At 46.5% G+C, this 215,885-nt stretch overlaps 7 protein-coding genes and 1 non-coding gene across 12 annotated transcripts; 2 read left to right on the forward strand and 6 right to left on the reverse strand.

The window, feature by feature from the left end:
* Positions 1-58,419: 58,419 nt before the first annotated feature.
* On the forward strand, positions 58,420-63,957 carry paqr3a (progestin and adipoQ receptor family member IIIa). The gene is made up of 7 exons (XM_003974660.3): positions 58,420-58,581; positions 59,231-59,444; positions 59,601-59,763; positions 60,120-60,275; positions 62,126-62,323; positions 62,409-62,499; positions 62,607-63,957. The coding sequence occupies exons 1-7, from the start codon at positions 58,521-58,523 to the stop codon at positions 62,747-62,749; spliced, it is 1,026 nt and encodes a 341-aa protein (XP_003974709.2). The 5' UTR covers positions 58,420-58,520; the 3' UTR covers positions 62,750-63,957.
* Positions 63,958-64,270: 313 nt separating this feature from the next.
* Positions 64,271-85,935, reverse strand: bmp2k (BMP2 inducible kinase). Of its 2 annotated transcripts, XM_029829112.1 has the most exons (17): positions 84,960-85,935; positions 77,285-77,403; positions 76,780-76,885; positions 76,429-76,571; positions 75,471-75,592; positions 74,923-75,004; positions 73,225-73,357; positions 72,561-72,664; positions 72,404-72,483; positions 72,118-72,263; positions 71,838-72,025; positions 71,572-71,748; positions 71,518-71,535; positions 70,394-70,572; positions 70,173-70,315; positions 69,972-70,085; positions 64,271-66,189 (listed from the first exon to the last, which is right to left on the reverse strand). In XM_029829112.1, the coding sequence occupies exons 1-17, from the start codon at positions 85,108-85,110 to the stop codon at positions 64,796-64,798; spliced, it is 3,399 nt and encodes a 1,132-aa protein (XP_029684972.1). In that variant the 5' UTR covers positions 85,111-85,935; the 3' UTR covers positions 64,271-64,795. The 2 variants fall into 2 exon arrangements, with proteins under 2 accessions (XP_029684972.1, XP_011613649.2); XM_011615347.2 differs by having other exon boundaries at positions 71,518-71,748.
* Positions 85,936-87,408: 1,473 nt separating this feature from the next.
* Positions 87,409-91,124, reverse strand: anxa3a (annexin A3a). Of its 4 annotated transcripts, none has more exons than XM_011615349.2 (13): positions 91,082-91,124; positions 90,309-90,406; positions 90,138-90,225; positions 89,760-89,854; positions 89,529-89,642; positions 89,349-89,439; positions 89,193-89,272; positions 89,009-89,065; positions 88,844-88,937; positions 88,679-88,774; positions 88,524-88,582; positions 88,333-88,455; positions 87,409-87,589 (listed from the first exon to the last, which is right to left on the reverse strand). In XM_011615349.2, exons 2-13 carry the CDS (start codon positions 90,321-90,323, stop codon positions 87,530-87,532), a joined length of 972 nt encoding a protein of 323 aa, XP_011613651.2. In that variant the 5' UTR covers positions 90,324-90,406; positions 91,082-91,124; the 3' UTR covers positions 87,409-87,529. The 4 variants fall into 4 exon arrangements, with proteins under 4 accessions (XP_011613651.2, XP_029685226.1, XP_029685225.1 ...); XM_029829366.1 differs by lacking the exon at positions 91,082-91,124 and adding an exon at positions 90,802-90,872; XM_029829365.1 differs by lacking the exon at positions 91,082-91,124 and having other exon boundaries at positions 90,309-90,424.
* A 249-nt stretch (positions 91,125-91,373) lies between these two features.
* On the reverse strand, positions 91,374-199,191 carry fras1 (Fraser extracellular matrix complex subunit 1). The gene is given in 74 exon segments (XM_011615350.2): positions 91,374-93,019; positions 93,021-93,287; positions 93,407-93,553; positions 93,813-94,018; positions 94,615-94,781; positions 94,870-94,986; positions 95,220-95,379; positions 95,477-95,584; positions 95,896-96,046; positions 96,175-96,389; positions 96,467-96,627; positions 96,699-96,931; positions 96,991-97,266; positions 97,717-97,904; positions 98,062-98,262; positions 98,387-98,543; positions 98,626-98,831; positions 98,912-99,059; positions 99,134-99,294; positions 99,888-100,232; positions 100,324-100,570; positions 100,815-100,983; positions 101,061-101,220; positions 101,770-101,920; positions 102,506-102,619; positions 104,259-104,486; positions 104,573-104,713; positions 105,553-105,677; positions 107,539-107,718; positions 108,583-108,702; positions 109,067-109,255; positions 109,333-109,596; positions 110,640-110,793; positions 110,907-111,097; positions 113,425-113,557; positions 114,592-114,754; positions 116,053-116,204; positions 116,321-116,568; positions 116,829-116,957; positions 117,083-117,214; positions 117,799-117,831; positions 118,197-118,334; positions 119,240-119,354; positions 120,078-120,203; positions 121,130-121,308; positions 121,381-121,540; positions 124,896-125,219; positions 127,170-127,254; positions 128,767-129,055; positions 130,788-130,928; positions 131,395-131,535; positions 132,295-132,435; positions 133,076-133,222; positions 133,397-133,543; positions 134,338-134,493; positions 137,944-138,090; positions 139,529-139,669; positions 143,363-143,530; positions 143,620-143,760; positions 143,840-143,980; positions 144,953-145,096; positions 149,946-150,092; positions 151,284-151,427; positions 154,362-154,509; positions 155,191-155,280; positions 156,265-156,456; positions 156,838-156,939; positions 157,921-158,004; positions 158,472-158,605; positions 159,108-159,267; positions 159,977-160,069; positions 162,542-162,649; positions 194,191-194,222; positions 197,679-199,191. Coding segments are annotated over 74 exon segments (12,045 nt in total). The 5' UTR covers positions 197,767-199,191; the 3' UTR covers positions 91,374-92,704.
* Positions 199,192-200,099: 908 nt separating this feature from the next.
* On the reverse strand, positions 200,100-204,780 carry mrpl1 (mitochondrial ribosomal protein L1). Its single transcript, XM_003974664.3, has 9 exons — positions 204,640-204,780; positions 203,845-203,941; positions 203,417-203,681; positions 203,088-203,171; positions 202,919-202,990; positions 202,652-202,763; positions 202,484-202,584; positions 202,311-202,392; positions 200,100-200,355 (listed from the first exon to the last, which is right to left on the reverse strand). Exons 1-9 carry the CDS (start codon positions 204,668-204,670, stop codon positions 200,252-200,254), a joined length of 948 nt encoding a protein of 315 aa, XP_003974713.2. The 5' UTR covers positions 204,671-204,780; the 3' UTR covers positions 200,100-200,251.
* trnas-gcu (transfer RNA serine (anticodon GCU)) lies at positions 204,183-204,264 on the reverse strand. Its single transcript has one exon. It is a non-coding gene; the product is annotated as a tRNA-Ser (tRNA).
* Positions 204,781-205,002: 222 nt separating the features above from the next.
* On the forward strand, positions 205,003-213,092 carry cnot6l (CCR4-NOT transcription complex, subunit 6-like). The gene is made up of 12 exons (XM_011615351.2): positions 205,003-205,235; positions 206,323-206,444; positions 206,671-206,857; positions 207,064-207,149; positions 207,259-207,348; positions 207,471-207,539; positions 207,942-208,099; positions 209,032-209,186; positions 209,257-209,408; positions 209,590-209,817; positions 209,937-210,139; positions 210,678-213,092. The coding sequence occupies exons 2-12, from the start codon at positions 206,333-206,335 to the stop codon at positions 210,897-210,899; spliced, it is 1,662 nt and encodes a 553-aa protein (XP_011613653.1). The 5' UTR covers positions 205,003-205,235; positions 206,323-206,332; the 3' UTR covers positions 210,900-213,092.
* Positions 213,093-213,676: 584 nt separating this feature from the next.
* On the reverse strand, positions 213,677-214,704 carry cxcl13 (C-X-C motif chemokine ligand 13). Its single transcript, NM_001246294.1, has 4 exons — positions 214,609-214,704; positions 214,235-214,346; positions 214,066-214,146; positions 213,677-213,980 (listed from the first exon to the last, which is right to left on the reverse strand). The coding sequence occupies exons 1-4, from the start codon at positions 214,673-214,675 to the stop codon at positions 213,935-213,937; spliced, it is 306 nt and encodes a 101-aa protein (NP_001233223.1). The 5' UTR covers positions 214,676-214,704; the 3' UTR covers positions 213,677-213,934.
* Between the last annotated feature and the right edge of the window lie 1,181 nt (positions 214,705-215,885).

The raw sequence follows: 215,885 nt of genomic DNA on the forward strand, positions 1-215,885 counted from the left end.
CTTCAGTGGCTACTGAGGGACAAGGAAGCTTCAGGTAGCTAGCAAAGGGCGGCACGAAGGTCGTGTGTTCAAGAGGTCGTTGACTCAACCGTTCTGAGTCTGGTTCCCGTCCTGCCAGAGCCGTTCAAATATGATCCCCGTGTCGCCGAATTATCACAAAATATCACGAAGGATCCTTTTACATCCCCGGGGGAGCTCTAACGTGACAGGTGTGGGTGTGCAGGACCGCTAGCAGGAACGAGCCGTCGGTCTGAGCTCTGTCCAGGAGAACCCGAAACTCCCACAGAAATCTGCTCGTTTCCAAATATTCGTTACCAAATATTTGGTGATATAACGTCTCCTTTGGGATCCCGGTGAAGCAACCAAACCAGCGGGGGGGATTATTAAAGACGCCCAGAGGAGATTTTACTTTAATTAAATGCAGATGGTCAAGATTAGCCATCATTCTAGCTAGGTTAGAAAGATGGAAGCGGAAACGTAGTTTCATCTCGACAACATCCAACTGCACAAACTGAGAGGAAGACAAGAAGCAGAGCGCGTGTGTGTGTGTGTGTGTGTGTGTGTGTGTGTGTGTGTGTGTGTGTGAGAGAGATGGATCCTCGGAGACACGGGAGGCCGCCTGTGATATTTCAGCAGCTGTTTCCTTTATGCAGCTGCACCGCCGCAGACAGGACACTTCAGATCACGCTCATCGTTCCCACCGCTGTGTGTGACAGTCCGGAGGGATCTGGTGCCCGTTGCCGCGGCAGAACGCAAACACCATGAGGAGGAGCACCCTACATCTATCACTATGGATACCGTCAGCGCAGCGGCGGCACAGATCCGCAGAGCAGGAGGTGCGTGGTGGCTGCATCAACGCCTTGTTTTGTTGCCAGACCTGTGCGGTTCGTAGGGCGGCGTGGGGGGTTTGGCGACACCCACTGGCGAGAACAGGCATTACAACTGTTGCTAGGGTATCCCGATCAGATCTGCAGGCTGCGAGCGAGCGCTCGTCTTTTATTTTCCCATTTATTTTCCATTAAAAGCTGAAATCGCAGCGAAGCGGCCATGAAAAGACAGATTTCACCCTCGTCCAGTTGTTGGGGGGGAAGGGGAAGTGGGGGGGGGGGGGGCAATGAGGCAGAAAGACACATCAACAGGAAGGAGAGGGCAAAAGAGAAGGGGGGGGGGGATCACACAGTGTGTCCTTTGAGCTGATGTCACCCTGCTGGGCGGGGTTTGACACTCAGACCATGCGACAAGGCTCGACCCAGGGTGGACGGCTCCCCTGCAATATTAACTCTCATTTGGAGAGCAGCTGTGGCTGTGGGCATGAAACATTGAAGGGAACAGCTGCCATGGATCCAGTGCCATCGCACCACCGCTCGCACGGCCTGCTCCAGCTCCCTCCCCACTGTTCCCCAAAGCCTGCATAGAGACGGCACAAACGGGCTCTTCTCCCTCGTCTGAGACGTCGCCAACATCTGGCGGAGGGAGAGTCGTTACAGGGCCTTCCTGCGCCGCCGTTTAGTCGCTCCATGTGGCGACGGCAGCAGACGTTAAGAGATGGTCTACGTGCTGAAAGGGGTCTGCCAGCAGCCCTGCAAGGAGTTTTCTGTCCTACTCAGCTTTGAGAGAGGAACCTGGGATCCCACCTGGCAGGACAGAAACCCTGCTTGGAGGATGGGTTGAAGACCACTTCGCTAAACCCCGACAGAGTCACACTTTTGCTAATGCTAACGTTCCACCACCATTTTACTCTGTAATAAGTGCAGAGGAAGGTGGCCACCATCGGCCCTGGTGGTATAACATCAGGACCCCCCTTCCACTGTTGCTAACCTTAGCCCCCCCCATTCTTCCTGAGTGGCTTTGAATGCTACGATGCTTCCATCTTACTATCATGTGTTTATACGCACCGTATCTAAAAGAACGTGGAAAGGAGCTCCTTTGAGAGGCATGCTAATTTGCTTTAGCCCCAGGAAGGGGTGTGTGGGTGGTGGTGGTGGTTTTTGGGGGGGTGGTGACAGCATTAAAGGTCGCGGTGACAGGCTGAAAGTAAATGTGGAGGCGTCTGTACCTGACGCTCCACCGGGGCCCGGACCCCCTGGTGCTGTCCCAGTGGCTGTGCGGGCTCCTGCCGTCAGTTCGCCGCATCAAAAGCAAAAAGCCTTTTGAGTAGTTTATCAGTCAGGTCACAGCGGCGGTGGATTATAACCATGCGAGCGCGCTCTGATTTCCATCTGTGTGCTTAGCTGTGACAAAGGGCGACGGCGCACTAGTGAAAACAACGCGCACAACAAGGGTGTGAATAAAGATCCTCCCGCTGAGCGCACGCTGCCGGCGCCGACTTCCAGACCCTGTTGACTGGCAACATAGATAATTAAACCGTTATTAACTATTGAAAAGTGGAAGTAATTGATCATCTGGGTTTGGAACATCTGTATACTGAACAGGATATGAAATTAGCACTGCACACGAGACAATTAGCAACAAAGCTAATTGGCCTTTAGCACATTTAGAACATCAGTTAACTTAATGCTTCCTAATGTGACTCCAAACACCATTTTAATACGTTGAGGAGGAGGCGAACGGAAAAGCGTCGTCTGCAAAAAGGAGCTACAGATGTTAGCATTAGCAAATATTGAGATAGAAGAAGAATATTTATGGGTTCTAAGATGGACAAGACATCGACAGATCCAACAAGTGCATTCCTGGCGCATTTAATGTTAGCAATTTTTGATTAACCTGAAGTGAAATCAGCTTTCCAACTCTCAGCATCTCTCTCTGTCTCTCTGTCACTCACACACACACACACAGACACACACACTCTTTAATTTCTCTCATGATTCATTTCCAATGTGCCCTTTGCAATTAAACCCAGGGGTCCCTCACTTGAGACAGACAGGCCGGAGAAGGCGGCTGTCAGACGAGACCATCCGTCACGCGTGGACGCTGCGCTACGATTCCCAGAATGCGATTTAGGAAAATAAAAATCAGCGAGAGGCACAAATATCTGATTAATAACGACGTCCTCGTCGCTCCGTGTGCTCTTTTCCTTTTCGGATGCTCCCTTTTCATGCAGCGTTCTTGTCTCCGTTACCCAGAATCCCTCCCTCTCCCTCGCGCTGCTATCTCTCGTTGACGTTTTAGCACATTAATTGACTCATTATTCCGATTCGCACCCGGGGAGGGGGAAGGGGCTGTTGATTAACGAAGGCAGATGCCCGTTCTCTGCAGAGGAGCTCTGTTGTTTGTGCCACACGATTCGGCCGATTGAGGTTGAACAAAAACTGCCATCACGGCCAGACGACTGGAACAAAAATGAGAGTGCTAGATTAGCAGCAGGTGCTATATCAGCTAATGCTAAAATGAAGGTGCATAATTTGTAGTTATGACAACGGCGTTCCCCAAATGAATTTATCTATTCTAATGGAATGAGTGCTCGCTGTTAGCACGTGCATGGTTGGAGGTTTATGGATGTGGCGCTAAATTAGCACGGCGGCTTGTTACGGAGCTAACAAAGCCGCAAGGAAAACAGCTGTTTGCCAGCTGTTAGCAGAGTAATTGTTTTTAACGTACGCAGCGAACACCCATCCTGTCATTTAGCCGTCCGCTTTTCTTGACGTTTGGAAAAAATGAATTGCCTCCATAAATGGCGGCTAATTGTTGAGCACAAAATGCTAATTCCTGCACGAGGCGGGAATAAAGCGTTTCATTGTGGATCTTGAAGCTGACGCGGGGTCGCCATTCCCACCGCCCCGCCCTCCGCCCCACCTAGCGTGATGCTAGCGTAGCATTTGTAGGCCACATCTTTAACCCCATTGTTCCGACACTTCAACATCTACCCTTCCTGACATGCTACAAGCCCAAAGTTTACCTGACACAGGGTGGCCTACTTATTGTCTTCCACGACCCCACCCATCAAGTCCAGCTCCATCAGCACCGCTCAGACTCCGGAGCCCCCCCCCACCCCGACGTTCCTGCTCCTCGTCCTATTTGAGAGAATTAGGAGGGGATCAATCATTTGTCGGGCTCTACATGTTGTTCCAGGCGTTCTCGCTCTGGCGGCTCAGGCCTCTGTCTTCTGTTTACAGTGGACGGGGTTTTGGGTGGGGGCGGGTGGGGGTGGCTTTCACGTGGCGAGACAGACAATTGGAAGTGACGCAGGTTGGAGCTGCGGTGGTCGCTGAGTTTATCTGACAAACTGACTGAAACACCCCCGGGCCCTTTCCCCCGCTCCCGTCCTCCGTGTCTCATCTTTTACATCCACCACCACCACAACCACCTCGCCATTCTGTCCAACGGGAGTCATGTGACTGCTGTAGCTCAAATGAAATATAAAAAAAACCCATTAAAACAGAAAAACGTGCACTCCTGGGATTCAAACCTGCAACCTTCTGGTCTTAGGGGCAAAAAAATGATGGCTGTAAATCGGCGCGTAATTGCGTCACCGAGCCATGGGCCATTTTAATCGTTGATTCAGGCCCGAGCAGCTTGCTCGCCGACCCCGACGCCAGAACATCTGTTTGTTTGTGTGGTCGCTCTCACGCCGCACAATATGCGCCTCCATAGCAAGGTGACATTAGCTCCCACAGCCAGGCAATGCTAACGTGACGTTCCTCCACAGCCACAGATCCTCGGAGGTGCGGGCAGAACGTTGACGTTCTCCACCCGACGTTCTCCACCTGTGTTGAGCCACCGAGTTGTGGAAGGTTACGTTCTATAACCATTGAATAAATGCTAAATACAGCAGCGAGGAAATCTCAGCCTGCCTGCTGTAAAGCTAACATTAGCATGTGCTAATATGTTTTTTTCTGAGCATTATCCTCCACAGCACACCCCCCCTTACACACACACACAAGCACACAAGCCAACACACACACACACACACACACAAGCAAACACACACTTGCAAACATTTGCTTTATCTGGAGTTGCAGATGGTGACCTGCTAATAATAGTCACTTAAATAGGACATGACTTTCAACACACGCATATGTTTGGTTGTCCCTCTCTCTCCCTCCCCCCCCACTACCACCACTCCCCCCCATCCATGTGCAGATTAGAAACATTTTTGATGCTGATCATTAGTGTCGTATTTGTTCGATTTAGAGAAGGGTGACAGTGCAGATATCTGTCTTTTGTACACCACCCATTAATCTGGGGGGAGGGGGGGGGGGGCAACGTGCTGGAATATCTCTCTGAAGCTGTTCTGAACATTATGATGTGTCCAAAAGAGCAGCAGGACTGTGCAGCAGGATCCCTGCTGGGGCATTTAAACTGATGCTGCAGCGACGGTGTAATGCCCACTCCCACCAAAAGAGGGCTCCACAGGCCTTTAGGGAGGAGGGGGTCAAAAATGCCCTCAGAGGGTCCTGCAAGGGAGTCAGAGAGGCATTATTAGGTTGGTGAAATGACCAGAGCTCAACAGTTGCTGAGTGGAGCTGGAGAGGCAGAAGGTGTGTGTTTAAAGGTTATGGGTCATGTGACCACAACAGCAGCTCCAATAGTAAAGTCCACTGATTCTTGATTTGGCTCTTCATCCTCTTCTTTTGGACTGATCTTTTCTCTGACCTTTTGACCTTAGGACCCATTAACCCAAGCGGTTCATATTATTCCGATGACCGGGTCCAAACGGTGCAGAAATGCTGAGCGTCTCCTCGGTATTGTACCTGAGTACGCCGCTAACAGTTCTCAGATACAGTTTGTTGACCGTAAAAACCTGTTTAATTGCTGGAAAAGGAGCGTTTACGTCGGAAAAGTTGCCTCGTCGGGAGAATTTCCTCCTCAACAGGCACAGACACCAGCTAAGAACCCGTAAGGACCCATAAGAACCCGTCCCACCTGTGTGAAAGTGGACCAACGCACGTCGTTTGTGACAAATCGACCATTCCCCAGCTCCTGTGTGTGTGTGTGTGTGTGTGTGTGTGTGATACCCATCTGACACACCTCACCTCCCTCTCTATGGGACTAACCCGGGGGTGGGTGTGACAGAACATGCCCCCCCCCACCCCACCCCCGCTTGTATCGTGTCCCCCCCGTCGGCGCCACGTTCCAAAGTAATGGCGGCGGCTCCGGGGAGAGCGCAGCTTTATAATTGTAACCACATCCAATTAAATTTCCAATTCAGCTGCCTATTAATCAGGCCAGTGATCAGGGGGGCAGACGCCGAGCTTTTCCTGGGGGGGGGGGGCAGAGGATCCGCTCTGAAGTGGGCTTTTGTCTGCTGTGAGTCTTCCTGAAGGGAACCAGCCAGAGTCTGTTCCTCTAAATGAGGCAGATGCAGCTGCACTGTAAGGTCGACATCGTTACCCTTGTGGACCCCAAACACACACACACACACACACACACACACTGTGCCAGTCGGACCATCACATTAATGATAAATCCAGTGTATTGGGGTGTGGTGATACTGGGCCGGGGCAGTGATCATAATCCATCTAATGGATCATGCAGATTATAATCCAGTTCAGAGCTGGTGTGTGTGTGTGTGTGTGTGGGGGGGGGTGCTGCTAAATCCAGATGCCTAAAATACAATAACAGAAATGGAAGTTGTGGTCAGATACCTTTTTGGTAATCCCCGTGATGAGTTCAAGTGTACGAGAAATCTGTTTAATCTGTAGTTTGGGTGTGTGTTTGTGTGTGTCTGTGTGTTTGTGTGTGTGTGTGTGTGTTTGTTGTTTAACCCAGACGCATTTTCATTACATTTAGACGTAGATCAAACCCGCCGATGTCTGCTCTGACCTCTAATTGCGACGTTAAGTCTGGATGTGTGTGTGAACAACTTTATCTTTTAGCTCAACTTTATTTCAAAATAAAAGCACCAGAATTACAGCCAATGTTTCTGAACAACCATGGCAACAGCTGACCAACTACCAACTGTGGAGTTTGACAGTGTTTTCTGGTGTTCTTTTATTCGGCTGATTACAGGGACGGGGTCATTTTTCAGTTTAATAACAGCAGTAGTTTAAGAAACCGGCCTTTAGGTGGCGCCTCTGTGTTCTTGCCTCATCAAAGTTCCAAATTATATCAAAAACTCAGATTCCTCAAGTCAAACATCAGCTAACTTTTGATGGTTTGATCGTTTTGGCTGATTTCGGTTCTTGAAGTTGACTGTGATGAGTCCAACAGGAGGGTTTAACTGACCCTGGACGGAACCTGGAGTCTGTGTGGTCTCAGCCTGGGGGGTGGGGGGCATGTGAGCATGTGAAACATGGATAAAGCCCCATCCTGAACAATAGTCGACACGCTTTAGCTGAGATTAAGCGGTAAAATATAGGTTATCCTCTCATTTAGGTGACAAATGCATCTGATTTGACTAAGTGCCATTGTTTTAAAGCTTCCTGTGGGACAACGCTGCACAAATAGCTGCTAAAACATCCTAAACCATGTAAATAAAGACACAAAATAGCTTCATGGAATAATGCAAAATGAAAATCAACATTTTTATATCGGGGGGGGGGGGGCGTCAAAGGTCAGAGCAATATTAAATGTTCGGTTTCTGTGCAAAACGTAGTGATGTAAAGCAACTTTAGAGGAAAAGGCCGCGCAGCCGTTAGCAGCTCAATAACTGTGTAGAATATCAGGCAGGGACAGAAGGTCCATTGTTTTCCTTTTTATTTTACACATTTGCATTTATGACGGCAGTAATTAGGATCTATTTATTATTCAGGCAATCCCTCATAAAAGCTTAATGAGCATTTGTTTTGATGACAGTAAGAATGCAAGAGAAAGCCATTTATATGTGTTAGCACTCACAGGTCATTAGGCTGCAGCCATTCGTCAGCCGTGAAGCATCGTTTGCCTGATCGGACTCCGAGAGAGATGTCCCTCCTCTCAGGATCTTTGGCCCACCAGGAACCTAAGACCACATTTTAATTAAAAATAAAATTCCAATCCGAAGCCCATTTTTCTGAAGGAGCGCTCCCACATGGACGGTACGGGCATGTTTTTCTGGGCGATCAGTGGATATTGTTCGGACTCTCGGAGTATTAATCTGGTAATTTTGGTTCTTTTTGCTCTTTGTGGGAGCTTTGCTACTTAGCCAAGTTAGCTTGTGTGGAGCAGCAGTCAGATCGCTAGTTATCAGTCATTTGCAGGTCAGCTAACAGCTGTTAGTGTATCAACCAGCTGCAGGACAAGAGCTCCTGTCGTTAGCAGCGTTAGCTTCTAGGAACGTACACGGCTACGTGCAGCCATGGTCCTCATCTGCCTGACTTAAGGTCTTTATTAGCACTCCGGATAGCATCTTACCTTCCATATCCAGCCTGTGTGAATACCCCCGTGGATCTGTGCTGGACGGGCCGGTCAGGGAGGCAGAATTCCAACCCTGACGTGTGACAGGGAACCATCGCAGGGAGACGAGTTACGGGTTCAAAGGTCAGCGAGGCGGCGTACCGCCGTGTTTGGTGTGTCCCGGAGGCTTGCTGGGCCTCACCTGCTCCCCGTCCTCTGCTCGGCACCGGGGTGTCCCTCCTGCCTCTCAACAGACGTCTTATCAAATGTGACTGATTGCTGTAATCTGGACCGGAGCCATTAAGCAAATTACCTGAATCATTGCAAGGATTAGTCTCATTAACACATGATTAGCATCAAATTAAAATAATGAGTGTTTAACTCCTGACGTCTTCCAGTTGTTGGAACAGCTTGATCAGCCAGGCCGGGCCGGAGGAGGGAGGGAGCGGATCACCTCAGATCCTGGATGATCCAGCACCGTGACCCAGACGACCCTCTGACCCACAGACTGTGTGTCTGCTGCCAGGAGACGTGAGAATTAAGGTCCGAGTGAAACTTTCCCTTGATTAAGTTGGGATAAGGATAATTAGTTAAGATAAGTGACTTTGTTTGAGGGATTAAAAGGGATCTTTGAAAACAAAGATGATGCCAAATGGGATCTAGAAGCGATTAATGTCAGAATTTGCACATCAGAAGCTTCAGAAGAATGAACGCTGCCGCTGAAAGAATCGACCTGGTTGTGACTCAGTGGCGTGAATATCCGTTATTCAGATGCGAGTGGGATCAGCTGGGATCAGCTGGGAGGACCAGTCGGTCAGAGACCTGCAGCCGCTCAAACAATCATTCTGTCTGAGGAGCAAATCTGCTGCTTTGATCCTCGGGGATCTAAAAAACTAAAGGAAATGAAATTCAACAGGTGTTGATAAGAGTGAGCTTAAAATAAAATTATTATATTTAATATCATTATAATTAATGAATTGACTGGTTATATATGAGCTCTCTTCCTCACTCTCTCCTCTCCTCTCCTCTCCTCTCCTCTCCTCTCCTCTCCTCTCCTCTCCTCTCCTCTCCTCTCCTCTCCTCTCCTCTCCTCTCCTCTCCTCTCCTCTCCTCCTCTCCTCTCCTCCTCTCCTCTCCTCTCCTCTCCTCTCCTCTCCTCTCCTCTCCTCTCCTCTCCTCTCCTCTCCTCTCCTCTCCTCTCCTCTCCTCTCCTCTCCTCTCCTCCCCTCCCCTCTGCTAGAACAGAAAACCCAGCTGGATTGACCCCCCTAGTACCTGGCTAAATACCTATTTATTACAATAATAATACACACACACAGACACACACATTCTCTCTGACCGTTTCCTGAAGTGATTCCACCCATATAAAGGAACTCGGGAGCAGGAATCTGTTGACATGATCCCGCTGATGTTGCCGGAGCATCTGCAGAGGAACCCTTTTTAATATTCACAGGCTGTCTTGCACGGTGACATTAGCTGGGGAAGATAATCCTTCAAAGATTAAATTAAATGTAGGCTGGAGTGTTTAGTGCTGCTATTGTTTTCATTACCGCAGAAAAGAATTGTTCTCACTGCATATGACATTAAATCCTTCTGCTGGGTAAGCGCCCGCCCCCCCTCCCCCAAGATAAAATATAATAATATCAGTCAGAGTCTGTAATCTCCAAGCAGCAGGTTAGCATTAGAGTTTTTAACTACACTTAGCAGTTACTAAATATGCATTTGTGGCATTAAAGTAAATCTCCTGTTGAGATAAAAGCAGAAGGCTCGCTACACTTGCTGCCTGCTCGCTCCTCTTCTGAAGGCTGGATTGTGTGTGTGTGGGGGCGGGGGGGTTGATAATACCACAGTGTTTCGTGCCATCAGATGTTCTCAGCTAAAAGGGCTTTTTGGGGAAATGTCAACAGGTTGCAGGAGAGCAACATCTGTGAATGCTGTTTAATTATGGTCAGACAGCTGCTGCTGAGCGGCTGAAACCGGCTCCTTTAACAGGGAGAAACCTTCAGCGGGCCCGGGCTTACGTGGGGGGACCCTCTTGCTGATGAAGTGGTGGATGAACAAAAACTTTATCGTCCAGTGTAAATGCAACAAAACATCCTCTTTTAATCTAGTAGCATGTTAGCAACAATGCTACATGTAACTTTAATCAGTACTTCCTAAAGCTGCAATTCTAATTAAGTTCATAAAAGTGAGCAGCAGCAGCTCAAATGTTGGAGGGGTTTGTTAGCGCGTAACGAGAATTCCTGTTATTTCCGCGTCATTCCCGGTCCATCTGCGGCTCCTGCAGCAGCTGAACGGTGTTTTTCCCTCGCTCGTTGTCTCACACGCTGGTTTCTCCACCACGTGAATGAAGACTCGTCCTGAGGACACGACGGCGCCGCTGCCTAATTGCAGTTGATTAATAAAAAACCAGCGCAGGGAGCTGTTGGCAACTCCATTATTATGTTTCTCAAACAGATTAATTGAGCTGAATAATGAAGGGGGGGGGGGGCGATAGTCAGGCTTAGAGCTGTATCAGAGAGTTGGCTCATTACTGTACGAATCCTGTCCGAGACAGAAACGGAGCCTACGAAGAAAGAGGAAAGACGGAACGGCGCCGAGATCAGGCAGCTGATGGCATCGACGCAAACAGGATGTTAGCATCAATCGCTGCATTCAGTGGTGAAGAATCGGTATCTGTTGGGTCTTGTTTTAATACTGAGGCCTCCCTCTGTAGGTCGGGCAGGGGGGGCCCAGTGGCTGTTTAATGAACTTAAGCTATGGGGGGGATGGGGGGGGGCTCCTTCCTCAAGACAGCAAATAGCCAAGGGCACTAACCGATAACTAATGTGTGGAATATTGCAATTAGCATGGCAAAGTACTTACAGGGATCAAATTAAAAAATTCATTAACGTGCACACTTAATTAAGAAACACTTTTCGGTTTGCATGATAAATTATGACACCTATTAAATCTTTGACTACAAGCCGTAATGGCCTCCTCTGCTCCTGGGTACAGACAATGTTTCCTTTCAGGTTCAGGGAACTCTCCAAGGGTCTGAAGTATTTATTAAAGAGTTTTATTAGGAATAATGTTTCCCTGCGAGGGGAGCGGGCGCCGGCCTTTTAGGGAAAAGCGTGTTTTTTTCTGTCCCGCTGTTGCTCCCGAACGTGTCGCATTAACAGAAACATGATTGGGAAGGAATGAAGTCGATGATGGTTGGGTGGGGGGGTGGGGGGGTTGAGGTGTCTGTCTGTCCTGGAGCAATTTTCCCTTCTACTGTCTCATTTTGTGGGATCCCCCAGAGGATTTTTACATCTTCCTCCGGTTGTCGTGGTTGTCAGTTATAAGCCCCGCCCCCTCCATGGCTTTCAGAGGGTTTCGCTAGTTCAAGTCCAACTGAACCCCGCCCCCTTCCCGTTAGGGAGATGAACCCTCAGAGGTGGATCATCCAGGCTGTAAATCACCTGAGGACTGACGTGTGTCACAGCGCGTGTTAAAGGTTGGAAGCACCGCTGCTGCGAAGCTCCGCAGACAAAAGTGTGGAGATGAGAGCAGTGTGTGTGTGGGGAAGGGGGGGGTGTGGGGGGGGGGGGGGGGGGGGGGTTCAAATGGCCCTCAAAGATGGAAACGGGATGTTTGAATTCATCTTCATTATTTCAAACACTGAATCGACTTTAACCAACCTTGTGGGGAAAAGGTCCGACAGCAAGCGACAACATCCACTGGTTCTGACTTCCCGGTGCAGCCTGGGCTCGGTTCCGGTCTCCGTACTTGCTCAAACAGGTGTCCGGCGCCGTGTGCCACCACAAAATCATTAATCGTGTACTTCATAATGTTACTGACAATATGCTAACGTGTTTGTTTCGGTGGGTTTTTTGCCTCCCCCGGCCGTGAACAGATGGCTCCTTTTACTTTATTTTCCACATCAAGTATGATTATTTCTTTGTGCCAAAAGCCACCTGCCGTTCCCACGTCTCCGTTCTAATTATTTATGTTGGTAACACGCAGCAGGACCTGTTATCAGTTGGATGCTGTCTTAATAAAGGGAGGCACATCAACATATTGACATCGTGTTCAAGGGGAACATTTGTCATCAGGCAGGAAGCGGGCGGAGGGGGCACCGGAGCGAACCAGGCCGCGTGCCAGCACCTCCCGATCTGACCTCCCTTTGTTTTCAGACGCCAGACTCTGCTCTCCGGCACACATCTGAGGAACCCTGCCATGGTAATTAGGCACAATCCCATTAAAAAGTCAAATAAGAGGGAATACATTATCATTGAGATGATTTTCTAGATGAGGACGGAAACGGCGAAGACGGGAGTAGGAACCCGGGAAAGGAAGCGGCTGATTATTGACAGGTTACGTAAGCCGTCGCGCCACAGACAGAAAGTAAGCGTAGCAATTAAAGGACGCATTAACGGCCTTTCAGAGCGCCCTGCCGCGGGGAGGGGGTCCACTCTTAATCAGAGCCGCTCCAAAATGTAGAACACTTACAATGAAACATTCTCCGTTCTTTAATCCCTCAGAGGGGGAACGAACACATCACAATTATGAGTTCTGCAGCCCTTCCTTCTAATGTGACTGGGTTCACAAATATGTCATTGATGACGGCCGTACATTATAATTACACATTCCTCTATCCTTTTAATGCTTTTCCATCCATCCCAGACCAAATACAAAAGCCACGGCATTACCCCAGGAGGGCAGTAAGCCGTGGTAGCACTCCCATTATGAAGCCAGATTTAAAACCTTTATCTACCCATTTAAGAACATATACGTGCTGAAGGTACCAGCAGGACTAGAGAGGGGAGGCCATCAGACAATGGCCTGGCCGTAAATCTATAATAGCCTTTAGGATTAAAGAATATGCTCTCTGAGTTTAATTACATATTGCTTCTGAGAGGTTTACCCCAGCGGGATGGACGGGCCCCGGGCCGCAGATGAGGGACAGACGGACGCAAAATTAACAGAAGGATTTATTTAATCTCAACTCGGGAAAGTTTCGGTGCGTTCCGACGGCGGTGCGTGATTCCAGCCGCATGTCGGGAAAGCTGCAGATCCGCTGCAGATCCGCCCGGGTTCAGCTTGACCTTTGACCCCGTCTGTTTATCGCGCGGCGCGAGAGACGCGAGACGGCTCAGCGCTGGACGGACGACTTCCTGCACAAGTTCTCCACAGTTCCGTCGGACAGCGGAACAATAAGTCAGTCGCTTATGGAAATGACTTCTGTTGAGTAGAGTCCTTTGAAGAATACCGAGCGAGATTAAGACTGCGGTTTAATTAGTATGCAAATGTAGTTCTTCATGACGACTTTACTTCTTCCTCTGTTATATTTCATCTCTTTATTTACCCTCCGATTCCAGGCGCTTTGGCCCGCATCGCCGTGCTAATTTACAGCTGTGTAAGTAATTTCAGATGTGCTGCCCGTTAATCAAACACATCTGGACAGAATTTGTCTCCTAGATCTGAACGGGTCCAGTCGGACAGCGAGGACGGCTAATGGAGGAGGACAGCCGAGGACATGAAAGTGCGTTTCGGCCCGTTTGAAAGCAGCAGTGATCAGATATTAAAGTGCGTGATTAAAAGGGCGGCGTGATGCTGCCTAGGCGATACCTTCGGAAAGGGGTTCACTCACGTGCGCGCCACCTTCCGTCTCGTTAAGATGATGGTCTGGACCTGGCTTTTCGGATGAATTCGAGCCCAGACGCTTCACGGCTCATTGGAACAAGCCTGTTGTTGCGGCCGTGGCGGTGTTGTTTGAAACCCTTCCCCCCATAATGGCGCTCATTTCTGAGGACCATCACTGACTAATAAGACCCCAACGTGCGGCCAGGCCTCTCAATGACAAGGTGTCGCTCTGGTCGCCTGCGCTAACCGTCTGCCTGTGATATAGTGTGACTGTATCGGCCCAACTGAGCATTTTCTCCATGTGAGATTAATGCACTAGTGGAGAAAATTACATTTCCACGCCATCCTCCCTGTTTGGCATCCGTACACTTCATCATCATCCTCTGTCAACGGACAGCTCCGTAACGAAGACGGGGAAAAAAAGGAAAACAGGGAAGTTCGGGCCTAGATTGGGACATAAATTGCCCCGCCCCTGTCGTTGCGCAACACTCCTTTTCTAGCAACACTCGTACAACTAGCAGAATTCTGCCTTGCACAGCTGTGCGACACTCTGCACAGTTGTGTTACGGTGCGGTGGCACCTGTATTCCCAGTGAGGAAGCTACAACACGACAGATCAAACGGAACCATTTTACCTCCCTTGTAAACAGGTGTCTGCATTTGCCCCGTGGAATAGTGCTGCCAGGTTTTTTTTATATCCATTATTGATCAGCAAAACACCCTGAGGCTCTAAAGGTGATTAATATTTGTGTTAATAATGATCTTTGTTGAGTTTGCAGTTTAGCCGCTAAGCTAACAGCTGGGACAGTCATAGTAGTGGGTAATGCTAGGTCACAAGCAAAACACACACACACACAGACACACACTCTCTCCCCCACCTCCAACATGCTCAGCGAGGATTCTTCATAAATAATCTTCCAGCAATCTGCCTCTCCCTCTTCTCTCATATTAATTACTTTTAGGGCCAAAATCAAACATCTGTCATGCTAGAATATACAAATTAATTATGCAGCTTTCCTCCATCAAGATCCATATAACATTACACCTCACACGCGCTGCTTTATGAGGCAGCGGGAGCCGAACAGGAAATAACACTGTTTATAACTTCAAATGCCAAATTAATCAGCTTCCTTTAAAAACCCAAAGAGAATTTATTGTTGCACCAATAAAGCGTTTCACAGCGGCAGCAGATAAAGATGATTACTGATGACTTTCTGAGGACGTGGGTTCATTTGTTCGGAGGCAAATCTCTTTATCTTTTGCCGCGTTTGAACACAGCCAGTGTTTTTCCTTCAACTGGGTTCTCTCCTATTTTAATATATCACTCATCCAGATGTGGGTGGACAGCTGGAACGCAGCAGCGCTGCAACATTAACCAGTATAAGCTCGGATCCAAACCAGACATGGTCGGGCCTTTTCTAATTCCCCCCCCCCCCCCCCCCCCCTTCCACGCAGGGGGGCCGTTGCATCATGGCTGAAGAAAAAAAAGGATGAGGTGTGTGGGCCCTCTGACAGGAGACAGCTGCCTGCTCATCCTTGGAGGTGTCCCGGGACACTACCTGCTTGTGGACCGGGCCACCAGAGGGGAGACACCATTTGGTAGCAGTTACAGTACGTCGAGAGTCGTGGGGGGGGGGTGTTGGGGGGTACTCTATGTACCTTCCTCCCTCCTTTCAATGAAGGTAGCACTGGGCGTGGCTGTGTCGATGGCTGGCATGTCTGGGAGCTACCCATCGTGCCTCAGTGGTGAAGGACTCTGCCACCTTGACACCCCCCCCCCCCCCCCCCCCCCCAGACTCTTTAAGAGGAGATCGATGACGACGCACTTTGTGTCGTGCACGTGCGGAGCTTTCTTACACAACCATAGCGTCGCTCTCACTCTCTCCTCATCACAGCCAGAGACGCCAGGAAGCAACACCTCTAATTATCCTGGAATTCTTCCCCATATCGATGGTTTTGACCGTCACCACGCGCGTTGGCACGTGCGCACGAGCCGTTCGTCTCAGCACTGGACTCTTCCGTCATCAAACCCGAAGCAGCATAAACAATCTATGAGTGTTAAAGGTGGCAGCGCATATTATGACAAACAACGCGTGCTGTGCTGGGCCAGCTGCTCTAATGACGGGGTAATGCTGCGCTCATTAACGCGGCCGCGCACTTTATGGTGGCCTTTAATGACAAAATTAATTGATTCACACATGCACTCAAACAAAGATAACTGATGAAAATGCAGCTGGACGCCGCCCTCTAATCCCTCATCAATAAAAAGCTGCGGACGTGACAGCGGGTTCCACGTCACAGTCACAATCACCGACCACCGTCGGGTAACCCTGAACGCCTCACGGTTCAACGTCATATTTAAATCCAAGATGGAGGCACAGGAAACAGCATCTTAAATATGCCGTTTATGTACAGATAAATCCTGCAGAAACACTTGATCCATATGCTGGAGAATCTTCCCGACTCCCAGAGATGAAAGCCTGGAAGGATTAACTGCTGCTTCATTGTCTGACGAGGGTCACAGATCGGTTCCAGAGCTCCATATTGAGGGAATGATCTTGATCTCCCGGGCTGGACTTAAAGGTAATTGTAGGCGAGCTGTTCCAGTCCTGTGACCTGTAATGAATTCCTTAATCCCGATCTCATTGTTATGAACCGTGCAATTACTCCCCCCCCAGATCAAATATCCCACTTTTGAAGATGGACAAATGTTACGTAGAGGAGGGGGGTTATTAACAACGTTCCAGCGGATTAAGTCAAAATCACTTTTGGACTTACATTGCATGTAAGGAGTCTCAATTTCTATTTTAGATTTAGATAATTGTTTGCTTGTTTGTTTACAAGCTTCCTTTAAACATCGTTAGAATCGAGGATTGCTCTGCAGCTTCCATCGGAGTGGCTGAATAAAACGTTGAGGAGGGATGGCGGGAGGAACTCTGGTTTCACTCCCAGGTTTGCAGGAAGTCGCTTCTTCTTTGAAGGCCAGATTCTAGCGAGCGGGAACCTCTGCAGCTCAGCACGCACTCAAGATTGGATGTCTCAGCCGATCCTCGTCTCAGCGAGTATCACCTCGACGACAGATGTCAGCCAAATCAGTGACAGCCGATCATGCTGATCCTCCCCGTAATCATGTGCGATGATCCCGCCGAGACACGGAGCTGTGGGAAATATGTCCGTCGGTGCCATCGCCACAGGCAGATGCACCAGTGCACCCCTGCCCGGGCCCACCACCTGCCCCCAAATCCCTCTTTCTTCCGCTCTCGCCTTCCTAAATGAGCTTTTTTTTCTTTTAATCACTCATGTTCAGTGTTGGAACACATGTCCATCGAAGACCAGCTGCTTTTCCGTCCTTTCCCTGATCTGTCTCCTCTCTTTTCCCTCCCTTTTGGGGAAGATCTTCCTGTTCTCCCTCCACCCCTCAGTCCGGCTGTATCCACAGCTGGATAACCTACAGATGTGTCTGCATTAGCGTCCTGGATTACAGTGCACGTGTAAAAAGGGGGTTCAGATCTTTTGCTGTTTTATTGGTCTTTGACGTTCTGCACCGTCGTGCTGGTGCAACGCGACTGGGGGGGGGGGGGGTTGTCTTATCAGAGACACACACAGGAGGCAAAATCTGTCATCGTTGCTGCATCATTTACACACTTTTGCTGACCTTGCGGTTTTGGCCAGGTCATACATGTCATGATGCACACAGACGACTGGACATCTGCCGTCCCTGAAACACTCGCAAACACTCGCCCCAAAACAGAATGTGGCATATGCTCACAAGGGAAGCAGCATCAGACATTCCTGCAGAGCTCAGCTCCAGTCGCTCCTCTTAACGTCCCTTCGAGGCAAAAGGTCTCCAAACAATTTCACGTTTCATGTTGAAACCTTGGATGTAGCAAAAAAACCAGAGTTTGCATGTTGAACCAGGCTGCGGGCCTCTGACTGACCTCCGTCTGTTTGTGGCAGAAACCTTGAGAAAGGTCACAGACGGAGATTCTATAAGGGAAACACACTGATGACCTCTTTACCCAGCATCCACTTCATCATCTGTAGCCGCTCCAACATATGCTTCCAAGATAATAAAAGAATGTGGCATTAAAGATGGCGGCAGATTGAATTTTGTTCCAGGCTATGTATAGTGAGCGAAGCCCTTCCTCTGAAAACCCATTAATATGGGATGTAAATGCCATCGTGATGGTGTTTCTTGCATAATATAATTTATAGCAGACAGAGCTCCGTAAATGGGAGGTATTGTAAAATATTTCCATTACGTGGGGAATGTCAGCGGGTAATAAAGCCTTAATAATACATTTAATGGCACTTGAGCTGTTGTGGAACCCGTCTATTTTTACATCTGTGAAAATTTCCTGATAATCTTAATGTGCACGTTAAAGTCACACACCACAGCAGCGAGAGCATCGGTGGGACTCCCGCTTTTATGACGGCAGCTTCTCCTTTTTAATGCAGAAAGAACACATCTTTCTCTCCCGGAGCTGTAAAGGTTCCACGCTCGTTTAGGCAGCGGCTCACACACATGGACCATGATGCTGTTCCAGCAACGTGAAGCAGGAATAAACCTCATCCAGGGCCGTTTCCCCTGCCGTCGGGGTGCTGCAGCAGCAGCGCCATAAAGCAGCACCGGTGATGTTCTAGCGCTGCGTTCAGCAGAGCAGAACGTCCTCCGCAGCTTTCATCAGCGCCGGCCTCCATATTGAACATAACTCTGCTGATCTGATTACGTTCCAAGCGACGGTGCAACAACGGCCGCGCTGAGGTTTCCATATTATTCTTCCTTGATTAATACAGACGTAAACTTGTCCCTTTGAATCCTCCACTTTGGCATATTTATCTTTCTGCAGATCGCTGCAGGCTCTTCAGGAATCCCCCCCCCCCCCCCCCCCCCCATCCCGTCTCCATCCCCCACTTACCCCCACTCACATGTGTTTATTTATATTTCAGAGTATCATCTGCCCACAAACGTCTGTCCGTCCCCAAGAAGGAATAATCCATGAGATGAAAATGTGTCTCAATATGTCTCAGTCGGAGCTTAGCCCGACCCAAAATGCTCACAGCCCACCCCGCCACCCCCACCCCCCATCCCTAAAATCACTTTAACGCACCCACAATATGACACATGTCACCCCATTTTGGGGAGGGGATTTAAGGATGGCTTCTTCCAAAGTGTGTCAATATGCTGCATGTTGTCTCAGGTGTTATAATCTTATGGGGACAAAAACAGGAAACCAGACCACAGCGTCTGAGTTCCAGACAAGGATCGCTCCGAAATCCATGCTGATCTTTGCGCGTTCAATCTTTTAATCTCAATCTTTATTTATATAGCGTCTTTTACAATCAAAATTGTTTCAAGGCACTTTCCAGAATCCCAGGGCCTGACCCCAGACAAGCAACAGTTAGCGTTAGCGGATGTATTTTAATTTATTGCAACAAAATGGATGTTTCCACTATTATATCAATCATGTGGTCGCCAATGCAGCTGGTCTTGCATCGCACAGAAAGTGGAGGCGAGGGAACACAGGCAGGGAAAACATGGACATCAGTGCGATCTGCAACACTAGTTATGGCAGATGGACGTATCACACGGCCCTGCGCGAAGTTGCTATAACACATCATGTTGTTTGTGCCGTGTTTCCAGTTCTCAGTGCAGGGTAGGCAGCACAAAGGCCTGGATCCTGAACTGGAACAGCTTGACTCGGTGTAATGAAATGGCTCCATCCTGCGTGCGTCCTCCCTTCTGCATGGCTGTGTCGGAACAATGGCGCCGGGACGCGCCTGCAAGTGTGCGGAAGATGCTTCCGCGTGCACGCGTGTTGCTGCACATCGGAAACAAGATGTGACTTTTTCGCTTTGCGGAGTGGAAGAAGTGTTTATACTTGAGTGCATAAAGCCCCCCCCCCAGGACTCATGGATCCACTTTGGTGAGCACCCCCCTCCCCCACCCCACCTGCTCAGCGTGGAACCATGTTAAACCCTCCCTCCCTCCCTATTGTTGGGGGCCAAATCCAACAAAGCGGGTTTCACTTACCATGAGACGAACAGATTATAAGCTCAAATGTCGTTTTAGTTATGGGTCAATAGCTTAGAGCTTAATCCACTGCCCCCCTGAAACTGCTGTCTTCTTCCTCCTAATCGTCATCATCATCATCCTCCTCCTCCTCATCATCATCATCATATCGGGGAGCTTAGAACTTTGTCTTTAAGTCTGCAGGGAAACATGCGTGGAGCAACCAGTACAACCCTGATTCTGCCAGTTTGTCCCAGTCTGGGCACTTGTCCCGGCTTCCTTCCTCAGGCTGGTCGCCATGAACAATTTAGCAACCAGAACCTGTCAAACAAAAGCTTCTGAAGCCGGTGTGGCGGTGGCCAGAGTCGCAGACTCAGACGATCTATGATTAAAGGGCTGGCATGCAGCAGGGAACCAGCAGCATCGGAAACACCGTCGGCGGAGGCTTTTAAAGTCAGCTGATGTCTGAGTATTTAAACTTTCAAAGGGCGGCTTATGAATTTAATTTGACTGGGGAGGCGGAAGGAAGCTAATCATAAAGACTGATTCATCGCTGCTGCATCTTTCATCGACGCCACCAGAGTGCATCAGCCGCAAAACATCTAATATTTAGCAGGAAAAAAAACTGCACCAAACTTTTGCCAACATGCCGGCATCGCCTTAAAGAAGTCGCCCCCTAATATCCTGAGTGTGGGGGGGGGATCTGCAGTGAGAAAATTAAAAACACTCCAGCGTGATGGATGTGGGACAGGAGTGAAGGTCTGGACCTCCGAGGTTCTGTGGGGAGAGAGTGATTCTTAACCTGTCCATTAAACGCTGAGATGTAAGGCCGCGTTGCCTTTTCTTCCTCTGATTTACTACCCGGTTCCCTTGACGGTGTCTCAGGGCTTCCGACACGTGGGCGTGATTCATCGCTTTACATTCATTTAAGTTCCTGAATAAACATCGGGGGAAGTTTCATTAATGTCCCAAAAGCTATCAGGAGCAGGAAGTTTTGCTGCACTTTGAGCGAGGCCATGGTGCGTTCATGACGCACGTTACGGCCACGGCTCTAATCTGCCAGCATTTAGGAGCAGGCGGATAGTCACTATGTTGCTTTTGTCTCACAATAATTGTCTTAATAATTAATAATTTGATCAGCTGAATAATCCCATAAGTATTGAAGGATACCCTCCAACCCAGACGAAGCTGCCTTTCCATTTGAAGGGTGTTTATTTTGCTTGTTAAATCCTTCTCGGCAGCCCTCGGCTGAGGCGATGCGTCGCATTAGCCTGGTAGCCATTTTAATTAACGTTAAAACCAGAGGGCGTGCGCGGCTGCTCACTTTGACAGTCCAGATATGAAAAACTGGATCCCGCGTCCATACGAAGACGCTCATCCCGAGCTGTAATTCAGCTTGGGGTGATTCTGCCGATGACATGATGCTGGTGAGGAGAACAGCCACCATCATTAACGCTCCTTTGTGCTGGGCTGCTAGCACAGACGGCTTCCTTAATTAAATCAGCGAGGAGTGCGGCAGCAGTCGCCATAAGGCCTTTATTTGTCTGTAGGTTGCGCCCGTGGTCGCGCTCGTCCAGGCACGCACTCCCAGGGTTGTGGGGCACGTTTTCACATTAGGCTCAAGGATGGAACAGCTCCTGCTTATCACAACGCATCCGAGCTCGTCTGCTCGTTTTTAACGCCTGATTCTTTGTGAGCGGACAAGAACGTCCGGAGGTCAGCTGTGAATCCGCGTGCTGGAAACGTGCGCCCCAGCTGCAACTGCAGCTTCATCATCAGCGTTGTCATTAAGGTCTGCTTCTAAAAAGTTCCGAGCCGAGGCGCGCTCTCGCCGCGGCGTTTGTTTGCATGTTTGCACCTGCACACATGCTGTTGCGTCTGTGTTTACCATGCGTTCGTGTGCTCCCCGACAGAGTGGCGAGCGCGTGGACGGATTTCCCCTGCGTCCCAGGTGTCGCCGCGTGTGCTCGCTGAAGGGTGAGGACCATCTGCTGTGGCTGGCTGAAATCAGCGGAACATGCAGGTGCTGAGGTATTCATCCAGGCACACAAGGTAGGGGACGGAGTGGGGGTGGGCGTGGGGTGGCGGGGTCGGGACCCACAGAGATCACGCTGTGTGGCCTAGAAAATGCTGACCTGGTATTCAGATGCTCCATGCATAATTCAAAGGTTTGTCACTCTTCAGTGTGTTGCTAAGTGTTTAATCCAGAGTTAATCCCTAATTCACCGTCCATGTTAGAAAAAAGTGGGTTTGTTTACATCAGGTGATAAAAGATCTCCTGTTATCTTAAATCTGGACGCGTTAGCTTGACGTGTTTTCATTGCTTCTCCCAGTTATATCATTTATATGAGCTGAACCGTAATCCCATAAATCCCGCCACCAGATTCATCAAAGGTTATATTGCTATGCTACTAGCTTCCATTATTGATGATCTGCCCCAGTGGCTGAGGACGCTGAAACACAGCTAGCTTAGAGGCCTCCAGTCTGCCATACGCGGCCGAGGAAGCGCTGTGCAGATGTTTGCATGTTCAGCCTGCGGAACGCGCGCGGTGCTCCACAAAATCGACCCTTCCGCTGTAATCCCACACGCAGGGAGGGTGGATGAAATTAAACAGATATGCTTATCTAAACTATTTATTAAAGAAGCATACCCGAGATATAATCCTAATATGTTGTCAAGAGCCGGGGGGATTTGGGACGTACGTGTAGAGCAGGAATCCAGGTGTACAGGGTCGTAAATCGGGGGATTAAAGGAAAGGTTATTGTCATTTTTTGAATAACACAAAAGCAGATTTCATTACTAAAAGGCTGAACGGACCATCTGGGAGGAGGAACGACTTTAGCTGCGTCCGCCGCTCTCGACCAATTACATTTATTGTTTTTCATCACTCAGACCACCGAGTCAGTGAAATGAAAAGTATTTACGAGAGCGGAGCGGATCACGGAGGTGATGTTCCAGGACACCACCGTCTCCAGATTAACGGACTCCAGCGGTCCCCGTCGGAGCAGCTTTGCTTCGTTCGCCATCTTTTACAGGAGGAACCAGCAGATTAACCAGCACAGAGGCCACATCAGGCCGAACAGCTGGATGCAGAGTGGGTTGTGTTCTGGCTTTACTGAAGGGGGTCTAAGCAGTGCATCAGCGACCCGGTAACAACGGTCTGTTACAGCAGTGGCCCCACTCAGCCGACCTGAATGCTGTCAGAACCGTGAAGAACCCAAAAGCTCGCGTCCGTGTGAGAAAGCGCTGACGGACTGGGACTCTCTTGAGATGCTCTGCTGTGGTCACAGTCGTCAGCGGCTCCCTCGGCCCGCTGGTGACACCAGCCACCCCGTTTTTGAAGCACGCTCGCAGCTTTCGGTGACAGGTACGCCACTCGGCATCAACGTATCCGGCGCGGTGGCAGCGACTCGGGGCCCGGAGCCTCATGCGTTCTGACGGGTATTTTCTGTTTGTTGCCTGAGGGATTACTTCCCCCTCCCCACTGTGAAACAAAGGCAGGAACATCCTGTTTTGTGTTGGAGCTGCTTCTTCCTTCTGTCTGCTGCCGACGGAGAAGAAAGGAGATTTTTGTCCTGTCTGTGCTGCGATGGTTTTAGAGGCTTTTACGATGCAGATGGCAGGTAAAGGCATCAAAGCTTGGTTAGTTAGCTTAAACTAGTGCAGGAGGAGCTGCTGCTGCTGCACATCGCAATCCAGAAATTCTATCTTTGGTTTGTGTGGTCGGGACCAGGCCCCTGACCTTCAGATGACAGGAGCCTCTCTTTAAACATCAAGTCCAACCAGCCTCTTCACAACATGGCCGACCCCCCCCCCCAGACTGCTTCTGTGGCCGTGGCAGACTGTTGGTATTTACAGCTCATGAGTGCGCTCAGCAGGGGCCCACGGGCTGATGTATGCGAAGAGTCACAGTCATGCTTTTAGCGGAGGTAAATTCAGAACCATCGCGCAGCGGGGGCTCTCGCAGCCGCGGCATTGTTGGGGGGGGGGGGGGCGTAAGGTCAGACGCTCCGTGCGCAACACAATTAGAAAAAAAATACGGGGTGGCGTGGCCGACTGCATATCAGATCAGCATCTCTGGTAAAGGGCTCAGATGGAACCTTAAAAAGCAAGGAAGAGACGCCGTGTCCACGTCTTTATTGTCCACATCAATATCCGTCTCATCGTTACACACTGGCGTTCATACGGTACCTTCCGCCCTCGCCGCTGCTGTTGCTGGCGAGCCGAGGTGCATTGTGGGATAGCAAGCTGTCCCAAATCCTCCCAAGTCACGTCTGATGCACGCTGGATAAAATGGACAAGGCAAGTACACGTCTGGCGCTTGGGAGCGTTCACTACTCGCACTAATGTGATCACAGAGCCATGTCGTGGGGGCGGAGCTAAATGCCGGCTGGCTTCCTCCCACCAGTTCCATGATGTTCTGGACAAAAACTGTGGAAACCTTCAGTGTTCTTGGCTCACATGCAACAACGCTGTAGGCCAGGCTGGAAGCATAGTCACCATATATTTGTATATGTACACATATACATGTATATAAAGTCTTTATGACAGAATAATCATTTTATCACTATAAATATGAGGCGCTAAAATGAAGTGTTAACAGAAGAGTTTAGGGAGGACAGGAAAGAGAGACGCTCACGATGAGTCTGAATTAATTAGCGCTGTAACAAATGTCCGCTGTCTTCATCTGTGGGTGTTTGTGTTTCTCTGTTTCTGCTCGTACTTTTTTCTGCAAGACGCTTGGCTTTCAGACATTTGGTGAGAGAGAACGGAACCGCTCCTCGCACAAAGGGACCGTTTTGGGTCGGGCCGAATGTCGCCGAAACACCACGCGTGTGACTTTACAGCAGGAAACGCCGACGTTGAGAAATGTTGCTCCAGTTTCTCAGCGAGGGATTTGTTTTCACTTTCACTTGTGGTCTCAACATGCTCTCGCCATGGCGATGAGGGAGGGAAACCGCTCCCCTTTATTAAACCGGATCGATCGGGTCACGTTTATGTATCTGCTGTGTGTGCAGGTGTGTGCACATGCTCTCTCGGCTCTCCTCCTCGCTCTTCACAGATCACTAGCAGTCCTTCAGCCCCGGCCCCTGTCCTGATGATGTAATTATTTCCCCGGCGGCACCTGGGGGCCGCGGACGGCATCGCTCACAGCCAAGTATGCAGATGTTTCTAATTGCTTTCCATTACCAAGAATAACAGCTGTTTATATCTATCAGCAAATAATTCACAGGAGTTCCAGACTGTTAGGATAACATCTCCCACCTGGTCACCATCACCGCTTGTCAGCCGCCCGGCGCGCCGCTCGCCAGGCCTCTTGTTTCCTGAGTCCCCCGACGAGCTGAGGCCGAGAGTCACCTTCAGCAGCTTCGACGCTCGCTCAGTTGCTTCATTTATCACCTTATTTCACACTGAAGGAGGCGCGCAGGTCGGTGGGAAATGTTCCCTTTAGGAAGTCGTTGCGTGGTGGATATGACATCACTTCCTGTGCAGCAGAGGAAGTTCTCCGGTAACACCTGGTTAAATCGGAGCAAGAGAATGTTTAAATGTGGCGGATTATATTCCACAACATGTGTTCTAAAAGGAACATGCTGGCTAGATTAAGCACTTGGTCCTTCCTGGGGCTGGGCTCTGCTCTTCAAGCATCCTGCCGTCCTGTGGCGCCAAGGCTCGGCCCGGTGACGTGCGTGCGCGCTCTGTCTGATGCGCCCGCTGTTGGGACTGAGCCATCTGACGGGGAGTGACTGCCAACAAGAGCAGAATGTCATTATGAGCGGAGGCTGCTGCGGGCCTGCCACCATCAGAGGGAATTCATCACCACAAGTGATGATGATAATGGACTTTGCTGCAAATGACTTTGGATGAGCAGCGATTTTGGCATGCTTTTGGGGGGGGGGGGGTGGTCTGTACCTCAGGAACAGGGAAGGAGGCTTGTCCCAGCTGTTCTGTGGACAACCCTGCTGGAGCAGCCTGTGGTTGAACCACTGACAGCGTGTAAATATGTCTGTTGCAGCTACTCGGGGTGCATGAGGCACTTCCTCCACTTTTGGCCTGACAAGAAGAAGCAGTTAATCAGAATTCTTCTGCCGCTAAGTTTGGTTTCAGTCGCTGAGTGTGTGATGAGGTCAGCGCAAAACGGTCCAGCGATAATTAGCCGGAAGGGTCGTCTCCACTTAGTCGCCAGTGAATCGATTCCTCTGCCTGTGTGTGTGTGTGTGTGTGTGTGTGTGTGTGTGTGTGTGTGTGTGTGTGTGTGTGCACAGACAAGGACAGCAGCGTGATGGAGGGGTCCAAACGAGCTCGTCTAAATGAGAAGCTCGTCTGGACGCTGTGTTGACCTGTCAGTCAGACGCGGGTGAATAAATTGCGCGTATGCGTTACTGTAGCAAACTGTTTCTGTGACCTTAACTACATCAGTGCTCGCGCATTCATAAACATTCTGTGTTTGCACTAATGACATTTCCGAAACCGTTTTTACATTTTAATAACACCTCCATAATTGGCTGCTACCCTCTTGTGTACTCCTCTGAAAGCCCAAGGGCTACGACATAATTGTTCAACTTTGAGGGAGCAAATTTCGCCGAGCGCTAACTTTAGCTCGTCTCGTAGCACCGCTGCAGACGCGCAAACCCTGGACACGTGTGATAACAAGGCTGGTGCTCATTATGCAGACAAAGTTTAGTCCGATTCATTAAGGCAGCTAACTTAAAAGCTCAACAAAAAGATCTGAATGCAGGTTTCCGACGTGAGGAGTTACTGTTGACCATGTAATTAGAAGCTGTAGCTCCTTTTTAGTTCCATAAACGCAGCATTCTGTCATGCTTATTCAGATTACGTGCCCCGCCATTTTAATTAGCTTCAACTGACAAGAGAGAGGAGAGAGACGGCGGCTCTTTTTGTTGACTCCCTGGCCGCGCTTGAAAGAGCCGTCAGTCTGCCTGTCATGCAGAACATCTTTGGGGTTTGTTTACCAGGCAGGGGAGCGAGCGCTCTCTGGCAGCTAATGTGACAGTTGCACTCTGGCTTTCAGTTCAGTGGACATGTTGTTTTGGAGAGAAAGCAGGAGGATGGTACCCAACTTATCTGATTACCGATGATGTACATCACACATCCGCGACCCGACTCTGCTGCGAGACAGCCGGGCGGAAGCGAGAGGATGTTGGTTATCCGTAAACAGGGCTTGACTGACGTGATGGCAGACAATTTGTGAGGCTCAGCTGAAGAGCCATGCCACATGCATGCCGCTGAGCAGTAAAACATTACAGTCGTGGTCATCGCAGTTTCTTTATTTATTAAAGCATTAAAAACCTCCCAAATGATGCTTCATCTTCTGTCGCAGGTAAACACAATAGCCTCAGTCACCTGAATCCCTCTTGTTTTTCTCATATCGCAGATTTGCTGCCTTTTCCTGCGATGTTGAGCCGGAAGCTTCTCCTCCCTGTTGTCCTTTCATCCTCGACACACACTCCTATTTTTGCTCTGGCTAAATAAAGCCACGGGGACCGACGCTAACTGTAACCAGCCACAATCTCAATTTGCAATGCATATGTTCCGGAATAGAGCCCCTGAGTTTGTACACAACCCCTCCCCCCCCTCCCCCCATGAGCACAGAGGCGGTGACGGGTGTTGCAGAGGTCCATTAATATGCATAACTCTGCTAAAAGCTCCAAAGTGACCTACATGACAAGGTTCAGTATACACTCCGACTGTGTGCTACTCTTTTGGGACACGCCACACGTGTTACCTTAATTAGCGTCTCCTCGCCGCAGATGACATTTTTCTGGAAGGGCTATTGAACTTACCTCCATACAAGTATGCTGGGGTCACCGAAGGTCACGCCGAGTGGTTGGCCCTCGACAGTTAGGGCGGCTCTTCACAGCCAACAAAATGGTTGCTATTAACCTTTGGAGGACGGTTGCTAAGATGCTAAGGTGCACTCGATACTCCTCCAGTGGTGCCCAGCCATTAGGCGACAGCCCTCCCGCTCTTTCAGGTAGTCCTGAGGGCCTCCAGCAGCAGGAACTATCACTTAACAGATTTGTTTGCTTTCCTCTCCCTCACCTCATTTGCATTAGCAGCAGCTAATGCGTTGCTCAAGTTCAAGAGCGCTGTTGACACCATATTTATATTTTTCCTCCACACTCAAAAACAGGCAGCAGGCGAGCAAAAAAAGGAAAAAGCTTCCACACTCTTTCCAACTCAGCTGCTGTGTTGATCTAAAAGTATCCCAGAGAAGCGGTTCACACAGAAAGTTACAAGATGTTAGCAACCACTTCAGGGCAAAGCGTTGTTGACACTCATTCCCGTTCAGTCTTTGTCAAAGGGGAACTTAGCATTTGCGATGCTAAAGGACAGCTGTTGCTGGCAGGGCTCTGCCTCACTGGCGGAGGCATCACTGTTTAGGGCAGTAATCTGTCGGGGCGGTGGCACAGCCAATGTGCTCTAGCCCTAAGTGGAGGCAGAGAAATGTGGCTCAGAGCTCTTTGCATAGCAATGAGGCCAGACAGATGTAAAAATCCACTGTGGTTTTACAGCCCCGGCGCTCGCCTGGATCCTGTCCAACCACATTCATTCCCATCATGCAACAGCAGTGCAAGGACACAGCCCCTCGGTGTTCTGCAGAATTTTCCCGACAAAGTTTTCGGCTGTTTGAACAATGAAAAAAAATCCAGATTCTATTGACTTTACCTCCGATTTTTTTCTTTTTCGATCATTACTGCTGCTGTCACACCGATTTTAAACCATCTAAACATTTGAAGGGCTTCCTTTAGACGCCTGCTACATGTTTGATGGTTATGGAAAGAAAAAACAAGCTCTTAAAACATGAATACAGCCAAACGCACTGCTCAGAAATACAAATCAACACTCCCTGCCTGTAAGGTGCATCCTCATGATTACACTGTGATATTAAAGCAGACAAACTATATTTATTTAGCCTCCATCTGTGCATTTTAAATGTTTTATTAGCAAGTAATAGGACTATAAGGTGACCACAACAAATAGATCGCAGCAGCAGATTATGAGATTAATTTCTACAACCATTAATACCCCGGTTATAAAGTGTTTAACTGTATCTATTAACACATTGTTTATAGCTACACTTTAATTACATACTGTCGATGCTCTTAAAGATGTCGATAGGAATAATTGTTGTAATTACTTTCAGAATAAAAGCACATCTCTGGCTCCCCCAGATAATTATCAGGCCCATTTTCCTACTGTTTTCATGATTGGCTGTTAAAGTTCAGCCCTGGTTAATGAGCCTCCCACACACACACACACACACACACACTTGCTTCCTTGCTGCAGTCAGCGGGGAACCAGAGCGCTCAGGTCCCATAGATGTAGATCCGTCAATCAAACTGAAGGAGCAGCCTAATTAATGTAAAGAAAAGAGAGAGAGGGAGCGAGAGACCACTAACCCATCAGGCAAAGCTGCAACCATGGGGCCTCTTTGATGGCTTAATTTGGCTAAATATGCTAAGGTCCTCTTAATTATTACCACCTTAATTACTATAAATTCTTCCGCGTCCAGAAAATCAGTCAATTGTACAAGTTTCCTGTGTTTTACTAATCAGAGAAAGCAGACTGAATTCACAATAAAGTTCCCATTTAATATCCAAAATCCACGATATGCGCCCAGATCTCTGCATTTTAGGGGACATGAATGTCGCTCAATGTTTGATTTTTCAGTTCCTCGAGGTTCTGGCTTCATCCCGAGTCAACTCCGAGATTTGGTGAAAGTCACACGTGGTATGTTTTCATGCCTCTTATCAACACTTCGGATTAGCAGGCCTGCAGTTCACACGTTTTAGGACTCGGCCTGTTAGGATGCGCTCAAACATGGTCCTTTGGACGTGGTCACACTGCCAACAGATGGTGGGAGCATCTTAAGGCTCAGTGGTTGGAGAAAGACGCTCGATCGAACGCTGCTTCAAGACGGGCAACATAAACGTGCACTCCCCAGAGATGTAATTAAAGGTCCTAAACTTATGAGAGCACTGAGTGGCGCCTTCGAGGCTGATAAAAGTGAAACTTTAATAGTCGACTTTGACCTCTCACCAGAAGTTACTGCGGAACATTGCTGCAGCTAACACGTAGCTACTGTTAACAAACATTTGTCGCCCCAACCTAAAGGTCCTCGTGCCTGTGTGCAAAGCTCCGCCCCCCCGTTTTGTAGTGGAAGTTAGCTGAAGACGAGCGGCTCGCGTTGTGTCTAATGAGGCGTCGGGATGAAGAAGTTTGTTGTCTCTCCTAAGCAGATGGATGTAGGCTGTGATTAAAACCAATTAGCTCTCCCCCAGATCTAAATAACTTTTCTGTCATTAATGCACATATTTTACACCTCATTAGAGGCACAGTGATTGGAGGGAGGGAAAGAACACGGGAAGGAGCCGGGAAATGGTGCAATTTGCATTTTAGAGTCACAATATGCTCGGGATGAGAAAAACAGACACTCGGAGGGAGAAGAGAGAAAGACAAGTCGCTTTAAACACTCCAGGCCACATCTGTGTGTCCTGAACAGGCTTCAGGAGGCGACTTCCTTTAATTAACTATAAGCTTTTATAGCTGCAAATATACGCGAAGGGCTGCCGCGGTCATCCCCCCCCCCATCCCCCACAAACTGAACTGTGCATCGTGTGGTGAAACGGGCAAGATGTTGACTAATTTTATTTTTAATCTTGCCTTTGCCGCCGAGCGTGTCGTTCGGGCATCGTGTCTTCTGAAATTTCCTCGCCTCTTTCATGGAAACATATTGGGGCAGAATTCGCCAGCTGTCGGCCTCCTCTCCCTTCTGCTGCCATTATCCTCAGGCCCCACCCTGCCTTATGGCCGGCCAGCCTGCCAGGATCAGGGCCCGTCCAAAATCAAAAGGTGTCTCTTTTCAATCCAGGCCATTGTCACCCAGCCCTGCCCCCCCACCACCCCCACCCCTAGATACACACCCTATCATCCACCCTTGACATCTCACATACATGCGTTGCGTGTTTGTTGCCACATTACATATCATACACAGGGCGGGGCCGTGGCTCGAGCTCCTGGTCGTGCCTCACATGTGACCATATGCTAGCACCCCCGCCCCACCCCCCAACCCCAACCACCCCGGCCCTTCCCCTCCTATACACTCTCTGCATTAGGATGCAGACAAGCTGAAGAAGGTTTAGGTGAAGCCCCACATGTCCGACTTTAAACATAAATGACGGCAGGAGGAGGAAGATTTTCCTCCTCATCATCAATTTCTTTACAATCAATCAATTATTGCTGCCCTGATTATTGCTGCTGGCTAGTTAAAGGTTAGCAGTGCAGTCCCAGCACTCTCATTAACACACACATCGCCATATTACTAGCTTTGTGGGGACTTTTATAGATATAATGCATTAACCCCCCCCCCCCCCCTCACAATGAGCCCTGGCCCTAATCTAACCTTAACCTTAAAACCAATAATGTCCTCACTTTGCTTGTAGAAGAAGGATTTGGGTACTTAATCTATAGCACTAAATAGACCCTCTCCTCACTACAAGTGTGTCTCATGTGCTGCATGTCCAGTGGATTATGTAAGGCTGAGCTACCTCCTCTGCCCCGAGGCTGTGTGTCATATGCTGCTTTAGGACCGAGGGGACCCTCCGTCCCCGTTGTTCTCTAATGGAATGCACCTCTCAGAGTCGTCTGCGTCTTGCCCCGTCTCCCTGCAGGACTGGCTGATGTCAAAGACAAGCATCTCCGAGGGTCTCTGGGGTGTTCACTCATTCACCCAACATGAATGTGAATGACAAGCTTGTTCCAGATGAGCATCCATCGATGGTGAGAATCCTGCCCCAACTGCACGACAGCTGTCTCAGGTCGTAGTTTGTCCCAGAAAATGTCAGGAACAACCTCAAACATCTGAATATGCTAACATCAGTGTGGGGCAGGTCAGTTTTCCGCGGGTTGGGAGCCTTTTTGCAGCCGTGCGATGTGGCAGGAATGAGGGAACATGGCTGGCGTTTCCTCATTAGGGCGTCGGTTAGCCTCATTTTGCCGCTGTCACAGCTAATCTTCATGATCTCTCCGCGCCTCCTAGATAAACCCACCTGAACATCTCAATAAATGCTTTCTCCTCTGTTAAAGGGGTCATGAGCAGAATGGGACGGTAGAAAAGAGGCTCAGATGGGGGTTTTAGCACGCGTGAATGAATTACTCCACCAAAACGTTTATTTTCACTTGTGACAATGCTTCAGTTACAATCTAAACTGGAAAGCTTTCTGAACGTAGGTGTGTGGGTTAAAAACAATGCATTCATGCGTGCCGACGTATGTTATAAAAACACGGTGAGGTTTGCGCACGTGTGTGTCTTTTAACTGGGCTGCTTATTTATTGACGTGCATGCGTCCAGCAGCCTCTGGAAGGTACTCATTAGGTCTGATGACTCCTCAGACTTGTTCCGCTGGACCCTGACCTTTCTCCGTGCGCGGCCCCCGCCAGGACCGTCGCTGTTTGATGCCTCTGTTAATTGGGCTGATTTGAGCTGTTTCTTCTGCTTTTGTCGGCGGTCCGTTTCAGCACGGAGAGAGCGGCAAATGTCACGGCTACGTTGGCGTGTCATGTTTTTTGCTTCCCCATCGCAAATGTTGTATGAACATCGCTGGAGTGGATCTTCCTCATTAATGGGGTGGCATCCTTAGAGCAGGGTTAGGGTTAGCATCATGCGGAAGTGTCCCAGTCACCAAACAGGAGTATTTCAGTCATTAGCCTTTAGCCTCCATCCTTAAACATTGCTAATGGATAATAGCGATTTGTGGGGGAGGTGAAAATTAGAAAGTAACAGGACGATCAGATCTAATTAAGCTTGTCCACCTCAAACAGCATGACATTTGGCTGAAAGGTCAAGAGAAATCCCCTGTGTTAATCCTGTGAACCTCTTGGACGGTAGAATAATGGCAGCCGCCCAGAAAGGAAACTGAGACTTAACCTCGGAGAGGAAGGAGCCATACTTTGCTTTGTCTGACTGAAGGCAGCAGCTTCATTAAAAATCTCTGTCATCTCAAGCGTTTCGTTAATTTGGCACCTGTGATGTGCGGAACGCTTTTCTCTTGGGGCTTTTATTGCGGCCTAATCGGCTGTGTTGACAAAATTACAGGTATTTGAAGACGCATGAATGCTTAAATCCACGTTTAAATGATCTAATAATAATTATTTGCCGTCCTCTCGGCCTCCTCATCAGCTTCTCTCTAATCTGTTGCATCCAATTGTGTTTTGCTCACAAACATGAAGAACAACAGGCATCAGATTGCAGCCGTTCATTGGCGCGCACACACACACACACACACGGCTGATCTTGCTCTCCGTTCACTCTGTTTGGAGGATGGAGTCAGACCATTTTCCAAATGCTATATTCACCCATCATGTGCTAAAAACACAGTCTGTCATAAAACTGATTATGTTTTTGCTCCTAATGTGCATTGTGGGGGGAGGAAGGTTGTGCAGCCAGCGAGTTGGAGGGGCTGACGGGGAGAAGCTTGATTAAAAGTAGGATGCGTGCGGCCCTGTGAATCAGAAAACATAAATCAAGGGTTAATGTAGCAGTATGGATGTCAGCAGGCAGCCAGTAAACAGCCCATTAGATTTTCCTGAGCTTCATCACCCTCCAGAGCTTCGCGCTTCCTCCTGCAGAAGCTTCTTTTTCTGCAGCCGCACTCCTTAATGCTTCACCAAACTGATGTCTGCTTTTAGAAATATGTAACCCTAATTATGCTGCGTTACTGAGTTTCCTGGGGGGGAAGCAAAATGTGCGTTTGGGTGGTGTAAACAGTCTGACAGCCTGTGCAGAGGCCCCCTCTGTGTTGGGTGTCTCCTTAGTGACTCGTCTCCTTCAACGTGATTCACCAGAATAATAATGGGGCACTTAGGCCTCCAGTTTCCGCTTCCTCCCTCAACATCACGTATGGACTTTGTCGTTCCTGTCACACGTCGGGCGGCGGAGGTCCGGCCAAGATGCAGCAGCTGGATGATAGCAGATGCGCTTCTTTAATCGTGGAAAAAAAAAATCGGAGGAGGCGCGGTCAGGGCCGGGACAGTCTCCACCGCTCCGGCCTGCGTGCCACCCTCTCTGCTCCTCACAGGCAGCAGCTGAGCCAGTCACACTGGGCTCTGTGCACCACCCGCTCCACTCAGCCTGGCGTCCGCCGGCTCGGGGGTTGACATTTCCAGAGGTGCAAAGTCACTCGGCATCTTGTTACTCCCTCTGACAAGTCAGGCCGCATCATCGCCAGGCGCCGGCGGACTTGATCCGAGGCCAGGAGGAGAGGCCTCTTTCACACAAGTCACTGATCTTCCCTGCTGGAGGTACTGAGATCCCAAGGTGTTTACAGAAGATCGGACGAGGCGTCAATCATTCCTTTGGTTCAGCACGCCGCCGCCGGTGCCAGTCAGGTGTGAGGAGCAGTGTGAGGGCAGCGCGGGGGATCGGTTGATGGAGGGGAAGGGCATCGCAGTGACAGCTCCGTGGTGTCAGCGGTCAGATTGCCCAAAACCAAACTTCATGGCTGATTTTCTTGGGCGCAGCGGTGGAGAGTGACACAAGTTCTCCGCCCTGAGGTCAGAACAGAAGCCGGATCCACAGAGTGCGGCGGCAGCGCGCCATGAAGGCGTCCAGCCGCCGCTCCGCCTGTCAACCGCAGACTTATCGGAGTGTTTAGGGGAAAAAAGGTCACCGTGCTGCCGCAATAGCTGTTCAGAGTCTTTGCGTTGCTGCTCTACATCACACGTGGAGCTCGTTCCTGCCATTACTGCTGAGACAGGATGTAAATGTCACATCCTAAAGTTTATTATTATTAAAGATTCAGTCTGGGTCACATGATTAATGTGACTGTACCAGAACAACTGTAACAAGGTAAGAGAACAGATGTAATTTGATGGCTCCCTCTTTAATTCCTCTTAAGTGAGCCAGCGTGGGGAGGGGGGGGGGCAGAGAACCAGTTCTATTATGCATGTCTCGCCATTACCCGGTGAAGAGCTCGGACCTGACAAGGTGGCGTAGCCCTCCGTGAATTAATCACACTGCATTATTCATCAGAGGTGACTTTGAAATTCGGAACAAGCAGACAGGGTTTTTTTTGAGGCCGCATTTATTTACCCCGGCTCACAGGCAGAGATTCTCCAGGCCGACACGCCTCCTTTTGGAAACTGCTCCACTCAGATCGCCGTGGTGGTGCCTGAAGGTTGCGCACGCAGGCATCAAACTGAACCTGCAGCTTCAGTTTTGCCTCTTTTCCCCATAAAGACGGTTTATTGTTGCCTTTCTGGTCCGGCCGGTGCTGCTGCGCTTTGCTGCTGTGCTCAGGCGTGGCGTCCACCACTATGGAGAAAGTTTAGAGGAACAAAAGGGTCCAGCAGCCCTCCCTGCTGCCCTCTGTTGTCTCCCGACGTTCGCCTCGTCTTCGTCTCTCTCCTCACATCCACTCTGCCTGGTAAAGGGGTTCAGCCGTTTGGGGAGGACGTGAGGAACAGCTGGGCTCCATCACTTCTCATCGTGGGCCTGGGAGAGACGTCGCTGACAGAGTGATGCACAGAGCCCGTCCTTGCTAATGACTGCGCCATTCTCCATCATTATCACCATCATTAGAAAATTAGGGGGACAGAAGGTATTTACTGTAAACCTGCCACCTCCCAAGGAGAGATAAATAGAAACTGATAAATGCGACCGTGTGACGCCGCCTGTCTATTAACCTTCCCATTTTCCAGCTCAAACATATGCACCGTTAACCGTCATCAATATCGTCTAAGTGGGACACCGTTGTATTGAGAAAAATGCTCCCGTCATAAATATTCTGCTGTTACTGTTGGAGCAGGGGGGCGGTGAGACTGTGGCAAGAATGAGCCGCAGTAGGAGACTCACATCTGTAGTTCCTCCGCACATCTGGTGACATGATGTCACAATGCTACCTGGTCGAATCCCAAACATCCGACATTTTAACTGCAATTTCAACAAATAACGAAATTCAACCTAAAAATAAAAATTAAACACTAGAAACATGTTAATGATTTTTGTGGAGTGTCCAAGTGACCTTCTTCCTGTCCCAAAGCGAGCTGTTCTGTGTCACGCTGCCATGATGTCACGCTGCCATGATGTCACGCTGCTATGATGTCACGCTGCTATGATGTCATGCATATGTAGCTGATCCTGGTTTAGGTTAAAATTGACAGTTCTAACCAGATTTATGAGATGTAATTTATCTGCTTGATTCCTGATGACGATTCATTTCGGATTTGGGTGAAATAATAGAGGTTCAAAAATGCGGCCAAGGACTCATCCTTTAAACATGCATGTATGCAAACAATTTCTATTAGTCTGAGGGACGTTTTGCTGGTTCAGCATGTACAGAGTGTGCGTGTGTGTATCTGAGTGGTTGTATGACACACGCTCACACGCAGAGTGACATAGACACAACCACAGATTTGGCTGGGGGGAAGGTTTCTCTGTCAGTTGTAGGATAACGTAGACTCACAACAGTTTAGCTTCTGTGTTTGCAGAATGACAGCTAACCTGTTTTTCCTCTTGTGACTCCACAACAGACAGAAAACGGAATGTTTCAGGAACACTTGTCACAGCCTTGTTTCTTTTTTTATTATTGTGTCACAGTTTGTGTGGCAGCTTCAATGGAAAACACCGAGTTGCAGGTGTTGGCCCTGAACGGTCGATATTGCCACTAAATGTCTGTAAAGTGACACAGAGGATCGACTAAATGCGCGAAAACTTCGCTCCAAATCCCCTGACGTGGCCTTCGTGGACGCCGCCGTCGCAGCTGATTGAATTAGATAATGGAAGTGTAATTTTATAATGAAAAGCAGAAACCTTGATGTGCATTTGATGCAGCAATTAGAGGAGTTGCTAATGATGATAATTTGAGCTTTAATTCTGAACCCAGTAGTGGCTGGCAGAGTCTATCAATTACTGCATTAGAATAGACCCCAGCTGCAGCCGCCTCCTAAATTGGCGTCTAAACTGCTGTTTCCGCTCCCATCGCTCACTGGCGTAATTGCAGCTTAACCAGTTCATCATAATCACAGAACACTTTCCCTCCTGGTGCAGGGATTGGATTTTCTTTTCACTTCAGAGGACATACAAGTGGGTTTGTGTGTACAGATGGCTGTTTGAAGACTTATAAAAGCGTGTTTGTGTGTGGCTAACGCTGTATTGAATCAAAATGATCGTGTTTATATTCTACATTTAAAGAGGAATTAGACAACTTTTATGCTTTAATATAACATTACAAAGTCAATAACATTGGTTATGTGTAAGCCCAACACTCTCACAGCTACTCCTGCCACAAAATGGTTGCTTTTGTCACAGAAAATACTACCAGAACCCAGAAGGGGACGCCTCCATGACCCTCCGGATGGTGATATTAAGTGTTAAAAAGCACTCTGGCTATAAACACACCCCAAACCTGTTAAAAAGGACAAAATATGAGTCACATCCTTCACACATGACTTAAATATCAGTTCATCATTATAGACACATTCAAAATGCACATATCATTCAAATATCGAACATCATATCTGGTTTCCATTCGTTTGGAACGCCCCCCCCCCCCCCCCCCCCCCCCTCCCCGTTCACTTGTCTGATTTTTCTATCTGAAAAAGCACATTTTTTCAGGTCGAGCGTGTTCATCTGCAGAAGATTCACGTGATCATTGGTGAGCTGTGAGATGAAGCTCATTCTGCTGAATGCTGTGCTGCTCATCGGGGGGGTCAAAGGTACTGCTGCAGTGTTCCTGTGAGGAGGGACAGCAGTAGTGCTGCCTGGATCACCCTGCTGCTAACAGTTAGCATGGTTGCTTTTGAGATACTTTTATTTCTAAGGCATCCATCTATCTCTTCTCACCCAGCTCAACACACACGCCTCTTTGTCTTCCCCGCAGGCCCGAGAGGCTCGACTGACGATGTTGAGCTCTGGTCCAAATCTTTCCAGAAGAACAGATGAAGAAAGAAGAGGCTGGATCAGCTGGCTTGTGATCTCCAGTGCGAGCCAAGCTGTCTCATTGGCTGGAGGGCTGGAGGGCCATCTTGCCTCCCTGGCAGGCAAGTGGCTCAAGCAATTTGGTGGTGGAGGTGTGTGTGTGTGTGTGTGTGTGTGTGTGTGTGTGTGTGTGTGTGTGTGGGCGGGCAGGCGATTGGGGAGTCAGATCTTGGAGAAGCAGAGGGTGAAACTGTGTGGGTGTTGGAGTGTTGGGAGACGAGGGCCTATAACTAACAACTGTGTGAAGATGTCAGAGAGACATTTTTTCATTACGAGTGCATTGTAGCATGTGTGTGTGTGTGTGTGTGTGTGTGTGTGTGTGTGTGTGTGTGTGTGTGTGTGTGTGTGTGCGCGCGTGTGTGTGTGTGCGTGTGTGTCAGTCATTTTACTCTTCTGGGCCTGAGGTAACGAGGTGATGGTGACATGCTGAAAACACACGTGTGTTTGTATTTTCCGACCAAGATGCACTTAAAGCTAACGTTAGCGTTAGCAGGGACATGAGACACAGTGGCTCAGACACAGGTGTCTTTAATGGTGTAGTCGCCCCACCCACACTTCCCAGTGAACCAATTCAGAGGTCTGGCACAAACATTCTCCTGCGGCTGAAACTGATAAAGTTATCTGTGGTTCCCTTGGCAACAGCGTGTTTGAGCGGTATCCAGATCAGAACCCCCCACCCCCACGTCTGCCTTTAACGGTTGTTTCCAGGTTTATTCCCTGAGTGTGGTTTGGCATCATGCAGTTTGGGACTTTGTTGCCCTGACACCCGTGGCCTTCTGAAGCCCAGACGCCCCCCGTGGAGACCAGAGAGACGTGTCACCTTGATCACGGTGTAGCCAGGAGACTGTCACGCTACACACGCACTCACCGGAGAATTCCTACTACAGAACTACAGTTGTTGTGAGGATTTGTACTACCTGAATGAAATACCACGTCTGTGAGGAACTGGCAGTTAAATGAACGTGCTGGCGGTCTTTCCCACACACGCACGTCGAGCTGGTCAAGATGATTTCGCAGCCCTCAAATCAATTAGGAGCCAGGAGACCGTGTGGATGCCGGCTGGCCGGCGGCTACAGCCTCCTGCTGGGAAAACCTTCATCTTCTCTCCGAGCACGACTTCCAAGGACGGTGTAATGTCTGGCGAGCGGAGGGGTGACGGATGCGGGGGTGTAGGTGGCAGCGATGGGTGCTCTCCAGAGCGGCCAGCGTCTCTCTGGTGACAGGTGATAAAGTTTGAAATGCCAGCCTGGCACTCTGCAGCCGCAGGTGTGGAGCCAACGTCCAGGATTTGCCAAGTCCTCCATTCACAGGTCTCAAGGCACCCCCCCCCCCCCCCCCCCGTCCCCCCCGTCCCCCTGGAGACTGGAGACAATGATACGTGTCACCTTGGTTTCTGTCTTCTCCTCCTGCAGTACTTCTGCACCTGTCAGCAGCATTCTCTCCTCGTTTCAGCTTCCGTCTCAGGGTACCAGGTTAACCAGTCCCTGCTGGTACGGCTGGGGCTCGACAGTGCTGACGGGGGGGGGTGCAGGGAGGCCGGGCGCGGCTGCAGCTGTTGGCCCGTGTAACTCTGCCCCACTTCTTTGTTTTCCTCTCCCGGTTCGGGCCCGTCTGTCCTGACTCTCACATTAGCCCTCTGACCACGGTCTCTCCGCGGTCGCGGAGCTTCAAGATGTTTTCAAATCTTCGCTGCTAATGTCTTGCTGGGGGTGGCCATCTGTTTCTGCATCTCCCACCAAAGCTGCGTCGGGGTCGGGCTCCCCGCTCCCCCCCGTCACCGGGGTTTCTTCAGGGGGTAATAATGTGCGCCGGTTCTGGCGTCCGTGAGTTCGTCCTTTACGGCCGCTCATCCTTGTCCCAGTCACGGCGCTGAGGGCGCGGAGCCGTGCCGTGATGGAGTGGACATGTGGGGGCTGCTTTTCACGGCTGGGAGCAGATTCTAGATGGCCGAAGTGGAGCTCTGCTCTCCACGTCCAGCCGTGACCTCGGCCCGGCGTCTCATCGTGAACAGTTACGCTCAGATGTGACTTAAATCACATTTGTTGGATTTTTAACTTTAAATATTTGTCCCCTCTCAGTTAGGTGTAACATTCTGAATCATTCCAAACTGGATGGATGTAGGAAAACGTTCATCTTTACTTTGTTTTATGGCTTTATCAACCTCTATTATTCTAATAGACCGGCCCATTATGACAAAAGTTATGGTGTTATTAAATGACTGCACCATTTTTATTCCGCTCTTTATTGAACTTTACCAGGATTAACTATTTGATTTGTCCTTAACTTTCAGCTTCGTCAGACATTCATAAAACAAAGTATTTTTCAAGTCAATCCGAGGAGCAAAGTCGGGCCCCCCTCTCGGGCCCTCGCCTGCTGAAATGTGCTGATTTTGACGGTGGGCCATTAAAGGGGTGACTCCAGCCATAGATCAGGGTAATTGTGACATTAGGCTGCAAATTGGAACTAAAATAACCAGATGCGGGGTCAGATCGCCACGTCCCCACTCCACTGACACTCTGGCCAAGTTCAAGGAGAGTTCAAGCATAGAGGAGCCACTTTAACCCGGCCGGGCCCCAGCACGCACTCTCCGGCAGGAATTATCCTCACAAATATACGATTTCCAAAGGGTGTAATTGTCTTCATGCTTATGGTCATTCGTGCCTCATTTCATTTTCCATAAGTCTAGATTTTCCTTGGACTATTACAAGGGTATGTCGCACCTAAGGCCTGACCGTCCTCCTCCTCCTCTGGCTTTGGGAAGCCTTCCTCTAAAAACTCCTGCCTGTGTGGATTGTGAGCAATGGCGCTCGTGTGTTCTTTTATGATGGCCATAAAGAACGGCAGCGCCGCTCAGCACCGCTCAGCACCCCGCCTGACCCCGGTTTTCCCTCCAATTCCACGTCCTTGCTCTCCAGCCAAGAGATGAAAACATGTGATCTGACACTGGCCATTAGGGTTCCAGCCGTTTTCCTCCATAGCACCAGTTTACACTGTTGATTTCCAAGGCTGGGTCATGTGACCACATCAGAACACGCCAGGCACAGACGATAGACGTAGGCTGGATTATTGTTAGCTTGCGGCACGACGTAAATTCCGTTTTATTTAACTGAGAGCTGCAACCTGCTGAATTACTTTAAAGATGGGAAGAATCATCATGACTCCATTAATGTCTACAACGGGACCATGAGCGTAATTACCCAGAGGCCTCGTTTCTCTTTATCTCCCCATGACTGCGGGGGCTGGACTCCCGCCAAAACGCATCGGCGTGCTGATTGGCTACCGTCCTGATCTTCGTTGGTCCGGTGAGGTGGCAGAGTGGTCGGAAATTTGTTTTCGCCAATTAAATTAAATTTGAGCATAAAATGTTGATTAGAGGTTAAAGGTCACAGAATAATCTTTCGAAATTTAGTGCAAGGAGCTGGAAAAGAATTCAAATAGAAATCAACAGAAAATAAGAAGAAAGAAGAAAAGGAAGACCAGGAGAAATGAACAAGGGAAAACCACCTTTAAAGCTTTCCACAAAGCGAAGGGTAAATCAGGAGCCAAAGCCGACAAATATAAACAACAATCCAAAAAGAGAAGAACAACAGGGAATGAAAGATAAACAGAGGAGCAATGATGGACTGATGAGAGGAAGATGATCAGGAGCAAACACTCATCAAGCAGCCTGTGTTTGGTCATTTGGAAACTCTTCCTCTTCTTGGATAACGTTCCCTTGAACCCAGTGTGACAGCACGCACACACACACACACACACACACACACACACACTGGTGTGCGTCTCGCCTGCCAACATCAGAAATGAAGTGGTCAGCAGACAGCTTGGCTTGTCACAGGAAGCAGTAGGCAGCCGTGCCACATGTAGCTCAAAGGACAGGCCAAGGAGGGGTAGGCGGGGCAGGGAGGGTAAAGGGGGTGGTGGGGGGGCATCTTCAGACACCCCCTAACCTGATCTCATCACGCCACATCTGTTCAGCAGTGAACCCTTGTGGTGCAGGTGCTGGCGGTGGCTAGTTGTTATCCATATTTGATGAGGGATTCAGGTTTTCAGGTTTTGCTTTTTACAACACTCTCACACACACTCACACACAGACACACACACAGACACACTGCACACACACACAAACACTTTGTTCTGACCTTTGTTAACTTTGACTGTAGTTGTTTGAAACCATTCTTATGCTAATGGATGCCGCCATTTGTAGCATTCGAGCAGTTGAAGCTATAAAATCAGATTGAATTTAAACCGAAAGCCAAACTTGAGCTCCATGCTTTATTATGTAACAGCAGCAGGCAATCAATGAGGTAATCTGCACTGATTATTGATGGGATTATTGATTTAGCGGCTGGTTTTAGAGCGGCGTAGCAGCCGGTCCTGGCCGGGCACCTGAGGTGGCGTTTTGGCTCCTGATAAAGAAGAGCAAGGGAGAGTTTTACAGTCCCACATCAGCAGGGCTCCATCAGCCATGAAGCATAACGGGCCCAGTGATTTTTTTTCCAGCAGAAGGATGGGGGGTGGGGTGGGGGGATGGGGTGGGGGGCTGCGAGAGACGGGGAGGAATCATCCAGAAAGGTCATCCTCAATTTCTGTCCAGAAATGATCTTTTCCCTCTCCGCAATAAACATTTATCTGATCCCTTTATTGGCTTTATTAGATGTGACAGTTTAGTTAAGCCATTTCCATCCGCCGCCACTGCCGCCGCCGCTGCAGGTCGTGACAGTTAACGTGGCACAGAAAAGTTCCATTGGCGGGGACTGGAGGGGAGGACGGCGGGTCTGGGCCTGGAGCCGCTCAGGCGTGGTTGAATGGAAGCGTGCAGCCGCCGCATTTTTCATTTCCATAAAAATCTGCAGCTATAAAAAGACGTGTAAAACAATCAGTCCGGGTTCTTCTGCCTGCCCTTTGCTTCTGAAGTCCTTTGTTACGGCGCATTAGAGCGCAGATTTCAACAGAGGCAAAAAGAGCATGAAAAGCGGGCTACAAATCCTTCCTAAACGCTGATAAATGTTGCTTTAAGACTCTCTGCTGTCCTTTCGTGATGACAGCCAATCCTGCTGTTGATGCCTCCATCAGTATGCGGCGATAATGGCGCCGTTGCGGAAGCAGTTGGGGTTGTAAACAACGTCTGTCATTCAGTTTAATAGACTTGGGGGCGTCCTAATGGCTTCTGCACCGCGCTCACATCCGCCGCACCAAATGTGTGAAATAAAAAGCCCTGAGATCATTTTACCTTGAGACTAGATTAAATAAACCTTTCATCTCTTTCATAACTCCATCTTCAAGGACAACCCCACCCCGATGACGCCCCCCCCCCCCCTCCCGTACCTTCCTCGTTGCAGCTGATGTAAATTCCATCTCTGTTTCCATCATTTGCATGGCTGAATGACAAAAAGGCTTTCAAATCCATTCTTATTTGTCTGCTTGGATGTTCCTGTTTCCGCAGCTGTCAGTGGAGGAAGTGCTGCCCCCCCCCATTTGATAAGGACACCGCATACAGTAAATTCAATTGTCTTCCACATAATGACCAGCCTGTGTGCTCGTGTCCCTCCTATTTGATAAGTGCTTCTTATTAGTGAGATTTATGAGGCCCCCACGTCCGGGCTCTGGTGGTGGCCCCACCACCTCAGAATTAGTCATCGGCATCCCAAGGTTAATTAGGTTGATCGTGTCTTTAAATAGCAGGATCATCATTGCTTTTCCTCTTTCGCCTGCCCCCCCACCCCCCACCCCCGCCCCGGTTTGATCTGCTGGATTGCAACAAGACTGCTCATCGGCTGGGCTCCCATTCAGGACCTGTCGGGTTTCTGGGGGGGGGGGGGGGGGTTCACGAAAAGCTGGCTCCCAACGCGGGGCAGGCGGGCTAAGTTAGCGCGAAAGTGAAGTTGTCACTCAGAGACAGAGGAGGTGCGGTGTGGTGTGGGCCGGAGGAGCTAACGGTTTGCCTGCGCCTCGCCTCCAATCCAGACCATCTGTGGCCCCAGCTGGAGTGCCAGCGATGGTCTGGCACTTGTACCGCGCCATATTTACAGATCTAAACACAAATGGCTACTGCCTGATTGTTTCACGATTCATTAGTCAGACAAGCTCGGCTCTCGCGCCAGCCCAGCTGTTACAGAGTAAACCTTTGTCACTTAATAGGGCTGCTTATAGCCTCGCCATCAAATGTATTGATCTGTGGCCTCCTCCTTAAAGGCGAGAGGACGGCGGGCATAGGGGGAGGCGGGAGGAGGAGCGTTCCACCTGGAGGGGGAGCGAGCGGTTCGCTGTAGCGGCCCCCGCTAGAATCAAAGCTGTCTTTGGACGTATTGAGCCACGAGGGGGTGAAAACTCCCAAAAGGCAGTTCAGAGGTCAAGTGTTCAACACTGCTTAGTGGAGGGGGGCGTATTGATTTCACATTAGGAGCGGCATCCAGCCGAGCTCCCTGCCATCAAAGTTATTCACTGATCCGGGACCAGGGGGAAAAGCTCCACTATCGGCTTTCTGCCATTCCCCATGAACAACCGCTGTTCCCACTAAACGCCGGCATCCATTACTGTGTAGAAACGCCTCGATCTTGAGAAAGGAAGGGCGCTCGTGCGGGGGTGGGGTAGGTGGGGGTCAGAAGTCGGCAATGATGAGCGCTGCGTTTGTGGACCTCAAACGCCAGATTAAGTCAACGTGTTATTAGCCAATTAACTGATGCTGATTAATGCTCTGTTAATTCTCCTCTGACCCAAATTAATTCTTGACGCTGAAGCAGTAAATGGTGAGTTAACGGTGTCGGTTCTGGAGGAGTGATCAGCACTCTGGAATTAAGAGCTGTTGTTTGTTTTTTTTTAATTATTGTAATGAGCCTCCGGTCGTTAAGGAATACTGGTGTTTTAATGCAGTTGCAGTAAAAGAGTGCTCCTAGAACACCAATCATTTAAATCTGTGTTCTGGTGAATAATACAGCCAAATAACAACCTGTGTTAGCTCGACGGAGGCTAAGCTCGGGAATTTAGGACCAAAATCTACTGTTTGATCTGTTTCTAATCTGCCAGGATATTGATTACAAAGCACTATAAACGCTATATTTGTACTCCCAACCCTGGGACGCACAGGTGTGTGTGTGTGTGTGTGTGTGTGTGTGTGTGTGTGTGAGTTGCACGCGCACACACAGTCAGTTCAGACTATGTGCAGCTGCTGCCCCTCAGAGAGGCGTGTTGGGGGCAGCGCGAGCCTCCAGTGCATCGATCATGGCGCTGACAGCGCCGCCGTCCCCACACACTGTTCAGACTGAGATCTTCAGTATGGCTGCTTAGCAAATAATTGATGGGGTGCTTCCCGCTTTTCACGCAGGGCGGCGGATCGATGGCGGGCTGGCGAAGAGCGCTTTTTAAGTGGCGTGTGAGTCATTCCATTTCACGACCCATAAAGTCACCTGGAACAACAACGTACCAGGCTGCTTTTTGGGTCTCTGCTCTGTTTTGGACAGTTGAGGGAGTTTTTCTTGTTTAAATGCTAATGCTAATGCTGTTAGCCACTTATTTTATCTGATTTGTACTCTACTCTCCTTTTACCCTGGCTTGAACAATGACGCGTGATGCCTTCAATGTCACGTCGTCCTGCACCTTCTCAGCAGATGGACAGCAAATATGGCCTCTGAGTTATCTGGCCACCAAATAACTGCGAGAAAACAACACTCCGCCAAACGTGGCGGCGGCGGATGATGCTAATATATTGGTGAAAATGTATTCGTAAGCGACGATGATTGGGATGGAAACCCCCCGGTGTCTGGAAGGACAAGTGGATAAAAACTGACAGTCATCTGTTATGTGGACAGCACTGGTGGGAACAGATGGGGGGGCAGAGGCGCTGATTGATCACACCAAAGTGGGTGAGCGTTAAAATGTTACGCAATAAGCTTTTATTTGCTTCGCTTCCGCCATCACGTTGCACAGGACGGCTCCATTGTGCGACGAGGACTTTGTGGAGTCTATTTTTGGACGCCGCAGCTCGGATCCTGAAACCTTGCGGGTCTTTTTGGGTGCCTCTGACGTGGTCCCTCAGCTGCACCAGCATCAACCGCCACGTTGGGGCGAGACTCAGCCAGGGACAAATGTCAGCCAGGTCTGCGGGTAGATGTTTGTGCTGGTGCTTTCCTCCCCGGAGGCTTTCCTCCAGGCCGGCTTCACTAGTTTCGCTAACTTTGTTGTCGGCGCCTCCACAGCTTCCTGTCTGTCGGAGGGAGTCTGGCAGCAGGTTTTAGTGCTGTTGTAGGCTTGATATCAGCAGCGTTTGGCCCGGTCAGCACCCCTGCTGCTCGGCGCCGGTGTTGGCAGGCCCACCTGGACGCAGCACCTGCTTCTGTCACCGGACGTGGCAGGGTGACGAGTCGCCTCCCCCCAAGAGCGTTGCGGGGACCGCTGAAGCCAATAACACCAACTTTTATCGAGCCGGTCTGAGAGAAACCATCTTTTTGAAGGGGTGGAGCTGTTTTTAGCTTTTTCTCCTGAGTTTTCTACTTTATTTTACTGTGGCTAATTTAAACACCCGGCAGACGAAGAACGAGGCTCATTTGGAATTGTATTTCTGGCCACCTGGTGTATTTAAATCCAATAATCACTATTTTCTCCCCTCTATTTCAGTCTCTGCGAACACAACATTGATGTTTGTGGTGCCTTGACTTTGCCAATTCAGCACTTTTCACCGTGTGAACAAACACTAGCTGCTTCAAGTGCACGGGCCAACATCTTAGTTTATATTTATTCAGAAAATTCTTTTGTTTTATAGTTAAACAAAGGCGATGGGTTTAATTTGTGCCATCCCAAATGGGCCTCAGGATGTGTTCTTATCTCTGCATTATATCACGCCGCACCTTCTGTGCTTTGGTGCGAGAAAAGATCTCAAATATTGATGCATTTGGGTCACTGATTGATGCTTTTGTTCCATTTTACTTCCACAGAGGAAAAAGAGTTTAAGCAAACTGTGCTGGAGTGTGATGGGGGGGTGGGGGGGTTGGCAGCGCTGTCTGAGCCCTTCAGTAAGGTCAGCTCACTCGGCCCGCTCCAAAATATGCCTGAAAGTGACAAAGAAAAAGAGAGAGAGACAGAAAACGAGAGAGAGAGAGAGAGAGAGAGAGAGAGAGAGAGAGAGAGAGAGAGAGAGACATCACAGCTAGTGTCAGGGAGAACTGGGGGGGTCCAGCCAGGAATTGGGGGGGCAGGAGTAGATGGAGAACCTGATAATGAAGCTGGTTTGTCTGTCAGGCTACATTTAGATGCACACACACACACACACACACACCTTAAGAGGAATGACGGGAACTCGAACTCGCTCTCTCGTCATCCACCTGTTGGCAGCCGGCTGTTGCCGGGTCAGCAGCAGGACGGTGTTGTTACACTCGTATTAACATCCCCGCCGTAGAGCAACATGAACAAAGATGAATATTTAATTTTCAAGTGTTGGCATTCATTATTCATAAAACCAGCACTTTGCAATGTGATTAAATTATTTATGTTGATAGGATTAGATTAGATTTGGGGGTTAATATAATAATGTTTGTATTATATCAGCCATAATAAATTCTGAGCCATCTTCTATTAATTGGATTGATGACAGTTCAAAGCCCCGGGGTCGTTTGTGCATCATGGAGGGTTTACATTAGTCAGGTTGGATGAAGTGTGTGCATGACTTTTATAAAGCAGGCGCCTGAGAGAGAAGGCCCGACTCTGACTGGGGGGGGGGCATCAAAAGCACACAGCAGCAGCAGCAGCCATAAAACAAATTCTCCTTCATTTGTTGATTTAACAGATTAATTGGGGACTTTCACTGATGTGCACAGTTGAATTAATGGATCACTTTGTCCTCCGAGCGTCTCGGTTGTGGCAGCAGAGAACATCTAAAACCTTGAACAACCAGATCACTGCTCACAATCGGACTCATTATTTAGGATTTCTCTGGTTTTTCCCTCTTCAGTGAGCCAGGAAACCCTCATCAGTCTCTCTTGTTTCCAGTGGTCTCTCTCTCCTTCCTCAACAACTTCCTCGCCTTTAAAAGGGTATTAAATTTGCTGGGTATCATCAGAGGCCCCCCCTCGCTCAGTATGGCCTCTCCTCTGACTGATATTGGCTCATCATACTTAATCTAGGGTGAAATTTCCTAGTCTGTGCTAAATGACTTGCAGCCTTCAGGAGAGAGCAGATATTTATTTTTCTCAGGGCTAATGACCTGTCCCTCGGACCCACCCACTGATGGTTATTTACTAGGGCCCAGATGCTTGGGCTCAAAATGACTGGTAATGTCAGCGGGCGCCATCCTTCATCGGACCGCCTCTGATTGAATCCGAGTGATCCCATTGACATTGACTCTGTGACTTTTAAGGCCATTACCTTCCACCGCCCACGATGATCACCTCATCATCGTTTCTGAGCTGACAGCTGATTAGCAACAAATTACTGACAGGAGAAGGCTCTGACACCGGCGCCAGAGGTTGGTGTGTGTATGTGTGCAGGCGGAAGCTGGGCGAGAGGCGGTGGCTGAGGAGTCGCGGCCCCCTCCCCCTCCTCATGGGCTCTCAAAGCAGCGGCCACGTCCATTCCGCGGCGGTTCAGGTGGTTGCCCTCACGAGCAGCTGCTCCTCATCGGTGGACGAGGTTTGTTCTGAGATCAGCTGTTTCTCCGAAACCGCTGTGAAACCTCAGATGAGGACGAAGATTATGGTGGTTTCACTGAGTTCTTGAGTCGTGAAAGCCACGAAACTGTCGCAGTGATGCTACAACATCCACACAATGTCTGCTAATATTCGTTAGCATTAGCCACCTCGTATGCATCATTGCTTATAATAAACAAAAAGATAATGTTGCTTTTACCTTATCGATCTTTCAAATTCAAAATCAGGCTCAGGCTTGAGTCCTTCACTCACTTTGCCACTAACATGATCTGGTTGGAATACTTCAGGGCTATAAAGACCCCTGTAAATTCCACCTTCGTCCCAGCATAAAAGGACTAATCCCGATACTGGGAATGACCTGGGCCCTTCACAGACATAGAGAGGTGAGGGTCGACGGTCTGATCTGAAGGCTTTGCTCTGTAAATATACACTTTATGCTTTATATAATGAGGTCATGTTTTCAGTTGACCTCCTGGTCAGGGTCACACACACACACACACACATACACACACATACACACATACTCAGGTCTCCAATTAACCTAATGTGCATGTTGTTGGCAAGCAGCCAACTACATAAGCAGGAGCTAAACATGGAAGTGTGTTGCTATGAACCGCCGCACTGTTCCTGGACACTTGTCCGTGAGTGGGACTGGACCACGGGAGCCCCGTGGCGCTCAGGGAAGCCAGTCCATTGGTGTGTGTGTGGTGTTCAGCAGCACACATCATCCTCCGTCTTCCTCTTTGTCTGCCTCCTCCCTCACGCCCGCCGTAACCGATGCTTCACGGCCGCTGTTTGATCCACTACGGTGGGGTGCGTCCCTCCCCAGCTTCATTCTCTGGTTTGACAGCATCAGAACGTTGAAGACAGTGATGGAACCTTCCCTCTGGTGGATTGGGTCACACTGGAGTGTCTGTCACTTAGCCCGCCTGACTCTCCTCTCTCTCCCTCTCAGTCTGCCTGTCAGGATAGCAGATGACAGCGGGGGCCGCTGGGGGATCACTGGCTCCCACTGAAGCTCCATTTGCTACCCTCCATGGAGAACACCCCCCCCCCCCCCCCCCCCCCCACACACACACACACACACACACACGCACATGCGACCAGCTGTATTTCAAGAGCGTGGTAGTGCTGTCATGGCAAAGACTACAGCAACACGGCAAGGCCTCTCCCATAAAACATCAAACGCACCCGTTGCAATGAAAACACCACCGGGGGAAGGGGGGGGTTGTCAGTCTTTACAGCTCTTCTAAGTGACTGCGGCCCACTGCCACGGCACACAGCCGCTGCGCTGTTCATTCATCTTTCATGGCTCACCGTCGGCGATCCAGAATGTGCCATCCATTCTGCGACTGACAGGTCCAAATGTTCGGCTTAACGTACAACGATGCGCATAACGGAGCTGCCTCTGCAAAGGTTTATGGTATGGAAATATGCCCTGATGGAGACACCGTGGGGGGTCAGAGACCAGCCTTGCTTGACTCCCGAACTCTTTATTTATTTATGCCCCCCCCCACCTTGACGAGTCTGGAACGCTCTCTTGACTCTGCGGGTATAAACTAAGCAGAAATGCTCAACTGTTGATTCTGGGGATCCACCTGATTCATGGGCCCCCCTCCCACACACACATACACACGCACCACCACAAACACACACTCCAAGTGCAAGTGTACGAGGAGTCCGAGCTATTTTTAATTCTTTTTAACTGGAACTGAGCATCAAGCTTCAATCCTCTTCAAGCAAAAAGATCCTCAGACCAGGTCTGCTAGCCCCCCCCCCCCCCCCCCCCCCGCCACACACACACACACACACACACACGCACACACACGTGCACACACAGACACCACCCCCAAAGAGATGAATCCTGTATGCATTACGTCCAGACTGACATGTAAAGAGGCCCAAGATTAACGGCTCCCCCTCCAGACTTTTTATCCCCTCCGTTCCAGAGGCCACGCTCATTTACATAAACAGATAATACTTGATAAAAATTTCCATTAGACAAAGGTGAAATGGATCAATTTCTGCTGCCAAGATAAATCTCACGTTTTACACCGACAGGGTCATTACACAAGCCACATTTCAGGAATAATGTATTTAAAAAGTCCGCCGATAGCGGCCATTTCGCGCTTTCCAATTACCTTAAAGAAAAGCTTATTCTGTGGACAATAAAGCACATTACGGCACAATATGATACAGTCCATAAAGATCAGCGTGTTTGATGAGAGGTTAGCGAAAGCTCAGCATATTTCGGAGGGGATGTCACAACCCCGTGGTTATCGCTGACACCTCGCTGTGCTCGCCATGCAAATGTCCTATTACACCCAGTCCAAATAGATTAAGAGGCCTGTTCAGAAATAAACAGTTTTTTCCTGCCTCCCTCCCTCCCTCTGTCTCCGTGGTGTGGGTGGGGGTGAAGAAATATGGGAGGATGGGGGTGAGGTGGATTGACAGGATAGCAAGGTGATGCCAGCGGGCCAGGGCAGAGAGAGAGAATAGAAAAACTCATTACTTCGCTTCCACCCCAATTCGCCGCTCTGCCTGTGACCTTGAGACATCCGCACTCCCCTCCGTACCATCCCACACACCCCCACCATGCACACACACACTCACACACACACCCATACTAACCCCAGCCGCTACTGCAGATCAAACTATAGGCTTGACTGAGACTTTCTCACACATATTTCTTTTAGTTGTTGGGATTGATAATTTGCTTATTTAGCTGTTAGCCTAGCGTGGCACACGTGTCTGTGTGTGTGTGTGTGTGTGTGTGTGTGTGTGTGTGTGTGTGTGTGTGTGTGTGTGTGTGTGTGTGTGTGTGTGTTTCCCTCAGATCTAAATTTTTCCATCGTCACTGCAAAGTGTTGCAACATGTTGGAACTGGAGAGTGGCACAAAGACTGCAGGGAGCGCTGTGAAGAGGAGAGACCTGCTTGCATTGCCATGATCCCATGATCATGTGACCTGGGCGGTACTCCAAGGTCACATGATCACAATAGTCCAGCACCGTTTTTTTTTAGCTTAGAAAAGCTAAAACATGGGGAAAGCTAAAGAGAAAAAAGTCAGGTGAGCGTTTCCATGGTTGCTTGTTTAGTTGACACCTGTGATGCGTGACTGGATACAGGGAGCATCTGACCTCTGACCTCTCCCCTTGGCCCCCGCCCTGTAGCCCCTCAGCTTCTGAGGTTTGCTTAAGACAAGCTTCCACTGTGGAATCACAGGCTGAAGATGCCTGCAGAAAGGAAAAGGAAACAAAAGGAATCAGCTGCACGGATCTGCCCCCCCCCGCCCCCCGCCTATAACGCCAGGAGACATGAAACCCATTATCTTGATGGGATCAGGCAGCATCCATCTTAATGCCGGACTACATATGATGACAATGATGATGCTCAGAGTAACACGCCACCAGCTCTGCTGCTTCCTGCCGGCAGGTTTGGAGCAAATCCCAGGAGACAAATCTCTCTGCACCCCCCCCCCCCCCCCCCCCCCCCCCCCCCCCCCCCCCCCCCCCCCCACCCCCCCCCCCACCCCCCCACCCCCAACAGCCCCTCAGCCCCTTACAAAAATGCTCAGCTTGTATCTCAATCTGGTTCCATCTAACAGCGACTCAATTATTAACCAAACAGATTTGCTCCATCCATCCATCCATCCACCCACCCATCCCTGCATCCCTCCATCCCTGAATCAATCCATCCATCCATCCATCCCTCCCTCCATCCATCCATCCAACCATCCCTCCATCCATCCATCCATCCACCCATCCATTCATCCATTCATCCATCCCTCCCTCCCGCCATCCATTCATCCCTCCACCCATCCATCCCTCCCTCCCTCCATCCATCCCTCCATCCATCCATCCCTCTCTCCACCCCTCCCTCCATTCCTCCATCCATCCTTCCATCCATCCATTCATCCATCCTTCCATCCTTCCATCCTTCTATCCATCCTTCTATCCATCCATCCATCCCTCCCTCCATCCATCCATCCATCCATCCATTCATCCATTTATCCATCCTTCCATCCATCCATCCTTCCATCCATCCATCCATCCATCCTTCCATCCATCCCTCCCTCCATCCCTCCCTCCATTCCTCCATCCATCCATCTATCCCTCCCTCCATCCCTCCCTCCATTCCTCCATCCTTCCATCCATCCATCCCTCCATCCATCCATCTGATGCCCCAACTTTTAATAAATCCTTCCAGTGAACACATCATCCAACTGCTGTATTTATTATTGGTCTGATGCAGGAATTTAACGTATCTGGGGGACAGACGCAGGTGTCATAGCGCCACCTCCTGTCTGGAGGAGGAAGTGGGGACTTGAGAGAGATTCTTCTCAATCTCCAGCTGTGTCTCGACTGTTTTAGCCACAAAGTGAGAAACGGAGACTAACTTCTCTTTCAGCGCGTGATTGATGTTTTATTTTAAGTGGTTTGAATATTGTTTTCCTTGGATTCAGTTGTTGAAAAGGAGAAAAATAAGTGACAATTATCATCCACATTTTTGCATATTACTATATGCAACACGAACCGATGCTCCTAAACATATCAGGTAGGATACAAATATCTTATTGGAACATTCAGTGAGGATATTTTGGCTGCAAAACAAAAAATGCTTGGACATTTGTTTTAAATCCTTATCTGAACTGAGATGCTGAAAATATAGTTTGTTTTTGCATCCATGTGTCCGCAGTCACGCAGATCTCGTCAGCTGTTCTGTGTCCACAGCAGGTACATAGCGCCCTCCGCAGGACACAAGCGGAACTGCATCTTAGCGTTAGTACTGTTTGAGCTCGTTTAATTTAATTTCCGTTTCTTTTCTTTTTTTAAATCTAATTGCAGCTACACGGCCATAATCACGGGGATGGTATCGCGGAAAACAACTTGTGCATTTTAAAGAAAAGATGGAGTGACTCCAGATGAGAGTCTGTTCAGAAGAACAAGTGTGTCTCTGAGGAGCTCCATTAGTTTAATTTTACTTGCAAGTCAGATTTACGCAGCAATTAACGTCAGCAGATTTGATACATTTCACCAAAGAGGCTGCTGCTCAGCGGGTTTGATTCCCCTACTCATAACTAATATTGAAAATTAATTCTCTGGTCTGCAGACCGGCGATAAATAAGAGTCGTTCCAGATTACTGCAGCATTTCCTCTTCGAGTGTGAACAGCCAACAGCGATGGTAATATCAGTGAATTTCCAACTGGGTCTTTTTTTAATTCGATGCTCCTGGAATCTGAAACTGGAGCGTTGTGTCACAGAGAATGAGCGTTCAGCTGATGTTGAACCATTTTAGGGTCGAAGTTTTCGCACAATATTGCTGATTATCTTGTGCGTAATTTTCAGAAATATTATTGGAATGATCAGGCACATTCTTTTGATCCTGCTGACAATTTAACCAAATACCTCATGGTGGAAACGGAAGGTGCAATAAACAAAGGCGGAACACAGATAAATCTACACTTTGAGTTCTGAAAAGTGCTGAAATTAGTATAGAGTTTTTTCAGCGTGTTTACATCCGAGAGCTGTAAAATCCCCGTCAGATTGAGCTGTTTCAGCTACACAAACCTCTCCTCCCCACAAGTCTCTCCTTGTCCACACCTATTTGTCACAAGGCTCTTCATTTATCAAACTATTTGTTTAACAAACTGCTCTGTAAATCATGAATAATTGTTGGAAACGTGTCTCAAATGTCTGGAAAAAGTAACTCCAGCAATCAAACAAATAAGAGAAGGAAAAATGACGGATGTCTAAGAAACGTCTTAAAAAGGGACAATAAATGAACATCAGTGTAATTTATCTGTTTACTCTTCATCATTTAATACAAGATGAGCAGGAGTCAAACCTCCCATCCAGTAGTTCTGGGTGACCTTCTCCCAGTTTCACCTCCAGACCTTTGATTGTTTCACCATGTGGCTCCAAACCTGGAGCCCGTTTCAGGTGAGGAGGTGGACGGGTACATGCAATAATCTGGAAAAGGCTCTTTGATTTATGAAAAATGTGCAATTACATCATTTTAAAAATCCAAATCTTCTTTGAAAAACCCAAGAAAACCAATCTGAGCTCCATGTAACCCCAGAAAGAGGATAACTGCCAGAGCGCATATGCAGCTCTAATCTACACTGGGCCCTGCGTTAAAGGGCTTATTTTGCTATTGTTCTGAAAATAAAAAGTGCCCCTCGTACACACTCCTCCTGCCAAAAAGCTTAACGAGTTTGTCGTAGAGATGAGCTTACACGTTCTGATCCATTAAGGATTATCAGCAAGTGCAGCTGCAAAAAGTGCAACACATCGTCACAGTTGTTGCTGTTGGGAGGTTTTAATCTCATTGGCAGCAGCAGCAGCAGCAAAGTGTCCTCAAACAGCCACCCTGCCTTCCTCCTTAATCCTTCCACCGTTGTAAAAAAAAAATTGTTTTCGCTTTTCTTTGGAATCCGAGCAGGAATTACAAGACTGAGGACCAGATGTACTTTCTAAGTCTAAAAAAAGTGGGGAAAAAAAGAAAAAAAGAGGGGAGATTAAGACTAATGCTTTTCAATATTGTTATACAGATGAAACTTTCCAGGAAAAATAGGAAAAGAAAACAATTTAATTCCCAGAGATGATCTCAGTAGCTGTGAGAAGGATCCCTGCATCCGCAATCTAACAAGGAGAAATACATATTCCAGAATATTCTGTGGTGCTTTTCTTATTTTCACACGTCTGGATGGAATTGGCACGTCAGAGGTTGGAGATCCGACTTTTTTTTAGATTGTTTAAATCAGAGAAGAAGCACTGGAGTAGAATTTAGAGTCTAAACTGGATGCATGTGCATGTAATTGATAAAAACAGAAAACAAAATCCAACCCTAGGATTTGGAGATGGAATTGGCTTCCAAAATTTCCCCAAAAAATCAGCTCTGGCTCTCGCTCGGCTCCTTCCTGCGGGAATATGACTGAGAAGGTCTGCATGTGTGAATAGCAAACACAATTAATTTTCTTTTTAAAAAAAAAGAAAACGTGAAGCACTCGGATGCAAACATCACGCTTCAACAAAAACATTTGGAATTCTGTCATTTTCCCACGAGGTTCGTTTTGTTCTTTTAAAACCGCTCCATGTGAAGCGACAAAGCTCCTTTCACACATGAGCCTGATAATCCTGTAGAACCACAAGAATTGATCGAGATTCTTTTGCTGTTTGTCTAAATTTTTATTGATCTAATTATTTAAGACTGCTCGCTTTCTCCTCCTGACTCGCTCTGAGCTGCATGTGTGAATACAGCAGGCGGAGGCGCATGTCTCAAACCTTCGGGTGAAGAGAGAAGAGTGACAATAACACAACTACATATCTTTAACTTGACAGATGAAGGAGCCCAAGAGCTACTGCTGCTGCCGCCGCCTGCCAAGGGAATAGTGCAACAGATGCAGGCATTCGCTCATGTGCGGGGTCCTCTGGAGTCCATGTGTGCATGAGTCACGGCGTCTACGATTATTTTTACGTCCTCTGTCCACAGTCTGTAAAGCAGAAAAACCAGGTTTTGCAGGATCTCTGGTATTTTTGGTTCTTTTCAGGAACAGAGCATTTTCACACCCCCCTCCCCTCCGAGGGAGCCAAAGAGCTGTCCGCGGCGCTTTGTGTCAAGGCCTGAAGCGTGGTCAGCCGGAGACGTCCAGACGTCCTCTGCGTGGAGAGACGAAGGCGCGGGGGGAGGAAGAGCAACTCTGCGTGATGCTGAGGCAGGGGTAAAGGGAAAAGGCGAGGCCCCATCAGACGACTGCTGGACTGCATCTAAGTGTCAGCTCCCAAAATAGTTTGCCAGCATCGACCAGACTGAAGACACCAAACAAACAACAGCTCTCGGAGCGAGTAAACAGCAGCGAGCACGCGAGACACGACCAACTGTGAAGTCTTCCTCTGTCTTCCGGTGTCGTCCATCAGAGCCGCGTGGAGAGAAATCGGAGGGGACACCCGTCTCGTTAGCGGAGGCTGTAGCCGCCTCTGACCAAGGTCCTCGCAAACACTTTGCCTTTGAAAAAATGTTGACAAGCTCCCTCTGTGCGGTGCTGCGTGGACGCAGAGGACAGAGTCTCATCTCCAGCAGATGTCTTGTGGCGCTGACTATAAATAAAGCCAATGAGACCAGCCGGCCGCTGACGAGCACAAGCCGCCGCGAGGCCGCGTTAGCTTTGCAAAGGGCCTGTCTGGTCCTGGCACGGCAGTCAGCCCAGTATTTGGCAGGCCTCGAGTCGAAGCCCGCCACGCCTGGGAGCTTTGGGTTGGTTTTAATGGCGAAATGATGATCCTCCTGCTAATTTGAGGATTCTTCTGAAATCTTTAGCGTGCCTCAAGCAGGCGAGGACAACGGTGGACGCCGCGATGCCAGCAGAGACAAAAACATGGGTGCAGTGAAAAACATGTCACGCCTCGTTAGCTTCTCCTCCGTGCAGTAACACGTACAGTCAATTTAGCATGTGTTTAACATCAGTGAGTACAGCAGTGAACATTTGGAACGGTCAGAGGAGAGTGCATCACTGTTTCTGGGGTGATCCCAAAGGACTTTGGTAGCCTGGGGTCCTGTCTGTCTCCATTTAAACCAGTCTAACAACGTCTGGTTTGGAAAGGAGACCTCAACTGTCCAACGCCAGTGTAGACACCCCAATTAGGATCTACTGCTGACCCATTTTATTGCAAGTGTCGCAGACGGCTCCGCAAGAGAGGAACTGCCTCAATCCTGCCGTAATGTAGCATCAGCATAAATGTGATATTTCAACGCCGATAAAGTGGCAAATGTACAAATCACCTCCTGCTTTTATAAGAAACAGCCACACTTCAATTTCATGTTCCATTAGATGCCTCCCGAACGCATCAGAGAGTCTTTACTTCTAACAGGGGACACAGAGGACAAATAACAGGGAAAGAATTGTAAAACGGGCTGATGACGGACTGTCGAGGTGAATCCGAGAGGAGTCAGAAACAAGGTGGCGAAGCTTCATTCTGAGCCTCTGCTGGCTGCTGCTCCTCGGAGAACAATAACAGCAGCTCGGCCCCTAAAAAGGCTTCCAACGGCCAGGTGTTGGATTCGTGAGTGGAAAAAATGGGTTTTAAGTCACTGTTTTAAGTCGATTTTTCATTGTTGGAATGCTGAGAAAATAGATGACTAACCTTCAGATGTTGTTGTAATCTCAGCTTCTGTTACTACCAAAAATCAGTTTGTGATAAATCTCTGCCAACTTTATGCTTTAAAAAAATCAATTAATTCACGTGAGAGAGAACGGGAGAGACAGAGAGAGAAGAGACTCTTGTCGTTTGCCTTCACACACTTGAGTAACTGTCTTAACTTGGCAGCTGACACTTTGCCAAGTGGATGTGCTGAGAGGTGCATTAGAAGTGATAATGAAGAACACACTTCCAGTTGAGAATGAGGCATCTAAAGAGGGGTGTAAAAAGCAGAGGGAGGACTGGGTGTGACTTCTCTCCTGGGGGAGTCCTCCAACATTTCTCACACCTGAAAGGTCTGTGGGTAAATGCTCGCTCTGATGAGTATTCCTGATGACACGGAGCAATGGGATGATGATGTTTTTTGCAGAGACAAAAGATGTCCTATATGTCTGTTCTACACCTTTCAGAAGTGTATTTGCCTAATCTGGGAAACATTTTCTTTTCTTATTTTAAAATAATAGGAAAAAGAGAGCACATATTTGTATTTTCTGGTATTCTTTGCACACTTCAGGGTCATTTATATGCTGTCTTGGCATACCCGTGTATAAATTTGCTTTGTTATTATTATATTTTAAATAATTGGACAAATGTCTCTCCCATGCATATCCTTTTTAATATAATGCCCCGTAAAATTATTACATTTTGATTAAAATGTTTATAGATTTATATTCTTATTTCCAATTAAAAATAAAATTGTTGCATAAATGATTCCTTGAACGCAACAGTCGGAAACTCTTTTTTTAATCAGGCACTCGTTGGTTACTCTGGAGGGGTCCTTCCGTTGTGACGTCCGTGTTAAAGAAAATGTGTTGATATAATTTTGCATCGTTTAATTCTAAAACATTATTACAAATGAGAAGTGCGTATTTTAAACCACACAATGGCACAAAGTGCACATACACCAAGTTAAAAGGTGGGTTTTCATCAGTTCCTTTCGAACAAAGCAACTTTTAGCTACCTAGCCTGTTCAGCCTCCTAGCCTCTAGCTAGCCGGCAGACCTCTGGAGCTACCGGTGAATGTGATTTAAGTTGGCCTTATTTCCATTAGAAGACCAAACACAGTTTTCTGTTGGCTCTTTTATGCTGTCGGCTGGCAAAGATGCCCACGGCCTTAACGTTTATTCCAACCAACCAGGTCTTTTCTTTAATAGAACGAAGCTTCCAGCGTATATTCCCTGCCATGTTTTTGTCGAAACTTGACTCAACCTTTATTCTAGTTCAGGCTGCTTGGATTTTTGTGTTTGATTTGATCGTAGAATCAGCTGGTTTGAGTATCAGCTGGTTAGAGCCCTGTTGGACTAACCTTGTTAGTTAGCTTAGCTGCTACCTTCCTAATAACCGGTGTTTGTAGTCAGTGCATCTGACAAGCATCTCAAAATGCTTTAAAACTGGTGATTCGGAACTTTAACATTCATTAAACATGCAGCTTAATCTTTTAAACCGGTTCACTCGGCAGCCCATCGTCAATCAATCAATCTTTATTTATATAGCGTCTTTTACAATCAAAATTGTGTTATGTTGTCATGTCAGATATCCAGAAGTGTCTCTGTAAATGTCTCCAGCTCCCGACTGCAGCACAGCGATGCCCCAGAAACAGCAGAAGAGCGCCCAGACGTCCCACTACATCGAGCTGGGAGGGTACCAGTACTGGCCGGTGCTGGTGCCCCGGGGCATCAGGCTGTACACCTATGAACAGATCCCGGTGTTCCTGAGGGAGAACCCGTACATCACAGATGGATACAGAGCCTATCTGCCCTCCAGACTGTGCATCAAAAGGTGACAACACCTTTTTTTTACTGTTGTTACTGTAGCTGGGTACAGGTGCATCAGAGCAGCTTCACCTATTTTAGGTTGTATTTTTCTTGTGTGGTTCAATTTTGATACTGACACGTTTTAGCGCGGTTCTATTAAATGTTTTTGTCTCGTGTGCAGCCTCTTCATACTGTCCAACGAGACGGTGAACATCTGGAGTCATCTGTTGGGCTTCCTCCTCTTCTTCTGTGTCGGTGTTTACAACATGGCGTCCGTTCTGCCCGCCATCGGCGCCTCCAGGGAAGACTACGTCATCTACTCCATCGCGCTTTTCTGCTTCCAGGTACAGAACTTTTCACATCTAGCTTTGGTGGATCTTTCCAGCCGCTCATATTCTCAGAAGTGGGCTTTTTAATAAAGGGGAAAACCTCAGTAATGATTAAACTTGACCCTTTAATCAAGTATAATCCAGCTATGCTCGTGTAGCCACTTCTCTTCCATGGCTTGGTAGAAATAATGTGCCTCGGTTTCTGTAACAAGGTTCCTTCCTGTTTTGATCGGAATGGGTCCCAAATTTCCCAAATATTGGCAGTTATTGTAATCACATTGAAAATGAGATGAGTGCAGGAATTTGGAATAAATATTTTCTACCCATTTGCTCACGTCTTGGGCTGCCTGACTGGTGTGTTTCTCCTTCAGCTGTGTATGCTGTGCTCGGTGGGTTATCACCTGTTCTGCTGCCATCGCTCAGAGAAGACCAGCCGCCGCTGGATGGCTCTGGATTACGCCGGAGTTTCCATCGGCATCTTGGGCTGCTACGTCCCCGGAGTCTTCTACACCTTCTACTGCAACAATGTAAGTTCAGCCCGGCGTTTTACAGTCAGACCTTCTTTAGTTCTGTTCTTGTCTAACAAAGGGCTCAGCAGGAAAATATTGAGGATTCTTTCCTGTACGATCCGAGCAAACTACTGAAATAAATAATGAAAACCATAATTAAGATTAGCCAGAATCCATCAGCCGCCCTGGCTGAACGCAGCTTTAAATCTTTTCACCATATTTCATGTTACAGCAGCACAGGTGGGTGAGAACGGAAGCTGGTTGGATGGATTTCCAGTGTTGAGTTCTGGTGGATCCTCTCAGCAGACTTTCCTCTGAAGTCTCTGGTTCCAGATTAAATGAAGCCTAGTCAAACTCTGCCGATTGACTCATTGTTCCCGGTGATTAAGCATCCCGACACCTTTGCTGCGCTCGCCGTTTGGAAGACAGCCTTGATGACACAAGCCTGTTCGCTTCCTTATTCCAGCCGCCCACCACCGTGTTATTTTCTTCCCTCTCCTGATTGCTTCTCTCTCCGCTTTTATTCATTGATTTTTTTTATTTTTTTTAACTCTTCAAGTATTTGGCCCCGCTCCTGACTGTTCGCTTTCCCCCGCATATTGGAAGCGCCGGGTTATTTTGCCCCCAGAACGCAGCTGAAATCTGCTCCAGCCCAAACCAGATGGCTGCGTTCACGGAGCGGTCCATCACTCCTGTTCCCCACCATATGACGTTCGCAAGTCTGGGAGCCTCCGCTGCGCAGGGGCCCCCCTCCTCCTCCATCATGCCAAGATGAGGGCTCCGCGTCTGGGTGCCTCCTCTTGTGTGACAAGCCAAGTTCTTTAAGGAGGGAAAAAAAAAAAAAGGTTTTTATATTTAGATGCTGAAACTCGTGTCTCATCCGAGCGTTTTAGAGGTGCAGATTTGGAGAGAACACAGAGTCTGTTAGCAGAGCAGCTAAGAGGAATTGGCTGGAGCCGAGCGGGGCCTTTTTTCCTGGTGCAAATTTATTCACTGTGAAATTCAGCAGGACTCGTTACATGAGGACGTGTGACTGGACGGAGGCCTAAAATGGACAGAAGGAACCGAGACGAGGCTGTCCAGGCTGCACACAGCCGCTTCTACAAGTTTGGAGAAACAGCCAGGACTCCGGGTGTCATTTCATACTCATAAAAATGCTTTTATGTTCAGATTTTACAGCATTTTTTTTTTTTTAATTTCAAAACCAAATCAAAACATCATTGCAAATGTGAGGAAGTGGATATTTAGAAATTGTGGAGTGATTTGGATCACAGCAGGTTGTTCATAAAATGATCTGTTTTAATAAAACATGTCTGCTTCATGTTTTCAGGCTTTCCAGATGTTTCAAAACACATTTTTACTTCTAACTTTGTGAGGACTTTGATTGTCATAATGCAGTCCCAAGCCAGTCCTCCAGCGCTCTGGTCCATCCAGGTTTTCCATCCTACCAGCTTGACCAGCCGTTCAGCTGGGGTCCCACTTCCCTTGAAGGAGCGTTTTCTGCCTGGTAGGACACAAAACCTGGCTGGATTGCAGGCCTTGAGAACTGGATTCAGACATCTAAACCCTTGAACATTTAAGGGTTGGATTTTGAAGCTTCAGAGTTGTAAAAACCAGTCAAGATGTCCCCACTTTGCCACTGAAATTTGTGTTCCGGTCCTCACTGTGTAGCATGTACACACACACACACACACACACAGACTTTGTGACATGTGTTTAGTTTTTTATATGACAAATATGAGAAAAGGTTTAATATTTTGAGAGATGTTTTCTTTTATTTATATTTCTGTAATTGTGGACTTTTGTGCGCGTGTGAAGTGTGTGTGTACACACAAACGCAGTAACCATTCAGGACTTCCTGTCTGCAGTACTGGAGGCAGGTGTACCTGGTGACTGTTCTGGCCATGATCCTCGCCGTCTTCTTCGCTCAGATACACCCACACTACCTCAGCAAGCAGTGGAAGCAGCTGCGCTCGCTCATCTTCTGCTCAGTGGTGGGATACGGCCTGGTCCCCACGGCCCACTGGATCTTCATCACTGGGGGCTTCTCCTCAGAGCTCGTACAGGTGAGACGGGTGACCAGACTTGAGATAACCGGCTTTGATGCCTCGGGATAACATTTGATCTGCTCTGTCGTCTCTGCTGCTTCAGGCTTTTGTTCCTCGAGTCCTGGTGATGTACCTCATCGCCGCGTTGGCGCTAATCTTCTACGTTTCAAAAGTTCCTGAACGCTACTTCCCAGGTAGGACGAGGTGGATTTGTGGTGGTCACAGGCGGAACGGCCATATTTTCAGAAACGCGTGTAAACGTTCTGTCCGACCTCTAACCGCCGGAGCTGTGTCCCTGCAGGTCAGCTGAACTACCTGGGCTCCAGCCACCAGCTGTGGCACCTGCTGCTGGTGCTGATGTTGTACTGGTGGCATCAGGCGTCGGGCTTCATCATGGCGTACAGACACAGCCAGCCCTGCCCTGGGGCCCCCCAGCACCCTTAGGAGTCTGCTCTGTGACGCAGGGACCCTTTTAACAGTATGATGTCATTTTATTTATTTTAAACCTGAATTCTTCAGCCTACCACTAATCAAAATATTTCTGAACACTGGGTTTATTGTCGCCCTCTGCTGGAACAGACTAAGCCCCTCCTCCTAAACTATTGATTTCTTTTAGGATGCTGAGATCTGCTCATTTTGGGGGGGGGGGGGGGGGCATCTGAGCTGTTAGTCTCTGAACAAGATTCTGACCTTTTGACCTCCAGAACCTGACGCATTGTGTGTGACCGATCACCTGTAAACCAGAGGAACTTTTATCATCCCAGGAAACATTAAAGCCTAAAAGGGTTTTTTTTATGGATCAGGTTTTTGTAAGTTGATGCCTTAGATTTTGGCTAAAGTAGCATTTTTGAAGCGACGGCAGGCACCCGTCACAAACCTTCACACACAGCCCAGATTTGTGGAACTACATTAGTTTGTGTTCAGAACTGAGGCTGTTTTGCTGGTGTGTTCCTGTAGTTTCCCTCAGTTTGGACCAGTTTGTATTCTAAAAGTTCTACATGGACGTTTCGGATGTACCGTAGCAGCTGCGCCTATAGGGGTCGCTCTGGCGGTCCTGTCCAATTCAAGGACTTTGATCCTGCTTGTGCTGGGAATGAAACCAGTAGCGACAGATGAAACTACGAGCTGACTCTGGATCAGTTCCCAGGTTTCAAGCTGTACAAAAGTCAGTGGAGTTCAGGAACGTTACATATTTTTAATGTTCAGTATTTTTCGTGTTTCTTTTTCTGACCAATGTCGCACTGAGCTCAGATTCCCACACGTGTATAAGCCTGTGAGGTCTTTATGCAGCTGTTTCAGTCTGGATGTGCACGCCACACAACTGAGCATCTCTACTACGTCATTTAGCTGCAGTTAAAAAAAAAGCTGTTAAACAAATGACAACTTTTAAGTGTTGATACAACCAGTTTTCTAGATAATCCCCCGTTTTGCCTGATTTGGGGTAATGTGCAATCATCAACCAGCTATTATTTTATCAAATGCAACTTTTGACTATGAGGAAAACCATTAACTTATTTATGTCTTAAATCTGTTACAGACAATAATAATACGCTCTGATACCTTTGTTGTAGCTTTAAGGCAACTTCAAGCAGCCGTTTTATATACTTTTTTTTGCCACTTTTGGCTCTAAATAAAACCAACTGTGTCCTAAATTGTGTGAACTTTGTTCTTTTTAAGCAGCACAAAGCACTGTTAATGGGTCCTACAGCAGAGACGGGAAGAACCAGTGTTAACTGGTTTACTAGAAGACTTAATCATTGGTTGTTTGCAGCATTGCACTCGAAAAATGATCCCTGATGCCTTCGAGGATTCAGCAACATTCTACACTAATGTGGGAGAAATCAGGTTTTTATAGCAATCGAGAACAAAGATGTCACATCAAAGCCTTTTATAGCTCTAATCCGGTCGAAGGCGCTCGACCAGTGCCCCCATTCTCGAGCATGAATTATAATCCCAAACACAAACTAACGCTAATGTGGCTTTATGTTTTATTTTCTCAGTACTCCTAACAGAAGGTGGAGGGCTGGCATGTGATACAAAATAAAAACAGCATTTCAGAAGTTTGCTGCAAAAACCTAAAAGGGTTAAGAGCCCCGATCCCAGCCCGGCCCCCACGACCAATCCTGTAGATAAAAAAAAATGCACATCTGGCTGCTCGGAGGCTGCTGTGAGATTATGCATAGAGACGGTCTTAAAAAATAAAAACAACAAAAAAAAAGTGGTTAAGGTCAAATCCCAAGGGCGTCCTAGGTGAGCAGCGCCGCCTGTGGAGGATCTTGAGGTACTCGCTGCGAGGCGGACAGCTTGGGTAAGGCTTCGTGGTGCTGAGAAAGAACGGAGCGGTGAAGTTCCGAAGGCAGGCCGTAGGCGTAAAGCTCATGATCACAGCGCGGTTTTCCAATTTTCCCAGGGTGACGTCTTACAGGCGGTAAGATGCAGCATCAAAGGCTTCTCAGCACGCGTGCACAAGCTGGCGGCGGCAGGGAAGAGTCACTGTTTGAAGGGGAAAGGCGCCGCTCCGAAAGGGTCGAGCTCCCCCGGCTGAGCGGGCTGCGGCGGCGGCGGCGGCTGCTGCCCGCCCTGGACGACCATGTCCGTGAAGGGCACCGCCCCGAAGTCATCCATCTCCCCGAGAGCGCTGTGCAAAGGCGCCGCCCAGGACTTCCCATTGGCCGCATCGCCCTTGCCGTCGGCGAGACCTTGGTACTGTCCGTGCCGGCCGCCGTCCTGAGGATGGAACGGCCTGGCTCCAAAGGCGTCGACGTGGGCCTCGTCCCCCGGAAGAGGAGCTCCTCTGTCTTTGCCTTCGGCCATGGTGATGTCCACGCTGATGTTCTCTTTGGAGTCAGACGTGTTCAGGAACTCGTTGCTGCTCTGAGAGTCTCGCCGGCCGACCTTCTTGTGCCTCCGGACGCGCTCGGGCGTGCGGTAAGTTGGCTTGTTTGTCTTCCGGCCTCCGGTCGGCGTGCCGTGGTGGCGTTTTCCATTGCTGGCGCCGGCGGCGGCCTCCTGCTTGGTTTTTCTCTGGCGCGATGAGAGTTTCTGGAGGCTGCGCTGCTTCAGCCGCTGCTGCTGAGGGCTGCTCGCCTCCTCCAGCGCCGTTCGGAAGATGTCTTCGGCGCTTCTGGAGGTGGAAGGGGGCGGGGCGGTGGTGCCGGCGTCGAAGGGGGAGAAGCCGAAAATGTCGATGCCGTCTGGAGATACCGGCGGCGTTTGGCCCATGGGAACGTCGCCGGTGCTCTTGCTCGGTTTGGAGAGGTTCCGGTTGAACGGCGCCTTGGTGAAGACGTCAAACTCGTCCACCGTCTTCTGCTCCTGGCTGACCTGGCGAAACGGCGCTTTTGCAAAGATGTCCGAGCATTCCAGAGGCCCGGTGGGCGCGCCCCCGCCCCCGCCCAGGAACGGGACCGCGCCGAAAGCATCCACGTCGTCCTCGCTTCTGGCTCTGCTGGGCGAGTTTGGGGGGGTGATCAGAGTCGTGCCAGGATCTCTGTGAGGGCTCCCCCCGGTGGCGGCAGCTGGAGCCGCTTTAATGGCGGCAGGTTTCTTGGGGCGGCTTCTGACCCTGCTGGGGTCACAGTCCGAGTCTGAGCTGTGCTTGTCTTCGTCCTCCTCCCCCTCCTCCTCAGAGTCCATCAGGAGGGGCCTCTGTCCGATGTTCTCCGGCTCGGTGTCCTCGCCATGCTCGCTGTTCAGGCCTTCTTCCTCCTCCGGCTCCTCGTCCTCGCTGCTCTTCGGCGAAGGCGGATCGGACTCGAAGTCGCTGTCTGACTCCTCGCCCGGTCTGCAGTTGCTCTTCCTGCTTGGCTTCTGCTCCTTGAGGTGAATCTCTGGTTGCACGGCGAGTTCCTCCCTCGTTTGCCCAGATCTGAGCAGATCAGCACCTGCAGAAGCAACAAACGCACAAGTCAAGAAGCAGCATTTTATTTTCGAAGTCTCCCTTTCTGGGACATGTTTCTTTGAGTCTCAAATCTGGATCACTCCGCTCAGGCCCGGGAAATCCGCAAAATGCAAATCCCAACAGTTTGTCCAAGATTGAAGCAGAAGGAAGAGCTAAGACGAAACCGGAGGCTTCAATATGGCCTGAAAGCTGCTCCGACTTTCCTCTTCAGACCCGGCAATAAGAGTGGGCTTAGCAGAAATGAAACGGCCGGCCGGTTAATATCGGCGCCACTTTTAACTTCAAATCTCCCGTGAGGAGATTTAAGCCTTCAATCACAAACAAAGCTTTGTCCTGCTCGGCTCCTCACGCACGTTTGGGCATCTGCTGGAAACTTCGCTGCCGGTGTAAATTTGTTTTCAAGAGATTTGCATAACCCAGAAATGAGCCCAATTAGCAAGTGGATGTTCTCCAAATGTATTTAAAACAAACTGCAGCATTCAAGATGAGCCAATTTTATTGTTCCTATTAGAGGAAGAGGAGAACGGACCCCCTGCGGTGAGCACCAAAGCGGAAAACGCTCCGGTTTTAACAGGAACGATCGGAATTGGCCAAAAACGGATTTCTGACAAACGGAACCAGACCTGAGCGACAGAGAGGCTGCGGTGTGGCCGTTGTTCTCCTCAGAAGGAGAGCCGAGGAGACCATCTGACGCGCAGACTTGTTCCATTTCGGAGGGTAAAGGCAGAAGGATTACAGCCTTCTCTTTAAGATGAAGACGCAGAAACAGACACGTGACGCTTCTCACTTCTGACGGACCAGAAAAATCTGCCGGAGAGTCGTGACAGCAGGCGGCAGCTCAGAACAGCCGTCCAAAACCAGACAGCGCAACAAAAACCTGTCTGCTTATTAACAAGTTACTCATCTGATTCACACTTTAATCCCAGAAAACTAAACTTTTTTCTTTTAGCCTTTCCCATTTGGGTCAATAAGTGGAGAGTTAAACAAAAAAAAGAAATTGATTTTTGCTCATTATCATTTACAAACTGAATTTGTTACCGAATGTTCAAGTTATCCCACTATTACCATTTAAAATTTGATTTTTTTAAAAATACGGTGCATTAAATGTTTTGAAAACAGCAGTTGTTTCTACTTAGCACCACCTAGTGGTGAGGATGCAGAATGATGTCACTTAAATAGAAGCATTAACCTTCAGAACTTTTGGTGTTTGCTGAAGAACAAAACGTTTTTTTTCTGCATCCAGAAGCAGATTTATCAGGAAATTAGCTGTGGAGAATCAAGAGAGCCTCTGAGGAAGAGAGGTTGGTCCTGAGCTGAGCTGACGGCGGAGCAGCAGTTACATAAATCTGCTGCTACGTGAACAAAACAGCAGCTTCGAGTAAAGCTGCTTCCGTTTTGAGTGACACCTTTTGATTGAGTAACGTCTTGTGATTGCGACACGCGGTGATCGTTGGACCTTCTCAAAGACAGCCATGTTACCAGGAACATCTTGCATAGGGTGTAATGGTGGACGGGCTACACTCTTAGCTATAAAAAAGGAACCAACGTGAACATTGATTTGAATGTTTCCTTTTATTTATCAGTAACATTCTAGAAAGAAATACATTCACACAGAATCATACAGGATCTTTTACAGTCTGCTGCAAAAACAAAATGTAAAAAGACAATTTAACCCTCTGAGTTTGCTGTTGACAACGCGCACGTGTCAAAGCGCTCCAATCAGAAGTCCCCAGGACCCGACGTAAATCTTGAGACCCCGAAAAAGAAGCGAAAACACAGAAAACATAAAAACCAACACGCCCTCTAACTATTTGGATCATTCCTGGATGATATTTCACATTTTGCTGAACTGAAAAACATAAAAAGGAAACAAAAGTGCAGATAATGGCTCTGGTCCCTTTACTTTGATTTGTTTTTGGCTCTGATGGGACGTGTTGTAACTATCCACCAGTACACATGAACAAGATGTTTCTGAATATGGCTGTCTCGCTGAAATGGAGCAACGATCAGGAGGTAAAGCAGACGTTAAATTTAAAAAAAATAAATGAATAAAGCAGGCGGTGATGTATGCGGAGACATAAAAATGGCACCAATAAACAAACTTACCTTCAGATCAGGTAACATGTTTGTTCTAAAACAGGATGGATCGAGGGCGAGCCGCTCCCACTCGCTGCCGTGAGGCGGAATAACGGCAGCAGAGGGAGGATCCCGTCATACAGCCCTTTAGGATTGTATGGATTATTAAGAAAACCTGTTTCAGGGACCGTGCCGCCCTCAGGCAGGTCCTGCCCATCTAAAAACATTTAATACTAATTTTCACTGCAAACTATAAAATCTCAGCTGCATTTAAAGAACATGAGAATAAACATCTGAGATTAAATATGGGGATGCTGCAGGAAATAAAAGGCACTTGGGTCGAGATGGAAAAAGTGAACACGTAGGTTCAAGTCTAACGAGGATTTTTTTTTAACAACTGAGGGCGAGAGCAGAGCGGAGCGGAGCCGGAGGCGGAGCCGCAGTCACAACCTCAGTGACCCGGGAGCTCAACGGGCTCATCGGAGGCCGGATAATCAAGGACCATCCGTTACAGCAACTCTGACTGGGCTCGGTCTGACAAGACTGGGTCTGAATCAGGATGGAAACTGTAAATGAAGCCAAGCGACAAGTGATGGAAGCTGAAGCAGACTAAAACAAATGGTTACACTTGTGTTTCTTTCCAACTCCCCCCAAAAAAGTTGGTTAATTTGACCTTTTGGTTCAAAAATCATCCGATTGGCATCTTTAAAGTATTTCCACATCTACATTCAAGTGCTTAGAGGGTAATATTGCATTAGTCGGGTTCTACTCTATGTCTGTAGCCAGAAGACGTTGCACCAATGCAGCTTTTGTAACGACTGGAGATGAAAGTGGATCTTCTCCTCTAGAAAACCACCTTTTAGGCGTCAATGTTCAGTTACTCTAAACTGCTCACCAATATTAAAGAAGCAGGAAGAGCGCAAAGGCTCATAAGCTTATTGCTGCCGACAAGGTCACATACACACACACACACAAAGTCACACAGACGATGATTTAACAACCGTCCTGATGGTTAGTGGAGCCGGACAAGAGCGGAACCGGGTGGTGACACCAGTCGAGGTGAGGATGTCTCAAACAGAAAAGACAGGATTTCATGTAAACGAGCGGCCGAGAGCCACAACTCAAGAAGTTCAAGTGTCGTCATTTCCCACCGACATGTCTGATGACAGGGCTGAGTGATGTTTTCAGCCATTCGCAGCCTTTTGAGTGACCTTTGACTGGACGAGCCTGTGTAAAGCTGCAGCATGACTGTAGGGGGCAGCACTGACACCACTCAGCCCTGATTAGTACCACAAACGTATGTTACACAGCAAGTTTTGTCTCGCTCAAGAAAGGACCGAAATCAAGATTGCATCACTGAGGCCCCCACAGATCTGGAACCGACTCGTCCGACCTCGAAGGGGACGTAACGCCACTTCAGCCAGAGTCACGCGCGTCCTCTGGCTCAAGTGGATCTAGTTTTGACAGACTGGTTTGAACTGTTTCCAGTAAAGGCTTGACATTGTCTCACGAGACTGACCAGCTGACTAATACTCTCACTCATCATTTCACATCATTTTTACTGGGGGATCTGTGGGGGGGGGGGGGTTGGCAGAGAAGCTGGACAGAGGGGGTGAAGGGATGGAGGAGGGAGGGACGGGCGGCTCCACAGTGTTGGGTCCTCATGGTAGAGACTCCTCTAAGACTTGCCTGCGCTGGCCACGAAGGGGACTGAACCAAACAAGTCCTCTGGTGGGAGGGGCTTGGTGGCAGTGGGCTGTGACTGGTCCTTGTCCACACTGGTCCTTCTCTCCTCTGGCTTTTCTGTGTTTAAAAAAAAAGAAGTAAATACAATTAAGCAGGTTTATAAAATCCACGACGCAACTGAGGATCAGCGAAAGGGACACTTGCTGGCTCTGAGCAGGTCAAACTCGCGGTCGAGTAGCTCCTCCTCCGTCAGCTTGGAGAAGTTGTCCTCCCCAAACGGGTTCCAGCCTGACATGTCAGGGGGGTTGGCTGGAGATGTGACCCCATCTGGAGCGAGCAGAGGGTTCCTGCCGCGGGGAAAGGTGAGCAGGAGTTAGCCGACCTTTGCCTGCTTCTATTTTAATGCACGTCTTTTAGGAGGTTACCTCGCATTTGCATATGAGGAATCCACAGGTGAGGGCCCCCCCAGCTGACCTGGTCCAGCCCCTGCAGGGGGCGTAGTGGCATTATAGGAACCCAGCGGAATCTGGAACTCAAGAGGGGAGGAAATGTAGGGAAGATGCTGCTGCTGCTGCTGCTGGACAAAAGCCGGTTGGTACTGCAGCTGTCAGGGGAGGAAGAGGGGGAGAAGAGGGGGAGGGAATGAGGGACGGACCTTCCATTTTACGGTGAACAATGGTGGCAACAAGATGTAATGTTAGAAACCAGTTCTGGATTTGAAAAGCTGGGAACACGTGGAGGAAGGGGAGGAATGAGGGAATGAAAGTTGACTTAAAACTAGGTATAACCAACAAATGCAGATGTCCTTAAAAAACAGCTTTTTTTTTTTTTTTAAATCATGACTCTTTACGTAAAATAGCACCGAGCCATTGCCACGTGGCTGCTCTGCTACAGGAAGCAGGTCTTTCACAGCGAGTGTCTCAGGGGACGTGTATTCAGAGGTGTTTTCCTCTCCTGCATGTGAAATGCTTCATATGTCGGGCAGCAACGTGGCAGAAACTGCTTGATTTCACCCTCTGTTCCATCCCCTCGTGGCTCCGCTCAGACCAGATTGCCTCTGAAATAAAACAGATGGTACGCGCTCGTCGGGAAACAGACTAAAAATTGCGCCGCCCTGACAGTGCGCGTTTGGAGGACCTGTGTTTGTGTGTTTGATTCTGTGGCTGCGTAAATAGTAGTTGTTGGAATATTTGGACATAATCAGTAGGAAGTTTAAGCGTCTGCTTCCAATGGTGCTTGGCACCAGTGCGATGCTTCCTGACTGAAGAGGACTGGCTGCCAGTGCTGGGAACAGAGAGAGCAGTTTCAGGGCATCCTGACATTAAATGAAATGTTCCTCTGTGTTGTTTCATGCTGTGTCTCCATGTGTTTCACTGTCATTTGCTCAAACTATTTATTCCACTTTTGGATAGATTCTCCTGCTCTGAACTTCTGTCAGGCTTCTGATTGAAAAAGCCGTCCTGAAGAACTGAATCAGACTGGATGTCAATAGAAGTCATCCTGGCACTTTTGGCAACAGGCCCTGACCTCTGACAATAACAGGACTCACCATGGCAGCATACTGGGCCTGGGCTTGAGCCTGGGCCTGGGCTTGAGCCTGGGCCTGGGCTTGAGCCTGGGCTTGAGCCTGGGCTTGAGCCTGGGCTTGAGCCTGGGCTTGAGCCTGGGCGACCTGCTGCTGGTACATTGGCTGCATCATCATCTGCTGCTGCTGTTGTTGGAGCAGGAGGGCCTGCTGCTGCTGCTGAAGCTGAAGGGACTGCTGCACAGCCTGTTGGTACTGGAAAAGGATGTACACGCGTAGAAAAAATAAAATCACGACTCGAATAAATGCGAGAAAAGTTGTTAGAGTCAGAGTAGTGGGTGTACCTGGAGGTACTGGAGATGCTGTGCGCTGATATGCTGTTGCTGCACCGCCTGTTGTTGGTGGTGGTGATGCTGCTGCTGCTGCAGCTGTTGCAGGCGCAGGTCACCTGGTTGTAGCTGCTGCAGGACTCGGTGTTGCTGACTGCTCGGCGGAGGCTGCGCGGATGTCTGCCCCGGGGCAGGAGTGGGAGCTGACGGCACACATCAAGTTAGCGGAAAGGTGGTTTTATCCTAACGTATGAACACCCCAGCTGTTAAAAGGAAGAGAAAAGGTAGCACAAACCTTTCTGGCCATTGCTGACAGGCGCTGAAGGCACAGTCATCTTGACGGGAGTGACGGTGGTGAGGGGCAGGACGTTAGTGTTGGCTGCTTTTGGCCTCTGTCTGGGAGCTATTGAGGTTTCAGTCGGCCCCACTGAATCCGTTATTCTAGAAATGAGATGATGAAGCTATGATCCATGTTTCAGTTATCAGTATCGATATCTAAGGAATTCCAGAAAATACATTATATTGCTTTTTATACTTCATCTTATGGAACCTTTCACAGATTATATTAAATTCATGAATACCTGGCTTTTGTCATGCTTTTCTTGGCAGCCACCTCACTGGCTGTTAGAGGTTCTGGGAGCGACGTGGGGATGGGGGATTTCTGGAGGAACGAGCAGGAGAACAGTGTTACCGAGCGTATCATCGAAAAACTAGAACTGCCTCGTGTTTGTGACTTACAAGGAGATTTGGCACTGGACAATCTTTTCCAGCTAATTTGAAGGCAAAGTAGGACACTTGGTAAATGTCTGGTCTCTTCTCTTGGTCTGGTTCGAGCATGTATCCTGGAAAGTCCACACAGGTCATGAATGTTGGACACAGGGCAGCTCATTTCTTTGCCCACTAGGTGGCGATGTTGGTCCATTACAACGCATTAAGAAAGCGAAATAACATCAAAAGCAAACAAGGCTGCCATGACGGATCGGCCGTGACGAGTTCTTACATGCTTAAGTGGTGTAAAAGCAAAACAGTAAAAAGTAAAAACAGGACAAACACAGAAGTTATCCTGTCTGTGTAACACTAAAACAAGCCTGGGGCTACAAATTAGAGCACATAATAGGCTACAAATTAAATATTAATAAGATTAGTTCCCATGTGAAGCCCTCACTGTTTGCATTTTCAAACTCTGCACAGCGGCCAGTTGAACCGGCTCATTAACTAATTTTACACAGTTCAATTACAGTAAAATAGAAAATGAAAAGAATGTGGTAAAAGCAGTGACAGAGCAACAATTAATAGCTCAATTTGTCAGGTTACTATCCAAATAGCTGCCAAGATTTTCAAACATAAATGTCCATTACAGAACTCATATTATGGTATCAAAACTTTTCAAGCGCAAACTTACTGATCAAAGAGTGCAACTTGAAGGAGAATTTGGAATTATCTGGAACGATAAAGGTTCCATCACATATGGCAACTTGACTCTCCCCAAATGGAAGTGTGAAGAAACACAGCTTGTACAACAAGCATCCAAGTGCCTGTGGAGAAAACAGAAAAAAAACAGAAGAACGCATGAACCAAGTTAACATGGGAAAAATGCCATTTCTCCCATAACTGGCGCTGCAAGTTTCTAAATTTTACAGTAAAACAGAACAGTTGGTCCTGTGGTTGGCCTGAACACCGACGGGCTGGAGGATACCCACCGTTACCATTACCGGGACATGAGTGTGACTTACACAGAACAGAGCAGGACACCCACAGGTGATATTTGAATAACTGCTGTGCCGTGGCACCGCGTGTCCTGGCAGCTATGCGCTCTGTCATGGCTTTGGCATGTTTTGTAAACATTGTAACCATAAAAAATAGATGTATTTATACATCCACTTTACATGGCAAACACGCTCCATTTTTGGAAATGAAGCACTGATGCTAACAACACAGTTATCATTTTCTCTACACAAACATCTCATGTAGCTGATGTCACAGGCTTAAAAAAGGAGGAATCGAGTCAAGACTGTCCAAAAACCAGCAGCACCTTGAAGAGAATACAACCCTAAGTTACCGTAATTCCCAGACTATAAGCCGCTACTTTTTTATCTACACTTTAAACACTGTGGCTTATTCTACGGTGCGGCTTATTTATGGGTTTTTTCGTGGCGCACTATCACAAATATTGTGAATCAGTCATTTTTACTAACCCTCATCAACAAAGAAAATACTAGAAGAAAAGCATATGATGCGGCTTTTAAGTTAAAGGCGATCACTCTGGCGGTTGAAGAAGGAAATTGAGCCGACGCGCGTAATCTTGGCGTACATTACGGTAATCAATGGCGAGAAGGTGGAGACGGCGGCATAAAGAACTGATCCAAAGCAAAAGGACGACAAAAGCTTTTAGACGTAAACATCGCAGGTGGACCAAGCATGAAAACGTTCTGGAAGACTGGGTCAACACACAGAGAGCAGGCGGCCGCGGTGTTTCCGCTGGACAAATCAGACGGAAGGCAAAAGCAATCGCCAGCAGGTGCGCTCTGTAGTCCAGAAATTACGGCATGTAGTTTTTTCCCCAACCTCCAGACTACCCCGACATGCAGATGGACATTTTAACTTAATCTATATGACAGCTGTGCATTGGGCACCACACAAAAACAAGTGACTAAACATAGAACAGGAAGCAAGAATGTAGGTGGTAGTCCACAGGATGTAGCCCAGTTCCGATTTTGCTGCCTTCCTTCAACCAGAGGCCTGTTTTCGGTTCCTTCCTCATCGGTCACACATATATCATTATTTACCTCAGCACTGATTTTGTAGCAGCATGAATCAAGATCACAGAGCGTCAAATTTTATATTAGCGTATCGATGTTGTAAGCCTGGGCCAATATCTGCTGTCAAATTGGCCTGTGACTTAGAAAACAGAAGAAAGGTGGAGGAAGAGGAGGGGTTGATCATCTGGCTGCCCGAGGCAAAGCAGGGGACGGAGAAAGATCAACAGAAACAAGAAGGGCAACCAGTCAGGGCAGGTGGCGCTGAGAATAGTACCAGGACAAACCAGCTCCACAGGTTATTACACCCCACAAACACCCATACACACACACACAGATCTTACCCATATATCAGCCTTAGTGGTGATGGCTTTCCCTGCATACAGGTTAATCATCTCTGGTGCACGATAGGAGAGGGTTGTGTACCTACGATGTGAAAGGTGCACTGGTAAAGACTGACAGGACAAAGTTCATATCAGAATGTACCACAAACATTATTTTTTAACTTCACCTGGAGCAGGAACCAAACAGAACTTCTTTAGCTTCAACTGAGTGTTATTTAAGAAATGAAGGCCGCACTCTTTTTGTGGCCTTTAACATTGCGCAATCAGTCATTTGTTTAAAAGAAAAATCAGGTCAATTAATTACGTGTCAAACAAATATCAAGAAGCAGCGTTGGTCAGCGTTAAAGCCGGTTTCACACACTGCTGATAAGAGCCACACCTTCCACCATCAACATCCCTTAATAGCAGCAATAAACATGTGAAAAGTTAATCTGCTGCTCTGATTGGACAAATACACAGTGTACACAAGGCTGAGGTAATAATACGGAACAGAGCAGCAGGGTTAGGGTTAGCTCTAACCCTAACCCAGTGACAGAAAAGCTACTTACTTTTTGATTTCATCTTCCACAGCAGTCACTCCGTCTTTATGTGGTACCAAGATCTTGTGAGTGGCACTGCCGAAGTCGCACAGCACATAATTTCCCTGGTCATTCAGCAGGATGTTTTCAACCTGCCAACAGAGGAGTCGGACTCAATTTAGATCTCTTAGTGTCACGAAACAAGAAAGGAAATCAGAAAGGTGTTAAAAAACAAACAGGAAGAGAATGTTTCGGCACAGTTCAGATTCAACGGCCCAAGGAAGAAAATAAGGAGGAGGAGTGTGTGAGGAACAACAGGGAAAATTATACCAAGTGCACAAGGAAAACTGAGCTAATGGAAGCACCAAAAAGTGTCTCAATGCTGTTGACAGCTCAGGGTTAAGGGGCGTTTTTTGCACTCTCACTTCCCCTGGCAATGCGTGACTGGGCCTTTGTGGTCTTTTGTGTCCCTTCAATGTTATGTAAGCTGTGTAGGCTGGACAGATAGATGCAGACGGGAAACAGAGGACAGAACTGTGGAGCAGAAGGGACTGCACTGTTTAAAGCCCTGTCCAACTGGACGCAGTACAGCGGCCCACTGACAGGGCACAGAGGAGGATTCAGTCACGGTGGGAACCGCCAGCCCCCAAACATCAGCGGAATGGGAGGATCTCTGAAAACCTCCTGCAAAAGTCAAGTTAAGCGAGGAATTTCAGAAAGCACCAATTGTCATGGCCTGCGTGGGGAAAAGGAGCAGAAAGAGGGAAAGATGGTGGATAACTAACAATAAGAAACCCATCTGGCGCAGGAAGTGGGGGAGCGGGAAAGGAAGCAGAGGAGCACTGAAGTAAATCCGGTGTGTCCTTCCTTCTGCTGAGCACAGTAGAGTTCCATCACTCAGGCCCAGACACATCTGACGTTCAGTGGAAGGGATAAATGTCATAAATGTTTAGATATGATGGGACAAGAAGGATGAGCCCCTCTTCACCTTGAGGTCTCTGTGGATGATGGGAGTCTTGCACTGGTGCAGGCGGGCCACGGCCTCACACGCGTCACAGAAGATGTGGAGGACCTCGGCCTCACTGAAGCCCACGTTCAGCCTCTGGTTCATCTGCTTCACCACCTGACCTGCTGCAGAGCGAGAGGTGAAGGTCAGCTTCAGGGTTCTACACCAGTCATGGATCCGGGCTGGGACACCAGCATGTCTGTCTAACCCAGATACCTGCCAGGTGACCCCCACCAGATGCTCTAAGCGACTGTCGATTCATGAACGATCCCCATTTATAAGAATCATCACTAAGATTAAAACATGAAGGTCAGAGTTTTAGATGACCTTTACCTTTACAGTACTCCATGAGGATCAGGACCTCCCACACGCTGTCCGACACCACGTTGATGGTGGAATCCAGATAGTTAACGATGTTTTTATGACCCGACAGCTCTTTCTGCATCACAGGATGAAAAAAAAAAAAAAAAAAGGAACTCGTGAGTGCCAGAAAATCCAGATGAGCGCACTACATTTAATACAAACATATGCATTTAATGTAAAGTTTTTCTGTTACTGCGCAGAAAGTTTAATTGCATTTCTCTTGTGCTGTCTGATCACTTTATCGGCTCAATCATCGGTGATGGCAGCTTGAAAAGAGACACCGCTGCATGTTGTGGAAACGGACACACCTAAGACAACGACTGTGACAGTGGCAGAGGTCATCTCTGCATGCAGCCCCGGAATAGAACAACAAAACAAAAATAAGCTCATAATGAACCCTAATTACACTTCCACGCCCATATCTGTGTAAATGGAAACCAAGGCACCAATACACAGACAAAGAAGCGCCTCTCACCATAATGGTTATCTCTCTTTTGTAGATGTTTAAGTCTGGCACGTTGTTGACGTACATCCTCTTCAAAGCACAGCGCACTCCGCTGTGTGTGCGAGCCAGGAACACCACCGAAAAACCTCCTGGAAAACAAGAAAAAAAAACACATTCTAAATTTTTATGCTTGTTTTCTTATACTGCATGTAAATTAGCGTCTTGAGACTGAAAAGTAGATGCAACCTACATGGATCTCTATAAGGAACAATTCGGAAAACAGATGGGTTCTTTAAGGTTTACGGTGATTTTTTTGGGATGTTTCTCTGAAACTGTGTTCAGTTACTCAAGCTTGGAGTCAATGAAGGAACTATGCTTGTGGGGTGAATATAGAGCGCTGGGAGCAACTGGGAGTTTCAGCTGGCTGCCGTTATCTGTTGTTACTGCCTAGTATGCATGAATGACGGTGGTGGGATGGTCCCCTGGCCTGGTTGGTCCATTTGGTCTCAGCAGGTATTAGTTAGGTATAAGCAAGATGGGAGGAGAAAGGAAGCAGAGCGTGAATGCAAAACCCATTTAGAATATTTCTATCTATTTTCTATCTAGTTGAAGCATATTGAATTTAACCATCCTTCAGTCTAATCAGGCCGGTCTGCGTCTCGGCAAACAGCCGACACAGGCGCTGGAGCCATTAGAGAGACATTAAATCTGGAGAGAATCACATTTCTGTGGCACCTCTAAGGAATCAAAATAAGGGTAACAAAGTACATCTGTATTTGTCATGGACATAAATATATGAGCTTCAGATATGGATCAAAGGCAGTTTTTCTTGCATTTCAACAACGGTTGACAGATACAACAGATACTCCTCCAAAGTGCACGAGTCAAAATGTTTCACCCTCCCGTCTTTGTATGTATTGATTTACCTTATTTTGTCCTGTGCACTTAGGTTGACATAATGGTCTTTCCAGGCTGCAGCCCAGACTTTAATTCATTTTCTGTGATGAAGCAGCATGAATGAATGAAGAGGTCCCCCCCAGAGACTTAAGAGCAGGAGGTATTTATTTATTTATTCTTGTTAAAGATCTACTGTATGGAAGAAGGTATGCAAGAAGCAAAGATGAATTTTAAGGGAGACGAGATTCCTGTGTGCACCCCTCTGGATTTATTAAAGCAAAAAGCATTAACTAACGAGGCTGTTACATGATAAAGGGGCAAAACCAACTGGACACCCTAACCCCAAGTCTCCAGGAAGACTTGGTCATGATGAGCTGGAAGTGTGGGATAAGAGGGATCACCTGCATTAGAAGAGCTGCTCTGGTTACATGATTATAAAGATATCTACACCTGGACTGGATAACCAGTCTACCTCTGACTCAGATGGGGGTTTGCTACCAGTATTGTCCACAGACAATATTTCAACAACTTGACGGAATCATGGAGATAATCAGACAGCTGTCAGCTCTCAGTTACCGTTCTAACACTACTCCAGTCCTCCCCCTCAGTTCAGGGACGCTGGAGGGGCCCCGGCACCATATTCTCACTGAATCCTCATGCTGTGGCTCCAGCTGCCTCTCACGTCTACGCCAGCCACGGAAGTGGAAGTTATAGAGGGTGTTGTTCCCCTGAGTGGCCCTCAGTGGAACCATTTGTTTTAGAAGAGCTGTGAGCCCAGAAGGAAACAACAGTTCCCTCAGCGTCAAGGAGACAGAATTCAACCGATGATGGGCTAATAGGATTAGCAGAAACACCAACCACAATACAATGACACTGCAAAAACCATCATATTACCAGAGACTTGGACAAAAACAACATTAGAGTGTAATTGATTGATACAAACTGGCAATGAAAGAGTCAAAAGCATAGAATTACAACAACAGAGTGTCTGATATTGACCTTGAACAAAAAGTGTTTGAACGGCACATTCAAATATTTATTTTTAAAGGTTGGAAAACAGTCAATTCTGGCGTTTTTCCTGGAGCTAATGCATCAAACTGCTGTTCAGAGCAGCTAAACACCAACTACGTATATCTGCATCGGTGGAGCAAAGAGTAAATCCTTTATTCAGATGTTGATATCACAGCAAAACGGTGCTGAACGGTGATAACTGCAAGACACCCCCCCCCCCCACTAACTGTAACTGTGGTTACTGGAAGTTGTCACCGGGGACTCTGATATCACTGTTGCATGCAGTGCAAACAGCACTGAAACAGACCTGAGAGAAGATCCACAGCCTTGGGCCACAGATGACAGTGGCTCCAGAGATGATACCGTCCATCTGCAGATGTTCTTCTCATAAGGGATGATGTCATCTATGAAAACAGACTGCTCTCCATTTCAGCTTCTTTAAAAACTACCAAGATTGAAGTTTCATTCCCTCAGCAGTGGAGCTGCTTTTACAAGAGAGGCACTTCAGACCATCTTAAGGCTTTACAAGTCTTCACACTAGCTTAGGGCTTAAGTGTGTCCCATGTTTGCACTTTAAACATAGCTCTCATCTTGCTTCAGTTAGCATTAGCCAACATATTAAATGGTAAGGATGGTTTTGTAGTTATTAAATGATCGTCATCTTTCCGCAGGACAGGAATTATTAATTCAAAATAAATTGTGTCTAATGTAGAACTTTCCATGGGTTAGCATTAGGGCAACATCTGCAGCCTGACAGCAGATAGCTGGAAAACCCCGGTGACTGCTGGCCGTTCCACGAGATAATGGGCGACGCCGCTGTGATGGCGTCACTCGTGTTCTAACTGGGGTTCCGTCCCCTGATGCATCACGGCCCCATTATCAACATGGTTGATAATGCTGCTGCTTCTGCACAAAGCAGAGCCAACAAATTCAGCTTCGCTCAGCACATTTCCATTTGGTCAACAAGGGCCGGCGGCGGGTGGACAAAAGTTTGTTTTCTGACCGTCACATGAGAAAAGCAGAACAATCTGGCGTCTTTTCATATACCGCTACGTCTTCCTGTACCAGTTCCACGCTGCAGAACTAATTAGAATCTGTGCGATTTGCTGATCATGTCAGCCCACAACCTACTTTAGATTAGATTGAAATGAATAATTCAGTCCCAGTTCAAGCAGCAATACTCAAATCTGTCCTTGTAACCCACTTTGAGACCAGTGTCATTTAACACTTCTTTGGTCCTTCTATCGTCACTATAATGACACTTTGAAAAGTACTACTGGCATGATTTGTCAGCGCAAAAATAGAAAAGTTCTGGTTTTCAGCATGCAGCTGTGAAATTCTGCACTCCGAAATTTTCTCTGAAAGAACACAACACCACCATCTCACATTTCCTGGACCTTTTAAAGGTCTTTTTCCCTACACTGAAGCGGCGAACCAACGACCGATTTAGATTTAATACACAGCTTTATCATCTCTCAGCACCGTTGACACAAAGACAAGTCTGAAAGTTGTTCAGGCGGTGTCAGGTTGGCAGGGTGAGGAGATAATCATGGTAGCTGCAGGTCAGACCTCTCCTTTCTGACAAATGAACCCCCAAAGTGAACAGTGAGATAGTGGAGTTAACATGAATAAAATATGAAAGATATGTCCCGTCAGGGGGAGGGACGGAGCAGCTGAGAGCTTTAGCTGGGCAGTTGTTCTAATCTCCGGGTGAGCGATTTGGTTACGCGGCACCCGGAACCTATAGAACTCAGCAGAGAACCAAATCTGGAGCCTAGTGACAACTGCTGACTCGGGCCACAGCTCCCCTCACCTTCTTATCTGCACGCCATCTAATTTGCACCGTGACTCAGGTGCACGACATAAAACACTTTCAAAGACGGGTTCGAGTGTGTGAACCATTTATAATAGCCAGGCCATAAAAGGAAATTTGTGTTTGGCAGCTTTTTTTATTTTTTAATTATTCTGGTTTAGGCTTTCACGTCAGCGCTCATACATCTAAACTCAACAGTGGCCTTACAGCAGAAAGCTGTCAAAAAGTGAAACCAAATGACAGCCAGGCCGATTGCGAGGGGGAGTCAAATCTGTGTGCTGGCAAACATGCACAAAGGCTAACGGCTGCCTGGTTTTTGACAGAAAACTGTTTGCCTCCCTCCTTTTAGGTGATACTCTTGTGAAAATCATTCATCTGCGGTTTCAAAAGGAGGACCGGACGGTAACAGAGGGGCACAGAGAAGGCGTGAATGAGCCAGCACAAAGGCAGCAACCAGCAATCGCACGACCAAGTGCTGCACCGTACCAGCATTTGATTTACAGTGCTAGAATAAGAAACACAAAAGAACACAAAGTGCCTATTCATCAGCGGGAGCGTGTTATAATAATGTTGATGAGATGCATTCTCTTCATTCTTTCCAGCAAACAGGGAAATGGGTCACAAAAAAACAGAATTAAACAGTGTTCCTGTCTGCAGTGCCATGAGAAATCAAGCTGTACAGACTAAACTCAAACTTGAAGGAATGCCTGCTGCAGAAGTGGTATCAAAATCGGTGTCAGTTTAAGAGTGATAACACGCGCGTGCAGAGTGAAAGCAGCAGCTTGTCCTGGTCATGTGCAAAATCGGAACTTTGCCTTATTATGAACTGCAGGGGAAACATTTGCTCGAGTGAGGAAGTTGTGTAGTCAGCATGTTTAGAAAAAAGAAGCTTTTCTATGTGCTGTGACTGACGTGTGACTCCAGAGTGCATGCTGGTCCTCAAAGGAGCAGTCAGCCTTCTGCTGAGCTTTACTCATCTCAACATATGACGCCGAAGGCAACTCAAATTACAGCAAAATGGTGCCTTAATACATGGGGAAATGAAGGTTGCTCAATACGGATGCATATATAGTTTTGTAACCGATTAGTATCATCGACAATGGCCCTGGAGGAAGCAAATCAGAAAAGCCATCACATTTTTCATTGCCAATAATCCGCACCTCTATGCCATTATTCAGAACCAGGAGCCTTTTGCTCTGATGCACACATCCTATAGTTTAGTTCATTTTCTATATTGTGAGGAAAAAGAAAAACCCAGGCGCACTGAGCCCAAGTCTTCCTCTTTAAGAGGGGAAAAACTGGTGTTTTACAAGGACTAACTGGCATGTAAACATGAAGTGTTTACCTTTTACCTGCAGGAACAGCAGCCACACGACAGATGTGCGCTGTGAAAAAGAAATGACAGGAGGGCCGCTACGTGTGATAAGGTGACAGCAGGCCCTGCTGGAGGGGGTCATTAACTGATAATGAGTGGGGCTGGTTTTTAAAATGCGTTTAATTTTCCAAAGTATAACCCAGAAATTGAATACAAAAGGTCTGTAATAACAGGACTGTGCACCGACAGGTTCATCACTGCACAGAGTGCATGTATATGCGTGTTACGCTCACTTTCTGGCAATCTCAATATGAATATGACCTTCACATCACATCCTCCTTTATAACCTTGAAGATGGCAGTGCTGGGCGGGTGTAATCCTTCACTGAAACACAGCTAAAACTGGATGGTGTTTAATAGTCTCGACTCCTTTCCTCTGCATGTTCCACCATCATTACACGGCTGGTCTCAGGCTTGTTCAGACCATTTGCTACGATCCTGAGCCACTGATACTGATCAGAAAATATGGCTCCAGGGATGAGATAAATCCACATCACTAAGATTTTAATTTTCAATTTAATTCCACAATATATTCCTTGCTTTGGTTATTGGGTTTAATATTAATAGAACAGCAATGGTTATATATATATGACAGTTGTGGCCAAACACAGATAGGGTTTAAATTTAAAGAAAGCAGAAGTACTGCATGACAGGACGTATCCTGTTCTGATGTGTCATTTTTTTGTGTTCCTCTCGGTGACAGGAGCAAAGATAGAGCTGCAGAGAAACCACAGATCCTAACGAGTGAGGGGAAATGATAATAATCCAGCTCAGAGTAGGAACAGAGCGACTCGGCAGAGCGTTGAAACCAAGACAATCATATTTTTGCAGTAATGTAACACTTCACACTGATCTGAACATCATTTAAACTGCGGTTTCCTCGGCCCAATCCCACGTTTCCAATTTTCTCCGAGCAAAGTAGATTTAAGCCTTTGTTTGGTTTGAATGGGGTCATGTTTGTTACAGCAGCAACACAAGTGAGAGAAGATGATAAGACATGCTAAGCCTTTGAGATGCGTGTCAAACCTCTCATATCTCAAACCTGCGCTCGTGTGCAGACTGAACAGTAACGGGACAAAAGCAACGACCAGCACACGCGTCTGTGTTTCTACCTGTCTGACAGACAATAACTCATTTGTGTGGACACAAGGATAAACCCACCAGGTCATCAGATCATTACACGCCTTATTAAGCATCTCTGTTAAACCTATTGCGTCACCGATGGGGAATCAAGAATAAGTCTGGAAGATGGCCGTTTGCTTTGCTTACACCTGACAGATGAACTTTAACAGCAGCCTGAGGCACGCTTGTTGGTTGAGCGTCTGTTTTTAACGGCGGAGCGCGTCAGTGAAGGGCATGGTTACAGCCGGAACAATACAGCAGACGGCTGGTTCTCACCCGAACGACGAGCAACGGTCACCACAACCTTGTGCTTCTGCTCCGAACACCAACTGCAGCCACATCACATGACTTTAAGACAACAACACAAACTCGTGACCGGCCGCTCGTTATAGTTTGAGAAATCTAATGATATCGTCATTTGACCTTTGAAGACAATCAAGTCGACTGTGCATTTTCAGTTCAGATTACTCGAAAATATTTTAGTCATTAGCAAAATTTATTTCAGGTATTTTCACTTTATATTTCATTTGAAGGTTACGGTGAAATGCTGCCAATTTCAGTTTTCCAAGTTTATATTCTTTAGCTGACCTTGGTGTGAACATTTTCCCAAGGAGACAGATTTTCAATAATCATTTAGTTGATTTGTATGCGCAATATGTCAGAACTATCCGACAGAAGCCATCATCAATCCTCAAAGAGACCAGTAAAGTTCTTTACAGCTCAATGTATTAGTGACACATTGTGCTGGTGAAAACCTACGATGAAACGGTGCCAGGAATGCTTTCTTTAAAGTCACCCGTCAGCGTGAAACCTGGGTTTCCTCGTGTTCTCCCTCTCTGAAGGCTCGCAGGTAAATATCTTCCAAACCTGCTGCTTTGTCAAGCTAGAAAGGATTTTTTTTTTTTACATTTAAAAGGAAACTGCAGCATCTATGAAGAGGAGAGGCAGTGATGAGACGGATATTTCACAACCCACCCTTTATGTTGCTTAATGCCCTTTTAACCAGGAAGTTTCATCATTACTCCATCTAATCTCATACCTGCGGGAGGACAACTATTACTTCCATGAAGGAATCGAGCACAGTTTTCTGTTACGTGCCACATTGTTGACACAGGAGGTTAGGACCCTTCTTATCCTGGAGGCAACCCCCCCACCCCCCAGTGAAACTGGGTGTAAACCACAGCTCTTTGCTATATGCTGCCAGCATTATCTCCTACTTTTCAAAGTTTATCAAGCAACAAGAAGATATTCCAATCACCTTTGCAGTATTTAATGGAAAATTAGGAGACATTCTTGGGTGGAGGGGTTTCTCTTAGCAACTAAAACTAATTACCGACCCATGAATGGATCAAAGCTGGACCAGTTGCTTCATTGTCTGAGTTACTGTCTAAATGGGGGCTGACGGGTGTGTCCCGGAACATTTAATGGCCTTCGTGCACCAAAAACGACTCCAAGACTTTGGTTTTATGCTCACATGAACATACATACCCTCTGCGACGAGCTCTTCCACGGTGACTTGATACCGTCCGACCGCGAACACTTTCCCGAAGTAGCTGCTGACCCCAGAGCTGGACCCGGACCCGGACACACCTCCGAGCCCGCCGCTCTCGGACTTCGGCATTCTGGAAAACTTCTTCATCGTTTCGCCTTTTTTTCTGCCGCCAAAAGCAGTCTTCGTTCAGTGGAACATTAACCACGATCTGTAGAGTAGCTTAGTGGTGTCCGATGTATCCTATCTACTTATCTGGAATCGGTTCTTCTGCGTGTCCCGCATCTGGTGATTCTGGAGGGACTACTGGCTGACGGGTAAAACATGGAAGCCAGTCAGTGGATGGTGGCGCCCCGTCGTTGTTCGACTATTCGTACCCGTGTCAACATCCACTCACAAATGACCGAGAACTGTCACAAGTCGATTAATCGAGGGGAACATCATTCTAGTTGGTGGCAGCGGATAATAGCTTCTACTGTCACAACCCTCCGTGGACAGAAAGGCAGTAGAGAATCACACGTTAGCTGGCAGTGGCGTTGATAACGCCTGGTCCGGAGACTACGAACCCCTCCGAGGAATATGTCCAACTTATCGGACCGCCGAATGCAGCTTTCTCGTTGTCAGCGTCACACACGGCGGCTGGCTCGCTTCACTCGAGGCTGGTTAGCTCGGTAGTTAGCTGCTAGCGATTTTTATTTGCTAGCCGCCACAGCGGTTCCTCTTTAAGACGAGCAAGCCCGAGTGCAGGTGGGCTGACAAAGTAGCGAGCCCGAACCTCACCCGAGTCTGCCTCTATTTCTCCACAGAAAACCACTCAAACGAAGTCGTTTAAAAAGGCTTTGCCCGCCTCATCTCCACTCACCTCAGTGTCATTTTTGTGGAGCGTCACTAACTTCTCGTGACTGAACAATATTAGCTATAAAACAAGTGGGTGGTTGTTATTTACCCAAAGAGCGTGACAACCTAGCCTGACGTGACTCCGCCCATCCTCTTATTCTGATTGGTGGAGATATGAATAGTATGGAAGCCCATGAGTGACAAAACGATTAAAATAAATGAATGGGCGCTTGAAATGTCTTCCGGCTTGGTTTAGAGAAATTCTAGCTTGACTTTTTTCCAGCAACGTTAACAGTTTTATGAATCGTTTTTACACAGTACACCGTGTACAAATATTAACATTGTTTTACACGGTAACTTTTTAGTGATGTAGTCCTGGGGGCAGCGGGCTGCCACGAGTTAGCATGTATATATTTATTCAGGGGTTTGTTTCCTTTTTGCTTTTTTTCCCCTTTGGTTTTTGTCCCGTGCAGAACAACTGTTGTCAGCAGATGCGGCCAGAGAGGAAGTGCTCTGACAGCTGCTCCGGGGTTTTTAACCGAAACATTGAATTCACCTCAGAAAAGTCTTTAAAAATGAACGCGTACTGTTCTCTTTTGCATTGTCGCCAAAAAAGTAGCGTTGGTAAATGGCAAAATTCCTATTTTTTATGGGTAATTGGTCCCTATTATCTTATTTGGGTCAGGAGCTGCACGTGGCTGCACTGGTGATTACATAAGAGCAGGATCACATGACTGTGCGTAAACCCCCCCGCATCCTGGGTACATCCTGCTCCTGCAGGGGGACCTCTCCTCTCTGACATGCTTATTGCTTGTCTGGATGCGTGTGCGTGTGGTGGGTGCGCGCGCAGGTGGTACCGCTGGCTGTAGAAGCGATTCACACATCCCAGCCTTTCCTGTCCAGCAGGCCTGCTGGAGGGTCCGACTGGCCTCGTCACAATTAGACACTTAATGAGCAATTAGTCAGTAGTTTAGTCTTTAGCTTCAAAAAGTAAAGGAGCCTCCAAATTTTGAGGAAGTGGCCACTTTCTACATCATCCTTTTTTAAGGCTTTTGTTAAATATTAAGATTATTTTGTCACTAATTAGTAAAGCAGCTCACGACAGGTTAAAATATTAGTCTAAAAACCCCAGTGCGCTGCAGCTCAGTTGAACTGCTCACTTATTTTGTTTATTGATCTGCTCAGAGTCTATTCGTGACTAAAAATGTATCAGATGTCCTTTAGGGGATGTTTTTGTGGCTAACAAACTTAACAAAATGGAAACACCATAGTAGAGCATTTAAGTCTGGAGTGAAAAATAAAATTGAAAAATAACAGGAAAGGAACACATCTATGCTGCCTCCTGTTGGCGGGGCTTAAGTACAACACCATTCTTACAAAAATTGACATAATTAGTGGGAAACTAAGAATCTTTAATCGCCACTTCATAAGTCATAAGGTTAAAAAAAAAAAAAAAAAATAGCAAAACTATTAAAATGATTTTGACCAAATGTAAATAAATTTAAGAAATAAACATTTTTTTAAATGTTAATTTTTGTTGTTGGCTGCAACATTTTTGTAGTTTATTCATTTGAATCCATGACAGAAAAAAACTGGAATTTTACCAAAGGATTGAGTTCACACACTAGTTTATTATACTATCTCTGTAATAAATTAGAAAATCTTTCATTAAAGAGATTTGTGGAGATAAACTGACTGATGAAGCGTGATAACGAGCACGCTGGTGTACAGATTAATCCTTGTCTCCACAGATCTTTAGAAGTGTCTTTTTATAATCCCCACTGCAATCAGACTGGAAAAAAACAAAAATTCTGATTAAAAATTTCAATATTTTCATGTTTAAAATAAAGTGAGTTACTTTTTAAGGGTCTTTTCCTGACAGAAATTCTGAGATTAACTACAGACTGTTGGTTAGTTTTGTAGATGAGATTTCAGGAGCAGAGTGGAAATGACAGAAGGCTGACGGGTGCGGCTGAAGGGGATGGTGGGTTTCTCCTCTGTCCTGATTTAGTCAGTCGTCTCCTCCACAGATGGCCATCACGCACCCCCTGTAGTCGCCCCCCAGCTCTGACTGGAGGAGACAGCAACACAAACCAGGAGAAAAGATTTCCCATCACCCCCAGTAGAGATTACACCAGATTAGAAGACAGCAACCAGCACATCTGTCCCACTAGTTCTCACTCATCTTCATGTTTTCCACATATGAAAAAACCTATCATTTAAGCTTCAAATCGCACAGAAATGTGAAAAATATTTCTGCACAATTCAGGTTTTATATTTAAAAAGATTGTAAAATTCCATTTTATTATAAAAAGCTCTTTAAGGTGAGTGAGAAAAGCTTGTGGAGCAGCAGCAGCAGCTTTGCAGTGAACATCAGAGGTGACTGACCCCAAAGTCCAAATCTAGTTTCATATTACCAATGTGAACAAAGCAGTTTCATTCCAATCAGTTAGTCAGGATCCACCTTATAAACTGTGATTAGAACCAAGGAAATGGCAGCACAGAGTTGTAGGTCTTTTTCAAAGGCCTCCTCACCTTGATGGCGGAGTACAGAGAGGACTCATAAAGCTTCTTATACTCCGCTCTGATGTCCAGCAGGTCAACCTCAGACCGACTCACCATGATTCTGGTCAGAGTCGACTCGTCGGTTCCGCAGCCCTGAAAACATCACGTGCACGTTTTAACTTCACTTTAAACACTGAAGCCCTAAAAAGCTGCACATTCACCTTCATGCTCTTATACAGGAGCTCTGCAAAGAAGGCAGGGACACTGTTCACACATTTCACTGAAAAAGGGGAGCGCAGGTAAAATATCACATTTCTCTTCAGTTTTTCCAGTTTTGGTTGCACCTTCTTGGCCTGTCTGGTATGTTCTGACTCACCGATGGCGAGCAGCAGCCGCTCCAGCTCCCCCGACATCTCACTTTCAATGCTCTGCTGCAGAGTTTTCCCACTGATGCTTGTGTACTCCACCAGAGCTGCCCATAAAGAGAGAACCCTGGTCAGAGTGGATCCACACCGGCAGCAGTTTGTTCACCACGACCTACTTTGTTTGAGCTGAGCGATGCTCCTGTTGCAGAGGATGTCTATGAATTTCCTTTCATCGGTGCCCCATTTCTTCTCACCGGCATTGTAAAGGGTCTAAGGGAAAAACGGAGACTCAAAATGTGCTCAGCCATAAAAAGAAAGGCTTCCTGATGCTCATTCTGCACCTTAGCGTCTTCTTTTGCCTTCCCCTGATCTACTGCGGTGCTCTCCTCCCGTTTGCCCTTATAGAACCAGGAAAATCCTGTCAGGTTCATTTATTTTGCAACATTCCTGAGGTCTGTAACCAGTTTTCTGCTCTGGATTTGTGTCACAGAGCAGATGTGATGGAAACATCAGTCTCTTACAGACCTCAGCGAGGAGGAGCAGAGCTTTGGAAAAGTCTCCGGAGAGTTCCTTCTTCAGGTCAGAGGTCAACTTCTTCTCCTTCTCTGTGGCAGAAGCATGCAGGAAAGTGAATTCAGACTACAAATAAACAGTTTGCAAATACTTTTGTCCGCAGTTCACCTTGTGAATAGGCTTCGTTTAGCGCTGAGATTTGCGCGTTTGATCTGGAGGCAAAGATTTCAATCAAAATGTCTTCGTTTGTCCCAGGTCCCTGCAACAGCACATGGGGCGTCCACCAAAATGAGTAGTCATTCTGAACTACAAGGTTAAGAGCGACAACATCTCTATCCAAACACTGACCTTCATGGCCCGCATCACTTCATGGCAGTCAAACAACGCAGGGGGGGTGATCAGAGCCACCAGCAGCGCTTCAAAGCTTCCATGGGTGTCCCCTTTTATGTCCTCCAGTAGAGTCTGCAGCCACAGGAACACAGCAAAGTTGTTCAAACGGAAGCTGGTGGACACAAACCACACCTGTGCCCAGATTTGGACGAAACAGCTGGAAAATAATCAGGAACCCTCTTGTCTCACTCTGCTGGTGGCTTCTTGATAGGCTGCACAGATAAGCTGCCTCTGAGAGCTGCTCCTGGTTGTCAGAATTTCAATCAGAACCTTCTCTTTGGTGCCTGCAATCAGACAGATTGTGATAGGATATGAGACTGAAGTAAATCCCAAATAAACCAGCAGTCAGTAAGAATGGGCTAAACGACAAAATTAAAAACTCTTTTATGAAATACTTAATTAAAGACCTGCTGTGGTGGATTTGGTGACATCTAGTGGTGAGACATTATACCAGCAGATTTTTTTTGTAAATTCTACAGTCCTGAAAACCGGCTGTTGAGGTGAAACCTATTGACACACATCAAACGCCCGACGGCATTGAGCAAACACCCTAACATAGATCAGTACCGAGTCCTTCCAGGGCCTTCCTCAGGGCCACGGCGTCCTCTTTAGCATCAAAGTTTGCTTTGGGCTTGATGGTTCCTCTTTCTCCAGTCTAGTCAGGATGACATGGAACCATCAGTCTGCGCTTCTGCAGTTGTTGTAATCAGAGATGTAAAACAGAAACACTTATCTCACCCATAAAGATGCCATGACGACAACAGAAAGTTCCCCTGCAGAATAAAAGCCAAAGACTTCTTGCCAAAGACTTCTTGCCAATATTGAAAAGGAGTCACCTGTTGACACACACACACACATAATCTATACTGTAACTTCTGGTTAGTAGCATTGAGCAGTGTGTCACATTACAGAGCCTTAGTGTATATTCCTAAAGATTCCATACCCTCTAGTTATTTGTATATATTACTTTAAGACAAATGTCGCATTGTTAAACAATGATAAGGACACAGCTTCCTGTGTTCTGAATCGTATTTACTATAAAATAGGGTGTATATTATAGCTGATATCTGACAATAAGCGTTATAACAGGTCCACAGAGCCGTGCAGCCAGTCAGAAAGGCCCCATAATTGTCACTTATTAAGCAGTTATACATATTATTACACGTCCTCAAATCAAATATAATTTCAGTTTCTTAAAGTTCTGTAAATATTAACATTATATTAACTACACCAGTGGTTTTTTTTCTTTTTGTAGTTTTCTTTAAATGATTGATCTTCCATGCATCCGCCCTGCAGTACTCATGTTTGTTCAGCCGAGTAAATACTTCACGAGTCTCTGTCAAAGAAAAGGTTTATTCTAATATTGGTGCTGAATTCTGACACAATCTACATCTACAACAATGAAGAAATGACTTTAACATTAAAAGACTAGTGGAATCCTTTGATTTCCGTTTTAAATAACAAAAGAAAATAAGAGTAAACAAAATGTAAGAAATTCCAGAAAGTCTCACCTGAAGTTTCACTTAATCCGGAAACGAGTTCCGCCGCACCTTTGGATCCGTCAGTTGACCACGCCCACTCTCAGGTACGTGCTGCCTTCATGGATGACTCATAAATATCAGGTGTCAGTTAAATAGGCTTTTTCAAATTTAATCAGGTGCTGAAAAGCAATGATGTGTGTTATAAACATTATTTTGTTAACAAGTTGTTAAATGCTGCTTTATGTAACTTCTGTATAGAGTTAATGTTCATTTGAAATCCACAGATAAAGCAGGTTGTTCAAAGAATACAAACACAAGATAATTATGGTTTTAACATGTGTTTTTATTATTAAAAAAGGCACCAAATACAGGCATCATGTTGATAGTTGTTTTCCACAAAACAATAGCACCAAAACTATTTTCCACCATTTCCCGTTCCCATGTAGTTTTGATAGGCACCAGGCAGAAACAAATCAGGAAGTGGGAGACAAATGACATGAAACCATGGGACAAATTCATGATGAGGAAAAAGAAGCACTTTCTCAGCAGTGCTGTTCACCCAGTGTCATACATATCATGATAAGTACAGTGACTTTAACATCAGTAGCATAGGAGCCTAACATAATATAGAAACAAGAAAGAAATATATATATTTCAGTCAGAAATGAAGCATTGTCAATAAAAAGTAAGTGATGGATTTTGTGTCTTTGGACAACAGACTGCAGGTCCACATGAACCTGTCAGCAAATACAGAGTGTTTAAAGTGATTTTACTCCATCAGAACTGCGGTAAGGCTAAAGCACTGGGTCATTAGGACGGGATCAGAACAACTGTGCAAACGCTGGCATTTGATTTATTACAATCACATGAAAATTCATCTGGGGCGTGAAGAAAACCAACTTTGGATGATTTTAAGCACATGAGGAAAAATACTGCATGGCACTTAATATCAGCAGCTGTCAGAGTACAAACAACAAGAAGGAGAATTTGTGCTGAAACAACAATGATCTGTTTGTTTATGGTGATGGTACAAAGTCTCTAAGGCCTGAAATGAGGGTTTTTTTTGTTATCAAATGAAATTCATGCTCGCTAGCAAAGGATTAACTAAAGTTATAGCATAATTGCACTTAAATAGGTGTCATTATGTATTGGGGTTTTTTGCGCTCTTTAATGTGCTTAATATTTCGCCAGCGGTAACTGACGCAGTCACTCCAGAGGTGAAGATCGTGTACGATAAGGTGGCGGTCCTCGGCACCGGCTACCACGCTACAGCAGTGAAACGACTCAAACGCAGCAAAAATAGGTGTGTTCGCCAAAACAATCAACAGCGTCTGAGCTACGACTCAGCCTCTAGGGGCTAAAAGGTCCGTGAATCTCAAGTTAAAGAGAAAGGAAAGGATCCATCTCCTCAGACGGCGTTTGAATGAGCGGAGGCGTATGTTTGAGTCATTCGTGGATCCTTGAGGTAGCCCAGTTGCGAAATGGTTGAAATGTTGCGTAGCGTGACACACACTTCCCTTTTTTAAAGTGGTACAAAAAAATACATTAACAAACATCTCTTTCCTCAAGTACAAACTTTCTTTTAGAAAATACCCTTTTTTAAAAATCTACCTCTCTTCCCTCCCCCCCTCATTCTTCTCATCCATCAGTGTTTCAGACCTCTGTGCCGTCGTTGAGGTTGTTGTGGAGTTTGACTTCCAGGTTGACCTGTTTGACCTTCGCTTTGCTGTTGGACTCCTGGTTGCGGTTGAGGACGTTGACGTTCCTCACGGTGCAGTGTTTGGAGCTGAAGTTCTTCTCCACACACTTGTCCATGCACACCTCCACCTTGGTGTTGAGCGGATACTCCTCATAGGCTTTCTGAGCCTTCTTGCTCTTCTTCTTAGCTGACCGTCGGCAACGGCGGAACAGGAAGCAGGAGGCCAGCAGAACCAGCACCAGCAGAGTGAGAAACGCAATCCCCCCCCCCCACCGAGCTGCCCACGTGGGCATTGAAGGTGGCGGAGGGCTCCGCCTCCAGATGGAGCGACTTCATGTTGGTGCCGTTCTTCACCTGGCTGCCCTCGTTGTCATAGATCAGGGACTCGTCCAGCATCAGACGTCCGTTCCTGTCTACCAGGTCCCGTTTGGTGCGGCTCAGCTCATAGGTCGCCGAACGTTGGATCCTGGGGCTGGATCGCGACTCTGGGCTGATGACATAAATAACCTGGAGGTACCACTGATGCCCCGCCTCAACCTGTCAATCAGCAAAGGGAGAATAAATGATATCGATGACGACTAAGGTCAAAATTCAGTGCAATGGAGAATTTTCACGGCATGAAAGCGACACAGAGGAAGCACCCTGGCTGCACACACCTTATACAGAGCGTCGACCTTCATGGTGAAGCCATCGACCCCAGTCATGGCCAACATGGGCTGCAGCTCCGGCATGTCTGAGGCAAAGTGGGCTTCAAAGGGAACATCGTGGAAGAATTTTTCACACACGTCCGGCTGCTTACGGTCCTGCAGAGACACAGGGGAAGTTTTAAGCTTAGCGACCAAACAAAACAAGGTCTCAGTTATACGAAGAAGCTATTCTGATTCTCCTCTCTACCAATAATTTCCACAGTGTAGGTGATTTGTTTAAGCCACAGGTTTCAGGCTGGGACTGGTGCAGCAGGTCAGAAACAAGACCTGAAGGGATGTTTTACCAGGCTTATTTGCATTTTATTCAAATGGAACTTAGCATGGATGCCCAGCACATAAAGAATCAGTAATTTACCAGCAGCAGGAAGCGATACTTCAGGTTCTTGTTGGGCTGGATGCAGCCGTACTGTGGCCCCTCGTTGTACAGCGTCCCGGTGGGGTCAAAGAAGGGAACGTAGCCATCTCTGCCGGTGCAGAGGTAAACCTTCTCCAGCTGCAGTCTATAGCCTGCATTCAGGTTCTGCTCAGGGTTCCACAAAACCCTGCCATACAGAGTCTGACCTGCAGGGGGAAGCAGAGACACGAATATATCAGTACAGTGATCCCTCGCTATATCGCGTTTCATCTTTCACGGCTTCGCTGCTTCACGGATTTTTTTTGCGAGTCGTTCATTGCAGTTCTCAAATATAATCGAAGGTGGCATATCCGTTTATAAAAATCTTCTTGCTCAGAAAAAGAAAGAGCGCCAACAACTACCCAAAACAATGTTCTTCCCTCGGAGAAAGACTCCTGCGCCTTCAGTAGAAACAGACGCTACAGCGGAGCGGAGTCAGGACGAAGAGGCACAGCTGGGACTGGGAAATACGCGAGTGACAATGTTTCCAACCTTGTATTACTAGATTAAAATTATTGTTTTAAACAAATTTTGGGCTTTAAAACAGGTTTTGATTTTTGGTTTCATTCTATAGTTCAGTATTGCATTGTAAAATAATTTAAAAAAATAAAGCTGACTTCACTTTTCGCGTGTTATTTTTGGAACGCAACTCCCGCGATAAACGAGGGATCACTGTATATCAATTTGAAAAATGTCAATAAATGCCAGACTAAATTTAAATTTGAAAGCATCACATTGTGCTGCGGTGTCTCTGCAGGCTTACCCATGGAGAACGCTCCCTTGTAGTCCATGTCAGACATAGAAACATCGGCGGTCGCAGGATCCATCATGAAAACCTTCTCATTGTTACAAAGCTGGAACTCTGTGTTGAGGGAGTAAACCACTGGAACAGGACGGTTGGTCTGCTGGAAAGCGATGGGGACCAGGAACCTTTTGGAGAACAATAGAGGTGATGTTCAAAGTCCGCAACATGAAACTCAAGAATCAAACCAGATGACAAAATCTCCAGAGGACGTACTTCTCTGGAGCGTGAGCTGTACAGGACAGAGATTTGTCACCAGGGTCAATCCAAGGCTGAGTCGGTTGGACCGTGCAGGGGATCAGGAAGACGGTGTACTCCCCAGAATAGTCCTTTCTGTTTCCGATAAGACCACATTGAGGGATTCAAACTCATCACTGCTGGTGCACTGAGTGATTATTAGAGATCATCATCAACAAGCTAATGCTAATCCCCCAAGACCCCTTCAAACCCTGCAAATATGGGTCCGTTCTGTGTTCAGTCTACTGTGTATCTGCTCGGTTCGGTTTTAATTGATACTTATCACAGTTTCAGTCAGCCGTGTGGTGGGAGCGGATGGACTGACTGACCTGCTGTAGGAGCTGGTGGCCCTCCACAGCTGGTACGGAGAGTCAAAACTCTGAGCACTCCACAGCAGCTGAATGTCAAACTCGATGCCTCCGAGGTGGTCTGGGGGCATCAGGTGGGACTTGTGGCCTGGCAGAGTGTGGTGCTCAAGGACAAACTGGCCTTATGGAGAGAAAAGCAGAAGAATAAGAATGAAGATAACCTGTCTGTATAGATTTCTCCTGGGGTCTGAGCGATGTAAGTGGAGGTCTGCGCTGACCTCTGAATTTGGCATGGGTTTTAAACTCGATCACCAGTCGACCATCTTCTCTGATGTAGATCCTGATGATCTGCAGCCTGGCTGAGAGAACGCTGTCGGTCTGGATGCCTGCAGTAAACAAACAGCAAAACACGTCATTGGGACGGTCACTTCAAGTGAGGTGTTTATGGATGTAGGCTTAAATGTAACAGGAAAGTAAAATAAAACATAATACACCATTTAATGGATGTAAATATCACTGCAGTGGCACAAATGAAAGCATATTTCATAAATGTAGCACATTCACATGATTTAGGTCTGTTACATCCCAAAGAATATCTTTAAAAACAGCATATAAAGAGTAAAATGAACCACTTAGGCCTACAGCGCCCCCTACAGCATAAGGCATGCATGGCATTAAGGCCATCTTTGATTCTGACCCGTTCTCCAGAGCACGGTGTCATAGAAGAAGGAAAACTCCATCTCCGTGTGATGCTCCAAAGAGGCCCAGCCTCTCGGCGCCGTCACGTAGATGTAGGACACGTAGAGCGGAACCTGCACCGTCAGGAAGGACTGAGCCGAGTCCCGAACCTAGAAGAACAACTCTAATGTCAGCGCTCTGCAGGGTCACACTGTACATAAATGACGACGATTAACTGGTATTTACACTTTATTTAAAAAACAGAAATTCAATCTAAAGCCCTGGTTGGTTGAGACACCTGAAAATCAGCAGTGACAGAACCGCCACAGACGTCGATGAGCTCTGTCATGTCGTAGTAGGCGTCAAAGGTCCAAATGCAGCTCTTAAGGTTGAGGTGCTTGTAGAGCTGGATGGTCTTGGCTTCCCGGATGTTTGGGTTGAACTGATAAGGGCGGTCATAACCCGGACCCAGAGAGATGCTGTCATAGGACACGTCATCCAGGAAACCCGACTCTGTGGGTCAACATTCAGTATCAGAACATCAAAGTGTGGCACCATTGGAGCGACTGCTGGGAGACACTGGAACTGACCAGAGAGACCCTGGAGGTCTTTGAGGGTAACCAGGTTGGAGCAGACGTGCTGCTGCCTGTAGATGGACTCTGACAGCAGGAAGTGCAGGTTGTGCAGTGGCATTGTGGACACCAGCGGCAGCATACCGTCCTGGTGAGGGATCTGCACCGAGATGTGGATGCTAAAAAGGGGAAGAGGCGGTTGAGACAGCCCAGCTTTAGTTGTGGTTGATGTTTTGTCATCAGCACTCACCGGTTGGGGTGCTCCTTGTGTTTGACGTCCAGGTACTTTAACGTGGCGATGAAAGACTGAGCCTGGAACCCTCTGGCAGTGCCAGTGGTCACAGGCGTGTGACATATGGAGCCCTCTGTGCCGATCGTGACGATGTTGCTTCTCAGTGGCGTCCCGAGTCGACCTGCCTTGTCTCTCGCCTGGGCGACGCAGCGCACGTGGAAGCGGCGGCTAAAATAAATGCTGTCCAGCACCTGATAGGAACATATATCATGATACAGAGAACGTACACAGAAGAATTACCGGTACTCACCATATGGTTGACGCTGGTATATGGGGTGGTGTCTGTCACTGTTTCGAAGGGGGAGCGAGCCCCGTTGGTGTCAGTGGGCGCCGCCACTTCCCATGAGAAGTGAACTTGGGTCTGGTTGATGCCCGCCTCCTCGCAGCGCTCCTTCATCACAGAGTACTTTGGGTAGTGAGGATCACAAGGGGTGACGCACACCAGGGGGTAGCCAGGAGAGGGCAGCTTCTTACTGCCCTCTTTTGTCACCTCCTGGACGTGGTCGTAGTCGGCCAGCGAAACCACCTAGGGGGAAGGCGGAGGGTTAATTCCTGGAATTCCAGAAATTTCAGACAAGTTGGGTGGAGCACAAACCCAGCATGAGACAAAATTGCTGCTCCAATCAGCTAAATTTCAGCAGGGTATCAGCACGTCAGCACTATTTGCTGGGTGGTTCTGGGTAAATGAATGAAAAACCTGAGAGCCCGACCTCCTGAGGTCCAAACAAACCTCTATATGAATAAGGGTAGCTTCTATACAAAAGGGAGATGTTTCTTGCTGCAGGCTCACAATCTTTAATCTTTCAGCACAGCCTGAAACAGCTAAGCGTCTGATGGCAATAAACAAGTCAGCAAAACCACTTTAATCAGTTGAAAAGCTGCTTGAATTTTGCTGTTTTCTTGTTTCAGCCCTTCTAATTTACGAACAAAATAAAATTGATGGATGTGAGTGTGTCATTTAAAGCTTGTTGCTTACAACAGGCGTGGCAGGAAGAATGAGGCTGCCTGAAGCCTCCTGGTCTAGAATGGTCACTGTTGCCATGGCGATCTCCCCAAGCAGCGCCTCCACGGGATCGTCAGGGCCGAGAACCAGTGAGAAAGACTCGTGCCACTCCCTGTCCTCATTAGACAGAATCTCCACTTTGAAAATGATGTGGTCCATCCCTGCAGAAAAGATCAGTGATTTCTTTTTCATACGTAAATATTTTGCTTTGTTTTGCTTTAGAAATTGCTCCGATATATAAATATTCAAAAACCTCTCTAGAGAGAAACAACTTAAACTGCGCTCTTCTGGAGTAAAACGAAGATTCGCAGCACTGACCGGGGGTGAATTTAAGCACTCGGCTGTTTGGGTTGTAGTCGACTCCGGACTGGGCGGATCCGTCTCGGGTGCTGCAGCGGATCTTGGACGTCCGATCCAAGTCACCGTGACGGATCACCTTGATGTTGAGCACTTCGATGCCGTCTGGACCGGCAGGTTCTCTGACCTGGTAGGAAGCCTGTTCAAACTCAATGGTGGGAGCTGGAGGAACAAGAGAACAGTCACTAATGCTGCCCCCTAGTGACGATTCACCTAAATACCACTGAATGTCTGTAAGTAATAAATTAGTTTGTCCTGCACTGTTTTTAAGCTATGTTGACATTACCATCTTCATCATTGGTGATGGTGATGGTGACAATGTCACTAGCTCCGACCATCGCGCCGCTCCAGTGGTCACCCAGGGGTGTCCCAAGATGCACCTGGAACTCCTCTTCAGGCTCAAAGACCGAATCATCTTTGACATGCACTGTACAGTTTTTGACCTAATAAAAAGAAAATGATTTTCAAAAACTGCAGGTCAGCAAATGAAGAAGGAAAAAAAAGAGGATGAGTACGGTTCTCTACCTTCTCTCCTTTGAAAAAAGTGATGCGCGACTCATCTGTGTTCCTCCTCTCCTCAAAGTCGTCCATCACCATCGCTGACATGGTCCTGGTGAAACAGCGCACGGACGACTTGAAAGACAGGTCCCCTGTGCGGATGATGGGGATGTGGAGGACGCCGTCTCTCTCCTTCATCGTGTATGCACTCTTCTCAAACTGCATGCTGGGAACTGAGAGAGAAGAGAACGTGTGAAACGCCTCATTCCAAACGAGAGAGAGTCCATCAGAGAGCCTGGAGTCAGTCACTCACTGTCCTGGAAGGTGTCGGCGATGATGACGTTGGCTTCGTAGGGTTCCTCCAGAACAGCACCCTGAGGAGAGCTGAGAAACACTACAAAAGACTCAGAGCCTTCGATGGACGGGTTCTGGACGTCGTCCATGATGGTTAAACTGCAGGTCTGTAAAATCAAAACAGCAGCAATCAGTGATTTATCTGTTTTCATTCACGTCTGAGCACACTCAGGCCCCTCACCTCCACCGTTTTTCCAGGTTTGAACTCCACTTTCTTGGAACTGGGGATGTAGTCAACCCCCGGGCTGGCCGAGGGGGGGTCCGAAGGTCGAGTGGCACACCACACGGAAGTGAGTGAGGTCAGGTCGCTACCGTGGCGCAACACCGGGATCTCAATGGTGCCTGGAGATGATTTAAAAGAAGATGGTGACTGGCACTGACAGAAACGTTGGGTGAAAAACTATGAGTCAGAAGCAGACTGCAAGTTCAAAGTGATTCAATTCATCTAAACTAATATGAGCAGGAATAATAAAGAGGATGTAGCAGCTGATTCTGCTGAGGCTAATTGTGCTGACTTTTCAGTCCTGCACTGTTGACACTTTCATCCAGGATTAAAGCTGTTCAAGAAGAGTTTTTAAGGAGAGGATAACGAGGAAGCAGAACAGAGACATTTACATTATACCTATGCCAGCAAATAGTTCTAAAGTAGGAAATAGTCTTTTATCTCCTCAAAGCTTAAAATATGACTTGTTCATAATTCTATTACTTGATTCCTTGTAGAGTTAAAGATGAGTCAACATAAGCTAAAACTGCTCTTCATCCTCAACCAAAGATGTCAAATAAAGTCTATCCAAACAGCGCTTGATCAATCTGAAGTTAGGTAATTTCCTTTGAGGGAATAACATCATTTTGGGGCTCACACACTCCCAAATCTGCCCCTGCTGGGGTATTGGGAAGAAGCTAAGAAAGCAACTCAAAGAAAATGCAGGTCGTACCAGCGTCCTCGCTGAAAGTGAAGGTTGCGTTGCCAAGGGAGACAGTGGAGGCGTCATTGGGCCCATCAATGATGACCTTGGCCAAGGTCACCTCACCCATGCGGGCGTTGTCCGAGGCGTCCGCCAGCACCAGCTGGAACTCCTCGGAGAGCTCGTACTCGCTGTCGTCGATGAGCTTGACGTCGCAGGTGGACATGCTGACGCCGGGTCCAAAGACGACGCGGTTGTCGCTCGTCATGCCGCGGCTCTTGTAGTCGGAGCCAGACTCAAGCGCGTGGAGGCTGCTGCCCTGAGCTGACTTGGCTGTGGTGTAGCAGAGCGCAGACACGGTGCTGGAGGTGTCGCCTGAGAGAGGAGCAGGTTTAGAGCGTCGGGTCAGACAGGAAGGACAGCGCAACAGTGCCTGAAATTCTGCTAGCACAGTCAACAACGATGCCTTTTCTCTCGACGGGGATGTGGATAAGCCCGCTGCTCTCGTTCACGTGGTACGTCTTCTTATCAAACTGCAGCCTGGGTTCATCCTCGGTGTCGTTGATGTTCACCACGGCGCGAGTGTTTCCCCCCAGCAGCGCATACACGGGCATGCTCAGCTCCACATGGAAGCTTTCCACTCCCTCGAACACTTTGTCGTCATTGACGATGATGGTGCACACCTTGGTGTCCTCGCGCTCGTCAAACTGGACCTGTGAGTTGGGGCCAAACAGAGAGGCATTGGTCAAGAATCAGGCATGTCAAACTCAGTCCTCGAGGGCCCTGCCGGGTTTTCTATCCCACTGAATGCATTTTCAGACTGGTAGGACAGAAAACCCGGCAGGATCGTGGCCCTCGAGGACTGAGTTTGACACATGTGGTCAAGATAGATGAACAAAGGTGGCAACAAGGAGTCTCAATCCAACATCAAGTCATCGGTGTGGAAGTGTGAGTCACCTGTCCAGCATATTCCACGTAGTCCTGTTGGCCTGGACGTGTCCCTACGCTGCCGGTGGAGGTGGCGCTGCTCTGTTCTGTGCGGCAGAGCACGACGGCGTACTGGTTGAGGTTGCCCGTCCTCTTCACCGTCACTGCAACCGTTCCGGCCTTCTCGCTCACATTGTAGCTGCAAAACCAGCAGATATGTTTCATTTAATCATTTGAAAGCTGCTCTGTGTTTAAAATGAGCTAAGAGAGTGCAACCTTTGGTGCTCAAAGCTGATGAGCGACCACTGGATATGGAAAACGTTGTCGCTGACCACGTTGGGTTTACTGTCTTTGACCAGGAACTTAAAGTTGTCCATGGTTTCCTGAACCGTCTCCTCGTGCAGCACGTAGCGCACCAGACCCAGGTTGATATCGGCTGGAGAAGAACCAGTTCAGAATATCAGTGATCAAATGATGGAATTATAAATATTCATCGATCATCATCAGAGGAAGGTAGATATAAACTCCTGGCATAATGACTCCACTATTTTCTGCCTGCGGCTTCTTTCTACGATAATGTTTAACAAAGTTTCTGCTCATTGAACCTTCTGAAGATGAATCCAGAATACAAAACATTTTTTAACAGAGGACTGAACAAAACAAAGGGTGAACGTCCAGCTAGTTTGGAACAAAAAATGAAAAAAAGAGATGCAACAATAGTTTCAAGGAGAACCAAAGAGGCAGATGAACCCCAAATCCAAAGAGGTGGGACATGAAAGCATATAAACCAGGTCATAAAACAGGGACGTAGGAATCCGACTCTGTTCCTCTTTTTTAATCTTCCTCATGAAGGAGAAGATTTATTTGACCTGTTTTTAGAAGTCACAATCAAAAGATAAACCTCATCCAGGAAGACAATTCTAGTGATGAATAAGAATATTCTGAGGAATAATGTGTGTGTGTGTGTGTGTATGTGTGTGTGTACCTTGTGTAAATGAGGTAATGGGGTTGCCAGGTTTGACCTTGCTCTCCAGGAAGCCGTGCTTTGGCTCTGTGGTGATCTGGTAAACCAGCTGCCCATCATCTGTGTCTGGATCCATGGTCAGCAGCTCCTTCTTGGTGATGAGGTTGGTGGCCTGGTGGACATCAGGGACACAACCACATTTTGACTCACATCTGACAAAGCAAGTTAAAGCTGCCTGTCTCGCTTTAACACGACAGATTGGGACCTTTATTAATCCACGATGGGCTCCCTCTCATTAATGTAGTCCTCAAAATACAACAAACATGTTATTTCAGCCTACTCCTGAATATAGCCATTTCCTCTTTAAAAGTGCTTGAAGAATGATTTTGCTCCATTTGTCAGAAGCATATGGTGCGATAGAACATTACAAATGTGGGAGAGTTTTGAACAGTCGGCTGCGTTGTCTCACGTTGAGCACCAGGGGGAGCTGGACCTTTTAGGTTAAGCAGAACAGACGTGGGGAAAGGGGGAGCGCTCTAATCTTTCTTATAGTCTGCATTTACTCCAGTGGCGTCTGCTGAGCCTGCAGACCTCTCTATCAACCCAGCAGGCTGCTCTTAAAAGCTTCATGAACTTGATAATAACCATCAGGAAGCACGTCAGCTCTGAAGATTCAATACCACTTCCTAATGTCAGTTTCTAAGTGTAGTCAATTAGTGCATCCTTCCCTCTCAGTGAACAGGACGGTGCTTCAGACCTTGTTTTCCATGTACTCCAGCCACTGCAGCCCCAGGTTGGTGACAATGCGCGGCGTCCCGTCGTCAACTGGCAGAATGTCGATCTTGAACTTTTGAGGAGCAGCAGTCAAAATCTGGAAGTTTGAGAAGGGTGTAAATGATAAAAAAGTGAGATTGCCTCATATTTGCTGGGGTTTGTCTCCACTCCAGTGTAGTTCTGCTACTGCCAGAGTGCTTAAATCATCACTGTTGCAGCAATAAAGCATTTCCATCCATCTATAACTGTTGATTTGTTTGGGATTGAGGTGATGTTCCAGTAAAAAGAGCATCACACTGTGAGCCTGAATGTCCTGAGGTGACTCAGAGACAATCGGAGATATCAGTAGCAGACACAGTCACTGATTAGTGACAGCGAGCTGCTGAGGTGGTTTCAGCCGCGCAGTTCAGATCACACACACCCGTCCAGGAGGGCCTTCGCCACCAAAAATGTCTGGATTTGCGAAATCCTTCATCTTTTAAAGCAGTGGTCCCCAACCTTTTTATTACCGCGGACCAGTCAGCGCCTGACAATTTTACTGTGGCCCGGGGGGGGTTGAACTGTCGGATTAGTGTGCCTACAAAGACTCACAAGCGCTACTCTCTCCTACTGGCTATGATAACGTTTTAACATCCCTTCGAAATAAGATACAGATACGCTACAAAGACGAATATAAAGAACATTTTATTTTTATGAAAATTTTAACTCACCATAACAACAAATCAATTGGAGCCCTGAGCTTGTTTGTCTGCAACGAGACGGTGCCGTCTGGGAGTGATGGGAGACAATGACACCCGAAGTGTGTTGCTTATGCCCAGTGTATTCCGTTGTTTTGTTTTGGTTAGGATGTCGGAAATGGCAACCGGGTTTTCAGTGGTGGCGATTCCACGGTATTCTGCCATGACTTTAATCCAGAATACTGGACCACCAGTTACGATGCTCTCAGTGCATTCACATTTACCGATGTGGTGGCCCTTCTTCTGCACATCGTGTTCCTGTTTTTTTCTTTCAAAATACTCCAGGGGCTTGTCTTCTAAACTAGGGTGCTGGGTCTCCAAGTGGCAAAGTCGTTTTGAAGGCTTCATTGCCTCATTAGCGAGCCGGTCGCCACAAATTACGCAGAGCGGGCTTGGTATGCGGGAATCACCTACCGGGATAAATCCATATTTCAAGTAGAACTCCTGATGTTGTCTGTTAAAAGCTTTCTTTATTTTGGAAGTGGGCTCTTCTCCCATATCTTGATTTGGCCTTTTCTTTTTCGCAAAGAAAATTTTCAAAGTCGTCTGTTTCTTACTCATTTTGCTCGCTTGTGGGTCCAATTTTGGCGTGTAAGACGTAACTGACAGAATCTACGTCATTTCTCAAAAGGTTTTTCAAAATATAAGCTCGTTCTGACTCAGCTAATACATAAAACAGAAATATTTAATTATTCTTTGTGCGGCCAGTACCGATTGATCCACGGACTGGTGCCGGTCCGCGGCCCGGTGGTTGGGGACCACTGTTTTAAAGAGATCCACCTTTTTAATCTGGAGAAATGTCATCACATTTACCGGCTCCATAAACCACCGACACCCCACCACCCCAACACACACACACACACACACACACACACACAGACAAACTGCTGCTGCAGCCATAAAAAGGTCACAGCGAACACACACGAGCATCCAGCCGTGAAGCTGCTCTGTAATTCAATCATCACTCCCCTAATAAAAAAGTCAGGAGGCCGCCATCACCTCCTTGCCACCTTCGTCCACCACGAACAGCAGGTTGGTGCCGTCAGCCACGGTGAAGGTGAATCGGTCCTTGAGCGAGTTGGAGCCGTCGTGGTTGTAGCTGACACGGTTCTGGTAGATGTCGTCCATGGTGAAGCTGCCGGTCTGGCGGTAGTGCTGGCCGTTGCTGGTGCGCTCGATGGTGCCATGGCGAGGAGCCTGGACCACGGTGAAGACGATGGACTCCGCCTGCGGGAGAAAGCAACACAGGATGATGATGACGACGACAATGATGATGCTGACGATGATGATGCTGACTATGATGATGAGCCCACTTCAGTGTCGGCGTCTGTGGCCTTCAGCTCAAACTCTGTTATGGTCTTCCTCACTCCTTCCTGGACCCTCATGCCTGGAACCTGGAGCAGTGGGAGGGAGTCGTCTACGGGCTTGATAGTAATGTAGAATGTCTGGGAAACCTAAAGAGAACATCAAGAATACCAGAATGAGGACGGAGGTTTAAAAGGACACTAAATGATTCAGCGTACGCAAGAGTGCATGAGTGGGCTTTTCCATCACTCGAGCTTGTGCTGAACTGTAGTTTGCTGAGAACGTTGGCCTGAAGCTTCAGTACTAAGCCATGAGTTTAAAAATCTAACAGTAAATTCCACAAACTTCCTGAAACTTAATGAGCACAAAGCGCAGCAGGAACGGAGCAGAGTTGTTACTCTTGGGTCACCCTTCAGCATTTCCACTGAAACTGAGCAGATTTGGTGCCACAGCATTATTGATTTTAACACTTGTCTATAGTCTGAACAGGCCTCAGAGAGCTGCCTGGTGCTCCACAGTTGGTGAAGGCCAAATGACCTTTTTCACATGTTACCCGAGTCTTTGGGGTCCTAATTATTCAGGATTAGTGAGACAGATTTATGCAGAGCCAAACAGTGCTGGGCTTTATATATTAATACAATAGGCATTAATATGTATCAGCTGAAATTATTTAGTGAAACTGTCACTGAAGACCAATGCAGGAATATTTCAGGCTTTACCACAAGTAAAGACAAAAAAAAGGACTGAAAAACAGCTAATCCTCTATCAACATCGTGTCAAGGCGTCCCTCACAGCTCGCTACTCGGGCCCTTATCATTTCAGTTTAAGTCTTGATGATGCACACTTTTAAACTCTTTGACCCGATAATGAGCTGAATTCAATTTTCCTGAACCTTCAGCTGCAGATCAGCACTCAGACGTTTCACATTCAGGGGTCACCAGTGAACACAGCGAGGAACGTGGGCTCATATCCATCAGTGGATTCTCACCTCATTTGTTCCATCCGACACGACGAAGGAGAACTGGTCGGCGTGCTTCTCTTCTTCGCTGGTGTGGACGTATTGGATGCTGCGTGACGCCAGGTCGGCCTGCGTGAAAGTGCTGATTCTGGTGCCTGAAGGCGAAGAAAGGAGCAAGTCAAATCCTTTCATTTCCTTCATCGGAAATGGCAACTGAGGAGCACTGAAAAAAACAACTTCCTGATTTCAAATCAAGCAATTTAAGAAACAAAACTATCACTTTTTGAACGATTTGACATTTGCTGTCTTTGTTTACTCCACCTTTGTCTTTTTCACCAATTAAAACCCAAAACAAGTTTGACTGCAACCATTTAATGTTGAACCTTCAGAAAGTCAAAGGAATCCAACTCATATTTATCCTCAGATGCTGGATTATCGCATTAACATCTTTAAACGTGGATGCTGCTGCAAATTACAGATGTGACTCATGGAAGGAAACAAGCAAAATATTTTCAATTTATGATGAAAAAGATCTGCTGAGTTTTGCACTGAAGGGAAACTGCAGGATGTCTTAAGAACTTAAAAAGAACTTAAAGACCTCAACATCAATAAATATAAGAGAAATTTTTAATTTTTGGGCTTTCAATGTGCTCACAGTTGGATGTTTTTTTCTATTATTTTGGCACCATTTGTCACTGACTACAATAATAACTGATTTTCTAAAAAAAAAAAAAAAAAATCTTATTATATGTCTGAATGCTTAATTGGACAAAAAATATTTTTTGGATATAAATGAGATATTCGTTTTTTAAGAAGACACCTACAAAATTTTCTAAAAGGAAAATTGCAGGAATTAAAATTGTTACTAGCTCTGGACAACCAACATGCGAGCGGCACAGAGCTGCTCCTGGTTTCCAGACGGCCGACAGAACTAATGAGGCCCTCTCGGATCGGCATATCAGTCTGGCCGCCTCTGACTTCTTTCAACTTTCTTGTGTGAGTTATTACATTACTCCTCGGTGGAGATGAAGAGTCTCTCAGGAGAGTCCTGACAGGGAAGCTACATTGGCATAAACATCAATCCTGTGGACTCGTGTGTTGTTTTGTGATGGGAAGAGCACAACGGTGCTGTTGTAGGTGTACCTCTGCTCATCTGGGTGTCATAAACAGGTTTCGTATTTTGACTTTGGTGAAGGACAGAATTCATCTCCATGTGCTGCTTAACATTCCTGGTAAGCGGACAAGCTAAAGTGGCAGAAAGCTAGGTGCTAATGTTAGCCTGCAGTGAGATTGGATGAACGGCCGGGTGCAATTATCCGAAAGGATGCTTGGAAGAAAGGGAGGTTGGCGAGGTATGTGTGCTAATTAGCATGCTACAGGAGTCTTCAGGGATGTGGAGAGTCCATTCAGCTCAGGCCCAGTTGTTCAACAGCACGGAAGCAAATAATCAGCCCTTTGTTCTGAGAAGATGCAGCATGCCTTTTACAAAAAGGAATTTCCTCAGTTCAGGTTGAACTCGTGCGAGATAAGTCATTTCATATACCAGTGGAAATAAAAACAGAGGTTTTATACGCAGGCCAAAGGGAGTGATGCCTTAATAACTTTGTCTCAAGAGTTTGGGGATTCACCACACAGACACAGGGAATTTATTTGAAGGTTGCATTCGATATCTCTGCGTGTGGCACCGGAAGGAGCGGTAGTTTATGATTCCATTTTGAAGCTGACGCCTGGAATGGATTGAATATCAAGAGGAACAAGGTCTCCTGTCTCTGGAAAAACACCTATTTCTCACCTCTATTTCTCAGGTAGCTGGTGTGTTTCTATGGTTCTAATCCACTTAAAACCCTTAAAATGCCCATTTGTTGTTTATATTGTTCTTTTTATAAACCTGGAAAAACTTAAGAGGGAAGCAGATAAAAAGTGACCTGATACAAACAACCATTTTTTCTCCTTTATTGTCATTCTTGTCAATCAGAATAATTATTAACATTTTGTAGGCAGCTGAATGGTTTATACCTGGGTTGGTGGCATGCTCCAGGTGACCCAGGCTTGGCTGTTTGGTGACCCGATAGATGAGCTCGCCAGGTTCGCTGTCCTGGTCACTGGCGGACAGATGCAGTGTTGTCAGCTTCTTGGCTGAGTTTTCATCCAGCACCATGCCTTTGTTCACCACCACTGAGGGAGGTAGACGGTCCTCTGGAGGGGAGCAGAATAGGATCCATCAAGACGACCGCAGTGGCGTTTCTCACGTGTGCAGGAACACCAGACAGAATATCTCAGGATGGATAAAGTAAAAATGATGCCACAGAGGAGAGGAGACAATACTATAAGGGTGTGTTTTAAATGGAGAAATGGCAAAAGCACAGTCCCGGGGCTGGTGAGATTAAGCTGGATCAAGTACTAATCAGAGGTTTAGGAAGAGTGATAAAGGTCTGAGAACTTTAAACAGATGATAAAAAGTAATCAGGGGGCAGTGTGGTCAGAGGAGATACAGCAGAGAGCTCCAGACGGAGGAGCAGAGAGAAGAAAAAGAGGGAATAATAGAGAGAAGGAGCAGAAATGAAGTGGGACAGATAGGGAAGAATTAGGTTTCTGTTCAGCCATGAGGGACAGACGATCCTTCAGTCTCTAGCAGCTGATATTGAAGAGCTTTCACTCCTGAACCATGGCAACAGTCACTAACAGAGCTCCTCAGTGATGGAAAAGAAGAAGAATATTCCACGTTTTGAGATTGAATGAACAGCAAAGAGAATAAGTTACAGCAGCAATTTGGACCATATTCCCTCTTTTTAGGATCATACAGAAACAATCACGTATTATTATGAGTAAAAAAGCTAAACTGTCGTTATGTGGAATCAGTTTTCTAATATATAATAATACACCTGAGCGCTACAGGAGACGATGCTGCAAGGCGACGCTGCACCGCTCGTATGCTGCACAGCAGTAAGAATGCAGGACAAAGGAATAAATCATTCGGAACTGCATCCTTCACTGCGTTAACTGGAAAAAAACGAGCTCGGTCTGAGCGCCGAGAGCAACGGAGGCTGGAGGGAACCCTACCGAGCACGCTGATGAAAAAGGACTGGTCAATCAGCTTGTTGCCCTCCGGGTCCACCAGGTTGAACTTGAACGACAGGCTGCCGCCCTTCTGCCCTTTCTCATGGATGAACTGCAGCAGACCTTCAGAAGAGGAGGAGGAGGAGAGGCCAGCGGGTGTCAACAAACAGGCATTCACACGTCCCAGAAGGATCATCTTATTAAATACATATCAGTATCTGTGGGCTGGGGTCTAACTAGCAAACTGGGAACTGCATTCTACTAAAACCAGACAATGAAATGATCCAGTTCAAACATCTACTCCCCGTAACCTTTGGATTAGACTGTCTCACACTTATTCTAAAGTTGGCTATTAACTCGTCTGTCAGCGTTTCATATATAAGGAGATACAGAACACGGAAAAACTCCGGCTCTCATCCTGAATTAGCTCTTCTGGAGCAGCTTAGCTGCCTCAGTGAGGTTCAAACAGTTCTGATGGGGCCGGCACCTTTGTTGACGTCATCCTGCGTGAAGCTCTGGACGTGACCTTTGACGGAGATTTTCTCCATGCCTCCATTTTTGCTGATTTGGAGTCTGCCAGCGGGAGGGTCTTTGGTCAGAATATACCTGAGCCTCAGGTTGTCCGAGTCAACGTCGGTCCCCTTCAGATTCTGCTCAGTGATCTTTGAGGAGGTGCCTGAAATGATTCAGAACATTCATGAAACCATCTTCGCCTGTCTCACTTCTTCATCCCACTTCTCCCCTCCTTCTCACCTGCTGGGAGCTGCAGCCCCCTGTTGACGGTCATCCGGGGTCCTTCACTCCTGGTGACGTCCATGGTGAACTCCAGACGGCCTGTGTAGGTGAAGGTGCCATCCGTGAGGGTGAAGGCCATTTCATCTACGCCCCCGCTGACAGTTTCAGGTGTGTAGACCAGCAGCTGGTCCAGGACGTCCTGGTAGGTGAAGGTGGACCCCTGCGTCAGCACCCGGCCGTTCTCCAGCGGCTGAGAGTAGAACTGACGTCGGCGGAGTTTCCCTGAGGTGAAGAGAAAGAGGGAGAGAGAGTTAAAAGGAAAATCCTGGATTTGTAATCCTAAATAAAAGACTTTTGGGTGTGCGAAGCAACATAGGATTGTTGTTACTTAGTGTCGCTATGAAACATGTTAATACCAACACACGTGCGATCAGAGGTAAAGGAGATGAGCCTTGTTTTAACCTTAAGAGCTTCCCACTCTTCGCTCGTCCATGCTGGTGGTTTTATGACAGAGATTCACAGCCAGCTTAATGGTTTCTTTATTTAAAAAAGTGTGGAGGGGGTGGGGAGGTGGCTTGGGAGGAGCTGGGGAGGAGGCTGGCATGGGTTAAGGCAGAACGTCCACAAGCCTGACAGCAAGTTGGACGTTTCAGATACTTAAACATTTAATACGAGGAGCTAGCTTTGTTTTTTAACCTCACAGATCTTGGCAGCAGCAGAGTGAACCTCCAGGGAGTCGACGCTGTCAGACCACCGACCTGATTCATTGAACATTACGTACAAGCGAGGGTTTGCATCATATGGACAGCTCGTTCTCGGGGGACGTTCTCTCACATGATATATGATGAGGAGCTAATGCAGTTACAGATTTTCTTCAGTCTCTCAGTGGGAACAGCGTGAAACGTCTTTCCTCCGTACGCCACATGATTTATGCTGCCTGCCTGCGTCAGTCACCGATGGTTATTTGGAATACCTGCTGTTAAACTTTGAAAGATTGGGTAGAGTTTTATGTTTTTATAGAGTAGAGTTTTATGAGGTGAAAATTGGACCCTTTGTTTCAGAGGGTTTTGAGATTAATATCTCCACATGATCAAGATTCATGGCTGGGTTGTTTGAGTAAATGCATTTACTGCATCAGATGCAATTTACTTATTCACTTTATTATAATTCGAGGCCTTTCCCGCACCTTTAAACTTTAAACTTAGTGCTCGTCACAATGTCGGAATTCAGATTATTTTGCAGAAGCCAGCAGTGGTGATTGTATATTTTTGACTGTGATGTCATCTGGGGAGCATTTCTCTGCCATTTTTAGCCAACGTTCTCACCGTAGGAGGGCTTCCTGATGACTGTGAGGATGATCTCATTCTCTGGAGTGTCGTAGTCGAGGACTCTGAGGGACGAGTTGGTGATGACGACTCCGGAGTTTTCCTCCACGTGGATGCTGCTGACTGACACCACAGGCTGCCTGTCTTCTTTACTCTGCAGAGAGAGCAGCAGGGAAACATGTGACGCTCCCACAGGCTGAGCACCTTCTGCAGAAGCTGTCTGAGCCTATGATTCTGGAGACTGGGCTGGACAGCGACATCGCCTACCTGGATGTCTATTTCGACACTGAAGGCCTCCGTCTGGCTGTGTCCGTCACTGATGTAGAAGCTGAAGACGTCCTTGGAGGCCTGAGTGTTGCGCTGGCCATCCTGGACGTAGAAGATGCTATCAGAGCTCATGTCCTCCACCGAGAAAGGCGAGTCGGGGGTGACGACCCGGGAACCGCCAGCAGAGCCTCCTGTGGATGGAGCAGAGGATGGACCTTCAGGGAAAGTCTTTCAACAGTTCACTATAAACAGCATCATGCAAATGAAACACAAATTTGGAGTCAGGCTGACGGCTCCTCTCAGAGCTGGTTAAAATCACTTTAGACTGAGATGATCACAGACTGCACATAGGACAGAGGCAGCAGAGCCTCTCCTACAGTTCTCCACTACACTGATGCTCCGCTGAAGGAGTCACGGTGAATGAGCGCCATCAATCTCCAAACCTCTTGTTTGAGACAAAGTGTGAGGCGTTTTGTCAGTGAAGATAAATGACACGGTTCTGAGCTGAGTCAGAGCAGCACGGGGAAGAGCCACAGTGAGAATTTGCATGAGCGTGCGTCTTTCAGGCACCACAGTAAATCATGGAACATCTTCATCATCTGCCTGTTATAGAGGGAAGGAAGGGAGCCTCTTATCTGAGCCGGAACTCCTGCAGAATCCTAATCGGGACAGGAAATCAGCAGCAGTGGAGCAGTTTGGCAAAGTCATTTTCATAGTTACGGTAGATACAGTTAGATAAGACAGTAACAACCTCTAAAAACCCAGAATGATAACACTTTAAGGTAAAAACCTTAATTTCCACTCTGAAACTATAAAACCGAACCTTTATGATACTGAAGGAACATCTCTACTGAATAAGCAGCACTTTAGGCCTCCAGCTCAACTGTTTTGTTAGATTTAGACATCAAAGTTTCCCCACTAACTTCTCCTCAGGCTGTTCTCATAATGGTGCTAGGAGTAAACATAAATACGGTTGTTTGAGGCTTTTTTTTCAATTTGTCATGACACGAAATCAAAAAAAGGTTCATTATTAGTTGTCAGAGGTGAAAATGAAAACCCATAATATTAGATGCGTCCCTGCACCTGTGCCTGTTTCTGCCCATGAATACTGATGTGTTGGCAGCAGCTGTTTTGCATATAAATACAGCAGATGTAGGTAGGTTTGTACTTTGTTCTGTGCGTTTCTGTTTGCTCCACCAAGCGCAAACTGCTCATCCAAACATGTAAACTCGGAAACAGCCCCTTTGTGCTCCCACGCACGTGCACGTGACACTGACGCCGGCTGGCCACCCCTCTGCTGAATACCAACGACTGTCCTTTGGCTCCAGCAGCCATCACAAACAAGACAGCTAGCTGGGCAGTGAGGAGAGAGGACGCCTCCCTTCTGCTCGGTACAGCCTCACCTCCGTTATTAAAGTCCTGCTCTACCTGTACATCATCTCTGGATGGTAATTTTCTGCTGTGACACACAGCCGGGAGGTTATTCCCAGTTCTGTAATTTCACTCCTGATCCTGAAAACATTGAAAAGACCCGTTCATGCCTTTTGTTTACATACGAAAGTTGGATTTTCAATATACAGTGATCCCTCGCTATATCGCGGTTCATCTTTCGCGGCTTCGCGGATTTTTTTAATTTTTTTTTACAGTGCCTCTGAATCCTGATTGGCTCAGGGGCTTTACTGTTGTCTAGAAATAAAATATTGACGCTGTACTGTATTGATTTTTCACTTGTCAACAGTTTTCGTTTCTGTACATTCTGCCAACTTTACGTTTGCATTTTTTCAATTGAAGACACACGTGTTGATAAAGAGGAGGAGGACGGACTAACACTTGGTCGCTTAGCAACCATGGTGAGAATGGCCACTGAACTTCAGCGCACGGCACAAGAATGGGACCCTTTGATGAGTCGTTCATTGCAGTTCTCAAATATAATTGAAGGTGGCATATCCGTTTATAAAAATCTTCTTGCCCAGAAAAAGAAAGAGCGCCAACAACTACCCGTAACAATGTTCTTCTCTCGGAGAAAGACTCCTGCGCCTTCAGTAGAAACAGACGCTACAGCGGAGCGGAGTCAGGACGAAGAGGCTCAGCTGGGACTGTGAAATACGCGAGTGACAATGTTTCCAATCTTGTATTACTAGATTAAAATTATTGTTTTAAACAAATTTTGGTCTTTAAAACAGGTTTTGATGTTTGGTTTCATTCTACTGTTCAGTATTGCATTGTAAAATAATTAAAAAAAATAAAGTTGCTACTTCGCGGATTTCACTTTTCGCGTGTTACTTTTGGAACGCAACTCCCGCGATAAACGAGGGATCACTGTAAGTCAAAAGGAGAACTTCCATCTGAAGCTGCAGTACTAATTTGCCAGGTAATCCAGGTGTGACAGATGGCAGCGGCAACGTGGAGAATCAACCATCACATTTGAGTCTGACACTTTGTGCACATGCGGTTGTAGCGCAAGGTCACATGTGTTCCCCTTTGGTGAGGTAATGAAGGTCGCACAGACAGGCCTCACCTCTCTTGGTGTTTTCTATGTGGCCATACTTTGGAGGATTGACGAGCCACAGCATCAGGTCCTTCCTGGGCGTGTCCAGGTCCCCCACCTTGATGTGATTGGTGGAGAGCTTCACTCGGCCACCTTCCTGGACCTAATCAACCAGAGCAGTGAAGAAAAAGTGAGATCTTCTACTTCTCCTGTTCCTCAGCACTCATCTTTTAATGTATTTTATAAGATCTTTTATTTTTTAATTAGGGAGTAGGCACTCTAAAAACTAACTATGGGATGATTTATGAGTTGCTTCTGGATGTTTATGCTGCTCCCAACTTTAAAATGGAGTTTTTTTTTGTTTGCTTTCACGACAAATTTCCTGCTGACACTGGAAGAAACTTTGCACAGAATGTTTGGCTGTTGTTTTCTCATAAAGAACATATTCATAAAAAACACATTCCTCTTCTTTAATTGGGTCTCCGAGATAACAAAAGATTTAGAAGAACCTGCAGGGATTAACACTGCATGGCTTTATGAGGGATGAATCTGCATTGCTAACACAAAAATTCACCCCTGAGAACTGCTCTGCATCAGCAGCAGCAGCAGCAGCAGCGTGACCCTCATTAAGTCTGACATCACAGGTCTCCCCCGCCACTCCAAATCCAGACTTATTCGACTGATTGAAAATCACTTACATATCGTAGCTCTTTCTATCTTTTGTTTAATCAGAAAGCCTCATAAGCAGGACGGATTAGTGTCTCACGTGTTTACGCAGCACACAGAGTCGACCTCGATGGGGCATCGACAACTGCAGCACCCGAGTAAAAACAAAACTCCTCCAGAGGAAGAGAAAGTTTGTTGTGTTGCAACAGTCACCCGGGGCTTTGGTTTCTTCTGCTTCATTTGTCTTCTTAATGACTGTTTCTAAATTTAGCAGCTGGTTTACAAAGTTCTGAGAGGACTCGAAAACCCATTCACACATTCACACTCGAAATCCATCACACGTATCCGTAAATTCAGCGTCTCGCTCAATAACATGAAGTCTGCCACAGTCAGGGACCCTAACTGAGTCCCTCCAGAGGACCCAGCCCTCACAGTAGGAGGCACAGCGGTAACTGCGCAGCTGAACTGCTGCCCCCGGTGACCCACACCTGGTTTAATATGAAAATAAAAAGGGTTGTAAGGCAGATCTACCTTGATGCCGCTGTGAACGGTGACCGTAGGCGGCTGCCTTGGGGTGGAGGTGATGGTGATAGTGCACATCTGGTTGTCAAGGCGATTGTTGTCTCCGTCGTACACAACAAAGTGGAAGATATCTGTGACCGGCTGACTTCCTGTCTCTAAGGAGGTGACGTACCTGTCAGTGAAAAGGTCATATTTCAAATCTAGAGACAATTTTTCCCTGTATTGTCAGCTCTTTAATATTAATTTTTGATTAATAGTGATGTTTTTGGGGTCCAGCTCTGGAGCTTCATTATGGCCTTTCACAACAATACGGCTGCTAATCTCCACAAAGCGCTGCTAAAATTTAAACCAATAGCTGTGTAAACTGCTCTAATCCCAGTTAATTCGCACAAGACAATTGCCAGCTTTTGTTTGTGTGAGCCACAGAGACAGAAACTAACAGGCCATTTGAAGATTGCCCCTAGTATCCTGCTGAAGCTAATCAGGGCCTCCATTAGGAAAATTGGGCATTTAGTATTTAAATATTTCATCTCCCCCCCACTTCCAGCCTTGCAGTAATAGCTGACTGACACTAATTGGCATGACATGCACGGACAGGCTGAGTCAGAGAACACAACAGAGGGGAGGCTACTAAATTATTTCCTCTTTTTTCAACCTTCTTAACTGGATTTTGGTGATGTTGATTTGTGCGTCACTGTTGTCTCCTGATAACAAACGTTACATCGGTTGTAACTGCTTATTCTGTTTCCTCCTCCTCTGCTGCTGATGCTGCTGCTGCTGCTGGGAACGTCAAGAGCAGGTGACTGAGCTGACTGCAGTGCCTAGGACCCTCTCAGAGTGGCATCAACAGCAATATTTTCTTTTTTAACTGCCTCTCAAACCCTCTTTGTACCTCAGCTAACCCCAAAACTCCACTTGCCTTTTCCAGCAGCAGCCTCATGACTTTTGAGTGGTACTACCTTCGGTCGAAGGGCTCTTCAGGCCCATGCGGTGAAATACGAGTTTATAAATATCAGCGTTGCTGCAGGTCAAGCAGAAAACACAGCTTTAAAAATGAAGCTTTTTTACTCATTGTTCCTCAGACTTCATCACCAGGGAGCAACTAAAAAGAAAGCTAATTTGTTTTTCTTCCTCACCCCCACAAACCTGTGTTGTTTACAGGCTGACAGCTTTTGAAAGTCATTTCAAGTTAATAATTGCTGCCTTTATTCAAATATTCATTTTGAGAGCCTCTGTGGAGCCATTTTTAACAATAACGAGGAAACGGAAGCCAGTAAGTTAAGCGAATTCTCTTCTTGTGGGTGCTGTTGGACTGAGTCAAGCCAAGAAAATACACATAAATTACAATAGAACAGTTTCTCCCGTTAAACTGTTTGATAAACCAAATTAAGGGCTGCACAGCAGCAGGGAGAACAATGGGGACAAATAGTGGATGGAGGAGGATCAACAGCCTGCAGCAGCATCTCAGACCTGATTCTAAGCGTGTTGATGTCCTCCATGGTGAATGACGAGTACTCCCGTAACTCCAGAGGCTCCTGCTGGGACTGGCTCCTGGTCAGGACGCCGTACATTGGCACCGACACCAGCTGGATCTGAATTTGCTCATCGGGGGACGCGTTGTCCTGCAAGAAACAAAACATGATTACAGTCGACCACACAGAGCTCAGGATACAGCCAGGCTGTGTGACAAGCATAAAAAGGTGTAGAAAAGACGGTTAAAAAGAGGGTTTTCGCTCACAGTGTAAGCCAGGTGCGAGCGACGGATCACTGTGCTGCTTTTCTTGCCCACTTCCAGCGACAGCGTGGCTGCCGAGTCCCGCACAGGGCCGTCGTCCCCGGCGCCAAGCACCATAACCTGCACCACTGTCGTCGCCATGGAGATGCCGTCACTTACAGAGAAGGTGAAAGCGTCGTCCTGGCTGGACAGTCCAGCGTGTCGGTAGAATAGGATGTTGCGGGTGACGTCATTGAAGGTGAAGGTGTCACCTGAAGAGAAGTCGAAAATTACTTCTATACTTTATATACATTTGTCTTCTTTGGTGCTTTGCTGGAGGTCGTCAATGGAAGCTGTAGAGGCTGCAGCGATGATTTCGATCAGCTTGACAGCCGACAGCACTGATATTTCTATCTAACCTGATGTTTCCTTTGTAATTTTACTGATGAGGGTTCTCTGGCATGAAAGTGCCTGCAGTTATATCTGGGTTTGCAAAACTCATCTTCTAGTTGCATCCGTGGGATCATCTCACCGCTAATCATGCTGCTCTGAGCGCCGCCGTCTGTCTTAATCAGCTCTCCGTGGATGGGAGCCTCCACCAGCTCAAACTCCAGCTCATCTGGAGCCGTGTCAGCGTCGCTCACAGCCAACTGCTGACCACCTACACGCAGCAGCAAGAAGAAAGATGAAGCCATTTGCAGACACACACTCTTTGTCCTGTCCTTTATAAACACACAAACAACTGCAGTGGTTAGTTTTCGCGGAACGTGTGTGTCCTCCTCTTACCGATGGGCGCCTGTCCGCCCATGATGACCTCCAGCACAGGATCAAGGACCTGAAACACGGGCGGCTGCTGATGGTTGGACAGGAGCAGGACCGCAAAGTCCATCTCAGGAGTGATGTGTTCACCATCAGACACTGACACACAAAGAACAGGAAGGAACATGAAAGCAAACAAAGTCAGCAAAATGAGGAAAACGCAGAAATAAAGAGGAGAAAGAGAATAAATGCATGATCACAGGAGCTGTGATTGCAAAGGTTTCTAAAGCAGCCGGCCGGCTGAAAAGTGCAGGAGTGCAGGAGATAAAAGGATTGGAATGATTTAATGTGGAGAAGATAGAAACATGAGAGTGAAAATGGAGAGGAGATAACAATGGCGGAGGAGAAAGAACACCAAAGGGCAAGAAATGAGAGATTGCAAAGAATTTTAAATTGGAAAAAATGAAATCAAAGGACAGACGGGACAGAAATGGAGGGGAAATTGCAGGTTGGGTGAAAAATAGATTCGACGGCAGAAAGAATATCAGAAAAGAATATAGAAAGAAAGTAGAGGAGGGGAGAAGATTGGAGGAAGCCAAGACAAATATTTTGGCTGAAAATGTACGAAGGCAGACACTGAAAATGAGGCTGAAGACAAGAGAGGATTTGGAGCAAAGGTGTGTGGGTTCTGGGAATGCTCATCCTCCCACCTCCCTCCAAACTGAGAAAGATGAAACACATACCTGTGAAATAGACACTCAGCGACTCTGGCAGACCTGGGGATAAAACAAACAAACATTTTTAGCTCCGTGTGATGGTGAAAGTACAAAAAAACAAATATGGGAAGTTGAGGTGGCACTGCAGCGAATATACAAACTGTACAACAGAGGAAAAGCTGCAGATGATTCAGTGCTGCTGAATGCCCAAAGATTCAGACAAACTGGGGTCAGATTTTGTCTCTGAAAGGCCAAGATTTATTCTTCAAAGGCCATTTGTCACATTCTCCACAGCTGAATGTCACCCCACGAAAGTTCAGCCAAAAGTCAACAATTCAAACAGAAATTAGACTGAGATGGAGGCTGTCCAGACATCATGAATTCAAGTAATTGTCAGTGCCGCTCCTCAAAAAATGAGATCTCACCGATGAAGGAGTATTGATAGAGCTCCTGCAGGTGCGAGGGGGCTCGGGGTGGCCTGTAGATGATCTTCCCTTCATTGACGTCAGCCTGAGTGAAGTGTTTGACGGGGACGTTGGGTCTGTCGCGATGCTCGATCGCACCTGAGGGTGGGAGGAAGGGGAGGCAGTCAGCAACTGACCTTTGACTTCTGCGTGTGGTGGTGCTCGTTTGAGAAATGGTTCTCAGAAATGGTCCCAGGGGGCACAATGCCGACTGTGCAGCCCCAACATTAGCAGAGACAGTATTTAAATCTGTAATTAGTTAGAATCAGTCCTGGTGATTGCTGGGATACACTCTGACGTGACCCTGGGGAGGGGCAGAAACGCACAACTGCACAACTGTACCGCAGCTCGATGGTAATCATCTGGACGAACTGGCTATCCAGTGAAACCAGCGCATTAAGGCCAGTGAATCTGTGCAGCTGTGACAGCAGATGTATCACGTACGGTGCTGCTGCCATTATTGGAAAATGAATAAATAAAACAACTGAAGTCGATCGTTATCTGCACTCAGCCGCTCCCTCTCTGGTGGCACATGAGCCATGAGGGGGGGGGTAATCAGTGCTTTAGATTAATGAAGTCTGTCTTCTAAACAGCTGCAATTTGCAAAATGGTTTTTGATACTTGTTGTCTTTCTACTGTTGACCCCAAAAAAGCAAATCAGAGGTCTTTAGCTGAGCATAATAAAAGTGACTCTGAGAGCAGGGTCCCCGTTCAGAGAGCAACTCGGGACAAATGGATTTAAACCTCTTCTGATCTCAGCCCAACAGAGTTAACAAATTAGAGGATAATGGTCACCTGTTTTAATTCCACATGTCTTTAATTAGATGGGAGGGAGAAGAAAATGCAGCCGTCCATTAGACGAAACAATGATCAAATCAATGGATCCACACGGCAAAAGTGCACCAGAGAGGACTATACCCAGAGACCCTTATAAAGAGCTCAACGTTTTATCTCGAGGGTTGGATGTCCTCTTTGAGACGAAGACAAATTCAGTGTTTACTCACCTTGTCCTGGTGGTAGAGCTTTTGTGATGTTGTACATCAGCTTCTCGCTGGGAGTCTCAGAGTCGATGAAGGACAGCGCTGAAGGCGTTATCTCAGTCACACGATCCTCCAGAGCCTACAGAGACACACAAACACGCAAGCTTGGATTAGAACACGGATAAAACAGCTACAGCCGAACATCCACCACCTCTGACATGTCCCGTGTGACTGGAGAAAAACAAACAGAAAGATCAATATTGTTTGTTCTAAAATAACCTCCTATAAGTACAAGCAGCACTCAATTTTCTATTCGAAATTAAATAATGCCTGTAAAAATGTTGAATAGCATAGTGGGGACATTTGAGGGGAAGTAATTTAAGACCTATAATTCTTTAAGCTAACAAAGACATTTGAAGGTTGTTTTGACTAATTTAGACAGGCAGTGATACAAATACTCACAGAGATCTCCAGCCCTTCGCCTTGTGTTAGCTCTTGTTATTCTCCAGAGTGGTAAGTTTTGTCAGTGCCTTGTCACTGTTTTCGGTTGTACTTTTTCTTGACGGTTTTTTCCCATTTCATGGTGATTTTTAGTTTGCTTTTCTGTTGCTACTTCGTTAAAAGGTTTTTGTTTTTACTTTATTCGATCCTTCGTTCTGAGAACTGTCTTCCTTTGCATTTTTTTGGCAATAAAGAACCTTTTGTTTTACACTCTGCATCTGGGTCCTGGCCTTCTTAACTCGAATGCAACATATTTGAATTTATTGGGTAGTCTTTTTTTTATCATCAAAGAAATTCATAAATATTGCATAGTTATCAATTCTTTAAAGTGTTTTTATTTACTATTATTTTGGTCTCTCACCGAGATCTGTAGGTCACAGTCGGGGGCGAGCTGAGGGAATCCTGGGACTTGAGGCAGGACTCCGATGTTGAAGGTCTGGACAGCGCTCTGTGGTCGGGGGGCCATGGCTGACGCCGTTGTAGACACCTGCAAATGCAACCAAGCTTAGAGAGTATAGAACCCATGCAGGAACAGAACAGTTCTTCCCTATTCTAAGCAGTGTACTGAGGACACATGCTGCCTGCTTATTTATTCTAATGATCATCTCTATTGTGTGTGTCCATTTGTACTGTAATTCTGCCTGGAGTCTCACAAAGGAGTTCAGAACATATTCCAATATTTAAACAAACTTTGCAAACTTCAGCTAAGTGTAGTGTTTTTGATATTCAGGTGGTTTGTGGGGACAGTTAATGGCCTGTCCTATAGCTATATATGTATAAATAATAGTATATCTGTAGAGTGCATAATCATTAACTGTAACTTTGTGAACATATTGAAGGTGGCGAACATGCACTTGAAGTGCCGCACTTCTTTCTTCTGACTCAAAGTAATCAGTTGACAAGCGGCTCCGTATAGAAAAAAAAAATGTCAATCTGACAAACTATCATGTTTAATTGCCACCCCTGACAAATGGTACAAAGCCTTCCAGTGGTTCCGACTGTGATGTCTTTGTATTTCCTTGCCTCAGCTTCCTTTAAAAGTCAAGAGACACTCGAGACCTTAATTTGAATGCAGCACAGAGCAAATGAAACACCCTCATTGGGGTAGATGCAGGCTGAGGAGGGAGATGATTAGAAGTAGCTACAAGCTTTTAAATGCCTCCTTTTCCTGTTGTAATAAGGCGATGAATGCTGCATGGTTCACCCAGCATGCTCTTAGTTATAGAGCCAACGTGAGTAATGGGGGGAGTTAAACCAATTAAGATGAATCACTACGGGGTCCTGCAGGAGGTTTGATTGCAATACTCTGGAATAAAGGACAGGAGAAAGTGTAGAAAACCGCTAAAAAGACATCTGAAAGGACTGTTCTCACCAACTCAGGTGTAAGCTGATGACGCTGGCATTGGAACTGACCTGAAACTGGAAGGAGTCGCTGTAAGGTCCATTGCCAAAGTGGCGATACCAGACCGTCCCGTCATCCACGTCCCGCTGAGTGAAGGAAGTGGCGGAGGTGAAGCCTTGGTCGTAGGTTAGTGGGGGTTGCCAGCCTTCCGGGGGGCTGTCAGCCGGCATGGAAACCAGCACCACCTCACCTGGACCGAGAGGATGGTTCATTAAATAATGAAAAAGACACTATGACAGTGGGCTGACGGGGAGGCGTGTACCATATTTAGGCTGCCCCTCAGCAGCCTGGATGGTGTAGACAATGTCGTCCGAGCTGACCCCCGCGTAATCTGTCTGCAGATACTTCTTATCCAGCCGCACCATCCCTCCTTCCTTCACCCAGGTCACCGGGACAGACACCATGTGGGGGGAGTCAGCAGCCTGAAACAAAGACAGAAACACCAGCGTCAGTGTGGGGGTGAAATAATCACCATTTCAGTGCACGTGTGAAACTCTGTCTGGGCCAACCTCCCCCAATCAGAGGCACCTCAGAAGGCTCCCTCTGTGTCCTGTCCAGTCCAACAGCTCCAAAATCAAGGCTTATTCTGGTGAAGTCACACTGACTCACAACAGGGAAACTTAAGATTTTTCTGCCCCCGAAGCAAAGGAGCAGAGAGCAGCATTAGCTCCAGAGAACACACAAAGCTGGTGGATGACTCAGTGATGCTGGAGGACATTTGAGCAGAGACATTTGCCTGCTGTCAGAGAGAAACCCAAAACTAAGCCTCTTATTCACGGTGTCACTCTGCTGTCTGAACAAAACAGATACCGACCACTTCTGGAGCGCCTATAAATCCAACTATTGATCGCAGGGATATAGAGTCTGTATATCACAACTGAACTGAAATGAGACTTCTTACATCAATAGTTGGATTATTTATTCTGTTCTTGCACCCATTCTACTTGGATTGATGTCCTCTACATCTCCTGCTGACTACAGGGCTGGGAGCAAACACACAAGCCCAGTTTAGGTGGTTTCAATTGGAAATGTCACACCGTAGGTGCAAAAAGAACCAGCCTTCGGCCGCTGAAGAATTCAATTAATTCTCTTCTGAATTTGCACACAAACAATACGTGAGCAGGTGTAAACGACTGGTTCTCAGTCCTGCCTTCCACTTATACTCACCTGGTGAAATCAGATTCGTTTCTAAAAGATAAAAACTTAAAAATACAGGTGAAGAAAATTGAGTAACACCAGCTCATGTACAGAAAAACTGTTCTCTCAGTTAAATTCCACAATAAAATGTGAATATAGAATGCAGAAATCGGCACAAAGAGCCCTAAAATTTAGGATTAAGAGGAATTACAGCAGCCAGCAGTTATAACTTATATAGAACTCATTAAAAAGTTGCAACAAAACATAAAAAAATAGCATCAGTGAATGAGCATGATTAGCTGAACACACACAGATGGACCTTTTCTGACAAACTGTGATGGCACAAACACAGGGACAGCAACAGATTATAAAAGAGCGTGCAGGTGTGTGTGTGTGTGTGTGTGTGTGTGTGTGTGTGTGTGTGTGTGTGTGTGTGTGTGAGGCTGTCTGTGTTTGCAGATAACAGGCTGTGGACCATATGTGGCTCCCTTTTCCCACTGATCAGATCGCATCATTTCAGAGAGGAGCCACGAGCGGCGGGTTTTCCCGGGAACCGAAAACACATAAGTCAGCATGACAGGCTTTTAACGCCGAGGACAACATCACAGAACACATTATCGTCCTCTCCTGATGACCACTAAGGTCCCCTGAGGACGCTCACACACGAAACACTCACAAACACAACTTGTTCAGTCCTGCAGGCTGGCGTTTGTTTAAATAGGCAGATCATTTTAGGAGGATTTGAAGGGTCCCACAGACAGAAGGTTGCTCCTCACACACACACATGTAAAGCAAATGAAATTCAGATCATTGAGGAGATACGATCATGAGATATTTGGACATGAAAACAAAAACAGACCTGGCTTTAGCTGCCCTAGTATATCTGTAAAAAACAGCTTTGATTTGGATTTATTTCTGACTAAAAAGTTAAAAATGTGTGTCAGAAACTGGGTCACTGACTTCACTGCTTGGCAGTATCGTGGCAACAGTAAGCTTTGAATCCATCTCATCAGGTTAAATATCAGCAGGACACGTGTGTTTCTTGGCATTAATCAACTTTGCTAACCAATGTGAAAAGCATTTTCAAGTCCCGCCGTTAGCACACCTCCTGAGAACAAACGTATAAAAAGGACTAATCAGGCCTCTAGAAGGTCTGAGATTGAGGCTGAGGCTGGTCTGAGAGGCTGCTGCAACCCTCGAAATCAGGAAACCAATGACTTTGCAGACTCCTCGACATCCATAAAACATCAACAGGCTGTCGCTCCTCAACGCCAAGCTGCTGTAATAATAATGAGATCACTCGTACATCCATAATCCATTTTGTGTGAAGACGACAAGTCCACGGACCAGCGGAGAGATGGTGAAAGAATGAGTTCTGAAATGAACAGTGGAGGGTGGGTGTGGTAAACTCAGGGGCTCTGGGACGAGAATCAGAGCCCAAAATGTAATAACAACAATAATGACTCTGGATATGAAGTATGTCTTTAGCAATGATCAAATCAACCATCGGCCTCCTCCGAGTCTTCCATATGAGGCTGTTCACCAAAACTATTTCACTATTCTTCCATTTCGACACGGTCAGAAAGGTTCTACAGAGGCTCAGCGTGTTCTGCTCCAGAAAGTGATCTAATCTACTGGCGCTGCGTCCAGCTCAGTCCATCCATCAGAGGATTATTACTGCCCCGATTAGTCTAGTGCCTTCAAACCTGCTAATCCAACTTTTGTGCGCGCGTGAGTGTCAGGAGGGTGTCTATTGTCTCCAGCCCGTGCTGCTGCAGCCTGTCTGGTAGGCTTGGTAACGCAAAGAATGCTTCTGGAAAAAAACGGAGAATTCATTGACTCAAATCCAATAGTCACTCTGGGTTTTAGGTTTAAGCTTTTGTGACAGCGGTCGGGTTCAAAAACAGTCTATGTCGACTTTGGGTCTTATTGACTTTGATCTTATTTTCATTAGTTTTGACCTAAACCCTCTAAAACCTGACACAGATCAGTGTTTTGCTATCAACACACGTCAGAGTAATCGCCAGTTTCATGTTAACAGTTACAGGAGTGTGACGTCGCCTCATAGCAAACGGCGTGTTGATGTTTGTCATCCCAGACATGAAAGGAAATGCAGAGAAAACAAAGCCTCCACAGTAAAACGATTCCCCGGCGCCTCTTTATAAAAACTTTCTAATTTAGAACACTTCCTGTCTGACGCTGCTCGTAGGAGTATCTCCTCCTTTCTCTATTTGTCTCATTGATCTCTTTTCTCAGGAGTGAAACATGAACGCCGGCGTTGCCGGGATTCATCCGAAGCCCTCCGACATAAATCCAGAGTGGTCTCAAGCCGATCCATCAGGCTCCGTCGGATCCATCACAAACCGCAGCATCAGGACTTTACACAGGAAATGGACAGTGCTGTGAATTTGTGCGTGGGCCGTTATTGATTTTTTTAGATTAGGACGTAGGAGAGACCTGAGGCACCACATCTGCATACAGGCAGAGAAAGAACAGTCAGCTGGGGCCGACTACGTTAGCAGAATAATCTACTGCTGCAAGGAAACGGTGATTAGTGTCGTGTGATAGACGATGGGGTTTAGATTGGATGAAAGTGCCACTGATATATGGAATCTTGCAGATGTTACTGATTAAAAGTACCTTTTGATTGATGTGGACCTGCAGGAGGACGTTTCTGAAGCTGTGGCCATCATTAATCTGCAGCACCGTCGCGTCCTCTGCCCCCTCCGAGCCGTCGTGGACGTACTGGATCTGCTCCCTCGACAGCTCCTCCAGCTTAAACCGGCCAAGTGCCCTGCCACTGTGGAGCCGCGTGAGCCGTCCATGGCGGGGAGGTTCAAGGACCATAACCAGGCCATCTGCCGCATTGTCGGGGTCTTCAATCTGCAAAACTGACTTGGTGATGGCGGCCTGAGCGCCACGGCTGTGAATGGGTAGAGGAGCCAGAGCCATGACCCTCGGAGGCTGAGAATGATAGTAAGGATAAGAGGATTGGATTACAGCTTTCATTACATCTATTTTACACAGATCCTTAGCCATTTAGCAGAGTTCTCTCTGGTCTCAGTTGTTCTAAGGTTGGCTGCAACAGACGGAATGAGAATTTTCTCCTAATCACCCTGAAATGTGGGACGATTATCTTTCCTTCAGAAGGTCTATCCATGCTGGCTGCATTTTGCTTCATTCCAGCCAAACTGAGATCAAGAAAGTGGAGATAAAATCTCTTTTTGAAAATGATGCCTTATTAGCCAGCTTTAAACCTGCTTCTCATCAATAACGTGCCCTCTGTGTGTGCATTTTCACCTCCATTACTGAATGAAACTGGTGGAAGTGGACACATCTGCCAAAGTCACAGACGTTAGATGAGCTGTCGCTCCACCTGTTCAAAAGCAGCATGCACTTGAACTTATTTTTTGTACCCATTTGAATGCGTCCTCTTGGATCTGCCTATGGCTAAAAGGCTGGGAGCTAAAAAAAAAAAAAAAAAAAAGGTGTTTATTTGCCAAACAGATGAGCCATCCCCCACTGAGATATCTCCGCGCCACAGCTGGAATCTGACCAGCTCCCAGGCAGCAATCTCTGAGCCGCTGGGCCTGGTACAAAGCAGTTTGGGGTGAGTGTGGTATGTGGGCAGCTGGCTGAGCTCCAGCAACTAAACTCTGGACAAAGAGATGTCGACCCATCTCTGTGTTTTAGTGTCAGCAGGGCTGTGAGTTCTGCCGGAGGCAATTTTCTTCACAATTTAGACAAAGAAATAATCTCTGAGCTACATCTGAGCAGACACGAGGGGCCCACCTAAACACCACGTCATTGCGTCTCCAATTTGTTGGTGGAAAACAGAGATGTTTAGGAAGTCCGCATGACAGAGTGAGTGTGTGTGTGTGTGCTGCTTTTAGCTCATGCTAAGACATGCCAGCGTACCGAGCTCCCCCACACCGACTGGAAACGAACACAAACACAGGTGCACTCTGGTGGGAGGTTTAACCTTTCTTCCTCACCTTACGGCTGATGGAGAGGTGAGGTTTGGAGCTGGAAGAGAGCTGTCGTCACCCACATGGCCCTCGGGGGCAAAGCAGTGGTTCAACAGGAAGGTTGCATGTGTGTTTGTATGTGTTTTACTTCCTGGAGCTCTTTATTTGAGCTGTTTTGGTCTATTTGTTGAATGGTCTTGAGAGGGGTGACGAGCAGATGGAAGCATTTCTTGTTACTTCCTGTGAGTAAATCCGTTGTTTTTGGGGGGGCTTTTTATTTGATCTTTAGCGCTTTTCCTGTTCGGTGATGCAACTGTCTCAACGCTGAGTAACATGGTGCTGCCACACTACTTTAAGTTAGCGTGTTACACGTTTTGAGATTACCAAGGTAAAATACCAGAAATGTAAAATTTACGACCAAATATTGGAGCACGAAAATGTTGAGCGCGAGGCCTCCAAACAAATGCCGCAGAGACCTGCTTTCAGCTATTGGATGGACTTCAGGTGTCTTCTGATGTGTACATGAAGCAACAAAGAAACGCAACACAGCTTTGAGTTGCGTCAGAATTTGATGTCCTCTGATGTGGAGCGACACCTGAGGCGGACCTGATGTGCAGCTCGTGGCCGTGTTTACCTGAGCAACTGAAGTCTGAGACTAAAGGAAGAGCTTGAGGAGAAGAGCCCTTGTTTTCAACACAAACCAGCGCCTGTAGAAAGCTACCATGGCATGAGTTTACTCAGCACAGTGGAATCGGTTGTGGATCCATCATCCACACAAACAACCTAATTGACATCATTAAGTTGTGTGATAATTTAAGAAAAAAAAATCTTTGTTGATAACAACTTTGTGGAAGCTTCAGACTGTTCGCATGTGTCTCCGCAGTACACCTGTGTCTACAGGCGAAAGGCAGCGCGGGTGTCGGCGTTCTCCCAGTGTTATGGTTACCTGCAGTGACACAGCTTGGACCTGAACCTTTCCGGGTTGAGAGGACAGCTGGGGGTCAGTGACCCGCAGGACGAACGCACCAGTCCTTAGAGAGAGAAAGAGAGCCAGTAACATCTCACAGAACTGCCCATTTAAAAGAGCCTCAACTGAGAACCAGCTCCTTGTCTTTACTTAACTTGCTCGTAATGGAGATGACCTGGAAATGTCAGCTTGCCGTAAAGAAATATGGGAAAATGAGTCCCGTGAGGCCAAAATAGTGCAAAATCATTAGAGCGAATCACTTTAGTGCTGTCGGGAGGAGGGGGGGCAGAGAACAGCTTGCAGTTTCAATCTACCGGATTCATAGCAGTTTATTTGTTTAAAATAGTATGAATCAGGTAGCAGTTGTCATATTTTAATCATTTCAGTTTTAATAATAATTACATGAAGGTGTTGCTCCAGAAAATAATGGTTACTTTCACTGCAAAATCTTCCCACTTCCTGGCAGCCGGAGGCCTTTTGCCCCCGGTGAAAAGACCATAGTGGTTTTAGCCGCCGTCACCGTCCACGTGGCGTTTATGCTAAACACACACGTCTCTGGACTCACATCTGTGGCTGTTTGTGAGGCACGGCTGCAGTCATTAGTGTGTAATTTGAGAAAAATATGGCTGTAATATGAAGATTAATCCTTGTCGGGGTTTTAAATTCGTCTGTCTCCATTAATCTAATTGTTCGGCCCGAACCAGCTGTGTCAGCACAAATGCACCCTCTGATTGGCTAAAAGGACATAGAGGACAGAATGCCAGAGAAACGGGCTCATAAACGGCTGCACGTGTTCTCTCTGCTACCAACGTTGTTATTTGGGTGGGGAATCGCACTTTCTCTGTCAGTTTCTCATAATTTATCAATATTTCAGGCTTTTCCAGGAAAGCTCTGCTGGTCTAATGGAGGCCATGGCATGCACTATCGAGCACCGTTAGCTTACGCTGCTGTTTCTCAACCTCAGCTGCACCTGAAACATGTTGGTCTAATCAATTCACCTGCAATTACTATTGATCGATGATGAGGGGGGGGCAGAGCTGAGTTAAAAAAATCCAGAGTGTAAATTGTTAGGCTGCACTGCCTCAGTGGTCTCAGCGCTGCTTCTAGCCTAGAGCAAAATAAAACAGCCGTGATGTGCTGCAGCAGCTCCAGCTCCGCTTCGTCACTGATGATTAGCGGCTTTTCAAATGCCTGGGAGTGAATGGAGCGTCTCCATGTGTCATTTGTTACAGACGGACGGCTGCAGAGCACACCAGGATTATTCATGATGTGCTATCAGACCTGTAGATTCTGAACCATTTTCCCGATGAGCTGCTGAACGCGGGGGGAAAGTATTCAAATGTTTCCACAGAGGGAAGAGTCCCATTTATGTGTAAAAGACATTGCGGCTGCTTGTTTTCAATCTTATTTCCTGCTTCTTCTTGTTGGATAATGGATTTTCACTATGTTGAACATCAGTGCGACGCTGAGAGGCCTGATTCTAACATTTACCACTGGGACACTAATATCTTTGGAAATTTACCTCAAATCTGAATATTTGCTGAATAGCAACAATGGAGGCAACCCCCGTACTGACCTGGCTCTGTTGCGCCGGTGCCTGAAGCGGACCTGGCCCTCTTTTAGCTCTGCCCAGCCGAAGGTGTCGCCAGAGTTCAGTTCCCGACCCTCCGACCCTCCACCTCTGCCCTCCTCCCCGAACAGGAGAAGCTCGCCGTTGCTCGCCGCCTGAACCAGGCTGAAGACGAGCTGCTCGGCCGGACTGTCGGGGTCACTGACCTGGAGCAGGGTGAGGGGCAGGGGGGCTAACCCCCCCAGAGGGACCAGCAGGGAGCCGTTGACATGTAGGACAGGTGGACGGCTGTTGGCTGAGGAAGAGGAACAGATACATGAATCATAGTCAGCCTTAAGAGAAAGATGTTGCATTTCTGGAAACATTGTTCTGGAGGGCGCTGAGTCCTGGCTGTGTTAGAGATGAAAAACAACACAACACAAAAAACTCTCTTTCTGGCCTCCTGGTCTGACATTTAGAAGTTGGCGTAAATTAGTGAACTTTTTAAATATCATCTTTAAGTGAGGCATGTTTGGCTTATCCCAGATTCCCTAATGATGCCCAAAGATGGTCATGAATATCAAACTTCCTGTCATGTAATAAAGTCACCAACGTGAACAGGATCAGGGTTAGTTGCTCTTTTTGTCTTTTTGTCACGGCTGGAAAAACTGAACAAAGAAATCAAAAGGAAATCCGGATCCAGGCTCAGTAGAAGCCTGAAGATGGCATATTAGAATAATTAAAAAAAAACATTTAAAGGCTACATCATGAGGAATTTGTCTCTTTCAGTTTACTAAATCATCTCAATCCGTCTGAAAGCCTCAAGCGGCCACTGGTTCACCATAAAGGAAATAAAAAACAAGGCACGTATAAAATACAGCTAATTACAACAAAGCTAATTACTACATTACTACTAATAAATTCCTGTTCTACAGCCACTTTCATTTCAGCAAGTTCTGCTAGTGTCAGATGTTGTGACAGTATGCATTTATTTTCCAGTTATCTCTGTGGAAACAGGAGTTTGTGCTCCTGTTAGTAACGAACTGTCATTAATTCTGTTCTTTCCGCTACAGCTGGTGACAGACTCATGCTCAGAAAGCGTGTTTGTCGCTGTTAAATGAATTAGGAATGGAACAATTTGTAATGAAGTCATGGATGCGTGTTGGAAGCCAGCAACAGGTTTTTTCATGCTTGGTTCACCACTATATGCCACGGTCGCCTAGCTACCGGCCTTGCAGATCTGAAGTGAGGACGTGGCTTTATTTGTTGATTATTATTATTTATTTATCCATCCATCCATCCATCCATCCATCCATCCATCCATCCATCCATCCATCCATCCATCCATCCATCCATCCACCCACCCACTCACCCAGCCAGCCAGCCAGCCAGCCAGCCAGCCAGCCAGCCAGCCAGCCAGCTTCTGTTAATCACCTCGTCAGGGTCAGGGGGTTCTGGATTAAGGTGTACACCCTGGACAGGTCACCAGTCCGAGAGACACACACACACACACACACACACGCACGCACACACACACACACACACACACACACAGACACACACTGAGGGAATTTAGAGTCTCTACTCAATTTACTCTTCATGTTTTTGACTGTGGGAGGCACCTGGAGTACCTGGAGAAAACCCACACAGGTTCTGAGAGAACATGCTACCTACAGCCTGTGCTTCTGTGTAAAATTTTTTCCTCCAGGTAAAAGTATTCACTGCAACGGTATTTTTAAATGTCAGAAGCCAGAACAGAGCCCATACTCTGAATCATTTCCACCCTGCTGACATCAGGTGTGTTAAACGGATGGAGACATGTAAAGTGTGTCTAATTTAGTCACATAACTGCAGCATAGCAACATCAAGGTTTCATCTGCACATTCATTTGTCACATTCTCCAACACTGCTGGTGCAGGAGACTGAGCTTCAGCAATTAACTGGCATATAAACCAAGTTTAAATGTTTGCACTTGAGCCTTTTTTCATCAAAATCGCCCGTTTGGACTAAATGCAAATGTCTTTTTAAACTGAAACAAATCTCGTCACCTTGGCAGGTTCTCGTCTTCAGGTCTGCGTAGTATCCGTGGCCACAGTTGGGGGTGCAGTACCCTTCCATGAGGTACGTTTGCTCGCGACAGGCTTCACATCGGCCAACCTCCTCACACAGCGTACAGTCGGAGGAGCAGGCTGAGGAACAGGAACACCGTCAGGACTCTGATTCCCACTTAGACTAAAAATACAAAATATGAATTTCCCGTCTTGATTGGACCAAGCCTTCCTCAAGTGCTGAGCCACAGCAGGTTGGCGGAAAGTCAAACATTAGCTTGCGCAAGGATGATATTTGCTGTTTGTTTCATTAAAAACTCGCTCACGTCTTCCACTGAGCAGCACCAGGAATGAGAGTTCATTAAAACAGGAAGGAAGATATTTGGCAGTGGCGCCACAGGGATAACTGGAGCCTGTCCTGACCGTCCATCAGCCGAGACGATTACAACCGTCCCTCTTCTCGCACTCATTTTAGGCTCCATCGCAGCCACCACTTGTATCACACTCAGCCAAACAAATCTGCTGCAATCAATCCTGCTCAGACTGAATCGGCACCTTCAATAAGGCTCTGGAACCTGGCACGAACGTTTCCTTAACCAACTCTTACGTTTGCAGTGTTGGGAGGCAGCGTCCAGGAAGAATTTTCGGCCACAGCGCCGCACGCACTGACCCTGGAGCACAGCGTAGGGTGGCTGGCACTGCTGGCATCGTCCGGGACCCTCACACACCATGCAGTGATCATCGCAACCTGAGGGACAGATGCAAATACCCTCAGCTTGAATTAAATTCCACGACTTTATACGAATACACTTTCGAGTCTCCTGTTCTGCACCACAGAGACCCCAGTAAAATTATTCAAATTGAATTCAGCAGCAGCCAAAGTTTCTGAGAATTTTCCATCTCCATTTGTGCCTAACAAATTGTGGACACTGCTCCAAAGAGGCAGTTTGAGTGCCTTCATTAGTCATAATTGAACTGTAATTTGAATTAAACCACTCAGGATGTTTCCCACATTCTTTCTTTAAAAACTAGATGTGACCACACAGAATGTGTTCTATCCTGGATGGCTGGATGGGTGGGTGAATGGATGGATGGATGATGGATGGATGGATGGATGGATGGATGATGGATGGATGGATGGATGATGGGTGGATGGATGGATGGATGGATGGATGGATGGATGGATGGATGGATGGATGGATGGGTGGGTGGATGGATGGATGGATGATGGGTGGATGGATGGATGGATGATGGATGGATGGGTGGATGGATGGATGGATGGATGATGGGTGGATGGATGGATGATGGATGGATGGATGGATGGATGGATGGATGGATGGATGGATGGAGTTTAAAATGCTGCTGTGCATTCCTGTACACAGACAGGAAAATAAATATTTATTCGTGATTAAATCCCTTAGAATGCACTCCTGCGTGCGTGGGTGTGTGTGTGTGTGTGTGTGTGTGTGTGTGAGTGTCTGTGTGTGGGTGTGGGTGTGTTCCTGACCGAAACATTTGTCTCCATCCTGATAGAAGCCCTGAGAGCACCCCTGGGTGCAGATTCCATCCTGTAGCACATATCCGTCCATGCACAGCAGGCAGTCCGTGTGCAGAGGGCCTCTGCAGGCGTTACAGCTCCAGTCACACTCTGGAAAGAGGCGGAGGAGAAAAGTTTTTAACATTCTGCCTCTGTGGATGAGGTCGATGGGAACGAGTCGCTCCGAGGATAAACACAACATCCGGAGCTGGATTTCCAGAAAGAGTGAAATCACTGTTTCTCTGCTGACAGTTATCCTAAACACAGGACAGATGTGGGGATGCTGATACCTGGAAAACTGAACTAAACGGCGTTGACTGGATGTCTGTAAGCTGGTTTTCTGTAACGCAACAGTTTCGGCCTCACATGCTCGGGTTTAGTCTCAGGAGAAAATGTAGCTTGGTTATTGGGTAATTAAATAAATGGATGGAGATATTGTATAAAGAATAAAAAGCGACACAGGACTCATTCATCAACATCTCTGTGCACTAGAGAGGACATAATACTGAGTTAAAATGTGACAATATTTCAGATTTGCATATCTTGTCCCACAGTTTATTACTTGATCAATGGAGCCCATAAAATCAATGTAGCAGATACATGCAATATGGATGGAGAGTAATTTATGTATGCTGTAAAGGACACACCACACATCCTCATTATTAATCCTGCACTTCCCTTTTTTCCCTCCCTGCACTCCAGCGCAGTCAGCGTGCGCTCATCGGCAGCATTAGCAGCAGCGGCGGCGTACCTCTGCAGGTCCGGGTCGTGGTGTTGAGGTAGTACTGATGGGCGCAGCTGTCGTACTGGCACTCCCCGAACAGCAGAACTCTGGTCGGGTCACGGCAAGACGTACAGACCCCGGCAACTTCACAGGTCAGGCACTGGCTGTCACAGGCTGACGAGTACAGGAAGGTCAGGGAGAAGGTCAGAGCAGAGTCACACAGCGTCAGGAGGTAATTACATCAGCCGTCAGCCATACTGGCTAATGTGACCTTTACAGAGCACACTGCAGATTTATACTCCTCTTTTTTGGTTTGAGGGGGAGTGAATAGGAATTTATGTATCTTACACTGACAGACTCGGTGGCCGTTGTCGTAGTAACCAAGGGGACATTTGGGGGCACAGAGACCTGAAGGCAAAAGAACGGCGTTGGCAGGGCAGGAAGTGCAGGACAGTGGCCCAGCCCCACTGCAGGTGTCACATGACGGATGGCACCCTGTGGAGTAATCAGAACAAGAAACAGAATTTTAATAAGGTTACAACACAAACGTGTTCCAGGATGTTGCATGGGCGTTAGAGTCCCAGTATGTTTGCAGACCACTTTGGATGGTTCTGCTGAAGTTTCTTGCAATCATGTTCAGAGTTTAGTGAAGATTTAACAGCAGAAGGAGCTGCAAAAAGTAGCTCATCACTGTAAAAATGTAGTTGGAGGCTCAGTAAAACATTAATTTCATCCCTATAAATGGAAACTGAGGAAATAGAACTAACTTATCGCCCTATTTACAGGAGATTATTACCACACACTCACATAAAACAGTTCACAGTATGAACTTTATATGGAAATAATGTGAGATGAAATGATCTGATAAATTTGTGTTGAGAATGTGGAAAGGCCCCGGGAGAACTGGCCGGTGGTTCCTTAAAAGGTGTTGAAAATGGAACTACTTCTAAAGAAGAAGTACATTTGTTTCCCTTTAAGCCGAGTCTAAAAAGGTTGTTTTAACAGGACTTTCAGCCTCCCATTAAGAGTGAGCACAAATCTGCACTTTCAGTTAATATTTCATTAATTAATGCTAAAAAAAACAGGTCCCTTTCTGAAAGTGGATGCTGGTGGGTGAGAAAGAACGTTTATTATGTATATATTTGAAGGAGTGAGACGCTGGCTTTGAATATAAATTAGATGCCAGAGAGTCCACTGAACCATAAGATCAGAGTTATGGAAGAATCCCTAAAGAACTGGACCTATTTACTTTATATTCCAACATCCATCACATCAGCAGAAGTTGTTACCGAGGCAGGCGTCGTGCCAGCCGTAGTGTCCCCGGGGACAGTCGGGGACGCAGTGGTCCCCCAGGAGCCACATCTTCGGAGCTTTGCACCATAGACAGACACTGCCCACCCCCGTCTGGAGGTCCGCTGAGCAGCGCTGACAGTCGGAGCTGCACTCTGGAGGAAGAGAGAATATGTGGAAATCTCCAAATTGAGAAAAGCTTTCAAGGCCAAAGGCAGGAACTGTAAACCAGTGTAAACCAGGAGAAAGATCAACAAAGACTTAATGATAGTCTTCTGTAGAGCAAAAACATTTCTGAGAGGATTTTCAGAACGACGGCTGGAGATGATGGATTAATAACAAGGTAGCATGTAAAGAATAACTAAAGACACAATTACAGGAATGTAATTTGCTTATTTCTCAGCGAGAAGCCCTCAAAATGGCTGTTAGAACACATATTAAATGTAATTATGTCTTCCTGAAAAGGTCAGCGCTGTGGGTTTCCTCTGACTTGTTCACTAAAACATTAACCCGTCTCTTCTCAGCCTGCAGCACCCGTCTGGCTGCTGTTATTCCTGCGATGCTATCTGGGCCCGGCTGGCACGGCGGTGGGCCTGATACTGTTATCGGGGCTGTGGAGATATCAATCTGAAAAAGCAATACAACAGGGCTCTGTTGCCCAGGTGATGGGGGTGGGGGGTTAAAGTCACATTAAGTCCTTAAAACTGCTTTTTCCTATAAAGGTTTAAGCAGGAGAGACACTGCAGGGGTTTAAAGCAGAGTAATGTTGAGGACTGTGAGAGCAGGTTTTAAACTGCATATTAAATCAACTTCAACTGTCAGTTTTTCTTTCATATTATCTGACATAAGTGACTTCAAATCTCACCCTGAAGGAAAATCCACTTTTTCCTTCCCTCATATCTTAGAGACAAAGAATGTGATGTTGAATCAAGACAACTGGAACCGTGAAGGCCCTCTCTTTCCACACCCTGGGCCCGAATGTACAAGCTGGCACAGGAGGCTAAACTCCATCTGTTTACAGTAACTGAGCAGCGCAGCCACGCCGTGCTGCTCTGCTCTTCTGTTACCAGATCAACTGCCCCAAACAAGTCCTGCATAACAAGGCCGACTCCCCAGAGGGGCCCGACCTAGGTGTAGTCCATTAACCCCCTCCTCTGAACCTTCAGGTGGAAATACCTTCATAATTGGTCCCCAATCGGCAGGAAGTGAAGCAGCAATGCTGGATCAATGTTTACTGTTGCCAATAGTTTCATCTATAGTACTGATGGGAGATTTTGATGCGGGTTCTGGGATTATTCCTGCTTCCGACGCAGACGCGCTAAAACTCGGTTTCCCTCGTGACATGTGCAGGGTTGAGTTATTCTCTCCTCCTCAGCCTGATCCAGATGAAAGGGGATGAAGAACGACTTCATATCTCCTTCACACCTTTCAGATCACATCACGATATAGCAGAAGGCCATCGAGCCGACCTCTCTGCAGGCGATCCAGCTCCCAGCACCAAACAAATGCCTCTATAGTGAGAAAACTCACCGGGGACGAGTAAAACCGAGTAAAAATAAAAAGCTATTGATTCGAGTCCTCAGAACATCAGCCGAGATGCCGCTCAAGCACATAAAAGAGCCATGGAGGGATTCTTAAGGACCAGGATTCTCCATTGGTTTGATTCATGCTGGACATCGATACATTAATACAGAGTAAAATTTGGGCCCTACTGGCTGCCAGTCAAAAGATTCCATCTCATGCATTTTAAAAGGAAAATAAACCTTCAATTCTGCCAGTCAAGTCAGAAAAAAAGGTAATCTTTAGCCTTGTAGACGAAAAAGTCCCAGTTTAAAGCTGACAAAAATGGTTGAAAAACATCAGTTGTCTCCTGACAACCAATCAGTCAGCTCCAGGGCTCCTGAGAGGCCGGAAGAGTCAATTAACCTTTGGAATTACGGCGGCGTGGGTCACCAGAGAGGTTTCCTTGTATGTCACGCAATTAAACATCAGACGTCCATAGGACGTCCATGCGGGCTTCACTTTGACCGACGTCTCGTATCTTCCTCATGCGCAGGCGAAGTCGGTGTTTGATCCGTCAACAGAGGGAATATTTACACAAGAAATTGGAAATGACGTCAGTGAGCTGATATTCCAGGAACAGCGCTAATTCAGTCTATATTGGGATGGAGTGCAGACAAGAATGTGGTCAATCATCTGTCTGGCTGATAAACTCGTGGCAAGAGTGAACGCCGCCGAAGGTAAATAATAACAGGAGGTGCAGACGGAGGCCGAGCACAATAGAAAGACCGAAACAAGAAGAGGAACCCAGCCCCGGTGAGCGCCATTGTCTGAGAGGTCATGTGACAGTGGAGGCAGATGGATAGCAGCCACCGCTCCTTCTCCCTCGGCATCCTTGAGCATAAAAGTTGACTTGATGAATTAGAATGTATATGGTTAGAGTTAGAGAATAAAACCCTCATCGTTTATGTGTGCGTACATGAATACTGAGGACCAAAAATGCATTGCTCCAGCAAAGGGAGGACAGTTTGGGGAAGTGGAAACATTTTGGCTGGTCGTCACAACCTGAAAGAGTTGTTTGATGGTTCAGATGGATCCAGTGTTTGACTTGTGTTGAGGTTCAGGTTCCATAATGATCGGGGTTAAACGTTTAGTTAGGATGGGTAGGTTTTGGTTATGGGGTGAGGAATGTATTAATTCAATGAAAGACCTCACAAGGGTAGCAGTACGAGGATGTGTGTGTGTTGGTGTGTGGGCAGCCAGCTGAAATGATGACCACATTTATTTCTGCAGCCTTGACATACCACCGGATATCTTTTAGTAACTAAAGTTTTTGTGTGTGCGCACACGCGCGCGTGTGTGTGTGCGCAGAAATGTAGTTGCTGTTTCACATTTTAAACAGTGCAGTGCATCAGAAACCCTAATTAAAAGTAAATGCATCTATCTCGCTGGTTTCCCACAATGTAAATAAACCTGTTTTCTAATCAGCAGTTGTCAGACCTGAGAGGTAAACTAAACGAGGAACTTTCCAACCCAGCATTATTTAGAAGGTCACACACACTGCAATCATCTGTGTCCCATAGCCGAGCAGCTTTTTGCTATTCATTAAGCTGTGATTGGTGTTAATGCAGGTCAACACTTTTTGCCTTCGCTTCACAGCTTTTTAAAAATATTAATATCACTGAATATTTCACTGCATGTAGACACAGATATGTACATAATTTACCAGAAGGTTTCAATTGAAGAACTACAGGATATCTGCTGCACAGACTGGCTTGCTACACATGTTTTATTTGAAAAATGTTGACTTTTGAAGCAAACAGCTATAATTAAAATTAAATCTGGGTTATTTCAGACCGTCCCTAAAACTGCAAAGGATGGTTCCCATTTCTCATGAATAATGCAGTTTATTTGGGCTACAGAGTGGAATTTGTGTCCTTTAATGTTAGCAGGCAGAGTAAGGCACTCGTGCAGCAAGATTCGGGGGTTGAGTTCCCTCTGGGGCCACTCAAGCTTAAAGTACCAACACTTGTAGTTTTGATGAAAGGGGAATGTGCACAACACCGCCTGCCCACGTGCACGCACGGACGTACGGGCCGACTTACTCAGACACTCTCCGGTGGCCGTGTGCAAGAAACGCCCGTCCTGGCAGGTTGTCCTGCAGTAGCCATCCCGTAGAGATGCTAGCGAGGGGCAAGAGACGCAGCCCGCCTGGGAGGGGCCGCTGCAGGTCAGGCAGGATGGATGGCATGCTGGGGGGTTGACAACAGACAAGGATCAAACTCAGTGTCTCAGTGTTTTAGCTTTGCTGTATTTTGACTTGTTTTGTCTGATCCAAATATGCTGTTAATCTCGTTAATGGAGGCTGTTTTTACACCTGGTAGTTAGAAAATTTGCCTACTGGCTAACAATGACACATTTACGGTCACACTGATTAAAACACCACATCCCAGAAGGATCCACAGACTCCAGAACACCCCTCCCCCTCCCCCTCCCTCTTAACTTCAGAGAGTTTCAGACAGTAAATTATCCAGGTACAAGATGGAGAAGCACGGCCGAGTCTGTGCTGGTGTCTCCTAGGAGCGCTCTCACAGTGTGACTGCTTCTAAACAACGCTAACGACGTGATTAATTAACCTGCATCTTATTGCCTGCAATACGTCCAGCTTCCAACGAGTCCCAGACTAATGAGATATCATCTGGACCCGTGTTTAACCAGCTATTACCATCCTGCATATCCCTATAGATTTGTCTTGCTCTCCTCCGGCTCTGAGCATAATTATCTTTGTTTTTCTTGACTAGATAATGAACAACTCACCTCTTCCACCCTTTGGCTTTATGACGGGAGCTGGCACAAATACACAATAACAGTGTTCATAAAAACACGTAATGCCGCTCTGAAGACCCTTAAAAGCTCAGCTGATAAAGATTCTTTGCAGCACGAGCCAGAAATTCACATAACGAAGTCGTTTGATTTATTGCCTTTATAAAAGACTATTGATTCATGAGGCATTAACTGCGTCTTATGTGTCATTGCCGAGCATAGAAACCTCATCAGTGGCACCATTCTGCAGCAAGAGTTCGTCTCCTTAAGACAGGAATACAATAGTTCTCCAGGGTGTGTGAGTAGTATCTAATGAACCAATCCACGCCAAAGGCCAGGTAAGCTAACGGAGCCCATTTGTTTTGGGGCCCCAGTGTGAAACGCGAGCCACGACCCGCATCCGTCTGTGTCCATGACTTCAATCTTTCAACTCAGCAGTTAGAGGAATCATTAATGTGATTCTCATTGGATTTGTTTATTTTGTCGGAATCAAGACAAACGATAGAACTCGCTGCCGATCCAGTCGAACCTGACCTGGTAGGATGAATGGAAAAAAAAGAACAAATTGATTTTCATTAATCAGATGAACTACACGGGGGTGGGTTAGACGGACACTAATGGGCCACTAATCTCAGCGGAAGCACAGATTTATGACACTGTGGCGCTGCGTCGCGGCAGAAACAATCTGACCTTGATGTCAGCGTGAAAAAGATACGCTGTTTAACAGAGTCAATCAATATCTGCTGTAAATAGTTCTGTAGAATAGCTGTTTTATGTAACCTCCTGGCTTTTATCGTGCCTATAATTCAGCAGCGACGTTTTTTTTGTTTGTTTGTTTTTTTTTGGGAGGGGGGGGTGTCCTCTCACCTTGGCACCGGTTGTCCTGGACGAAGAATCCCAGTGGGCAGCCCGGGAGGCAGCGGCCTTCGTGCAGGCTGGATGGGGGGGGGCAGGAAGTGCAGTTGTCTGCAGACGGTCCAGTGCAGTGCCAGCAGGAGGGATGACACTCTGGAAAGGACACAGGAACTGTTACACAAGCTAATGCAGAAAAGACGCCCCCCCCCCCATCACTACCACCACTGCCACTGTTATTTTGTCAGATACGACCTTGACTGTGCCCCAGTACTTTCTAAACATTTCAGAAAACGTTATCAAGAAAAACAAATAGCAACTTTAGTAGAACTCAAATGTGAATGGAGGATTAATCCCCCTGCATGTATGTACTGAGCTGTGCTGAAGCAGCACTGCGGCGCCGATGCATTCAAACTGAAGGTCAGAACAACAATATGCAGAGAAACCAGGCTGGAACTGAGGCCAGCAGACTTCACGTATATAAGACGGCATCATCCAGGCAGAGTAACCATGCGGACGCCCTCAGCCTTCTGCTGCCCAGAGATGCAACCTTTCTACTGGCTCACGTCCGCTTTGGCAGCACAAAGACAAATAGCCCGGGCAGAACTGCTGAGTTTGGACCAAAGCCAGGCGGCAAACCCAGCAGCTGCTGCTGGAGGTGAGACAAAAGTGCAGTCATCGAGAGGCCAGGAGCATGAGGATTACTCCTCCCTGGATGCTATAAGCAGCTGCCCAGCTCAGTCTGCACAGGCAGCCTGGCGTTGAGTGTCCCTCACAATCATTCTGATGGGATTCATCCATGCAAACATCCACACAGACATTAAGTATATGCCCCTCTAACTAATAAGTGGAGAGAAAGACAGGCAGCCTCTCTCTAACTGGGGGGTCTCATTCGATGGGCATCGATTCCAGAAAGTCCAAATCCATGTGTGGGAGCGCTGCAGACACTCGGAGAATCTGATTCATGGGGTTGTTCAGCGCTGATGGGGTTATAACTCCGACCCGGACGCACCGATGCTCCTGGGGGTGATCGGTACGACCAGAGTTGTCGTCCACACAGCAGAACCTCGAGTGAAGGGCTGTATCTCAGTCCTCTGGAGGCTGCTGCTCATCCCTCACCAGCAGCTCATCCACATCCCCCAGAGGCCATTTTGAGGCCCATCAAGAAGAAAAGAGACGTTTTTCCTGTTTGACTGTTGCTACGGATCAGACTGTTGGACTGTGCAAAGACAGTTCAGAGGCCAACACGTCTCATTATGGAGGACCTGAGCCTCCTGTCAAATGTTATTTTGGTCTCCAACCTCCACCTCTGATCTGTCAGTAAGGAGGAAATCCGCTTTAATTATCATTTTTGAAGCATTTAAGTCGCTAATTTATTAGAGCGGTTGTTCAAGTAGTTTCATCCAGATACATGGAGAATTATTTCATTAAAGGCAGCTGCTAGGAACGGTCAACACGTTTAATATTAAATATGTGTAATTACCAGTTTATACAACTAAAACATTTACATCCAGGAACAAAAGGATTCCCTCCGAGCTGCAACGCCACCAAGTTTTGCTGCCACTTTTAGGCAGTTAGCTTCCATTTATTTTTGGTAGCTGCAACTATCGTATATCATCATTCGCCCCGTCGCCGATGACAACAAAGATCATTATGAGTAAACGACCAATTTCTTCCACACTCCAGCGACTCTGACTGGGCCACCCGACTAGTCCAATAACAGGCATCACGCTAAATCAGATCACACACACACACACACACACACACACACCAGACACACACACAAGTGAGATGTTGATACATAACTGAGACAGGGGCAAATCTGATCAGAAATAGAAGCTAGACACCACAGACTGACTCTATCTGACAACGTCAGACTATAACCTTGGCACTTTGGAACACTTGCATCTTTTAAAAAAATCCAGATCATCTCGTATTCAAGCAACAGCTGCCACGCGCGTGCATGCGTGTGTGCGTGTGTGTGTGTTCATCCTCCCTCTACCTGTCAGTGTGAAACCTCCCACGCACCAACGTTCTCTGAGGAGTCACAACCTGGAATTTGCCCTCAGACATCCGATAGCCTGTCAGCATCACCGGAGTGCATGCAGGACACATTAGGCGCATGAGCATATGTGTCCACAAGTGTGTCAGGTTCCTGCTCCAGAAGGGAAGTTTTTGTTGTGCTCATTAGTCCAGATGCATTTTTTTTACGTACGCGTGGACAGAACAAGGGAACAAACAATAATCCTGCCATGCAGTTTTAATTTTTACTCAGTTTAACAATTAACAATGTTTTAATCAGAAACCTCTGAAACTGGGTCTAGATTTTAGAAGTTGTGTTGCAACAGACACTCCCGGGAAGGAGATGAATTGATTAATGCAGACACCTCCGTGATTTCATACTCTGCTTTCATAGATTCACTCAACAAGCTACAATCCTCGCACAGTGAAGCTGCTACAGCCATCACTCATCCACATTACAGTTGAGCTCTATTTTTTTTCCTTTGGGTTTTATAACTATTTTCTCATGAATACATGTTGCGCAACCCAAGGATTTCTAACTGGAACATAAACCCAGCGCAGCCTCTGTATTGGCTCCGTGTCCCCTGTGATCTTAGAGATAAATGGGTGTTAGAGGACACGCTAAATGCAACCGCGACTCATTGATTTGTAATTGTTTCTTCTAGGATGATTAAGGGAATCCAATAGTGCTGACAACATTTCAATTCAAGGCCCTGGTGCTCAGAACAACCCGGATATCAAAGGAAAACCCTATAACAGAAAAATAATAACAGCGGGGTTGCAAGGCCCCAACCATGGTAAACTCCCGGGAGAGTCCGTCAATTGAAACGATCAGTAGCAACAGCCGTTGGGGGGGAAGGGGGGGGGGGCAGCGAGGACACATCACGTCATCACAGGAAAGACCAGCTCAAGGAGGAGAATGTTACCTCTAACTTCTACTGTTTAAAAGAAAAAGGACCATGCTTCTTGGCTGGTGCAAAAATGAAACCATAGAAACCATAAATAAACATAGAAACACAATGACAATATTTAACAAACCCATTTTTCTATCAAACTTGCAGTGAGTGTGAGTCAGAATAAAGTTTGAATCAAACTTCCACTTTTTGACCCTTCCAAACATCTGTGGTAACCAACTGGCCTACAGGGGATATTAATAATCAGGCTGCAGTGTTAAAGCAGCATCCTTTATCTACAGTACATCTGCTTATCTGGGTCCAGGTCAGGAGGGCCACAGTTTCTACAGAGAAGCTCAGACTCGCTTCAGAACTGAGCTCCTGTGGGAGAACATCAAGGTGCTCCAGAGCTAAAAGGACCCTCCAGCTGGGACATCTCCCACCCGGAGAAACTCCTCCATAGGAGGAAGGTGGAGGGGGGAATGTCTCACCGCCCTCAGATGGTGATAAAAATAGTAGCTTTTAATTTTACTGGCAGGAAATAAGGGTAGAAGGACACTGGACACGGTGCGTTAAAAGTAAATGAACTCATTTCAGCCTTTTATTTCCCTTCTCCTCCCTCTGTTTCATTAAAAGACAAGGACCATCCAGACCTCGGTGGTCTGTTTGTGTGTGTGGTGGGAAATAATTACTCTGGTTTTACAGACTAACCCACAGAACCTTAAACGCACCTCAGAAATGAAGTCATTACATGCACAATTTCACACAAGAACAGGGTAATCAGGTGTCATCTGCAAGCAGAACCCCAGAATTTTAAATATCCCAAACATGTTTTCTTTGTCAGAGTAAAATGTAGTGATGATTGAAATCCCCGTTCCTTAGTTGAAGGCTGTTCAAGCAAAGGAAAACACCAAAAACAGGCTTTGGCACTGACCTCGGCACGTCTGCCTGTCATCCAGGTGTTTGTGTGCAGGACACACAGCCGTGCACACGCCGTGCTGCAGTTGACCGGACTGGGGCAACAGCACTTCCTCTGGTTTGAGACACTGGAGGCAGTCTGAGGCCAGCGGCCCCACACAGGACCGACAGGAGGGATGACAGTCTGGAAGGGGGGCAACAAGGGTCAAAAGGGCAGATTCTCTACAACTGTTTTAAAAATGAATGAATGATTAGAGGTGGAGGGTTTCTTACTTTGGCAAGTCTGGTCCTGCGTGTAGAGCCCCTCCCCACATGTCTCCACACACTGACCCTGGTGGAGGAGGAGCCGACCAGGACAGGAGGTGCACTGGGATACTGCGGGACCCCAGCACGAGGCGCAGGAGCTGTGGCAGGCTGGGGGGGAGGGAAACGGGAGAACTGAGCCAGCCGACCTTCAGCCTTTCAACCAAGGCAATTCAAATTTTGGGCCTACCTCGGCATCGGCTGTAGGTGTCCAGAAAATGATGATTTGGGCAGTGGGAAACGCACTTCCCATGATGCAAGGCGGCCCCTGGCACGCAGCTCGTGCACCCGGGGTTGTCAGGGAAACAGGAGGCACAGGAAGAATCACAGGCTGTGGAGCACAGCGTGTAAGCGTTAATGACACGCAGTCAAAATGATTAAACACAAGAGGCTCAATTAAAAAAGTCAGCAAGTAAAGTTCCTGCTAGCGATAAACACTTTAGCTGGATTAAAACTTTACAATATTTCAACGCAGAAACAAGTAAAGACTCTGTGTGTGTGTGTGTGTGTGTGTGTGTGTGTGTGTGTGTGTGTGTTCCACATTGACATGATCTTTGCCTCCATCTAAATAGAGGCTAAAGTCAGTAAAAGGGGTTCCTCCGGCGGGCTGAAGGGCTCTGAAAGAGAAAATCCATCAACTCAGCTTTAACTCAACAAGCCCTCAGGTAAGAACGCAGGAAGTTAAAGATCCTTCAGCTCTGCAGACATTTCAGGGTGGATAGCTCAAACCGGCAGGTTCTAATGGGTTCGACCTTCCTCTGTAAAGTCGTCCGTTTTAAAGAGGGGAGTGTTTGATTGCCTGAGCCCCTCTGCCCACCCACAGGTGATATTAAGCAAAAAAAGACATTAACAATGTGCTGCTACATTCACCATTACCCGGGGGGAGGGGGGTTTAATCAGGCTCCTCTTCATCTTACTGCTCAAAAATAGAAACATCCATATTCATGGAGGATCTCTTTATTCAAACAGACTCTGCATGCTTATTAGTGGGGGAAAGGAGGGCTAATTATTGAGTATTTCATTGTTTGTTTGCTAAATTTGCTACTGTTGACATCCTGTTGTGGCGCACCAAGGGGGAGGGTCCAGGGGGACACTGCCAAAATGGGCTCCAGCAAACCTTCACCTCAAACATTGAACCTCTTATGTCTCCAGAGGGGGCCTGCTGGCCCCTGTTGGTGTCTGCACATCCTCAGACAGCCACTTTATCAAGACACTCAATGCATTATGTATACGTTAAAAGTAGGAAGAACAAGATGCTTAAAGTAAAGTCAAAGGCCAAAGTGGGAAAGTAAAGTTTCTTTACCATAGCAGACTCCGTCCTGACTGTAGAAACCCCCGCCACACTCGGCGACGCAGCCACCACTTCTGAGCAGAGCGGTGGGGTCTGAGCACGTCACACACTCCTGCTGGCCTGGCCCACGGCACTCCGAGCACGACTCGTGGCAGCCTGGGAAAAAGGAGAAAGAACCAGGTTCACTGTCTGCGTTCTGTTTATATACAGCATAAATAAACCTCTTCATCCAAGACCCAGATTTCCAGGAATTGTTTCCTCTCTGCGTGTACACTTTTTCATGGGGCAACTGGCTGAAAAACAGCTATTTTCAAATCATCTGTGCTCACATTCGCATTAAAAACTCAACAGCTAAGTGGGCTCCATGATCAAATGAGATGTTTGGCCCTGGTTACTCTCAGGATGAATGTTGTACTTTACTCTGAATTCAGCTTCCTACACATCACACCAGCTGTGTGCCTCTTATTTATCACTTATTTTCTTGTTCGAATCGAACCCACGGCAGTCTTCCTGATCACTGTAATATCTAATTTCTCTGACCACCTAGTAACACAATGCATGTTATTGGTTTAATTAATAAACACACAATTCCCATTCCAGCCACAAAGCCTTCACATTCAGCAAGGTTGTGGGTTTAATTTCCCTTGTTACCGAACTATTTTTGTTCAGATCCTCGGCCATAATTAACTTCCCTTATTGATAAAAATGTTGTTTGTTCTGCTGCTTGATGATTCTCGAGCCAAGATCCTGATGTTTTTATTCCACACATGCTGAGTTTGAGCGTTCCATGGGGCTCTCGGGAGCTTACACAGAAGGTCAGGACAAACACGGCCCGACTGAGGTACGATCCAAGTTTAAGATCATTGCGATCGTGAAAAATGGTGCAGAATTCAGGAATCTGGTGGCTTCCATGCAGAAAGAGCAGAGATTTTCCTGAACAGATCATCCCCCACGGTAACCGTTTAGACTTTCACTGCCCACGAAGCACTTTTATTTTTGTTAGAAACTCGGCTTTAACTCAGCATTTACAAAGCACTCTGCATTGTCGTCGCAATAATTTGCCTATTACGCAACAATAGTTATGATCGCTGGAAACAAAAGGGGGGCAAAAAAACCAAATCAACAGTTTTTCCATCCAGTTAATAACAGCCTTTCAATCATAACCTTTCTTCTCGCTTCACATTCAGTGTAAAATGCTGCTCGTCAACATTCTAACGACTGATTGATGAACTGCCTGATGCAGGTATGAGGTCGTCCATGCTGCAGCACCATGAAATCAGTTATAACGTTGTAATTCCAAAGAGAACAGCGAGATTCCCTCTGAAGACCTTCCGGAGTCAGCCCGGGTTTAGGATTTGACAGCCACTTCCGCTCTGAGAGGAGTCTCGGGGCCGTCTCTTGAGGAGCTTTTGTTTTGGTGACAGACGGGTTCTAATACTGTAATCTGAGAGTCAAAGTTCTCCCGACGCCTGCAGCTTGTTCAACACGCAGCTGCTCTGACTCATACCAGAATTCAAGCTTTAATTTAGGGAAATCCACTCATTAATTTCACTCTTCCATGTCTGGTTTGCATTTTTAAACGGATGCTCTCTCTCTCTCAAGTTTCCTCTGTTTATTCCTTGCTTCTCTCTCTGTCTTTAATTATCTCTTTAAACAGTCCTCTCCTCCTTCCTCCAGGTCAATAAGGCATCTGCCATTTTACCACCTACGCATGCGTGAGTCTACGGAGTCGGCAGATGATGAATTATCGGCCAAATTGCTGTGATTTTTTAGCACAACTCAAACCATATCTGTAGCATAAAGACTTTGATGGGATGTGTTGAGGATGAGGAGCAGAACAGAGCGATCAAAGTGTCTGATGTTTGTCCTCAGGTGTTATTGAGATGATTAGCTCTGTTCCTGTCAGGTTCCCGGGGTCAGAAAATGTAACCTTGCCAGATGTAAACCTCCTCTAGAGCCTCATTCTGCTGCAGTGTCGCCGTATGGTTTAGGCGTTGAGCTCTAATCATCACTCTATGTGCTCAGTAGAACCAGTGTTACTGGGAGGGGGAGGCACACTCCATTAGTGTCGCAGTGCACAGGCGCTCACACACCTCCAGTAAAAAGAACCGTGATGGGATGAGAGGTCTGGCAATTAAACTAATCAGCGAGAAAGCAGCTTTGTGAAGTGGGAGCAAATAAAATGAAATGGGAGGATTTGGAGATCCATCATTAAAGCTGAACTGGAGACAGGTCCATTTGAATGTTTACCTCCTGTTTCTAACCTGCTCGCTGAGGGTGGGAACAAAAGGCCTTTTTATCCTGTCTGAGAAGCCGTAATCTGAAACCAGTATAGGCACGAAGCAACCAACAGCTCAACCCCGTTGCTCCATTCAGCCTGGAAACACCGTCAAGACAGAACAAGGTTTGATCTCTGTGGTGAAGAGCAACACGCAATGGACTGGAAGGTCTTTTTGCAGTGATTTCAGAGTCAGTTAATTTGTGCTGTTGTTGCAAAGCTGAGGGGGAATACAAAAAGTCAAATTCAGGCAACAGCAGTCCAACTCTCCTCCTGCTAGGACCTCATGGAGCTTTTAAAATAGATGGAGCAGGAGTGTGAATGAATACAGTGATAAACTCTGACTTTAAAGATGTTTTTCTGCTGGACAAGTGCAGCAGGAGGAGACAGTACTAGGAGGAGGCTGGAGATTTGTGGCAGATACATACAATATCCTCCCCAAGAGTGTCTGGGCTGCACTCATCTGTGTCTGTGTAGATTCTCAATCATCCAGGTCATCGTTATCCAAGTCCACTTACACCTAAAGGAGAGCGGGCACTCCTTCGAGGACAGCCAAGTACGGATACTGGCCAGAGAAGACCGCTGGTTTGAGAGGGCTGTCAAGGAAGCTATACATGTCAAATTGGAAAAACCATCCTTAAACAGAGGCGGTGGGCTGAGGCACTTCCTATCACCCACGTACAATGCAGTCCTCCACTCCTTCCAACAATAAGCCAAACGTTCACACCATTTCAGGAGACCCGGTGACTCACCACCATGTGAGCCAGCAGACAAAGGGGAGACGCCTCAACCGAAACTAGGTGAACGACCCTACCAAAGACTCTCAGGTGACCACTCAGATCACATGGCAATGGTCCACAGGGGCTATATTTTCAAGCTCGGTCCCCAGCGAGTTCAGAACTGAAGAAGCCTTCTGGATAGAAGGCAAAATGTCTTCAAAAGAAGAAACCCAGTCCAGTTGACAGAGAAAACTACCTTGGATCCACTCATCTTTGTACATGTTCTTTTCCAGTCATTTCAGGCATGTCTGATGGTGTAATAGATGCTGCATGAGTGCCAAAATTGCGACGTCTGGGTGCAACTAGTGCCACTCATCTGAATTGCGCTCATCTTGGAAAACAATTTTTAAACGCCCGTTGAACAATTCCCATAAAAGAGGATGACTTACTACAGACTGAGAAAAGAAAATCAAAACAGAATCCAAATCACAGCAGGGCAAATGGCTTTTTGCGCCATCACTACCATAAATAAAATCATTTTATGGGAATATTTTATCTAATTTCTCATATTGGGGATGGTGGTGGTGGTGGGGAGGGGGGTCTGTCCTGGGCAGAATAAACACAGTAAAAACAATACTGTGCTTTACAATTCATCAATATCGTGGGTTGTCCAACTTAAAGCAGAAAACACGCTGGACTATTGGTGGTCGAAACACAAATGCGACTTTCTTCACTGTACCCTTGAACCTTGCACACACCTACTGTATGTGACTCACAAGCTGGAGCGCTAACACCTGGGAGGAGGTCTACAGAGAGGCTCTGGGTGGTCCTGGTCCTCTGCCAAGAAATGTAGCAATCAGCCATTAATGTCTCCAAACACCTTTGCAACACGTCTCCTTGCCTCCATCCCTCCCTCATTCCTTTCTTCTTTGTGCCTACGAGTTCATTTGCAGGCTAAACACACTGTAGCAACATAAGCGCCGACTGATTTAAGGCGACTGTGAGTCCCAGTTTACCCCCATCGAAGCTTGTTGGAGGTTAGCAGAGCCACGCTGCTGTTGCTGTGAATCAGACACCCAGATGATCTATCGAGAACAACAGAGTAAGGAGAGCGGTACTCTATGCGGCCAGAAACAGGAAGACGGCACAACTGTTGCGTGCTGACTGGCTGCAGTACTAGAAGTGAACAGATGCTGGATTAACCCTGGAGAGAGAGGTGACAAAAGATGCTGCTGTTCTGTGAGAGCAGGACAGATGGAGCCTGCGTGGTTACAGCAGAGGGTTCACAGGGAGACCGTATGAAACAACGTCGGCTGCTGCTGAGAGCTAAGGAGCTGCGCCGGGAGGTCTGAAACTCTCGCCTGCTTGACAATATTCATTAAGGTGTGAAATTGAGCTGCAGGAATGGGGTGTAATCACAGTGTGGCTACTTCCTGCCCCCTCATCCGCCCACCGCTTTCTTTCTATTTCCACCCATTATCCCCAGGAGTCGCAGCAGGTCTTTCCCAGTCGATGGAGGCGCACGGCCAAACCCATCAGAGAAAACGTCCCTGCATTAGCATGCCTCTGGGCTTTACCTCATAGTTTTATTTATTGGCCCGGCAGAGTTGAGCGATAAATCAAGTGTGGAGGAAAATAAAAGAATTCGCTGGAAGATCAAAACCCAGGACCGTCTTTCGAGGATGCGTCAGGATTTCTTTGCGATGCATCTCCTCCGTCTCGCTGAGTATCCTGGATTGATAATGCGGTGAGATATTCAAATCCATCATGTAGAGGAAAATAAACATGGCTCAAAAACAGCTACCTTGGAAAGGAATCTTAATCTGTTCATTAACTGGTTGCTCCTAGGGAATACCGCCTAACAAACCCAGCGGATCGCTGTAAAAACTGGCAGCTACCATTGATATTCTGATGAAGGTCTTTAGAGGAAGCTAGAGGAAATCTAAATTTTGTGAATCAAAAATATCAACTTTTCTCTGTTGTGCACGTCGTATCTGGTGATACTCACGGCGACAGTGTGTGTGGTTGGCCTGGTAGGAGCCGGGAGGGCAGGACGCCAGACACTGGCTGCCGTCAGGGCCCAGCAGGGGCTGATGGGAGCCACAGGACTGGCAGTCCAATCTGCTAGAACAGGTGGCACAGGATGACTGGCAGGCTGCAGGATGAGCAAGAGAAGGGAGGGAGAGATGCTGACAGTCAGTCGTTTGAAATATTAATTTCCGTCCCCGTATCTCGGCTTTTTTTATGGTTACACGACAGCTTGTCATAACTTCACTGGTTCGTTGCAGGAGCACATTCGTATTCACACTGGGTTTTTTTCAACCTCCAGTTGTGCTGACTGGGATGTTTTTCTCGACTGCAGAGGAAGTATCACAGGCTGCAACTACCTCCCATAAACTTCCTGAGGCTGGAATCAAGCACACGTTAATTTAGTTCTAACATTCCCTGGAGACAACCATATGATTGGGATTAACATGTTTGAAGAACATCCAGCAATCACACATCTTTTACTTAATGCTGCTCCTTATACAAGGAAAGAGTTTGTGAGGACGAGCCGTGTTTTCTGCTGATCAAACACCATCTCAGGCTTGCGAGGTAGCAGCTGTAAATAAAATTAAAGAATGGCATCGCTTTTAATCTTTATCGCCACCATCAATTCAGAGCTGTGCATTTTAGGGCTGGTTCAGCCTATTCAAATTGGGATTTTAGCTAGTATGTCAGCAGAGCTGCTATTAGTGACAAAACACACATCAGGCTGTGCAGAATCACCTTTAGCAGCAAAGGAAGCAACCTTTTCTTTTATTTAAAAAAAGAAGTTCAGGTTTGCAAAATTCAGCACGCAAGCTAAAACACTGAGGTAATCCATGATGTTAACTCTATGCTTACAACCTACAAACAAACATTGATCATCACACATAACGCTGCAAGGGTGGAGGGCACTGATTGATGCTGGTTCTTCGATGTGAATGACAATGCAAATTGAAATAGCCACATTAACACCTACAGAGGGCACCTACAGGGTATAAACAACCTGATTCAGATTAAGATTCAGATTACCCCATCCCGGAAATGCCAGCCACTGATGTTAGCATCTGGGCTTCAAAGCTGAGGCTTTTACCGGTGCCTGACAACACGGCAACGTGGTGAGGTTTGGGGTTTGGAGCTGCGTGTACAGTTGTGGGAAGGAAATATGGCCGACATCGTTTAGGTCCGTTTGATTGTGGAATTTCAAGCAATAAAAGCGGGAAGATTAAAGCTGTGAGAGGTCAACACTGAAGGATGAGTCGGATACAAAAAGACCTTCAGACACCTACAAGCACTCCCTCATTTTAAAGCACCCTCCTACCTGCACAGACTTGGCCGTCGGCGAAGTACCCAGCTGGACAGACAGACAGACAGCGGCCAAAATGAAGAAAGGCTTTTTGGTCCCTGCAGCGCTCGCAGCGATCCGGACTCCCCAGACAGGACAGGCAGTCCTCATGGCACCGGACTGGAAACACACATTTTCATTCAGTTGTTGTAAAGTAAATAAGAGAAATCCATCTATTTAGACAGTAAATTCAGGCGGGCCGGAGGAACTAAACCCAGAATCTTTCCTCTGTCCACTGTGTTTAACACAAAATGTGATATGACAGAACCTGACAGGATAGTTGAATAAGAAAACACGTGCGCTGAAGCAGAATATTACAATGTTTGGGACTCCAATGCACTAAAGTGCTGCTCGTAAAGACTTATGGATCCGATTATTGACCGTGAAAAAATGCAGTTAACAGTGTTGAAGAAAAGGCTAAAGCCTTTAAAATGAGAGACTTCAAATGGGTAGAAGGAAGATTGGATTGAGAGAAAATAGAGGCGAGCCTTCATCCTTATTGGCAAATAAACAAGACAGTGTTCCAAATAGCTCAATCGCTCTTTCTGCCTCTGGAGGTTCTCTTTATCTGCCTTCATGTCTGTTTCCTTCCTTCATCCATATTCCGTCCACCTCTGCTTCTTAAACTTTCACTCACAATCTCTCCGTTTCTCCCCTGACATGAGAAAGAACGAAGATTCGGCTTCTGATCGGCTAATGAGCTGATGGAACGTCGGAACATCAGTCGAGTCTTTATCTCCAGGTCCCGCTGAAGAATCTCACTCTTGCTAGGCGTCTATCCTCTCATCTCAGACAGAGGAAATAAATGAGAAGCTTTCATTTCAAAGCTCCCACCTGAGACCGCAGTGGTGACGCCAAGCTGCCACACGGGCTCAGCCAACAGGCGCTCCTGTAGGAGCTGTTGTTTACACTCTCTTTGCACTCGCCGCACTTTACTGTTTTCATGAGAACAGCGAGTCCCTGAAGCACAAAATTAAAAGCTGCTGTTGTGATTAAGAGCCAAAATAAAACAGATTAACTGCACAGTTCACCAAGTCGGTGAGAAACTTAGCAAACTTCATAACAGGCGGTTTTTAAAGCTGTGTATATATATTCGGCCTCTGCTAATTTGGGTATTAGCTTGACCTCCAAACGACACTGGCTCTGCGCCACAGTCGCCTGAAGATGCACCAGTTCACCGTTTGCCACAAACATTTACCAGCAGCTGACAGTTGACTTATGCTAATTTCCAGCTCTGACTCCAGCTGTGACAGCAGAGCGCCATCTGGGAAATTTACCAAAAAAGTCCGCGGCCAACTCTCCGACCACGCAGCTTTTTGTTTGTGAAAATCCTCAAAAAGGACGGAAACGTTAGAAATGATCTACTCGTTGAAGATGTTAAAGACTCGCAGCATTTGTATAATTAAAGCCGGGCGTAAAACATGTGTAGAAGATTCAGAATCAATTTGGATCCAGTTAGCAAACTGGAGCCATGGTAGGGTGAAGAGTGGGCGGGGCTAAACCAGGCCTTTAAAAAAACTATAGGTAAAAGCAAAGCTGCTTTATGCTAGTTCTTATTTCTCCACTCCCACGGTGTGTTTTATGCCTCTATAAACAGTATGATGTGTGGTATGAGAAAAGGAGGGAGGCTGGTAAATATAGAACAAAGTAGATGGAATAATGGCCAGAAAGAAAGGTGAAAGAGGCGAGCACGTCTGCAGAATCTGGACCATTTCTCAGCTCTCAGGTAAAATATTTCAGGCAGTATTGACCGAAGCTTCTCAGTCAGGACGGTTTTACTTGGTATTCTTCATCGGGAAGATGTGAAAACAAACACAAGTGCTTCTTTTTATACTACACTTGGAAAAATCAGGAGCTTTCATCAGAACCATCAGAGGCTTTTGTCTGTGTTGCAACCATTAAAATGTACTTTTCTGCTCGGTTTGGGACACAAAAAAACCCAACAACCCACAGGTAAAAATAAATCTTTTCTATTTCATAAAATTGAAAACTCAAACTGTCAGTCAGGAAAATGTAATTGACTGATTTCATATGGGCAAAATGAATCAAAGCTCTTCATAAATCTCAATAACGCTGTCCTCCTTTATTGCTCACAGCATAAGAAAAAAACAGTAGAGTAATAATAACTCTGACTAATTGCTGACAGCCTGCATTGGGGGGTTCACTTGCTGAGACAGATGGTTAGACTTTATTTAAAGAAGGAGGTGAGAGCTGTTAACAGGAGATGGATGATGAGTTAATGCCTCGGCCATCGTTTCCGTGTCTTCATCTGCAGTGATTCTTGTTGAGGGAGGCTGAAAACATCCCTGTCTGAACGTTTTTTTGGCCCCAACTGGGACAGAGGTCTCTGTGACAGCTACCAGGGCTCAATAAAAGCCACTTTTCCACTCTGCATTCATTAATTGTTAAATATTCTGCAAGAAAACTTTAAAAAATGTCCGACAGAGCGGAAGTCATTTGTCATTTCATGTATGGTCACGGCCCCAGGGGGTTGCAGAGCTACTTAACTCAAAAAGTTGGGAAAATTCAGATCTGTTTTAAAACGGGAGACATTTCTGCTTCCAATGACCCCCCCCACCCCACCCCACCACCACCACCACCAAATCGAGAAAAAATTCAAAGCCTGAGAAGAGGAAGGAGGGAGGACCTGGAGATGGATGAGACTGGGGAAATTGTCCTCCAAGCACCAGAAAGTCAGTTTTATGCTCTCTATTTGAGCTTTTGGCCCTCTTATTTCTTCACTGATTCAACTACTAGACCAGCTTTTTAGAGCATTTTTGAAAGCTGCCTTGGTGGGCTTAAAATTAAACCTGTCAACAGGCTGTAAACAGCACTATTTTTCACTCTTACGAGCCTCTCAGCGCTCTACGTACACTACAGATGCATTCATTCACTGGCAGAAACGCACCCGGCGCCAGCTACACCTCCACATCTTCCCTTTTCTTTTTACGAGAGGCAAAAACACATCAAGGTTCCCACCACCAGTGGAGATTATTTACTTTAGATGTGTGTTTTTTTGATCCACACACCCACTGATCAAGCGCAGCCTCTCACCTTGTTGACACTGAGGGCAGCATCCTCCCTCCTGCATGAGGGCCAGGGTACCCGGAGGGCATGTGGGGCAGGAACGTGCGTAGCAAGTCACCTGGGTATGGCGACATTCACACTGCCGGCAACCGCCGTCGGTCCACTGAGCTAAATCCTAAAAAGGAAATGAAAATATATTATGTATGTTAAAGTCAGAGAGGTGTTTACATTTATGAGGCAGCTGGTGGCGCTTGTTATTCTAAAGAAAAAGGGGGGAGGTGACACGTCAGAGCTTCATCTTAGCACTTGGCAGCTTAGCTTTCAGCTAAAGCCTTTCAGACGAGCTGTGAAAACTCAGAAACAGATGTATCGACATGTGTAGGTGTGATAAGTATGCCGTATCTGTCTGTCGGCGAGATTAATTCCCCGGGGAGATGCAGAAAAATCTATTCAGAGAAGAATAACAGTGTTCTCTTGCTCCGAGCGCCAGCCTGGGCTGACCGTTCTGCTGCTTCTCAAGAGTATTCCCCCCTGACTGAGAATATGAAAACTTAAAGCCTCTGCTTTCTGGGTTTCCAGGCCTAGCCTATGAATAATGAAATCGAAGCCAGAATAATGAGAAAGAGATGGCATGTGGACTGAAGGCTCCGTCCAGAAACACATTTACACCGCCTCACTGCAAATCTACCTCTCCGCACCGAGACGTTGCATTTAACTGTTTGTATCCATCTCAATTTTGATGATCTTTCCCGGCTGTTTGCGCGGCTGTTTTTGTCTGTAATGAGCCCTGGCGCTGCTGTTCTCCACTTCTGAGAGTAGAGGAGACTCTTATGCGCATGGATGGGCTGATAAGCACCTCGTGAGCTTTTCCTTCGAAGACGCATGAAGATTTGGGGCTGGAACACTGCGGGCAGCACCTCCCCGCGATGTAAACCAGCTCAGATCCCTGAAAGACAGAAGAATTGCGATTTAAATCCTATTCTCTGAGTCACCGGTGGAGTTTTAGAAGAAAAAAAACTTTGTTTTTCTGTTTCTTCTTAGAGGAGTGACCTTCCTCCAGTCCAGACCTGGATGAATGACAATTATCCTACTCACACTTAATGGTCCTCTAACCGCTGTAATTACCATTACATGTGCGTGATTAACGAGGGCTCCTTTGGTCAGGGATATTAAAATGATATCAGCTCTGATTGATGTGGGGAAATATTAGAGGAGTGGAAGCCCAAAGCAGTTAATGATACAGAGCAGCGGTTTTAGGTAACCTGTGTCCATTCCGGGCTACCGTAGAAGCACGGATTAGGTCTTAATCTACTAGAGGGGGTCAGCATCCTTATTTATGTAACTTAATTATTAAAAATTATATCTTATTGCCTGGGTGAAAACACACAATATAAGATGCTTAGGTTAATAAATACAATGAAAAGAATGTCAATACATACAGAATATGCTATTTCTGACACTAGAATTTATCTCTCAAGAAAAACAACACAGACGCAGCAAAATAAAGAGAGTTCTGCCCGTCCAGTTCCCATGGAGATCATTAAGAATTCCTCTCGTCTTCCCATCAAATTGGGCTGTAGTGACAGCTTTATCTGTGATGGGCGCAGCCCAGCTGGTAAACTCAAATTATCACCTGTCCCACACGAGCTGAATTCACAGGAAGCAGGAAAAGCTGAAGGAATCTGAATCTGACTGCTGGATATCGCAAACAAACTGAGTCTGACAACTCCCATTAACATCCGGTGGTCCAGAAATTGGAATTCTGGATCTCGAAATCTGGCAGAGAGCTGGTGCAGGAGACAGATTCAGCAGGATACGGGTTGTAACGATGGCCTGCTAGTTCTTTTTTACTTAATGGGTCCTCTGAGGAGCAGATGATTGAAAATTCCTATTTCTGACTCATAATAATTTCATTCTGATGAAAGCTCACCTGCGGACAGTCAAGGCGAGCGCACTCTGCCCTCTGGCAGAGGACCTGACCCCGGCTACAGGCACAGAATTCACAGCCTGTGTTGTTCCATATGTCACCATGGTAACGCACCGTACCCTCGTACAGGCAGCTCCCCTTAGCAGCCACACACTCCTCGCAGCACTGACCGGCACGCTTGACTTTAGTCTGACCCTGCAAGGAAACACACGCTCAAGGTTAAACTGAGGTCCGCTTTGTTTGTGTTTACAAATCTGAATTTTAATTTCTGTTTTTAATCGCAGCACAGTCGTTAGCTGGATTTTAATAAAAACGCTACGGTTAGAGCTCAATATATTTGTAGATGAGGTGTGGAGAGAAGAAATGAAGGAAGGTTGAGTGACAGGGCTTCAAAAATGCTTTTGCTGCCTTTACAGTGACGGCAGGAAGTCCGATAAGCTGGTCCCACCAGCAGCCGTCTCCTCCTGTGTTCTGGTTTAAAAAGGCCACACATGGTCTGAGTGTGTGTGTGTGTGTGTGTGTCTGCTTTCTGGGTTGTGTGAGAGAGAGGGAGAGAGAGAGAGAGACGCTACCCACCTTGTCACAGGTGATTGGCTGACAGGTCTGTGTGTGACACTTTGACTGACCACGGTCACACACACACGTGGTACAAGCGTTCTTCCGCCACTGCTCACCGTCCTGCCAGGATAAACACATGCACACTTCAGGTTGGACTAAATGGACTGGTTATGCTGGGACAAACTCATGAATGGAGCAGTTATAGTGGGACAGAGGAAATAAAGGACTGGGTATTATCGACCATATGGACTGGTTATGATAGTAAAGAGAGCATTCTGTATATAAATGTAGAGTGGGCCAGAGAGGGTAAATACACTGGTTATAGTGGGACACAGAAGTACATGTGTGGTCACGTGTGGTCAGGATTCTAACGTTCACTGAACTGGAATGATAAATGAATATAAATTAACAAAACTAGCTGTAGTTGTTGAATTGTAAATCATATCAATTATTTGGAGACTAAATTACCCAACATATCACATTTTGCAGTCGACAAAATGACTTAAAACAGTTAAAAAGGCCTCATATTTGTTCCTTCTTCCCTAGAAATGAACTAGCTGGCTCACAAAAACGCCTTTGTGCAGCTTTGCAACAGCAAAACAAGAACAAGTCCAACTTTAGGAGAACCAGTGACTTCAGTTTCTGTACTCAAATCTAGACGAGGATCTCCAGGCGGCTCTCACAGACGTGCACTTTCGTCTTAGCTCTGATGAAGCGGGGCAACATCATCCATTCTCTCACTAAATAACAAAGTCAGACATCTCTGACACACGGTGACACCCTGAAGACAATAAAACAAGCGTGTGAAGTCATGAGATGCAGACATGAATAAGTCTGACTCTTCTGGAGCTGATTCACTCTCTTAGAAGTAAACACATTACAGATGACGGGACACTGTGATCAAAGAGGAAGCCTGCCTCTGACTGAGAGCGTGTGTGTGGGTGTGTGTGTGTGTGTGTTTGTGTGCTGGGTGGGGAGAAAACAAAAGGGTTTTCCTAATACACATGCACATACTAACCAAAAACCACATTTAGAAGGAGTCACAGAGTTCTTGAAAGGGACGTGCATTAGCATCATGATGGGGACTTGTGGGTCAGTTACCTGGTGCTCCGTCCCAGCAGACAAGCAGGGGTTGGACGTGCAGCGAGGACAGCACTGTCCCGGCTGGATCACCAGGTTCTCGTGCTGTAAGGACAAAAACAAACAACCATGCCTGTGTGAGATCAAGACCAGTTTCGTCGTTGTGCGTCCAGCACTGATACGTGTTTGACCTCGCTAAAGCAGGAAGTCTGTAGAAATGCCAACAACTACGCCCTTCGGCTGGTCTGAAGCTGCCCGGGGCTCTGAATATTGAATATTCTTTATTTGGGAGGAGTGTGGTCGGTCTCCAGAGTGTGCTGCCTCTGCGGTGGCAAGTGTTTGTCAATCCAGAATCAATACAGAAGGAATCCGGAGGAATTCGTGAAATATTACCAAACTTGGAAGCTACAAACTGGAGGTTTATGAACATGGATTATACAACTGCTGACATATTAATGTCTGCTGAACATGTTTCCCAGCAACCAGGCTGAGATTGAACCCAGAACCTTCTGGTCGTGAGGAAACTGCCTAGGTGGATGTGATTAACGGCGTGTGTTGCTTGCAGGACTTACAGGTTCACAGACCACTGGCTGACAGGCTGCCACCGAACACTGGACCTCCCCGTCAGAACACACGCATCTGGAGCAGTGACCGGGCCTCCATTCCTCACCGTCACGGTACACGCCGCCTTGCCACGCGCACGATTCTGAAACACAGGCAGAATTAACAAACAGGGAAAACATGATTCCACTGACAGATCGGGCAGCTTGGCACTCTCTGATTTCCAGGGAGGTGGGGGAAAAAAATAGTTGCTAATTAGCATCTAACTGTGGGGACGTGCATTAGCTGCTGGAAGACATCATTAGAGTGGAGATTAACCATTGTGCACGGCTCCCTGCACCCAGATCAGTGACAACATCCCGGCTGATAGACGAGGAGGCGCTACAAATGCAGATCTGAGTCAGATCTCAGCACCTGAGCGACCCCAAACTCAGCAAATATTGATGAAAGCTAAACCGGCGATATTGCTCCAGAGGTTCGGGGAAGCAAATTACATTTCTCCCATGGAGGAACAGGCATCGCGGCGTTTGTCAGGAGAAACTGAATTCATTTGTCTTGCGAGTGAGGCTGCTTTATGGAGGATGGGGTATGATATTTTACTGTGGAAAACATGTCAGCAGAAGCGCAAATGAAAAACCTCCCCTCACCTCCACCGCGGCCACACTTGGGGCAACACTCTCCAGCCGGGGCAAACAGGCTCTGTCCCGCAGGGCAGCTGAGAGGGGGGCAGGGCCGGGGGCCACAGGCCACGCTGCCTCTGGAGCAGATGCACAGCGTGCAGGGCGAGGGGCTCCACTGGCTGTCGTGCTGCAGGGACGGGGAGATGAAGAAAGGATGAGGAAGAGGAGGAGAAATTTGCTAAGCCTCAATGACAAAAGAGCAATTCAGAGATTTATAAAAGCAGGAAAAGAAAAAAAAGCCTCTTTTTGTCCTTCTGTTATGAAATGCTTCACGTCAAGAGTGCAGGTGAACACAAACAAGAAGTCTCCACTGTGGCGGCTTAATTGGACAGATGGTGTCCATACGTCCACCAGTTTCTGTACACATGAGTTCACTTTCTGAGTATGGATGAGACATCAGCGTCACCCGCGGCGACGGTGATGGAGGTGTGCAGCTGGTTCACTCACTGAGGCATCGAGCTGTAGACCTAAACCAATGCCGCCGTACGCCTACATGAAATGCCCCTTCAGTCAGAGGTTTCATGGTAAATTATCATATACTGTATATAAATACATATGGATGTTTTTTGAGTTTTTTCAGCCTGCAGGGAAATCTTTTCAAGAAAAAAAAGGTTTTTGTCTCATTACTATCATAAAACTCAGTTTGTAGGATGTCTGACATCTTTGTCGTCTGTAATTGTTGCCTTTGTGGACAGTGATGTCTGGAATGTCCGTAACGAGGCATCAGGCAGGAACCTTCAGGATAAACCATTTAAATCAAGGCACATTTTTGCTGAAATGTTAATTTTGGGCATTTTAGTTAAAGAGCAAAAAGCACCCCTGATGTTTTCACTTACTCCAAAAATGGCTCCATCATACCGGCAGGAGTCCTGAGACACGGAAATGCACTCTGGACAGCATTCGTTAGGAGGAATCCTCAAACGCTCGCCCTTCAGACAGAACACACGGGTCAATATACGCACGCAAGCACGCACGCACGCACGGACGCACGCAGCGCATCGCGGGGGGAGACGATTCAAGCATAAAAACATGTCGATTAAGATCATTTCACAGAAAGCAAAGTGACAGGGGAGGCAAATAAGAAGAACGATGAAACACAAGGTGTCAATTAGTCAAAGAACATTAGCAGGAGAACCGAATCTGTAACAGACAGGAAAGAATCTGAGGAGTCATTAAAATGCACATTACAGCGCAGATGTGGAGCCGTCAGAACTGGAGCCGCCGTGGTGAAAATGTGTTCCTGAATACATAAACTACACAGGAAGCAAGTGGTGAGAAGAGGAAAATGTCCTGCGTCATTCAAGAAAGACTAACTGGAGGACAGATGTGAATGAGTGGTTTCCATGGCGATCCCAACTTATTATTACCATTACCGGCGCGTTTTTCTGAAAATAAACGTGTCTTTGTGTGTAGAATCCATTTTTCTTGGTTCCGTTCTTTCTTTATTCTCAGGCCCTTTGTTGTCGCTTGCTGTTGGTGGTTATTGTAGCACCAAACGAGACGAAGGGGCTTCATTAATCACGGGAGTACTTAAGATTTTACGCTCTTACAGGTGAGGAAAAGGACAAAATGTCTGTGGAAAAGGGACGAAGGCGGTCGCTTTATATCCAGATCTTTGTGTTCAGATTCAAGCCAAATAATAAAATCAGAGTCTGCGAATAAAACCGTAAACTAGATAAACAAAGATAATAAGATAAGTAGACAACTGATTATGTAAATAAATGAATGTATGCGTGTCTTTTCACAAACATAACAAGTACCAAAGTTCATCTTCGGATCTCTTTGTACCTTCCAGGCTACCGTAGAAACAAAGCAAGATTATGTTCCGCATTAATGAGCTGCCTTATTAATATTAACATAGACATAGTTTTATTTTGTTTTTTTAAATCAATAAAAAAGACAGTGATTTGCCTGCCAGTTAGTCCATTAAGCTAATTATTCCATTATAAAAGGCATGAGCATGTTAATGATTTCTGGTATTATTCTATCAAAAACCCTTAATCCACAACACAATTTGAAGCCAATGTTGAAGCTCAACACATGAGCAATGATAAAAAAAATAATTAGAAGCTTTATAGCAGGCCTGAATTGATCCTCAGATATCTGCACCACATAAATTAGACCACAAATGCTCTTCGGCACCGATAATCATCATCATCATCATCATCATCATCATCATCATCTTTATCATCAGAAAAAAAAGATAGTAGAAGATAGAAGTTGGAAAAGCACAAAGAGAACGTCGGAGAGATTCGAAGGAAAGCTTTCCCATCGAAAGCAAAGGCACTTTTTGAACTGTAGGTGAGAGGAGGAGTAACGTTTCGGATGATGGGATGGATTGAGCACAGGGCTCGTGAGCATAATGACAAATTTTTAATTAACTCGGGATTGCGAGGCAACAGAGTGGAAATCATTCAGCATCGATTGTTGCTTTTGCTGCGAGATGAGCACTGGATTTGATTTGGATTCTCAAATCCCAATGATGGAGGAACGACCAGCGAGAGAGAGAGAGACAGAGAGACATGGAGAGAGAGGGGAGACAGACGGACAGACAGACAGAGAGCTTTCGAAATGTGTCCCTGTGAATTTAAATGAGGCAAAACAGGTAAGCTGGAACTAAGAACCTCTGAGCACTTGTCACAGCAGCAAATTAAAGTGATTTCTTCACAAAAAGGCTGCCTGTCAATTCACTGACACTTTTTTAAAAGCGTCACACAAAGAGAGGAGATGAAACGGGGACACGACAGACAAGCTACACTTCAGTGTGAAAGAAGTGAGAATAAAATATCAAAAATATCATTCACCATCTGTTGGGAGATACTTCAGTTTGGGCATTTGAAAAAGCACCTTTAAGCTCTAAAAGGTGGAATGAACTGTAAGTCTTTTTCTTTATTTCCTACATCGAACACAAGAGTTGTGGGTTTGGGATTTGACGTGTGTGGAAAATGTCCACTGATATCGCGTCGGTAGATTTACTGCTATTGATTCAGCTTTCTCGGCTATGAATTCAGAGAGGGCGCATTTGTAACTAAAGGCTGGATTTATGCTCTTAATTCTTGTCTAATTACATCTTTACACAGACTAGTTCTGAAAAAAACATGGAGAATAGAGCTTCAATTGCACAAGACTTGAAGAAAATATGTGCACTAATGCCATGGGTTAGTAATAGGCTAAAATTGTCTGCTAGCTAAAGAACCTAGCGTTAACCATACCAATAAATATAATGCTATCACAATCGCGAACTAATGTACATTATGATGTTTGGTTAATGTCAAAGAGGGAAACAATCGTGTAACAACACAAAATACATCACAAAACACGTATTTGGGGTCTAAAACACTGTTCCTTATATATATATATTATAATTAATACAATTAATATCATAATTAATATTGTTTTACCTTCTGTAAGTCACAGTTTGGGTTTGGGCAGCGGGTAGGTTTGCAGATGGCAATGCCGTCATAGCAGCTACACTCCTGACACAATTGCGGTCTCCATGTCGTGTTGCTCTGAAAAAAAAGGTTAGGAAACATTACTCTTTAAATCCTTACATTCAAAATGCAAACATTTTTGCTAAAAGCCAGAGGAAATTATTGTAATGTAAACACATTTGACTCTGCACTTATCATCTGTGATGAAAGGCTGTAAAAGGCAGAAGGAAAGCCTTGAAGCTTGTTGTTCCTCAACATTTTGACTTATAAAACCTCTCCTTCTACTTTAAACCACTTTGCAGGCAGGACAACAGGCAGACAGCAACTTGGGTTGGATGTTGAACTTTTCCTGCATATGCAAAACATTTTAAGTAGGAAATTAAGTTTTTATTGAACTCCCATCTTCCATACTGGAGCTGTGAAAGACAGCTGAGGAAGACCTCCTCAGGTCATTCCCACCACAAAAACACAAGCTCCAATCAGCTGCTCAGCTGCACCCTTTAGCATGCCCTACCAGCGGTAACTCATAACAGCCGACCATTTCTTATGTCTGGCTTACAGCAGGAATGGAATCAATATCCCAGGGACTGCATATGTTCAGCTATATCACCACACAGACAATAAATCTAATTTAGCTGGGAGATTAATAACCTCCCGGTGACACGAGCATTGGCGGTTGCCACGGAGCGACTAGCTAACGCAGACTTTGAGGCGTTTAGGGGGGCATGGATGCATTTGGAGAAAACTTATCCGCAGGGTGATAAACTGTATACATTGACACAAAAGGAGGCCTCTTGGGCAAGTGGAGGGATGGAAATCAAATATAAGTACTGCTGAAAACTGGTGACAGCTAGTTCTGTAATGTAAAATACTAGAACTCTTTAACTGTCTTCCTCCTGGATGGAGGGTTAGAGGGCATCATGAAAAATGGACAGGCAAGGAGGCAGGCAGGCAGGCAGGCAGGCAGGCAAGCAGGCAGGCAGGCAGGCAGGCAGACAGACAGACAGACAGACAGACAGACAGACAGACAGACAGAAAATGTATTTAGGAAAAGAAGGCAACTGAGGAAACAGTGCTTGATATGTTCCCTCTAATGTGACTTGAGTCATGGGTTTTGGATCCCTGCACAGCTGCCGCCAGCTGTGTTATGGGATGTACACGAGGGCCTGTGTGTCACCTTGGCGCACGACATTTGTGTTCCACATCAGGGAGGAGGGCGAGAGAGAAGCACCTTCACTGCCTTCTGAGTTATTAAATGTACTTGTTCATACTTAAACAAGTACTGTTCCAACTCCAAGTACACTCCCTATGCTCCGTGTATGCATCTGATGCAACTTGACAAGGCATCCCATAATGTATTTTACCTTGGCCAGAATCAGCAACACAAGTCCGTACTTGCATACTTGGGAAAGGGAAACATCTCTAATTACGAATTTGTGACAGTAAAAGTATAATTATCTAAAAATACACATGAAGTAAAAAATAAAAAGACACCCAAGTGGAGATCAAATACTGTTTTACTCTAATGAAACAGGAGCCCACTGAGAGTTCCAGGACTTGAGCAGGAGACGACGGCAGCAGCTGTTTCACGCTGATTCAGATACTGTACTATGTTTAAACTCAACGCATCCAACCATTGACTGTAGCTAATTAAACCGACAGCAGCAAGAAATGGGTCCATTTATAGAGTATTCAGCAAAGCTTCTGCCATCCTATGTAGGTCCTGCAGAAACCCAACATACGTCCACCATGACCAGAACTTGCCACCTCACTCTGCATTCAACCTATAGCAGGAAAGAGCCGGCGCGTCTATATATAAACGATCCGGCTCGTTCCAAAGAGCAATTCACAGGGCAGCATGAGATAAGCTTCCATCAGGCTGATCTTCATATGATACCTTCCTCTGGACTCCTCTGAACTCAGACGAACAGAACATCTGTGTGTGTTTCTGTGAAAATCGACACACTGACCATTATCATCCAAGTCCAGATCCAATTCCAATAGCAGTCGGCAACATTCCCCACTGTGGCCACAATCTCTACTTCATCAGATAACTTTCTCTCAGGGGGAGAAAGCTCTTCAAAGCAAAGCTAGATTGGAAATCATTCAGTGGAACTCCGGGGTACTCATTATTTGTCTTAGAAAAGAGTTTGAGTGGGGGAAAAAAAGTCACCATTCATTAGATTTTTAAAGTTGTAGGAAAGAGAAGAGAGGTGGAGACAGAAGCATTCTGTGAAAGTGCTGGTGGTAACTTAAATGAGGTGGAGTTCACAACAACCCCCCTCTGTCCCAGCCCAGCGGTTAACAGGATGAGGTTCTGACAGGACCAAGCTGGGCGGCTCATCTCTCAGGAGGATCGAAAGGCCGCACTCAATTCCAAAACCTCATCCTGTTTGCCTGCCACACCAAACCGTGAGGGGAATTGGACTGACCTTGGCCTCGCTGTAAACACAGACCTCTGAAAGTGGTCAGGGCAGGGGGGCAAAGATTCCCACTAAACCTGGGCTCCATATTCTCTGACCTGCCTCCCTCGTGCCCTGACAAATTTAAGCTTTGGGAGCTGTGCAAAGCCACAAGCCCACTGCTGAGATTGTCCCTGGCAGGTAGCCATACCCACTGTCCCCCCCAATAATCCCAGGATGTGAGAGCTTATTTCATCCTCCTGAGAGGAAAGTAGCTTTAGCGCTAAACCTTCACACCTGCACATCAAATTTCACAAAAATATAATATAATTGAAATATAATAAATCTATATTCCTTTGGAGTGCAGCTGAGTGGATGACACTCAGCGAGCAGAGTTTGTTTGGTTTCTTCGGGTGCAGTAATGCATCATGTTGACATGTAGGAATAAAACAAAGTGACTGACGTTAAAATTTCCTGGAGCCAATTCATGCTAATGTCTTTAAATTGCACCTAAAGCCCAGCTGCCTCTGCAAAGTCCCGATTGTTGTTTTCACATTATCATCTCGGAGGAGTTTGGCTGACCTAATGACCCCTGGATCCTGGTTCCCCACCCGTTGGTGTTACGATACATGGTGGTAGCGGACCCGAACGCAGGCCAGGACACAGAGGTGGAGAGGTCAAGGGCTTTATTTACAGGGAAGGGGAGCACACATCAACAGAAACAGTCCTCCTGGACCGCATGGGGATCGGGAGGCAGCGTCCGCCCGTCCCAGGTCCATCGGCGAGTTCCCAAACCAGACGCAGTCCCCCTGGACTGCCGGGAACTCGGAACACCAATGAGTCCTCAAACGGCTGCAGTCCTCCTGGACCGGCGAGGGCTCGGGAGTCCGGCACAACACGCTCGCCTCACGAACGTGCCCCGAGACACTGAGGGCAGAGGCAGTCCTCCTAGACTGCAAGGGGGGCAGGAGCGGTCCTCCAGGAGAAACGGAACAGCAACAGGAGAGGCCCTCCAGGAAAACCGGAAGCACGGGAATAGGAGTGGCCCTCCAGGGCAACAGGAACACAGGAACAGGAGCCAACACCAAGGAACCCAAACAAGCTCCCACACTAGACCAACGAACAGACTCCCAACACGAACAGGAACACTCAGGAAAGTGAACAGACACCCCAGCACTGACAGGCAGGCACAGCCTGCTTAAATAGGCAGCAAGATGTAAATTGCCTACAGGTGCGCCCACCTGCAGTGCCAGCTGCACCCAATTGTGCTCAACACCACACCCTGCAGGCCACAGACAGACACAACCCAGAAATCCCAACAGTTGGGCTACAGCAAACTGGTCCAGGGTGAAAGGTCAAATAAACCGTGGTTTAAGAGGACGGCAATAAGAAATAGAATCAGGGGTCAGTGTCTGCTGCCTAGGGCCCCACCCCAGAGCCAGGCATTGGTAAACACCTGCTGGAGTTTAAAGCAACTTTCAGCAAGCGTGAAACAACATCTAATCAACTAAGCAACAACAAGCATTTAGCTGTGATGCTAAGTGCTAAAAAAAAACATGCACTGCTGTAAATGGATAAAGTGCAGCTTTAACATCCAATACTTGGGAGCTGGGGTCACACTCGGAGACAGAGCAGGTCCTCCTGAATCAAAATGAAGCAGGCCGGTGCTGAAAAAACAAGAGAGCAGACAGGGAGCGCCAAGCTGAACCCTGTGCTGGGTTTAAGCAGCCCATTCAATTAAAGACCAACATGGACAAAAGGCTGTGTTGGACATTAGCAGGACTCAGTTTTGTGCGGCTGTCAAATATACCAGCGAGGCACTCTCCCAATCATGAACTGGTAGGGGAGAAAAAAGGCAGCAAACAGGGCTAGAAGAATCTAATTGGACTTAAATTGGCCGAGTAGCTGATAGAAACCGAAGCTATTACTGAGGCAAACTCAATCTGGGTGCGTGATGGCTCACATGGGCCAGCAGCACAGACAGAAGCAGAAACACAAGCTGCTTCTGTCGGCACGGTTTCACTGTTGCAGCCCGGCATCCGGACCAGGAGCAGGTGACATGCTGAGAGCCGTGCATGGGGGGCGCTGAATTCAATATCACCAGTAATCAGCATTAAAGATGAAGAGTGTTGAGGTTTTCTCATGGAAATGATGTGAGTTTGAACACGTAAGAAATAGTAAAACAGGTGGCTGAACATGAGGAGAGGCTTGATCAAAGGTGCAGCTGTTGGACACCAGCAGCTCAGCTCTTGTTAGCAGCATACTGAAAAGCTACTAAACAGCCTCTAAATTCAGATTTGATCAACAGTCAGCATATTTCGCTCCAAGCACGAGCACAATTGCCATTAAAATGTCAATTTTCAGAGCAAAACAACTCTTTTCTTTGTCTTCTTTGATTGCTTTAGACCAGGGGTTCGGAACCCCCGGCCTCCGGGCCGTATACGGCCTACGAGACCATTTCTACCGGCCCGCAACGCAATAAGATTTTTATAGTTTATATGTGCACTTATACAGTGGGACCGTTCGCTAAACTCCGCGAGCTGCGAGTAGCAGCGGTAGCGTATTTTTGCCTTTCGTATCCTGAAATTTCTTTCGTAACAAGAGGAAATATTTTCCCGTTTTCTGAGATAAAACAGACGGTTATGTTATGTCCGAGTCAAGTTCAGGGTCAGTGAACACAGCATGTGATGTACGTAGTGGGCTGAACTGATTGACACGGACGAAAAATGCGTTGAAAGGACAGATGCGTTTGGATGAAATTAACGCTCTTCGTCGGAGTTTGGAGGCTCAACAAGCAGCTTTCACACGACCATGTACCGACAGAGAGAATATTACGCGTGCAAGTTTTGTGGTGAGTGAATTAATAGCCACGAAGCTGAAACCTCACGCCGAAGGAGAGTTCGTGAACGTGCCTCGTAGCCGCCGCTGAGGCGCTCGCGCCGGACAAAGTAAAATTGTTTCAAAGCGTGAATTTTCTTTCGTGAATAACTACTTAACTAAGACATATATTGTTATGATTCCAGTGGCTAACGGTATGTTTTTATGGTCAAGGAATCTAAATATGTAGTCAAAGTATATGTGGGACTAATATTTATGGTGGAAATCACAATATGCCAGGAATTGTTGCGCTTGGCGGAGGTCTGCGCTCTCCGAGTGCTTTCTTGTTGTTATTATTATTGTCTTTATCGTTCTTTCTTTTCATTTATTTTCTTGATTATCTTGTTGTATTGCAGTTTTTGTGAGTAGAGGCCTCGAACAGGCCCTTACGGGTCTCTTGCCTCAACTCTGCACCTCTTTAATAGTTTTGTATGATCGTGAAAACATATTTTACTTGTTTGTCATTTTATTCTTTTTTTTTTGGTGATTTTATATGCATGTGTGCTAAATAAATAATTCAAACTCAAATGCAGCAATCATGAGACTTAGTAACACAGTGGTTATAGACTTTTTTTTGTCTTTTTTTTGCATCCCTAGGTATGTGTTCATAATAGTATGGCCCTCGGAGGACTTTATAAAAATTGAAATGGTCCTCGATATGAAAAAGGTTCCCCACCCCTGCTTTAGACCTTCCAACATAAGGACAAAGGGAGCTCGGCTACGGGGTAGGCCGACTGAAAGGGCTGATTTGCCAACAAAATGTAATCAGGAGCTTCAGAAATTATTTGAAAAGGTCAGAAAGAACAAAAGATGGCTCTGAACAGCCATCATCCATCATCCATCTGGCCACCAAGGTGAGCTAGTTAGTGGCTGAGGGACGTGAGAGTGAAGTAAGAGTGAAGTATACACACACACACACACACACACACACATATATATATATATATATCCGGAGGAAAGGCTCAGTATGAAATTGCTGACTTACATCCATTGATTCAACTTTCCTCTGGTGTGTGCGGCACAATTAGAGAAGCTGCTGGTGGGACATGACAAATGACTGGCTGATCATCAGCCTCTCATCCCCCATAAATCCAGCTGTCTGCCCCCAGTCTGCCATCGCTGCCCCCCCCGTCTCTCCCATGGCTGCACATCAGCAGTCAGCATGTAATGAGTTGTGGATCATCAAACAGATGGCCCGTTTGTGTCGCAGTCCAACACGGCGAGAGATTATCGCCCGTGCAACAACGGTGTTGATGACACAGGAAAAGGAAATGTTTTGTGAGACGGGTTGGTCCACGTCTTTCTACGTGAAGAGATTAATCGATTCAATAAAAGCACCCCACTTGCAGCCAACTGTGCCTTTATGTAATGATGCTGAAGAGCTGCAGGAAATTCTGCTTGGATTATTTCAGACATGTGGCAGGATGCTAAATATTTGCGGTGTTTTCAGCCACAATAGGAGCAGCAAATGAGCTAGAATCTGGTGTAAACCAGCTGCAGCTGGTACAAGCGTCACTATCAATCATAAACGTTTTCATTTCCTCTCCCCTTCAGTGTCGAGACCTCAAACAGAAACAGTTCAGCTCAGTGATCCTCTTGATCCTTCTGATTAGATCTAATGTTAAAATCACAAACCTGAACTCTGGTCAGGGCCCACAATTATCTCTGATTCTCTCAGAACCAATAACGAGTTGAAAAGGTCCCAAATCACATGGAGAACGTTTGTAGTCCATCAAAAACAGGGTGCATAAAATATTTCTCCTCACCCCGGTGGTGTCCTTCTCATGCTATTGATGTTCCTCTCACCCTGCCGACGTTCCCCTCACCCTGCCGACGTTCCCCTCACCCTGCCGACGTTCCCCTCACCCTGCCGACGTTCTCCTCACCCTGCCGACGTTCCACTCACCCTGCCGACGTTCCCTTCACCCTGCCGACGTTCCCCTCACCCTGCCGACGTTCCCCTCACCCTGCCGACGTTCTCCTCACCCTGCCGACGTTCCCCTCACCCTGCCGACGTTCCTCTCACCCTGCCGACGTTCCCCTCACCCTGCCGACGTTCCCCTCACCCTGCCGACGTTCCCCTCACCCTGCCGACGTTCTCCTCACCCTGCCGACGTTCCCCTCACCCTGCTGACGTTCTCATGCTTCTGATGTTCCTCTCTGGCTTCTTGTGTTCCCCTCATGCTGCCGGATTTCCCTTCAGCCTAATGACGTTCTCCTCACTCTGCTGATGTTCTCCTTACTCATGCACCTGTCTTCTACAAACTCTGACCTCTGCAGAACGCCAAACATCTCAGTGAGAACAAAAGAGAGCAACAGCTTTATCCTGACAAAACAAACTGTACATAATTGATGTTGGGAGATGGCTTTGTGGGCAACGTTCCACTCTTTTATTTGTTCTTGTTTTGTGCGTTCCTCAACCGCCTCACACTCTGGGGATTCACTTGTAGGTCTGGCGCTGCCCCTTGCTTCCATGTGCACAGGAGTGCCGCCATTAATAATGCACCAGCTCCCGACGGCTGACATGGTTACGGTTAGCCCTCGCACGACAGGATACTGCAAGGTGTAACCACAGATTCTGAATGACCTCGCAGGAATTCAGACATTTAAAAATTAACCAGCACTGATTTATGACCCACTTCCACGCCTCTTATTTGTTGCGAGGGAGGTTTGAAGCAGCCAGCTGGATAATGTTTCCAGAAACCTGCTGGTGTAGCTCCAGAGCTCGTCGGACAGGGGTAGACGGGGGAAAATGTCAGAGGATGTCCTGTTGGCAGCTTTACTGGAGCGAATAATGATGTCACACATTCTCAGCTGAAGCTTAAATCAGCGAGCCGATATTGGGAGGTTTTTATCTGGTGTTTCTGCATCAGGTCTCCACATCACGCACAGTTTAGTGTTTAGTGCACTCGTCTGAACTACGACTGAAAACAAATTCATTCTGTTTCCTCTTTGGAAACCAAACTTATCTGATTTTGAATACTTGAAAATATGCAGACCTTGTAGCTAATGGAGGAAAATCTTTTATTTCTTATGAATGTTGGCATTTCTGACGTCCTCCAGAACTTAAACACAAGATCTTAAACTTGAGTTTGTGGCTGCAGCAGAATCGAGAACTAGTCAAATGAGGGTTTGCAGCTGTGTAGCAGCTTCAACAGGCTGAAAAACATGTGAAGGTACATTTAAAGGCCACATTTGCACCTCAGCACACACCTGCCTGCTCCTCATCCCACCTGGCAGGTTGTAAAGGTAAAGATTTTCATGGATTTAATATGCAGTGTTGGTTTAATGAGCAATAATAAATCTGCTTTCGCAAATGTGACGCAGCCGCTTCAAGGTGTAGTGGATAATAAAAAATGCTCTTTAAACAGCTTCAGGAATTTTTCATAAACCTGTATGTTAGCTCAAAAGACAACCCCCCATCCTCCCACCCCCTAACACACACACACACACACTCAGAGAGGGTTGTCATCTTCATGGGGTGTTTACACACATTTGACCTCTAATAGTTCAACTTTAATTCTTCTGTCTTTGCCTTTTAGCAGAGGAGTGAGTGAAACCCAGCAGCAAGGACACCAAAAAGGATACAGAGAGGCAACCTGAGACAGGAAACTTGCTTTGCTGCTGTGTGTGAGTACGAGTCTCCTGGCCCCTGAGCAACCAAACCCAAATAACCCAACATATGCTCTAAGATGTGTGTGTGAATGTGTGTCGTATGTTGCCAAGAGGAGGCAATTAGAGCAGAGTCGAGGGACACACACACACACACTGCACATACACTAGTGGTGGGTCAGTAAACCCACACTGAGATAAGCTCAAATGTAATTTATGCATTCCTTTAATGTTCCAAACCGATGGAGTGATGGGAAGCTGGTTGATTACGCCCACGTTTTGCGTACTGTCGAATGATTCGCCACTCCAATCAGAGTTTTGGCCCATCTGTGTGTTCATCGCGGTGACTTTTGCACTGTCAACCGGTTCCCCTGGGATTATAGCTCCAGGACCACGGACTGTTCCTGACATCTCGGATTAAAATAAAGGGTCGTCATGTGCAGACTGTCCGTCAGGGGAGCTCCACTGGGTGAAGGAAGGGTAAATGGAGCAAGATAATGTCTTTTCTAAAAATATAACAGGTCACACGATGTTGCGTGAAGAAGGAAATGTACATTACAGTATCGTCTGCAAATATTAGACTTAAAATAAAGAAAATTTTTGTCCCCTACAGAATTACACCTGCTTCAATGCCTCCAGACAGATTAACGAGAGGGACAGATGCTATCATGTGTTTTTCAATTCCGTCCCTTCAAGTCGGCTCTCTGAAGCTGCGCCCCAGAGCTGCTCTAACAAACAAGTTTACCTTCAGGGACCAATGAAGTTCATCTGATCTGATACCATCTCCATGTCTCCTTTCGCCTTATCTCGAGACACCGTGCTGAAAGAGGAGGGCAGAGATTCTTCTGATGCTTTCCAGAGAAATAACCGTTATAGATGTAAGAAAAACCCACCAGCGTTCTATGATAAGATGCATTTTCCTGTCTTTTTTATTAAAAAGGTGAGTATTTCACATCTCTTTATTCTTTTTTCGTGTGGTTTTTAAGCATGAAAGGGACCTTCTGAGCATGACAGCATGTGCGGTTTGGACATCGAAGATAATAAAAACACAATTTAGTGATGAATACATGTTTTAATGTTTTTAAATCAAACCATTTAACAAAATAGCCGGCAGTTAAATGTACTTCTGCTGCAGGGCCGATGCCAAATGCTGCACTGATGTCACCCTGCCGGATGTTTTCAGTTTTAATGGAGGAAATCTGGCCAACAAACTGTGTTGGATGAGTCTTTGGAGCTGCTAAGCACCCTCCCATTCAGCCCCCATCAGCACAGAGCTGGGATAATTACTTGGCAAAAGACATTGTGAAACTGATATGACATCTGCAGTTATGCAGGACGATGCACGATGTAGCATCTGAGCCCCCCCGATCCGGTCACCGGCCATTACACCACTGTGGGCCTAGGCAGAACCGACCGAAGTGGGTGATGAAGTCAAGCTGAAATATGAATCTCACTGCTCTCGGGGGTCAGATGCTGAAGGAAGGCAGACTAGAGGAATACAGAAGTAGAGGGAAAACTGGTGGCTAATGCTAAAGGTGGCTAATGCTAAATCAAGTTAGCATCATTACTGTTAATGTTGTACAACACTAGATGATGATAAGAGAGTTCAAATGAGCTGAAGTATCTTCCTGCTCTCTGTGACACAGGCAGGTATCTCTATATACTGAGAAGAGAAGTGATTGACAGGCAGACTTCCTGCACCAGGGCCCCAAAAGGCTCAGACAGGAAATCAACTACCTGCAGCCTTCTCATCGCCCCCAACACAAGACTAATCAAGGCCCCCAGAGAGCAATTTTCACCTATCACCTGTCAAGTGAACACAACATCCAACCCAGGGGCCAAATCAGCCAGTGAAGAGGAGGTTACGTTAAGATACTTTGGAGGAGGTGGGAGAAATGGGAGGAGGCTTCAGGGCTCCTTCAGGCATCAGAACCAATGAGAATCAGCTGGAGGAACCGAGATGAACCTGTGTTCCTTCTGCCATCAAAGGTGTCTTCTAATTCTCCTTCTTTAATAAATTACATGCTGTAAAAGGTAGAAAAATGACTAAATTCTTTAAAGGTTTGACTGGTCCGCCGGTTCCTCTTGGAGACATCAGTCAAGAAAACTCTGTTGAATCTAATTATCTTCCTGGCCAAACCTCGGTGTTTAGAGCGTGAAGAAAAACATGATTATGGGCTCACGGGTCAGTCAAAGTCTATCATTTGCAGGCAAATATCAGGCGAGAACACAACATCATGTCCAGTCTGAATGTGCAATTCGTGAGCAATAAAGAGAATCTGAAATAACACCAGGCTGCAGAGCTCCTCTCTGAGGACATCTGCCCATGAATCTTTAACTCCACCTGCAAATGTCAGTGAATTTCCAGATACTTCAGCATTTTACTCAACAAGCAAATAGATAAATTCGGGGAAAGACGATGCAGGCAGCTCACATTTCACCAAGAAAAATTGAAGTGGAACTTTGTAAATCGAGGCAAAAGCCACAATGCTTCACTGACTTCACTGTCGACTCTTGATTTAACTAACTCATCGCACAAAAAACTACTGTACCCAATACAATTTTAAGAAGTTATGTATTCACCTAAAAGCTTAAATATAGGGCAATACGTCCAACTAATGCGTTAAAGCATTAATGTTCCACCTTGTTCTTGGGATTTCTGCCCTCTAGTGGCCGAATAAAATGGTAAATTAGTTGACAGACAAAAAGCTCATCCAGCACTTATATCTGCCCAAAAATGCAACTAAAATAAAAAGAAAGAAGAAGATGATTAGAAAAATACAGGAATGAATTAGAAGGTGTACAAGAGAACACACGAGGAAGTCTTTGGGAAGCTGGGATGGAGAAAGAGGATGACGTGAAGCAGAGATTTTAGACAGGAGATGAGAAGGAGCCCTGCTGAGCTGAAACACTCCTGCAGCTGCTGCTGCTGCAACACATTCTCCTGCTTTTCATCACCAGGCAGCTCTCACGTTAACGCATCCTCCTCCGACATTTGGCGTTCCCCTTTCTTTTATCTGCTGAAACTTTTCATCTGATGTGCCAAATGGGACTTTTCAAGAGGTCATCTTGACTTTTTATCAGCAATTTATACCATTTTCTTCTGCTTCTAAGATAATTGAAAACAAGTGAACTTACTTTTGCACTGACAGGACTGTGATGGGACTAGTAAATGAACACTAGTGACCCTGAGCACTGACAACATGCATAAAAAAATAACAGTACCGTACACAGCCTTCATGCTAATATTGTTAGCCCAATTGTAGAGTGTGGCTACAGCTGCAGGCTTGAGCAGTTGGTCATGTGAAGCTGACAGCCACGGCCATATTTAGTAAAGCTGTGTGATGACGCCACGCTGTCTCGGACCCGGATTATATTGATGGCACGGACAAAAAAAAGAAAGGAAGAGGAAGCAGCTGCAGCCAAACTGCACGCAGCTATTTTAACTTTCATCTGCAACTAAATATGGAGCCGAGTCACCTGATAGTGGCCCACCCGCTGGGCAGATGAATTCAGATGCCATTGATATGTTCTCCCGAGGTTAATGCACACACAAAATAGAGGATTAAATTCTAGATGTCAGCATGGATGAAATAAACCCCCCAATGCCAATAAGAAGACAATAGCAGCAGGCAGGCGGCCGGTCGTGATTAATCATATGATAGTGTGCTCGTGGCCTGATTTACTTTATAGCAGCAAACACGATACTACAGCCAACTATCTGTGGCCTCATTAAAGAAACTAACGACATGTCATGCCGTATTTATCTGCCTTGGCTCAAATGCCACAGAGAACTGAATTTGATCTAAAATCCACTCCGATTGTTGGCTTGTGCAGCTCCGAGTGAGGGCACCCAGCTCAATTACAAAATGAATAAATATTCCTGGGAAATTGAGTGCCGGAATCAGACCAGCTCGGCCATGAGAGCAAATTTTAATGCAGTCAGAATCAGTTCAGGAGGTAAATGGATGAGGATGAATGCGATTTTTGATAAAGTCTAAGAAGAATGAAATGTTCACCTATTGTTGCTGTAGAGTTCCAATTGGAGCCTCGCAGATCAGCCACCCTTGAATTTCACTATGCAGCAGTGTGTGCATGCGTGCGTGCGTGCGGCGTGCGTGCATGGATGGATGAATGGATGGATGGATGGATGGATGGATGGATGGATGGATGGATGGATGGATGGATGGATGGATGGATGGATGGATGGATGGATGGATGGATGGATGGATGGATGGATGGATGGATGGATGGATGGATGATAGGGTCACACGTGCGTTCCAGAGGCCACGCTGACGGCAGCAGGGATGCACGGCTGTACTCCAGGAAGAGCAGCTCCTTCGTGAACCCGTTTTATCATCTAGCTTAATTTTTTGAAGCCACAGCTTTGTTTTTCTAGTTGTGCTATGTGTCGCCGTGGCGTCCTGAGAGCATCCAAAAAAAATCAACACTACAAAGAACAACAGAAAGTGACAAAGTAGAAAAATGCCACTGATTTTCATGCAAATGAAGAATAGAAACACATAAAGCATCTCAAACCCTGCTGATATCAGCTTCTTTTTCCACAGAGGACATTAAGATAACACAAAATGGACAATTAAAATCAAATGTAGCTGTGATTGATTTGGTGCAGGCAGTTTATTTAAACTTTTACAAGCTTTTTCTTTCTTTTAACGAAGCTGTGTGTACTTGGATCTGTGTGTACTAGTGTTAAATCCAAAACAAGCTGGGTTTCATTTGCTTCAAAATTTAACTGCAAGTTCTTATCTGAGAAAACAATCAGATGAGCATCAACCACTGCTATAAGAATGAAAGCTATAAGAGACAACCAGGACACATCCATCTAGAACATGGAAGCGGTTTCAGGGTTCCAACTGTGTCTGAGTGCACGCTTGGTGGTGAATGAGAGGAGATGATCAAAGCAGACGAAGAGGTTCAGAACAAGGTGAGACAAGCTCGAGCTGCTGTGCAAACACAATAAAGACAGAGCAGCACCTGTCAACACCGAGAAAATCAGTCAGGAAGGCAGACGGCACCAGGCTGTAATTTCTCCTACTAACAAACACGCAGGCGGAAGCAGCAGCTACGGGAGAGTCCGCTCCCGGCAAAGCCCTTTTCCAAGGTGCCCGAAGACATAAAGGCAGAAGTTATGAGAAATATGTAAACAAGTGGTGGGCTGCGTTCGCTGGAACAGGCAGCAAGACGATTGAAATTAAACAATGAAATAACCTGAGCTCCTTGCAGAAATATGGAAAATATTTCAATGATTAAGATACCCATGTGCTGAAGCAACATCCCATAAAATGCTGGTGGAACAAACCTGAAGTAGCACAAGAACTTCAGGAACAGCTGACTGCTGCATTTGTGTTAACTAGGAGAGGCAAGTGAAGAGTCCGGGCTCTGCCTCGTGATTCCAGCTGTTCTCTGTAAAAACGGCTGGAACCATGTGGGAATAATCTCTTAAAGGACAGATGGAATAGATACAGAAAGGTGCAAAGACATGTACAATCATTCCTGTACTTGTGTCTAATCAAGATTCCATTTTCAGCATCTCCAGGATCCTCTGGAGGGACCTATCACTCAAGGCTGGAAGCAGCTCTGGATGGCCGTCCCAGGACCAGACACAATGATAAAACTGTCTCGCACCTCTTGGACAAAGAAGCGTTGCGTGTTTCGGCTTCACCTCCGACCAACGGACACAACGCCACTTACGTAAGTTCGGAATCTCCTGCAAAGGAACATTTGTCCCCCATGCGGAGCATTCTTTCCTTAATCCTCCCAAGCAGGTGAATGAGATCCAGCTCTTGGAGAGATCCCAGCTCTCATGTCGCCACAATCAAGCTGACGAGCCAAGATCCGGCTCCCTTTCATGAAAATCGCCTCTTCAGAAGAAGGAAAAAAACCAAACCTGGAAATGAGGGGAGAAGGATCGGAGGGGGGGGAAGTCTCCTTTCAACTTGGGCTGAGGAATAAATTGGGCTTTTAGATGAGCAGAACGGCCTTGAATTCAAAAAAGATGAAAGAGTGAAATCAAAGCGGCAAGTGGAAATGTTCTCATCTGCCAGGATGTGGTAACGTTCAGGAAGGGAACAGAAGGTGTCTAACACTTGTCGTCTTTAAGGTTTGCTGCTTCAAAGCAGGAAACTCTGTGACCGAGCTGCTTGATTTAAAGAGAAATGTTTGTCCGTCACATCGATGATCAGGGCTTCACATAATTACAGGGTGAGGGTGTGATGAGACGTGGGCGTCCTGTTGTGTCTCCGTTGACTCTCTGGTCACTCATATCACAACTGATCTTTGTCTGGTAACAATGCTACACTGCAGCTCCCTCTGAGCTCACAGAAAGAGCTCGCCGTTCTGTCCCCTCCCATCTATCACAGTTATTGTAAGAGTTGAGAGCAATGAGGAGCGAGACCATGAGAAACTCATCTTTGGTGAGGGTCTTGCAATGGAAGAAAAACACTTTATACACTTGTTGCTCGTGTTGGGATTCCACACATCAGGCTATTAATGAATTCATGTGCACATTTAGCACATTTGCTGCACTGTCTGATAAAGCAGTGGCAGCGACCATGGAGGGTGGGGTGGGAAAGATGGGGGCAGGCGTGGGACTGTGGGGGGCATGGGGCATTCGAGTGTGTCGGCACAAATCACCCCAGTGCTGAAAGCAACCTGACAGGTAAGTGCAACACATTTCTCAGGCCTTGCAGTCTGTCGGGGGGGGGGGACCACAGACCGGTATGGTTAACCCCAGCTGGTGGTATTTTGGTAGATCTGATGCCAACATGCTCATTAAAGGAACATGTGATAGGGCACAGCTGGGCAACCTGACAGGTTGTGCAGCCTGTAGTGGGAAAATCCCAGTATCCCTGGGGGATAAGGGCTTTTGTCTACTGGGGACAAGTAGAGACGGGCCCCAACACAACAGATTTTGTTGTCTTTTGTCACATTGCTGCACTTAATTCTGCCCCCCCGAGGAAAAGAGCCCCCGTATGGCCGACAGGCTGCAGCCAGACACGAGTGCCGGCACCTGAGGTGTCCTGTCAATGTGGAATAAAGCTGCTGTTTGCTGCAAGTTTATCCACATCAGAGTTTACACTGCAACACCTGGAGGCCAACTTGGAGTTAGTTTAAAGAAATTCTTTTTTAAAAATGTTTTTCTGATTGTGAAGATAATTAGAACCAACATTAGGCTGCATCACATGTTGCAGTGTCAGTCCTGAAGATTGCTCACTTTCATGTGTATAAAACAGGAATGCCACAAACACATGTCCAAGCTAACAAATCAGGAAATGTAAGCAGCGAATAAATAATGAAATAAAACGTTCCACGAGTCTCTGAAAACAACCCAGAAAAAGTCTTTAACGTCATCTCGTTCCAAATTTGAAAAAAGAAATCGTAAATTCCCCATCCCACAAGTTCATCCACCAGTCAATTTTTAGAGGTTTTGCTTAGATGTTGCATTCACAGACTTAAACAAAAAAACAAAAAAGACTCGGCTCAGCTTTTATTTGTTACTGTGTAAGAAACATCAGAACAGCAGCAAATTTTTGGCACGCGCTGCTGTTCCCCGCCAGTTGCCAGGCTGAACACAAACAGGCACGTCTCTTCAGGCCATAAATCCAGACTCCCCTGTTAACAACTGAGATTCACCTCTGAGCAGGCAACAGGAAAGGTGGTCAGGTTTTCCATGAGGAACGCTTCCCTGCTTAATTGCTGACCATTTTTAGAAGCTTTAACTCATTAAAGAGGATAACACAACCAGACAGAAGTGAACAACACTAAAAACTGACACAATAAGTGCAATGTAATTATCGACAAACGCCCCCCCCCCCCCCCCCCCCCTTTCCCCTCCGACATAAGTAGGAGCAAATTCTCCTTCAGTGTTGAGATCCTGCATCAAAAACGGGTCACTGAGCCCGCCCAGGCAGAACCGTGCTTCCAAAAATCCCCCTTCTGACCCGCCTCCTCATGCTGGAGGAAGTGAGAGGGGAGCGGGTGGCGTGGTGGTGGGGGTGGGAGTGGGGGTGGGGGTGTTTGTGATGAGAGTGTAAACAACAAAGTGAATTTCTTCTGTCGATCAGTGCAAGTTCAAAGGCTCGGCACAAAGTTGGAGCCTCGCGGATCAGCCACCCTTGCATTTCATTATGCAGCATCGTGTGTGTGTGTGTGTGTGTGTGTGTGTGTGTGTGTGTGTGTGTGTGTGTGTGTTTGCTGAAAGAGCTGCAGCAGGTTGGCCCTGACTTCCAGGAGCAGGTCGACACTGTAAACCTCTAATCGGGACAGCAGTCACTCTGAAGCCAGCAGTGGAACAAATGATGCCGGACAGGAGAATATTTGTGCAGGCTGCTCTGTCGCTTCGGAAGCACTGGGAATAGTCCCGGCACAAAGGCCTCATTCACAGCCTATTCTATTAACCCCCCCTACACACACACACAGACACACACACTAACACCATCACTGCCACCCCCACAGAAAAGTGTGTGTGTGGAGCGGTGGTGCTCATTCATGAATATCACTGTGAAAGATGTTCTCTTCAGCCAGATCTTTAAATTCTTAGGACAGAACAGAGTCTGGAAGAGAGGAAATGCTGTCCGTCCGCCCGTCTCTCCATCTGTCCATCCATCAATCTATCCGTCCATCCTGAAATAGTCCTCCACCCCAGCAAATGATTTTCCCTATCAGTTCTGAACTCTCTGGTATCTACAGGAACACTGCGTTCGGAACCACATTAGCCGCTGTGCTGGGTGGTATCCAAGCACGTGCGTGTGCACGTGCGCATGCATTTATTGGACTGGTGCAGATACAAAACTCTGACTTGCAAAATCTCTAAAAGCAGTTTATAGTTGGCGACAGACATGCAAAGGAGTCGTCACGGTGACGAATGGGCTGAACTCTGGGGTGTTACAAATGTGTGTTCTACAGAGGGAGGCGGGGGGGAACTTGCATTCTTCTCCTTCCAAACAACAGAGTTTACACCAAATACTGACGTTAACACCAGGAATAAAAGCTGACAGACGACCGGACGGACCGAGGAACTGCAGCTCCAGCTTCAGCTCCCGTCATCAGCTTAGCTAATTGGCTAAAGTGAAGATGTTCTGCCGATCAAAATTCGAATGGAGGTATATAAATTGGAGAAAAACAAACAGTGAACCAAATTAAAGAACGTTGACGGCACAGGGTCAGAATCACAACAGCCGTCGGCTGCCTTTGCATCACAAAGGCCTGAAAAAGTAATTTTGAGTCACTGGATCAAAGATACTCCTGATTATGATCCAAGCCATCTTTCTTTGGTGGCAGGACAGAAAGATGGAAAAGGGGCATTTCTGTCCTCCCTCCTGGTGTCCTTCACTCCCGTTGATGTACTGCTTTAATGCAGCTGGCTGATTTCTGCCCTGCGTGGTTTGTGGAGGTCACGGGGGAGTTTCTTCAAGCGTCCTGGCAGTTATGGCCATCCCAGTCAGGAGGAGCTGAGCCTCCAGAGCAACGGTGGTGATGATGAGAGGCAGTGACCTTATGACCTTCAACCCCCGTGGACAGGAACAATCGCAACCCTGATGTTACTGTGCTTCTCTGTAAAGCGGGAACCTCACATGTCCTTGTTTTTCCCTCCCTCTCTCCCCAGATATAAACAAGCTCAGACAAGACAGCAAAGAGCTAAATGTAAAAATCAAAGTTATTGTAGTGGAATACTGGAATCAAGGCGGAGGCTGCAGGCACGGCGGCGCTCATTAATGTCCGGCCATAATCGGATGCACTGCAGGAGGGAGTTGCAGCAGCTCAAGCCTCTTAAGGCTAATTTCCAGGAGAAGTCTCGAGGTCATAAGTGCCTCGTCAGAGCTCCAGCTCTTCTTGCTGCTTCAAACTTGCTGCCCTCTGGTCATTTGATTCCCATCAGAGTGCAGGACTTGGAACGGGTACAGTGTAATTAAAGCTCTTAAGAAGGAAGAGACACAGTCTTCATAAATTACTGACATGTAAAAACAAATCTGTCCATTAAACTTGCCGATCTCTTTGAGGCTCGATTGATCGTCAACTCTGGCGCCGAAAAGAGACTTTTGAGTCTTCGTACGGCTGAAATTAAAGTTTGAAGTGAACGTGAAGACTGAAGAGGAAAAAAGAAACTCAGTTTTTGAAAGTTGTCAGTGTTAAAAAGGAAAAGTGAATAATTCATCAGGAGGGGCTTCCACATACGACACAGCTTCGGAGATGAAACCCTCCTTTTAATCCTTCACACACTCTTGATTCCATCTTAACATAAAAAAGATTTCTCCACAACAACCTTTAAGTAAGTTAATTAAATGCTGTAAAAACCATCATCCGATCAGCTTCCAGCAACCGTTCCTGCAAGAACAGTCCATCGTTGTCGCCCCCCTCATAAACCAAGGGATGGAGACACGTGCACATAACTGCTCACAAGCACACTAATCTGCTCTGTTATGGCAGCGAGACGTTCATGCATATCGGACAAACGTGTCACGGTCACTTCATGAAGGCAAAAATTTTGATTTAAAAAAGAAAAATGTCCTCCTACAGCGTGAAGTCCTGGGGGTGTTGGTGGTGGTGGTGGTGGTGGGGGGGGGGGGGGGGTAATCTGAGTACAGAATCACACAAACAAAACAATTAATGCAACAAAAGCTACTGCCGTTGCTTCAGTGGTCTGTTGCTGCTGAGGTAATAATGAATCAGATAACCAACAGGGAAGTTACCTTTACTCTTCTAAAGTAGATATGATGCCATAAACAAGACCAAAATAAAACTATTGCTGTTTTTCTGACTTGCTACTCATTACACTTCTATTTCAGAGACTATTTTTACTGCTGAATTGTTCCCTTGGTGTTGGTGTTGTACCAGTTCACATGTAACCCGCCCCCCATTCGCGCTGCCTCACTAATCAGCCCACATGACCTTTCGGGGCAGCCCAGTATGTGACAAAGACTGCAACTTTAAGAAACTCTGAGCCACAGGACATTTTAATCTGACAGCTAAACCATTACTGCCCTGTATCAAGTCCCAGTTGTGTGAAAAGGAAACGACGAATGTCCTTCACAAACACCTCCTTCCCCAGCCTCCAACCAGCTTCTGCTGCACTCAATAAAAGCCAAGGCTGCCCCAGTTTCACCTGTTCCATTCAACTAGTCTTTTGTGTGAACTGAACTGTGTCAACAGGGGCCTTTCCAGAGGTCACAGGGGGCAGTTTCTTAGTAGGCGGCTTTAAAACCTGAACTGTGAGCACTGACGCACAGCTGAAACGTGCTGCATGAACACGGGGGAGCATCTGTTGAGACAAGTGTGACAACGAAATCGTGTTAAAAAAAAACGTTTTTCTTTTCCACTCTGCAGTTAAAATCTTATGAGATAAATAAGATAAATATATCTCTTTTTATTAATGCTGTGTACAAGAACAATTATGCTAATGCAAATCATTTTCACTCATTATTCCACGAGTCTATGAAGCAGTCAGAATAAAGCAGGTGGAAACTTATCAAAATCTGTCTGCCTGGGAATAATTTCAAAGACTGAGGGATACGTTTTTTACATTGAGGATCATTCCGTCTCGGTTCTTCTCAACCCGCAGGGAAAGAAAGACAATTACACACCTGCATTTGTAAGTTGTGTAAGTCCCAAATTTTGCTAATGTCTTCCCTGTGGATGGATTCACCTGCAGACTGCTGATAGAAGTGTCCTAAAGGAATCATTAGGGGATTAAAAAAAAAAAAAAAAAAGTGATGCGAGAGAGGAAAAATTGGAATCTCTGCCAAATTCCTGTAGAACTACAAGAGCTTTCTGGTACGTCTCTTCCAAACTGCTGCAAATGCCCCTTTTTTTAAATAAACACGTCAGCATCTGATCAGAAAAGAGCAAGTTCCTTTGAAATAACATCCACCAACAGCAGCTCCGGCTCATCGCCTGTGACGAAGAATTCAAAGACCTTGAAAAGCTGGAATGTTGGAATAGCAAACATCTTTTTGAGCTCTCAACATTTCAGAGTCTAATGACTTTTCCCGTATGCGTTTTTGTCCAAACTGTGAAGCAGATGAGGGTGGATGAGGCCGTCCTTACACCCAGAAAGTAAATGCTGGGAAAAACTGTCAAAGGGACACAGAAAATAAGTCATTACAAATCTAACATGCATTCGTGACTTTTCTCTTTCACAGACGTAACCCACGGCAACAAGAGGACACCGCTGCGCCCGTGTACCTGAAAGACTGCAGTCAGTCTCTCATTCAGACCATTATCGGCAGGATCAATACGTCTTTCCAACAATCGATCGGCAACAATAGTTACAGTGTAGACGTCTCAGTGGCCTCTCGGTGGTCTACTTGACCTTGGACCACCACCCCCTCCTCTCAACTCACGACTCTCTGCAGCATAGTGCTCATTGCTGAGATGAGCACGTCCGCTCTCCTGATGACAGATGCATTGAGGACTCGGCTTCTCCTTTTTTCCAGGTTGTGCGCCTTACCTTGTTTTGTTTAACGACCGTTCCCTCACAAATTACAGTGGAGCCAACTTCACTGACAGATGTAGATCATTGTGTCGCTGCCGCCGCAGTAATTGCTGCTTTAATGTGGGGGGGGGGAATGGCTGTTTGTAGAGCAGCTTTTCATTATAAAATATCTGGACCTTTACAGGAAATGAAATGAAATGGGATCAGGACATGTTGTGTAATACAGCAGAAGCTAGCAAATGTGCACCATTGTTGCAGAAAGACAGCAGAAAAAAATCAATTTAGCCTCAGACCTCAACATGCTGATACTGAGCCCCCCAGGAGGGTCTTCAATAGTTTAGTTAAGCACCGACATCAGCTGGACTGATGTGCACTTAGCAACACCCCCAAGAAGGGCTCAGCCGCAAAAAGATGGAACACAGGGAACAATTTTTAAATGAGCACTCAAACGATGACTTTATTTAAGGGCTTTTAGGCCGGGCTGATCGATAGGTCGGTGCAGCAATAAAAAGAAAACAATTTCAGAATTCATTAATAATTCAAGACTTAGGTAGAGGTGGGTGAGAGGGTGGAACGGCATGGTTCTGGAGTTCTCGGGTCTCTGAGCCTAGAAAGAGAGTGAGGAAGAGGCCGCGGGAAGCCACGAGGTTGTGTTTACCTTTTTATACTAATTGTTAAAGGATGGAGGGTCTGCAGGGCTGGAGAGACTCCAGGAGGAACGGAGAGCGCTGCGCTATTTCCAGCAAAACAAGATAAAGAACACCCACCTCTCGGTGCCCTCATAAGAGAGACGAGGGGTCCCAGGTGCCAGTAATTGCCTGCAATTATTGTCCCTCTGGTTTAATTGGAGGCTTTTTAAACCCCAAAACAGAACCTCAGCATCCCACTTGAAATCATGAACATTTCTCCATGCAAACTATACGATCTGCACCAGCAGCCCGGTAAAATGAGCGTTAATTTATCGTCTGGTGGGAAACAAATCATTTTTACAGTCCTACAGAGGCAGAGGCTGTAAAATTTACAAGATACCCTGTAATAAGGCAAATATTTTTACAGTGCAGGGAATACAGCTGCAGGAGAGGTGTGCTAGCCTCTCATTTGGGGAGTTACTCATCCCATGTTGTTGAGCCATCACTCACAGTGATACGGGTAGTTGCAGCAGTCCATTCAGGTATTTTACAAATGCCTTCCTGCGTAAGGCTGGTTATATGTTTTCTGAACGGCTGCAGATGTTCCCATGATGACCACATTCCTGCAAACGACAGCACTTTCCATCAGTGTGGGAGACTTTAGCTCTTTGCATTTGTCAAATGGAAAACATCACAAACCACACTGGTGGGTGAACTGTTGTGTTCATTTCTGCGTGAGTAAGCAACAAAGTGGTTCAAATACAGAGCCCTGGGGCTCTCGGGACACCTTTAGGAGGAAGCAACAATTGAAGAGTTGAAACCTTTTATTTTCCTCCGTTTGGTACCCTTTCCATCCAGATTTCTTACACCAGCGCCTGTGGGGGTCAGGGTCCACACAGCTTAACTGGTCTGTTTTATTCCACAGCTCAGATCTGCATGACTGAATGAAAGGATTTTTTCCAACTGTTCATTAAGAAGGTTCTTCGGGAGGGCCATGCTCTGACAAATCTGCCATTTTGACAACATGGTCCTGGGGTGTCACCAAATGAAAGCCCTCATGCAACAGGTCCCTGAACTTGATTAACATCGAACCCTAATCCCTAACCCCCTCGTGCTGCCCAGGCTTTGTTTACTTGTTCTGGCTCTGACACCCCTCCATGCGGGGGGCAAACAAACCCCCAGTAAAATTCCAACAGCCCAACAAAGCAGAGCTGCTCTGGCTGCTGACTTAGCTGTGGAGCAACAACAGGAGAAGAAAATGCGACTTTCTCCTTATTGCATGAATGTTGCGATAAGAGCAAAACTGTCTAGTTAACGGGAGATCGTCTGATGTTTCCTACCGTGAATCAGGGTTAACAAATTAAAGTGGCCTCCTCGTGTTAAGCGGATCATCAAAAATTTATCCTCTGCTCCGAGATAAATGTGCGCGCCGTTTCTGCTGTTCCAGCCAGCGAAAAAGACACTCCTTCGGGATCTGTCGGCCAAGCTCAGGGACACGGGAAGACCTTTACAAACGTTCAACATCCTCATTCGGCCTCGCTACGATGGTAACAAGCAAGCAGCAGGGAACAAATACAGGGGGCAAACACAGGGGGAAAAGGGCTTTTACTTTAAAACTGGGTGCATCTGTGCGAAGTCATGAGGAAAGGTTTCTCAAGGAACTTTAAATCCACCCTTGAATGTCTTTGTCGCTCAGTACTGAACTAATTAGAACGTTTGGAGGGCTCCGGGCCTCATATTAGGCCAAACTCTGTCACCAGTTCCAATCCCAGGCGAAACTAAAAAGGGACAAAAGCTTGTCTTTAGCTCCGACTGGCCTGTAATGAAACATGTCAAGGCCTGTTTCTGCTCTAACCAGAGGGCAAAGATCGCTTTGACAGATGAGAGAACATCAGTTTTACCTTGACTGCCTCCAGTTTAGGTAAGACAAATTAGTCGTAAGTGTCTCAACGCCACATCCAGAGCTGGTTGACTAAAGAAGTTTTTATGACAGATGTGGGGACTGTAAATCAGACTGTGGTGACCTGCTGAACTTGGTGACAGGATGTGAGCATGGCTGGGACAGACGATGTTAAGTTTACCTGCCAAAGCAGACAATATAGCACTGGATTGAATCGTCCACTTCAAACACAACCTGTGGAGTAAAAAGGATCAACCCAGCCTTCCACTTTGTGACCCCTCTGTTGAAATCTACCAGGTCGGGAGCCGAACTCTGAGTAATCCCAGACTCTGGTGGGGTCAAAAGGAACGGGTCTTTGTTTTCCGAGGTAATGAGGGGAAATGAAGTCATCGACAGCCTTGGATTAGCTTCCAACAAGTTACCCTGAGGCGAACATCCACATCAGACTGTCGTCATCTGTTTTATCTTAGGCTGCTATTCCACCAGGCTCAAGGTTAAGAGTACCAGGTAATGAGCGACAGCAATCACGCGACACTCCTACAAACGTCTCTGGCAATCTGGAGCAGCGATATGCAGCTCCGCTTAAATCTCAGGGAATATTATGCTCTTCTCCTGTCAAAACAGTGAGATGAGAGGCAGAATGAGAAAAAGAGATGTCTGATCATCCCTTCAAATCAGGGAGAGGCGTGCTTTGCACACAAATCCTGGCTCTTGTTTTAGCATGTGACTGGCGGATTCCGAATCCTCTCACACGCCGTTTAAAAAGGTTGATTTCACAGCAGCAAGTAAAAACTCCATTGAGATTCTTGAAAACAGATACCTGCAGGTTAAGTGTGGTGTTTTCTCATCAACATAACACCTGAGAACAGAGGAACATGTAATGGGTCTTTAGTTTTAGCAGCAAAACAAACGGCAATTAGCACCTTTGTCTGCTTCTAAACAAGAGGGGCAATTAGGTCAAATGATTAATAATGTGCCAATCTCAACACAGTGAACAGAAACCAGCCAGATTTGCTATGGTACCAAAGCTAAAGCTAGGATAGCACTGTTGGGCTTAACGTGCTCTGAATCAAAGTAACAGGCTCCTGACAGCGGAGGAAAATGAGGACAAACAGGAAAACGAGGAGATGGACATCTTCTCTCACCTCTGTGTCAATCCTGCTGCTGATATTTACTGATCTCACTGTGGGGGGTGAAGGAGACCCATGGAGAAGGTTACATGAAACCTGCCCTGGTTCTCAACCAGCAGGACCACAGGGAGAGGCGTTCGGATCAGACAGGGGCGATCGGTGTTAAGCCGAGCTAAAAACAGCTTCAAGGCTGTTAAATTAAAGATAAATTAGTAGAGACCAGCATTTATTTTGACCAGTCCAACTTTGTGGTCTGGAATAAATAATGGGTAAATCTGGGCTAAATTATGTGTACTGACAACCTTGATTTTATTGTGGCTTGAAAATTTAAACCTAAATCTAAATTACAAATTGCCAGCATAAATAAAGGACCTTATATCTTATACATGCCAGACTGGGCCAATGTTGAACTACTCTGGTTTTTCCTGCAGATTTTCAAGGACACAGGAGGGAAACATGGACAAACTGGAGAGAGATGTGTGTGGATGGGAAGTGTGTGCGCTGCATTGCATGTGTGAATACGGTCCTCAGAGCCAGCGGGGACGAAGGCTCGTCTTCAGTTTTTCTCTCCTTCAGGCATCAGAGAGAAAACTGGAGCAATAAAGACAAACCGGGGCTGCTGTTTATAGATAAGAAGCAAACCCTCCTGGATGGTGAGCCGGGGATCAAAAACCCTGAATGAAGTGAGAGACAAAAGACTGAGGACCTCCCAGACTTTTGGTGATGAAACTGTCAAACCCACCAACCCTCAGGGTTCTGTGGAGGGGTTCAGGGGTGGAAGGGTGAGGGGGGCTGACAAGAGAGGAGCTGCAAACTTGTTTGTTTGCCCATTAGTCCCGCGACAGGATGTTTAACAAAGGTCGCGACGCTTCACTCGGAGCCTCCGTGGCTCCGTATGTCTGCAGAGAGCTGGTGTGGGAAAAGGGCTTAGTTCCAGTCAGGGGAGCGTGGCGGGGACTCATTTAGCCCAGCAGCACTGCAGAGTTGTGGACCAGTAATACCAAATAGAGGGGCCCCTGAGGGGGCCCTTACGCACATGTAAGACGGGAAAAAAACTGGAATGAAAGCTTTTTAATCAAAGCATCCGAACCTGTCTGAGCTTAGAGACATAATTTATGGCCTTGAAATATTCTCTTCAATCATTTTAGGTCAGTAGACGGAGGATTACTGTCAGTGCACATGGCCCAGGCTGTACGTTAGCCCCTCCGCTGCTATTGTGCGTGTTTACATGAAGCCAATTCTGCCATGATACGCATACTGAACTACAGAAGCTGCAGCGTAAGCAGGTCTGGCAGCTTCTCAGATGACACCACGGATTCTTCCACAGCTCTTAACTCATCGACCCAAACAGGCAGCAGAGTCCTTCACATAGTGATTCATTTACCAGCATCAGTTAAACCTGTTTTCTTAGTAAAGAACTAAAAAAAGGTACAATCAGATGGATGCAGCCTTGTTCAGCTCTGCGCATTAACATGCTTTTCTATTTAACCTTGAATGGAACAAATGTAACGATGCACTGCTAACAGTGGATTAAAATGGTAGATATACATTATTTGATCAGTTTTCTTAGTATTTGGCTTGCATTTTAACAAATTCTAACTTGTAGAGTCTCACTGAATGAATCTCAAGGTGCCTGGAAGTTTAATTCTTCCGTGCAATCTAAACCAACTTTGGCTATGGACATGAAAATAAAGCAATCCTGCTCCTGCGCTGCACTTTGAGTGTCTCCCATGAGCCAAACAAATGGGAAACCGCTGCTGCGGCTCAAAAGTACGATAAGAATCGAGATGCAGGATGCAGTTTAACTATAAAAGCATCTTGAAAAGAGTCGGCAGTGTCGGCACTTCACAGCCCAGGGCCACTTAATAATTCAGATCTGGTAGAGCTGCAAATGGCAAGTCCTAAAATGATCTATTTCTGTGTGTCCTGGTCCACAGTGCCTCTGAAAAGGCCCCGTTCCCGTCACGGCAGCACACACAGGCTTTATTATGCTTCATCACGTGGGGAGCACCGCACATCACGGTCAAAGACATACATGAGGAGACGTGGCTGTGCAGGGCTCGATGTGGCGATGAAGGTGACACCGGCAAACTGGGACTAAACGGTCATCTTTGGGGAAAACTACATGGCAACATCAAAGTGGCCCGATTGACCTTTACAAGATTTAAAAAAATGTCACTGGTGAAGGAGGTGCTGTTGAATTACGCTGTTCACAATCATCCTGCTTATGACTTAAAATATGTGCGTCTGCCCACTTCCGAGGCTTGAAAAGGCAAGTTGAGACTTCTTCAAACCCCAGACGCCTGCATGCATGAAGACGACGCCGCGCTCTGCAAATCTTCTCCCCTGAAAACATTTAAAGTCAAATAAGAATCCTATTTCAGGCTGAAACAGGAAACTGCTGACATAGGCAGTAATTTTTTTGGTTTGGTTTTTTTATGGCCTTTAAGTCTCTTGCATAAAGTTTCAGGATTCCAGCTGTTTTCAGCCTCAAAGACTGGAAGTCTCACCCGTCTCGGGGTTCTCACAAGGGACAAAAGGTCCAATATAACTTCCCCTCTGATCACAGAGCGGAACCGACGGCTGAACTACCAGCAGAAGCCACGGACGAATAATCACCCCAGCTTGAGTGTTAATCCACCGAGGGGCCTCGGAGAGCGCAGTAATACACTGATCTACCCGGCGTGTTCAGAGCAAATGAAGCCAGATCCTGTTAGAGCCGTTAATGTCATACTTCACCACCAAACCCCAACAGGCACATAGATGGATATGCACGTCCACGCTGAGGATATTATCCCTCGGCAGAGAGGAAGTCGGAGATAGACTCTCTTAAGAGCACTCAGTGCGCCCCTCTTAACTACACCTGACTTTTAATTTCAGTTTTGAGTTGATGTTCTTCCATGGCAAACTTCCTCTAGTCACCAGATTGAAGTTGTGAATGTATCAGACAGCAGCAGAAGATGGCAACATCAGGGATGGTCCTTAGCAGCAGGTCCTGGATCATCAAGATGTAAAGGTCAAATGAGCGCAGCGCAGAGAGGACAATCTGGGATGGTGTGATATAGGAAGAAGTACAGAGAATTTTCCTGAAGATGACAATGTGACTCTTCTGGAGAGGAAAAGTCAGAGAAACGATCCTGGACCTAAACAGGAAATGGGCTGTTCACACCTAAACATGGCGGAAAAATGAATGAAGCAGATAAAAACGTTTAGCTTTTATTAAAAGCAGTATAGAAAGGTGCTGAATATTAATAAAACCAGTGCAAAACATCACCTTTGTTTCCTTAATTTCACCATCAAAACATGAGTGTGTTAAAGTGTTATCAGGACCAGGTCTGAAGAAGAACTTAAGTCAAATATTTAACCACTGTTCTACTTCAACGTGCCGGCTATGCCAGCGATCGTCGCCAAGGCAACCGTCGCGGTAAACTGAATATAAACACATGAAAAACCAGACACAACAACTCCAGTTACACAATCACAGTGGAGCTGTAGGACGCCTTATAAAGTTTGTTGAGCTCTTGAAATACTGAAATAATTAGCATCAGAAGTTCTTCACTGTTCTATTTTTGGGTTGAGATGCTCATAGTGGGAGAAACCGACTCTGAATCTGTCCTGAATAAGAAATAAAAGACTTTCAGGATGTGACTTTAGCAGTTACTGCATATTTTGTTATCCAGCCTGACAGATTTATGGCATCTTTGAGGGAGCAGGCGCACCGCCGTCATTGATTGGACCAGGTAAATCCAGGTTAAATCCCAGCTCTGCCCTCTTTGTAAACACTAGAGTCCCTGCCAAGTGCACACCACCAGTGGTGTTATTGTCGCGTAAGCCTATATTTTGATTCCTACAAAAACGGTGACTTGCAATGGCAGGAATTTGGGCCTCGGGGGGCAGGTGATATATTTGGACCTGGTGCTGCATGTTGCCGGGCCCTGCCGGCCCTCTCTGCTGCTGTATTCCAGGAGCATGTCAGGCCTGCTGGCACACTCCAGGCTAAATGTCTGTGTAAATTCTCAGTCATCCAGGTCATTGTATCCAAGGTTTGAAAACTACCTTGGACTCCAGGCTAAAATAATCCAGGGTTATTTAAATCTACCGCTGTCAACTCAGTGGCCTGCAGGGTGGGAGAGGAGCACGGACGCAGAAACATCTGCTCCAGCGCTTCCACATGTTTGTTCATTTCCATTTTTCCATCACCCCCTCGAGACATTTTGCACTGATACCATAACGTAGGGATCATTTCTATGACAGCGGTGCATTTTCAGCCTCATCGCCACACTCGGCCGTGTCGGGTACATGGGACATCCCAGCTGATGAACCGGGATTGCCCGAGGCTGATGTTACTGAGGCCCTCTTCACACCCGGAAGACGCCGAGTCCTCCGAGTACAACCTCCCCCACGTCTGATCCGACCCATATGAGGCTGGGAGACAGCTGACTGTTGAATAATTTAGGGGGGAGGCAGCGGTCGGATCTCCCAGATGACACATCAGGAGGAACTGAAGCGGCGAGAAGGTCGGATCAATCTGAACCGCTTCAGCCGTGGGAACCTGGACTCACCTCTGGGAAAATATGCGGACGTGCTCTGCTGCTTTTAATCCGGTCGACAAGTTCCCCCAAAGGCTTTTTCATTAGCAGGAGTTTAGTTCTACTAGCGCAGCATTGGAATAAACTATGTATAATTTTAAACGACTCGATCACTTTGTCCCCGACAGCAGATTTGTATGTTGATAGAATGACATTAGGAGACCAAAAATATGCAGTTTTAGTCTGTGCAAGAACCTTCACGGTTTTCCAGAATTTTCCAGGGGAGGTTTTGACAGTATAAAGAAAGTCAAGCTGGAAATATTTTTAATTAAAAAGTGTATATAAATCAAAGAAAAGCATCAATCTGATGCATCACAATGCTGCAAGCTGCACTATCTTATTTCATTTAAAAATTAGCCAACTGGTGAGCTTCACTGGTCATACTCCGTTTTACCCAATTAGAGAAGCAATCAGGCTTTTAAAAAAAGATCTATCTCTTTCCCACATGGCGAGGAAAATGGCGGTCTAATTAATTACAGGTATTGGATCTATAATGCCTGAAAAAGTTGCAGAGTAAAACATTATCGTCACAACTGTGCAGAGATCTCTAGAAGGGATGCACCACAATCACATAAACAAACACGTGAACTTAATTACTTTAACTGGGCCAGTCTGCAGAAACCAGTCTCTCATCCTGCACCGTTGCTCTTTCGTGAGTTTTGTCATTTAGGCTTGTAAAACCATCACTGTGACACACGGTCATGCTCTGACTGAGCTACTGTCAGGAGCGTCAATCAAAGTAGGAACAAAAGAAGATAAAATCTGTAACAAGAAAGAGGATTCTGTTGATGTGTGTCTGTGGAAGGGGGGGCATAGAGAGGCCTGCAGGCTTCTACTGTGACCTGCACTTTAATTTTGCTGATGTCTTTTATCCCATTTGTTCCCATCCAACCTGCGTTCCAGGTGTTGGAGGGGAACGTCTTCACTTTGAACTCCAGAAAACTCTTTTCCCCGAGTGTGTTCAAACATGCCGGGACGTCCCACCCGGGTTCCTGCCCTCTGCTTTTCCCCCGATAACCCCCCCCCTTTCCCTGAGATGAGGCGTCTGTCTCCATCAATTATCCCTCAGCAGGGGAAAAGTTCCACGGGAAGACAGGAAGTGTGCTGCATTTACAGGATTGAAGGTAGTTGCGTGTTGCTGCTCACTCGTAACTGTAATTGTGTTAAAGCCGCAGCAGGAACAGAGCGAAAGATCATCATTATTCTGTCTCAACCCCACCATTTGAACTGTGGGAGCCCTGTTTAACACTTTTTAAGAGGAATTACCAGTTGTTGCAAGTACTGGTGTTTGGTCCTGGCTACTGAGACAAAACTCAGAGAGACGTAATTTGCAGATCCCAGTTCTGAGTCAAACAGATTTCAAAGTTAAAGAGCAGAAATTGGGTTAAACCGTATAAAAACTCTGGATAAATAAAGTTGAAAAAGGTGCAAGTAGAGCCCCATTTAGCTGAATTCAGATCCGTCTGATTCAAGTACAAGGTGATAAATCGAGTTAATTTTAGTTTTTATAGTTTTGAGCAGGAAAATTACCTTCAGACTTTTGAAAAATTATTTTCTCTTCACAGCCTGAGAGCTGAAACTCAACTGTGTAGAGGGCAAGATGTCTCTGGCCAAACTCCTGGGGGTTTGCCAAAACCCAGTAAAGCCACTGAAATAACCCCCCTCCCACAGAGGAGACTCGTATCTAAGAGCCGGCGCGCTGAGAAGCGTCTCCTCTGCCGCCCAGCGGCATCATGCTCTCTCATTGCCATTATCATCCACAAAGTCAGTATGAGACCATGCATTATAGATGAGACACGTCTTCTCTGCCTCAGACAAAAGAGGCTGCGCAGCAATCCCTGCTGCTAATGCAAGCGCGTTTTACCACCTCTCGTTTCACATACACACACTTAATGGCGTCAGCTGTCAGTCACGCTAACCTGTTAATGTCCCCAGTGAATAAAACATGAGCAAATACTCAGACATTACAGACACACAGAGGTGATATCCCGAGCCGAGCGGGAGGGAGACAAAGAGCGACGGCGCCTACCTGATGCAGCGATCCCTCGTAGACACAAACTCCTGCAGAGACACGGAACACAGAGTCAGGAATATTTGCATTAGGACCTTGTCGGGACCAAACATCTGGATGTGCGACCGAACCCGGTGTTTGCCAGGGATTATGCTAATCTCTTCCTGCAGACTCCGGGGGGGTCAGACCGTAGAGACAAAGGTCAGGGAATCAATCCCGTCCACACATTCAGACGTGGCTTCCTGGAAGTCCTGAGTGTCACGTCTGTCAGAGTGCAATGTCAAAATGGTCGATGCGTCACTCTCGGGCAGAAAAAGGCTCAAGATCCACAAGATCCAACTCCTGATGTATCACTGATATATCGCTGATCATATATGTGATTATGTTACACCCCCCCATTAAACATGGGCTGCTGTCAGTCTTCCTTGTTTTGGCCTCCTGATTTGAAACCTGACACTGGAACCTCCATTAGACCAGTACACTCTTCTTAACAATGAATATTTGAAAACTTTTGGAGTCTCGGCTAGAGACAATCAGCACGCGACTGTTCTTAAGTCACTGCATGAAAAACTGGCCCGGTACCAACACTAGTGGCTGAATATTCAGTTCTAAAACCACTTTATTTGCACTGAAGCCATAAAAACAGTGTCATCAAGCCACCCCACTGAGCCATTTTATATAACAAACTGGCAGACTGCAATTAAAGGGAGGTAAAACAGCAGCAGCATCGGGTCGGGAGATGAGCCGCGCTTTATAAATAATGGAGTAACATTGCAGTAACAGTCATATACAATTCATGTTTCAATCTCATCCTCTGCTTGTCGGCGAGGATCGCATCTGAAATGTACAGTTTAGATATCGTACACAACTAAACACGCGACCAAGGATAAATCAGTACCTGGGTGATTCCACGCCAACAGGGGGCGCTGTTTTATCCACAGCTTTCATAAGTGAAAGCTGTAATTCCAACCAATGACACTTATTGGACAACTCTGGGGAGGCGAACGTAAATAAAGTCAGCCTGATTAAAATTCTATTAAAACATCCAAGCTCGCTCCACTTTAATGAATTGCTATTTATGGCGTTCCAGTGCCAGCAGTCAGCTAATAGACTGTGTTTGTGCTGACTGTGTGTGTCTGTGCATCACTTCTCTTCATACAACTCTGACAGTCAGTCAGCATGATCCTGCTTATTAACTGAATCTAAAGTCAGTTTCGATCAGATGTTCTTGTGGCGATGCTCCCACAGACAACTGTTGACTTCCTGCTTCCCAATAGGAGATGCCATTTATGGTGACACTATCAATAAATCCCGGCGTTAGCCAGCACATTTGGCCAAGACAATTAGGTATGCAATCACCTAATGTGACGCAACCTTTAAATTTAGATCCCAGCGTAGCTTGAGCTCCTTCTAAATTCAAGCATTTGTCCAAGTGTCCACCACTAACAGTTGCCCCGCGGGGTTCTTTAAATCCAGGCGCCAGTAAATCACCTTTAGAATAAAGCACCAGGATGCTAATGATTACCTATGCTCATGGAAACAGACGGATGGGTAAAGACGTGCCTTCATCCCGCCGTTTGCACAGGGCCTCACACAACCGGAGAAACCTGACACACCTCCGGGGAAATGAAGAGTGAGAGGTAAACACTGACCACAACGGCTCTCCTCCACCTAACAAGAGCAGTCCGATAGCTGCAGATGTGCTCTCAAGGACGCCCAGGAGCCAATCTGATTAGCAGGCGGCTTGATGATGTTGCCTTGTTATCTCTCTGTGTGGGAGAAAGGCTGCACTGTGAAGTCTAATCCAACCGTTTAATCTGCTCGTCTGCAGCTCTCCAAAGGAAAAAAAACATCCTTTTAACATATATTAAAATTTTGCCTGATTTTGAAGTCCAACTCATCAAAAGATGATTTGGTTACTGTATCTCGTTATAATGCCAGCATGTCTTCGCTGTTCCAGTCTCTTGTCGTACGCAGCGGTGAGATTTACGCCTTCTAACCGCAGTAATCCACTTTTGAGGACACGCATGGAAGCCAAGCACGGTGGGTTTTAGTTAACATGCTGGTTTGATGAAAATGTGTCAGGCCCATAAAGATCCCCACGTTTCTGGGGTTTATAGTTGAAAATAGACGATGTGGTGGTGCCATTTGGAAATCTTGGGTAATTCATCCTGCGTATTTACAAATGCATGATGGGTTTCTTTCAAAGGGGGCCTGAGGGAGAGTCCAACCTTTCTTTGGAACCAGCAGAACAGAACGAAACTGCAACTAAAACCTTGTTCTTAGATAAGCTATGAGGAATTTTTCAAAATCTAAAAACTCTAAACTTCTTTTTGCCCCAGAGAACAATAGTGACACCAACAAGACTCAGTTCGGATTTGTTCAGCCTTGGTGGGAAAAAAGAAACACCGAAGAGAATAAGGTCCAAAGTGAAGTAACATTTTGCTAATCAATCTTTTTAACGCAATGAAATAACAGTGTTGCCATGGCGATATCTCAAGTCGGTCAGAGTTTGGGGCTTGGAGGCTTGAGAAGCTTTGAATGATCAGAGATTCTGCAGAGAATCACGAAGTTTTCATGCTGATGACGAAAACAGAGTCTGAGCGGCTCAGGACTCAGGTATCACCGAAACATCCGTTCTGAGGAGGCGTCGATGGAGAATCCTTCCGTGGTGGGTTCGTGCTTACAGCAGCGGCCAAACTCCTCCTCGCCTGCTTCTCTTCCATGAAGTTAACATGCAAAACTCCACTCCTGAACTGCCCCCATCATATTTTCACCTTTCTAAAGACGTTGCCGTGTTGCCACCCCCGACGACTGGAGCTTCTCGAACTCTCAGCTTTATTAGAGGAAGTCTGGAGGTGAACGGAGGCTGTTTAATGGCTTTTCTCAAAAGCTCCAACATGCAAATGGCCCTTCCCCACATACTGTGGGAGTTTGATATATGACGAATAAAGTGAAAACTGGAAGGGTCAGACGGGTGGGAGCTGCTCTGCTCTAGTTCTGTCAGGATTCTGTGGCTGCGCATGTGGAGGCTTCAAGCAGCTGAGACACATGTATGAATATTAAAAATTTACAGAGGCCACAAGCTCAAGATCAGATTCTTATATGTGCTGCGGAGATGAGAAGGCGGAGATGCACAAGAGCAAAGGCAGGTTCACCTCACAGACTCCTTCACTGCCGGTTTAAGGAGAACAGAATAATCATTCATTCATCAGAATCACTGATTTAGAGGGCACTAAGACTGTCAATCAACAACTATAATCCATCCCCCCTCCTCCAGGGAACTACCTGTTCACCCAGGAGTCCCACTCAGGAAGTTGGGAATAACTTGGTTTTATCACACGAGTCCACGTTCTGCAAGATTTCCGTCTGCTGCCTGACAGATGGAGGAAAAGTAGCCCGAATGGAACTAAATCTCATCGCATTTCAGCTCGGCTGCTGCTCCCTGATAACCCTTGACCTACATAACAGCCCGAACAACTGTTTAAGTAAGAGAAAATACCAACCACGTATCCCTGGGGGGGCAGCGAGGATCACGGCCAATGCGCCAACCAATATCCAGCGACCACCCATGACCACGGCCAAAAGGAGCATTAGATCCAAAATTCCAGCCGGGTTAAATACGCGCGGTGTTTTTGTGCTTATCTCTCTAGATCAAACGGACGCAGCTCTCAATGTGCATGTTTGACGTCCTCCGTGAAGCTAAAGATCCAGGAATCCAGGAGGAGCAGGCAGGAGCGGCGAGAGCGGGCGGGCGCGCCGGGTCCGAGTCCCGAGCGCTGCGCTCCGTGCTGGAATGCGGCGCGGCACCGAAACCTGGAGAAGTGTCCACCTCCTCCCTCCGCAGCCTGGGAGCTGCCGGCCGAGCACGAAACTCTGGCAGCGAAGGGATCACGGGCGAGGGGATCCGGTCCTCAGCCGCGCAGCAGACGCACCAGCAGCGGGGACGCGTTTAGGCGCGGAGGCTCCTGAGTTGGCCAGTCGGCACTTTCTGCGCTCCGCTTTCAACTCACTTCTTGCGGCGCAGCGGTCTTCCCACCACCCCCCACCCCTCTCCTCGTCTTCCCCACGTCTCCCCGGGAGGACGTCCCACCTCTCCTCTGCTGCCCCCACCCCCGCCACCCACCTCACGGGTATCATAATCTCACATGATGGGACTACGATCCTTCGGGGATTAAAACATGAGAGAGATAAATTTGAGGGGTTTTTTGAGCGGAATCCCGGATTTATCCCTTTAATCCCATTCATGGCTGGAAACCATAAATAAAACACCACTATCATCTCTGCGCGGTTCACTGTCACGAATGGACGTTTTATCAAACACTCAGCTGCCTGTATCAACTAATGTGGGAGCTCAGATTATTCATGCTTTTATAATTATCTTATTGGTTCCGTATTTTTATCTAGATATTTAATTTTGTGAGCTATGGAAGAGGATATTGGCGTCTGTGGCGCAAGTTAAACTTATTCAAGAGCCTAGAAAATGCAGAGGACTTAATTCCAAAGGAATGTTTTTAGAGAGTTCAAAGTCTCCTACGGGCATCAGTGGCAACTGTTTCACTTGTGTTTCTATAAAGTTTTAGCACTTTCTCGCATGATGATTCTGCGTTTTTCTTGTCTCTGCGGCTGCGGGGGGGTGTTTGGATCGTGTCTGACCGTGTCTGTGGGTCTGTCCGGGGCTGGGATCTTTAATCAGAGGAGTGGGATTCCTCAGGGTCACATGGTTGTAACCTGAGACCCGCTCGTCGCTTTTGTCCTCTTCCCCAAACCCAAGAAGCAGGATCGGTTTTGCCTTCGAACGAGGCTCTTTTCATCCACGGTGGGTTGTAACGAGGGACGGTTCGACGCGGCGGGCTAAATAAAATGAATGAATGAATGAATGAATGAATGAATGAATGAATGAATGAATGAAGTAAACCAGTTGGCCTTCGTGTGCGACAATAACTGATATATTCCTGGAACTCACCACCGTATAATCATTTTGACATTTTCATGTGGAGCCTTGTGATGATTGAATTCTTTGTTCTCGCTTTGATGTTTTGCTTAATAAAGTGGTTAAACAGAGAGGAGGTGTGTTGCTACCCCCCCCCCCCCCGGGGACAGACAATTCCGCGCGGAACAGATAACATAAATTGGATGTCTCAATATTGGTTGGTGCAATCGTATGGAAAATGCAAAACAAGTGCAAATATTGATGGGGAATCGCCGTTTTCCATTTGGAAAAAAAACGACCAAAGAACAAGTCAGAAAATAAAATTTAAAAAAAACAAACACATTTTCGCCTGGTCGAGACTAAATTAATGGAACTAGAACACGGCAAATTGGCTCCAGCACTATTGCAAAATCCACTTTTTATTACCTCTATTTTCCACTGTCAAATCCTATTAAAGTAGCTGCGGCAACAGCCTGATCGCCCCACAGGGGCCAATGAAAGGTTCTACTAATCTCGGGCTTACACTCGATATTAACCTGCATAGCACCGAAGGCTGGGTATGAACAGGCTCAACTCATCTTAGTTTTTTAATTATGTCCTTTTTAAAATCAAGTGACTCTCTTGCCAATCCGGCACTGAAATTAGAGGGAAATCAGAGGAAACTGTAGAGTTAAACCTGCCAAGAATTGATTTTCTGCTGCGGCTGATTTTACTTCGAATGTTGTATTAGAGCCACCTTCTGGATTGTTGGGGGTGACTTTCTGCATGCCGAAAGGAAATAAAAAAAACTTCGAAACTGACGCTGTTGTGTCGGCAAAGTGTGATTTTAAACGCAACAGGTACTTCTATGCAGGCTCGAAACCGCGGGACACACTGCCCTCTGGGGGCTACTTTTGAAATTACACCAAACCTTACGGCACCTGCAATTGCTTTTGATTCATGGTCAAACGCAACAGCAAAAACTTAAAATTCATGAGTGTAAGGCATGGTTTATATAACAGAAGGAAGCTTTACTCTGGATACAGCTGCTTTCTTGGCTTTGCCTTCCTTTAGTCACCCTGGGATTATTGTAAACATGGAGTAACAGAACTCTGGCGTCAGCCTTTATTTTATTCATTACAGTGCATATTTACAGTGTGAAACAGGTCATTCCACCTTCTCTGCTGCTGGTTTTTGTAGAACATCTTCACTCTTGAACCACAGAGCTTCACTGGTGTGACTGGCGATTATGGCCCGCTCAATGAAAGGTCCTGAGGGAGGAGAGAAAAATGTTAAATATGGTGAGCAAAAAAAATAACTTTAACCCATTTTTCTGTTTAACTTCACACAACTTGAACATACATAATTGGATTTATTTTTTAATAACTGCGTTTTTGTCAATTTTGCTTTATTTCAAAGTCAGAACCTGCACTCAGAGACACGCTAATGTAATAAATGTTTCATGTGGTCCAGTCTCGTTACACAAGCCATCATTTTAATCCTTCAACAGTCAAAAGGCAGAGGATGAAAGGTTGTGAAGCAGAGCTTCAGATATTTAAGTGTTTTTCATCTGTTCCCACTTCATCCTCTCTTTTATTTCTTAACATGCACAAATTCCCCGCAGTGCTTCACTTCTCTCCTAATTTTACTTTTAACTTTCTCATGAATAGTTAGATATTCGAGCCTCATTTTCCCTGTTGTCTCAGACTTCCTGCATTCATTTTGTGATTTATCAGCATGTGCACGAAATGCCTCATGAATAATCCCCAGAAGCCCCCTGGGTTTTTCTTATTCTTTTATTCTCACCCACTCACTGCATATTTGCTCTCTTTTCTCAGTTTTGAGCATTTATTGCAAACGTTTTCTTTTGTTTCCTGCCCACGCTGAAGTCACAGTTTCCATCTAAACGATTTGGTGAAAGGCATTAGTGGAAATGATGAAAGAAACTACTCACATTGCTATAACCGCAACTTTTTTTGAACTTTAACATCTATTGCTCTTGAACGTTTCCAAGCAGGAGTAATTAAAGTGTGCCCACAAACCTGCAGCCTCCGTTTCCCCCAGCAGAAAAACTGCTGTGTAAGGTTTTTTGGCACAGACTCAAAGAGGGCACGCTGCTCCCAGAGTTCAAACGGGCCCAGGCGGCCCCTCGCTAAAAACTGCTGTGCTGCTATAAAAGCTGTATCGCCGCAGCCAGAGAGACGTCTCGCCCAGCCACGGCAGCACGGAGGACCCTCAGCATTAAGACAAATGCTGGGCTGTGTTGAAGAGGCTGAACATTCAGAGCGCCAGTGGGCTAATTAAGGGGAAGGATTTGCACAGTCATGTTTATTGTGAACGGCAGTCATAGACCTGCTTACATCCTGAAGATGCTGGAGTGAAGGTGACAATGGGCAAAGTGGCCTCATTGGAATTTAGCATCTCCTTCAACATCTCCTGGGACCAAGAAACAAACACGCTGGCTAGCAGGAATAAAACTTGGCTTCTAATCAGAGATGCAGGATTAATGGGAACGTCCAGCTTCCCAAAAGGCCACCTGGGGCTGGAGCCTTCAATCCTGAAAGTTGGGCGGTTCATTCCAGGGAGGGCACAGGTGACGACGCTTCATATTGCGAGCTCAGAATCAATTACAAAGCACATCAGCTGAGCCCCTGGCCCTAATGACGGTCCCATTAGCTGATAATTGTGCTCAGCGTCTTATTAACTACTCCGTTGTGAGCAGGGCTCCATTACACTGGAAAATAGATCTCTGGTCCGTTCCCTGCAACTCTGTGAAGATTGGGACGAAATGGGATCAGCTGCATCTGCGGTTCTGATCTGACCTACCACCCCGAACCCGTAGCGTTTAGATGGTGCTGAATGTTTTGTGACAGGTTTTTCTCTTTCTGTTGTTCATTTCTGTCACATTGTCAGAAGCCATTAGTCTCCATTTGTTCCTGCACATTATGAAAATCCATTAACGAGACCGTCAAAATCAAATCTGCACTATGATTAACTGTGAATGTGGCCAGAGCACTGAAATATACCGCCCTGCAGAGTTTTCTCTGCTGCCTCTAGATGCTTCATTAGCCACAGCAAAGGTGAGCGGATCACTACGGAGACCAGTCCGCTGGACCGTCAGGCATCAGAGCGCAGGCCCAGGCCCCAATTCTGCTTCTTCTCAAAAACCCAGCCCAAAACAATTCAATGGAGAGGTTGTGAACAGCAGCTGGATTGGTGCACGTACCCATGTCGGCAGGTCGGTGGGAGCAGACGTCCAGCAGGATGGTGCGCAGATTGGCAAAAATGTGCTCTTTGGGCATGTCGAGCTGTGGAAAGGAACTCTGCTTTAATCTTTTGGCTTTGCTTCATGTATTTGCAGGATATTTGATCCTCATCAGTTCTCTTAATGAGACGTACCGTAGCGATCTGGGTCCTGATGTAACAGTCGCTCTCCACAAAGTACTCATGGCCATACTTAAACAATTCCAACATCTTGGGAATGCGAATGCCGACCGAGCCTGGAGGAAAGGTAATGTTCAGCATTGCAGTATAATATTCATCCAATGACCCAAACACTCAGGTTACCTCTACTGTTCTTAGGAAACTTCTTTCTCAGCTTGTTCCTCAGTGGCGCAAGTTTATTCAGGATCTCTGGAACGGCTATGTAAAAGTCTGCTGAAATCTCCTCATCCAAGATCTAAAGAATGAAAAAAGAGCGGAAGATAAATGGAAGCTTTATGTTCTCCATGCAGCTTCCTGTATGGACCTTTACAATACTGATATTAGATACTTCCAAGTTGTCCAGATGATGTAATATTTACGGACGTTTGTGTGACGTTGAAACCGACTCACCGGCTGGATGAGCTCCACACCTCCAGCTAACACAGCTCCATTCTCCATAGCAACTTTAGCTTGATTAGCATCCTGTGGGAGGGGACAGGGTGTGTTAGTGCCACTGCACATCTGCATCATGCTCAGAGTAACATTCAGGCTGCCTGGAGAAGATAAAAACACTCTTTACCTCTGTGAAAACTAAAACTCTGTTCATCTCAGTCTTGAACAGGTGTGGTAGTTGCACCGTGCTGATGAAGGCATCCACTTTTTTCTGAGGAGTAGAGCAATGTTACAATTACCGTACTTATTATGGCAATCAATAATAAATCACTCGGTGTAATTATTTTTCAAGCTGTTAAACAAAGCCCAGAGCAGGTGAGAGAAGGTCAGGGATGATTGGCAGCCTATTTCCTTTGGAGTGGTAGAAAAAGCTGCTCTCAAGCTGCTTTTACTGATTAACCAGTACTTGTTCAAGACGTTAATTCACAGTTTAGAATGTAATGTATATACAAATACCTTTTTTTGTAGTTTCATGTTCAGCTGTAGATCAATGTATACAGGCTGCTCCTGGGGAGTGAAGTCCAACCTCTGAAAGGTTTTCAGCATGTCAATGGCTTCCGACACGTCATAGATTGTCCTTGGGTAGTACCGTAAAATGTACACGTCATCCACAGGCGCCCATGCTGTTTTTCCATAAGGCTTATGTCTGTCCGTGTCATCAATGACCTTCTTTTGTTCCTTTGGTTCTTCTGTGACCTTGGGCTTGCTTTTCTTTTGGGCCCTGATGATTTAGGAGATAACCGCTTACAATGCAATCGTAAAACGAGTGAACCTTCTAGACAGTGCTGCTAAATCATATTAAGAAACAGCTTCACATTAGGATATTTTTAAAAACAATCTTTTAAATTGATTGAAATTGAGATAAAGCAAAAGTTTAAGCTCACTTGACAGCTGCAAGTGTCCTGACAGGTATCTTTCTTGGTGTGGTCTGCGAGGTAAGACCCTCGACTCTGAGCAGCTGCCTCTGACATCCCGCAAAAACTGATATAAAGAAATCAATTTAAATTCTTAAAAGCCTAAACATAAGGAAATGAATCTCTTTGACACATATTACTTTGTTAAATTATAATGAAAATCTGCTCTTGCCAACTCGAATCTGAATAAAGATAGCGTGAGAAGATAGTTGACTGGGTACTAATATTTACCTAAAGAAACGAACCTCGAGAGTTATTTTTAACCTGTTAGACGTGACAAATGTGATCGTTAAAGAAAATAAACAAATCGACGAGGATGGGATTCGAACCCACGCGTGCAGAGCACAATGGATTAGCAGTCCATCGCCTTAACCACTCGGCCACCTCGTCCGCCAGCTATTGACACTTCTGTGATAAATTGACCTTTCTGATCTGTTGCCAAGCATGAACTTAATCACTAATAATTTCGTGTAATTTCATTCTCAGTTAATGCTACATACTTCGCCCCACAACCAAGAGACGTTCTGCCGTTATATATAAGATAAAATGTATCCATTTTATACTCCAAGGTTCACATTATCTAGAAGGATAGGTTACCGTTAAACACATCCGCAAGCTAGCTAATGTGAAACACTGGCTGTTTAAGTACAAGCTGAGAAAAAATTACACAATTTAACACGGACAACTATCTCTTAGCGTGCTTAGCTAACAGATTAGTGACTGTATTGGCATTCACAGGAGAGTAATTTGAACAAAATAACTGACCTTTCCATAGATTACGCGTGCAGGTTGCCATGTCTGGGTACACAACTGTTCCGGGTAAAAACAACGAACGAATAAAGAGTTCCAGCTAGCCACAATCAAAACTCACAGAAACGAATATTTCACACTTCTGATTGACATTTTCATACTTATTGTACTATAAATGAAAATACATTTGAAACAATATTGCGATGAATGTTAAACGGCATTTGCTAATTTTCTGACGCACATAGGTAATGTATTCAATGTTAAAAATAATTAATGCATTTGATAGTATGTAAGTTTTCAGAACCAAAATGTGGTAATTTATTCAGAGTTCGGTACAATCTGATTGAAACATAATTTTAATGGTTTCAAGGCGCCTTTTCGTTTTGCTAAACATTACAATTCTGTCCATTTTCACTTCTTGAAAAGGGGGTATCATATGGGGAGCACACGCTGTGACGTGAACACTCGTCTCCCGGGTACGAGCGGAAGTCTCATTTGTTGTTCTTCGTTCTGTTTCCGAGACGTTCAGGGTCTGAACGGGTTCTTCAGCCGTGCCTGCATGTCTCTCCAAATTTCTCGCTTAAGTCGTCTTCTCCTGCCCATGAATGAAGGTAATGCCATTCCTCAGTTCTTTGTCATGTGGCGGACATTTTATCTGTGCCACTTCGAGTTTGAAATAGTACTGGAGTGCGCTTCGATTTGTTGCACCCCCGCATTCTGCCTCGGTGAGACCGGGCAGCATGCGCCCCTGCAACCGCTAGCCGAACAAATCCAGCCCCCTGCTTTAGGCTTATTTGTTGGTTGACCTATCGACAACTTTCTGCGGGTTAGTTAGAATAGTTTTAGCACCTCTGAATCAGCTTGTGTGCATAAGCAGTGAATTTGTTTACCTGGTTGCCTAGTGAGACAGCTGGGCCGAACTTATCCAGAACGGGCCCGTCATTAGAACGTGCTTGTCACTTTTGACATTAGAGCTATGTTTGGACCCTCAGCTGTCACAGCAGTTGCCCACGCTATTTTTCTGTTCTCCGGATCTCTGCTGCGCTGAATAAATAACTTATTCCAGGTTTGCCGTAATTCTTGGCATTGCTGTGTAAGTCCCGGAGTCCAATATCTTTGCACTAGCAGATGTAATATAATGTCCGGTGTAAGTCCGTCTCGTTAAAGCCGTGACATGAGATCAGCGGAGCACCATCAAGCCAAAGGACACGGTCCGTGCGTCCGACGCGCACTGACTTTCCCCAGTCGAGCGTAAACAGGTTACATAAGTTTGCAAACTTCAGGGGACCTTAATGGCGGCTGGATGCATGTTGTCATTTTAACATTGTTCCTTCGCGTGTACATATGTTCAGATTGTAGTGTCATAAATTAGCTTTGCAGTTTTACACCTTTAGCACGTAAATTAGTAAAAGACTTTTGAATTGCTGTTAATGTAGGGTACCCGCATAGGTCGTCTTTATCGGTGCAGTTAGTCTTAACTAATGTTTTATATCACTTAATCAATTGATCACAGTGGTTTGATTTATACTGTATCTATCTGATGAACAAGCTCCTGGTCGCCCGTCTGCAAACTTTTGTTATTGTGTGTTTTCTCATTGGACTAAAATTACAGTGTATATTTAAGCATTGTGTCTAGTTAATCTGGGTGATTTACTGCAAATCAGAATAATTTCAATTGATGATCCATCTGTCCCTTAGATTAACAGGTATGCCAAAGGAAAAATATGATCCTCCAGATCCCCGTAGATGTTACACCATCATGTCAGCCGAGGATGCGGCCAATGGGAAGAAGTCTTACTGGGCTGAGCTCGAGATATCAGGTAAGCCTTGTCCCCTTTTTTCCAATGATCTTTTTAGTGTCACACATCTGTTTTTTTTCCTTGTGATTCCACCCCCCTTCCCCCCACTACCTGTAAGAAATTATTTCATGTTGGCTGAAAGCGTGTCTTATAAATTGGTAGTTACAGATTACAGCGATGCTGTACATATGCTATCATATATGTTTAACTTTATAGTTGTTCTGTCCCCTTGTTTGTTCTGACGCAGGACGGGTGAAAAATCTGAGCAGCTCCTTATGGACCCTCACCCACCTCACCGCGTTGCACATCAACGACAACAACTTGACCCGTATCCCACCAGACATCGCCAAACTGCCCAACCTGGTCTACCTGAACCTGTCGTCCAATAAGCTCCGCAGCCTGCCCGCAGAACTGGGCAACATGGTCTCTCTCAGGTGCGCTGCGTCTGTGCGTGCGTGTGTGTGTGTGTGTGCTCAGACAGTTAAACTGTTGGTTTAAGGATAGGAACCCTGTAGATCTTTGAGATAAATCTCTTCTTAAAACCTAAAAATTAGGACACCCGGTGAAGGTGACCGTAAAGGAGCAGGTGAAAGAAAATGTGTGATATTAAAAGGTTTTCTTTTTTTCATTTCTTTTGCAGGGAATTGCTTTTAAACAACAATCTTTTACGAGTTCTGCCTTATGAACTTGGGAGACTTTTCCGGTTACAAACGCTGGGGCTGAAGGGTGAGGTTATCTGACTTATTTTCAATGATCCACATAAATAGCATGCTGTGAAATTTCAGTTATTCATTTGTATTTCTGTCTTTTCGTCGTGGATTTGGGCACATCACAGGAAACCCTTTGTCTCAAGACATTCTCAATCTCTACCAGGAGCCAGATGGAACCAGAAAGCTTTTGAACTACATGCTCGACAATCTAGCAGGTGAGCAGCTCAGTTCTTTGGCCAAAACAAAATCTTTGATAGGAGTATTTTAACCTGAAATACGTGTGTCACATCCTCGGCCACATCTTCATCTTCATCCTGTGGTTTTGCTCCATGTTCAGTGCACCCAGAGCAGCTCCCCCAAAGACCTTGGATCACTCTGAAAGAGCGAGACCAAATGACTCCCACAGGTGGGCTGTGATGTCTTTGTAGGGTGAAACAATGTCATCCTAAAATACTGTTATTTAAACTAACACTGTTATTAAATGCAATGTGGAATATTTTACACACTGTGTGAAATGATCAAATAAGATCATTTAGTTTATTGGAGGGTAGAAACAAAAATCCTTGTTAAAGCAGAGACTTCTCCTGGTTTATTTCTGATTTATTTCATATCTTAACAGAAGCTTTGCCTTTTTTTGCAATCTGGGAAATAAAACCTTACTCTGTAACCCCAGACAAACCTTCCACTCAGTTATCACACTTGTTTTTCTCAATTAAAACACCTTACTGGATTTACTGGTTAGGTGGCTGCGAATGTGATAATGATGACGTTAACTAGTGTCTCCTCACACGTCTGCTCGCGCTTGCAGCCGCCTTCACAGTCATGTGCTACAACGTGCTGTGCGACAAGTACGCCACGCGACAGCTGTACGGATACTGCCCATCCTGGGCCCTCAACTGGGAGTACCGGAAAAAAGGCATCATGGAGGACATCACCAACTGTGATGCAGACATCATCAGCCTTCAGGTCAGACCACACCTTTGTGTTTTCTGTCGTCTAATAATTCAGCTGACGTCGTAGCAGCAAGCTATTAATGACATCGTTGTCATCGTTAGCTGATTCGCGCAGCGTCTCTGTCTCTGAGGAACAGGCACAACCTCGGGTTAATAGCATTTCTAAGAGAATTGTTGCTTACGCTGGTTTTCCTTTCACCGCCCTTGCTGAACGTCCTGCCAGCACCACATAAAGACGCGAGAATAAATGTCAAATGCTGAAGAATTATCTTCGCAGCGCTGGATGCCACACCACTGTAGATCGTCTGCCGACTGTTGTTCAGCTGCTGGGATGTTGTGAAGCATAAGTATAAACTTTGAAACGACGGCAGCGGGGGGGGCCGCCAGAGTCGTTTGGCTTTGCGACGGTCCATTTAACAGTTGTTTGGACCTGTTGGTGTTTACCGTGCTAGCAGAATGGTGCCTTTCCCAGAGCTACGCTGGCGCTGTGATGAAAGTTAAATATGTGATCAGGCCACGGTATCCAAACGTGTTTTTGAAAATTTTCCATATGGCTCCGAATGATGGCGAACAAGGCGGCAGCATTTGTAGCTGTGCCCGCTGCAGTTCAAAGACCTGCTGGAGGTCACCCTTGATAATTACGGCAGCCTTCCCAGGCGCCATCTGCTGACTTTGAACGAGCGACTGAGGTTGAGGCGCTCAGAACAGTGTCAGTTTTAGGAGAACATCAAACTGATTTGTGGGTCGTTCAGTCCTGCCGGTGAGGTCGTTACCAGGGAATTGTCTTTCCAGAGCCTCCAACCATCAACACAGTGAAGAGTAGGGAGATGGTGCTGTTTACTGACTCACAGTTGAAACTATTTTATTCATTATTTACTCTGTTAGCTGTTTGATGGTGTAGAAGATTGTTGCCATGGTACCCTAGACATGTTATATTGTCTGCAGGAGGTGGAGACGGAGCAGTACTACACGTTATTTCTGGAAACGCTGAAAGAGCGCGGTTACGACGGCTACTTCTGCCCAAAGTCTCGTGCCAAACTGGTTTCCGAACAGGAGAGGAAACACGTTGACGGCTGCGCTGTGTTCTTCAAAACAGAAAAGTGTGTTTCAGAGATTCTTTTGTAAGTAGTAAATCTTTTGTTGCCTCTAAATGTCTGCACGTTTCTGTAGGTTTACTTTGGTCCAGAAACACACGGTGGAGTTCAATCAGGTTGCCATGGCGAACTCCGAGGGCTCGGAGGTCATGCTGAACAGAGTGATGACCAAAGACAACATCGGGGTGGCTGTCCTGCTGGAGGTCAGCAAGGACATGTTCTCCGGCGGTAAGAACAGCTGCCAAACCATCAAAGATTCATGTGAAACCAGTTGACGAGCAGTGCTGGAGGGAAAGCTGGGGCTGTGATGTGTTAGTGCCACAGGGTGTCAGTAGTGACTTCAGCGTGGAAATCAGCCCAACAGAGGGTGCGGGATGTTTCATTTCAGTTCTCTCTTCTGCCCTTTCAGGCATGAAAGCTTCCCAGGAGAGGCAGCTGATCCTGGTGGCTAACGCACACATGCACTGGGACCCCGAGTACTCGGACGTCAAGTTGATCCAAACCATGATGTTCCTGTCTGAGCTCAAGAGCATCGCAGAGAGGGCCTCGGGCTCTGTGGCGACCGGTTCACCGACCTCTGACCCGTCCGCCATCCCCATCGTCCTGTGTGCTGACCTCAACTCACTGCCAGACTCGGGTACAGCCGCCTCACGGGGGAGCTGTTTACGCCATTTTCCCGATCATTTATGTAATGATCAATTCTACCGATGGACACGTTAGCCCGTCACAAAAATATACTGCCGTTGTGTGATCCAGGTGTGGTGGAATACCTGAGCAACGGAGGGGTGGCTGATAACCACAAGGACTTCAAGGAGCTGCGCTATAACGAATGTCTGACCAACTTCAGCTGCAACGGCAAGAATGGCAACTCGGACGGAAGCATCACACACAGCTTCCAGCTGAAGAGTGCCTACGACAGCAACGTGATGCCTTACACCAACTACACCTATGACTTCAAGGTAGACAACAGATTTCTTTGGATTCTTCTTATTTTCACCAGCAAGATTTACATAAATGCACATTGGGAGCTGTTTTGTTCCGTTGGTACCGTGAGATTAATGATAAGAATCAAGATGAATCATCTTTGAAGTTGATTTTTGTTTTTGCTTGAACTTTAAAACATCCGGTTTCCTTCTTCAGGAAGTTGTAAATGAATGTACCAGTTCCTGATACGGGACAAATGTCATTAATTGGCTTTCCGTTTGAGTAAAATGTCTTTTTTTTTTTCTCAACGGGAATGTCCTCAGGCTGTATAGCTTTGTAATCACTAGTCAAATGTGCTACTTATTTATATCAGGAGACCAAAGACGGGAAGCTTAATTCCAAATGTGGTCAATAAGGGAAGCTGAATTTTGGTTTTGGTTGTTGCCCAACAGTCTTTGATTAAAGGCTTCCTTTATTTTCGGTAATTTCTTTTATCATTAGCATATTTAAACGGTGGCAGTTTCAGTTTTATTTGTCCGGGGAGCAAAGCTAATGAGCTGTATTTGTCGGCAGGGGGTGATCGACTACATCTTCTTCTCCAAGACCCACATGAGTGTCCTGGGCCTGCTGGGACCGCTGGACAGCCAGTGGCTCATCGACAACAACATCACCGGCTGTCCCCACCCCCACATCCCCTCGGACCACTTCTCCCTCCTGGCCCAGCTGGAGCTGCAGCCTCGCCTGCCCCACTCGCTCAACCCCATCAACGGGCTGCATCTGCAGGTCCACAGGTAGTGCAGCCCCAGAGACCTGCCCCCCCACCTTCAGACATTGCCCCCCCCCCCCCTTCCCTTTCAGGTTTGTACTGGAGCCTGTACAGTAGAGCAGTCATATTAAAACACCATCTAACCCCTCCGACCCGGTGACACCTACTCAAAAGGAGTGAAGTATTTGCCCTTTCTTTGCTCCTTTTTTGGGTTTTTTTTTTTTTGCACACTGTAAATGTTTTGTTTGACTCCCTCAATACCAAATGTTGATTCTAGGTTGAAGTCGCAGAGATAATCCCTGTGTCGGTGGCTGTTCTCCTACCTAAATGCTGTCGGCTTTTAAAAAAGAAAACTAGCAAACGCCTGCCAGCAAAGTCGCACATTTAATTGAACGTTTCACTCGGCTGTGAAATCGTTGTTTTAGAGCTGCTCCTCCCCACGGGAGCAGTCTGGCATCTCAAATCACCCTGCAGGTATTTTATAAAAGGAGTAACAGTATAAACAGTGAATCAGTCTTGTTGAAGATGCAAACTGCAGTTATAATCACAGGTTCCTATTTTCTGTCTATGAAACACAGAAATACTTTCCTTTCCACTGCATTTAATGGCATACCTGCATTTTATACAGGGGCAAGAACACGAATTGGTTTTTAAGAATTAAAGATGTTATCATTGTAAAAATAAGTCTCTTTTATATGGCAGACGGCCGTGCAAAAGAAAACAGCAATAAAGGTATTGATTCTTTTAGGAGGAATTGACCTGACAGTATCACCTTAACATGATTCTGTTAGTTGATCTAGTTCTCACGTGTGCTGCAACCTCTGGGTGCACATCACCAAGGTGCCGCCTTCACTGCACCAGTTTTCAAATCAGCATCATTCTGTCTGTAAATGCATCCTGGCATCCTCTCGCTTTAAAAAACCAAATTGTGGTTGTTGTTTTTTTTAATATGAATTCTACATCTGTTTTACAATCAGTTGATGAATAAGCTTTTATTCAGCACACGCAGTCATGCTTTTTAACAGCCGTTAGAATCAGCCTGTTTCAGCTGACTGAACCTCATGAGTTCCTTTTTTCTGCTGGTGCCAGATGAGAAAAACCCTCCTGAGAAGAAGCCGCTCCTGATTTGTGACGGGACCTGAATGTACAAACCAAAGGCTACAAAATTGGTCGTTGGAGCTTTATAACGGCAGATTCCTGTGAACTCTGAATGTTGTATAGACCAGATAATTAGAACTAATAGCCCTTTATGTAAGTTGTTACTCAGGGCTATACTATGCATCCAACAGTACCTCTTAAACAAAAGACTCATGGAGTCGATTTTGTATGAGCAAAAACCAAACAAGAAGCTGTGGATCTGGAAATTCTTTATAAGCACAAATAATGTTCGTACACCCACACACACACACATACACGCCGTTGTAGAAGTCCTTTCTCTGTGCATTTTTGACAAAAAACAGCTTGGAGAAATCCCGAAAAGTTTTGAAAGTCTTGGTAGTTTTGAAATTATGGAGTTTGATGCAACTTGTGATAAATAAAAAAAACAATAATCAAATGACCTAAAGATTTACTCAAAGCAAAATCGGTCCCCTCCGTGTACAGGGAGGCTTTAAACTGCTTTGTCAAGCCTGAATCTTTCAAACAGATTCTTTAAATTTGTCAGTAATTTGCTCTGTTGTTTGACGGTAAAAAGCCATAAAGTTGCGCCCTCTAACCTCAGCTTTAAACCGCGCTCAGTGGGTTTTCCTGGCCCGGACGGGTAGCATCGCTCGCTTCGTTTGCACATATTTCAGCGCCAACACTAACGCTGCACCACCACCACAGTTGGAGTATCGAGTCCACGTTTTCGAGCAATTTGAGGTCTTTACTTCACTCCTTAACTCGCCTCGTGTTTTGGGTTTGTTTTTAATTCAAGGTTTTTGTACAACAGTGTGTAAATGAGTCGCCTCAGGTGACCTTCACGTCTGTGAATGTTCCATTCTCTGATACTGAGATGCGCCAACGGGCTTTTTCGTCTCCTGACCGGTGCAATAAGATCTCATCATGTAGGTGAGCGCAGCCTTTGCTGGGCTCGTTTGCAGAGTCCAGCTGTTGTTGTTGTTGTTGTTGCTGCTGACAACTCTCAAAGCCTCTGACATGCAGCCTTCCAGTTGGTACTTTGTACAACTCGTTGTTATTAAAGTTTTTGAGAAAAAATGATAAATGTTTTAGGTTTAAAAGCAGCCTGTCTTGATGGTATTTTATTCCTCCGGCGGGTCAACTTTTCCTCAGCTGTTGGTCACGTTTCTCCTTGCACATCCTCCGATTCCGGTTGCAGCTTGTTCAGCAGCAGCACTATTTCTGGTAGCACATGGGATACTTTGCACACACGTTTTCACTGATTCATTTCCATAATCACAATTTCTGAATGTGAAAGTCTTACCGTCACTACTGGTAAAAAATATTTTGGGACATCATCAGTTTTTGCAGAGAAAAAAATGCTACTTTTTTTTTTTTTTTTTAATTAAAAGCTGCAAAATGTGCACCATGATCTCATGAGTAAATGTACCAGAGTCTTCTATCAGCTTAGTTTTCATTGTTGTGTTTTTATGAATTGTGCTGCTTTGAATAATGTCCAAGAAAACATTCAAGTCAATTTCACTTTACATTTCTAACATTTGTTATAACATCTGTGGAGGGGGTTCTCTGTATCGCAGACCCGTACCCTCTTTGGAACATTAGAAAAGTCATCATCCTGGCCCAAACATGAGTTATAAATGAAAGATCAAAAGATGCTTTTAATTCTCAACAAAGATAAAACCCCAAATTTTGGAAAAAAATTTATTGAAACATTTTTGGAGTCACATTCACGGGAAAAGGTTCCAGGTTAGATTCCAGCTAATGCCTAAATGTTTTTTGTTGAAATGGATACAGAGACAGACATTTTGACATCTAAAAAATGTATTTTAGTCTAAACATTTGAACTCTCTAAACACGTCATGGCTCATTAGAAATAGATCAAAAGTAGAGCACCCAGGACAGCTCCAGGATGGACACCGGCTCAGAGTGACAGCAAGGTAAGAAATCAGAAGTTGACGGGAGCGGTGGTGGAACTGGGCCTCTCCCCTTCTCTACAAAGCAATAAAAGAGTTAATCACTCAGAATTGTGTGCAAAGAGAAATACTGTCATGCTCATTTAAAGTCAAATAGAATCACTTTTGCATCTTGTTCAGCAGGTCTTTGAACCACTTCTGGTTGGGGTCGATGCAAATTTTGGAGCCATTCTTCCTGGTGAGTCTGTGGAGAAACGTGTCACATTTGATTTCGTGTAACCGGATAAAAGACGGATGCCATTTGGTGTATTGAAAACCAGACGCTGACTCACATGATTTCGGGTCGCCGACAGTGTCCAGAAATCGGGAGCATCTCAATTTTCTCGATCACATTAAGCGGAATTGGTTTCCTGATGGTCCTTAAGCAGTGACACCCAAAGAAAGCTGCAAAGGTGGTTGAAATGTTTCACTTTTCCTGCCCCAACTCAGGATTTTCGGAGTTTTTAAGCACCAAAACATTGATTTATCCCCTTGAAAATTTCTGAAAACATGTATTTTGGGGTATTTTCCACCATCAACAATCAGAAAACCAGCCAAATTACAGTTCAAGGTGGAAAATAGAATTATATATTTACCCCACACACACAGGGTGTAACTTAGAACAACAGTTGCAGTAGAAGAGTTCAATTTTGATTCAGAATCTCACCATCTGCAGTGATCAAACAGCAGCAGAGCGTCATGACGACCAGGAGCGTTGGTGGTTTCACCATCATGTTGATGCTGGTTCTGGCAGGAGGATGTGAAAGTCTATGAAAGTGAAGTCTGGATTTATAAAGACACAGAACAGGAAGTTGCACACGTGGCAGCAACTTGACCTTGAGTGTCTGACCCTTTTTATTTAGGAGGGATAGTGGGTGGGGGGGGGGGGGGGGGGGGGGGGGGGAGGAGCAGCGGTGGGTGGAAACATATTCTGGTAATTCAGAATTTGGATTTCCTCTAATATATCCATCGTTGTCTGATGTGGTCTCTTTTTTTTAAAAAAATATATAGGTTGGAAAAAACCTTTTCCATGACATTGCTTTAATTTGCTTTAACCTTTAATTTGATCTATTGAAGGTCCCTCCTGACCTGGATTGGTGCTGGATGGTGGCCTTGCAGCCATGAGCTCCTTATGAAGGAATGAACAGGTTCTTTCTAATGAAAGCAACAGATTTAAGGGATTTTCTTACAGGATGAGAACATCTCAGTTGAAGAGACATCAATAAACATTTTATTGATTTTATTGATGTTTAAAGGCAAAAATGAGACAAACAGAGGAAACCCAGACCACCTCCAACGAGACGGCCCATCAGCTCAGTGTCTTCAACATGGGTTGAACCAAATAAAATTGGGAAGTGAAAATGCTGTGAAGGATTCGGGAGAATCCCCAGAAGAACCAAAGATGGGTGGATTTTTGAACAGCTTCTTCCTTTTTCATACGGGGACCCAAATTTAGACGGCTTCTCATTTGTGGGGGGAAAAGTCGTTTATTTTCAAAGTAGCTTTGATCTTATTTCTTATATAGTTTCTCTGCTTCTCTCTCTTTACCCCCCGTATCCATCTACTAGTCTAGCACCTTTAGAGCTGTATGCGAGCCTGCCGACCTCCGACCCTGCTGACCCATTCTACTCTTATAACAGCAGCTTGAATTATTAATGTATTTCTATGATCTCTACCTATTTTATCCTCTACCTGTCCTCCCCCCTCTCCTCTCTCAACCCAGCCGGCCATCAGCAGGAGGGTCCCCCTACATGAGCCTGGTCCTACTCAAGGTTTCTTCCTGTTAAAGGGGAGTTTTTCCTTGCCACTGTTGCTTGTTGGGGGTCAGGCCCTGGGATTCTGGAAAGCGCTATATAAATAAAGATTGATTTGATTTGATTTGATTTGATCATGCAGACCTCAACACTTTCTGCTAGGATGTGGTGGAGGAACAAAACGCGCTGG

The sequence above is a fragment of the Takifugu rubripes genome, chromosome 21, assembly GCF_901000725.2.
Source record: "Takifugu rubripes chromosome 21, fTakRub1.2, whole genome shotgun sequence".
Classification (NCBI taxonomy): domain Eukaryota; kingdom Metazoa; phylum Chordata; class Actinopteri; order Tetraodontiformes; family Tetraodontidae; genus Takifugu; species Takifugu rubripes.

What these genes read in the sequence shown, in the direction of transcription:
- paqr3a (XM_003974660.3), top strand. Translation starts at nt 58,521, where the DNA reads ATGAGAAGTGCGTATTTTAAACCACACAATGGCACAAAGTGCACATAC. An exon ending in TCGCGCTTTTCTGCTTCCAG is followed by an intron (nt 59,764 to 60,119) that starts GTACAGAACTTT and finishes TTTCTCCTTCAG; the next exon opens with CTGTGTATGCTGTGCTCGGT. An exon ending in ACACCTTCTACTGCAACAAT is followed by an intron (nt 60,276 to 62,125) that starts GTAAGTTCAGCC and finishes TCCTGTCTGCAG; the next exon opens with TACTGGAGGCAGGTGTACCT.
- bmp2k (XM_011615347.2), bottom strand. Translation starts at nt 85,110, where the DNA reads ATGAAGAAGTTTTCCAGAATGCCGAAGTCCGAGAGCGGCGGGCTCGGA. An exon ending in CAAGTTGCACTCTTTGATCA is followed by an intron (nt 72,665 to 73,224) that starts GTAAGTTTGCGC and finishes TGGACTTTCCAG; the next exon opens with GATACATGCTCGAACCAGAC. An exon ending in AGCATCTCCAGTACCTCCAG is followed by an intron (nt 71,749 to 71,837) that starts GTACACCCACTA and finishes ATCCTTTTCCAG; the next exon opens with TACCAACAGGCTGTGCAGCA.
- anxa3a (XM_011615349.2), bottom strand. An exon ending in AAACGAAGCCTATTCACAAG is followed by an intron (nt 89,273 to 89,348) that starts GTGAACTGCGGA and finishes CTTCTGCCACAG; the next exon opens with AGAAGGAGAAGAAGTTGACC. An exon ending in CATCGCTCAGCTCAAACAAA is followed by an intron (nt 88,775 to 88,843) that starts GTAGGTCGTGGT and finishes CTTTATGGGCAG; the next exon opens with CTCTGGTGGAGTACACAAGC.
- mrpl1 (XM_003974664.3), bottom strand. Translation starts at nt 204,670, where the DNA reads ATGGCAACCTGCACGCGTAATCTATGGAAAG. An exon ending in GTGTGGAGCTCATCCAGCCG is followed by an intron (nt 202,764 to 202,918) that starts GTGAGTCGGTTT and finishes TTCATTCTTTAG; the next exon opens with ATCTTGGATGAGGAGATTTC. An exon ending in GTTTCCTAAGAACAGTAGAG is followed by an intron (nt 202,585 to 202,651) that starts GTAACCTGAGTG and finishes CCTTTCCTCCAG; the next exon opens with GCTCGGTCGGCATTCGCATT.
- cnot6l (XM_011615351.2), top strand. Translation starts at nt 206,333, where the DNA reads ATGCCAAAGGAAAAATATGATCCTCCAGATCCCCGTAGATGTTACACC. An exon ending in GGCAACATGGTCTCTCTCAG is followed by an intron (nt 206,858 to 207,063) that starts GTGCGCTGCGTC and finishes TTTCTTTTGCAG; the next exon opens with GGAATTGCTTTTAAACAACA. An exon ending in ACTACACCTATGACTTCAAG is followed by an intron (nt 210,140 to 210,677) that starts GTAGACAACAGA and finishes ATTTGTCGGCAG; the next exon opens with GGGGTGATCGACTACATCTT.
- cxcl13 (NM_001246294.1), bottom strand. Translation starts at nt 214,675, where the DNA reads ATGATGGTGAAACCACCAACGCTCCTGGTCGTCATGACGCTCTGCTGC. An exon ending in CTGTTTGATCACTGCAGATG is followed by an intron (nt 214,347 to 214,608) that starts GTGAGATTCTGA and finishes CCACCTTTGCAG; the next exon opens with CTTTCTTTGGGTGTCACTGC. An exon ending in TGTCGGCGACCCGAAATCAT is followed by an intron (nt 214,147 to 214,234) that starts GTGAGTCAGCGT and finishes GTTTCTCCACAG; the next exon opens with ACTCACCAGGAAGAATGGCT.